This window comes from Rhinolophus ferrumequinum, chromosome 2 (genome assembly GCF_004115265.2).
Source record: "Rhinolophus ferrumequinum isolate MPI-CBG mRhiFer1 chromosome 2, mRhiFer1_v1.p, whole genome shotgun sequence".
NCBI lineage: Eukaryota > Metazoa > Chordata > Mammalia > Chiroptera > Rhinolophidae > Rhinolophus > Rhinolophus ferrumequinum.
This window is the reverse complement of record NC_046285.1, coordinates 59,176,627-59,436,178: the sequence shown is the minus strand read 5'-3', so window position 1 is coordinate 59,436,178 and position 259,552 is coordinate 59,176,627. Positions and strand designations below refer to the sequence as shown.

General features: G+C 43.7%; 2 protein-coding genes across 10 annotated transcripts; both read right to left on the bottom strand.

The window, feature by feature from the left end:
- Positions 1 to 16,082: 16,082 nt before the first annotated feature.
- On the bottom strand, positions 16,083 to 212,466 carry DGKG (diacylglycerol kinase gamma). 9 transcript variants are annotated; one of them, XM_033128563.1, is made up of 27 exons: positions 212,151 to 212,466; positions 177,395 to 177,714; positions 164,468 to 164,544; positions 156,444 to 156,609; positions 155,813 to 155,875; positions 152,570 to 152,740; positions 148,896 to 148,945; positions 145,265 to 145,339; positions 144,501 to 144,623; positions 140,110 to 140,227; positions 138,494 to 138,582; positions 135,330 to 135,446; positions 134,213 to 134,305; positions 131,927 to 131,986; positions 129,392 to 129,471; positions 128,146 to 128,220; positions 125,597 to 125,682; positions 120,984 to 121,073; positions 118,796 to 118,956; positions 111,278 to 111,342; positions 79,924 to 80,014; positions 60,405 to 60,582; positions 39,377 to 39,497; positions 36,915 to 36,975; positions 25,419 to 27,776; positions 25,114 to 25,320; positions 16,087 to 16,225 (listed from the first exon to the last, which is right to left on the bottom strand). In XM_033128563.1, exons 2-25 carry the CDS (start codon positions 177,459 to 177,461, stop codon positions 27,678 to 27,680), a joined length of 2,376 nt encoding a protein of 791 aa, XP_032984454.1. In that variant the 5' UTR covers positions 177,462 to 177,714; positions 212,151 to 212,466; the 3' UTR covers positions 16,087 to 16,225; positions 25,114 to 25,320; positions 25,419 to 27,677. The 9 variants fall into 9 exon arrangements, with proteins under 9 accessions (XP_032984462.1, XP_032984454.1, XP_032984468.1 ...); XM_033128577.1 differs by lacking the exon at positions 25,114 to 25,320 and having other exon boundaries at positions 25,419 to 26,143; positions 26,928 to 27,776; XM_033128571.1 differs by lacking the exon at positions 25,114 to 25,320 and having other exon boundaries at positions 16,083 to 16,225.
- LOC117035032 (proteasome maturation protein-like) lies at positions 132,006 to 134,188 on the bottom strand. Its single transcript, XM_033128638.1, has one exon. The coding sequence runs from the start codon at positions 133,143 to 133,145 to the stop codon at positions 132,522 to 132,524; it is 624 nt and encodes a 207-aa protein (XP_032984529.1). The 5' UTR covers positions 133,146 to 134,188; the 3' UTR covers positions 132,006 to 132,521.
- Positions 212,467 to 259,552: the final 47,086 nt, after the last annotated feature.

Below are 259,552 nucleotides of genomic sequence, written 5' to 3'. Positions count from 1 at the left end.
GGTAACTTGCCCAACATCACATAGCTAATAAGAGTTGGAGTCAGGAGCCCAATGCAGATATTGAACAGAGTCCTTGTTCTGAAAAAACTTTGCTGTGTGATCTTAGTGCCTGCAATCTCCCACTCTATCAATTTCCCTCATCTTGCCTTTGGGGCTCTGGCTGTTTATCTGCCACTCCCATGAGAGTCGCAGCGCTTCCTTGGGAATGTGCTCCAGCAACTCCAGTCAGACTTCTGAATTATTATCTAGGGCAGCTAGAAAAATCATGAAAGCCACGTTAGAAAGAGAATGGAAACTACCTTACTGAGCATCCCCTATATGCCAGGCTCTGAGCATCCCCTGTATGCTAGACCCTTTACATACATTGTCTTATTTAATATCCCCAGTCCTTCTCAGCGGTAGTAATACTCAGTTTGCAGATGTTCAAACTGAGGGTCGAAGTAAGGTTAGAAAACATGTTTGAGGTTTCACAGTTAGGAAGGAGCAAGCCAGGCCAATGACCAAATGCACGTTCTTGACCCTCTGACCCACTGGCCTAGTGGGGCCTTATTCTTTCCTGGCTCCTTTTCTGAACTTAAGGACATCCTTTCTCCTGCCTCCTTCTCCTAACTCTCAATTCTTAGATTTTATAAAACATCCACTATCAAGAAAACCTGGTAGCACATGTTACATTTAGATTCTTGATGGCTGAGGGATTTCTTCCTTAAGCGCCATACCCTAGAAAAACAATAGGGTGAAAATCTTTGGACCATTGCCTTGGCTTTCCGTTGCCTTCAGAAAGGAGTCCAGCTCCACAGCAGGGTCTTCACTGTGCCCAGGTGACCCTGAAGTCTCTCCTGAACCTCCAGGGCCCTTCTGTCTGGCTATGCAGAACAGAGCCGCCTTTCCTCAAGCCAGTCATGTGCCGCCAGCTTCCTGCTCTACCTCTGAGACCCATAAGGGACTCTGCCTGTCCCCACATGAGGGAGCCTCAGGCTGCTAGGCTTTTGGGGGACCCTGTGTCTGATCTCTCGAGTTTTCATGCTCCTTTTCCATGTCATGTTGCCAATCAGAACTTCTCAGTACATTAAGAACATGGTTCTCCGCAGCCCCTCGTGTCCACTGTAACTTTCTGCTTCTGAAATCGGCAAACCAAGTGAGTTTGAAATGGGCATAGAGAAAGAGTCCATGGGTTCTGAGCTCTAACATGTCCCCTCCAATGAGGAAGTAGATGCACTTGAATGTGTAGACTTGGCAAAATCTATTTTGGCCGTTCAGAGTCCTCTTTTGCTTCCTTTTATGCCCTTAGTGGAGAGTTTTCCTATGGCCAGGGCTTAACCTGGCTGCGACATGCTCAGACTTTAGCCCCCGACGTCTCAGTGGCAGGCTAACTCAGAATTCGACCCCCTTGAGCTATGAAAGGCCTCATTTTGGCATCACCCCACAGCCCCACTGGAAGAGCAGGCTAAGGGGCTGGCAGGCGGTGGGGGCGGGGGTTCTGGAATGTGCATTCTCTCATGGGCCTGCTTCAACGTGGCAGCTGGAGAGCGGGTGGTAAGGAGGGTGGTTCTTTCAGCTCTTGGCTTGGTTTGTAAGTACCCACCCCCGCTTGCTACGGCTCTGTCAGGCTTGTGGAGGGAGGGGGCTGTATTTATCTTGAGTTGGACAAAGGGAAGCTCAACCAGGCCCAAACGGTAACAGAACCCCCAGGTGAAATGCCCTATCAGTGAATTCCATCACATGGCTTCAGGATTCAAATGGGGAGTCTAGCCTGCCCTTCCAACCTGAGGCAGTCTTCCCTTCCTCTGTTACTTGAAGCCAAACAGTGTTTAAAAGCAAGTAGATGGCCTCTTCTGCTCCTCCCCAGCCAGGATTCTTACTAATAATTATCTGTCTCTGGCCTCTACCACTGGGGCATAACGCAGCTTTTTAAACCAGAGCCCACCTGAAAACGTCTCCTCATCCCTGCTCCTCTGCCTTCTTTCCCATTAAGAAACCAAACTACATGGTTGAAAATGCAAACTTTGATAATAGCATCCAATCCCAGGAAAGTTTGGACTTCTCTCCGGTTCTCTCAGGTCCTCTGTCTGTTTCTGCACTTACGCTCTGCCTCGGAGCAGGACACACATGCTCCTAACACCATTAGGGAGCACATTTTAGCTCCGATCTCCCAACACTGTCCCATGGCTGGATAACTAGGAGGCCAGAAGGTCGGCATCAAACTCTTAAGAAGGATTATCAGCTTGATGTAAGGGAATACTCAGGCGTCTCAAGTGTGGCCTACTTTGTGTTTGTTTACTTTTTATTGAAGTACAACAGATACACTGGAAAGTATACAAATCATAAGTGTGGAACTTGATGAATTTTCACAAAGCAAGCACTTCTGTATATCTAATACCCAGATTATAAAACAGCATTTTCAGCCCTCCTCTCCCCAAAGACTCTCTTGTGCCCCCTGCTAGTCACTAACTTCCCCTCCTCACTCCCCCAAGGGTAGCCACTGTCCAGGCTTCTAACATCACAGATTAATATCGCCTGTTTTTGTACATTATATAGATGCCATCATATTGTACATACTCTTTCGTGTCTGACATCTTTTCTTCAGCATTATGTTTGGAAGAGTCATTCATTTTGTAGTGTGTAGATTTGTTTTATTCATTCGTTTTGTTGTATGGTATCCCATTGTATGAATATATTATAACTTGACTTATCCATTTTATTATTAATGGACATTTGGGCAGTTTCTGGTTTTTGCTATTAACGATGTTGCCATGAACTTTCTAAGTGAGACTCTAGTATATGGCTTTTGGCAAACACCAACCTAATTTTTATTGGTTCATTTAAGATATAGTCGCAGCATTCATTTTAATGTTTTGTACTTGTGAAAAGTGACAGAGACGTATGACAAAAATCTCAACATCACAGAAATGTGTGGAATGGAAAATAAAAGCTCCTACATGACCTCCTAGCCTACACCCATTCTCCAGAATCATATACTATTAAGTTTCTTGTGTATAATTCTAGATATTTTCTATTGCTTAGACAATCATATTTAAATATCAATCAGCCTTATAACCTTTAAGAAAAAAAACCAAAACAAATGGGTTTTTACTGCACTGTATTTCTGTCCTCTTTCCCTCCCTACCAACAGCACTCTAGAGTCCCAGCAATAAGAGGACGAGGGTGTTGGGCCATGGAAGGTGAATCGTTCTTCCCTCTCTCAGATGAGTCTGGGCTATCACTTTTAATAGGCCCTTATCAAGGTGAGACATATGGGAGTTTACACAGCAGTAAATTTCATTTCAACTTGCATCAACATTTGTTGAATGGCTGGTGTCCTCAGCACGAGGCTTGTCCCAGAAGAGCTCCCAGTCTGGTGGGAGGTGGGTGAAAGGCACAGGAACAAATAGTTATTATACAGTGTTTACAGGTGTCGTAATAAAGGCCTGAAATGGGTTCTGGGAGTACAAATGAAGGAGCAGTGAGTACTTCCTGTTAGGGTCAAGGAAGGCACCTGAGAGAGTTGACATTTGGGCCAGGCCTTGAAGGATTAATTACTAGGACTTTGCTGGGCAGAACAAGGAGGGAAGGGCCTTCTAGGCAGAGGGAATAGCAGTCACAAATACATGCGGGATTAGCAGTAACTGGTATGTCCAGAAGCTGGCAATTGCTCATGCGTGGCAAAAATGTAGGCTATTAGACCCGGAAGGAGACATGACTGAGAGGGGACTATAATAGAGCTATTTGGAGGACAAGGTCTGGGGTCTTATACAGTCATTAGAGGGGTGACCATTCTCATTTTGGAATCATGGGGTACATCTCATAGGTGCTTAAAAACAATCAACCAAAAGACACAGAAAGACGTCTTCCAACATAACATATTCTCTGACGCTCTCAATTACAGCATATATTATATCACATTGTTCATATGTCTGTGTTGCCCTCGAAACAAACTCCTCTAATAGAGACCCTCTTGGATGCTTGTCTCAATTACCTAGCTCCAAACACAACATCTGACACTTAGCAGGTGGTCACCAAAGGATGAATGAATATGTGAATGAGTGAGTGATTTCTATTGCACGGTAAAACACGATGCTTGAGAAAGCGGGTGGCTGGGTTACCTTCCCTTTGTGGATGTATGTTTATACACGCCCAGCTTCCGCCTGCCCACATGGTGGGAGAGCAATGAGGAGCTGGTTACCTGGCCTCTGCAGAAGCTCAGGGTTCACACTAAAGGAAATGTTTCATTTTCTTAGCAGCTATACCTGGGCCCTGGGACATTAAGTTTCGTTTCAGCCACATTTGGAGTGATAGGAAGTTGGGCGAGAACCTGCAGTTTCAGCTCGGCTCAGCAACTCAGAGGAATTCATACCACACCAAAATGCCCAAATCTCCCATTTCCATTTCTGAAATCCAGGTCTGTACAGGAGGGGATCAGCCTCCTCACTGACTCATTCAACCCAGACCCTGCCCCACAGGTGCCCCCTTACCCTCTGGGCTGGCAATCTCAAACAAGTTGAAAGACCACTTTCTATTTTTCCTCTGGCCTGCATGGTCCTTCTAAGTGTGGGGAGATTCCAGTGCCTGTGGAGGGTCTCCTTTAGGCAGCCAAGAAAGAGCAACATTTTGGCCTGATCACTGAGACATTTTCTTCATCAGGTAGCAGCATCCTGGTTGGAATTTCACATGCCCTTTGACTTCAACCACCATTGAAATCTTTCTTCACTCTTGTTGCTCCTTTCTCTAAAACCTAATTGCTTTGTATTTATCTGAGTTTCATCTGGACCTTCCCACTTAGGAATGTTCATCTTGAACCTGGAAACTGACCTTAGGGCCTGTTCTGACAGGGTTGTCTCAGCCACAGGAGAATGTAAAAGCCAAATATGGTCTTCCTTTTCCTCCATATGTGTTAAAATTGACTTCAATGACAAGATGTAATTTTTCATTACAGGATCTGTGTTTTACCCTTCCAAACCCACACATTCCCGGTGGGAATGCGGGTAGCATTCTTTTACCATGTGTACACCTTGCAAATGTAAATGGTAACGAGGTAATCCATACGGTAATATGGTAATAACTCTACAGGCGCATATCTAGAAGAAGCTCTTTATTTATTCAAAGTTTTTCAGTGGGTTAGACTACACCCCCCTGCTTTCCAGATTCACTGCCTTCTCTCCACACAGCTACTAAAGTAGACCTGTGCTCCCTTGTGTTCTGAACAGAGCGTGAACCTGGAGCCAAAGCCCCATTGCATATCTCAACTCCATCACTACTAACTATGTGACTGTTGGTCTTGGCCATTTTCACTTTCTGTACATCGTCTTCCATCTGAAAAATGGGTATAATAATTCCCACCTCACAGAGTTGTTTGACTATTCAGTGAAAGTGTGATGTCCAGTGCCTAGCAGGTGTGGGCCGTGGAACTGGGTTTCCATCATGGCTCTGCCACTTGCTAAGTGAGTGAATCTGAGCAAATCTGATCTCTCTGAGCCTCAGTTTAACCATCTGTAAAACAGAGATAATAATGCAAACTTCAGGGTTTCTGAGGAGGAATAAACAGAATATTCAGAAAGCATCTAGCAGAGTGTCTGGCATAAAGTAGAAACATAATATATCTTGCTCCCTCCCCGTTTCTCTGTATGAATTCAGGCACTAACTAGGTCATGAAGCTAACTTTTCTAGACTACTACTGACCTTTTCAGTATTCCCTGGGATATATTAAAGAGTTCCCAACATCTTGCTTCTCAATATGATATTTCTTCCCTTATAGATTTCACTTAGTGTTTTTAACTAATTTTGTCTGATATCTAGTTTTTCTCTCATCTTCACTGATTTCTGAAGGAACTAAAGGAGTTCTGTTGGATCTCAGGACAGAGAGCAGGAAGCCTTCACAGGGGATGTGCTCTTTTAGTGTGGGACCTTGCTGAGTGCCAAGGAATTCTGTCAGAGAATGAGATGTGGAGGTCCTATACAGATAAAGGCACAAATGTGCGTGAGTGTAATGTGTCTGAAGCAATGGTTTGCAAAGTCACCCAGGTGTCCTGGCTCACGGAAATCAATTTTCTTAGTAGACCACCAAGATTTTTTTTTTAAAAGACTCTCACAAAAGCATGTGGTACATAATTCTATCACATGAACCAAGAACAATTTTATTAGTAGGAAATGGGAATTTGTTTTATGTGTACATATAAAACCACAACCATGAGCACGTGTCTATGAAATAAACAAGCTGTTGAAGACACGTGATAGGCTGTTGCTGAAGCTTTTCCGTGATTTTTCACCAGGGACTTGTTTTTTCCCTTTGCCATCTGTGGGCTCTCACTAGAGATAGGCAGAGCTGCTGATGCCAAAGGTTTAACAAAAGTTGATGGGGGAAAACTTAACATTGAGAAAATTGTATCTTTGAGCATAATTTGGACAAGACTCCATTATTCTGTTTTAGTGAAGGGAGATTTCTTTCCAGTTGATGGGACTTCTGAGTGTCACTGAACTGCACAGGATGGGGAGGGCTGGGCTGGCTGCTGGGGTGAGGGAAGGGAGGATGGAGGAGTACATGGAGGTGTAGGACAGAGAAAGGTGAGTTTGCAGGGAGTTGAGTATGGCTTGTGTATTGGGAATCCGCGGAATTTGGATCTGATTCCTTCAGCAAGAGGGAGCCAAGGTAAGTTCTGAAGTAGGGGACTGACAAGTGGAAAGGGGAAAATAGGGGAAGACAAATCTAATGGGTGGGAAGAGTGGCTTGAAATACAGCAGAGCAGAGAGATGAGGGACAACTAGTGCAGATTCTGGATGAAGAGATGGGATGGATCAGAAAAAGCATTTGTTAACCTTCTTCTTCGTCCTGGCCCAGAACATTCCAAAGTGCAAATGAACAGGGTCGGGTCCACAGGAAGAGCGGGGAAGGCTGTCCATAGGCTACTGGCACTCTGAGTGTCTCAGAATGATTGGAATCAACCCAGCAAGTCCTTCTGCTGCTGGTTTCTGCCTCTGAGCTTGCACAGAGGAGGGAGAACAGAGTTCTAAATGCCTTCAGTGAGTAAGTGACTAAGCTCACACCAGGCTGGGGAGGAGGCTCAGATTTGCTCCTCCCCCTGTCTCCCCTCCCCCCTCCACACCTGGGATTTCTTCCAAGAGCCCTTTGTCAACCCTGACCATGAATGGTAGAGGTCAGTCAGTTCAAGCCATTTTGAGCCCAAATCCAGGGTTGACAAGTAACAGAATCCTGCAGGCTGTTACATTTGTTATTTTAAAAGACTTGGTACATTATTACTTATACGGGAGTAGGATCCCAAGTAGGATCTTTCCACAGGCAGGTGTGTGTGTGTGTGTGTGTGTGTGTGTGTGTGTGTGTGTGTGTGTGTGAGAGATTGAGAGAGAGAGAGAGAGAGAGAGAGAGAGAGAGAGAGAGAGAGAGAGAGAGAGAGAATAGGTATGACTACTGGAGATCTGGCCAGATTTTGTTGTCCATTTCAGACGAGGGTCGACTGCCCCCTTCCCATTGTGAATGACAGCTGTCAGACAAAGGGAGGGTTGCACCAGATGCATCCATCAGGTCCTGGGAGAGGCAAGGCAATAACGCTCAGAGTACAGGGGTATTGTAAACGCATCAGAGAGGTCTTGTAATTGCACTTTGTAAGGGGGAATCTGAAAGACAATTCATTTTCAAAGCAAACAGGTTTTCAAAAAGTCTTTTGAATGGATTGGGTTAATATTGTGTGGCTTTTAAATTACATTGCATGTGTTGAAAAATAGAAGATCTAATGAGATAGAGAATAGCAGTTACTTTGAATAACAAATGAGTAGGAATGAGCAGACTGGCTTTTGTGTAGGCTGGCTTCCCTGGTGAAGCAGTCCCCTGGAAAGGAGCTTTGGGGTCAGCAAATCTGAATTCTGACTCTAACTGGGCTATCTTGGGCAAGTCGCTTGGCCTCTCTGAGCCTCAGATTCCCCCCTTACAAAATGAGGTAGATGATGACACCAGTATCTTTTTACCTGCTGTTTGTTGAGAGGATTCAAACACCAGGTAACAGTGAGTAAATGGTGGCTACGCCTGCCCTGTGGAGTAGCAGAGGCTCGTTTTTTTGACTCAGAATTCTTAACAGGTGTGCCTCTCCTCAGGCCAGCTCAACCCAGAAGTCTCATACTTACAGCAGGTGGAAATGCAGGGGGAGCCCTGGCTTATATTTTCAGAATCCATCACGGGGATTTTAAGCGATCTGTCTTTAGTCGTTTAATAAGTTGTTTAATTTGCACGCACTGTATTTCCACATCTGATAGTTCAACACTGTGTTGTTTTTTTGTCCCAGCCTGTAAGCAGGGACAGGGCTGGACTAAGGGAAAGCTGAAACATTGCATTCCTCGGTCAGAGGCTTCGAAACCCTGCAATCAAACTTGAGGCTGTATTTGGAAACAACTGTATCCGATTACGGCTTATTATAGAAGGTTCTGAACTTCTAAGAATTCCTTAGTAGGACACAAACAAAATACAAAGATCTCTTCCTAATTTTCTGCCGTTAGGAAGTTTTGTCTTCCTGACTTCTCTAGGCATTCCGCATGTTTGTTAAAATGTAGGCACACAGATCCCTAGCCTGTGAAGCTTCCCTTGGGCCCAGAGGTGAGAAAGTTTGGTTTAACTCACATACATTTCTGAGAGGTAGACTTCTCCATTAGTTAACCACGGACATCAAGTAAAGGTTTCTGGTGTGAGTGTGTGGCAGTGGGTTTTCAAATCACAGGTGTGGCACTTCTGAATCTGTAGAATGGTAGGAGAGAGAATTTTGTAGTCGCCTGTCACTCCTGGGATCCTGACAGATCCACAGGAAGTTTTAGTTATAAACGTGACAGGGGAAAGTTGTCATCCAGTCTTCCTTTGCCCTCCTCTCTGGGAAGGAAAGAGTTACGCTTTTCCTGCCCCCGTGGACATTTTATTCTTGCAGTCCTTTGAAGTGCCCTCAGAGAGCTAAGCATCGAGCTGAAGGCAGCTCTGTGTATCTTTGCAGCAGATTAGAACATATTCTCCTCTTATTTGCTCACAGAACAAATATTTCCCTTGGAATGAAACCGAGGCTGCGGGCCAGGATCAGGCAGGACCAGCCACCAAAGAGGGGAGCCCCCAAGCCCCAGGGCCAGGGTAGCTCAGGGCCTACATGATCGATATCCAGTTACCTCATTTAGGCCCTATAGACCCATATGGACTGATTAATTGAGTCATTTATTCGTTCAGAAATAATTATTGAGCCCCTACCATGAACCAAATACTGTGCAGGTTACAGAAATAAAAAGAGAAATACATTCTGTCATCAAGGGGCTCATAGTTAAGGGGAAATAAGAGATGTTTGTATATAATGACTCTAATCGCGGTAAAAAAGAAATGAGGGTTGGGTGTGTGTGAGGGTGGGGGGCCTAGCAGAAGGTGTGTGGTGCAGCCTGCTGTGGTGTATACGTGCTTCTGTGGGGGGGATGTCGGTGTGGTGTGGGCGTTCTGTGAATATGTGTATGGGAGTAAGTGTATGTGTGTGTAGTAAGTGATGATGGTGGTGAATATGGGTGTGAGTACGTGGTAATGGTGGCGGTGTATAGGCACGTATGTGATGCTGGTATGTATGTATAGGCGTATGGATGTTGTGATTGTATATGTATCGATCATGGTGGTGGTAGAAATGAGGTCGGGAAGACTTGTAGGCAAAGGAAGATTGGCAAGGTATACATATATGGGGAGGAGTAGGACTGGTGGTGACAGGGTAGGAGGAAAACCTAGCAGGTAGAGGACCTGTGCCAGCAAAGGCATGGAGATAAGAAACCTCTAGAGGGGATGCGTAAGAGGAGGGTGAGTGGTAGGAAATAAGCTAGGAGGGAGGGTTTAATTTTGATAAATACTTTCTGATGAAGACAATGGAAAGTTTGCACCCCTCCCTCCCCCGCAGCCGTCCCTCTTTCTAAGCTCACGTGAGGATTTTGGTTTAAAGGAGTGGTTTCCTTCCCTGAGGATCAAACCCCAGCTAGGACTCAACCTCATGACTGAGCCTTTGAGCATTTATTACACCATGGATGGTTCTTAAAATTTACAGCCGCCCCAGCTCTCAGTAACAAAGGTGGATTCTACTGGGCTTGGGCAGAGAAGGTTTGAACGCTCAAATCCCTGGGGCTAAGGTCAGAAGAAAGTGCACTGTGTGGGTACCTACATGACGGCAAGGGGATCACTAGCTCCCTAACATTTCGTGGGCTACCCTGGTTTAGATACGCATTTTGTGGAGCTTTTGAAAGAACAAAGAAAGGCAGATGGTAGGCTCTGGTTCCCTTTCTCAAATTTTGGTTTGTTTTTCATTACTTTCCCCTCTCTAGATAGGGTCAAAGCTGCTGCACGATTAAATCTTGGCCAGCTAAGCATGATTTATTTCCATTTTATTAGACAAAGAAAGAAACTGACATTTACAGAAAATCTAATGTTTGCAAGATACATGTCATCATTATAGTTCCTTGACAGTTAAATATTAGTATCCTAATTTTATAGATGAGGGAATGACGGCTAAGAGAGGTAAGGTAATAAGCAAAAAATCATCTAATAACCTCTGTAGTAAGTTTTCCATCACTGGTCTCCCAGCTGAAATTTGAACCCAAGTCTGTTTGGCACTACAGACCATGTTATTTTCATAACGCTTCCTGAAGGTTAGGAAGCAGCGTGATATAGTGAAATGATGATGCTTTTTATCATCAGATAGACGGATGTTCAAATCCAAGCTCTTCCCTGTACTGGGTAGGCATTTGAGCTTGTGTTCCTGCCATCCTTGCTTCCTTGGCAAATATTCATCTGGATTTTGAAGACTTAGTACAAAAACATGATAAGTATGGCGCGGCCGGATGGCTCAGTTGGTTAGAGCGCGAGCTCTAAACAACAGTGTTGCCGGTTCGATTCCCACATGGGCCAGTGAGCTGCGCCCTCCATAACTAGATTGAAGACAACAAGCTGCTGCTGAGCTTCTGGAGGGGCGGTCTGATGGCTCAGTTGGTTACAGTGCAAGCTCTCAACAAGTTTGCTGGTTTAATTCCTGCATGGGATGGTGGACTGTGCCCCCTGCAACTACAGGAAAATGGCGACTGGACTTAGAGCTGAGCTGCGCCCGCCACAACTCGATTGAAGGACAACTCCCTGGAGAAACACACTGTCCCCCAATATTCCCCAATGAAATTTATTAAAAAAAATAATAAGTATTTCATTAGTAATTTTACACTGACTATATGTTGAAGTAATAATATTTGGGATATGATGAGTTAAAGCATTTGATTAAAGTTAATTTCACCTGTTCTTTTTTTAAACACTTTTTATGTGGCTTCTAGAAAATTTAAGCTTACATATGTGGCTCACAACTTTATTTCTACCGAACAGCTCCACTCTAGAAGAATAAAAACATAGGATGATATTTCCTATCTTAGTGCAATAATGCAAGAACATTTATCATGTGACACCCCACACCCCACCTCCCGGAAAGGCCCACAAGAGATACTTAACCAGCAGTTTCTTTTCCTTCCTGCATCACTAAGTACCCGCTATAGAGAGGGTTGTTCTGGGACCCTCAGTCCTCTGCTAATGTGGAGAGAGTGTCACGTGACAGCTGCGGAGCTTCTTGTTCACCCCCCTTGAGGATTCCTTAGCTTTTGGGTCCTACTACTTGAGAGGTAGTTGTTGTAATCCTTCCCCCCTCACAAAAAACCCCCAAAACACCCCAGGGCTAACACTCAGATGAAATACATGTTGCTAATTGCCCCTAGTCATCTTGGCTTTTCTTTCTTTTAGCAGAAGAAAGTCACGTGAACTACTTTGGGTGAAGTCTGACTTACATCTTCATTGGATTCAAAGAGAAGAGGAACCCTTGAGTTAACAATAAGGTCTTTTCTACTTATTAGACTCGTAAAATCAGGAAAGGTTTTGGGAATTGACTAGTCCCACGCGGATGCCCCTTTCTCAGGAAGTGAGACTGAGAGGTTAAGGGTCTTGCTTCGGGGAACAAAGCCAGCCAAGGTCGATGGGGTCCAGAACCTGGCATCTGCCACACCACGCTGCCCACTTTTTTTCTGAGATGTTCCCTTTCCAGCTTCTCCCAGAGGGCCACCCCGCCCACCCCAGTTTGGTACTTCATCCTCTTCTGTTGCCTTTTTTTCTCTGTCTTCCCTTTAATACAACAGAAAAAGATTGTGAATGCACACTAACAAATGAAGCGAGGGAGACTTTCTTGGCCTTAGCAGAGGTTCAAATGAGAAGACAACATGTATGTTTGGAGGAGCATGGATTTGGACTCAAAGGCTCACGGCTTGAGGCCTGGCCATGTGACCTTGGAAAAACCTGTTTCCTCATCTTTAATTAACCTCACTGGGTTGTTGTGAGGAGTAAATGAGACCATGTTTCTGAAAGGACTTTGTGATCTGTGAAGCACCATACCCATGGTAGTTATTAGCATTCATTAGAGGCTGGGAGATGTTGTCGGCTGTGGAAGCAGGATGAATTAGCAGTGTGACGTGGTTGCCAAAGAAAGCTAATGTGGTATCCAGGGTGAAGATGTAGCTCTGCACATGCCCACCTGTTTTTGCGGCACTGTGCTGCGTTCCGTTCTAGGAATCGCACTTTAAGACAGACCTTGGCAAACTGTTGTTGCTCTACAGAAAGTCACAAGAATAGGTTAAGGTTTGAGAGTCATGACATATAAAGGATGATTTAAGGATTTAGAGGATGTTTAGTCTGGAGGAAAAAAAATAATACAGACCTAGGAGGAGATAGCTGTTCCCAAATATCTAAAATGTATCCTGTAGAAGAAATGTCTGATTTATTTTGCATTGCTAGTGGCCAAGCCAGGGCCCAGTGATGGGACTTAATGGCAGGCAGATTTGGGTACATTAGGAGCCTATCTAAGGCTCTGAGAACTGGTCGCACAGGAGCTTCCTGGGAGGGTAGTGAGTGGGCTGCCCCTCAACGGAAGTCTTCAAGCAGGGGTGACTTTGCACAGGACAGGTGCCATACTGGGGAGTCTTGCTCTGGCTAAGTGGTTAAGCCAAGTGTTCTCTGCAGTCCCTCCAATTCAGAGACTTCGATTATCTCCTTCTGATGTCTCTCATCTTTCTTTCTGAATTACTTCATGGCCAGTTTTGTTGCCTTTGACTTTTCTGCTCCCTCTGTGAACAGCTTTAGGGTTTTGGATTCAGAAACATTTCTGTAATGATTGATAGTCTGGTTTAATGGAAAATAGGAGGGAAGAACATTAAAAAATAAAGGCAGTTTTGTTAGTTTTAAGGACACACAGTAACCTGTTAAGTAGGGGAGGGAGCAGGAACACAGTCCTGCGTTTTAGAAAGTCTTGTAAATGCTACAGCAAATGGCCTATTCTTTGCTATTGTTTAAAAGGCAAACAACTGCTAAAGGCTTTTGTTCTTGAATGGATTAGCATTCCTGTTTATGCAATTCTTTTGTTTGCTACAGTTTCAAGAAAAATTCTCACTATAAGAGTTCTAGATCATAAACTACTTTCTGGGTTTATAATTTAAGTGTTTCTGCTGATTTTGGTTATATCAAATTTGGTTTAGGAGGTGTTTACTTGATTTCTTGACTCTAAAAAAGCCCTTTTCTTGAGGAAAATATTTTTCACGTATAGTTAGTGTTGCAGCTAGGAGGGTGAGAAGATAGCCAAATCTCCCAGTGGAGTGGGCAGCGGAGCTATTTCCAGTATTTTGTTCTGCCCCCGAGTAGCAATTATGCATCTGTCTCACAGTGCCCCACCTCAAACATTCCCACCATCATTTCAAAAACCTCCACCTAGAGTGAGGCACAAAATAGAACTTAGCAGATCCAGGTGGAAGCGGGTGGGAATGGGAAGGAGTGAGTAACATATGGGTTAGGTCCCTGAGGCCAGAGTCCTTGCCCAGCCCTGAGGATGACAGCAGGGATGTGGAGAAGACTGGGATTCAGGGTGGGATGTTGTGACGTCCAGGGCTTTTGGAACCTTGTTGGTCAGTTAAGGCAGAAAGAGCTGGAGAGACAACAGCAATGGCTCTTCAAATCCCAGGGACTGACCTGTCAGGCCAGGCTGGGCAGGGAGGTGGGGGCTGAAAAGGCAGCAGGAGCTGCAAGCAGCTGCAAAGCATCCATGGCCTCATTCTCTGGGGCTGTTGTGTTGAGCCCACACCTCCTTACCTAGCCCCACCCAGGTGTGACCTTGAACCCTTGGCTCAGGACAGCCTCAGCCTGGAGACCAGATAATGGATTTGTTCCTGGGGTCTAAATTCTGAGAGACCCCAGCAGCCAACTCTGATGTGAAGTCCATGGCCTCACTTCCCATCTGCTCTTTCATTCCAGACCTGCTTCCTCTTCTACAGCATCCAGTTTCTGAGTTGGTCTAGAGCTCCAGCTTGTCTCTGTCCTCCAGAGTTCCTGCCCCCCAGCAGAGCATGAGCAAGAGGATCTATCTGCAGTCCAGACTATAAAATATCAGATTTCAGGGTCTCACTCTCAGAGATCATGATTCAGGAGGTCTGAGCAGAGCCCAGGCATCTGGACCTCAGGTGTTTCTGACGTAAGCAGTCCATGGGCCACACTTGGAGAAACACTCGTTCAGAGCAGAGAAAGTGAACATTGGTGTATGAGAGAGACAGAATTGAGTTACTTATTTGTTACTTGTTGAGCAAGTCGATTACTGTCTGAGTCTTTGTTTCCTTACCTATAAAATGCTAACCACTTCACAGGAGAGTTTTCAGATGTCATATGTATATATACATGACATATATATATATATATATATATATATATATATATATATATATATGTATGAAATGTTTATCAGGGGCTTAATAGGATTTTTTACTTCCTTTTGCCCTCCTTCAATACCAGGGGCAACAGAGAGTTTCAATTCTTCCAAGTCCTGGCATATGAGTGGACACTCCCTGGTAGTGGGCAACTGCGGAAAGGATACAGAATAGTCTAGAGGAGCATGCATGTCTCTAGTGCTCTGTGGCTGATCAGAGAATCTGGATTTCTCAAGCAATGGTATGAAAAGAAAGGTCAGAGGTCAGCCATCTGCTATCATTTTTATTTGCAGTAAACCACAGTCAGGACATACATATACACAATATATTACAGAACAAGTCCACGGCACTCTCTGCAGGCAGACAGGCAGGCTTGAGCAGGCAATCACGGTTACAGAACAACACATCTATGGGTGGAGGTGGACGAGCAAGGAGGGAAGGATCTGGACCCTGGCACTGTGCTAACTAGTTACTGCCTCCGTCTCGGCTGGTGGAGCCTGCATTTATGGGCCGCAGTTGATGTGTGCTAGGACCTGCACCTTGTGCTCAGGGTCACCCCCAAACGCTGAGGTTAGGTAAGTTCCCTAAGAGGAAGCAGTGCTTTTCCACTGGTGGGATTGAATTCTCTCCGAACACACTGGCAAATAGAAAGGGTAAAATAGGTTTGATACACAGAAGAGAAAATGCTTACACTTCAGGGATTGAGTGTGTGTGTCTGTATATGCACGTGTGTGAGTGTGTGTAGGTGGAGGGCTTATCAGAGTTTCCTTGTAGTGCTTTTTTGTTTCATGTTGGCCCTCCAAATCAGCTGATTTCTGAGCATGATCAACCTTTAAGAGGGAAGGAAGGTAGATTCTCAGCCGAGGGCCTGGCAGTAGCCCTCCTGGGTCACAGGGCTGGAGGAAGACCCATGAGAATGAGGACCCTGCCCTCTCTCCAATGGCCGCAGCGTTTATCCCAGGTGAAGGCAAGATCATTAAAGCAGAAAGGTCTTTAGAGCCCGCTTTTTGATAAAAGGAGAAAGAGAGGTCCCAGAAGGCTAAAGGACATCTCCAAGGCCACGTGGCTGAGACAGGACTGTAACCCACTCCTGGTGTTGCTCTTGTTTCCCAGGCAGAGTTTCATCCCTCAAACCACCATGGGACGTGGAATGGCTCCCTTCCTCAGCTGCCTCTACAGAACATTTGCCAAGCTTTTCCAAGATAGAGGGGTCTTACTTGTTTTCTGCAGAGAGAGAAAAGCATCCATCAGAATCCCCTTAGCTGGTGACTTCTTGGAATTATGATTACTTGCTAACAATAACAACTTCTCTCAGATACCTACTGAGCATTGAGGATGATGGTACAGAGAGGCACAAAACGTTCTTTTCATTCTCTGGAAGAGGGCAGCTGTGCTGTAAGCTGGGTCAGCAACTTTCTGTAGGATCCTCCTCTCTTCAGTTTGGTCTCCTGCCTCTTGCCATCTGGAGAAAAAAGAAAGAAAGAAAACACGGCATGCTTTGAAATCTGCCTCCTTGTCAGGTGACCTCACCACTAGACACACTGCCTCTTTCAAGACTGTAAGCTGCTATGGCGGGTTTGTGCAGCTCAAAAGAGGAAACCTCCGGAGCGTCAGGCACAGTCCAAGTGGAGACCTGGCTTGCCCCCTTCCCAGGGGCCACGGAAAACGGCGTTGGAGAGGAACTCTGTATATGGTGACAAGGAACCAAAGCTGAATGACCACAATTCATTACTCAACTACCATTGGCAGAGCACAGACATTATGTTATGCTGGCTACCAACTCTGCCTGCAAGGTTGGACTCAACATCTAAAGAAGGACCTTTCCAACAAGAGGGGTCTATGATTCCAGAACTCCCTGCTCAATGGACTTTTCATGTTAATTGAGATAGTCTACCAGAAATTGTTACTCCAGTAGGGTTATGTTTGTGGGTTTTTACTTATTTGTTTTGCTTCTATTGATTTTACAGAAGCTAAGCCTTCTTAACTGCTATGGCCTCTAGTCCCTTCTCTGTTCCAGATTCTGTTGTTTTTACACTGAAACTAATATCCTTATGGTCTGGGGTGCTCAACAATGTCATTTTGGGTTAAACTTCCCAATAGCTCTATACCCACAATGGCTGCAGCTATACCTGAGATATGACGCAAAAGGTAAAGAGAAAAAGGGGAGTAGAATTGAACAGAGGGGATTAAATTAAGACATTAATGACAATTTCTTGAGAAGTTGAGATACTTGAACGCAATCTGAAATTGGGCTCTGTACGATTTCCTCTGATCTTTCCTGGGCCTTTTAAGTACAGACTTGCCTGGAGATAACAAAGTAGGCAGATGTCCCCTTAAGATCCCTCTGATCCTCTGAGTTTATGTATGAACACTCTAAAAATGGAACCATGGAGAGAAAGAAGAGAAACATCATGAGAATAAAAGAAAGAAGAAAAAGTGAAAGAAGCAGACACTGGCGGTGGGTGGAGGTTGAGAAAAGCAGAAAGTGATGGGAAAAGGAGAAAAAGGAAGAGGCCAGCATTGAAACATGTTAGGTTAGGGGATAGTGCCTGGTAAATAGACATTGTTTAATATCAAAATATTTATCGATGACTAGATGAATAATTGCATTCATTTTCCTCTCCAGCCCCATTTTACTTGTAGGAAAACTGAGATGTGACTTGCCCAAGTCACTATTGCGAATTGGTGTCAGGGTAGGAAGAAGAGTTGGCCCTACAAGACAAGCAGTGCAATGCTGAGCAGAGGGAGGACAGCACATTTCCCAGCCTGATGCTGTGTATGTAGCAAGTGCCCTTGGGTTGTGGTTTGTGAAGCTCAGGAAGGAGCCTGAGAATGGGATCAGGTTGAGACCCCAGTCTTCTCTGGCACTGCCTCGAGCTGTCCAGGCCTGGTGTAAAGGAAGCAGCAGAGTGGAACATCACCGCAAAGGGCCTCATGGGGCCTCCTTTCCTTTCCTCAATGGCCGGAGAAGGACCAAATCTTGACCTAAAATCTTCCCTTCTCCTTTTGGGAGACCTGTAAAACATCTACTCCGTGTGGAGGTTGGGCTCATGGCCTTCCATTGCTTCCTCTGTCTCCTCACTTCTCTTTGAGTTTCCTGAGTGCAGTTCCCAAGTTTTCTTTCTGCTCTCCTGAAAATGGAGTCTGTGAAAGGACGGGAATTCTCAACAAGTCAGTTGGAGGCAAGATAAATTTCCTGCAGATAACCTGCCTTTGAGAACATTGGACAGATTTCCATGTAATTTATTTTTCCTTTGGGGGAAGATGGGAATTCCCATATATTTAATCTCTCTCTGCCCTAGACCCTGCTCACAAACATCTCAGAAGGGATATTTGAGTTGGAGTACTCTGAGACATCAAGGAGGCTTCTGTCCTTCGATCCCATTTTATTTCTCTCGTTGCTCCAAAGCCTCATCATGGAAAAGAGCAGAGAAAGGGGGCAGTGCCACCGTGACGGGGGCTCAACACATGCAAGTGAACTTTGTCATTTGAATACTTATTTTCCCCTATCAGGGAGCTGTGCCAGTTTTAATCACTGGGATATAGGAGGGAACACTGTTCTTTCTCCTCCCTGCTACAAACGACTAACGCACTGTAGTCAAATAGGCCTCCCTGTTCCGAGGACATAGAGAAAAGAAAAATCACATTGCCTAGACGAGGCAACAAGAGTGTGCAGAGACCCGACTGCCCTCCGACTCCAGGAAGGCCTGCCAAAAGCTCTTACATAAGCTTCAGTGAGCTCATGTGTTTTCACGCCCATCAGCAGATCCTGGGCTTCAGGGCCAGGCGTTAGGCTGGAGGAGGAAGCTCAGAAGAGTTTGTGTTCTTCCAAAAAGGGGGTGCTCTGGGAAGAAAACATGTTCCACTCTCAGGAAGAAGAAAACAATTTTCATTTCCATGTTAGTCAAGGTAGACTTTCATTCCTCATGGCAGCAATGTCAGGAAAGGAGAAGGTGATACTTGGTCTTATGAATGCCAGGGTGTGGGGGAAGGGATCGTGGGTAGGAATATTTAATTAGCCAAAGGTATGAAGCCGTGCACTGGGGGGTATGGTTAAGAAAGCTTTTCCTCCTTATGCATGGGAAGCCTGATGGGTGCTCAGTTAGATCTGCCAGCCACAGGCTGGGAATCAGGCCTTGATTTAGTATTAGGTCTTGATTTCCAGTTGTTGCCACCACCTAGGCTGTTCTTGAATAGGAGACTCATTTCATTTATTGACTGAGACAGGCTGAAACCTGCTGTCACTCCTTTTACCTGCTGCCCTTTTGTTTGGCAGAATCACTGAGTGAGCAGACATTTGCAAGCAAACTAACTAACCACCTTGCCGACTATCTTGTCCAGAACATCTGGAGTCAGTCTGCCCTGACCTCAGCAACTACGCACAGAGCAAGTGTAATAATACCCACTTCCCTTACACTTTGCCTATTGAAAATAATATCTCACCCTGCATAAGTGAGCCAACGTGTCTCAACCAGGCTTCCCGGACATTCTCTCGGGGGTTGACACACTTCCAGTTCAGTTATGCCCCACTGGAGGGAGAGGATCCGTCTCTACATATCAGCAACTCACCCGTCCCCCAGTCTAGCTTCATATTCTTCACATACGGGGGCAATAACAACAATGGTTTTTTATATGATTAAATGAATCTGCAGATATGATGTTTCACTGTTTGACCTGTCCAAAATAATACTGTGCCCAGTCTTTCTGTAACTACTAATGCTTTAAACAATTTTTACTTCAAAAATAACATGCATAGTGCAGATAAATTTCTAACTCCTCCAAGTGCTTTGCATGTTTTTTCTGATATCATTAGTGCTTACAACACTTCCCAATTTAGTGTCTTTTGAGAATTTAGTTAATGTGCTGTTTACCTTCCTCTTTCCAGATCAATCAGGAACATTTTGAATTCAGCTAAAATCGTCCTTGCGTTCCACCCAAAACTGTCTCCTATAAATGATACAGTGATATCCTCATTCACTTTTATTTGTGACAACTGGATTCGGTCAGTTGAGCAATGACTGAGTTCATGTGCACAACACTTTGAAATCTTCCTCCAGCAACATGGACACACACAAACTTTACCTCTGAAGAAAAAATTCCCCCATAATGATGTATGTATAATATTTTGATGTGAGAGTTCATGCCATCTATAATTCATGTAAAAATATTTTGGTGAAAAAAAGATGAAACAAATGGCAAAAATGATAACAATTGTTGAATCTAAGTGACGGGTATAGGTTCTTATTATACTCATGGCTCTACTTTTCTGTATGTTTGAAAATTTTCATAATAAAAAGAAATTATTCCCAGATGTTCTAATTCCAGGAAGTATATTTAACTGGGGAGGGGGGTGGGGAGCTTCAGGAAGCTGACAGGGAGGGAGTGGGAGGTGGAAATGGCTTAATCCTCTTAGGTTTATTATCATTACCTTAATGCCTGGTGGTAGCAGAGTATGATGATAGCAAACCCCAAACAGCAATTCAGTGACATCCTCTATTATTATTACCCTCCATGCACATATTGTTCTCTAAGTTAAAATATCTAATTCTCTATCCTTTTACCTCAAGAATGTTGGGGGGAGAGGAAATATTCACCAGGAAATTTTTTCTTTTCTTGAAGATCATGCCATTTCCTGGTAACCAATTGGTACCAGTTTTCTTAAAAAAAAAAAAATTAAAAAGACAAGAAAAATAAGTTCATGAATTACTTTTAAATTACTGTTGTTTAGTTTCTCAACAGAAAATGCAGACTTTGTGGAATCTTCTGGATTGCCACTTATATTGTGGGGTTCATAATGTCCTTTCCTTTTGTACTGTCTAATGTAAAAAGAAATTATTGTTTTATGATCTCGCACCTTGTAATTCTTGGTAAGATTCCATTTTAAAAAGGACTTTTTTTGAAAGGAAAAAGTTTAGTTTTTTGCATTATTCTAGTAGTTGTCTTTTTGCCCCAAATTATGATTCATCCAACAGATTTTTAAAAGGACATTTCAAATCTCCATTCCACCTTTAGATATCAGTTACTAAATCTGATGTTTGATTACCTGACCTCATTTCACTTGTTCCTGATCTTTAATACGGTCTCTGTGTATCTTTTAATATGACCTTTAATATTACGTGAATACTCTGATCTGGTTGAGTTCTTCACCAGGTGTTCATTGTTGGCTGGCTGTTCTCTGAGTAGTGTCTTAGGATATGGCCAAGCCGGGGCCTTGGAGAGAGAACCTAAGAAGAAGGGAGGCAGGTAAGGTATATGTGGACTTTCTGCTGCCCAGATCTGCTCCTTCTCCTCACTGTGCCGCTGGGCGCAGACATATGAATGCTATTTCCCACTCCAGCTCTGTGGAAGAGGAAAGAGAGAGACTTGGATTTTCAGTTTGAGAAGGAAGTCAGTCATGCACAGGGGATTGAGTGGTTTGGGGGTAGTAAACCCCGTCACCATGCTTGAAGCTCAGAGGAATCAATGATGGTGCTGCAGGCATGAACATGGGCTTTGAAGGCAGATATTGGTAAATTTGAATCCTGGATCTGCCGCCACAAGAGATGCTCTGTTTCTCAGTTTCCTGATTTGTCGAATATGGAACCACACAGCACCAACTTCGTAAGGTTCTTGTGAAGTTGAAAAGTGGTCATAAAAGTAATAGGCTTTGGCCTGGACAATAAATGATAGTTGTTACCTAATAACAATTTCATCAATGCCTGCACATTTCCAGTTTACCGTTAACTCAACTTTAAGCTCCTGTTTTAAAAATAAGATTTCTCAGTCCTTTCTTTCATTTTTGGACTATAGTGTTCACGCTTATCTCCCTTTGTCCAATAAGGCTGCAGAAAAAAAAACCAGTTCTCTATCTCTTTTCATCTCATGAATCTGTATCTTATTAGGCCGATCACCTACTGTGCTATAACTCCACTTCTGTACGGCCTTTTTATTCTTTGTCAATTCTGACCTGATCTCTAAGAAGTAGAATGCAAATATTTCTGTCTTTCTGTCCACGTTGAATTTCATATTTTCTGAATCATGACGCTGCCCTCCATGTGACCTAGAAAGCCCTTTGATGATCCATATTTAGCTGTATCCATCACTCAACAGATGTCTGGGTGGTTACAGGCCCCCATGAGCTCCCTCTACATCCTGTGGTTTCAAGTTCCTGAGTTGTTAGTTAAAAAGCTTTCATCCACGCTAACCCCCACCCCACCCCTTCCCCAGCCATTCCAGGGTAGAAGGACAGATACCCACTTTAGCTATTCATTCATTTAACAAATGTTTACTCATTACCTACTACATATTTGATGCTGGGTTAGATGTTATCCTCTTTGCTTCCAAATTGCATTTTTCTAATTTGATCCATGTAGAGTAGTCCTCCATGTTTTCTGATTATTTCTCTAGAATCTACATTGAGCATCCAATTAAATGGTCTTTTCTATTTGTGGTGTGTCCTGACTCCAGGGAGACTTGGAGGCTTACTTGCAAACTAAGTACCTTGGTATAATGCACCTGCCATTGATTGCATCCACATATTTCAGGATAACATAGGTTCACTGTGGACTCCCTCAAAGGGAGGCTCTGCTCGCCGGCTCTGCTCGCCGTCCTGCACTATGGACATTAAGAAAGAACTGGTAGCAAAGGTGGAATGCTCAGAAAGTGAAGCAGCTAATTTCCAAAAACCCTTGGTTTTCTGTATCCCTGGTTTCTTACAGAGATGCCCATGAAGAAAAAAATCCTCTCTGCTTTTTGAGCTCTCTGGTTCTTCCCATTAGATAGCATCTCTTGGCATCTAAAAGGCAGCCTGCCATTCTGTTCTCCTGTGGAACACAGATGGCCCAGCCCACGCCTACCACTAATGAGGATCACATGCAAAGCCTTCTTGTTGGAGGCTCCCTTCCACAACCCTAGCCCTCCTTCCCTGAGCGGGCCAGTCACTGTTGACCATGGCATTTAAGTCTGAGGAGGCTGCTTGCGGCTCTCCCACTCACAGAGTTAAATGCAAAATCTATTAGGTAGGTTTTGGGAAATAAGTCCCATTCAGCTAGAATTTGAAACATTGATGATTAACTGATGGCTGCCAATTTGATTGCAAGGGTAAGGTTTTGGGTTCCGGCTGTCCATAGAGGCTGTTGAGTTTCAATGGGAGCAAGCACAGGGAGTTCTTCAGTAGAAACACAGGTAGAGGGCTCTGCAGAGGTTGACCAGATAGGAGATCAATTTGTCAATGCTGTGTAATCTCACCCAGGAGGACAGTAGGATTGGAAATAGTTATATAAGAATGTTAAAGACACTAAAGTATAGTAGAAATAGCAAAAATTTTGATGTGAGACAGACCCATTTAAGACCTAGCTCTACCATTGCTATGTTGTCTGACCTTGGACAAGGTACTTCCCTTTTCTATGCACTAATTCCTTTATCTGGGAAATGAGTACAATCCCTATGCCATAGGCTACTTTGAGGATTAAATGGGATAGCACATGAAAACACTTTTACATAGTTCCTTGCATCCATTAAGCAATAAATAAGAATTCCCTTTCTTATCTCCCTTTCCTATTTTCTCTCTGTATTAGAAAGTTGAATGATGCACTCCAATATGGTGGAACTAAAAACAATGGCTCCATGTGAAATTCTGTGCAATTCGGCTCTTTTGTTTTCTCTAAAACTAGACTGATATTTGAAAACTGTGCTCTTTAGACTGGGTTCTATTCCATGGAGCTACACGGATGAAGTCTGACACCTGGCAGTTATCACATTTTCCCCTTACTTTTTCCCCACTCAAGGGACAAAGAGTCCAGATCCTTGATTCTTGCTTGAACACATGTAGAACAATCGGATCATGGGAACAACAAAAGCAGTTAAACAATCATATAGAAGAAACAAGAAAGAGTGTTTTAAGAGTGGAGACTCCTTATCCTAGAAAAGTACTTTTTGGAATATGATTGCACAGGATGTTTACTTGCATGTTCCCAACTCCACTGAGAACAAAAAGAAGAAATGGTGGGCTTAAGGCACTGTTTCTAATCTATAGATGTTGACAGGCCTCTTACGGTTCTTCACAGTGAGTTCTTAGAGTTAAGCGTCTCTGTGCATCTCCCAGAAGGGGATTTGTTATGTGACTGCAGAACCCCTTTTTCATGAAGCATTTTATGGATACTAGTATTTTGTGAAACACATTTTAGGACATTATAGTTTCAGATATATGGTACTGTTTGAAGTAAGTTCCTGATTGATTTTTATTGCGTCCTGGAACTGGTGTCCAAGGAACACTCTGAAGTTTCCTTCTTTGGAGGGTTGGCAGACTCTTCCTCCCTCCTTTCTCCTCCCTATTCTTCTTCCTTTAACATTATACATTAGGCACCCACCTGCCTGCAGTGTTGAGGTATACGCCTGTGACATAGGGAATCTGGGAGTCTAGATCCTTTTCATCCTCATGATTCTATTTTTATGGATCCCAATTGTGGTAGTGTTCCACAGAAGGTACAGCCTAGCTGGGACAGGAGGTAACTGAGAGTTTTAGCCAGCAGGAGAGGGGGCTAGAGATGGGAAAAGTTGATGTAATTATTTTTGGCAGGAGTTGGAACCAAAGCAGCAGGAGAGAGTAAGTTTTAAGACTCTCTGGCAAAGTAACTTCCTAATCTGTCACTGAGTATGTGTAAAAAAGTGATTAGTGGGCCTCTATATTTATCATGATTACTCACAAATATGTAATTTACATAATATATACAGTACATTAAGTACTATGTCACCTTATATAATGTGCATATGTATAATGTATATGCATGTTATGTAATGCCAGTCTGGAGGCTCTTCCAGGTTCTGCCAAGTATTTCCTAATTTATTTGGCAATTTTAACATATCTTTTCCATCTGTGGAAAGAACTCTCTTGAGAGGAGCTGGTCTCTGACCTGAAATATAACCATCCTACTAAGTCTATCTCCATTCTCAACTCACTGGAAGAAACCCACAAAGACAAAGCCTTAATGAGGCACAACTCCCACCTAGCCCATTAGTCCAGGGACAACACAATGCATCAAAGATTTCCTGGGTTTTTTTTTTTTCCTTTTTATTGCTAGTGGGGTGGAAGCCTGGGGGCAGGTGAGAACATGTCTGTGGCATGGTCAGAATCAGAATAAGATGAGGAATAAGGACTGGATTCTCCCCTGACTGCCTGTGTGATTTTGAGAAGTTACTAAACCTCTATAAGCCTTGTTTTCCTCATTATTAAGATTGGGATGATAATACCTTCTCTGCCAACATCAGAGGTTGCTGTGAGGACCACTCTGACGAGGTACTCTACAGCAAGAAACCACAGTCACACAGTTGAGGGATGAATTGCAAGGTCAGATTAAACAACACTAGGCTTACTGAGGTTATCAAAATGGAAGTACAATTCCACTAAAGTTTGTTATACTCTGTGGCTCTAAGGAAGACTTGGGACGTGTCTCCCGAGCAACATCGCAAGTCCAATTCACTAGAGTAGAGCAGGCAGGTGGCCAGTCTCTGACTTGTGAGTCTCTGAGAATCAGTTTCACCTGTTGATAGCGCCATGTCTCAACAGCCTCAATCTTGGGGCTGAAACACAGGCAAAAACTTCTGTAAATGTCTTAGAATCAGTGACCCAAACCTGAACCTACGTTTGTTTCAGAATCAAGTGGTTTCCAAGATAGTACCTGTTGTCATTCTGGAGCTTGTTGGTCCCGTCACCAAGGATCCAGTCATGCAGGACATTCTTTCGGTGGCCTGGCTTTCCCCCTGCCCAGTTCTGCACTGTTAGGTTGAGCGGGATGGTCACAGATGTCCATCCTAGATGGTCCTAGATACCTGCTTCCTTCAGTTAGGACCAACATGTACACACAATCTTAATTTTCCCTTCCTTGTGCAAAGCTCTTGACCTAGTGCAAGGAGATCAGAGGAAGCTCAGTGGAGTGATGTCAAGTGGGCCCAGGTTTCCTCTTGAGAAATCTCAGAGGGGAGGTCTGAGGGGGCCAAGGTGCCAAGGCAAATCTTTCTTTCTACCTGTGAAGCTCCACAGAGACTCGCCCTCAGGAAAGGAGGGTAATGCCAGCACCAGCTGAATGAGGCCCACTGGGCTCTGCTGAGACCCCTCTGTGTTCTGGCTGGCAGTACCTTGCAGAAGGTACCTCAGTTCTTCTATGACTCTCCACTGAGGTCATCCCTGCAGCCAGGGGTGTTTCCAGACGGAGAAACTATGACCATGATGAGGTGACATGTGGAGAGTTTAATATGATGATCTGTCCAGTGCCTTCAACCCCAGACCAACTTCTCACCAGTTCAGGCCAGAGAGAATCTCTGGGAAGCAGTATGAGGCCTCATTTTCTTCATTTGGGCTTGTCCCATCCACACACGTGCCGCACTTTCAGTCTTCCCTGGCAACCTGGAGCCAAATGGAATCATTTCTCAGTGACTAGAATGACCCTATTTCCGGGATGTGTGGGTTATTTTTTCTATTAAAGATCTTCTTAATGGCACCTATTCCCAAACCACGTTAGCCAAGATACCATGGACAAGTCTCTTCACTTTTCTGAGACTTGGTTTCCTTATCTGACAAATGGGAGAGTAAATCCTGCCCAGCATACCTTTTTTCATGGTTGTTTTGAGGACCCAGAATAAGAACTCTCAGTCTCTCTATGTAAAGAAGCTACTTTCATTTCCCTTAAATCTCACAATTACCATGGAGTAATGTGTCTTGACAATGAAATTGCGGAATGGAGGAGTAAGAACCTTCTTTTTCTTTCCCACTTTCCGTTTCCATATTACATGTTTTTTTTTCAACCGGGAAAAGTCCATCAGTAAATAAATATTTATATTTATAAATATATATGCTACATATATGTACACATTTAAGACCATCTGCAGGGCCTTTAGGTCATACTCTGGGAGTGGTGGGTGCAAAGAGGCAGGAGGGACCCCCCTAATGGTTTGTCTTCTGGTCTCTTCAGTAAACAGCCCTCTCCTCCTGTCTTCTCTGCCTTCAGGAATAGTCTGCCACCAGGGCTTGGAACTCAAACAGGAAACACTCTTTGGCTTGAAAAAGAAAGAAGCTGGGGGTGTTTTTTTTCCTTCCCTTTTTACACAATATTATGACACCAATTTGAAAAATAAATCCCAGTTTCTCTGCTTTCCCTCCCAGGTGTTCACAGAACTAAGAAAATAAATACCACATCTAAGGTGTGCTGTGCAGGCAGCTCTGGGGGCTCTTGGAGCCATCTCTAAACAAACACACAGACACCAGGAGAAGTCTTCGGGAAAATAACAAGTGCCCACTGACAGCGCAGAGAACCAAGAATGGAAACAGCTTTCTACCGCCTTTCTGCCTCCTCAGCAGGTTCAGGGAGAAGTTGTCACTCGAAGGACAACCAAGAAACCAGCGTGCACTTGCTGAGCTCTGCCAAGGGTTATGCTCTGAGAGTCGGAGGCCGTTTGTCTCTTTACAGAGGGACCTTTGTGTAAGTTCTTTGGAACGGGAGCTCTTTCCCTTGGCCACATCCGATCGCACCATAGGCAGGAAACCTGCATCCCGCTCCTTGCGAGAGCGTCCATAAGGAAACTTGCAGGGCTGGTGGGCAGGAAGGGGGATTTCTCCTTCAGTCTCAGAAACTCCCACTCAAGGCCTTCTGGGAATGTGGAGGTTGCTGCATGAGCCAACCATACCCTGGCGGGCCCTAAGTCCATTCAAAATGTTCTGTTGGCACTGGCTCTACTGGGGTTTGTCCATCGTTGAAATAAAACGTATGGCAGGGTGAAGGTTTCTTCCTGAAGGGTGGCTTTACTTCCACTGGTTAGAGAAGAGTGTGTGTATGTGTGTGTGTATTTGTGTATCTGTGTGTGTGTGTGTGTGTGTGTGTGTGTGTATGTATGTGTGTGTGGCAGTTTCTTGTTTTCTTGGTTTAACTGGCATTTGGCACAGTTTAGTCTTTTGAACGGCTCTTCCTCCTCAATGAAAAGAAGCTGCTCTTCTGGGGAGGCCCCATCATCATGGGCACTTGGTTCTTGTGAATAATTTTAATCTAAAAGCAAAGAGGCAGAAATGAATTAGTGCCATGCAAATCCCAGGAGACTATGGCCGAGGGAGGCACAGAATGAGGAAGGAAGCCAGCTTTGGGTTGGAAGGAACCCCATGCAAAAGGACGACTGTCCTTGAACAACTTCAGAATTGGCAACTGGACCCTGACTGGGCCTGGAGTTTGGCACTGCTGGAAGAGAGGGGCGGAAGCACTGGGGAGAGACAGGTGTGAGCTTCCCACGTGGTGATCAAGACGCACCTGTCCTGTGTCCTTGCTATTAATAGACTCTAAGAATGTCACTGCCAGAGAAGACCTCGGGGACCATCTCATTAACCCCCTGTGCAGGATAGGTCTAAAGTCACACAGAGAGGGGCAGAAACAGCCAGGCCCAGTTCTTCAGATTCCTAACCTCCATTGCTTCTGGCCATTCCTGCTTACGCAGTGCTGAGAGGTCAACCAGGAACTCAAAGTTGACCTTTTTGGCCTCTGACCCAAGCAACATCATCTGGACAGTTTCCAAGTCAGTCTCTTAGATCTTTCCTCTTTTCTTCGCCTTCCAGGAAAGACCCAACTTTCCTCTAATAGCATGCTTTTGTTTTGTTTTGTTTTCTTTTGTTTTGAATTATAGGTTTTATGAGTGTTTTCTCCCATAAACTTTAAGTCAATCCAAAGTGAAAGACACTGGTGAATTCTCATTTTTGTCTTTCTTCCCAACCTTATCTCAGGCCACGGCATCAAAATGCTCGATCCCTATTTTAATGTGGCCTGGTGACACTGCCACATTAATAATCTGCATTATCAGTCCATTAACAACATTTATCAGTGTGACACGTGTTCAGAGGAGGAAGATAATGTGGAAACAAGAGGCATTTAGGATTCAAAGACCAGGGTTTGGGCCCCAGAACGCCTACTTCTTTGCTGTGAGCCTTTAGACAAATCCCTTCACCTTCAAAACCAGGCTGGCAGAACTGTAATATGAGGGTAACATCTGTCCTATTTTTCTCACAAAGTTGCTGGGAAGGTCAAATGGCATACTGTCAATGAAAGCACATTGTAAAGTGTAAAATGGAATGTAACAGTTAGTTAAATAATTATCTTACACTGGAGAAGGAGAAAGATGTACGTCAAAAGCAACAGAATCTACAAACTCATTCTCATGGTTTTTATCACATGATTGGAAACGACAGTGTGACCCCAGAGAAAGAAGAACTCTTGGAGAGACCATCAACAAGTTTGAATTAATGGAGGCCAAGCCAAGTGGTGTCAAAAAGAAGCTGGATAAAGAATGAGAAGAATCTGAATGGAGCAACTGAGGAAGAATTTTTAAGATTTAAAAGAAAGGGAAGGAAATGTGTTGTTGAAAAGAAAAAGGGGAGGCACTGAGTAAAGGGGCCATGTATGAACTGATTGAGTGGGGGGCAAAGGATGAGAAATGAGATTGGGAATACAGATGGGGCAGTTGGTATAGGGCTTTAAAGGGTTTAATGTGAGGTAATGGGGGAACCACAAGACGTTTTTAAGCTGATGAGAAAAGAGTTTCAGGGAAATTATTCAACAGTTGCTGTCAGGGCAAATGGGAGTGGGGAAGAGTCTGGCCAAGATGGTACTACTGCAAGCCAGGATATGGAAAGAAAAGACAGGGACCAAAAGTCATTGTGGAGAATTCCTGAGTGATGGAAGCTGAGAATGACTCTTATGTTGGTTCCACCAGCCTGGAGATCAATCTTTCTGTTTTGTGGTAGTCTCCAGGGCAGCAAACCAAAAATACGTCAAGCACTATTTTGTGTTATGTGCTTTATTATGGGCATTATGTTTATTCCAGAAGTTATGGAAGTGAGGCACAGGCTGGGGAGGCCAGCTCTTCTCTGCAGCATGTAATTTAGCACTCTCTGATGACAGCAATTTGTGGCACATTTTCTCAAGTCCCTGAGGGGCACAACTTCATCTTATTCACCTTGATATTTCCTGAGACAGAGCAGTGCCCACTCAGAGCACAAGCTGTGGAACTACTGACTGATTAGCACACCAATGAGAGAGAGAGCGAGAACTCCTGGCAGTGGGGATGGCTATGTTTGGGGCAGAGCGTGGCAGCTGCTGTACTGCCTACATTTCCCGCTAAGGAAGCCCTTTATTTTAGACAACAGAAGACCCTTGCTTCTCCTTTTTCTCCCTCTAGTTGAGCTAGTTATTTGCTTGTTAGCATCTCCGGGGCAAAGAGGAGGAAGTGAAACTCAAATCCCTCTCATTTGGCTTTTCAGCAGTTTTAACAAAGGTCTTATGGGATGGGAATTTGGGGATCGAGGTAAGAGGAGATTTTGATGTGGTTTGTGGATTCGGTACTACAGATAACTGTGAGTTGCCTGTATGTACACACACTGGAGGCAAAAAGTAAGAGATCCTATCTTCTTTTGGTGTCAAAGAGATGTCAGTCTCTTACCCCCTAACTCCCAAATTAGGAGGGGCCAGTGGAGTTAAATAGCAAAGTTCTCATTTTCGAAGACAATTGGATGCAGCCAAGCCTGCCTTTCAACCCCTGATGGAAAGAGACCATCCACATTTCTGTAGTTAGAACCCAAGCATCTCTGGTAATTGGGCAATTAACTCAAGTCCCCACGATTTTCTTAAAAAGCTTTCATAACATTTACAACATCTGACAAGCACTCGGGGTAGCAGCCCCATGTTTTTCATTCTCTGCTCTATGACAGAGAAGTGATACAGTAGACTCTTGTGTGATAGCTCAAAATTCACAAAACTATTGCAGCATAAAATTCCTCCTTTACAATAGAGTGAATTTGCAAATTTCACTAGTGCTGGAGTTGACTTTATTTTGGGGGGCATTTTCTGCAAATCAACACATTTTTATTACTTCAAGAGAAGCAATAAATGGACGTTGCCCTCTCAGGGCAAATAATTTCAAATCGTGTCCTGCAAAATGGTCAATAACCGTAAGTACACCCTTCCCCAACTATTTGGGAAGTATCCAAGTCTGCCCTAATTTCAGCTGCAGAGAAGTAGAAAGGCACAAACCTGAAAGATCTCAACTAGTCTTTGTGATATTTTTAAAAGTCAAGGACACATTCCGGCTTAAAGTGAGTTTTGGGAGGAGAGAGGAGTTTGTAGTCTTTCAGGTCTTAGCTATTTTTGGGTTCTTCAAGATGTTAGGATGCCCTGTTTCATAAGAGTGTTTCCTGCCATAAGAGGCTTTCAGGTATAGAGGGACAATCGGGTTTTGCTAGAGGTGGAGGAGAAGTCTGGGATTTTTTGATAAGTGAGGAAGTTCGTCTAGATTATTTGTTCTCGAAGTATGGTCTCTAGAGCAGCAGCAGCAGCAGCATCTTCTGGGAACTTGTCAGAGATGCAAATTCTCAGGCTCCAGACCTGAATAAAAACACCAGCAATCTGTGTTGTAAAAGCCCTTCGGGTGATTCATATGCATACACTCAAATTTGGGAATCACTGGACTAGATAAATAAAATTCTTTTCAAGTTTGAGAACCTACTATTACCTAACTCTGGGAGAAGATTCTTAATTTTACTGGCTCAAATGATGCTGCCTAACTGTGATAGTAAAGTCTGAGAGGTCATCTTACAGTGTTAGAAGCCCGAGGCAAGTTTTAAAATAGTATATATTTTATATACATTTTTCTTTTTGTATAAATAAATAGATGCTCATTTTTGAGAATTTAGAAAATGTGGAAAAATTTTAAAAATCACCTAGCAGTAACTGCTGTTAACTTTTTGGCTTTTTTTTCCCACAGTTTGTTTCTATACTTTTTAATAAAATTGAAATCAGCTTCTTAATCTGCTGTTTTCATTTAATTTTATTTTGCAAGCATTTCTGATGTCATTAAAAATTCATTGACTATAATTTTCAATGGCTAAAAATTATTGCATTTGATGACTCTCACATAGCTTATCTAAGTCTTTCCCTAAATGTTGAGCATTTTAGGTAATTTCCAATTTTTTTTTTGCTATTATGAGTAATATAGAAATTGACATTCTTATAATCAGTTCCTGTATTTCTGTCTTTTACTTAGAATAAATACTTAGAAGTACATGAACAATTTTAAGGGTCAAACTAAATGAACTGGGTCAATGGATATTAATATTTGTAAGGACCTTCTTGATACATGGCTCCAAATGCTTCCCAGAAGAGCTGTACCAGTTTATACTCTGCCCTCACGATTTGAGAGTGTTGGCCTCTTCGCACACTTGACAGCAATGAATATGATCTTTAAAACAAAAACAAATTGTGCTAATTCGATAAGTGAAACATGGCAGGGCTTTGTCAGTATTTTAATTTGAAATTCTTCACCACACTTTTTTCTTGTTATATTAAATATTATTTCTTAGATTTATTAGCCCATGGCATTTCTTCTGTGAATTGTCTGTTCACAACTGCGTCTGTTCACAATTGCATTGTTCGTATTTTCTCCTGCTGGTTTCTAATAGCTCATTCTACATTATGGGTATTAACCTGTTCTTTGAGATAGCTATTGAAAACATCTTGTTCTTAGTCTTTTACATATCTATATTGATTCTTTTTCTTTTGTTTTTTTAAAGCAGAGCAGAAACTTTATTTTTTCATCAAGGCATGAAGAAGGGTGAGCTCATGCTTTAACACACCTTCTCCTCTATATTGGTTCTTGATTTGTAGACTCTTAAATTTGATAGTCAAATATGTCACTGTTTCCTTAGAAAGTCTTTGCTCACAGTATAATTATAGTCACCTATTTTCCCCCTAGCTAGTTGACATTTAATTTTTAATGGAATTGGAGTTTTTTTCTGTTTTTGTTTTTGAAGTATAGTTTGAGGTGAAAAGTTGGTATATAATGACATTTTCCCAAACAGGCAAGTTCTTGGATAGCAAATGTTAAAGTCCATTCCTTTCAAATTAATTTATGGTCTTTCTTTTTTTCCTTCATTAGTTTTTATGTGTATTAGGGTTTCTTAGGGCTTTCCTCTGTACTGTTGATTTAGCTATACAATATTATGCCAACAATTGTGGCTTTATAACTATTTTAATACCTTGTGGGAAGCCCTTCTTCATATTTCTTTCATAAAATGCCTTAGGTCTTACATTGTTTTGTTAAGTGAAAAAAGAATTGCATTAGGATTTTATTTGGGATCCCTATCTAGAAACATGGGATGTTAAGTCTTCTTCATCTATTTTTATATACCTCATATGATGGAATGTCTTATAGTTAAATAAAATGATTATTACATTTATATTTTTATTACATTAGATATTTTTTATATTTTAATATTTCTGATTATTGTTTTTTTACTTTTTAAAATTAGGTTTTCAAACACGTGACATGTTTAAAGAAATAGTTTTTGATTTTCCTGTTATTTATCTATTTAATATCTGCTTTTATCTTTATTATTTTCTTCCTTCTGCTTCTCCTAAGTTTGTGTTCTTGTTTTTGTAATTTTGGGATTATTGATTACTTTTCTTTTCCTTTTTAAATGACGGATATACATGAGATTTTGAGTATACTTCCAAATACAGTTTAGGTTATAGTCTATAAATTTTAAATGAGAGCCTTCTAATTTTTATTATTTTTTAAATAGTCAATAATGGTGGTTTTGATCTCCTCTTAAATCTACTGTTATTTAGAAAACTTAAAAATCTCTGAGTAATTGGATTTTGTTTGTTTATTCATTTAATCTTCTATTATTAATTTCTAATTTTATTGTTTTGTGGTCAAATAAAATAACTTTTATAATTTCTACTTCTGGATTTTATACAGATTTCTTTATAAGCTGGCTTATGATCTATTTTATTAAATACTCTATGGATCCTTAAAAAAATGAGATATTTAACTTGTTTGTAGGTTATCGAGTTACTTCATCCAAGTTTTACGTTATTTTTTTATTTTTTACTACATAACCTCAAAGACAGAAAGAAATATTTTAAAGCCTCTCAATACCTGTCTTTCTGTCAACTTCTTATATATCTATTTTTCCCTCAAAATATATATTGATACTGTTTTGCTTTTTTTTTTTTTTTTTGGCTCTTGGTAATCCTTTTCTTTCTTTTTGTTTTAAAATTTATTGGGGTGACAATTGTTAGTAAAATTACATAGATTTAAGGTGTACAATTCTGTATTACATCATCTATAAATCCCATTGTGTGTTCACCACCCAGAGTCAGTTCTCCTTCCATCACCATATATTTGATCCCCTTTACCCTCATCTCCCACCGCCTACCCCCGATACTGTTTTTCACATTAATTATTTTGATTGTTATTAGATACCTAAAATGTTATGACCATTACATCTCATAACTGAGTGTAAAGTGACTTTTTTTTTTTTTTAAGGAGAGCGCAGATCACATTGGCCCAAGCGGGGATCGAACGGGCAACCGCGATGTTATCAGCACCGTTTTCTAACTGAGCTAACCAGCCACCTCTAAAGTGACCTTCTTTATCCCTTTTGGTATGTTGGAAGGTTAGTTTGTCCAACAATGTAATTAACGATATCATTTCTTTTAATTTCCCTATGCTTGATAAAGGATAAGATAAATAGATATATATGACTTTTTGTTTTAGATGTATCTCTTACGGTTTAAGAAATATACCATAGGATTTAAATTTTAACCCAATATGAGAGTATTGTTCTTTAGTTGGGGGCTTTAACATATTTATGTCTTTTGTCATTATTGATCAAAAAATTTTTAAATGATTGATTGCTTGTTATTTGCTTTCTGTTTTTGCTACGTTGATAGGGTTCATAAATTTTAAATTCTTTCAGATTTGAAATGTGTGTGTCCTGTTTTTAATTTCACGAAGTGATTATTTAGTTATTAAAATTGTCTTCTGATTTATACTTTTAAGTAATCAAAATGAAGAGAGACCAGGAAAAATTTAGCATATTTTTACTATTTCTTCAACAATGTCTCCTAAATGCTTTCAGCCTTGGATACTAGAACCTTAGGTTTGGGATCCAGATTACTAATGTTTACATTATGTATCTTCTCTTTCAAAGAATGATTTTTGCCATTTGTATTTATTTGTATAATTGTATTTAACAGTTTTTTTAAAAGTTCGCTTTAATTTCACTGGTTTCAATTTTTACCAAAAGTTTTTTTGTGCTGTGATGTCCTATCATTAATTCTTTAATTCTGAACCACTTCTTAGCTGGTGTGTGTCTTCAGGAAAATGTTATACTTTTGTTTTAATTCTTGCAAGTTTAAGAATGACTTTCTATTACTTTCTGTTATGGACTGAATTATGTCCTCCCAGAATTCGTATGTTGAAGCCCTAACTCCCAATGGGACTGTATTTGGAGATAAAGCCTTTAAAGAGGTAATTGAGGTTAAATGAGGTCATAAAGGTGAGACTCTAATCGAATACAACTGGTGTCCTTATAAGAAGAGGAGACACCAGGAGGGCACATGCACAGAGAAAAGGACACGAGAGGACACAGCAAGACGGTGGCTATATGTAAGTAAGGAAGAAAGGCCTCACCAGAAAGTAACCCTGCCAGAACCTTGGTCTTGAACTTCTAGCTTCCAGAACTGTGAGAAAATAAATTTCTGTTTAAGCCACCCAATCTATGGTATTTAGTTATGGCAGCCTGAGCAAACTACTATACCCTGACATATGGATTTCCCTGGACCATAAAATCATTGGGTCACAAATGTTTTCATAGTGAGTTGTAATCTCTGAAGGGTGGCATGGAGAGAGGGTGGGGTTTGGTTATTTCAAAAACCTGTGCTTGGATTTAGGGAAATGGCAATCCTATTTTCAGTCATCACTGAACCAAGTGGGAGAGCTTGATTTCTTCCAGGCTTTGCTTTTTAGGAGACAGGAAGAGCTTGTATTGATTTTTCTCAATTCAGCGCCATCAAAATTATAAGCAATAGAAGTTTCCTTTATCTCTCCTAATTGTAACAAGGTGGCAAGCTATTTTTAGTTTTTACTATATTGTGTTTTCTTTTTCTTAGTCTTCATCGAAACAGAAGATTGAGGTAAGATTTTATGGAAAAAAATTTCTGCTTTTGATAATTTTTATTGAAGATGCCATCTCTAGAGTCTCTGTTTCTAGAGACCAGTTTATACTTTGTAGAAGTTACATGGAACGAAGAGTTATAGGAATATACCTATAATTCAGGCTCAGTAGAAATCTCATGAAAACCATTTCTCTAGTAGAAGACAACTTGATGTTCTGAAGGGCTCAAAGTAGTAGGTTTTTGAAGAATTATCTGAATACTCCATTAGAATGAGGACGCATAGAAACATTAACTTTTGTTTTTTGAGATTTACATACTCACAATAGCATAGAGAATACTACTAATGGAATATCCTGGTGAACGCTCTAGGCCCTGACTACAGGACAGTGGTTTCTTCTCACTACAGAGTTTCTAGTTAGGTTTCTAACAGAGAAGGAACTAAGAAGGAAGGATGCATGGCTCCCATAGTCGTGCTAAGTGGAGAGCTAACATAGGTATGGTGAGTCAGGAAATGAGGATGGCCCCTTTATTTTCGTTTGTTCAGTTATTTCTTCACTGTTCAACAAATATTTTTGTGCAACTATTAGAAAACCAGGCACAGTGTCAGGTGCTGGGTGAATACCATAAACAAAATCGGTAACTCACGTGGTTACCCTGTCAGTGGCATTCTCAGGGCTATGGTGTACCCAAGGTGTAGTGTGTCTGGACACTGTGGGAATTCTCCCTCAGGGGCTCCAGTGGTCCCAGTGACTGGATGGAAGTTCTAGGGTAAGAGCGCAGATCTGGCTTCCACATAAAGAAGCACTTTCTAACAATTAGACTTGTTTATCAGGAGAACAGTCTTCCTTTTTGGGCGGTAAGTTCCCTGCCACTGGAATGATTCAAGCTGAGGCTCTCAAGGACACTGCAGAAGTCTCTGAGGAAATGTGAGCTCTTTGAAGATGGGTCTATGTCTCATTTAATTTTGGAACTGATACCTCACAACGCCTGACACATAGCAGGTATTCAACAAAATCTTGGCAAGTAAGTGAATGGATGGATGAATGAAGTGGAAAAGAGGCTACAATAGATGATCTCTCAAAGCCCCTGCAACTCTGAGATTCAGCAATTTCATATTCAGTCAGTGCCCAAAAGGAGCCCAAAAGGAAGCTTCTCACCCTCAGCTCAAAGACTGGCAAAACTCACCGTGCAAGGCGGCTGCATCCAGGGCTCTCCATCCACTTGCATTGGCAGCAGCTTGTTAGTTCTGGAACACCGAGAACCAATAAAATGCAGTGAACTTCTTGGAGTCAGAATCAGGGTTGTCCCCACCAGGGAAATAAGTGGGAAGACCATATTTGCCCATCTAAGACCCTCCTGGGGGCTTGTTAAAAATAGATTTTTGAACCCCCTCAAGAATTGAAGCTGGGGCCAGGTACATGGATCTGCATTTTAGTAAGTACGATGGGTGATTCTATTGCTTTGGTCTTCGACCCTACTTTGAGAAACACTCCCCTGGGTGAGCAGAGAAGTCCACAGAAGTCAGGAAAACAGCGGCCAATAAGTGTGGCAGAACCACTGTTGAGCAGACCGTCAGTCAAATAATCAGGTGGAGAGCATGTAGATGGTGCCCAAAAACTCCACAATGAAAGGAGAAAGGTTATGAAATGGGAAAAGGCCTGGTTTCTACCACGTTTCCCTGAAAATAAGACCTAACTGGAAAATAAGTCCTAGCATGATTTTTCAGGATGACATCCCCTGAACAGGATGTGTCTTTTGGAACAAAAATTAATATAAGACCCGGTCTTATTTTCGGGGAAACACGGTATGTTGAGTGAGAGGATGCATCATATCAATGAGGTAACGTCTCCAACCTGTACAAGGTACAGCTCAGGTGTGATGTGTCTTGCTTTGTCCCCAATTCTAACCACCCTTCTTTTTATCTCTTGGACAACACTACACCCTGTGTGTGGTTGCACAGACTGTGGACCTGGCTTAGCTGGGAAATGTGGTCATTGGGAATATTGTCCCCATTGGTAGGAGGAGAGGAGAGGAGAAAGTGTTGCTTTCTGGCTTGGGACAAGGTTTGTTTGACATATGGATTGTTAAAAGGAGAGAGACAAGGTCTTCTGACTTCCTTCTGTAGAGGAGTTGTGAATATGTACAACTTCACTTTTGGGAGAAAAGGCAGGTTCTTTCAGAGGCCTCTGGTCTGGGCCCACCCACTGGCCAGGAAGTCCTCACCTGGTATCCGCACTGTTTTTGAAAATTATAAAATGAGGGAGGCAAGCTGTATTTTAATGTAGATGATTCTCTGACTGATTCTGAGGGTATTTAGTAATAATAAAAAATAAACCTAATAATAAAACAAATAATAAGAGGAGAGAGTGGATTTCTGTTTTGGGGGCTGAGGAGAGTATCTGGAAAATGCCCAGGAGGATGGGGTTCCTGGCTCACCCCCTCTGTTTCTATCTGGGAACAGGTCTACTGAACATGAAGAAAAGTCCTCCTTCTTTTATGTGGCTTTTTGATTCCTCTGGGATTGAGATGTTGTTATGTTCTCTGTGGTCTACATAAGTTACGGCATAGATGTGCTGACTGGACCTACTCAGTATTAGTCATGCAGAATGGACAGGAAAGGAAGTACAGAGATTAATCTGGACAACAGGGGCCCCAGCACAACAGCCCAGAGAGAAAGAGGAGCAAGGCTTTGGGGGAATAATAGAAAACATAGAGAAGACACCGAGAAGGAACGAAGCAACGGGGTTAGTGGGATAGACCTTCAGCTAAGACACATCAGGGAACAAGCTCTGGCGACCTCTCTGAGGGATGTATGGGAGTGTCAAGAACAATTTTCCTAAATGTGCTCTGAGGACACACTTGCCCAAGAGGTTCTGGGGGAGAAGGGTTCTGTGGTCAAATTACTTGGTAAAACTGTATGCTGTGGTCTCCTCTAGGAGATCCCCAAAGCACAATAATAGATTTCGTCTGTAGAAATTGAATGGGAAGAGGAAAGGAATAAAGACTTCTGAAATAATCAGGTGGAGAAGAATCTGATTAGTTGCATTGATTAAACAGAAGCAACCCAAATCAGCGAGCAGGTCCTCTCCTTTAGACTCTTTCTTTGCCATGAACCTGCAATCGCTGATCTGTGTGGTGTGGTCCATACCCTGAAGAGTCATCATCCTCTTGGTCCACTATGACAGATTTGCTGATGTTGATGATTTAGTTCTACAAAGGTATATAGGAAATAGTATTTCTAAGGCCACCATCCAAGAATAAGCAGAGCAGAAAACTCGGTTTTTGTCAGTGAGTGCCCTCCGGTACACATCTAACATTTTAATTTGTCAAGATGAAAAAGGCAAGGAGGTGGACCTCTGATTCTCTAGACCTCATAATCTCAACACTCCTGTTTAGAGCACTTCATCAATTCATTCCAAGAAAAGAGCCAGTTGGTTGTGGTGGACCCTGTAGTTGATGTCCTAGATGGTTGCATTATATCTAGTTTGTGAAATGGTCTCCAAAGACATCCTTTATAAACGTCATCAAGTTTCAGTCCCCCACTCTCCCTGCACTGAAATCCAAAGATGGCTTCCTAGTTTGTTGTCTGTAAAAATATTAAGGGAGTTTGGGAGACTTGGAGGCTGCTGGGTAATGAGGAAGCATACCTGATGGTGACAGATGAGCACTGGGCCAGCCTTCTGCCTGCACTCTTCAAGCCAGTGTAGATCTGCCCCATTTCCATGGCTCCCTCTAGCCCCACCACTTCGAGAAGCTGGTCACTGAGGTCTGTAGAGTGAGACAATCAAAAGCAGTGCATATACATCTGTCTGTTCCTCAAGCTGGTTTTGGCCAGAAGGTCTAATCTCTATATGGCCAACCCAGATCTATCAATATCCCTTCGTCTCCCACCAAACAGCATTTTCATACTCATTCTGAATAGGGAGTTTCTTCAAAGATCACTAAATGTACCTGTTCATGAACAGAAACCCAGTTCTAGTGAAAAAAGGGTTTGATCAGAGCATTAATATGCATCTAACGAATAGGTTGGCATATCAAGAAGCTTCTTCAAATGCAGAGTAACATAAATGATGAACCAGCTACGTCTGAAATTATTTTCAAGATGAAGATACATTGGATTGGGATTAATATAGGAAGGAATGTTGACAAAGGTCATTATCCGTAGCTGGATAAAATTTATTTTCTCTGAATGTCTGAATAACAACTTGGCCCTACTGACGATGACTGATGGTTAATTAATCTCAGTTTTGGCCTGTGGTAAGCCAGTGGTGAGCCAACCTCCTTGGACATCCTTGGGGAAATCAGTGACCTCTTTCAGGACACCAGATGCCTAATCTGAGCCAAGGAAAAGGATATTTCACCTACACCAGATTATTCTTGGTCCACAGTAGAAAAAGAGGAACAGAAAATGTGAGTCTCAGGCTCAGAGTCACATAGAATCAATGCCCTCCCACAGATACTTCTGAGTTAGCACCTGGAAGAGGTCCTTTATTTCAAAGTTCCTGAGGCTTAGATTGTATCTGCTCAATTTCTTGTGAAAGCAATGGCAGGATTAAGGTTTGATGTTGGGCCCAAGACTCACTTTTATAACACAACTCTTACTTAAAACAGAAGCAAAATAAAAAGGCATATTCATTAAAAACTTCCCTTCCTTTGGCAAAAGGCAAAGGTACTTTTCTCAAAGATTGTGGCTAATCACTAACATACTATTAATATTCACAAACTAGAAAATTGTGCCTATGTTAATGCTTTTGCTTATTTAACAGATGGCTTCTGTCTTCTAAGGTACCTCCTGGTATATTGTAATAGTGTTTGTTAAGATTGGCAAGGAGATATTTGGGTTTGCCTTTACTTCTTTGTTTAGATGTCTAACTATTGTTTAAAAAACATGCTCTTTAATGGATGTATTTCTAATGCAAACAGTTAAACAGACCGTGGGGCTGACCAAAAATGTGTCAACATTGCTACAGTCTAACCTACCGATGATCAAGGATGAACATCAACTGCCAACAGATACAAAAACTGAATTAGTTTTTCTATGACAAGTATATAGCTTTCTCCCTCTACATCCATCCACACTCCCATTCTCCTCCTTTTTTTCTTTAACCACATCTGTGAAAAGATACTGTCTCCTTAAAGTCTCCATCTCATTTGGACTTGGAACAAGAAGCCATGAAAGGGCAATATTTGTTTAGGAGAACGCTCCAGGCTCTCTTTAAGGAGTTTGGATCCAATAAACAACACATGTCTAAACCTCTCGTCACTTAATTAGTTCCCTTCTTACCATAGAGCATTGAATAACCATTGGGTAATCTTAGCTTACTGTGTCATTTTAACAGTGTCTGTGAAATCAACATGGGTTATGAATGAGAAAGGGAGGGAGGGAAGGCAAGAGGGAGGGAAGGAGAGAGAGAGATACTGTGTTTCCCCACAAATAAGACCTAACTGGACAATCAGCTCTAATGCGTCTTTTGGAGCAAAAATTAATATAAGACCCGGTTGTCCAGCTACGTCTTATTTGTGGGGAAACACGGTATGAGGGAAAAGACTAGAGGCAAGGGGAGGAGGAGAAGGAGGAGAAGGAGAGGGAAAAGGTAGGAGAGAAATATATAGAGTGTGTCTAAGGGTGGGGGCGCTATCCTGGGGCAGGACAAGGGAAGAGAAAAGAGAAGCAGAACTTTCTAGAAGTTTCTCCAGTGGCATAGAGACAGATGTCTTATAAAGTGCTCTTTGTGCCAGTTTTGGTATCTGACAGAGCTGTGATAGCTCAATGTTTTTCCTCCTTGAAACATTCCCTGGTAACAAGATGTTCTAAGAAGCAGAGGACTTAATGGACTCAAGTGTTTCAGCTTTTACAATGTCTTGGTCTTTTAACAAATTTTCCCGTTGAATGGCTTTGACTCTCAAGTTGTTATCACTTCCCACACAGTACCTTGCTTCCTGGCTCTAGAAGAGGAGTAATGGAGGCTGATCTCATCAGCACGGTGGGTGTGTGGGAGGTGGGGGCTTGCACAAATGTGGGGCTGAGGAGATAAAGGCCGGGGAAGGGGCTAGGATCTGGGTGCACTTTTTGCTCTTTTGCCTTTGAATTTGTATTCAAAGAGGCTAGGATGACTCCCATCTACTATCAAAGGAAGACTTGACTTCGCTTCTATTTCTCTACCATTGTCTAACTGATCTTCCTTTCAACTTTCTAGAATGTACCAGGGAGTTCTGAGATTTAAAAAAAAAAAAAAAAAATCCATTTAACTTTGTTTCCCAAACTTATTGGACCATGAGACTCTTTGTTTCCCAAACTTATTGGACCATGGTAGTTTTCTTTGGAACACACTTTGGGAAATTCTGGCATCACTTAATTCCCTTTACTTTTTCTAGCACAGAGGTACTTATACATAAATTAAATTTTGGAGTTAAAATGAAACAGAACAGAATGCAAGTCAATATCCAGGCACACAGAACAGTTAATGTTCAGAACTTAGAGTCCAGGATCAGGACATCTGGCATACTACTTGTCTGTTTTACCTTAGGTACCAGTGATACAGAGTGTGGTTTTGGCAATTCATATCTCCATATTGTCTTTATACTATTCAACTCATTAGTATTTAAGATGGAGTTTCCGTGCACCTTAGTAAAACAGGAATTAATTTTTTCACTCATTTATTTATTCAAAAGTTACTGAGTAGCACCCAAGTGCCACACACTCTGTTAAGAACTGAGGATACAAAATATTCTACTCTTGAAGGATTCTTGGCCAAGAAGAAGAAAAAGGGTTAGGTGTAGGAAATGCAAGTAACTAAACTATATAAACAAGGAAGCCTGAATAAAAGATTCTTACTGGGCAAGATATGGAAGGAAGGTGTCACTGACATTTAAAGAAGGTCAAGGTAATTTGCTGGGCTAAGAAGGAGAAGGAAGAGGGACATTCCAGGGACAGAATGATCATGTGTAGTGTTGGATAAGTCACAGGATACAGAAAGAAATTCATTTAGCAATAAACCCACTTGGCAATTTCATTGGAAAATATAAAAAACTATTTCTACCTACAGAGAATTACTGTCCAGAGATTCTTTCTTGACACAACTATAAAAAGAGGGTCTCTGGGCAGGGCACGAGCTTGTTGCCACCACAGAGTGAGGCTTTTCAGCACTGGTCTCAGTAACAAAGCCTGTGTAGTGCTTTGTGTGCAATGAACACTTACTATACACTCTCTGAGAAAGAAAACAGGTGAAGGTAGAAATGGAAAAAGGAGAATGTGGACACAGAGGAAGAACAGCCAGGAGGACACCAACAGCATTTCCGATTTGGCCCACTTGATTCAGCCTCCACTACACAATTTTATAAATGCACATCTGGTCATGTCATCCCATACCAAAAATCCTCCAGTGGCACCAATCAGAACACCAAGTGCTGGGAAGAGAAGGTGAAATGTACATTCGTTCACACCTATGAAGAGAATAGAAAACTGGCAGAAAACTTTTTGGAAAGAAACTTTCATACTACTGATTTGTTCATTTCTTTCTTGATATTGATCATAGAATCTAAGCTCATACAAATATGAACATTGTGGCATCATTTATAATACAGGCATACCTTGTTGTATTGTGCTTTGCTTTATTGCCCTTTTTATAAATTGAAGGCAAGACCCTCCACCAGCAAAAATGTCATGACTCGCTTTATTGCAATACATGCTTTATGTGGTTGTCTGGAACCTAACCCACAATATCTCAGAGGTACAGAGGTATGCCTGTAGTGAAATCTCCTCCTCTCACCATTAAATTATATGGTGTCCGTATGATAGAATTTTATGCTGCCATTAAAATATTTACAGAATTTCAAAAACATAAATATGTATACATTATAATGTTAAGTGTGAAGGAAGGATATAAATTTATTTATACAACATGCTCTCAACTATGTAACAATATGCATAGCAGAAAAGAACAGATTGCTCTAAAATCTTAACAGTGGTGAGTTCTGGGTAATTAGGTTAAAGATGATTGTTATTTTGTACTTTATATTTTTCTAGGTGTTTCATATTTTCTGTAAGTATGTATTAATGTTATAATTTAAAAGTCATTATAAGAAAACCTATCAACTACTCTTTATACTTGTAAAGATGGTATAAACTCCCTGGCTTGATGCCCAAGACCCATCCCAATCTGGCGAGAGGCTGCCTGTGCAGTTTTATTTCCTGACACTGAGGGCTAGGTACCTGTGTCAGGCATACACAACAACACATAGTTCCCCAGGTAAACCCTACTGTTTCCCTCCTTTGTGCCACTACATATGCTATACCTCTGCTTGAAATGCCCTCTTCCACTTTTTACTGTCCATCAAAAATTCAGCTGAAGTGTCATCAACTTCAAGAAAACTCCCTGGACTTCCATGTCTGCAGTTTGATTGAGATAGTCCTCAAACTTTCCCAGGTAGATATGATCAAAGGAAGAACAAGGGGCTGGGTGTATTGGCTGTGGGCAAGAGATGCTTGCACTAATTACTGTACCATAGAGTCTAGTTTGACTAGGGAAAGATATGAAGGACTGGATGAAAAGGGAAAAGGCAAGTAAGAGACATGATGAGTTCTAGGAGCAGGTGTTCTGAGACAATAGGAGAAAGAAGGTTGGAAAGAGGTGTTGTGAGCCGCATTTGTACATGACAAGTTAGTTCTACCTGTGTTCCCAGTGGTGAGCAGCAGAAGGGTGGTGACGGGAATTAGAGTCAAGAAGTGAGGCAAGTTTAGTGGTTCCTAAACTTTGCTGCACGGTAGAATTACAGCAGGTCCTCAAATAACATCATTCTGTTCAACGTTGTTTTGTTGTAACGTTGATGAGATACTGTAGTAACTAAACTCTTGTTTATTTCAATTAGCCTGTGGTGAAATGGGTTTCGTTATATGTCATTTTGCTTAAAGTCACAGAGCCTGTGGATAATGTTAAGTAAGGACTTATTGTTTACCTGGGGAGCTTTTACTAACAATGATGCCCAGGCTGCACCTATACCAGTTAAATCAGAATATGTGGGCCTGGGAGCTAGGCATCACTATTTGTTTGTAAAGATTCCGAAATGCAGCACAGGTTGGGAGACCACTGGGCTAGGTTATTGGGTGGATCATCCCCATAGGCCAGTGGTTCTCCAAGTGCAGCCTTGAAGCAGCTGCAGCAGCATCACCTGGGAACGTGTTAGAAATGCAAATCCTCAGGCCCCACCCCAGACCCACTGAGTCAGAAACTCCTGAGATGAGCCCAGCAGTCTGTGTCCTAACAAGCCCTCTGGAAGATTCTCAGGAACGCTCAAGTTTAGGAACTTGAGCCTTAGGCAATAAAACTGTCCCAAACATATGCAGGAGTTGGAGTGGAAAGGAATATCAACAAGTTACTTCCTGACTGCTTTGATCTAGAGCTTCTTCACTTGAAAATTAGGAATTAGGAATAATAATACTGACCTCAAAGTGTGGTTATGAGATTAAATGGCAGAGCTGTATGTGAAAGAGTGGGCACTAAAAATATATTAGTTTCACTTTCCTTTTCTGCCACATTCACCCTGACAACTGCCAACAATCTACAAGTAGTTGTCTCTCCATCTTCTTAGAGCTGGTACAAACCATAATATTTGGGATAAAATATTTTTAAAAAGTCTTCCATGTTCCTCATAGCTTCACACCTCCGTGGAGAGGCTGCCAATCCAGGTAAGCTTTAGATTACGTTGGCATCCTGCTCAGTCTGCTTTTTTCCTCTTTTAATCTCTTCCCTGATTCTGCTCCTTAGCCTACTTCTTTGATCTCAACAGCCCCATTTTGCTTTTATTTTTTTAGTCCTGCCCGCTGTCGGGAGGAGAGGTTGGAGCTCAATACTGATAAGTAAAGGCTGGCAGAGCTTTCATATTTAAAGGGCACATCTGACCTGTCCACTCCCCTCTTCAGACCCTTCCGTAGCTCTTGAAGTCCAAGGGACAATGTCTTAGTTCCTTAGCCAAGCGTGCGAGATCACTGTGCAGGGTCTGGCCCACTTCCCTGCACAGGTATCCCTTTGGCTGGAGAATTCCCCTTTACCCTCCTGGGATACCCCAGGCACCAGGCTTCTTGCTTCGCCTGTGTTTAGATGGTGGATCTCACTCACGACAACTGTTTCTGTCATATCACTCTCCCAACTCCATTGAGAGTTGAAGGCAGGGCTGTGTTCTTGTTTTGTTTAGCTTTGCATCCCTAGCAACTAGCCTAGCCCTTGGTGTACAGAAGCCTCCCAATAAATGTTTGTTGAATAAACTGAATAAGATAGATGCTTTAGGGCCAAAGACCTTGACCGGTTTGGCCTGAAAGAAGAAAAAGATAATGATTATAATAATAATAATAATAATAATAATAATAATAATAATAATAATAATAATAAATGACAGCAACAAAAACAATAACCTCTACGTGCCTAGATTGAACTGGGTAATGCGCTTTCCATGAATTAACTCATTTAATCTGCATATAACAGATAATGATGACCCAGTCTGGTTTGCGCCTTTCTCCCTTAATGCATAATGTTTATGTTCATTTTCATCTTGGCTGCTGGTTCACATTAATGAAAATTCAGTCACTTAAGTTGCAAAGGAAACTCAGGATATTTGGGTGTCATGATTAGGCGGTGACCTGGGGAAGCATGGGAGATCCTTAGCCTGAACAGGATGCCTTGCTACCCCCAATCCCATTTCCTCCTCCATCAGCACTTTTGGGGGTAGGTCTGAAAGCTGCAACAGTCCAGCCCAAGAAATCAGGCAACCTTCCATGGAGGTGCTGAAACCCTGACGATGTGATGGCATCAGAGGGTCTCTGAACCATCCCATCATAGTGTTGAGGAAGCTTGCCCTCTACCCTTAGGCAGCTGTGTCATATAATAAAACCTGTGGGCAGTGTCCCTTTACCTGGGTTACAACAGCACAGGTGAACAGAGATGTTAGGTGTCATTGCTTTGGGCTGGAATCCTACCACTTCAATGGGTAATTTTAGTTGGCTAATGCTGATCTGAAGCACTTGCCAGCAGGAGTATATGTCTGATTAATTAGAAATGAAAAAAGAAATTTGTCACTACTCAATAAATGGCCTCTGACAGACAAATATGAAATCACAGGGGTAAAAGGAGAAGCTGAGAAACTCTGCATATCTTCTTGAGGTTGGGGCTAACAGCTTAATCACTGTGTCCATATAGGGCAGTTTGTTCACTTTGAGTCCGTTGGTTTGCCAGGCCCACAGGCTGCGTTGCTTAAACAGCACAAATTTATTTTCTCTCAGTTTTGGAGGCTCGAAGGCCAAGGTCAAGGTGTAGGCAGGGTTGGTTTCCTCTGAGGCCTCTCTCCTTGGTTTGCAGATGGCCACCCTATTGCTGCCTCTTCACATGTGCACATAAATCCATGCTGTCTCTGTGTGTCCAAATTTCCTCTTCTTATAAGGACACCCATCCGATTGGATTGGGGCCCACTGTAACTGCTTTGTTTTAACTAAATCATCTCTTTAATGGCCCTATTTTCAAACATCAGATTCTGAGATACTGGTGATTAGGGCTTGAACACATGATTTGGGGGGAGGGACAAAATTCCTCGTATGTCCCTGTCCATAACAGGGACAATAATAAAACCTACTTCACGGGTTATTTTGAGGACAAAAGAGATAAAAAATGTGAAGGTGTTCTATAAATAGCAATTAGTAATGTCCTTATCACAGAGCTGCTGAGAAGCTAACACTCACTAGGGCTGTGTGGGACCTTTCTCCTCTCCTCAGAAAGGAAGGAGGCAAGCCCAGCTCTGCCTTGTGGTGGGGCCAGGTTTAGTCTCCACAGTCTAGACAGGTGAGTGTAGTTGGCAGGCCTCTCTCAGACTCGGCCTGCCAAGGATGTGGCAGGCATCACGTTAGGCTCTTTTCCTGCCTCCAAATTTCCATGGAGATGGGCCACGTGCCCTTGGCGGCTCAGGCACCCAAAGCCCAACAAAGCTGGGCACTGATCAGCCCGCCTAAGCTTCCCACTGGGTCTGGTCGGTGCAGATGAAAGATTGCTCCTGGCTAAAGAGCTTCAAAGCCAGCTTAGAAGCACGGTAGCCTAAAAATAGCCTGGGGGTGGAGACATGGAAAGAACCCCCAAAGACTGTTACTTGATCTTCTGAAGGGGAGGGGTCTTTGTGGTTTCCCTGGGCAGAAAAGATGGGTAAGGAAGGAAGGCTGTACCTGGCCAAACAAGATCTCCCACCTGCCATGCTCTCACTTGGCCTCTCAAAGCACCAGGTCCTCAGGTATCCCAGTCTTAACTAACCTGAAGAATAATCTATGCCCAATGCTTTCCCTAGAGAGCCTAACTCAGACACAGGATAGAGGGCTTAAAGCACACACGCAGGAGGACTCATCCCCTGGCGTTCTGTAAACACAACATAAACAATGTGCTCCTGAGACAAGCTGTGAAGCACAAACCGTGGGCTGTGGACAGGCTTAGGTCTGAAACCTATTGCTTGACACTCACTAGTTTCATTACCTTGGAAGAAGTCACTTCGCTTCTCTGAGTCTGTCTTTTATCTGGGAAATGGAGATATAATAGCGCACTTGGCAGGGCTGTGTGAGGCTCAGAAGTCATGACATCAAGTGCCCTGCATAGAGAGCACACACCAGACCCTCGAGAAATGGTTGCTGTTATGTTTCCTTAGAAAAGGGCGTCCTTAGAAAATTCTGATTTTGCTATAGTAAGTGCACGGTCTTCTGCAGACGGTAATCAATGTAACTCAGAGAAGGCAGTGCAGGAGGAAGGGCGTAGGAAAGAGATGGAAGGGGAGAAGGGGGAGGAGAAGAAGGTGCTGAGGAAGAACAGGTTTTGTGACCTGGAGATTTTAGGGTGACTGCCCCTCCTGGCACGGAAAGCATCCCTATTCGTACTTCTTTTACTCCAAAGCACGGAGGAGACTCAGCTTTTTATTTGGAAATGAGTTGCTTTTCTTTTCCTGCATGTGTACATGTGCATGTGTCTGCGTGTGTGCCTGTGTGTGATACAATCCCACATCAGAGTTGCCTTCCCTTGTTCCTGGGCTGAGCAATGAGGGAGCAGAGAAGGATCTGGAGCTCTTTCCAGCATGGTTTTGACACCCCTGTTCCAGCTGGGCATCCCGTCTAAGGGGAGTTGCCTGGGTGCCCTGCCTTCATTATACTGGCTCACAGGTTTCTTCTACACAGGGGTCTGTGAAGCCCCATCAGGGCATAGAAGTGGCGAAAGGGCATTGAGTGGTCTTGGACGCTGGATAATCCAGGTGGAAGCAGGTAGGAAGGAGAGCCAGCAAGAGCCTCTGTTTTCTGAGGAGGAGTGAGGCTGCAGGGTCAGAGGGAGAGGGAATGTGTTGGCCTAGCAGGCGGGGCCTGGGATTTTGGTCTCTGCTCTGGCTATCTGGTTGTGTGACCTTGGGGAAGTCACTTCCCTGCTCAATGCCTCCATATTCCCTGAATGTGGGTTGGGGCATTCTATCCTTAAGGTCTATTTGAGCTCTTCCAACAACAGCAGTGGAGACTGGATTTCCTGACTGTCTGGGTCAAGAGCATCTTGGCAGTGTTCCTCATGCTGTGCAGTGTTCAGCGCAACCCCACACTGAGGCAAGTGCTGGCTCACGGTATCCATTGTTAATTCCTAAAAGGCTGCTTGAGCGGTGGGGCGGGGAGGCAAGAGTAGCTCCTCCATCCGGGGTGGCTATCTCCTTCGGGGTTAGGCAGGGCTCTGAGGAACGTTCTGTACGTTGCAGAGGGGGCTTCTAAACCTCTCTAAGCTTCAGGGTCAGGTGCTTCGGAAGGGGACAGGCAGTGTGCTGGGGGAGTTGTGTGGTGGGGAATTTCTCAGGAAGACAGGGTCTCTTGGAAGTGGCTCTGAAGTAACATCATGCTGTAAAGGAAAACCACGGGGGGAGAGTGTCTTATAGGGCCTGGGAGGCAGCGGAGCTGCAGGGAATCTTGACCTGGTGGTCCCCATGAGGACATGAAGACAATGACCATTACTGGGCACAGACTCTAGGCTGGCCTAGAGCTTTACAATGGTCATGGCTTTTAATTGCTGTGGCAACTCTGTTAGGTAGAAACTATTATCCCAATACAAACAACAACAACAACAACAAAACCTTGAGGCTCGGAAAGATGGAGGAACTTGCCTACTATCACAAAGCTAGTATGTGGTAAAGCTGGAATTCAAACTAAGGCCTGACTCCAAAAATAATCTCCGAATGAAGGACTCAAGGCAGAGACAAAGTATCTTAAAGTGATAGGGCATCTGAAGGCAGGGAATGAGCTTGCTGTGGGGTGAACCTCATCTCAACTCCTCTCAGGGAGGACTCCTCGGCAACCCAACCCAATTCAGTAGAATGCTGAGTTTCTTGACTTGAAGGCAAAACACTAGTTGGTGTATTATCTGGTGTTATTTTGCCCACTGAGCTTAAGACGCTGCAATTCCAGGGGTGGCCAGTAACCTCAGTTGGTTAGAGCGCGGTGCTCCTCACAATAAGGTTGCTGGTTCGATTCCTCCATGGGCCACTGTGAGCTGCACCCTCCATAACTAGATTGAAACAACTACTTGACTTGGAGCTGATGGGTCCTGGAAAAACACACTTAAAATAAACAAAAGTTAAAAAAAAAAAAAAAAAAAAAAAAAGAAGCTGCAATTCCACGCACAGTGTATGTAATAAAATAAAATCAATCAGTGGTGAGATTTTCTAGTTCAACTGAAACCAGATTCTCAGGCATGACACACACAGAGGTCTACACCAACCAAACGAATCACAGCCCAGGGAGATGCACACACCACCCACCTGCCCCAGAAAGGCAAAGTTAGAGGAGAGTTGCAATCAGAAGGGATTTTTTTTCTGGCCGTGGGGTCAGGATCAGCCAGAAAAGGGAAGGTGGGGGAAGGGTATTGTGGTGTGCATAGAAAGAACGCCATGTTTGGAATTCTAGAACTTGGCTCTAGTCCCAGATCCACCAATTAGTGTGGCCTTGGACAGGTCAATTAACCTCCCTGGGCCTCATCTTTCTAATTATAAAGTATCCCTGTAGGGGATTAAAATAAGATGATGAATGTAAAATATTTCCAGCATCTAGTGCTCAATTCAAGTAGGTGCTTAACAAACGTGGAATGAATTGGCCTGAAAATGGGAAGAGATGGGTGCTGGCAGCGTGCTGGAGGTGGGAAAGACACAGGCCTCTGCTTAAGAGCATCCATTCTGGGAACAGAAGCTGCTGGCAACGGGAAGGGGTTTGTGTGTGGAGGCAGACAGGAGAAGGGTAGAAGCTGGGACTCTGCTGGCTGATTGCTGGGGAGGGTGTAATCACTCATGTGGCAGTGTCCCCTTTGCTTGTCCCCTACTTCCTGTTGGCTTTGTCCATTCTTCCCTTTGGGTCACTGACTCCCAGCTCAAGGCCTTCGAGTTGTAAGTCTGCCTTCTGCATCAGCCTCCTAATTGGCCTCCTTGATGCCAGTTCCTTTCCTTTTCCTCCACTCTCACATCCTATTGCTCCTAGCCTAAAATCCTTCATCTCTTCCTGTTATTCAAAGGATCATGTACAAATTCCATGGCCTTCCCTTTTGCTACTTCCACGTGCTAGTTCCCTGGCCCATGTTCCCCTTCTCTCATTCCCTGTCTTTTCAAATCCTTTCCAGCTTCAAGTGTTAGCACACAGAACATGCTATCTTACTCATCCATCCATCCAATATTTATGGGTCACCTCCTAGGTGCATGCACAATGTTGGGCAGCTGGGGATAGAGTCCCTGAGGAGGCCCCCTCCTCTTTTTGCCTCCCACACCCTTATGATAACTCCGTTTCTGCTGCTCCATGCTGCTTGCCTCTCATGCCAATATTAACACGATTGTTCTACTTGTATTTTCCATAGGTATACTGTGAACTACTGCAGGGCTAGGCCACGTCGCACTCTTGCTTGCATCCTCTAAGCACCTGGAGCACTGTAGGTACTTGAAGGCAGGCTAGAATCTAGGCTCTATTGCGTATTGTCTGTGTGTTTTCAAGCCCATGAGTCTCAGTGTCCTCAGCCATAAAATGGATTAAATAATTAAACATGCAACAGGCTTGGCCCATAAGGAAGTGCTCGGCAAATAACAGCCCAGTACATATTTACTGATTAACTAAGAAGATGGAACACTTCTTGCACAAATTAGAAACAGATCAAGGACACTAACATTCACGCTGTGGAGAGCATGTGGCCAGCATGGAGTTTTGCTGTGGGCTGGGTCTTAGGAGGCACCCGATATTAAACAGCTGAAAAGCTGCTCTAGGGGAACAGGAGCTGGCGTGTGGGCCAAGATGGGGCAAGCACAAGAGGGAAAAAAATCTCCGGTGTCTAGGCCTGCCGAAGAGCCAGTCCAGAAGTTTCTTTTGCATGTGGAAAATGAAAAATGTCTCTGTGGATCTATTTTAAGCAGCAAACCTAAGGCAGGAATTAAGTTGGAGTTTAACTCCAGCTTGAACCTGTGTGAGCAAGTTTCCCTCCTGCAGTTGCTGGGCGGCTGCTGAGGCACACTGCCCACCACGCTGGCCCCTCCCAGGTCGTTGGGGAAGGAGGGTGTAGTGTGGGTTTGGGTCCTCTTGATTTAGAAGGCAGCTAAAGAAGAATGAATAATTGCTTTGCTTTGAATTTCCAGTGAATTTGCGCTGGGTCAGGGCCGACCAGAAATGGGGAGGCTGGGTTGGGTACTGTGGTGGGTATAGAATGAACTCCATGTTTGAAATACTAGGACTTGGGCTCTAGTCCCAGATCTACGAATTCTTGTGACCTTGGCTAGGTCAAGTAACTTCCCAGGGCCTCATTTTTCTCATGTATAAAGTTTCTTCCTGGTATTCTTAGGGGGAGCAGCCGGCCCACCAGGGAAGTGCTCCTCAAACTTGAGTACGCATGCAGTCGTCATGGGATTGTGTTGAAACACAGATTTAGCTGCAGCACATCTGGCCTGGGACTTGGGAGTCTGCACTTCTGCTGCTCACAGGTGATGCCAGTGTTGCTGGGTATGGACTATAGGAGGTTCTAGTGCAAGGATTGGCCAACCATGGTGCAAGGGCCAAATTCAGCCTGCTGATTGGCTGTGTAAATAAAGTTCTGTTGGCACACAGCCATGCCCACTGGTTTCTGTATTGTCTATGGCTGCTTTCACTCTAAGTGGACAGAGTTGAGTAGATGCTTCAGGGACTGTATGGGCCCACAAAGCCTAAGTAGTTTAATAGTTATTAGGTGGCCCTTTACAGAAAAAGCCGGCCAGTCCCTGCTCTAATGAACCGAGGGCTGGCCTGTGTGAGCTACGGGACCTACATTTCAGTCTTACTTGGGCCAAAGGCAAGCCGCCTCACCTTGCTGGTTCTCACTTTGCGCATCTAGAGGGTAAAATGATCTCTGAATTTCTAAAAGACCTGTGACTCTGGGATGTCAGGACTACACAGAAAACATCCTAATTTCCATACAAACAAGCATTTGAGAGCCAGGTTGGGTGGCCTTCATTTGGAAGCATACCTGGTCTAAAACATACCTGGTCTAACAGGCAGAATCCAGTAGTAGCCCCGGCCGGATGCCACAAGAGTAATTGCCTGATACAGTCAGCTGGGACTAGACAAGAGTTTAGGAGACGGGAAGAGTGAGGACAGGAGGCAGACAGGGGGCGGATATCCTGGGCTCCTGTACAGCTGATGTTGACACAGGGGCCCTGGGACATTGTGCACCAGCCTCACACACACAAATTCCATTTTGCTGAGAGTCCAACGCAAACATGATTCCCTAACTCACCACTCCACGTGCCCCTGATGCTGGTACTTTGGGTCAACCGATATTAACAAGCCTATTCTAGGTCTCAGAGACTCTGCCACACACAGGGATATAGAAGGCATGATGACATTTGGACTCCCTGAGGAGCTCACAGTCAAGGGGGAGAGACACATGTCAATACATAATTATAGGAGAGTTCCGTGAGCCACCTGTGAGGGGAAACGCATGACTCTGGGTCTCTAGCTTGGGCAACAGGTGATGCCATTAACAAGGCAGGGCACGTGGGGAGGGACAGTGGGCCTTAGGAGACGGGGAGGGTGTGCAAAGAAGGGAAAGATGCCTCCTTTGGGGCATGTTGATTTCAACACAGGCACTTGAAGGACTGAATGACAAAGCTGTGATTTCCTGTGAAAAGCAAAGCAGTCTCTCTGTAGGCCTGCAAGCATTGAAGAGGAATGATGTATGTGTTGCTGTGCTTACTTCCCAGAGCTGAGAGGAATCCCGGTGCACATGCCCCCCCCCAAAGATCCCCGGGCTCGTTAGGGGTCACTTGCCTTACCCTATCTTAGCCCCCCAGGAGAGAACTGGGCCAGAAATACCCTTGAGAAATGCACACTTTTTAGGAATGTTTCTATTTTCTCTCGACCCAAATGATCAGTAATTGCCTGACTATGGCTCACCGACTGTCCTGATTGGATCTCCACCAAACGGGAATATTGGGAACCTAGAACCCTGGACATCTAAACTGAAGAGGTCACTTTCTGTTATGGTTTCATACAAGTGAAAAGAAATCCCTGAGACACCATGAACTCATGTTCTCCCAATTATTTTGTTTTCTCTGAGCTGTAGGCACCCGCGTGGAAGTGTGACTCTGAGATGGCTAGATGGAATCCCTTTCCCTTGCTCTGGGATTCAGGGTATGGTTCATACAATGAGTGAAAATCCACAGGGGCACAGTACACAGGCAGACTGAGTCATGTGTGCCCTGCAAAGTAGTTGAGTCAACTGACTTTGAAGCAGGGGGGTTTTCCCCTTCCCAGGCAAGGCCTTGGTATCTGCGAAGCAGATTTGATGATGGTATGCGTTTGCCAGCAGGGAGCCTGTGTGAGTGCCTGCTCAGTTGGTTTGAGTACCAGGCTAGCAAGGCACACTTGTGAGCTGCTCCCTGGCCAGATGGCCTTGCTGGAGTCCTGGGTAGCCACGTGCCTCTCCTCAGCACTTATCACAGACCTAATTATATGCCTATCTGTGGGATCATTTTACTGAGGCCTGGCTCCTACACTCACTAATGGCTACAGGGACCATGTCTGTTTTTGCTCATTACCGTTACCTGGTGCCTGGATAGGTGCTTCATAGGGGTGTGTTGAATAAATGACAGAAAGCCTATCCCCACTGCTAGGAAATAGACTCAAAGGGTACATTCTACCAACGGTGTCTGTCTCCTTGTCTTTATTTACCAAGAATTGCAAAAATTATTACCTAGTGAAGGTCTGGGGAGATTTTGCCCTCTCTGTTTAGAATCTTGTCTAGGGCACCCTGTTTACAGTTCAAGTGGGATTGACTAAGAAATCATTCAGAGGAATGTTGCTTCAATATCAGATAGCCAGAGGGGCAAGGTGTGGGTGCCAAAACCTCAGTGCTGCTGGCTCAAGGCTGAAGGCTGCATTGGGGGCAGATATGAGCCTCAGTGAAGAGTATAAGGAAATGTGTAGGAAGTCTCTTCATTCATATCTAAGGTGGGGCCAGAGAAAAACAATGGCAGAGCTGTCCAGGGCTTCACTCCCCAGCCTTGTGGGGAGTGGTCCAGCTTTGTGCCACGCTTTTGGTGCTCCACCTGGATTGAAGACTTGGCACCCTGACCCTCACCTTGCTTCACTGGATAGATAGCTCAGGTTGTAACCCCCACATTGGCAGCAACAGCCAAACACACTTAGGCATAGTGCCAACACATAACCCTAGAGTTACAGGTTGTTAGAGCTACAGGTAATTTAAAGAAAATCTAGACCAAATTCTTGAAGCAGAGGTCAAGAGAGTAAAATTCTAAATTTGGCCCCTTTCTTATCTAATACTAAATACTCATCACCTTCCAGTTATCACTTAACAAGAATTCTTATTGCTATTGATCAAGTGCTTACCACGTTCCAGGAACTCTGCTAAGTGCTCTACATGGATGATCTCATTTAACCCTCACACAATGCTGAGGAAGAGAGACTATAATGGTTTCCATTTTACAACAATTGTTCAATGGAGAGGTTCAATGACTCAACCAATGTCACGCGGTTGGTGGCGGGAAGCCCTGGGCCTTCTAACTTCTAGTTCAAGGTTCAGCCCCTTTCTTCATACTGACTGCCAACTACAAGTCCTCTAAGCTATATTTGAATTACTTACATGAAGATAGCTGGCATATCTCTTACTTACCAAATGACTTTCTAATGTTTCCATGAAACAAAATTTCCAGCCTCACTAATACTAACATACAACTCTTTATGAGACTATTTTTCCCCCCAAGATTTTTCACTCAGTGCCTGTTCCTGTCCAACTCCAGAATCTACTGCCCACTGTGCTGGAAGACCAAAGGCAAGATCCCTTCCCTTTCCCTCCAACAAACATTTCTGTAAAACACGTGAGCCAGGTAGGGAATTAGGCTTTGAATGGAAAACAAAGATAAACACATGCTCCCCATTTTCCCGGTACTGGTAGGAGAAAGATATGATGAAGACACATATGCCTATGAAACAGGGCAACCCATAACCAGTGTACTGTCAAGACAGGTGGCAAAATTAAGTGCTCCGGGAATTCGGAGGCTGGACTTACTTCTATCGATCCAACAAGCTTTTTTATCCATAGGCTCCAGGAAGGAGATGGCCCTTGAGGTAGGCCTTGCAGGAGGAGCAGAATTTCAACAAGTATATGTGGAGCCTTGCCTGGATTGGGTCATAAACACTTCCCATTTTCTGGGTGCCTGGCTTGTGCAATACACACAGTAGGACCTCAAATAAATTTTCTAGTTGGATACTAGCCACTTGGGGCTAGCCTAGGAATCATGGGCTTGGTTTTGCTGCCATCACTGGACATAAATCACATGAGTCCTACTTCTCCTCTGGGCCTCTGTTTTTCTCCAATGTGAAACAGGGACATGGATGGGTGTGGGTCTAACCTTGCTCGTGGGTTTCTGGTTAGAATTACATTAAGTTAATATACGCAAAGCTACTTGCAAGCCAAAATGAAATAAACACAATGAGACTACCTGTCACTATTTTCATTGGTGTTGTAAAAACTAAAAAGAACCAATGCCCCTGTATTTCTCATTGATCCAACAACCTTTTTTGACTAACTACACTGGCTCAGGTACTGGGCATACAAAGATGACCTACATCCAGCCTCCATCCTTGAAATCTGAAAGGCCTCGGAAAGGAGACAGTAGATACAGTACAATTGATGATATGAGCTGAATGTGCTAGGACAAAAGCTGGGCTGGAGTTTGACAGGAGCTCTGCTCTTTCTTAGTGACAGTGCATGTAGATGCAAATGCTAAAGGTAAGAACTTCAAAATCAGGAATTCAACTGGTATGCTCCAGCATAAAATAGAATTAAAGAGGAGGGGACATTTTTTTAAAAAGTTTGAACTTATGCTGTGTTGCAGGCACTTTCACATCCATCATCTTCATAAAAAGCTATCTATGTGTTATTATACCCATTTTATAGATGAGGAATCTGAAGCTCAGGGAGGTGGGGTAACTTCTCAAGGTTTATAAAACTATAAGGTGTAAAGCCTAAATTTAAACACAGGTCATTCAACTGCTTGGTGTTTTTCCCAGTACCCCTATTGCTTTCTAATCTGCCAACTTCTTATAGACTTCATTCCATGCTAACTTGAACAACCTTCTTTCTTGGATTGCTTTTCCAAGGAGAAAGACTGATTTTTGATGAGAGAGATTTGACAGCAACCCCTTCTATTGTCATTTCCTCTTCTCCCTCATCTCCAATCCCAATGAAATTGTCAAGGAAGAAATGAAGAGCTTGCAGAGAGAGATCCCTATCTTCTCAGCTGCTGGCCTATAAATTGTGGGACAAAACACACTGAAAGAAGGAAGAAGCTTGCCATACAATTCTGTTCAAGGAATCTACCTAGACCAAAACCTGGCCATACCTTAACATTGTGGAGACATACAGAACCTATGATCTATAGGAAGCTATATGATTGTCAGACTTATCAGTTTTTTTACAGATAATGAAAACTGAAATCCAAGAAGGTGAAGAGACTTGCCCAACATCACAGATTAGTGAGAGGCAGAGTCTGGACTGGAATCCAGGTCTCTTGACTCCCAGACCAATGTTTTTCTACTAAAATAGGCTCTTTAGCTTTTCCCCGTTAACATCTCAACTTACATGAGATCATCGCCCTTTTAAAAAGAAAGCTCAATGTTGGCATCTCTGAAAAGCCCAGAAGCCAGGGGCCCCTTCTCAGCCTCCACTCTGATCAGCTCATATCCTCCAAAGAACAGGAAGCAGTTTCATTTTTAGCTCTGAAAGCACATTCAAGGGGTGTAAATGGGGCATCTGAGGAAGAGAGTTCCTCTACATGATGGTCAAGAGCGATCAGCAGACACATTACTCTTGCTTGAAGGGGAAGGTATATGGTCAGACATGTAAGGGGAAGATGCAGGCTGTCCTTGAGTCCTAATGAGAACATGTCCTTAGCAAGAGCTTTCCCAAGCGGCTGGGTTGGGGGAGGGGGAGATTCTCCTGATTCTGTTCCAATGGGGCTTGACGCCAGCGTGGGGGTTAGGATAGGAGCACCAGGGTGGGAAAGTTTTCAGGAACTTTCTACAATCTCCAATGCTTCCCCCACCCACTGCTAGTACCCACAACTTCCCCTGCCAAGGGAGAAAGGAGGAACACATTATTCAGCTTAATAATTTATACAAATTGAAAAGTTTACTGTGTGAAATAAAGGGGACTTAAGAGGGCAACAGATAAATAAAAATTTCTGAGTCCTCTCTTAAAGGGTAGAGGTGTAGAGATGACCCTCTTGTGGACCTCCCCTTGGAATATAACAATGTGGTTGTCTAATAGATGGGCATGAAATAAGCAAGTAACCCTTCCCTTAGACAACAGTCAGCCAAGTTTTGTCTCCTTTTACTGGTGGGATCACATCCAGTCCTAATACTAACAGCCTGGGACATCCAAGAACACAGACCCAGATTCACGGACACTTGTCTATGGCAGTGATTTTGCAAACCTAGCAGCTCATCAGAGTCATCTGGGGAGCTCATTACCAGGAGCCAACCCAGAGATTAATTAGATCGATCTGGGCTAGGGCCCAGGAATCTTCATTTACAGCAAGCAGGACAGGTTTAAGAACACACGCTCTGGTTCAACGCCATCCATTTAGCTATGAAAATTTTACATATGATCCTGGTTTGACAGCAAAGAAAACTGAGATGTCAAAAAGTAGGTTAGTGGCAGCACATGGACTCGAACCCAGTCCCCTGCCTCCTGGTGTGGTGTCTTTGCCAGTGACCCTCACGCATGGCTTCTCTCCTCCAGCTCAGCAGCCCACTGAACACCTGAGCATCAGTGGGGCCCTTTCCTCCAATCCCAGAGGAGTCAGGGCTGCCAGGAGCTCTGACTGAATTCCCACTTCACTGGTGGAAATGGCTGGTAAGGGGTAGAGGTGACGGTAGTGTTGAGGGTATTCTCAGAAAGCTGTGTTCTGGATCCTGGTAGGTTAGACGGGGAAAGCACAGCTGATGGCTTCTATGGCACACTAACTTGTTGTTCCCGGCAGAAAGAATAGCGGGTTCGTGGAAGACGCCTGCTGTGTTAGAGGAGCCAAGGGGAGTGAGGGGGGAGCGGACAATGAAGTCTCCGAGGTAAGGGGAGGCCAGACCACCTGAGGGCCTCGAGGCCAATGAAGATCTTTGGCTTTTACTCAGAGCCACTGCAGGATTTGGAGCAGGAGTGTGGCAAAATCTGACACATTTTTGCAGGGGTACTCTGATACAGTGGTGGGAACAGACTGTATAGGGCAGGGGTACAAGCAGGAAATTCAGTTAAGAGGATTTGCTGTAATCCAAGGGGACAGAGGATGGTAGTTGAGACCAAGGTGGTAGGAATGCAGTGGTGAGAAGTGGGTGGATATTTTACTTTTAAAAGTAAAGCTAACAGATTTTCTGATAAATTGGATGTGAGATGTGAGATAAAAGGAGGAGTCAAGGATGATGCCAAGTGTTTTGGCTCCAGCAACTGGCAGGTTGGAGTTATCAATTGAGATGGAGAAGGCTGTGGGTGGAGAAGGTTTGTGGGAGGGACATCAGCAGTTCAGTTTTGGACATGCTGAATCATCAGCATCACGTGGTATTTAAATAAAGTCTCACCACTAGATGAGGTCATCAAGGAAGTGAGTACAAACAGAAAAGAGAAGAGGGTCCTGGCATCAAGAGGTTAGAGAGAAGATGAACAATCAGCAAAAGAGACCGAGAAAGAGTAACCAGTAGGGTAGGAGGAAAACCAGGAATGTGTGGCATCCTAGAAGCCAAGTATATTCAGGAAGAGGGAGTGATCAATTGGGTGAAGTGAGGTCTAGGTTGAGAATTGACTATTAGATTTAGTTATTGAAAGATACTGGTAACTTTGACAGGAGCAACATTTGGCTCCTGACATCATGGAGTCCTGCAGTTGGACTACTGACTGTCATTTAGGGCTCCCTTACTGTTAATTTTCTCTTCTCAATTAGGTTGTAAACTCTGCAACATCAGGGATGACGAGTCAGCATATCCTCAGAACAATCCATCCTTGTCAGGCTGGAGGGCTTTCTAGAGCCTGCTGTAGACCCTGCTACAGTTTGCTAATAGACTCACCTGAATACCCCTCCCACTAGGGCACTGATCTAGAGCAATTTTTCACATCCCTGGCTTACCTTGGACGCAGAATTTCAATTCCTTGGGGTCAGTGACGACCTTCCTGCTTTCCCGGATCACAGCCCGGTTCTTCTTGGTTTCTCCCCAGAGATTGGTGCCACCATACATGCTGGGAATGTTGAGAATGGCAATGCCTTCAAGGAAGATGTTACTCAGGTCCACCCCAACTCCATCACACTGGGAGACGAGAGAAAAGGTCCTGTTAGTGTTCTCAGTGTATCCCAACATGAGGTGCTCTGTGTGTGTGTGTGTGTGTGTGTGTGTGAGTGTGTGCGTGTGTTGGGGGTTCTCCTCATGAAGGATGTGACGGGCCCTCAGCCACAAGCCTGACAAAGATCCAGGGACCCTCTATAGATGTAGAAGTGCTTTAGGGATGGTTCATAAAACAACTGCAAACCTGTTCTCTAGTCCACCCTCATTATCATTAATTCTGTCCCTTTCTAACCACTATGAAGAGTTGGTAGGACACTGAGTTCAGAGCCTAACACATAGTAGATTCTCAACAATGACAGAAAAGTTTCATTTACCACCTCTGATTTTATCCCTTCTGTGAAAGCACCAGACTTTAAGACTGAAAGGCTTTCAGAATTTGCCTGTTTCCCATATCTGTATCGTAAGTGCAATTTTGGCATACATGCTTGCTGATGTAGCAGAGTTTCTTTATCTAATCTCCACCACCCGCATGCCGCCAGGTACAAAAGGCCAGAAGGCTTGAATTTGTCTGTCTCACATATAAAGCCAGCCCTCTTTGCCATAATGTTTATTAACACAGCAAGAAATATATTATCTCTGATCCTTGTTTGTGAGGATTTTAGGTAGTTTACTTCATTTACAGAAGAAAAAACTGGACTCAGAGAGGTTAGCAAAGTTAACGAATAGTGCACAGCTGATAAATAACAGAACAGGGTTTCTAAACTGGGGAATTTGACTACAAAGCCCAAGCTCTTCATCTTGCTTATTGTGAGGCAGTTTGAATCAAAAGCATTCAACCAAAATCCATGGTCTTCAAGGTTACCTACAAATCCAAACTTCGAGAGATTTATCAGTAGAGGAGAAATAGAAAAGCAGGGCTGGTTGCCATATTGGTTTACCTCCTGATTTCTCTGATGCTTTTAATTTATGGTATCTAATCCCCATGACTTGTTTTTCCAATTACAAAATAGAATATAGTGAGCTTCTCTGGTAACCAAGAACTCGTTTCTTCCCTGAGAAATTCTGATTATTTGAAATGTCTCTGTATGTTGAACCAGAGTCTTTCTTTCTGTTTCTACCCATTAGTCCTTTTCTCCCTTCTGAAGCCAGACAGAATGACCCTCCTTCCTCCTCCATTAGGACAGCCCACCAGATACATGATGAAATCATCACCATCACTGTGCATATGTATTAAGCATTGTCATCTGCCAGGTAAGCTTTTGTATACATCTCATCTATTACCTTCAGAATAATCTTATAAGTTAGTTACTATGACTACCCCTTTTTTATATTTGGGGAAACTGAGGCACAGTGGCAGTTAAGTAACTTGTCTAAAGTCACACAACGTACAAATGGAAGTACACAGATTTGACGGCAGGCAGTCAGAGCCCAGATCTTAACCACTCCTCTATTTCTTCTCCCCCTCACACTATCATTTGATTGTGCCTCTTCTGAGTTGAGCAGTGTCCACTCTCTCAGTCCCCTCCTGTAGGACTTGGTTTTCAGACATTTCCCCTTCTGATGGCCCTGTTTTACGTACATTACAGTTTGTTACTCTCCTACTCTGCAAGGCCCTGTAGCATTGAAAACAACACCAATGACAGGATCTAATGATACGGGCGGCAATGGCAGCAGCATTTCCTGGGCTGGGATCCTATGACACTATCATGCCCCAGACGTGAGATAATGTGGGAAGCCCCTGTAAGGGCTGAACACATGTCTCCCATTATCATTATCCTTATTGTTAAATAGGGGCAGAGTTGCAGCAGCGCTTTTGTTAGCGGCTAGATGACAGCTGAATTACTTCAGCTTGAATGGGTGGTCATTTCCATCACCCAGACCCTCTTCCCATCACCTACTTCTCAGCCAGGTCTTCCCTGTCCTGAACTCGTGTAAGTTTGTTTTTTATTTATTTATTTATTTATTTATTTTTTAATAACTTAGACGTAGGGCTTCACGTTGAATTTCAACTAATTTCATCGGGCTTTCAGGTCAAGCCTCCTCCAGCCCAGCGAGTTTATTTTAAAACTTCAATCGATACCCCTTTGCCATAGCTCTCCTATCATTTGGGGATTAAGGCATTAATGCATGTATATAAAGGGCATAAACGGGGACCAAGTCCTCTCTTTGGTCAGTTTAACACACCAGCCCTTGCGCATTAAATAGCCCTCGGGGTGGGGCTGCCCTATGGTATCTACATCCTCTGGACTGAACTGTCATCCAGCCCACTTTTCATTACAATGTGGAATCAGGGAACTTAGACATGACAGGGACCTAAGAGAGCATGCCCCATCTTTCATAAGTGAGGCCTAGCGAGGTTAAGGACCTTGCCTGTGGTCACTGAACTTATTAATGGTGGAGCTAGACCAGTATCCTGGTCTGCCGACCTCAGTCCTGTATTCTTTCCACTCAAACATGACATTGTGCTGACATCCAATAGCATTTCCTAAATGACCACCCTCCAACCTCTATCAGAAAAGGAATAAGAGAACTCAAATGCTTTCCATGTTCTTTTTTGCTTCAAACATTCTGCTTGGCCTTCAGCTGGCTCGCAGCCAGGCTTACAGGTTTGAGTTGCTTTTGTACATTCACACCTGGGTGCACGCCCATCCCGCCTTTCCGTGTATGTGTACCTACCTACTGTCCCTTAAAAGCAGGGGCTCAACCCAGAGGCACCACCAAATGGTTGCTGTCATGGTGATTTGTTTTTAAACTCTTTCCCTTTTACATCTCAAAAGAATTAGTGAATTGTTGGAAACTTATTTTGGAATGTCTTCTATCCTTTCATCCTTTATACACATATTCTTATTTAGGGATTTAGGCTAGAATCCCACTGGGTCAGACTTTTCTTTTCTCCAAACTCTCTGAACTGAGCTTTGCTCCGCTCTGTGCCCAGCATTTCTTCTTGTATCCTTATCACCTCCTAGACACCACGGTCACTTTCCCTCTAGGTTCTTACTTCCCCATCACCTCAATTTGTTCTTTGTTGGTCAAAATGTCCCCCCCTCTTCTGGAGCTCCAGCGTGTGTGGTGTGCTGGTCCCTCACCTCTATTCTCTCCCGGGATTCTCACATAAACGTAATGAGTCACCATTACTACCCCCAGCTGACAGGGTTTTGCAGGGGTCAGGTGCTTACTCAAGGCTATGCAACTTCCACTTTACAAGCTGGCAGAGCTCGGATGCAAACCCTGACAGTCAGATGTCAGTTCCTACTTTGGAGATGAACGTCAGTGAGGCAAATCAGGACTTTTGCTGATGCTAGGCTTATAGCAAAATTAAACTTCCAGCTGTTGTTTGAATAATTGAAAGCTCCCACCATTACCCTGTCTTGTGGCGTACTTAGGGCAGTCCTGGCAGATCAGTGTTGGAGAGCAGTATTATTACATTTTGCCTCTGTGCCAGCTATGTAAAAAACAGTATACCATTAGCGCAGCACAGTCCTTGGCACATAGTATTCCACAAAGTTACCTTTCTTCCCTATTGCCCTTTTAAGTATACCCTGGCCCTCCATCTCCAGTCATAACAAGTTTCAACTTGGTAAGTTAACCTCTCTCTAGAAGAGCAAACAGTCCTCGCTCTCCTTTTGGATATATTGTTCCCTTCCCCCCTTATCTCACTGGGTGTAGGCAGGCTGGGGCACACAGCATAGAAGAGGTGGGAGGAGCCTGGGGATTGTTGGACAGTAGATGCCCCCACCCGTGGAATAGACCTGTTTGAAAACGGAGAGGCAATGCAATGTCTTGGAGAGAGCTTGCCTGGGCCTGGAGACTGAGAGATAAGAGTTTAAATCTTAGCTCCTTCTCTTGCCAGCTGCGTGATCCTGCGTTGATTCCTTAACTTCTTTGGGCTTTAATTTGTCATTTGTATAAGGGGGGTAGGGGTGGGGGAATAAGTATCTACTTCAAGGGTTTGATTGGTCTGTGGAAGGCAGTAACATTCCATAACCGTTTGCATTATTATTACAGTTAGTAATCATTACTAGTTCAGCCAGAAATCATTCTCCCACTACCTGAGACTTTGCTGGAAGGATTCCAATGGCCCCTTGGCCGGACTCATGCTAGTGAGAGCCTTGCCAGCCCATGCCTGCATGCCCGTTCTTCCGGGTTCTTGGCCTAGCCATCATATACTGACTTCCTTCAGAACCCCAGACCCTCGTAGGTCTCGGGAAAAGTGGAAAGTTGGCCCTGCCGAGTTTGGGAAAGTGGAGCCCAGAGTGGTACGTCTTGGGCTTAAATGGAACACAGGCCCTGGGGCCGCTCCCAGGCGGGTTTTGAAGCTAAAACCTCCAAGAGTTCCTTGACGTCATCCAGCCCCCTCCCCCTGCTCTGACTCGGAGAGGGCGAGGGCTGCCTCGGGAGAGCGCAAGGAGGATTGCGGTCCCTGCGCGCACCACTAACCATCCCTACCCTGGGACTGAGCTAGCCGGCTCCTCTCCAAGCCCAGGCTGAGTTGCAGCGGAACGTGGGTATTTATAGCCCAGTTTGGGGCTGAAACAGAGAGTTCTTATCCCAGGCAGCAAGCACGCATACTCCCGAAATTGTGCTCCCCATGTTCGCCGGCGGCGAGGTGCCGGGCAGCAGGCCGCCAGGGTCCGAGGCGGCACTGCAGGCACAGGTGGGGTGGGGTGCATCCTGGCCAGTCCAGCCCCTTGCCCTCTTGGAAGCGGCCTGGGAATCGCCCGAGGCCAGGCCGGGAGCGGCCCACGCACACCTCCTCCCAGGCCCCGTTGCACTGGCCCGCAGCTGTCAGCCACGTTCAGCATTGACAAAACCCATAGTTTTCGTTTCTTTCTGAGCCAGGAATGGTTTGTTTGGTAAAGGGCCAGTGCATAGGTAACCAAATGGTGGGTTACAAAGCCAAAGCGCAGTTACGTGCAAACGAAAAGCATTAGGAATTCGTATTCATCCTCTCCCCGCCTTTCCACCTTGATCTCTGGAATCCCTGAAATCCCCATAATTCTGGACAGAACTAGGACTCTTGGAGTTCTCTGGTTCCTGGGAGGGGCAGAGAGTCGCGGAGGTGAGGGAGGACACTGATGCTGCCCGGGCCCCAGCTGCGGGCTTTTCCACCGCGCCTCCCACCCCCAGCCCCAGTGACGGCCGCCTCGGTGACCTGAAAAGGCGGCGGACCTGAACCTCCCCTGAGCGAGGCCGCCTTCATTTCAGCCCCGACGATCCTATTTCTGAAGGTCCTTAGAGAAGGAGATCCCATAATTTATTTGATGACCTGTTTCAGTTTTTAGCAACTAGGAAATTCTCCCCTCTTCTAACCTCGATTCACAGTGCCACGGATGATGTCGCTTTTCTCTGGTGTAGAATGCTGGCTGTCTTGTTTCCTACTCCTGCCGTGGGGCCGTGGCTGCTCTCTGGATCAGGCCAGAGCTAAGGTGCACTTGTCCCCTTTCTGCTTGAAATTTTCTTTCTTGGATTTGTTGCCACTGCATTATCTTCATTTTATTATCCTCCCATCCTTGATGTCTCCTTCTTGGTCTTTTTTTTTTTTTCCCCTCAATCTTTTTATTATGGGCACTTCCAATATATGGGAAAGTAGAAAGAATAATAAATCCCATGTACTCAAAATCTCAGCTTCAGCAATTAGCAACTCACAGCTAATCTTGTTTTAACTCTACCCCAGTTCATTTCCCCACCTCCACACAGAACTATTTTATAGCAAATCCCTGATACTCTATCATTTAATCTATAAATACTTTCGTATGTATCTTTAAATAAGACTCTTAAAAAGATAATTACCCCAAAACTATTATCACTCTTAAAAGTAACAATAATTTCTTAATATCAATAAATATCCAGTAACTGCTCAAATTTCTGCAATAGCCTCATTTTTAAAAATAATTCGTTTGTCTGAAAGGTCTACAGATTAAATTTGATGGATACGTCTCTTAGCTTCTTTTGATCTATAAATTCCCCATCCTTTTTTCCCCTTGTCTTTTAATATTATTTGAAGGAAATGGGTCATTTGTTCTATAAAGCAGAGCTTCTCAAAGGTTAATATGCGTACAAATCACTGCAGGATTATTAAGATGCAGATTCTGATTGAGGAGGTCTGAGGTGGTGCCTGAGACTCTACATTTCTATGCTCTCTGGTGACTCCATGTGTGATGGACCACACTTTGAGAAGTTAAGGTACAGTATTTCTCAGATTCTGGATTTTACTGATTGCCTCTCTGAGGTGTTTTTAAAACATTCATGGTGTCTCCTCTATTTTCACTAAATTGGTACTTTTAGATCTAGAGGCTTGATCAGTTTCAGGGATGACTTTCTGGCAAGAATACTTTATCAGTGGGGTTGTATATTTCCTATTGCATCCTATCTGGAGGCACATAATTTGCTTGTCTCATTTTTGTTTTTGTTTTTTGCATGATGTTTACATTGGTTAGTGGGTTTAGGTGTTGTCAACCTGAATCTTTCATTATAGAGAAGGATGATCCTTGTCTAGACCCATTAATACAGTCTTCTTGAGGACACCCTAGCACCCTTTCTATGCTTTTCTTCCAAATCTCTACAAATGCCATTTTCTCCATGAATTCTTCCCTGACCACTCTCCTAAAGGAGCTCTCTCTTTCTCTCTTCTCTGTATCTGTGTTCTCATGGAATTAAAAACCTGAAGAGTCTTGAAAGGTCACTCAGTCCCATCAGAGTCAGCAGATCTGGAAATAGACCTTTGGTCATTTGGGTTGGTAGCCAAGAGGTCATGAGTAATTTTGTAAAGAGGAATTTTTGGCAGCTGGATGAGGGTCAAAGCACAGAAAACCAGATGGAATATTAGATTTGGTAATGTCTAATTACCAAAATGAGAACAATGAAACCTTGAGTTGGTAAGTGACCTTCCTAGATTACACAGCTATCCCTTGCAAGAGCTAGGGCTTAACTAGGCATTCCAGGGTGAATAAGGGTGGTAGTGAGGGAACAGAGTCAGAATCTCCATGTGGTTCGAGGGCAAATGGGGCTGGAGAGAGAGGATGGGATCTAAAGAATAATACGATTGAGGAAACTGTTCTTCATGGATGTTTGAGGCAGAGAAGATACTGAATGAAGACTTGTTGGATGAATGCATAGAAGGAAGAAGTTGGGAATGCATAGGATGGGAAGTAAATGGAGTGGAAAGAAGATGCTGAAGATAGTGGCAGGACATTGTCTGGGGATGATACTGGAGTCCTTTCCTTCCCTAGTGAGTGAGAAAGCGGGTGGGAGGGGGCATCTATTGACGAGGAAAGTAGGGAAGTGCTGAGCAATGTCTAGGGAAAACAATATTTCAGTTACACTGAAGAAGAGGTGCATGACATCTGGATATGCTTGAATAGGGGTTCTGATGGGCTGAGAGGGGGATGGACAGAAGGAGAGGGTGGCCTCCCTGGATGCTTGGGCTCCACGTCAGAGCCTCAGATACATCGAGTGGGCAGAGGGGTGACTGACATATAGACGGGACCGAGATCACAACCCCCCTCCTTTTTTTTGAGGGAATAGGGGATAGCCATTAGGTGAAGGGAAAGCACCAGCATACTACCCTGTATCGCCCTAGAGTCCTGTGGGGACCAGGTAAGGATGGGATGGTGGTGCTCGTTGACAGTGGGAGCATATCTGCTTTGGTAGGTAGGTGGGGGATATTCTCTCTGTGAATTGGCCTGGCAGATAGAATGTAAGTTAGACTATGGGGAAGACTGGGCACTAGTTCAAGGTCTCCCTCCATTGGTTTGGAAAGAGGAGAGTAGCTGAGGAAGAGGGTTGGCTGGGCCCCAGCAAAGCCCGTCATGGTAGCCCAAACTGGTCTGCATATAGGCCACAGAGTTGGGCCTACTTGCTTTTGATTTTGCTGCTTAAATTGCTCATCAACTCTTTTATGCCTATTAAAACCCTACCCTTCCAGCTCAAAGCTATCTGCTTCATGAGGCGTTTCCAAATGTCTAGCTAAAAATTGATATTCCCTTTCTCTGAGTTTTCATTGCTTTGCTTTTGTACCTTATAGGGAATATATATTCTGCCATATATTATGTATATTCACCTGTCTCCAGGAGACTTTAAGCTCCCAGAGGGTAGGGCCCGTATGTTACACTGCTCTGTGTTCTCCATAGTTCCTGGCATGTCTTACCCATAACAGGGCAACAAATTAACTATTTGTTAATTGAAAGAAAGACTATGGAGAAATCCAAAAATGGAAACAGAAGTGTTCCTTACGGAAACCTGACAAGGTTTCGTTTCTTCCAGATGAATCCCCACAACTTCCCAGGATGAATATATTGATCGACTAAAATAGACTGTTCAGGTTAGGGAGAGATTTGGAAGGTTAACCCAAGCCTGCAAGAAGTAGTCCTCTTATCACAGCTAAGGGAAATCTATCTCTGAACAGCTGGTAACAAGAATAAGGTACATGGGTACAATTTAGGGAGAGACATTAAGAGGAAGAAGACAAAAGCATCCATTCACCCATTAAGAATGATGAGAACTGCTTCCTCTGTGCTAGCCCCTGGAAATGGAACAGAAATGGGACATGATCCCTTTCCTTGAGGCCCTCCCAGCAGCTCAATGCTAGAGGCAGTGGCGTGCTGCTAACTGCTTAACAGTAGGCTCTCCAGGAACGCAGGAGGAGGAGGAAAAGCAGAAGCAGCAGCTCTGTGGTGGGTTCCCTCTATGAACACTGCCACATCGGGCAGTTTCAAGCTCCAACATGACACCTCTGAAAGCAGAGTTGGGGAGAGATGAGCCAGCAAGTGAGCAGGCTCCAGCACACCACTGAGCAGGAAGTCGATATATGCATATCTGTAGGGCCTAGAGCCAGAATAGGGAAATTTATTGGGAGTGAAAGAAAAGCAGCCAGGACAAACAATGATGTCTATTTTCCCTAGAGAAGACCTAGAGAGAGTGTTTTTAGTGTCAATAATCTGATGTGTATCCTGAGGGAAGAAAAGGCAATAAATTGAGTGGTGCTGATGAGTGGTGATAGCATTATCGGAAAGACAGTCCAGTACAATTAAAAAAAATTGGCTTGGCATGGATGGAAGGAAATCTTACAAGACAGTGGCTTCCCTTGAGTTCAGAGGGACTGTTTTATATCATTTTAGGAGTTCATGTCTGTTGTGGGCAGTTAAACACTAATACTAACAATATATCTTATATGCTAACATTAATATATATCTTTTGTTGAGTATTATGAAGCAGGCACTTCATATATTTTATGTTTAATCCTCACAACCTTGCTATCTTGGTATTTGTATCCTCGTTTTCATAGATGAAGAAGAAACATTGACTCAATGAAATTAAAGAAGGTCCTTCTTTCCAAATTTATTCAGGTGTGTGGTAGGCTTCATGAACCTGCAAATTTCCTGCATGAGATGTAAATGACAAGATCAAGAAGACAGTCGACTGAGCATATACTCGACACCTGCTAATTTTGTGTGCTGTTACCTATGAGGCCATTTTTGGAGTATTCTAGATGCAAGAGATTTGCTTCTTCATTTTAAAGAGGATACTGGAAAAATATGGAGTCTATCGAGAGAAGAGTGGTCAGGATAGTCATGGGTCTGTACATCGAGTCAGAGAAGGAAGTGGGGATGTGTAACTCGGTGAAGATCAATAAGAGACAACGTGGAAGACAGACTTGAAGCATGAAGGGTAGTCATATGGCGGAGCAAGAAGGCATGATTTATGTGCCCCCAGAGGGTGAAAACAGGCCTAATGGATGGGCAATTCAGTCGTGTATCCCACAAACACTTACTGAGCACCTCTTTTGTTCCAAGCATTGTGCTAAGTGCTGATAAGGGAAGGATATGGCGATGAATTGGGACATACATACTTGTTCAACATCAGGAAGAACTTTCTGAAAGTCAGAGCTGTCCAAAATGGAACAGACTTCTGGACAAGTAGTGACCTTCCTATCCTTGGAGCATGCAGGAGGAGGCTGGATGTACACTTAGAATATGCCAGAATGAGTTTGTTGAGTAGTCAGTGGGACTAAACCCCTCTTCGGTTCACAGATTCAGAGTCTATGTTCTGCCTTATTTTGCTTGGCAGGCTAGAGTGCTGTTCTGAAAAAGTGTCATCTGACCCCCACCCCCCCAGCCTTGCCCACTCAGCTGTGTGCTCTGCTCCCTCACAGTGAGCTCTGGAAGGCCAGTTAGACTGGAAAGTGGCTGCCATCTGTGACAGGGACGATGGAGTTTTGGCAGGTTTGTGTGGGTTCAAGGAATGCAGCATCGAAGCCATGTACACACAACCTGCTCAGGGACATCCCATGGGCAGAACATGTTTGCTTCCTCTTCAGCCCTCCTCTGTTGCTGTGCCAGGCGGGCACAATGGTGCCTTTGAGAGGGGCAGCTGGAAGGGGGTGTTGGCAGGGAGGCTGGAAGTAGAGCATTGCAGCTGGGGGGAACCAAATTCATTTCCAGGAGCAAGCCTGCACTGGGTGCCAGTTTCCAAAACAAAACTGCTGTTTCTCAGAGCTCATGGTGGTGGGTTGCCTCAGAGTTGGACGGAGGGCAAAGCCATTTCCTATCCACTGCTCCACCCTCCTCAAGTTAAAGAAACGTGGCGTGTTGAGGCTTTTTTGCTCTGGATGCAGGTTAACAGGCTTTGCTGTCTGTCTGGGTAGCTCAGGCCAACTTGGGGTGGATGAGGTTTTCTAAGTGGTCAGATCTTCCTGCAGACAGAGCAGGGCTGATGGCCATAGGGACTGGCAGGGCTCAGGGGCAGGTAGGCTTCTGGGCCATGAGCAAGGGGTCAGTATGGAGATCCCTTCTTCTGCCTTTCAGGGTCGCTTCCTCTGAACCCATAGCTGCCCTGCACCCTTGCTGCCCTATGGGGTCTGCCCACTCACTGTCTTAACTCTTTTTGGTGGGAAAGAGGTGGGAGAACTCTGGCATTTCCTGTCCTGGGTTCACAGTTGTCCCAGACCCTCTGCTACTTTCAAAGTTCCCAGCAACAACTCAGAGATGGGTGTGGGAGGTCTTCCCACTCACCACCGTGTTTGCAGAATGTCTGAGTGCCAGGCCAAAGGCTCAGCCATCTCCCCTTTGTGTTACAAATGGACCAGGGTGGTTCCCTTTTATTTTGGTTGCTTCCAACCAAAAGGTCTCCCTTGAGACCGTTCAAGTGGTCATTTCTATTACTGTTCACACTAATTATGATATTTTTCCCACTTTGATTCAATTTTACAATCAATATAGAGTAATTACTTCATTTCAGGCAGTATGCTAGGCCTGGAGATGTAGAATGAATAAGAGAGAGTCCTTGCTTCAAACAGCTGACTGCCTAATGTACGTGCCAAGTCCCCGATGGGAACCTTACTACCACCTCCATAGACAGATGCATTAGGTGGCAAACGGAAGTGTAATGCGGAGGCCAGCTCCTACAGGGAATGCTGTGGCATTGTGAGTGGGGGGTCATCCGATCTTGGAGTCATTACTTATCTTTCAGAAAATCAGTGTCCTTGTGTAAATAATGGAAATAATCCACACCATGTAGAGTTCTTATGAGGATTAAATAAGGTGATGTCTGAAAGTGCCAGAACAGAACTTACCACAAGGTAAGTGCTCCGTAAGTGGCTGCTGTTATCATTTGTTGATACGAAGGGACTTGAGATGTAACATGTATGTGTGTACATTGGTATCATCCAACCCCTTGTTAGATGTGCCCTTCCTAAAAGAGTCAATTCTTCTACATTTTTAATTTCTCTTCTATAGAAGACTAGGATTAGCAAGTTTATGATCTTACTGACTAACACAGATAAACAAAGACCTATCTACTATAGCCAAGAAGATGCACTTGTATATAATAATCTTTGTCTGTTTCATAACCCAGTTGTAGAAGCAGAAAAGGACCGGAACGGTTCTGTTCCCCAAGGTCGCTGAATCTCCTGAGTATGGAGATGAAGACCATGAATTCTTTTTAGTATTCTAAAAAGTCTAAGAGAAATAATACATTTCCCACTGATAAGGCCTCACAATTCATTATTCCTTAAAAGATGCATTTGCCTGGGGAAAGTTATTCTTTCACTAAGGGATCTTGACAGTAGAAAAGTTAAGCTCGCTGGGGCAGAGGTTACCCTGAAGATCTTCCAGGAACCTTTTGTGGGGTTGCCTTTTAACACAACACACTGAGTCATGTGACCCCAACCTTGGTCTTCTGAGACCTCCTTGGGCCTAGTCTATCCACTGGGCTGTGTATCTCCCCACTGAATTCATCCTTAAAAGTTATTCCAAAGTCCTTGGAAGACACAAAGTATGTATAGCCAGGAGTCTGAAGACAAAGAAAATCAAAGCAATTCACAAAGAACAAAGGAAATGGAAAAGAACAAGAAAATAAAAGCATATGGATAAATGGAAGCTTGAAGTAAAATGCAGGGTACACATTTGAAGGAAATAAAAAAGTGGGTCATTTAAGGGACAGAAAAAGTTATGTGTCAGAAACTGCAAGTAAACAATGGGATTTTATAAGAGAAAATTGAAGGAAACAAGTAGGCTGAAAGATTTTAGAGATCAGTGAAGGAAACTTGTAGTCAGTGCCTGGCTGAAAGAAGTAGAAAGACAGGGAAGATGGAGTTGTGTTTAAAAATGGATAAGGTTTAAGAAATCAAAGAATCATAGAGGTCCTCCAGAAGCCTCATTTTAAAGAAATAAGGACTAATATTATTACAGGATTGAAACAAGGTCAACATTATAACAATGCTGATCCCTGTTGGTGACGTTGTGGATTACTTTTCTTTCTTGCCCCTCTATAGTTTAAAATGTTCTACCATGAATTTGGATTACTCTTATAATCAGGAGAAGAGTGTAGCAGACATAGCAGGGAGGAGGAAGAAACTGAGGTAGGGGCACTGGAGCACTGTAGGATGAGCAAGGAGAAGAAATCGAAAGTGGCAAGAGCTGCCTTGGGTGATCTCACAATGAAGATGGTGCTGGAATGATGGAGCCACTGGACTTGACTGAGGAAGGGAATAATAGACTAGACGCAAGATGTTTCTCTCAGGCCCATTCCAGCCTTCTTTTTGCTTTAGTGTTTGATGCATAATCAGGTTGCCACCTTCAATTTTCCAAGAACTCAAAATCCCTTCTGATGCTTCCCCTTCACCAGGAACATGTCCTCATTTCATCTCGGGATCACTGGGGCTGGGTTGATGGGCTGAGCGTCTGGTCAGATCCCACCTTCATTACTCCAAACTTTGGAAGGCTCTACCTGCCCAGACTGAGAAGGTTTTGATGATGCCCAAAGAGGCCAAAGTTCTTGAAGATCTCTTCCCCTCTAATTTAAGAGTGCAATATTGCAGGTGGATACCAAAGGAAGAGTAAGCCAGTGTTCACAGTTGGAGCTGGAGAGCCATGAGTTCTCTTCTGCTACTTACTGGCAGGGTGGATGAGGTCAAGATACTTAACCTGTAAAGTCCTTCATTTCTCTCTTTTGAGGAATAATGGCACTTAATTGGATTAGAGTTGCTAAATTAAAGGAATCTGCCCAATCTGAAAGTAATCACGTTCATTATTTATTAAGCTTCTTTACATGCAAATGGCTGTGCTAAATGTTAGTTTTAGAATTTATGATTCTCACAGACAGGGCCCATATCATGATATGGATTAAATATCCCTAGCCCTCTGCCAGCACACTCCCTTCTATAAAATTAGATTTTTCAAAATTGAGATGAAATTCATATAACACAACATTAACCACTTCAAAGTGTCTAATTCAGTGGCATTCAGGACTTTCACACACAGTCTTTTCAAAGTGTTAGAATAACAGTTATTTGGGTTGGTTCCATTTTGTTACAATAAAAAATGCTGCACTGTATCTCGGTGCTCATCCTCTGGTGAGCTCACGTGCAGCAAATTCTCTAGGTGCAGATTGTGAAGAACCTGCTGGGTCACACAGTCCACAAAGGCATTTTCAGTTCAGCATATATTGCCAAATAAAGTGGTTTGCCACTTACGTCCCCACAGGCAGTGTCTGAGAATTCCCATTTCTGCTCTTCCTCACCGTCATGGTGGGGTATCCATGGAGCACTACAGAGCAGTTAAAAGTAACAAGCAAGCTGTATCAACATGGATATGGGGAGATCTCAAGAATGTAACGGTGAGTGAAAAAGGCAAGTTGCAGAACACAAAGGATTGTGGGGGAACTCAGTTCTATCTGTAATTTATTTCTCTGGTTAACAAATACTTGAAGGGAATAAAACACATATGGACAAGTATCAATTCTAAGTGAAGGGGAAGTTGGGAGTATTTGATATATTCAAGTCTTTGTAGTATTTTTTCTTTTTTTAAAATCCTCAATTGGAAGGGGGAGAACTGAGGTGCCGATTCCCAAAATATACTGGATAACAGATTTTTTTGAGTAGCTTCCAAATTTGGACTCCCTTTTCCTCATGTAGAGGTTCATATTACTGGAGCTGGCTCACCTTCCCTTGTGAACATTGTTTTAAAGTAGATAAAATGTCAAAGAATTTTGGAAGTTCTTGTTTTTAGCCAGTAAAATGAAAAATTTCCACAGCATGTAAAGTATGTGCTAGAATCAAAGCCGCCTGGTTTGTTCCACTTGACTGATCCAGTCTAAAATCCTTTGCAAGGCTATTCGGGGCCTGGGGTAGGAGAGCTGACTCATTGTGCCCCTCCTTCACGCCATTCCCCTACCTGTTTATTCAGGTGAAATCAGATTAGAATGAATGTCAAGGGTAGCTTCGGAAGTGAAGAGAAGTCAGAGACTCTGAGAGACCCTGAGAGACCGCCTCAGACCAGGGATGCTGAGAGCCATCTAGGTGACACGCTCGCTATTTCATGACAGCCAACCACAATTTACTGAGCACCCATTTTCCAAGAACAGCACTAGCTTTCACAAGCTTTCCTCTGTATTCCGGTGAAGGAAGCATTTAGGGTGAGCAATTTTTTTTTTTATGATCTCTTTTTGATAAATGTAAAAAGTCTCTTGCCTGCTTTTAATGTTATGTGAAATGTTAAAATAAATAAAAGTATGTGAATAAAAGCAGATCAGATATGACCTGGCTGAGAATCTCTGTTCTCTATTGAAATACCAGTACTGCGTTGAAACTCCCTGGTTTGGGGCAAATCTGTATTTGAAGCCTGACCTGACACTCATAGGCTGTGTGTTAAGACAGGGGATTGTAAGGGTGGCATTAAATTCTTCTATTTTGAGATTTGGATCTCTGGTATAGTTTGATTTAACGAGTGTAATTTAGCTTGGGACTTTTGAAAGCTTTCTTTTCTTTCTTTGCTTCTTAATGATTCTGCTTCCTATACATTTACTATGCAGACCAGTTTCAATGTTTCTGTTTACTTCTGCCCAGTGCTGGCCCTGGGAATTGGGAGAGGTTTTGCATCTGTATGGGATCCACTCTCAGCTCCAACTTAAATCTACATAACATGCAAAGGTTGGGATAACAGGCTGAATTGCACCTTCCCCCACTCCAATGGATAAAGCCAAACTCAATAGAAAACTCCACTACAGGCCGAAGCGATTTATATCCTGGCTAGAAAATACAAAACTGGAGACAAAAGACTCAACGCAGTAGTTTGCAGCAGACTCTGCTCAGCCGACCTTCTCTTACTTTAGTAAATCTTCCTTCTATATTTCTACCTGATTCGTGAATTCCTTCACTGCCCGTGAGCAAGCAGACACAACACTGGACCAAGTAAGCTTCTTGACTTCTCTCAGCTTCTATTCCCTTAACTGGAAAGGTGATTATGACACCTGCAACTTGAGGCTGCTTTGCAGATTCTGTGAGGTGCTTAGCACCATTGCCATTAAAAACAAAATAATACAAAATCTGAAAACTTGAAACAAATAGACTTGGGAAGTAGGCTAAGGCCCTTCCCCCCATTTTATAGATGCGAATACTCAGGCCCAGATGCACAGTTCACCAATTTATTTAACCTAATTGCAGAAGAGGGCTAACTCCCAGGTCTCGTGTGTGACGGTTAGCAGTAGATTTAGAGGCACCTTCTCCCCGTCTGAGTCCCTAGAGTCCTCAAAACAGTGTCCACAGTGATTTGGCTCCGTGGCTCCCCAGTACCCCTGGACCCAGTTTCCTTAGCACCAGTTAGGTGAGTACTATGTGAATTCTCATGTGTTCTGTCAGCTGGGCTGTAAGCTTAATTTCAGAGAAGGGACTAAGTTTCCTAGTCCTTCTCAACAAGCCACTAGACTCAGACAAACAGGATGTATTTCATGTGGAAAGCCTCTGCATGGAGATCTTCCTCGCATAATCTCATTTTAGCATTAAGTTTCACCATCTAAATTTTAATCAGCATCACACACACACACACACACACACACACACACACACACACACACGAGACTTTATCTTTTCCCCTGAATCATTTACCTTTTTGCCCTTTCTCAAGTCGCTGAACCTCTAGCCTCAGTTTCCTCACCCATAAAGTGAAAACATTAATACTTGCCCTGCATGTTTTGTGGATCACAATAACATGAGATGCTGTGTGGGAAAACTTTCTGTAAACTTCAAGGCAGTTTTCCTCTATGACTGTCACCTACTGCCCAGCCTGAACCCATTTCGTCCTCAAATGAGCGGGAGGACTGTGTGTCTGTTCTTTAAAAGCAATTCTCAGCAGATCGGCCCAGCTGAGAGGGAACCAAATGGTCCCACATTCAATAAGGAGGAAAAACTAGTGCCTCTGTGCTGAAGAACTCACTGAGTTTCTAGCACTTGTTAGGTAAATCTGTATTAATTGGCTTCTAAGCTAAACTCATTCCAGGAGACCTAGAACCTTCTCTCTTATCAGTTTCCGACAATGGAATCTTAGTCAAGTTACTTAATTTCATCATTTAAAAATTTAATATTTTCATCATTTAAAAAATGTAATAGTACTTGCCTCACTGGGGTATAGTGTCAAATGAGGACACATTATGGTAGGCAGTCAAAGCATGTGACTTTTCCCTCTTACCTTTTAATTTTTCTCTCCCTTCTGTTTACCCTTCTAAACCTCTGTGCCTCAGCTTATTTTTCTATGAAATGGGGATAATACCTGGCCTACTTAGCTCATGGGGTTGTTGTGTGGTTTTGAAATGGTGATGTGTAGTATAAATACCTGTCTGGGGTTATTCTTGGGGTAGGAAATTCTTGACCTTGAAATGATGAGTGTGCTGGTTTTCACAGGCCTGAGCTGATGTGCGCAGTGGTCACATTTAGAAGGTCAGTTAACATAGTTTCTTTTCTCTTGCTGAGGCCCCTCATGCTCTCACATCTACCTGTGGTGCTTTGCAGCCTTCTAACACCTGTCACTCACATGCCTCATCCCCTTCTGTCTCTCTGTCCCCCTCTGGATCACAAGGCACAGGACTGTCTACCCACTGTTCTCTGGATGCAAAAATGGCACCTGCCCCAATCCTGTGGGGTGTCAGGAGCCACCTGTCACAACCCCCCTTTCTTAACTCATGAATAAATAAATACTAAAGAGACTCATTATGGGGAGATAAGGAAAACAGGAAGTGCTCCTCAAAGCTCTCAACACACCACAGTGTGAACAACCAACCCCCTCCAGAGGCCTCCAGCATCTTTAGCAACCAGGCCACCAGCCTGCTGTGAGCTTGAGGATGAGCCATCGTGTCTTGGACCCAGAGGGGACCATCAGCAAGGCTGGCCTGGAGCTGGAAGCCGGGAGGGCAGGCCTCAGAGGCAGGGAAACTAAGCTGCTCTATTCTGGGCACAGTTTCAAGGCCATCTGCAGGGAGAACAAGAAGTCGCTGTGCGCCTGCAGCTGGCAGTGGTTAGGCAGGGCTGTCCCTGACTTGGGGTATATTTAAAGAGACCCCACCAGACAGTCACGCCAACAGGAAACATGCACACATATCTCGGTTAGCCGGGTTCAGCTTCCGGCCCAGCACTTGCAGCTCCCAGGCAATGGATTTACATATCAACAGAAGATGGCTGGCTCCTCAGCCTCTTCCAGGTGTAGGTGGTACCACCTGGGGACACACCCAGGCTCCTGGGCCTCTCTGCCCTCTAACTGAGCTGGCCAAAAGTTCAGAGGATTAGCTGGATTGGCTCCTCCCACCCTGAGGTTGGTAACCCAGCAACCAACCGGGAGAGGCAGGCAGATGAGTCTAATAGAAGCACAGAATTTCTGGCTTTGTATTTTGTTTGTGAAAACTCCCTGTGAGCACAGGCTCCCTTCCGGCAGGGTGTGGTGGGGTTTTCCCACACTGCCTCAGGCCAAATACTTCTCATAGGGATGCCCAGGCCCTAACAGACTACTAATGCAGGTTTAGGGACAAAGGCTGTGAGCCAGGACGAGCCCATCCTGGCTGAACTCTGGCTGCCCCGTTCACTTGTTTTTCTCAAGTGAAAACAAGACTATCGGCCTGAATCCCATAGGATCGTGGGGTTGGTAGCTGAGAACCATGGGCAAGGAAACCAACCAACGGATCTGAGTTCCTGCAGAGATGGAGCTGGTGTGCATGGAAGTTTGGGCTTTCAGGTGGCCAGAGACCGAGGGGACCTTCTCACATCAGTGAGAAGACTTCACCAGAGCAACCCAGCAGAAGTGGGGGTGAAGGGGTGGGAAGTGGGCAGCTTATCAACTAGGGAAGGAAAGCCGACAGGCAAACTGTCTGAGGCAGGCTGCTACAAGTGCCGGAAGAGTTAGTAAAACACGAGTGCACCAACAGGATCAGCTACATAATTTGAAGGGCCCAGTTCAAAATGGAAATACAGGGCCCTTTGTTAAAAAATTATCAAGAATTTCAAGACGGTGACAGAAGAGCATTAAACCGAGGGCCCTTCTGAGCGATTGTACAGGTTGCACACCTACAAAGTGGACCCTGGGTATCTATGAGTCGGCTCCTTGAAGCAGCAAAGAGAGCTGAGGTGGGTGAGCTGGGGGATGTTTGGTCACCTGTGGACTTAACTCTCATACCTCTTACCCCTGCTGCTTTGTGGCCACCAGTTCCCAGACTTTTACGAGGCTTGGGACATTGCCTCTACCGCAGCAGCAACTCCTCTCCCTGTGCTGGCGGCAACTAAGTCTTTGCCTCTCTGAAACAGGGGACTTGTGAGGCCACAGTGGGGAGAGGGGTAAGAGAAGGAATGGACTGTGGTCCTGGGTGCTTTGGGCGTTTAGGCCCCAGAGTGACTAAGGACTCGCTGGACAGGTCAAGAAAGGCCAATGCAGCCATTGAAGCCTCCACAGAGCCAAGCTGCCGAGGGGTTTGGGAACAGCATGGCGGTCCAACAAATAGACTACACTCTGGATCACCTCTCAAGGATCTAAGGGGACATGTCCTGAGAGTGTGTGTGACAGTCTAGGAGCAGAACCAACGTCCAGGAAGTCTTCTCCCCACTTGGGTACTTACCTCCAACTCTATATGGTCATGGAGTTTCTTGCACGTGGCTGCAAAGGTCTCCGTGGTGCCAAATTCAAAGTACCACAGCTTGTTCTTCATCCTGGACCATGAAGCAAAGAGATGGCTCAATATCTGTATTTGAAACAGTCAAGTAAAAGAGCTGTATTATCGGGGCTGGGAGGTCCAAGCCCTCAGCATTCCCCAAGCTGCTGTTTTAGCACTTGTTAATCAGATTATCAGGGATGGAAATATTTTCCCAACTGTTCATGCTATGAACTTAGAGAAAAACCCATTCATTTCTTAGACATTCTGGCTTCTCTGGGTGAACTGCCAACTGGTGCCTGAACTTCCTGGTTAGAGCAGGAGAAAGGCCTGCTTGCCTCTGTATCTGGATGAAGGGAAGAGTTCCATGAAAATCAACCGGAGGTGGCAAGTGACAGTATGCTCTGGTCACTGTCTTTTCTACTGCTAATGCAGAGGGACTTCAGGCAGAGCTCTCTCTTGGATATAGTTGGGGTACAAAGGGAAGCTCAGACAGGTTTGTGAGACTTGAGGGATGTACAGTCTCAGGACAGAGGAGCGATAACTCCACAATAAACCAGCCAAAACATGTGCTACTTTGTCTATCCTCTAATTGGGAGAAGCACAGTGGAGAGAATTAGACACAGATTTGCAGGCTTGGTGGAAAGAAAAGAAAAAAAAAAGTTGAGTTGTACGGTAGCAATAGTTCTCCCACCTCTTCCTCGATTGTATTTACTTAGATCATCACCATCTTTCATTTAGGGGTAGACCTTGTCATATTTGGTTCAAATTAAGAGCTCACTATTTTGAGCTTTAAAATTTTCAACATTTTCCTTAGTGGGGAAAAAACAATGGGGTTCTCATATAGCTGAGGGCTTTGCAAAGTCAGATGGTGAGTCCTGACACTTGGTCGTTGTGGTCAGATGGTCTCACCAGGAAGTGATTCTGAATGTATTCCATTTCTTCTATCCCAACTGTCGTCCCACTATCAGGGGGCTGGCTAAGAGAAAGGACACTTGTCTAGATTATAAACTGGCAGATTTTGCTAAGGAAGGATTAAACAAAATCATATTATTGGCACTTTCTTCAGTAAAGAGGAAGCTACCTTGCATTTTACTAATCCTCTGATTTGTGAACGAAGAGGAAAGGATCATTCTTCAGAGAGAAGAAGGCTCTTAGTTCTGCCTTAGTTTTCCCGAAAATAAGACCTAGCCGGAACATCAGCTCTAATGCGTCTTTTGGAGAAAAAATGGTCTTATTTTAATATAAGACTGGGTATATAATATAATATAATTTAATATAATATAATATAATATAATATAATATAATATAATATAATACCGGGTCTTATATTAATTTTTGCTCCAAAAGATGCATTAGAGCTGATTGTCCGGATAGGTCTTATTTTCGGGGAAACACGGTAGTATTCCTTAGGCCATAGCAGATGACTCTTCAGAATAGCAGACACAACTTTTCTCTCTGCATTTCCCAGAAAGATCACCTAGAACTTGAAGATGAGACTGTGTTCTTTCACTGCATGAAGATTTCTAAGACCTAGCTGATTGGGAAGTCAACTTTCTGACTCTTAGCATGCATGAAAAGAAATGATAAATCATAAAGGAGATCAGAATAAGCACGATGTAGGGAGTTATGCCTCATGAAGAAAGTTAGAAGGACTGGGGATACTTCCCAACCAGTGTGCTGCGTCACAAGTATGCCCGAGATGTCAATATCCTCAGCCTTCAGGCTGATCAGGTTGGGGTCTGGGGCAGGCTGAACCCCAGATCCACAGCGGCATTCTCGTCTGTATGTCAAACAAATGCCTTTGTTTTCTATGCATGCTGTGATGTGAAAAAATGCTGGGAAACACTGTTCTAGATCACTGGGTCTCGAATGCACAATGATGTGAATGAATCACCTGGGAATTTCATTAAAATGCAGGTTGCGATTCAGTACCTCAGGATTGGGGCTTAAGAATTCCTTGTTTTCTGACAAACTGCAGATGCTCGTCCAGGGACCACACTTGGACTTGTGAGCATCTGGAGACTACATTTGTGGTTCTAAAACATTAGTATTCATAAGAATTACCTGGGGAATGTGATTAAAATGGTGCTTCCTGGGCTCCAATCTATAGAGATTCTCTGTGACCGTTGTGGGATGGGGCCCAGGAATATGCATTTTTATGAGTGCTCAGGTGATCATTATGCAGGTGGTCAGTTGTCAGGACTTAGAGAAATGTTGCTCAGACCCCAATGAAATGATAACTAAGGAATAGGACAGACCAATTAAACCTGAAAGACAGGATTTCTCAGGAAGGATAGAATCAGGGTCAGTGCCTTTCAATAGATGATGATGGCAAAAGACCCAGTAACAGGAAACACACAGATTGTCATAAATGTCAAGGTTGAGCGTTCCTCTCCAGCAGCGAGAGCATCTCTGTAGCCAGGAGACCTGCACTGCGATTCCATTTTCAAATATAACTGCTGGTCTGAATCATGAGTTTTCAAAGTTATTGCCAGGAGATTTAGAGTTTTAATAAAATTTTCCGGAAGCCACAAGCTATTTTTGCCCAGCAGTAGCTCTTCTGATGATCTAATAAGGTTAAGAGGTCACGGTTAGGTCAGTATCACAGAATGGCTGAGAGGATCAAACAGACTACTCGTCTGGTTAGAGGTCTGTTTCTGCCTGTGTAACCTCTGGCAAATTTTAAAGCCTCAGTTTCCTCATCTGTAAAATGGAGATAATAAAAAGATCTTCCTCAAAGAGTAGATGAGAAGATTAGGTGAGATGATTGCAAAGCACTTCACTTAATGCTTGCTGCATAGTAAGCTTACCAAGAATGTCAGCTACTGACTTATTAGCTATTATTTGAGTTGGCACATTTGAATAACATTATAGTAAGGCAAAAACGACAGATCAGGTTGTGTAGCCGTAGACATTATATAGTCAAATTTTTCTGGGACAGAAAAATATGCGATCATATTTGTCAGATCACGTGTGTTGACTTTTGGTTAAAAATATGTTCCCCACATGTCTATTCTAGTAATTTTTGCAGAGTCATGGACCACACCCTAATCCTTGGTTAAATATCTTGACTGATCACATGATTGACCAAAGATATTGATTGAGAATATGCTTCTGAGAAAGTGCACGTTTGGTGTGAGACAAAGTATTTATGGATTCAAGAACCATTCGTAGTGCCAGGACTAGATGGGGATGTACTAGGTAGAGTGAAGAACAAAACAAAGCACTCCATGAGCCAGGCACCTGAGCAAGACAGACAAGAAAACAGACCATAGTGTCATGGGCTGGGCGCTAAGCGCTGGGAGTCCCTCGGAGGAGGGACATTCAATTCATAGTGGGGCTAGGGGAAGTTAGGGAAAGGATCCTCGGTGGGCGATGCCAGGGTTGAGTTCTGAAGGATGTGGAAAGGAACAGAGAAAGTGGAAAAGAGCATTCCAGGTAAAGGAAGAAGCCCAGGCAATGGCACAGGGCAAGAGAGAGCATAAGCCTACTGGAGAAAACCTGGAACTCAAGGTGGGGGTGGGGGCACTGGCCACATAGGCTGGGGAGACAGATAGGAGCAAGATTATAAAGGCTGGGGATGCCGTGATTAGGTGTTCGGGCTTTATCTTAAAGTCTGTAGTGTGTCATGAATCATCCTTAAGTGGGGTGGTGGTGGAAGTGGTGGAGCAGTGACCTAATCAGATTTGTGCTTTTTAAAGATCATTCTGTACCAAGTGTGGGGAGTGGTTTCAAAGGGATGGGTACAGTCTGGAGGCCTGGAGGTGGTATAGAAATCCAGGAGAGAATTGGGAAGGTCCTGAACAAAGGTAGAGTTTGGGAGAAGAGAACGGATTCACAAGCTGAAATTTGGGAGGTGGAATTCACAGCACTGGTAGGTTGTAAGGAGTGAATGAAAAAGAGTAGCCAAAGTGACACCCAAGTTTTCTTTTTTAGGTAGCATGAAAGATAGCAGGGCCATTCACTGAGAGAGAGGCACAGGAGATCAATTCTCCAGAGGCAGCCCTCTTTGTAATTGAAAGACAGTCCATTTGGTCATCCATCCATCCATCCATCCATCCACGCATCCATAAAATATCTACTGGGCCCTACTATGGACCAGGCACTGTGGAGGGCCTGGGCCTGGAGACAAGTGATGAACAAGACTGGCAGGATCTCTGCCCTCACAGAGCTTACGTACTTTTAATAGCTTCACCAAGACACTAACATTCAACCTCTGGCCCACAGGAGACTATGTGTCCAAAATCTAAGAGTTTTTATTTCTCCTGCTTTAACTCAGGCACATTTTAGTTATGTGAATACATTCTATTCCCATGGCCCTTTGGTTTTGCACTCTGCTAATCATTTTACGTATACTGCCTCTTGCAATTCTCAGAAGAACCCTATGAGGTAGGAAAGGTTGCTACAGATAAGGAAACTAGACTTGGGGAGATAAGTAACTTGCCTAAGTTTGCAAAATGGGTAAATGCAGAGGGGGCACCCAACTCAGACTGTCTGCCCCCAGAGCTGTGCTTTGCTATCCTGCAACTCTATCTTAGCACGCTTTTGCATATAGCGAGGTGGTGTGTGCTCTTATTACACTTACAAGACTGCTGCGGTTCTCCTTCCCCAGGTTGCTAAATGGGCCTGGGGCGTCAGTGGTTGCATCACATTCTAGGAAATGCTACCTGATGAACAGCGGCAGGCCTTCCCAGTTCACATTGGCCAAACACAGGAGTTCTAGAGGAGGTGAATCAGATTTGTCACAGGGATCTCCTAGTCTTGAATCTACACAGCCTCAGAGAGTCACGGAGACCAGAATTGAGCCTTGGCAAGGCCAGATGATCCCAGGACACGCTGTGCCTTTCCTTCTCTCAGCTCACCCAGAAATGGGGCAGAAGCAGTGCCCTTGAAATATCCCCAACATAGCGTGCAATAGGAAAAGCTGGGAGACAAACATAAGTTGCTCTTTAGGCACCTCCCACTTCAGTTTCAACCTGGGCCATTTTCAGGTAATTATAATAAGAGAGGGCAGTGTGGACTAATGTAAAGATCCCAGAATGGAGTCAAGGAGCCTTGGGCTCAAATTCTGACTCTGCCCTTTACAGGTCATATAACTTTGAGCAAATATTTTTACTTTTCTGAGCCTCTTTACCTGTAAAATGGGCTGATATTTAACAGAGCATTATAAATATGAAATGAGACGTGTAAAATCGTCTATAACAGGTCTTGGTCGATAGAAAGTTCACATCTCCTATACAAATGAAAAGTTTACTGATTGAATGTTGCTGATGCCTTGTCAATAATCAAAGTACTTGCTTCCTAATGAAGGTCACTTATCTGGTTCCTCAGAAAAATAGCTATAGCCTTTATTTGAAATAATATAAAGGGAGATTATTTGATTGCCTCTATTCTAGTCACCAAAACTGCTGAAACTACAAAGGCAGGGCTGAGGGGTAGGAACAGAGAAAGGAAGAGACTCCTACCAGGATAAAGGCTAATGAGGTAAGGTGGCTCCCAGAACCCTGCGTGACTGAGGTTAGCCATTAATGGTGGGCTCTGAAGTGGAGTCAGCTTCAGGCCAAATGACATAAGAGAAGATAAGACAGAACCTTTCTTTGTATATGTTGGGGTGTTGTTGCCAAGGATTTCACTGGCAAGCTTATCTGAGGCAGGTTCCCTGCGGGTTACTGGCTGCCCCCTTTCTCAGCTGCTAGGAGATTAGGAAGGAAACTGAACTCCCAGCTTACTGTCATTGCATACCAAGACACCAGGGAGCAGCAGTCTGGACTCTGGTTCTGTCTACACTGTCAGAGCAGATCTGAATAGTATGGAGTGCGGACAGGTTATTTGTTGATCTGGACTAGAGATAGCTGCTTGTTCCGGAGGCTTTGGCTTTTTGGTTCTGCACTCTGCCAAACATTTTACATATGTTATCTCTTTCCATTCTCAGAAGAACCCTATGAGTAGGTACTATTGCTGCAAATGAGGAAATTCACAGATGGAAGTGAATTCCCTTTTGCCTCATCTTCCCTTTCCTTTTTCTTTACCAGCTCCAGCACCCGCACCTTTCCAAAGCCTGTGGTAAAGGCCTATAGGCATGTGATATCCCACATTTTGAGGTGCAGCCCCCCCTTCTCCCTGCCAACCAGAGAACATGGAGGCCAGAGTCCCGTCTCTTTAGAAGATGTCTCCCAGCCACTCTCCTCTTATGCCTTGCTGGAGGACTGCTGCTGCTGCTGTATGGGGCACTGGTTTTTGTCTGTTTCATCTTCAGTTAGATAAGAACATGGCATTTGGAATCTGAGGGCTGGGGTTCATGACCAGCTCTGCCACTTACTGGCTAGGCAAGTTATTTAAGTGCTTTCTTTGAAGCTTCATTTCTTCCACAAAATGGGAATATTATTCTGTGCCCAACGAAGTTTTGAAGCTGATGTGGCAAATGCAAAGCACCAAGCAGGTGTTTAATGCATGGTAAGTGCTGACTAACTGTTCTTCCTTGTTGCTAGGAGACACAATCACTGGGAGAGTCAGTCCTCCGTGGCTACAGGGGTGGGGGCAGGAGTAGTATGGGGGTCTATTGGGGCAGCCAATATTTTTTGCAGAAAATAAAAGTAACAATGTTTTAATGACTTCTGGAATGCTTTTTCTGCATCTCTCTTCCTGAGTTTTTTTTGGCCCACCATTTCTTTCCTTCTCAAAATCACCTTTCAGCTGGAGATGACTAATCCTTAACCAGTTGTCCTGAGGCTGGTTTCCAGGACCATGAAATTCTTAGGTTCATTGTCAGGCTCCAAACTACCCAGGTGAACCCATCCTTGAGGCAGAAGACCCTCATCCGGGCACCAAGTTACTCTCAGTCAGTTACGTGGAGGAGTGGGAAACAGCAGCAGTGACACTGTGGGTTGACTCTATTTCTGGGTTTTCTTAATTTCTCCTTGCTTTGTAAAAAAATAACATCGATTGCACACTAGTTAGTTGAATCTTTTCATTTGACAGACGAGGGAAAAGTGAGACTAATTGAAAATGTTCTTTTATATTAGCAACGGAGGGCTGGATTCAGGCATCATCCTGACAGCCTATGAATGGCCTGTTTTCAAGGATGGCCACAAGTGAAACCAAGCGAGCTGCTGGGCATTTTTACCAGCAAAGGCAATGAGCTTCTGAAGGCACTTTTCTGATAGTCTAGGAAGTTTTAAGGGCAATAGACTTTTGAAGTCATCAAAACATGAAAACATTTCTTTGGGCTTAGAAGGCTACAAAGAGGACACTACAGCTATTTCTAGAAATAGGAGCACTTGAAGTGAAGGCATTCCTCTTTGTGGTTTGGACTTTGGTAATCAGGTTCCCCGAGGGGGTCATGACTCAGGCCTTCTCTGTCCACCCAGTGAAACAGATGCTACCCACAAGACAAGTTCTGTGTTATGTTGTGGGGCAGAATGATGTGGTAGAGGCCTGTTGGGCTAGCAGAGCGGAGACCCGCCATCCAGACCCACTTCTTATACTAATGAGACATGTGACACCATGAGAGTTACTTGGGGTCTCCTGGCCTCCGTTTCCTCATCCTACAATGAAAGGCTCTGAACAACTGATTTCTAAGGTTTCTCCAAGCTCCCTGAACAACTTGAGATAACACAACTTGAGATAGGTAGGGAGCGCCCATGTGCTCCTCAATGGTTGGCATATAGGAGTGTGGGCCCAACTATTGCCAGAGATGCCATTTTTAAAAGAGAAGAAGAAATATGTGTTTTTATGTAAAATCTCCTGATTATTAGAGTTGGCAAGTTATTCAACTTTTTAAAACAACACTGTGTAGGCCAAAAACTACACATCCGGGGAAAACTATGCCTAGCCAACAGGCTACTTCAGTACATTAATTATAAATTATAAATTTTCATAAGGTTCATCTTAATTAAAAAACAAAACAAATGACCTCACTTATTGCTCTTGTGGGTTTTCTGGGTTATTGGTGGTTTTATTGCTGCTACTAGTGAAGACAGTCGACTAGTATCAGGTTATTAAGGTAAATAATAATCTAGCAAAATCATGCAGCTATGATAGCAACATAGAAAGGGTAAATGCAACCCGAGTTGAATTATAATTGAATGATGAATATTAGTAATATTGAGACTACTTTATCTGTTACCAGTTTACATTATTTGAATCCCAAGTGCCTTTGGAAACTTAATAATTGTGTTAACCAAAGTTTAGATCAAAGGTTTAAAAAAAAAAAGAAAAAAGCTGAGACAGGTGGGCTTGGTTCTAAGGCCAGGATGTCAAGTCGTGTAAGGGGCTTGTGACCGTCACCTCACAGGTGCTGTAGAGGCCATCTGTGTCACCCGCACAACCAGCTGCCCTGGCCCATCAAAGAGCTTGTCACCACATTTAATCCACCCTGCATGCTGTGCCCTGTTGTCGCTGCTCATTGGAACGGGCACTCGGTGACCCTCAGGCACGGAGCTGTGGATGGAAGAATCTTTTCCAAGAGGGGGCAGTGGCCTTTTTGTACAAGGGAAAGTGAGCCCCTAGCAATCAGGAAGGAGGTTTTATAAATAGCTGTTTTTGTTCTCTGAGCATGACTCTTGTGCCCGCTGTTCCTGCCAAAAGATTTGTCTTGGCTCAGTGTATTTCAGCTTCACGGGGCAAGGTATTCCCTGGCTTTTTTTTTTTTTCATACTGGGCACAAGGCTCAGGTTCATGGCATTCAGAAAAATCTAGGGTGGTGAATGGAAGGGAGGACTGGAGACCGGAGACCACGGCAGAAACATGGGGCACAAAACAGAGGGAGAGTTCAAGAAAGGGCTAAAGAAAACAAAAAGGATGAGGAAGGAGGGAGAAACCTACTTAGCATGTATTTTATAATATAAATATAGAACCCTCTTAATAACTTATGAAGGTACTTAAGTCATTTTCTGGAGTGAAAAATTACCTGTAAAATCACAGGTGACAGATCATTTGCACTTAAGGGGCCTTTGGGGCCCAGGGATTCACAGCTAGGAGAACACAGGTTCCAAGGAATCTTCTAAAGTATGAAAGGAGTCCATGAGTTGCTGTCAACATTTCTTAATGTGGAATAGTATCTGTGCATTTATTCATAATAAAGACTGCACAGGCTAACTAGTGGGTTAAAATTTTTTTGATGTGGAATGGAATTAAATCAGTTACCTCTTGGTAACCAGAGGCGTTGATTGAATGAATGGGAAATGGATGTTGTTGAATAATAAAAACGGAAAAACGAATAATTACGTAGAACTGCGTAATGGATGACAGAAATCTTATTCAATATGGCCCCCATGGTGGGGGCTTCTGGGGAATGAATAAAAATAGAGCACTCTTTGACAGTACAAGGGTGCCTGCAGAAGTACTATTCCAAACCAGCTCTGGGTGGTGGTTCTCTTCTAAACCATAGCAGCCTTCTCATGGCACAGATTAGGAAACAGAGACCAGTCCTTGACGATGCACTGGCTGGAATTCAAACCGAAGCCCCCACTTCTAGTCCTTACCCCTTACCTTTCCACACCCCCCGCTCCTGTTGCTATGTTCCAGAGGCATCTGAGAGAAATGGGAAAGTCAGCCAGAGCCACAAGCCCTAGTGACTGCAAAGCTGTGGGCCATTCTCATTCTTGCTTGTGGGCTGGCATGGTTCACACCTACTACTCAGGCCAGGGCATGGCCACGAGATCTCAGCTGGCGCTGGGTTGGCTAGCTCTGGCTGCTCAGGACCCCGTGGAACTCTTCACCAAAGAGTCTGGGTTCTGGGCTCTATTGGTCTCTGGTCTCCAGTCTTGTCCCAAAGTAACAAAGGGCCAAACTCTCTGGCCTCATGTCCAGAGCAGCCTCTCCATCCCCTTTCAAGGGGAAATCCGGGCTCCAAAGAATCTATTCCCTCTGAACAGTGACCCTTCCACACAAGACAATTTTTATCTGTTTCTGTGGACTATGGACATAGCCTCCATTGGTAGGGTCTCCCAAATTCTGTCTGGCACCTGACAATACTTCTTCCTAAGAGCAGGACTCCAGCACAAAGCCTGCCAATGTCTGAAATCAGATCCTCCCCCAATGCAGCACCCAGGGACACACATGTGTGTGTGTGGGCACACACAAAGACCAAAACGGGGAGCTTCTCTGAGACCCTCCCTCCACTGTTACCACGTATGCTCATAGACACTGCCTCTCTAAGGCTATGGGGTCTCTCCAAAGCCCCGCACTCCGACTTGAGAACTGCCACAGTGATACCGTGTTTCCCTGAAAATAAGGCCTAGCTGGACCACCAGCTCTAATGCATCTTTTGGAGCAAAAATTAATATAAGACCCGGTACTTATATTATTATATTATATTATATTACATTATATTCCTGGTCTTATATTAAAATAAGACCAGGTCTTATATTAATTTTTGCTCCAAAAGATGCAATAAAGCTGATGGTCCAGCTAGGTCTTATTTTCGGGGAAACACGGTATGAATGCCACTGCATGGTCCTGCCACTTTGGGGGTGACCCTTAGGACAGACAGCTGGTGAGGCAGCTAGGGTTTTCCTCTCCTGAGGGCGTGAGTCTCTAGAGTGTTTTTCCAGTCAGTTTCTGTCCTTGCCAAGAAAAAAAAGTTCCCTTCCCCCATCCAATAAAAGAAAAGAAAAGAAAAAAGCCTCAATGTTTGGCTGCTTTTAGCAATCCTTTCTCCCTTTGAAGATTTATTTGCAGAACGAAAATCCCCTTCAGGCCTATTTGGCTGAGGCTAGAGGGCTATGAATAAGCTTGCTCTCACAGTTCTCAAGAGAGCAAAGTCAAACACTGGGACAAAACGAAATCTGTGCCCTGCGGGAAAGGGGCAGAAGTAGATGGGTAGGATGTCTCTAAGGTTCTGTAATGACTGCTTATATTAAAAAGCTGTCCTGTAGCTTTTTGATTCTGAACTAGGCTTTACCAGCATTCATATACCCATCAGCCCAGGAAGGTGGGGACAGTTACAGCCCAGGTGGGTGAGGAGAGCTGATGAGAACATAAGCCCTAAATGCCTGGAGAAGGCAGGTCACTTTGCTGGAATTGAGCTCTTGTGGAGAAAGGCCACTTCCTGGGTCCTGACCAAACAAGGCTAGAAAACGAGGAACTATCTGGGCAAGTGGGTGCAGAAGCAGGTCCACACCCTCACCCAACCATAATTCCCAGGTGAGCCCGAAGAGAGACGGCGAGCTTTGCCCTCCTTTTCTACTCCCTCCTGCCCCAGGCATGGGAATCACATCTGTCCACACAAATCCAATGTTCTCTGTGTGCTAGAACTGTATTAGCTGCTTTACAAACCAAAGGCTCCCCTCAAGGGGTCCTCACATCTACCTCCTGCTGTAGGTACTAAGGCAATTGTTTCTTAGACGCATTTGAGACTGCTGTTCCTTGGCAAATGCAAAGCTAGACTGGAACTGTGTCATGGTGTCTGAGGAGATGCTGGCTAATTAGCCCACTTCAGCCTGTATCTCCTCTCTTCCCTCCCACAACCAGCCTTTCTAAGCAAGAGGCAATGCCCAATTTATGATAGGTCAGGTTACAAAAGTGCCTTGGTTAAGCCTGTTGTTTGTCACTCTGAGCACATTTCCCCATAGAAACAATGTTATGTTGACATTGGGTTCCTAGGCTAACCTACAAAAGCCAGTTAGCTCAGTATGGGTCAAATGTGTAATTTGAGAGAGAGCGTGGTAGAACTGAAGCAGCTCTGGTTAGAAGCCACAGGTCAGTCACTTACTTGCTATGTGGCCTTGGGCAAGTCATTGAGTCTCTGTTCCTTAGTTTCTTCATCTTTGAATGACATTACCTACCCAACAGGGATTGTTAGGAATATTAACTGAAACTGTATATATGGGTGACATGGTATATACTCAAATAATGGTGCAATAGAACTCCATTGCCACGTATAAAACTGAATTGAGGCCTCGTGGATTCTGAGTTCCAGCTTGAAATGCAAGTGGCATGTCTTTCTTGCTAAATTTGGATTGAAGAATCTTTGCTTTCTTCAACTTCCTGGGGAAAAAAACATGGCGACTCTTCTGCTCTAAAATCCCTGTGGCCACCCTGAAGTCTGGGCTGCAGTTCTGATTAGGATGGGCCTGGATGTGCTAGAGGAAAGTGAGAAGGAGCAGAGGTAGGAAGGGGAGTAAAGGGTATGATGTATACATGCAACAGGTTTCTTTCTTTTATGGTAAAACTACAAGATTAAAACTACAAGATGATCTGGTTACTTCCTCCTGAGTTTCCTGTGCTTTCCACACTGTCAATCAGGTAGATGCCTCTTGGTCAGAATTAAATACAGAGTAAAGAGTTCCCTTCTTGCTTCCTCTAACTTTTCACCCATGGAACTGTTAGCAAGGCAAGTCAGCAATTCATTAGATGGGCAGATGCCTGGCTAACAACCCCCTTCCCTCCCCTATTTCATGTTCTTGCTGTGCCAGTGTGAAAAATCTTAAATGGGAAAGCATCAGCCAGAGCCTCACTCTGCCTGAGAACACTGCGGTGTACACTGCCAGCAAAATCCTTTCTGTTTCGCCCTTTTGAAAATCTCATCCATATGCTCTCCACTTTGCTTCTGCTCTGAAATTTGTGACTCCTTATACTTGTGTACACGTTCCTAACACTCATTTCAGTGACCGGCGATCGTGTGCGCTTGTCATCCCCACCGAGCATGGCATTCTGGCTGTGTGCTCTACTCCGTCCGCTCTCTGCTATCTCGGGGGTCACGCTTGTCTCCCCGGATGAACACAACCCATTCACTTTGCTCCCTCTCTGTGCAGTTGGCAAACGGGTCCCTGCTGTGGCTGTGACCTGCTGCTCCTCTCTGCCAGTTCCTCGGAGAACTGCTTGGCACCTACTCTGCCAGGCCTCTTATTTCTAGCTCACACCTGCTGTCCCTGTGTGGGCTGTGATTTAAGAGTTTCATTTGAACATTCTACTTTATCCCCTTCAAAACTCATTTTAAAGCTCTCCTGTTTGGTCTTCAAGGCTCTGGCCAAAAATATTCCTCTTCGTTTATGAGACAAGCTCCCAATTCTTTGCCAGAGGTCTGTCATTCCAGCATCGAAGTCCATGGTCCACAAGAACAGTTGTTCTCAGATCAGCCACAGGCAGCTCTCTGTCCTCTCTACATGCCCATTTCTTCTAAAAGTGTGAGTCATGGCTGAGGAAGAGACTTAAGCATCATCTCTTCCCTACAGCCTTAGTTTCCTACCCAAGATACCAGAGTAACAGAGATACTAGCCAGGATCCTTCTGGAGTTACTTATGCCCACACCCAGAGGCAGAAGGGAGACATAGACTACGGTCCTATGTCCATGTGCACTCCTTTTTGTCCCTAACAGGGCTTTCCACCAATGTGAATTCAGCAAAATAGTGGTCTCCTTAGATGTTCTGGGGCAGGGGGATTTTGTGGTCAAGTAAGTTTGGGAAACTGAATACTTTATCCTGCTTTTGCATGGTCTCAATAGTTAGAATCTCTATTAAAGGCTCTCCAATATCATACAGAAAAGAAATATATTTAACTTGGAACTTCCCAGTGTATTTGATGATTGTTTCTCCCTCACCCCCCACCCGCCATCTTCCTGTGAATTTTCTTTTAACATCTCACGATATGCACTTTAAAATCTTAAATGGGAAAGCATCAGCCAGAGCCTCACTCTGTGCTACTTTAATACACACCTGAAAGAGTACCTGGGTAGCTACCTCCATAGGCTGTCATCAAACCTCATGATGACCCCATTGGCTGTTCTGCTTTTCCTTGTTCAGAAGGTCCAAATCTATCCTCCTTGGATATAGTCTTATACTTTTATTTTTTCTCCCCAAACAGGGTTTGGGCATTTCCTCTTTATTTACATGTTATATTTATTTATTAATCAGACTCTGACCTTGCTTTATGTTCTCTTTGACCTTCTGGGTTCCTTTGCTTTTTGGATCATTTCTTTTAGGACATCTAGAAATCCTTCATCAATTCAAATTTCCTCTTAAGTTTTCCTCAAACCCATTCATCCTCTCCTTTGGTAGGAGACCAGTTTACATGTGCAGCACTAATAATTTGTGACCAAGGTCAAGCAAGACCCATCACATTCCTAAGGTTATATTTCCCGGGCATCAGTGTGACAAACTGGAGGCCCATGGCTCTTGTGAGGCCTGGAAATACATTTATTTGACTTGCACAGTGGTTTTTAAAATTCAAAGATTTTATATACACACCTGGAGCCCAGCTTCTCTTGAGAAATCAGATCTGCTAATAGTGATTGCTTTCCAGCTTGGCAACAGTTGGCTGGAGCAGAGTACTGCCTGCTACTATTACACAGGGCCCGCGCTCTCCACTTTGCCAGAGTCCCCACCACTCTTTAAAGCCTCATATCCACTCACTTCCCTCATTTACATGAACTCTCTGGCCTCTGCTGGCATTTGGATTTGTGACATCTCATATAAACCTTTGTAGTTTCCCCCGGGAATTTTCCTAGAAGCTGTCTCAAAATGTCTCCCCCACTTCCTTCCCTGTCTGATCCTTCCCATTTGAGCTGTTGGTACCTTTGGTCATGAGTTCTAAGATGCGCTTGGTTTCAAAGTCTGACCAGTTCCAGCAGAGTAAGAGCTGAAGCTGTTGGTATTTGCGAAAATCACATGCATAGAAATAAAATATCATCCTAAGTCCAACTTTTCTGGGAAAACGTATTTTCAGTTGCTCTGTGTTTATAAGTCAGGCACAACCTGGTAGGTTTATCAACTATTCGACACAATCATGGAACCCCAAGTAATGAGCTTATCCTTTAACTGCTGGAGAAGTATAGCTTAACTCATCTTGACCTCTCCCCTGAATTTTCTACTTGGCACCGATGGTTATTATGAATATTAGCATTATACTATCAAATCTTGATTATTAAAGGACAAATTATCCAGTCCTCAAATCTCTTCTTCTTTCCTAACCTATTAAACATTTCATTTTTCTTTAGTACATTTATCACCAGTTGGGTGGGAAAAAAGATTATAAGTAGAAATCATGAGCCAGGCCATCAGCTCAAATCAGAGGGCAGCCTGTTGTACTGTGGTCACTCCAACCCTGCAAATGTCTGCAGAAGCCCTGATTGTGACCAGCCTCCATCCCTCTCCCTGACCAAGTTCAGAGACGAGGTGATACAGAAGAGGAACGGGAGAACCTGGTTAATTAGAACCCTCCGTGTTGATAGCTCCAATAAGAGTTTCACTAAGACTAACAGTTTGGGGTTTTATTTATCTACAATGTTCCTAACACGCCTTGCCCTGTGGTAACCCAGAGCTGAAGATTACAGACACACTTTCAGCTCATTGAGTTCAAAGGCAAAAAAGGGTACTTGGCTTGATTGGCACTTTGGAATGCTCTCCCAAAAGGCCTATTTTCAAGATTAAAGGGACTCTTCATACAACAGAATAGAAAAGATGTTGTTATTAGACAATGAGGAATTTCAATCTAAGTGTACGTTCAATAAACATGAATATTCAACTATTGTGTAAGGCCCCGATGTTTTAGCAATTTGAGGGTATGAGTACATTCTTGGAATGAGGAGAGCCTCTCTTTCATTGAAGAGGATTAGAAGATTGGGGAACATGCTTTCTTAGTAAAATGTGAAGTGGTAAGGCTAAAAAAAATTAATCACTCCTATAATCTTCAAAGTAGAGATTTGGTGACCTGCCCTCCTCTCTCCCCCAAGGGTGTTTATAGAAGGGATGTTTATAATGGGAAGGGAGCTGAAACCTAAAGTCCTGTGCAAAGCTAAGATTCTGTAAGTTATCTTGATAGCCGGGAATCACCATGTGACGCATTTCAATTTAAATTGGAGATTCTACAATGGAGTCACATACATACTGCTCCATGTTCTCCTTATAAATTCCGGTAGTTATCAACAGCATCATACCGACACCTGAAACATTTCAAAACCATTTATTTATCTTCTCTAATTCTCATAAGCACCTTGTGAGATAGTTGTAATTACCATTTTTTCACCAGGAAATTAAAAATCAAAGAAGTGAGTAACTTGCGCAAGGGCACCCAGTTGAGTAAGAAGCAGGGAGGAAGCTGAAACTCAGTTCTGATTTTGAACGCAACGAAACTGGGGGATTAATATCTATTCATACATTTCACATAAGGATGACACAGCCTGACATATGGAGTTGTAAAGCCATTTGCCCAGCGTTTCTCAAGAGATAATTCACTTATTTCACTATAGAGAATTACTGAGTTTCCTGAAAAGTCTAGAAAAAGGCAGCTTTCAAAATTTGCTGTGGCCAAATAATAAGGGCATTAAAATTTTCTTTACTACATCTTGATTTAAATGAGTAATTAAAATTAATCACTTGAATCTTCCTTGAAGAATCTATTTTTCTTCTACCTTGTTTTTCAAACTCTTTTAAGTAAAACATGCAAGTATGAACAATTTAAGGAAAATATACCTGAATGAATATGCGAACCATATCAGTTCTAAATATAAAGACGGACTCTGTTGCATCATAGAAATGCCAGTATGTATTATGCTGGTGCAAAAGTAATTGCGGTTTTGCAATTACTTTTAGCCTGTTAAACTGCAATTACTTTTGCACCAACTTATTAAAAGGACAATAATTCTCCAAAGTTTTAATTAGCAAAGTACAATAGAGGGTTAATAAACTCTGATATTCTTTTTTCTTGAGCTAAAACAAAGAAGAAACAAGTTAAGCTACGTTTAATAGCCACCTAAGTCAACCTCTGCATGAGAGAATCTGAAATAATTGTGGTGAGGGAGAGAATGACGTGTGGATTTTTTTTTCAATATGGATTTCTGCTTCCACAATCAAATAGCATGCTTCAAAGTTCAGGGTTTGTAAGAAAGCCCTGTGGTTGGTTTCCATAGTTTTTCTGGCTCTGATACGTACTAATTTCCCCATGTTAGCATAGCTGGTTCCTTTTATCTCTCTCCTGACACCCTCTTCTTTCTGCTGCCTCCTGCAGGTTACCTCTTCTCTTTTCTCTCTGGGTGTCATTCTAACCTAACATCCTGCACTGTTCTGAGGCTTCAGCAAGGATCAATATGTAAAGGCCCCCATGTTTCTAGGAGCTTTGCATTTTGGCTTTGGAAATACTTTGAAGGAGAATTCATTCCTTCATTGATATATTCAAAAATCATTTGTTGACTGACGACCTCACCATCTACTCACTCATCTATAGGATAAAGTACAAACTCCTGTACAGAGCACCCAGATTTTGCTGTAGCTACCTTGCACCTGCCTTCCCACCTCACTTTGGAACCTCTCTCCTTTCCTCTCATGTCCAGTGGCCACTCACACTTCTACCCTTTGCCCAGGCTGCACGGCTCCTCCTAGCATACACCTGGCTCCTTTTCTTGGTGAATTCCCATTACTCTCTCAAGCTTGCACTCAGATGTAACCTCTCTGAAGTCTAATCCCACTTTCTCAGGTATTCCTACGCACACTTACTATTTATGTCCCCTTGGTAAAACAAAGCTCACCATATGATATTGTATTTCCTTCTTTTGTGAGGGTTTTGAAGGAGGGCTGCTGTTTGGGATGAATTGTACCCTCCAAAAAGTTATGTTGAAGTCCTGCCCCCAGTACCTGTGAAGGTGACTGTAATTAGAAATAGGATCTTTGTAGATGTAATCAAGTTCAGATGAGATCACACTGGATTAGAGTGGGCTAAATCCAATAACTGATGTCTTTTTTTTTTAAAAGTCGAGGGAAATCTGGCCAGAGAGACACAGAGTAAGAAGAAGGCTATCTGAAGACAGAGGCAGAGATTGGAGTGATTCAGCTACAAGTCAAGGAATGCCAAGGATTGCTGGCAACCACCAGAAGCAAGGGACAGATTCTACCTCAGAAACTGGGGAAGGACCTAACCCTGCTGACGCCTTGACATCAGAATTTTGGCCTCCAAAACTGCGAAAGAATAAATTTCTGTTGTTTTAAGCCACCTAGCTTGTGGTAATTTGTTAGGGCAGCCCTAGGAAACTAATACAGTTGCTAATAGCTTCTGTACAAGCTCATCTTCCCAGTTAGATACGTGAACCCCTGGAAATAGGGGCTGTGGTAATCCGTATTTCCTCTTGGCCATGACACGATGCCAACACAAAACAGATGCTCAACATATTTGAGCTGAATGAGGGGACATGCTCAGCATCACCCTTCTAGCTTTAGGTCAGTGGATCCCCCCCAAAAGGGTTCAGACCTTTCTCTGAATGAGCAAGCTTATGAACAAGGTGGGAAAAAAAAGTTTATCACCAAAACAATGACTTACAGATGATAAAGAGGAAAAATCTTGTGGGAGAAAATGTATCAAAAACATTATGGGTAGATTTAAAGAGAAAGTAGAGGCCAGGGCTGGGTTGGTCAGGGAGGGAGTGTTCAGAATATTTTGGATTGCATATTGATACAAGTAATAGGTGATTATTAGGCCCTAGAAGGAGATGTCACGCTGGATTGAGGAGTAAAGGGCATGTGTGGGGAAGGCGAGCGTAATGGAGCAAGCAAATGATAAGACTGGACTGGTGTTTGAGGAGGAAAACTTTGTAAAGGGCCCTGATTGCAAAGCAGGTAAATTTAAACTCTACAAAATGGGACATGCATGGTGGCAGCAAGTTCATGTGTGACAACAAGAGGACAAAAATAGGGGTAACTCCAGGTAGGTGGGCCTGAGAGGGAAGAGCATCAAGATGAGACAGGGGACTGCTGAGGAAGTCCTGAGGAGGGGACATCTTGGGGACCAGTGGGAATGGAGGAACAAAGGACGTAAAAGTTCTCGTATGGGACACCCTGGTTAGCTGTAGGGTGGGGGACAGAGGGCTCCCATTTGGTGAGTGCAATGAGCTCACTTCTGGGCTCAGAGAAGATGATATGTTTGTCATCCAAGATGAATGAGACTGTCTCCTGTTTTTAGAAATTTTTGCAAGACATTCCACAACTTCTCTCAGTAACTCATTTTTGCCTTGAATATGTCTCCAAGCCAGAAGATTCTTCCTTCCATCCAAAACAGCATTCCTCACTTTAGAAGCACATTTCCCTCCTCTCATACTTTCCTGAGTCGAGATGAAGCATAAGGAGGTGTGGTCACTATTTCCTGTTGTGAATCTTTCACACACTTGAGACTCATCCCCAGTATATTTTCTGCTTCTCCTCTCCAGGAAAAATGCTTTTTATTTATTTAAAGTTTTCTCATGGGTCCTGTTAATTGTCTCTTTGGCACTTGTCTAGTCTCTTTCTGGGTGCTTTTTTGGTCATGGGGCCCCAAACTGGGCAATCCAAGAGGGAGGTTAGTGTAGAGGGCTGAGGAGAGGCTGTGGAGTCATCAGATCTAGGTTTGAATAGCAATTCCCTGTTAACTAGTTATGTTCTTGATCAAGTTGCATAATCTCTCTGAGCCTCAATATTCTCATCTGTAAAGTGGATCTATGATCTTTATCTTATACTTGGAGAGTTGTGCCAATTAAAAACAATGTACATGGAATTCTTGAAAGCATTCCATAAACGATGGCTCCTATTGTTAATATGTGTTGGAGCAATGCTGATTATACTGGGAATACTACCTTTCCAAGCCCTTTCATATACACCCTGATAGTCACATATGCTTAAAAAATATACTGCTGCAGAGTTCACATGGCAACTCTTGCTGTCTCTGACAGTCACATAAAACACAACTGGTCTTTTTCAGATATAACAAAACTATGTACAGGACTGAGAACTCTGCTAAAAGAATCAAATCTTTCTATTTACTCGCCACAAAAGTCGAGCTGCATAGCATATCAAACAGTTATTTTGCTTGCAAAGGGACTTGAGTAATGATATCTTTAAAACACTCATATCGACTGAACAAAATCATTGGGATTTTTTTAATTGGAAAAGACTAATAAAATTCCCACTGCAGATAAACTCACTCTAATCAGTTCCTTTATATCATTTTCCTTTAATAAGCTGTAAATGCTACTGTGTTAATAATGTTTTAAACCAGTGTATACAGTGTGATCTCAAGTAAATAAAATTGCAGTGAGAGTGCTGAAGGAAAATATGTTATAATGCTAACAGTTTTATTTCTTGAGGGAAAAATATGATTTACTTTTCTTCAATAAGCCTTAATTACTTGTATAAAGAAAAGTTGTTTAAAAAATAGTACATACAACCTTATAAAAACATATTATCACAAATATTTATTAAAAATATGTGTATCAAGTAAACTGCTAAAATGCCCCAAAAGGGCAATATTGTGTTTCTGAGCGGTGGGACTATAAGTGGTTGCTTTTTTTCTTACTTTAACTTTTCTGAACTTTATAAATTATTTACAATGATATTGCAATATACTATGTTATCATGCTATATGATATATTATTAAATTACATAATGGTAAATGTATTGGTATTTTATTGAAAAAAACTTTATCAGGGTAAACAAAGAAAAAAATACCACATGTTGCTACATTGATGACTCATACCTAATGACCAATAAATCTGTCCCTCTTAGACAATCACCAAATATCAGAGTTTTAAGGGCTTTTGGGTCATCTAAAATGATTATTATCTGATGTATGATCTGTCTTTATAATAATATTAATAATAGCTAGCACTGATGTGCCAAGCCTCTACAATAAGCACTTTAAATGTATTGTTTCACTGTGTCTTCAAAAAATTCTATGAGGTAAGGCACTTGTGGTAAGCAGAATAATGTCCTGAAGATGTCCATGTTCTAATCCCTGGAACCTGGGAATATGAATATGTTAGGTTACATGGCAGATGGAATGTCAGCTGGCAGTCAGCTAAAGCTGAGATGAGGAGATGATCCTGGATTATCTGAGTGGGTCCAATGTAATCAGAAGGGTCCTTTTTGGTGGAAGAGGGAGGTAGAAGAGAGACTGTCAGAGGCATGCTATGTCTCAAGAAAAACTTGACTGGCCATTGCTGGCTTTAAAAATGGAAGGGGGCCACAAGCCAAGGAATGTGGGCAGGCCTCTAGATACCGGAGAAGGCAAGGAAGTGCATTCTTCTCTAGAGACTGCAGAAAGAAATGCAACCCTGATGATACCTTGATTTTAGCCCAGTGAGACCTATTTCAGATGTTTGACCTCCAAAGCTGTAATACAATACATGTGTGCTGTGTTAAGCCACTAAGTATGTGCTAATTTGCTGCAGCAGCCTTAGGAAGCTAATATAGTATTATTCTCCAGTTTTACAGGTGAGCAGACTGAGGTTTAGAAGAGTAACTTGGTCAAGGTCACATATAAGTGGCTTGCGACAACTCCAGCATTTGAATCCAGGTTGTCTGATGATAGAACCTGTACTCGTAGGCTCCATTGGAGCCCCAAAATGATTGTCTAGCACCTGCCTGAGCATAAAATGTGGAACCCTTCCCCAATAGCTCCCTGTACTTGAGGATGGCTCTAATTGGTAGAATTGATGTCCTTTATTTGGGGCTCAAATTGGTCTATCCAGTCACTTTCCCCACTGATTAGTTATGCAAAATAACCTAAAACCTCCTTCATGAGAAACACTTTGAAAATATCTGAGGCCAATAATCACTTCTCCCTAAGTCTTCTCTTCTTTGGGTGAAACAATCCCAAATTCAGCCCTTCCTTGTAAGACATGGTTTCAAGTTCCAGGACTTTCCTGACCTCTCCCTTCTGGAAAGCATCCAGACTGTCAACACCCATGTAAGGACCTAACCAGTTCCTACCTTTGAATTTGTGTACTTTGATTTTCTTCCATGAGGTTATCATGCTGACCTTAACCCTTCTGAACTTGATTCTATACCACATCTTGAGCTCTTTGATGGAAATATTTCTAGAGATCAATCAATAAATAAATACTGATAACTTTTGGATTATCTAGTTTAAAAGACGAAAACATAACTTGCTTTCAAGTTCCTTCTGATATTATATCACAAACTGATTCCACTTTTTATCGACATGAATCATACCTTTCCTGTTTTCGCCTGGCAAGGGCTAGAAGAAAAGATCTGTTAAGCTACAGTAAGGAAGTGTTCTGGTGAACCGGCAACTTTGTAGAGAGCCTTGAGATATTACACAGGCTACTCGTGTGTACCAGTCTGAGAAGTTGTACTGTCTGTTCCAACATGGCAGGGGGGGCGGGTGCGGGGGGGGGATGCAGGAGGAAAATGAAGGAAATGTTAAGAGTCAATGTGATTTCATCATATTATTGAAAATATTGTCAATCTTCAGGGCAGAGACCTGTATACAAATATTAATAGCCTCCTAAAATCTTTGAGCATCCACAGCTTTACGTTGCTGTGCCCCGTTTCTGTAAAATATCAAGGGCTGACCATAAACAAATAAGATAAGCAAAAACCCCCTGGTCTTCTGCAGTTGCATAATGATGACTGCCTGGTAAGACAAACACAAACCCATATTTAATTCATTTTCCTCTCTTCATTTTTCTCAAGGAGGGGTGGGGAGGGTGGGGGGAGTAAAATATTTTTGTGCGTTAGTATATAAACATTCAAGTAATTAAATAAGTAGCTCTGTCAGAACTGACTTAAAGAATCAAAGGTATTTGAACACAAAACATAAGGTTTGCATTTCCTTTATAAATACCTACAGGAGTAAGAATAGAAATAGAAAATGGTACAGTCAATATCATTTGGGGCTTTTCTGAATCCCAAATATTTGAAAATAGTGTGCTATGTTGAAGGAAATAGGTGCAGATAGTTTGGACCTCTGTGTGCCCAGGGCCAGTCTTTCAAGGGGTGCCGAGTACCAGATGAGGAGAAGGAAATCCCAATTCAGAGCACAAAATGAAGACTCCAATGGTGAGGGTTTTAACCCTGCTGTATCTGCTGCTATTGTACCTTTGTGTTTTGGGACAGTCAAACATCTGGGATGTAACATCAGGCTACTTCACAGGGCTCTTGGAAAGAGTAACTTAAAATGGTTTCATTTTTAGATAAAAACCGAAAAACTTATATATATGCTTGTGAATGCAGAACATTCCATAGGTATTCAAGAAAGGAGGACTTCTCATTTCTAGAATTCGAGCTTTGCTGGCTTCTACTTTGCCCCCCACAGAACATCTCTGTTCATCTAAAGTGGGAGACAAGGGGCTCCGTGTGTCCGGGGAGAGCAAACATCAATGAAGGAAGGCTCGTCACATCTCTAGTGTATGCATACCACTGCCCTAGACCACTCACCTACCCACCAACTGTGTACTTCATAGTCCCAGCTGGTAAGCCCTACGTATCCATGGAGCACATGGCACCTGTCCTGCAACCCCTCCTTACTCATTTCCACCTTGTTTCTCCTGTTACCATGTCATCTGGGGTCTATGACTCTTACCTCTATCCTGCCTCTAGCTTGGACTTGGCATTTGGACTTAAAATCTCTTGTATTTAGACTCCACACTTCTGCCTATAGGACATCCATAGAGCCAGCCAGTGGAGGGAATTTTCTCTACAGCTTCAGTTCTGTAGAATCCAACCCAATCCTGGCTGGCTACTTGGTACCATCCTCCTACTCCCTAGAGAGGATTTTGACAGATTCAATGTATCACAGCTGAGGTCTCCTCCAGCTTTCAGTTGTTCTCTAATTTTTCAGTTCAAGGACCATGTCAAAGAAGCAACGACCCTATGATAAATGAATCCCCGTGCCACTCTATCGGAAAAGCCTTTTATTGTCAATGCTTTCTTGGCAGTCTAAGGCAATGCTTTCCTCATGCTTATCATTCAACAATATTTAACAAGAAATGTTTATTGAGAACCTACTATGTGTCATGAACTCACACATTATCTCATTAAATAGCAACCTTGCAAGATTTTCAGGGGAGGAAGCAAAGGATTAAAGAGATTAAGTAACTTGTTCAAGGTCACACAGCTAGTAAATGGCAGAACCAAGTTTTGAGATCAAGTTAGACCATATCATGCTGCCCGAGTGCTTCTGCCTAGTTATTTGCAAGACGTATTGCCAACCTCTTAAGGACTCAGGCTACATTAGGGCTTGTGGGGGAACCCCTCAATCAACTACTTCATGGCCCTGGCTCCAAGAAAGCTAACACTCCAGAGCCTGTTAATTACCCAAGGGCTTTTGGGAAAGGTGGTCAGCTTCTGGTAGAAATGAAGCACCGTTTCGGTCCCTTTGAAGGTCCTAACAGGAAATACCTTGCTTCAGCCTAAACTGCTGAGGGACACATTCAAGTGGATGGCACTCAACAGGTTTGGAATAACACATTCTTCAAGTGCTCTGAGTTTCTGACCAACAACGAAAATATTCTATAGTTAGACTTCTCTTTCTGGACACTCACTGACAGTGATATTGGATTTAGGTAGCTTCTATGTGTGTATTCCACATACAGAAAATCTTCAGGGAGAGTTAATCCAGGAACTTCATGGAGGGCTGGCTCTTGGATATTTGGAAGACTGGTGGCATCTTCAGCTCACCCGTGAATACTGACTACAGCCTGTTTGAGGGGCTGATAACCCTTCTCTGTCCTCCCCTAGGTGAAACCCTCTTTTCTCCTTTTGTTTACTTTCATTGCAAACTCCCCTCTCTGTGAGCCCTGGCAAATGTGTCCTTTTTATTCACTCTTCTCTCCTTGCCAGGGCCAGCTCATGACTGTGAGATCTATATAGCCTTACAGGGCCTCATTCTTAGAAAGAAGGGCCCTGTGCTTGTTTTAATGGTGTGCTGTCACTGCCTTGAAATTCTTAATAATTTTTGACCAAGGGGTCCCATATTTTGTACTGACTCTGCAAATCATGTAATTGTCTTGCCCCTCGCTCTGGACATTGAGATAGGGAGGAGAGTCACACCACACAAGCTAAGAGTGGGTGGTGTTCCTGTGGTCCCCCTTTAGAACTCAGCAGTCGTTTTCCCACAGAGACAATTCATAAGAGTGGATGGAAGTGCTGAGAGCTTCACTTTAGCACTTAGCCTCAATTTCTTCATCTCTTAAAAGGGGACAGTAGCACTTACATGCTACTAGCACAATAAGTAGCGCAATAACTTAGCATGTTATTGGGAGCCCTGAATGAGATTATGTATAGTAAGTACCCATCAGAGTGTGTGATATACAATAGACGTTTGCTAAATGAAATCTGTGGGAGACAGCAGGTGCTTAAGTAAACGGAGTTTGAACTCTGGAGTTAGGAGCTAGGTTAGAATCATATCAGACTCACTGTGGTGATCATTTCACAATATATACAAATATTGAATCACTATGTTGTACACCTGAAACTAATATGTTATATGTCAATAATATCTCAATTAAAAAAAAGAATCATATCAACTCTATTGCTTAAAAAGTTGACCTCAGTTAGGTGACTTGGCTTCTCCCAGCCACAGTTCCTTTATTTGTAAAATGGAAATGCAAACATTTACCTTGTAGGGTTGTTTTGTGATTTAAATAAGCTAATGTATTTTAAAAACCTAGTTTATCCCCTGGTATCTAGTCGGAGCTAGCTAAAGAAATTAATGTTCTGAGTTTAGTTCCCTTATAACTCTATTTCTGCACGCGAAACAACTCATTTACAAGTGATGTCTGGGATGAAACCATTAATAAGTGTCTTATAATATACAACTTCCTGTACACTATATTACCTACGAAATGTACCTTCCTTGTATGTATTTCCCTTCTTTGCTAGTTTATGAATTTCTTCAAGGCAGGGACCATGTCTTACTTACTCTTGAATCCTCTTGTATTCACTCTTCTGTTGTTTATGTCAACAATGAGACGATAATTTTTACGACATTCCTAAATCAGCAATTAATAACTAGCCTGTCAATGATTAGGAAACAGGATGTATCAAAAATAGCCCCATCTCTGCCATGAGGCCTTTTTTGCCCTTGACTATCACCCTTGGCTCATCTTCCTGCATCGTTGGGTCTGGTTCTTGCTCCATTAACAAAGCAATTCTGCCAGGGAACATAAATTAGTTTTGTGCAACCAATCACCTTCCCTGGCAACGACTTGTGTAGAGATCTTTCTACACAAGGGAAAGACTTTCCTGAAACCCCTATGGTCGAGTCATAATTTGATGCCTCTTAGGATTCAAAGAGGTCTCAGAACGGTGACTTTTAACCACTTGAGGATTACGGGCCCCTTCAAGAACCTTTTGATAGTTATGGACATTCTCCTCAGAAAAGTATATTGAATATCTTACATACAATGTCAAGGTGTTCTCAGAGCTCCTGAAGCCCTGTGCCTCAGGTTAAGAATTCTTGCTAGCATATGCAAATAGGTCAATGTGATACACCACATAAACAAAATTAAGGATTAAAATCATATGATCATATCAATAGATGCAGAAAAAAAGCATTTAATAAGATACAGCATCCATTTACGATAAAACACTTAATAAGATGGGTATAGAAGGAAAATATGTCAACAAAATGAAAGCCATATATGACAAACCCTCAGCTAATGTCATACTTAATGGTGAAACACTGAAAGCTTTTCCTCTAAGATCAAGAACAAAACAAGGACGCCCACTCTCACTCCTGTCATTCAACATAGTGTTGGAAGGCCTCGCCAGAGCAATCAGGCAAGAGAAAGAAATAAAAGTCATCCAAATTAGGACTGAAGGAGTCAAATGGTCACTTTTTGCAGACGTGATTCTTTATATAGAAAACCCTAAAGACTCCACCAGAAAAAAAAACCAAAAACAAACAAACAAACGAACAAAAAAACTGTTAGAAACAATAAACAAATACAGTAAACTTGCAGGATACAAAATCAATACACAAAAACCCATCATGTTCCTGTATACTAACAATGATATTTCAGAAAAAGAAATGAAAAAACAGTCCCTTTTGCAATTGCAACAAAAACAGTAAAATACCTAGGAGTGAACTTAACAAAGGATGTGAAAGACATGTACACTAAAAACTACAAGACATTGTTAAAAGAAATTGAAGATGATACAAAGAAATGGAAAGATATTCCATGCTCATGGATTGAAAGAATCAACAGTTAAAATGGCCATATTACTCAAAGCAATATACAGATTTAATGCAGTCCCCATCAAAATTTCAATGGCATTTTTTAAAGAAATAGAACAAAAAAATAATCAGATTTGTATGAAATTACAAACGACTTTGAATAGCCAAAGAATCCTGAGGGGGGAAAAAAAAACAAGGCTGAAGGTATATTCCTTGACTTCAAATTATACTACAAAGTGACAATAATCAAAATAGCATGGTATTGGCAGAAAAACAGACACACAGACCAATGGAACAAAATTGAGAACCAAGAAATAAACCCACATATATAGAAAATAATTTTTGACAAAGGAGCCAGAAACTTATATAATGGAGAGAAGAAAGCTTCTTCAATAAATGGTGCTGGGAAAATAGGAAAACCATGAGCAAAAGAATGAAACTAGACTGCTATCTGTCTCCATATACCAAACCTAACTCAAAATAGATCAAAGACCTAAATATAAGACCTGAAACAATAAATTGCATGGAAGAAAACATATGTACTAAACTTGTGGACCTTGGGCTTAGAAAGGATTTTATGAATTTGACCTCAAAGGCAAGAGAAGTAAAATAAAAAATAAATGAATGGGACTACATCAAACTAAAAAGCTTCAGCACAGCAAAAGAAACCATCAACATAACAAAGAGGCAACCAACTGAATGGAAGAAAATATTTGCAAACAACACCTCCAATTAGGGGCTAAAATCCAAAATATATAAAGAACTTAATACAACTCAACAACAAAAAAAACAAACAATCCAATTAAAAATTGGGCAAAGGACCTGAACAGACACTTCTCCGAAGAAGACATACAAATGACCAACAGATACATGAAAAGATGCTTAACTTCACTAGCTATTAGAACCACCTTACACCTTTTAGAATGGCTATTATCAACAAGACAAGTAATGCCAGGTGTTGGAAAGGCTGTGGAGTAAAGGACTCTCATACACTGTTGGTGGGAATGTAAATTGGTACAGCCACTATGGAAAAGTATGGAGATTCCTCAAAATATTAAGAATAGAATTACCATATGATCCAGCAATCCCTCTTCTGGGTATCTACCCCAAAAATCTGAAAACATTTATCCATAAAGATATACGTACCCCTATGTTCACTACAGCATTATTCACGGTGGCCAAGACATGGAAACAACTAAAGTGTCCTTCGATAGATGATTGGATAAAGAAGATGTGGTATATATACACAATGGAATGTTACTCAGCCATAAGAAAAGATGACATATTGCCATTTGCGTCAACATGATGGATCTTGAGATTATCATGCGAAGCGAAGTACGCCAGACAGAAAAAGTCAAGAACCATATAATTTCACTCATATGTGGGATATAAAACTGAAAGCAACAAACAAACAAACAAAAACTCATTGACACAGACAACTGTCTAGTGGTTACCAGAGGGTAAGGGTGGGAAGGTAAAGAGGGTAAAGGGGATCAAATATATGGTGACAGAAGGAGATCTGACTTTGGGTGGTGAACGCACAATGCAATATACAGATGATGCATTATAGAATTGTACACTTACAACCTATATAAGTTTATTAACCAATGTCACCCCAATAAATTTAATAAAAATTAAATTAAATTAAAGAAAAAGAATTTCCGTTAGAATAGCCCTGAAAACTCAGTGAGCCATGTTAAAGATTCAAGTTTCCTGGTAAATTCGAGCGTTGACTAGTCACACTCCCTTGTTCAAAACAAGAAAAAACAAAACAGTTACAACTCCCTAGATTTAACCTCAGGGTTATCCCTGAGGGCCCAGTCCCAGGCATTAGCAGTAAGGGCATCCAGCGAAGCACCGCAATCTGTGGAAAACCTAAATTCAGCCAAGTAAAACGAAACCTTGTTTGATAATATCGTTTACATTTCCAAATCCCGGTATCAAGCTTTCTTCCTATCCCTTGTGGCCCTTCCTAAGTTTAGCTGCTGGTGTAATGGGGTAACCATGGCAACAACCACCTGCCTATTTAAAACCGGCTCCAAAGCTAAATAAGGAAGCCTGGAGAAAATGGCTGCTCGCCTGCCTCTCAGTGGACAAATTGGGCACTCCTGGGTATTTTCAACCGAAGCAAGCAGGCAGGGTAGACGCAGGATGGACCTGAAGTTCTTCATAGGGAGTGTTCAGGGACCTTGTGAAACAGGGCATACCTCTATGCCACTGTTATCTTCACTTATTAACGGGCACATGGATTTAAATGCAAATCCCCGTGCCTGTCATCCTAGGTGACCACATTACCTTGACCTCAACCAGGTGAAGGGTGAGGCATGCAACTAACTGCAGAGTCATCTTGTTATTGGGAACTGAGAAGTGAGAAGGAAACAGTCATTCAGAGCACAATGAATCTGTTCATACTTTGCACTGACATGCACAATTACAACTTTTTTTCTGACAGGTATCTTTCTAATTGTACTCAATCATGTGGATGATTGATGATTGCTCTATTTATGTCATGTGTTGACCTATGGATGATTGAAGTACAGAGAAATTTCTCCCTTCTTCTGCCCCCTGGCTTCCTACCAGCGGCAGAGGTTTTGCTACCTTCTGTGCCAAGATACCACATAACTGACCGCACTGCACAGCTTGTTCTTCCTCAAGCATGCTGCATTCTTGTACTTCTTAGTAGCTTTTTGTACATTTGATTCCTTGTCCTTGGGTTGCCCCTCTTTTTGTCAACCTAGAAAATGCATACTTGTTTTCTGTGTCTTGGTTTGGGCAGCTCTGTTGTTGGAAAGCCCTCCACACTAAGTTCCATGCCCTTGCTGTGCGTTCCCATAGGCCATCTGGATTCACACCACTTAACACAAATCACCACGCATAGCTGCCTTCCAGTCTGCCTCCACTACTGGACTGAGAGCCCTGCACACCTGTCTATTCAAAACACCTATGGAATAGTGCCTGGTACGTAGTATGTTTTCAAAAGATACATTCATTCAATGGCTGAATGAATGAACAGAAACCCATGGATTTCACAGACATATGGCATCTTAACAAGCATAGGTGCCTGCGTATGTATAAGTGTACCTGTGTGGAAAGAGGACCATAAAATCTGGAATGGATGGATGAGAAGGAGCACTTTTTTTTAAAAAAAGTGATTTTGTGTATACATGTGAGTGAAAAAGAGGGTGAGAAATCATTTGATTTGTAAGTATGTGACTACAGTAGGAATAGGGGCTAGAAGTATATATGTTAATAGTGTTTTGTGAGTGTGCATGATTTGTGTGTGAGAGAGCAATGGACTCTGCCTGTGACAGAATGCACACTCTAAGATTAGTTCAGCTATTAGATCCCCACAGATCACTTTTCCTGAAGCTAAAGTGGCTTCATTATGTTCAATTTCTGATCCCTAAAAAGCCTTTCTTCTTCCTGGCTAACCTCTCAGGCTGTGGGGTCAGCGGAAAGGAGTAGGAATGAAAATCCTGGTGCTTTTCAGGAGTTGGGCTTTAAAAGAATGTTATCAGATAACACTGGACTTCTGCTTTAAAGAGAATACTGTGGGCTGAAGTCAGCCCATCAGGCTCAATGTAAGTCCTTTTTCCCCACCCGCCCTAGGTGGAGTGGAACCCAGCCGTCATCTTGAAATGGTACAACAGAGGAAAGAGAAAGGATGGAAATTAACCAACGAGAAGAAAAATAGAAAAAAGGAGAAAGGTAATTTAATCCCAGGGGTAGCTATATGCCAGTCACAACTCACTTCTCACAAATTCCCTCCTGCCAGCAAGAAGGGTTTGGTTTCCTTTGCAAATGACCTGGTTTTCTGTCTCCTTTCATTTTGGACCTGAGATCCAGACTTCACACAAGGTGAGCAGGCTGAGGCTGGCATCTGGTGGGCTCAGGGTCTCACCGCCTCCGCAGGGGGGTCCCTCTGCTGCCCTCTGCTGTTGGGGGAGGCGGAGGCGATGCCCTCTCGGCCCTCGGGGCCCTGGCCCCAGAGCTGCTGCCACCTCTCCTTTGAGACGGAGAGAAGCTGAGGCCCCTGCCATCCTGCCTGTGCCCCTACCCCAGAGGAATCGCTGGGGCTGGGGGTGGGGGAGCGGTACGTTTTCAAAAAGCGGCCAAGCCCCAGGAGGGGTTCCAGTTAACCAAGAGCAGACCCCACTCCGCACGGGCGGGCGCATGGCTCCCTTCCTCCTCCTCCCCCAACACACTTCTTCCCTCTGCCCATCAACCTCTGGGAGGGGACAAGAGGCCGGGCTGCGGCAGGTTTCTGACATTGTTTTCTTGGAAATGGAAGCCCTCCTTCCGGCAACGTGGCAGGAAAGCGAACTCCCTGGGCGGTGGGGCCAAACCATTCCGGTGAGAGCAGGTGGGGGCCTTGGACCGGCCGGGGGCGGGGGTGGGGCGCGGGCAGTGCAGCCAGGGTGCAGCCGCGTGACCCTCTTACCTGCTGTTGAATTTTTCAGGGTGTTTCTCTCTCATCACGTGGAATCTGTGTGCAATGGAAGCATCCTGAAAGAGAAAGAGACAGAAAGCAGATCCCTGGTTAGTGGTCATGAGCATGCAATGTGGAAGGAAGGGAAGCACACACTCTCACTGAAATCCCCCAAACCCTGAGAGCCCATCTCACAGGGAAGAACACCAGGTCCAAGGTTAGGGGCTAGTGCCATCTATGCTTATAGAGCCTATGCTAGTTGACTCCTGCAATATTTACTCTGCCCAGCCATAGTTCAGGGTGAGTGAAGTGGACAGCCGCTGACCTTTGAGGAGAGAGAGGGTGTTTGGGTCTATGAGTAGTGAGAATGCAGAAGTCCCTGTGTGTGTGTGTGTGTGTGTGTGTGTGTGTGTGTGGTCTGGTGAATGTGAGCCTTTGGAAATGATTTGCCACATTCACTCTTTAAAAAAAAAATCCTTATTTTGGAATATTTTAAGCCTCACAAGAAGTTGTAAAAATAGTACAGTTAGTTCCTGTGTCCCTTTCACCCAGCTTTCTCCAGTGATAGCTTCTTACATAACTATAGAACATTGTCAAAACCAGAAAACTGACGTTGGTAAATGCTGTTATATATTAATCATCCATAACATGAGAAATAATTAGTAGCACTGGGTAAGACGCTTAGTAGATAATTAAAAAAATATATTTAAACTTCTGGCTTCTGCTTCTTGATCGCTCCACGGAAACGACGCTTCCCAAGGTCAATAGGAGTCTCATTACTACATTCTATGGACACTTTTCTGTCCTCTTATTAGCACACGTCTTTGCCTCACTTTTGGCCACCTGCTCCTCAGAACTCTCAATGAAGATAGCTCCCGTGACACCACGCTTCTGGGCTTTCCGTCCTTGGACCAGAACTTCTTAGCCCAGAGTCCAGTCTGCAGCCCACACGCCATGCCATGGGCCATCTTGGGTTCTCATAGTTGTTACTGGCATCTAGGTGCTGTGTCCATAAATGTATTAGGTTGGTGCAAAAGTAATTGTGATTTTTGCAATTATTTTTAACCTTTTAAACCGCAATTACTTTTGCACCAACCTAATAGATTTCTAGAACCAACCCTGAGCTGTAGATCTAAAACTGAACTCATCTTTCCTCCCCAAGCTTGGTCTTCCACCCGCTAATGGTCTGATTTTCCAGCAGAAGATTATGTGCCGCCCCTTTACCTCTCAGGCACTATGCCAGCACTTTCAGTGCAGGTGGTGGACTTTAGAAATGAACAGGCTAATTATGTTGGGGTAGGGGGAGTGACAGAAACAAGAGAGCTGATTCAGATTTGTGCAGGGGGAAAAATACAGAATCTCATTTACTGGAATATGTGGCTAAAAGAGAACTGAAATTCCAGACAGTGAATTTTCAGCTAGTGCATATTAATTCCTTTTCTTGATATGGAAACGCTACAAATATTTTTTTTCTGATTTTTTTTTTTTTTTAATGCCAGGAAGTATAGTGAAGAAGCATTTTTTTGAGCATGTGCTGTGTGTGTGGTGAGTAAAGTACAGGTTAATGGTGGGGACAGAAACTCCAGAAGCAAGTTAAGGAGCAAAGAAGAAGCTTTGTAATACCGTGTTTTCCTGAAAATAAGACCTAGCCAGACCATCAATTCTAATGCGTCTTTTGGAGCAAAAATTAATATAAGACCTGGTTTATATTATATTATAATGACCGGGTCTTATATTAGAGTAAATCATTGCACTGGGCAGCAGAGTAAACCCAGCCAGCAGCCCACTATTGAAAAGTAGAGAGGGCAAGTCAAGGATGGAGGCTTATTTTGTGGTTGGCAAGCACCGCTTGCTGAAATCATGTCTTGGGAATTTAACATTTAATCTCTAGTTATGCATTTATTTTTCAGTTTTTAGCTTAAGACACATCAAGAATTGGAGGTCTTAGTTAGGCACCCCTGTGGACACACGGTGGGAGGATGTGCAACCCCCCACGAGGCCCCTGTCTCCTGGGCACAGACAGCCTGTATAGCTTCTCCTGGCAGCTGTCCTTCATGCTGCCAGACTTCGCCCACCTCCCTCTCCCTGAGCAAGTTTCAGTGAAAACTCTGAATAACATTCATATGACATCTGTCAAGTACTTCTCTAGAATTCAAGAAAACATTCCATCTACTTGTGTTCCTTTGAAGCACTAATTTTCTTCTGTCGGGGAAAAAAAGCAAAAGAAAAGAAAAGAAAAGTAAAAAGCAATCACATGTTGCCTGGCACCATTTGTACTTCATTCCCCCCCTCACCCCTAGTGCTGCTGTGACTGGCTCCTGGCTTTTTTATACTCTGGGATATGTGCACAGGCCCCCTTCTTCTGTGTAGTTCCAATTATCTTTGGTTTTTCATTACTAGGTTTTGCAAGATTTCTTTTACCCAAGACCAGCTTTTACAATATTATTAGTTATGCATGTGGTTCCTAACTTGACAATGTAATTCCTTGGTAAATGCACAAAGTAGTAAGGGAGAGTCTAGCAGTTTCTTTGCTGTTCAGTCTTGAAAAGGCAATGCTGGTCAGGACTGACCATATTTCCCTACCTGGGGATTAAAAAACAACAGTCACAGTTCACCTTCACTCTCTGTTGAGCTTCTCTGTGTCATCCACTGAGCTGGGTATACTTAAATCCAGTAGTGATTTCATTTAAATGTTGGAAACCAGTGCTACCCTTTCTTGGTAATAATTACGGCAACATGAAACTTCTGTTCTGAGGGGGTGGGGTGTAGATGGGAATTGCAAACCTGTGGAAGTGGTGATGGCATTTCTAATGGCCTCACTCTTTGGGGTCCTTTCTTTGAGGTGTGAGGTGAAGAGATGACAGCACTGGGGACACGTAGCTATTCTTCCCTGAACTAAAATTATAAAGACACAGTTGGATAAAAGATGTTTGTTCCCCTTCCAAAGATAAGCAGCAGTCATTTGGATGCTGAGATATTGGGATGTCTAGGCCAGTGTGGTCCAGTAGAAATAAATGTAAAAAATTTCTAGTAGCTACATTAAAAAAGTGAAAGGAGAGGATATTGATTTTAAAAATGTATTTTAATTAACAAATGTTATCCTTACATGTAATTGATATAAAAACTAGAGTATATTAAATTTTTTCTTCATACCATATTTTTGAAACGTATTGTGTATTTTACACTATATCATCTCTCAATTTAGAGTAGCCCATTTCATGTACACAATAGCTACATGTGGCTAATGGCTACTACATTGGACAATGTAGGTGTAAGTCACGTCGCCAACTTACAGAGATAAAAAGAGAGGAGACAATAAGACAGATTATTTAAAATTTGGATTGTTCTGTAAAATTATGGCATAAAAAAGAGTGTAGACTTTTTATCCAAGACACTTTTCAGTGAGTCCCATTGTTTTAGTACCTTCATGGCTCTCGCAGGTGACAGAAAAACCTCAGGTTGGGGGAATCCAAAAGTTGCAGGGAAAATTATGGTTTTTAAAAACTTATAAGTTCCCTAATGGGTAGGAGGTGTATCATTGTGGAAAGTTGGCTGGTGAAGTCTGATAAGTACAGTCTGTAAGGTGGGACATGGCGCGTGGGTTAGTGTGATGGCTGCGGCCTCTCCTTGGCCCCTGGGTTCCCCTCACATCAGAAATAGATTTCATTGAATCAAGGGATTAACTGTTCACTCATCCTGTTAAGGCTCAGTGAAAGCAGAGCTGTTGAGGCGTTCAGAGTTACATATACCCCAGGAGTTATTTCGCAGTCCCAAACTTCCTGTCACTGATACCTGGCCATCCTGACATTTCTGCAAATCCAAAAATAAAAAGCAGAGACGAGGAGGCCAGAGAAGTCAGAGGAAGTAGCATCCTGAATGACTGTTTAAAATCTCCTGCCAATGGATGTTATCAGTTAGAGGGACTAAGAAGGCAACTCTGTTAACTCTTCACTGGAGGGGAGCTGGCATGTTTGTGGGTGATGGAAATGTGACGACACGAGGCCACAGTCCCTCCCTGCTTGGGCCAGGAGAGCCTGCCTTGTTTATCATTCCAGCTATTAAATAGGTCCTGTCATTAACAAGGGGACCAATGAACTGTCAGGACAAATTTTATCCCATCTGGGGGCACCACAGCGACCGTCATTGTCATCACCTTGGTAAATGCAAGGCAGCAGGCGTTTGATATCAATAGATATTCCAGGTCCTTCAAAAGAGGCAAAGACTTCACAAGGCTCTCTTTGCCAAAGGGGTCTGACTGTAATCATCATAAGGAAGTAAAACCTTGGGTTGGTTTACATACCTACTTCTCCTCTTACAAAGTTTGGGAAGGCAAATAGGGAGCAAGAGCTTCTGCAAATGTCAGCCCCAGATTCTGTTAGGGTTATGTGTTGGCTACTTGTTTTCTCAAGAATTTCCCTTTCTAATTTTTAAAGAGTGAGCACACACATCCTGCAAACATTTTATTGAGAGAAGGCTAAGGGCACATGAAGGAGATAAAAAACGGCCCTGGTTCCTCACTGCTGCACAATAAAATATTAAACATGCACAAGTTAAAGGTGTATGAAAAAAATCATAAGGAAAAATACTATGAAGTTCTTCATAATTTGAAAGATGAACATACTGGATTATCATAAGTCAGCCCAGGGCAAATAAATACCTTGACCATGGAGTGTGCTGGAGAATCTGTTCATACGCATTTCCTTGGAGGACAATTAGCTGGTCTTCTTCCCTCCCTTCCCACTTATTTGAAAGAATGAATTAAAACCATGACCAGTCTTGGCTCTTGGAATTAGGCTTGGTTACCTAGTTTAGGGGAGCTTGTCTGTTCTCTTTTACTGTGTTTATCTATTTGGTCAGCTAATACCGAGTGTTTTTTTTATCTTTGTTTTTGTTTTTTGCATTTGATACTGTGCAGAGATGGACGGGGTGTTAGGAATCATGTTTTTGGCAGCCAGAGCTGGGTGTGTTATGGGAGAAATTTGGGGGCTGCAGACTCTGAAAGCAGCCACAACTGTAACCTGCCCTCTAGAAGTTCTCAGGCAGGTCACCCTGTCCTGCTGTTCAGCTCTCATTTCTGGCTAGTTGCTTCTAGGTACTGATTTTCCTGCCTCTGTGTCTTTCTTCTCCCTCATCTGTCTCAGTTCTGGTTTCTGCTCCTGTGAAGAACCACTTCCTCTGACCATTCTTTCCTCTAATGGGTTGTCTTCACTCACTGAAGACTTGGTAGGGACCGTCTGCATCAAAATTACCTCAAGGGCCTGTTAAAAATGCAAATTCCTAGACCTTGCCCAGACTAAATTAGATTACAAATCAGGATCTGTCATGGCGGTGGAATCTGCATTTCTGACAAGGGGCATAGGTGAGCCATCTCACACTAAATTTTGAGACAACCTGCCCCCACCCAAATGCTGCTGTGTTTGGTGGCATGCAGATGGAGGGGGCTGTGCAGAGGCTGAAGGGCTCTGGGCCCACAGCTCAGAGGGCTCCGGAGTGCCTCCCGGCTCCCCGACTCCCCAGCTTGGACTTGTCTCTGTATCTTTCTAAGCTACAGTTCCTTCTTACAAAACACAAAAGAACAATAATACCTACCAACAGGGAAACTGCACCTAGTGTGCAGTAGGTACGCAATAAATGTTAGCAAGTAATAAGTCTTAGTTACTATAGGCAAAAGACACCAATTTTTGTGAAACTGTCATGATGGGAAGCTCATGCTCTAGAAGTCTCCTGGATGCCAGACCTGTCAGTCATGTCTAATTTGTAGGAGGTGAAGACTGCACTGGGGGAAGTGGAGCCTGAAGGAGGTGGTCCAAAGAGGAGAGGGGCCTTTGAGCCAAGAAAAGGAGGGAGGGGTCTGCCTGGGTCACTGGAGGGGGAGCTGGCAGAGGCTTAGGGAAAGATGTCTCCCACAACTGAGGCCAGGGGAGGCTGAGGAGATAAACCAGATGGGGGCATAGGGACCCCTGAATTTACTCCTGGTCCAACACCTGCATCCTCTCAGAACCTGAATACTTCTGTCCAGCAATACTTCTGTCTTCTGTTTTAGTCAAAGAAACAGAGTGCTGGATTAGAAAATGAAGGCAAATCCCTTACTCTGTCTCCGTTTCCTCACCTATAAAATGGAGATACTACTGCCCTTCGGTGTAGTCATAAGAATCAAGAAAATACCTGTAAATATGGTAAATTTTAAATCCTGTAAACATAAGGTATTCTCATCAGTAATCCCCTCTTCTTCCATCGTTCTCCTTTTAGTCTTCTTATTAAAAAACAAAATGCGTTCCTTAAACATGCTCTTCCCTCAATAGTCCTATCATTTTTTTCTTCTCTCTCTCTCTCTCTTTTTTAACCACCAAAACTGTCCAAAAGAGGCACAGGTGGGGATGGTTGAGGAGTGCAGGCATCACACAGTCTGGGTCTGGAGGGACTCAAATGAAACTGGTCAGCATAATTCCCAAGCCAGGGATCCAGAGGAAGGAGCTGGCTTCAGAGTGTGGCATAGTGTGCATGTACTATTTCTGCCCCTAACTCATCCAGGGGCCTGAGGCCTCACCTATAAAATGGGGGTGGAGGGGACAGATACCTGCAGGACTGCTGTTGAGGACTAGAATACGCAAAGTCCGGCACCGTGGAGAGCACACAGGTGCTCAATAAATGCTGGTGTCTGTCACATCTCCCTCCCTAAACCCAGATCTATTATGGAAATGACTAATCCCTTTCCTCCCCGTCCTGTCCCCAGAGGTTTGGGAAGCAGTGTCTACCCCATCCTCCGTGGACTAGAAGCTGAGCTCAGCAAAACACACTAACTGAGCTGCACTAGATGTGCTGGGGGTGGGGGCAGAAAGAGGAATGTGGTACTACGTGTGTGTGTGTGTGTGTGTGTGTGTGTGTGTGTGTGTGTGTGTGTTGGGGGACAAGACAGGCACTGACACCAGTCCCTTCAATCTAATGCAGAGCGTGCACTGATGGGGTGAGCACAGAGGGCTGTGGGAGCATCACGGAGGAACAGGCGGAGGGGTCAGGCAAGGGAGAGGCCCCCAGAGCATTACCAGCACTTGGAGTGTGGGGAATGGGGGTGAGACTATGGGAGAAAACAGGGGAGAAAGAATTCTGAGAGCTAAGCCCGCCAAGCCACCTTGGGACCATGCGGTCGTCCCTGGAGAATCAGAATTCCAACCCTGGAAGCTCATGTGAGAGTCTCCTCTGGACCTCACCCCTTGGGTATTTCTTGGTGTTGTTTTTAACTGCTCAAATTATCCAAAGGGTGACTATATATTTTGAGAAATATCCTGTCTTGTCTTGTTAGTTAAAATTATAGGGGAAGGAATTTCCTCTATAATCAAGGATAGGGGCTTGGTGCCATCAGGGTATCCACACCCAGGCCACAGACGAGGATGCTTGGGCCCAAGTCAAGGCTGGGGGCAGCGGGAAAGGTAAAGAGTATGGACCCAGAGGGGGACAGTGGAGGACTAGAACCCTTTCTGCCCACCTGGGCATTGCTCTTCCATGCAGAAGGGTGATCCCTGGCCAACTCACCACACCAATGGAGAAATAGTTGTTCATGATGTTGTATGGGACCTGGTCCCCATTCTCCACCTCCTCTCTGGGGACGACTTCCAGGTGCCAGCGGTCCAGCATCACCAAGGGGCTCTGCTCAATGTCCTTCAGGATTTTTGTCAGGCTGCCCCCTTCGTATCCTGTGGAGCATGAAATTGCATTTGTCCCAAATTAGAAAGCTAAGTTGGTGTTGATACACAGGCATCTGGCAGTGCAGGGAACCCTGTGGGCATCTGCAACCAGGAGGCTCCCCAGTGTGTCTGTGGGCCAGAGACACTTAGGTTCCCTGAGCCACAGAGAAGGACAGGACAATATGGAGTCATTAGAAAGAAGCTGGGGAGATTTGAAAGCCAGAGTAGCAGGGGTAGGGTGGGCAGGCTGTGTGGGTAAAGCAAGCCCTAGAGAATCCATGGGCTGGGCGATGGGAAGAAAAAAGGATCTGTTCCCAGACTGTCACGTTGGAGATGGACAGTGTGGTAGAGAGAGTTTTAAGATGGTCCCCATGATTCCTGACACCCCTGGTGTATACCCCATTCAAAACCCATGGGACCTGTGAATAAGAGGGGACCGTCACCATCATGATTACATATATTATATGGCACGGTTGACATTAAGAAAGGGACATTAACCTGGGCGGAGCTGACCTAATCAGGGGAGCCCTCAGAAAGGACTGGGCTTTTCCTTAAGAAATAGATTTGAAGCTTGAGAGGGATTCAACGTGAGGAAGCTTCTCTGTTGCCAGCTTTGAAGATGGAGGGATCCATCTGGCAAGGAATGAGGGTGGTCCCAGCTTACAACCAGCAAGGCCACGGGGACACCAGTCCTACAACCACAAAGAACTGAATTCGGCCAACAACCTGAGTGAGCTTAGAAGCAAATTCCCCCCCACCCCACCCCAGAGCCTTCAGGGAGGAACATAGTCTGTCTAGTGCCCCGATTTCAGCCTCTGAGGCCCTGAGCAGAGAACCCACGCACCCTGTTCCAGGACTTCTGACCTACAGGACTGTGAGCTAGTAAATGGATGTTTTAAGCCTCTATGTTTATGATAATTTGTTACGTAACAATAGAAAACTAACATAGAAAGTGAATCGTAAGTGATGAGAGGATAATGGGAGATACAGTCCTTTCTTTCAAATAACACCTCCATGTTCTTGCTTACCTTTCAGGCAACTTTGGAGAGTATTTTCCGGTTGTCAGGGCTTTGGTCACCTCCTTCAGGGATGCCCCACAGGATAGCAATGGCAGCAACTGTGTTGCTTAGGGCCTGGAGGCTATCTGGGAGCACAGGCTGGGTTTCCGGCATGAAATTCGTGCCTAGCCATGCTGCCTATGCCCAGAGCATGGGGCCACACTCTGCCTGTCCCTAGTCTCAGTCTGTGGCCGAGGACCCTGGCAGCTCTTCCTGTGCCTGCCAACTTCCTCCTAGGGCTGACTACTGTTTTCTCTTCCCCTGTCCACCTAGTATGCACCAATCTCTGAACACTGACTGCTGCCCGGCCTGGCCTTGAATCTCTCTCTGAATTGATCAGCCTTCTGCAGTCCTACCCCAGTTCTGCCTGCCAGCCTGACCTGTCTGCTCTCCTTGCCGACCTGAACTTCACTCTCTGGCGCACACCCAGCTTCACGGGGCTGTTGCAGTTTGCAAAGTTCTCCTTCACTCCTGTAAGCTGGTGACAACTGTGAGTTCCTCCTTAGGGGAATTTTAAAATGAGGGCCCATGGCCATGGGGACCTACAATGACCTGGATGCTCTTAATAGACAGTGATGTGGCTTTTCAGTCTGCATTCTGAGTCCTAATTCAGAAGAAGATCAGTAGTTTGGAAAGGGGGAATTTTATGCAGAAACACCTGTCTAAGTGAGTCCCTCCTGGGATGAGCACTGGGAAGGAAACAAAGGAGACTCGACCCTAAAGTTGACTTGTTCTACTGGGGAAGGCAGGCGGTAAGACAATCATTTCAGGATGACAGTGAATATAGTGAGGGGTAAGCAGAGGCGTCGGTGTGGAATTCAGGGCAGGGAAACAGTTATGGAATCGATCGGACCCCAGAGTTGAGTAGTACTCTGAGGAATGTGATCCCTAAATGGGAAGTTCAGCCTAGCTCTGCGGAGCGTCCCTGTTGGTTGGAAGGCTTGTTCCCAGGGTAGTGACACTCATAGGCAGACTCACCTCCTCCCCAGTGGAGACAGCGGGCCAAGTCATTTCCTGTTCCAAGAGGCAGGACGGCCACCGGTGGATGCTTTGCAAAGTTGGCCTTATCTGCAAACCATGCAGAGGAAGAGAGAACCATATGCCATGTGGTTACAGGATGTTTGAGTTATCGAGTTATCTCTGATCTGACACTCGAACCCTAAGATCTATAGCGATCTTTGAATACCTCCCATGATGGGGAACACACCACTTCCTTAAGCCATCTCTTCCATCTGCAGTGTGGACCACTACAAAGGGTTCTTTCGTACCCACCAAAATCTGTCTCCCTGCAACTTGCACTTCTTTATCCTAATTCTTTCCTTTGGGGTGAAAGCACACACTTCAAAAACGTTAATTGGAGCAGTTTTAATCCTTAATGATTACCTGCACTTATTACATTTATCCCTCAGACCAACCCTGCAGGGTATTATCATTCTCCTCATAGACGTAGAAACAGGTTCAGAGAGGGAAAGTTATTCCGTAGCCAGGATCCAAACCCAGATCTCTGTGGCTCCAAGTCCATGCCCCTCCTTTCTTGAGGGGCTATGCAGGTGCATAGATAGTAAAATAGGTGGGTCTGAGACATCATGGAATGGTAGGGCATTTGGAAACTGAAGGTGTCACCGCTAAAGTCATTCAGGTTCAAAAGTTTAAACATAACATTGTGTCTAACAGGAAAAACCTCCAGGTGTCATTTGGCACCCAGATGTCCGTTTGCCACTTCCACCACCTCCCAGACTTGCAGATACATAGATTTATAATCTTATTTCCCACGCTGGTTGTGAAGGAGCATCAGATTGAACCATTAGAGGAGGCACAGACTATGTTTTAGTCTGGCTGCAGATCTATAGCACATATCGGCTAATTGGGAAGGTTGAAGGAGGCACAGGCACCCACTGGGCTCCAGAGGGCGCCATGTACACAAACCTCAGTTCACCTCCAGCCCATGGAAAGTGAGGGATGTGACTCGGGAGCACGAGCGCTGTGGTGGTCAGGGAATCAGCATCCTGCGTGAGGCTCATGCTAGGGCTGCTCCAGCAAAACGGGCGTTCGTAGGTCCCCCAGCTTGTCTGACTTGTGCCAGAAGCAGATAAGCTCAGGCAAGTTTCAGGGCTGAAAGTACCACTGGGAGGGCTGCGATGGAGGATGGAGCAAAGCAATGGACTCTGCTCTCTGTGTTTATGCCTCCCTGACTTTGCACATCTGTTCCCTTTGACTGGAAGGCCCTTGTTTCCTTAGGTCTACTCTCTTTTCCTTAGTCTTTATCTCAGCAGGTCAACCACCCTCACAGTGTGACAACTAGCAAGCTGTATGCCACCCTAAGTTTCCCCTCTCCCTCTCCCACATCCATTCATGCATCAGTTTCAATGTCCTTTCTCCTTAAGAGATCCGGAAGCAATCTCTTCTCTCCATCCCCATGGCAACGCCTGAGTTCAGGTAGGATATGATGCCTTCCCACTGGTATTATTTTAACTGCCTCCTCTCTGCCCTCTCAGCCTCCAGTTCCACCCCTTTGTGTATTCTCCACACTTCTACCAAGACGGGCAATCCTTGAACCACAAGCCTGATCACATTAGTTCACTGCTTTCACACTGTCACGGCTCCCATCACCTCATAGCGTGGCACACGAGGCCCTTCCAGGTTGTACCTTCCTCTCTAGACTCATCCTTCTCACATCCTACTGCCCACATCAATCAACCAAAGTGTATTCAGTGCCTTAAATCACAAGCTCTGTGTTGCTCAGCTCCGATGCTGTCTCTGGGAGGCCCTCCTTGATTGTCCTGGTCTGGACCAAGTGCCTCTCTAGAGTGTTTCTTTAGGACCAGGGATGATCTCATCATGCTGTCTTGCAGTTGACTACTTCTTTGCTCCCTGAATACACTGTAAGCTCTCTGGGCAAGTATATCTCATTCACCACAGTATGTCTACACATATTTACTGAAGGCCTACTATGTGCCAGATGCTGTGCTATGGCTCTAAAAACAGGTGAAAAAGCCATGGCTCAGGCTCTCATCCCTGCAGTAAAAAGAGATAGACAGATATTAATGAGGTCTTCCTATAAATGAGGCATAATTTCAAATTCATACTGGAGAGGAAAGGAGTACGGTCCTATAATGAGGTGATTGAGGCTGGGGCCGGGGGTAGGTGGGGTATGTCAGTGAAACCTCCCCTGAGGAAACCACATTTGGCTGAGATCTGAAGTAGAAGCTGACCAAGCAAAGGCCGGGGGGAACACATCAGACAGGAGGAACAATTTGTGCAAAAGCCCTGTGGTGGCGGGGACTTGTACATTCAAGGGTCTGAGAGAGGGACTAGGTGCCTGGAGTCTGGAGGGAGAAGGATAAAAGCATGAAATAAGGCTGGAAGCATGGGCAGCTCCCAGGGCCTATAGATCATTTGAAGAGTTTTTACCTTTATCTTAAGAATAATGGGAAGCCACTGATGTGCTTTGCACACATCATGAACCCAGTGACATTCAGGAAAGACCACTCTGGCTATAGAAGAACAGATCAGAGAAGGGGCCGAAATAGGGTGATGGAGAGCAGTGAACAGGCGCTTCCATATTTCCTGAATGAATGAATGAATGAATGAATGAATGATCAATGTGTAGTTATTCCTTTGACCACTGGTTTTCTCTTTGGGCCACTAAGCTGTGCAAGAGACCATCTCACATGACCTTCTTTCTTAATGTTTTGAGCAGCTTCTACCACCTGTGTTCTCTGCAGATGAAATCTATAAAACTTTTCGCCAAAGCCGACTTTTTCCTTCATGACAGAGAGGCAACCCTGTGAGCAGCTCCCAATCCTGCAGCCATCCATCCTCTCCTGATCAGCTTTTCCTTCCTCTGCTCCCAGAGAACACCTCCCTCCTTCTACAAACAATTCTAGAGCCCCAGGTGACAGAAGAGTGTGGGTGGCTGCTTAGCAGGGCTGTGTCCATGGAAACCAAAGTGCCTGTGGGGGAGCAGAAGGCAGCAGGTGTGCAGGTACTGGTCCCCACTTCCTGGCGGTCTGCTTATGACCCCTGGAGGCCCAGCCTTCCCTGCCCCATTCAGGGTCTGTCCTGGCCCATCCTTGACTCTGCTCTTGCCCTCGTCTCCCACAACCTGTCAGTCAACAAATCCTGTTGGCTCAACCTTCAAAAGATATGACCACTTCTCACCACCTCTGTTGTTTCTGCTATGGTCCAAGCCACGGTCACCTCTCACTTGGATAATTTCAGGACCCACCTAACTGGTATTTCTGCTTTCCCCTCTTTTTCCTAATCTGCTGTGTCTCTCCTTCGCTCAGAAACCATCCAGCATCTTGGGGCTTGCCCAGCATGAGAGCCGTGCTCTGTGTAATGTCCTAAACGTCCTGGTGATGTGGCTGTGCATTCTCTCTACTGCGTCCCTTGCCACTCTGCCCTCACGCGCTGCGCTCTGGCATACTCTGCAGCCTTCCCACAGCCTTCAGCAGCCTGGCCTGCTCCTACCCCAGGGCCTTTGTAGTTGCTTTTCCTTCTGTCTGAACAGCTCTTCCCTCAGCTATTCACATGGCTCACCCCCAGGTCCCCATGAAAATGTCATATGCTCTGCCAGGTCTTTCCTGACGACTAGGATTTAGATTGTACCCCTCACCCCACCGCTGAGCTCCCTTTACCCCTTCCTGCTATATTTTTTATCACCTTCTGGCATACTATATGCTTCACTTATTTCTTTGTTTATTGCCTGTCTCTTCCTTCTAGAAGGGAAGCTCCATGAGTTTTGTCAGTTTGTTCATTGTTGCATCTGCAGTGCCTCGAGGAGAGCTTGACCTAGGAGGTGCCCAGGCAGTATTTGTGGAATGAATGACGGGAAGACAGAGGCAGCCCAGGGCTCATCATTCTGAGTCCAGTCTCAGACTTTGATGACGGCTATCCCCCGCTCTTCCCTTTCTTGTTCCTATGTTCAACGTCCCAGTGTTTATCTGGGTTCTCCAGGGTTCGATCTTGAATATATGCCCATCCCAGAATTTCAGTCAGTCTCCATCTTTTACTGGGGGCAATGTGTCCAAGATCCCACAGATCCAGGCAAAGCTAGACTAGAACCCAGGCCCCCTGATTCCCAGTCTGGGCTCTCCCCACTGCCCCTTTAATCTAGGTGTACTGGACACAGATCAACGTGGCCTTTTTCTGATCTGCACTTTCTAGATGTGCTTTCTGGCTCAGGCTCCAGATGCTCATCTCAAGGTCATGTGCCCTGGGCTATGCATCTCTGTGTAGTTCTCTGATCTTTATCCACCACCCTGGATCTGCCTGGAGTCTCAGTCCTGCCCCTCCCCCCAACCTCCGAATCTGGCCGGTCTCGTCACTGCCCAAATGCCTGCAACAGCAGATAGTTTTGAGTTAAGGTGTGAAACAAATTCTTACACCTGTGCCTGTGGGAATCCTTCCATTGTCTTCTTTCTTTCTTTTTTCCACTCAAAGTAGATAGTTAGTCAAGCATTGGTCCAAGAGTGAAACAAGGATGAAAAAGACATGGTTCCATTTCTCGTTCTTTTTTATTGCCTTCCTTGGACTTTAAATATACTTACTATAAGTAAGCTGCAAAGCCCCTCCCAGCCCATTCTTACCAATGCAATCCAAAATCCAGCCAACAGTCCCATCTCCTCCGCAGGCCAAGACACGGAAGTCTGGAGTATCACAGAAAAAGTTCAGCCTGGGAAGTAGAAGAAAGGCCAAAACAGTCTTGTTTACTAGGTTGTGGTTGGCCTTTGACACACTCTTTGGGTCAGAGACCTCGCCCCTCTTCCCTTCCCTTCCCTGGGAGTATGTTACGTCCTTTTGGGGTTGAAAGGGTCACTCAATGTTCTGAAACCAGAACTTACTAAGCAATGCCATTGAGTATGAATCTCAGGGGCCATCCTTGTACAAAGAGAGTCTGAGTCAACATTCAACACAGAAAAAGGTTTTCTAGAAACTCTGTTATTTGTGCAGAAGAAGCCATAGTTTGCTTATTTTGGCAACAATACAACTAACCCCCAACCTCTTGCTTTCCCTCCTGCTCTCCTGCCTGCACTGTCCTCACAACCACCCTTCAAGTCAGATGCACTGAACAAGCTGGATTTTCATCCCACTCTCCTGTGGGTCCAGACCTAAGTGAAGTGAGCACCGTTTCCCCTCAGGGGCCTTAACGCTTCAGAGCAGGGCTCTTAATCTGGGGTCCATGAACCTCCAAAGGGTCTGTGGATAGAATCCAGAGGGCCATGAATTCGGAGGAGAAAATGTTACATTCTTCCCTGTGCTCTACCTGAAACTTAGCATTTCCTTCAATTATGAATGTAGGCAACAAATCACAGAGGTATTAACAATACGTGTGACTTTGTCAGCAGTTGAACTCACAGGTATTTTAATGTTTTAGTATAGTTGTGGCAGATCTATCATACCATCATTTATGCTTATGATTGCTTTTAATTTAAAATAGTTATCAGACCTGCCTCTGGAACTTGCTATATATAATGTGTTCGTAAATCACATATATTCCCAGATCATAAATTTTTTTTTTAATATTCTGATAACTGTTTTCAATACAATTAGTTTCCCTGGTAATCCTATATATTTCGATTTAGGTATTAAAAAATATTAGTCTGAGAAGGGGTCACAGGCTTCATCAGACCGCCAAATGGGCCCGGCTCAGAAAAGTTAAGAACCTCTGCTTCAGAACAACGTGACCTGTGGACACCTTGGGATGGGTCTCGAGAAGCTGAAGCTCGGGATTTCGTCTTTACCCAGCCTCATGGTCTGAGAAGACTCCGGGAGCTTTCTGAGTCACTGATGCGTGTGTGGTCAAATTCCCGTTCCCGCCTTTCCCCTTCATTCCCTGCTCTCCAGAAGAAAGTGAATTCTGAACGGAAGCTCTCTTCAACTAGTCACCTGTCTGATTACAGACTGACACATCAGATACTCAAGACTGCTGTGCCCTGGAAGTTGTCACCAGGCTTGTCATCCAGGACAAAACCAATTTAGGACACATGAGGTTAAGCTTGAGTACTGCATTCCAGTATTAAAATGCCCGAGAAGAGAACGGGTTGGTAAAAGTGTCTGTGGGCTGCTGCTCAGTCAGGTCATAATGGAGCGGTGATTGGCAACCATGGTGACCCTGATAAGTGCTTTGAAATTAGTTTTACAGGTGAATTGTGGCAGAGGTGCTGCATCTGCACTCAGCTTTCTTTCTCTTTTTAAGAGGGTCTTGCATTACCACTACCATAAATAATAGCTTTGTGTCAAACAACGAAAAACAGGGAGAGATTCCCTTTTTGGAATCCTTACTCCACCTCTTCTGAGGGTCTTGTTGAATCCAGAGTATAAAAGTGGGTTAGGAGGTTGGGCAAAGCAGCTGTGTGCTGAAAAGCCCAGCGCAGAGCACACAGATCTGAGGGCCTGGCCCCGAGACAGCCTCTGGCCAGCATACGTCTCCAGTGTACCGGCTCTTTCTGGTAAGCAACCCAGTCTTTGGGTGCCTTCCAGCCCCGATGCTGGAGGGGTCTCTGATTACAGGGACCTGCACCTCATCATGTTAGTGCTAACACAGGGCCAGTTCCTCCCACCAGACCTTCAGTCAAGCTGCAAAGGGGCTTCTTTGTCTCCTCTCATTGCTCTCCCTCTCTAATAAACAGTGAAATAGCCAATAAGCAAATGACAGGAGGAGAAAGGCCCAGAGAAAGCTTAACAACCTCTAAAATGGATAATCCAGAAAGAAAGTGATTTCATTGAATTGTTTTTATCCTAAGGATCCCCCTCAACAGAAAATGCAGCAGATCTACTAACTGACAGTGATAAGAAAATTCTTTCCTCCTCTCTCTCTCTCCCTGATGATTCAGTATGAAGATACAGCTAAGACAGTCTTGCAAATAAGTTAAAACAATTTACCAGCCCGCCTGCCCGTGCCAGTCAAATGCGTGGCATATTCAGGAGGCCACTTCCTAGAGTTAAACATAATAAGTATTCCTGAGTATCTCCAGGAGGAAGTAAGAGCTGATGCCCGGAGAGAAAATGAGTAAAACGTCAGGAAGGACAAGTTCACAGATGAAAGAGACAAAAAAAAAGATTACAGGAAAGGTATCTTCTTCAGAGACTAAAGGAGAAAGGGGAGAAACCAGAAGTAAGGATTGTATCTCCATACCCTGGAGCAGGCCCCCCATTGTCCAGGTTGAAAACTTGTTTGGGGTTGAGCAGATAGTGGAATTTCCGAAGAATTCTATGGGAAAAAAAAAAAAGAGAGAGAGAGAGACAGAGGAGAATGTCATCATGAGAATGTACAAGAGAGCAAACACCTCTGGAGCCCATTGATGGTGGCAATGAGGGTCCATTTAAATCCCAGAGGGGAGAAGACTGAATGCAAGCCCTGCAGACCCTGAAATCCCAGATCCAGCTGCCATCACTCTTGCCCTCACTCCTTGGTTCAAAGCCTCCTCACTGTGCAAGCCTCTAGCCCCTACCCCAGAAGTATAATCCCTTACAGAGAGGACAGGGCCCAGAAATGCAGAAAATAGAACTTCCATTCTCCTAAAGCTTTTTCCTTCATGGAGACCTTCTCTTAAATGTTCTATGTGTTCTAGGTAGTATAAGTCTGCTCTTTGTGGACTATACAAAGGCATGAAGGGACCCTCTATGCAAAGGCCCTCAAATCCTAGAATCAGGAGGAAACACAGGAGGTGGGCTGGGGCAGAGAGGGTTGGGGGCAATGAGCCCATTTAAGCTTGTTTCCAGGCTCCAGCTTGAGACTAATCAGGTTAGTTCAGAAGGGGTGCTCTGCCCCTTGGACCGGAGTGGAGGTTCTCATAGTTCTTGCTTCAGGCCTACTTATTATAGTTTTTAACCTGAATTCCAATTTACCATTACCCCAGAACTGAACAGGACCAGGAGGCAGAGCTGCTTTGCCCATGCTCCCTCTCTCTTCCCACTCTCTTAGTGCTTCCAGCAGACTGGACATTTCCTTCGCTGATGAGGTGGGTGTCCTGCTTTGTCAGGGGCTGGATAGGCCAGGAGGTCCTAATCAGGTGAGTCCCACCACATCTCTTAAATCTAGAAAAGACTTAAGAGGCTAAGAAGGAAACAGGCATCTCAGAACTCGGTCTCATTCTGGGAGCCCTGATGATGGCTCATATGACAGGTCCTAGGCGAAGCACTGTGTCTATTTTAATCCTCACAACAACCCTATGAGAGAAGAAATTATTATTATCTCTGTTTTACAGAGGAGGAAACCAAGGCACAGCAACACTAAGTCACTTGACAGGTCATTAAGTGGTAAGCAGGATTTGATCCCAGGTCTGCCTGTCTCCACAGCCCACTCTGTTACGGCTGAGGGGAAGAGAGGACCCAAGTGAGGCTGTCCCAGCCTCTCCATTTTGAAAAAGAAGAGAACATACCTTTCTCCTTGTCTCCCTCCACTCTTGGGGTTCACCAAGACCAACAGGGGGTGGGTACCCGGGGTGGGGATGATCTTATACTTAAAAGGTAAAAGAAAAAGAAATTAGCGCTGTTTTAGCCAATAGGGGGAATGAGATGAGCGTTAATGCTGAGACAGCTGCTGGGAGCGGTGGATGGGAAGCAGCTCCAGGCATGGAGGAGAGGAGGCTGGGAAGTAGGTCTTTGTCTACTGGCTGAGTTTTTGAGGGGTTATCCAGCTAAATGTCTTTAGCTTGAGTGGCCTGTAAATGGTGTTCATGGTGACCGGGTTTGAAGTGAAAGTCAGAGATGGGGCAATGGCACCATAGCTTCAAATCATTCAATAATGGTGACCCATTGTGCCTCCCTCGTGAGGTCAGATTTTGTGAGGGACACAACTGAATGCGATCTTAGAAGTTATAGCCATCTGGTCAAACACCTAAATAAAATAACACTCATGAAGTTAACTGTCACTTCTACCCTGGCACCTAGTTTCCTCCTGAGCCTTGGTTCCATATTTCTCAGTCCAGTGGGTACCTTTAACCAGATGTCAGGTTGCTCCCAACCTCAGTGTGCCCCAAACCTGTCCTATCTTCTTTCCACATAAAACTGGTCCTCTCTCCTGGCTCCCTGTTTCAGTTAAAAGTACTATTATTATTCATCCAGTTCTCCAGAGGGGACCCTGTCCTACCAATTATTTCCTTGGAATGTCCCTTTCTCTCTGGCAGCCGCCACAGTAACCACACTGCTCAGGCCTTTCCCAGCTCAGCTAAGTCCTGTATGTTGCCCCCATGTGGTTCCTTCCCAGGACATATTAGTCATACCACTCTTACTCGAAAACCTTTATTGATACCTCATTGCCCAAAGGATAAAAACCAAATCTCCTAACCTGGCAGCCAAGGTATTTCAATGTGGCCCAATTCAACTGTTATCTCCTAATTCCTCTAACCCTCACTGTAGCTCCATCCAAGCCCAGCTCCTGCCCTCTCGTGAGTGTGTTTCCTGCATTCCTACCGTGTGGTCTGTTCAAACTGCCTGCTTCTGTTCAATGCCCTGAAATGCCCACTTCCTTTTTTGCAACCTTTAAGAAACTTCTCAGCCACAGGACCCAAGAGCTACTTCCTTTATGAGGATTTCTTGGAGGACTGCAACCGAAACGATTGCACTTGAAACATGTAATATCTTCTGGGATTCTTTTGTTGTTGTGCATTTGTATTTGTTTTTTATTTTCTTAGATAAATGTCTCAAAGCATCAACTGGATTTTAAATGCCTCAAAAGCAGGATGTGTGTATAACTTTTCTACCAAGGACCCCATAGCACCACACACAGGATTTGGTGCTCGGTAAACGCTTGTGAGTTTAGCTAAAGGACCCACTGATATAGAGATGCAGCTCTGCTCCATAGTCAGTATCTAATGCCCACTTTTCCAGATCTGAAGCTAAAAACTTAGCAAACACAGAGCCACGCTGTTTGAAATGGAGAGCAGCACTCTTCATGATTTTTAAGAATTTTCTCATCTGCCTGGAGTGACTATCTGTGTGACACTCAGAAGCATCTTGGAGCCTGAGGAGTAATTTTTTTTTGAACCTCTGATGGTGATATTCAAAATCTTTAACAACCTGGAGCATGGGCAATGGCCAGTCAGAACAGGTACAGGATAACCAGATGGAGGCCAGCTGTGAACAACTGGGATACCTGCAGTGTGTTTGTGTGTGTGTGTGTGTGTGTGTGTGTGTGTGTGTGTGTGTGAGCTTTACTTGACTTTCTGACCTTCTAAATGTCTAGAGCTTTCCCACATTATTAAGGTTCCCCCATCATTATTGCTTATGTTTTAATTGTCAAACCACACTAATCTGCATATTTTCATTTAATCATAGAGCATCTCTGGGAAGTGCGCAGTGCAGGGATTGCTATGCCCCTTTTCAAACAAGAAAACGTTAAGGTTCAGAGGCAAAAAAAGGAAGCTTAGTTTTCTGTGTTCTTTTCTGGTACTCTTTGTACCTCACTAGGCTGCCTTTCCTGCATTCCCTGGAACTTTGTGGAAGGCACAAAGAGAAGATGTTCATTGGTGAACCCAAGTTAAAAAAGGAGCTCCTACATATACATTTAGGGGTGAAGAAGAACTTTTGGATGTGTTAGCTTTGTTTTGGCTGATCACATTCTGAAAAGTAGCTTGGCAGTTTTGGAAAATCCATTGTGTTCTTTTAGGCTGCACTCTTGCTATTACCGATTATAATATATTGTGTATGTTGTTGTTTCATGCAACTTGTTCTTAAGAGTTCATAAAGCCAATTTGACTAGCAACGGGCTCAACCAACCTCCCTTCTCACCACCTTCTACAGTGGGGTGGGCAAAGGTAATTCCAAAGGCTGGAAATAGTGTCGTGTGGGATGTAATTGATCAGATAAGAAAGGAAATATTGACATACATTTCTCTAGAACCCAAACCCTACTCTCCTCTCCACAGCCTTGGACCAGCTTAGAATGAGCAGTCAGACTCGGGCTTGCTGAGGTACCTGCATTACCAGTTCACCCTTGGCTGACACGCTGCCATCAGACTTCCCACCTTGCCTGTCCTGTGAGAAGAGAGGAAAGACAAGCATCTTTTGAAAAGAATGCCTAATGTAAAAAGAGAGATCAGGAGAAAAAACAAACAGTTAATATAAAGAAAGAGAATAGAAAAACCAGTATAGTGTGGGGAGGACTTTTTCAAAGTGGGGCTTTAGACCTAAAAAAAAGAAATGCTCCTTTATAGGTTTCTCTAGGACTCTCCAGGTCGCTGTCATCATTTGTTCTGACTTTAACTTGAAGACATTGGAAGGGACATGAAGAGAGGAAACATTGAAATTGTCAGAAATCTACTTTGTTAACTTAGAAGCTTGAGCTTTGAGAAGCAAGGTCTTAGATCTGGCTTCTCGGCTCAGCATTATCTAAATGATGTGATATTGAGAAAGTTATTATTATTATTATTATAAATTTCAAATGATCAGATATTATTTAGGCAACAATTCTCATGTGTCAGTACTTTTAATGTTGTGTACATAAAATTATAGTAAAAAGACGACTATAAACAAGATGTAGCCCCTCTATTTTCACGGACAGCACACTGCATCACGGTAAACCGAGTTTATATTCCACCATCCAGTGTGGTTCTCTCATTAGTTCACTTTGTGGCGGGTCATTAAGAATATCTCCAAATCCAATAGTCTCATCATTACCCCTCAAAATATCCAGTGAAAGGTTTGCGCTTGGAAGAAATGGAAGACGCTGAACTTGCTGCACCGCCTTGAATTCCATTTGCAACTTTAGCGGAGCAAACAGACCCTGGATGTTTCTCAGTGTGGAAAAATTCATTTCATCTTGATTGAGCTGGAAATTTTTTTCTGATGATTCAAGAGGATGACTGGGCAAGAGTTCATTTTTCACACAAGAAAAACCTTTTTGAAGAAGATCATGACTTTCAAAAGGCCCACTTGCTGAAAGTCCAGTAACAGGGATACTGTCCTTCAGCTGAGATCCAAGTCCTCTGGCACACATCTGCAGCTGGCTCTGCGAACGGCCTCTCAGCCCGGTTACCGCCAGTCGGCCCAGCAGCTCAATTCGAACGTTATTTTTCTTAGTTTTATGTCCTCTTTTTTTTTTCCTCAAAGGTTTATGATTTGTTTTGTGGAGGTTTATTTCACATATAGTAAAATGCTCAAACCTAAATCTACAGCTTGATGCATTTCTGCACATGTATATGCCCTTGTAACTACTGCGTCTTCAGGCGTAACTCTGTTGTAACTCCTGTTATACTGGTTTTGCCTGGCTTTTGAATTTCATATAAATGAATCATAGAACATGCCTTTTTTTGAGTCTAGCTTCTTTTGTTTAGCATTGTGTCTTTAAGATTATCTATGGTTTTAACGTCTATGCATAGCTTTTTCCATTGCAATGCAGTATTCCACGATACGAACGTGCCTCAACTATTTTATCTATCCTCCTGTCAGTGGTCATTTAGTTTGTTTCCAGTGTTTCACTGTTACGAATAAAGTTGCTACGAACATTCTTGTCCATGTATTTTGGTGGAATAAGTGCTCATATTTCTCAGGTAGATTCATAGGAGGGGACTTATTGGGCCATAGAGTTTTGTATTTCCCACTTGGTAGATACTACCAAATGGTTTTCTAAAGTGGTGGTTTTTCTTCAGTTTTTAATGAGAAAGGAGCAGCTGGTCAAGTCAAGGGTGAGATGTGAGGAATCAGTGGGAGTTGGCAACATCTTTAAGATGGAACGGGAACAGTTAAGGTGTTTGGTGCTTGGTTTGAAAGAGGAATCTTCAACACAAGAGACAGAGAAAGTTTCAGATGGTGATACAAGGAGTTTAATTTTGCTGAGTTCATTTCCAAATAGGGCTGAGATATCCAAGTGGAAATCCTCAAGGCAGAGAGAGTTCCACGCATGGACATAGGAGAGAGGTTGACGGGGACGAGGGAGGCCTGGGAGGCCTCACCACGCACAGGTGGCAACTGAGGTTCCTTGAGCCGTGCTCTGCATGCAAAGTGCTTGGAACTAATGTGCTTTCCGTGATGGGCCATTTCAGAGCATCTGGGTGGCCAGCATTGGAACGACTTAGTCAGGGGAGTTTTCTCTCACAATCTCATGGGTGCGGCACTGACCCCTATAGACTTGTTCTGAAAACACAAACCCTAAGAATTGTTGAGGAAGCCCTCTCAGGGATGTGACTGTCTGAATGCTGCCTACGTCTGAAATGTGCCCGGCGTTGGGGGGCAGGAAGAGCCCTGGCGGGCAGCAGCACTTACCCGGGTGACTGGGCATATCGAGGTGGGCAGCAAGATGTGGTCTCTGAGTTCCCCACCATCACACAACATGGATAATTCACATTTGCGGTGAAACTGGAGGGAACAATGAAGATGAGAGTGAGTGACCAAGGAAATGTCAAGTACGAGGGTTTAGAGGTTTACTGGGAAAGCAAGCTGTCTAGGACTCCCCCAAATCCTGATGCACTGCTGCCTTTGACAGTAATATCGCGCGCGCGTCTGTGTGTTGTGTTATGTTTTTTGTGTGTGGGGTGTGTGTGTGTGTGTGTGTGTGTGTGTGTGGGGTGCTAAGTCTGCTGTGGGCAGAGAAAGGAGATGAAGTGCTGCCCAGGCTGCTGGAGCAAAACGGTCATGAGCAGCGGCCTGTGGCCCTTCCGTGGGGCACCCCATGTGGATTCCAGAGCCCCCTGGATATTTGCTCCCTAGGTTCTGAGACTCTTGAAGGAAGGAGGTCTTATTGAGAGGCTGGAAGTAAACCCTGTGATTCAACCTCTGCATCTTAAGAGTTTTGCAGTTTGATTTGGAGACACGTCTTTTTGAGGCTGATCAAAGACCTTGGTCAAAGGGACAAGACATGGCACCGAGTTTGCTTTGGCAGGCAGGTCGGGCAGGTCCAGGCGTCCGGAGAGGAAGTGGACATTTGCTGTGGCTGGCGGCAGCAGGCACAGGCCTCTGGCCCAGGCAGCGGGGCTGCTGTAAGAAGTGTGCCTTCCTTTGACGCCTGGAGGAACACGATTCTGATGTCAAATTCCTCTCCAACTCTGCTGGTGCCCCTGGCCCCAGATGACACCCAGGCAAAGGAAGTTAATGGTCCAGCCTGCTGTTCACAGCTGCCTGGCCACATAGGCAATGGATGGGCCAGCTTCTTCTTAAGCAGCCCTCACTCCCCTGGTTCTGGGGATGCCCTCTCCCGAAAGCTTGGTGATTCATTGGAGGCACTGTTAGATTTAGGGCATTGAATGGGGGCTCTGGCCACCTCCCAGCCTTGCCCCCCTAGCTCCGCTCAATCCCTCTGGCAGGATGTCCACTAATCCCTGGCCACAGCTTGAGCAAAAAACCACACTGAAAAGAAGCAGGGCTGTCCTAGGCGCCAACCCACCGTCATCCGGCACCACACGCAGTGCCGCGCGGTGACACTCTGGTAGCACTTGATACTTTTGTGGCACCGGTCACACTTGACGGAGGTGTTCCCTTCTACCCACGCGTGCTGCATCACCTGCAGGAGGGAAGGGAAGGATAGCAGGGAAGGCTGCAGAACCAAGCCCCTGGGCTTTTGGTCTGAGGAGAAGGGTCTGGGAGGAGCACAGGGAGGTGGGGGTCAGAGGGGGTGTTCTCTGCTTAGTTTACGCAGTTATTGGATGCTGGGCTGCTTTGCTGCATTGCACTGATGTGGTCTCTTCCTGCTTAACCACCATTTCACTAATTAAGGTAGATGAGAAACCACTTTTCCTGTGCTTTGAATAGCTCATTCACCCTGGCAATCAAGCCTCTGAGCAGCACCTCGTCTGGCAGTCCATCTGTCTGTCTTGCAGAACTCATTGCAGAGTGAGGGGCTTGTGTGCGCCCTCTTCTGGAAGGCAGCGCGATGCAGGGAAACACAGGAGGGCTTGGGCAGCAGACAAAACCCGTTGGAGTCATTGATCTTCCACTTGGCAGCAGGGTGACCTTTGACCAGTTCCTGGACCTCTCTTAGTCTCGGGTCCCTCGTCTGTAGGAAAGGCATAATAAGCCCCACCTCTAGGTTTGCTGCAGGGTTAAATGAGATAGCACACTTGGAAGGGCCTCCCTGGCACAGTCCTGGCCCTTTGGAGGTGCCCACTGACGGGTAACTTCCCCATCCCGTCTTCCATGGGCCAGTGGCCCTCAGCTTTAGCAGCCCATCAGCGTCACCTGGGGAGCTTCTAGAAGTTCTCAGGCCCAGCCCTCACTCCAAACCAAATAAGAGTTTCTGGGGATGGGACCCATCATCTGTATGTCTTAAAGCACACTGAGTAATTACAATGTGCAGCCAAGGTTGAAAAGCACTCTAGAAGGAAGTTAGAGGGAAAAGTTCAAAGAAATTAGTGTGGGTCACCAGTTAGCAGATTATTTCACGTGTTTCCTGGATAGCTGGTTGTACCTGCTGCCTGGACAGGAAATGCACTAGAGCAGCCTGGAAACTTGGGAAGCAGGTGGGATACATGTGTTATGTGTGTGTCTGTAAGTGCAGCCAAAGTGACCCATGACACCAGACGGCCTGAGTCCTCAGTTGTCTCCCCCACGAATTCTAGAGAACTTCACAAAATTTCCACCAGGGCACCCTGGATAGTGGAACGTAGAGGGTATGGACTCTGGGGGAATGAGGGAGCCTAGTCTGAAGTGCCAAACTACAAGCACAATATTAAAGACCCATGGAATATTTGAATGCTACCATCTCTGCTTGCATCCAATGAACTTATCAGTTATGCTTGCATTAACTTATCGGTTAAGTTACTATGTCCTCGTCTCAAAAGGTTTTTGGTAAAATTGTTCTAGATGATGTGTCACATCTATTTTGTAGCTTCTCACCTGCTGCTGCCATTCACCCCTGAGGGTATAAAGAAGCCAGTTTGCTAATCAATTTGTCACCTACACCTATGTGGTCATATTGAAATTGCTCTGAGGTCATTATTTCCATTTTTCAGAGAATGAAATGAGGCTCAGAGAGGTTAAGTGACTGGCCCTAGGTTCCAAGGCTGGTCAGTGGCTAAGCAGGGCGTCATAGCCAGGTCTTCTGACTCCAAGTCCACAGTTGTCTCCCAACACCACATTGCCTTCTCCATCGTCTTCTGGGATCAGAAGAGATGGTGAAGGACTTGGGTTGCCCCTGGAGACTCAGAAGGTCGTGCATGTGCCATGCTGGCCCCTCTGTGGCCTTCCTCTGTTCCAGAGTGCAGGCTTAAGGCCTAAGCCAGGAGTGTACCATGCGTCCTGGTGAAAGGCATGGACATGGAAAGGTTTGTGTACGGGTGTGGTGTGGAAGGAGTCGAAAGAGGCCATGCAGTGTCTCATGAGGCATGCATGCATGTCCTTGGAGGTGCCCTTCTCTCTCGAAGTCTTTTTGGGAAGGGCTGGATACCACTCCTACCTGCTAACCGTCTCCTGACTCAGATTCCTCATTGGAATCTTCCCTACAAAAATTCAGAGTGTCCTTCTCCTGCTAATTTTGAGAAAAGTCTATTTCCAGACTCGGTGAACGGCACCACCCAAGGGCCAAGTTAGAAACCTGGTACCCGTTCCCCAACTTCTCCCTTCTCTCATCTCTTACATCCCCATCGCCAAGTCCTGGTGGTGGTCCATCCACATCATCTCAGATTCCCCTTCATTTCCTGTACCTTAGCCAGTGGGACAGTCCAAATACTCAACAACTGGCACAGATGGGAGACAGCACAGACACAGCCAGCACTGCTACTGCGAATAGGTCAGAGCAGAGCGGGCGAGTGCGGACCCCAGTCCAGGCGGGCCCTCAGGGCAGCACTGCCTCTTGCCTGAACTGTTGGAAGGGTTTTTTCCCCTCAGATCTCTCTCCTGCACTATGGTCAGAGCAAGTAATCTAATTCACAAACCCAGTGATCTCATGAGCTCAAAGCTTTTTAGTGTCTCCTTAGAAACTCCTTCCTGACTCCTCATCTGGCCTCACAAGACCTTCCCAGGCTGGAGCTCTCCACTTTCAGAACACATGGCCTGCCACTTCCCTTTAAGTGCCCTCCGTCTGTCACACCACACTAAGTACAGCTCCCGGAATAAGCCACGTCTCCTCCACGCCTGTGCATTCAATGCTTCTTCTGCCTGGGTGCCCTGTCCCCCTCCATGCACTGTGAGGTCCTCCTGATTTGGGTTCAAGACACAACTCAGATGCCATCTGCTTTGTGAAATCTTCCCTGGCCTCCTCCCCCAGTGCCTCAACTGTGCGTCCCACAGACCTACTGCTGTCATCCATCTCACCACTTTGTACTTGGCTCACGTGCCTATCTCTCTCCCTGTCTCTAGCCTGCACAGGTCTCCAGCAGGCTGAGGTCCATCTTATAACCTGCATACCCCCTAGCACAGTGCCTGGCTCATGGCAGACACCAGGGAGATGCTGAATGCATTGATGGATGAAGGAGATGATTTAAGGGTGGTCCTCAAGGCAGAGAAGGCATTGGATAAAGATCCCAAAGCCACTTCCTGCCCAGGAATCTGTGGTGATTGACATGTTGCCTGGGACAGAGCATGCAATAGAATAAGGCAATAGGTGTCACCCACCTCGCCGCCCCTTTTGGTTTTTGAGTACGTTTTGACACACCCAGGAATGTTTTTGGATACACAGCGTTCGTGGACGGTGTATTTACAGTCTGAAAAAAGTAAGGAAAGTGCTTGTGAGTGACCACCTAGGAAAGGTCCAGCCACCCCTCCCCACCCCCACTCCAGCTGAGGCCCATGCCTTCCTCTGGGTGGCCAGTCAGGGGCAGGGGACATAAGGAGCTGGCCTTGCCTAATGGAAATTCAAAACAGTCTCCAGTTGTTCACTGGGAAGAGAATCCACGGTTATCTCCCAGACATGCTTCTGCACATGCCACCCCGCCACACTGCCTTCTGCTGCAGGCAACGAATGCAACAGGAAAACATCCCCAGAAAGACACTTCCCACTAGAGGGCAGTGAGAGGAGTCAACCTCCTCGCTATCCAGCGCCACAGTATTGTATGTCAGGGAGGCTGGGAGTGGCTAGGAAGGCCAGGGGTCTTCCCACATGATCCTGTGTAAGTTGTTTCATGTCTCTGAAATTCCCAGTTTTCTATAAAATGGCAATAAAATTGCCTGTCTTTCTCTTCGCGGGGTTTTTGCAGCATGAAATGAGGTAATTTGTATAAAGCACTACGTGTCTGGGTCACAATAGCTATTCCACAAATTGTTATTAATGTTGTTGCTCTTACTACTTACAATTATGCAAACAGCAGAGGCCCACAGACCTGGAACCTAATAGGAATGAGACTGCGTCTATAAAAATTGGTGAGAGCTGAATTTGTGTGAGTGCTGGAAAGACCGCTTCTTAAGCCTTCTGATGCTCTCCATGGACACTGGGCCCAGCTCTGCTAAGATGACTTTTGTGGCCAAGGTCACCCGCTGCCTAGCTCACGTGCGTGTGTTTAGGTGAACCGCTCTGGTGAGTCTGACCACACCCAAGGGCCCTCCCTGCAGCAGCAGCTTCCCAGTCTCTGGTGGGTCCAGACCTGTCTGTATTGTGAGGTGACTGGCAGAACACTACTCGCATGAACCCCAGCCCTACAAAGCCTTGTCACTGCAGCCCTCTCCCCTCTCCTTCTGCTCCCCAAATCCACCCTTTCCTATATCACCCCTTTTTTTATCCTTCGCCTCCATCTCTTTCTTCTGTTCTCCTTTCCGGTCTCCCTGCTTCCTTTTTCATGAGTGTTTTTTCTCCTTTCCCGTCTGACTTTACTAAATGGATTATAAAGTGAAACAGTTTTAATTTCTACTGCACTTATAAATATAGTTTTATGTGGCTTATTAATAAAAAAAAAAGACCCAGGTTCTTATGACCACCTGAAACATTCACTAGCAAAACCCAACTGAAATTAGTATGAGATACTTTTTAATTATGTGTGAACTTAAGAACTTTTTTCAGTGTGTGTGTGGGTCAGTGGTCCATGACGGGACTCCAACAATGGGACAATCCTTACCCATTGTCTTGGGTAGAACAAAAATAGGACATGGAGGTCTTGCTTTATTCCCTGCTATTGGAACAAGACGGGAGGTCCCTCAAGCTAGGAAGTAGAAATACCTAGACTTTTTCTGGAAAGGCTCAACCATGTGCAGAACAAGATAGTTCCTGGGGAAAAAGGGTTTGAAGGAAGTTTACTCACAAATGCAGCACAGGCCTTGCTTCCGAACGCCCATCAGCATGACATGGCAGAAGTTGCAGTAGGTTGGTTTCTTGAAATGCTTCATGGTCCAGGCGTGCCTCCCGTCCCCTGTGGGGCCCTGCAGGGATAACAAGGGAATGAGGCGCCAAGCAGGCAGCCCCCACGTTAGCAGAAGCTCGAGGCTGCCTCCTGTGTGTTTTCTTCTTTCTAAAAAGACTGTCTTCTTGTACTTGGAAGAAAAGATATCCATTTATTTTATGGATGTAAGGACTATTTTAAAAGAAATACAAATCAAAAGAAAGTTCTTTGTGTGTGTGTTTTCTAAGCTTTACAAATATTAAAAATTAGGAATATCTGAGTGGGAACATGTGTTGGGGGATAAAACAAGCCCTCTCCTATATGGCAGGTGGAAGTACAAATCCGAACAAATTTTCCTTCCTTGCTTTCTTCCTTTCCTCCCTCCCTCCCTCCTTCCTATTTCTAAAGATCCTTTAAGTGTTTGTAATCTTTGACTTACAAATTTCATTTCTTGAGTTCTGTCCTAAAGAAATAATTTTTGAAAGACAGATGAGCATTTTTGTGCTCTGTCAGATGTTTTATTTATTTAAAATAATGCAAAACTGGAAACATCCTAAAGATCTCAAAATTACCAAAAGGTTAGTTGTGGTACAGCCATGTGATTTAATGTTAAGTAGCCATCAAAAAGATATTTATAAAAAATATCTAATGGCATGGGAATGAGCTCATGATATAGTGCTCTGTAAAAAAAAAAAAGCAGAATGCAAATCTGATGATTTATTCTGATCTCAGTTTTATATAATAAGAGCTTTGATGGGAAGAAATATCACTAAACAGTTAACTGTAGGTAACAGAGGTTAGCTATAGCTGGAAGCACTATGAATTTATTTTATTCTGTAATTTCTATTTTCTTCTGTATTTTCCAAATTTTCTATAGTGAGCATGTATTAGTTTTATAGTCAGAAAAGAGTAGTTTAGTAAAAACAATCCATTCATCCCACCAACTTTCTGAACACAGATGAAATAGTAAAGAGACAGTCAGAGAGAAGGTTAAGACATTTCCTCCCGGCTTGGCTCAGAAGCGAATTCATCTTTATGCACTAGATAAGCCAAACCTCACACAATCCCACACCTTCCCTGGAAACCAGAGCTCCCACCTTCTAGCCCCTGGGAGCACAGCCTTGCTGGAGGCTATGGCTTCAGGAGCATCCCTCCCCGCTTGCTGCCCCTGTACCTTTCTCATAGGCTCCATCACAAGAGCACCGCCACTCTCCGGCCACTCTCGGGCTGGCCTTAGGGTATTAAAAACTACTTTAGGAAGGTGGTGGGGATTGACAGTCAGGTACAGAGTCCAGCGTCCCAGACTCAAACCCAGTTCTTACTTCCGGGGCCCTCTGATTTGGGCTGGTCATGGCAGCCTATTCCTGTGCCGACTTTTCTGCTAATGGTCTCTGGAGGAGCCCGTGTGCTTTTCCAAATGCTGCTCTCCTCCTGGAACCAGCATGAGCTCTTGTCTACTCACCACTTTAAAACCTTGCTTCTTCCAAGACCTGAGTTTTATAGAATTACAGCCTTTTTATCTAATGGTTTCTACTTCAGTAAATAGGTGCACCTTCACCAATTGATTAAATGATTCATTAAAAGATTGATTCATTCATTCCTTTGACAAACATCAACCTCAAATGATTTTTGTAAGAATTAAATAAGTAAAGCTCCTAATCCAGTGCCTGACACATTGTAAATTAAAACTTTTCTTAAGTTCCTACTCTGTGCTAGACAGTAGGGAACACGTGTGAAAATAAGTAAAAAGTGTTTTCTTGTGTGTAAGGAGGTAGGTTTATACCTATTCTAGAAATGAAGAAACAGAGACTCAGAGAAGTTATATAAATAGCCTAAGATCACACAAATAATAAGTTACTGAGCCAGTGGTCAAACCGGGGGCTCTTGCTGGCCTCAGAGCCCATGTTCCTTCCATCTTGCTCACCTTCCTCCACAAACCAGGGTTTTCTTCAAGGACAGAAGGGAAACTACAGCAGTATTGTTTTACCTTAAAATACCTTTATTAGCTAAATCAGTTAGCTGACTCTCCCTTTCTTAGCCACTGTTTTTATAGAAGAAAGAAGCAAAAGGACACTGACTTGGGAGAAAGTAACCTTTCCGCTTGGGTTAGAGCACCATCATGTGGCGCTTTCATTCCCGCACACTGGAGGCTGCAGGAAGTGAGCGGCCTTGCTCAACGCTCGCCAGGTTGAGGCTGCTGCCGTAATTTCGCTGGGAAACAGATCGTTTCGCATGCATCACATTCAGATAGCTCCATACTTCTTAGTGGCCATATGTGGGTTTTGAAAAAGCCAAACAAGCAATATGACTTTTAAGACATTGAGGAATGCTTTCTCCGAACCCCAAATACTAAGTGTAGAAATTTACAATGTAGTGCATATTTTAAAATAAACGCATACAATTTTTGATGAATAAAAACTAAATCCACATTTGGTTTTTGTTTGCCACTTTCTTGACGTAAAGTATGGTTGTCTATAAGGCTGACTGGCAGCAGGAGGAGACACTGAGGGGGATGTTGAAGAAACAGTCTGTCTCTCCCTCCTTCAGCCATGACACAGTGCGTCGTCTCTCTGCAAAGGGTTGGAGGTACTTTGGACTCAGCAAGTCCAAAAGAGGAAATAGACACTCGTTCACTTTGATTAAAATGTTTCATCTCTATTTCCATGTTTCAGAGAGAAAAAAAACAGGTATGTTGGAACAGCACGCAGGCAGAACCTCTACTTTGATTCAGGTATAATCTTGAGTATCGATGGCAGAAAGTATATCTACTCATGTGAGCACTCGCCGGTCCTAGCTCATGCGCGTTCTTGCACACAGTAGGTTCTTGGTAAATGATCATTGCATGAGGGCTCTACTGTCCCTGAATATGGAGGATGGCCTCTGGTACTAACTAGCTGTGTGTTCCTGTGCAGGTTCTTTACTCTCTGGGCCTCAGCTTGTAAAATGAAGGGGATAGACCAGGGATCATCAAAGTCTTTTCCAGCTCTGACTTTCTAGGGTTCTAAGAAATAAGAAGAGAGTTGTGTAGATCCTGGGTCCTTGATTTCTACTTAGCAGTTGGAAAGAACTCGACACGCTATGAGATGTTTGCAGAATTCTTAGTTCTTGAGTACTAGAAATGGAAGGCTCAGCTTTAGTCCTGAATTGCAGAACTGTTGGATGGAGACATCACAGGCAATGACAGTGAGCTAGAGGATAATCCAGCTGAACTTCCTGTTCTGTTCCTCTCTATGACATTCCAGTAATCTCCAAGAGGTATTGCTGCACAACCTGTGAGACTGTCCTGGTAAAAATGTTTAGTGTCACCATTTATACTTCTAGTTCTAATCTTTCCTATCTCATGTATGAAAGTTACTTCCTTCGGTAAATTAACAAAAAATACAGTAACTCACTAGGTCAGATGAGGGCATATTTAATTATTGATTTTACATTTTGCCTCTACATTTATCCCCTACTCTGATCAAACTGGGAGGTTTCTCTAATACATTCTGAACTTTCTTTCATTTGGGTCTTTGATCAAGCTATTCTCCTGGCCACAAACTCTCTACCATCTTCTACCAACAAATCATACCCATCCTTGAGAACTGGATCAAACATCCTTCTAGGTCCTTCCACTTGATCTTTATCTCAAGAATGGGGTATCAAAATCCCACATATCCTTCAGGGCCAAAGCAAACACCCTCTAATATTTCTTTCTACTGGTCTCACTCTGAACTGTGAGTTGTTAGAAAGTGCAGGATCTTTGGAGTCAAGTACTCCAAAGATGCTTCTGAAATAAATTCTGGCTCCTTTTGCTCCTTAGGCTAAGACTCTCAGTTTTCCATTTGTATAAACAGAGAAAAAAAAAATAGCTGCCTTATCTGGTCGTTTTGATTGTTAAATAAGAGACCATCATTGATTGCCCTTCACCTCACAACAAATCAGCATTTTTTCCTTCCCTTCCTCCTTCCCTTCCTTCCTTCCCCAACTCTCTTAGCATTTTTAAGCCCAATTTATGGAAAAGATGGAATTCTTCTTTGACATTTTTGCCCTTTGCTTGGTTGAGTATAACCTTCTGGTGGGTGAATATTGTATCTGTGTCCCCTCACACAGCTCAGAACAGTTTATTTAGTAGCAATTTAGTACATGTCTGTCAAATGAATGAATATATTTTTGTCACTAATAGGTCAACAGAGAGGACTTTCTGGTTGGCCTAGAGCATAAGGTGTGCCCACTGGGGCAGAAGCCAAGGCGATATGTAGATATTAACTTCCACATAGAGCTTGATGCTCCTGAAAGGCCTGAGATCTTTGCACTCAGGCTTGCTGACTTACAGAGTCGTCCATGCCCAAGAGGACCAGCAACGGGATGGTGGTCATCCCTCCGTGGACCCATTCCTGTAGAGACACAAAGCCGTCCCGGTCGTAGTCCATCCCTTGCAACATCTCCTTCAAAATCTGTGGAATCCATAGAGCAGCAATTGTCTACTTTCATCTTCGACTTCTCTGTCCCCCCTCTGCCGTCTTATTTCTCTTTCGTTCTGCATTGTCTGGCTTGTGTTTTACCCACTTCCCCTCTGATTCACAGTGAGTGGAGCAGTGAGGGAGCAAGTGGGGGTGAGGAGACCAGGGCTCCAGGGCCAGCTCTACCCAACCTGACTGAGTGGCCTTGGACAAACCACCCGACTCTCTGGGTTCTGCTTTGCTCATCTGTAAAATGGAAATAATACTGCTACGTCTGCTGCACTGTAGTGAGGATTAGAGAAAAAGTATATAAAATGTGATGATTATTATTAGCTGGTGATTGAGAAAAATCTTTACAATTCTTTCTAGATCTAAATGATTTGATCGATGAACGCCTGTTATAAAAATTCAGTGCTGATGAAAAGATCAGGGGGAATTATTATTTGAATTACATTTACATTTTTCCCTGCTGTCTATATGTCCTATCAGAGAAGTACGAGGTCAATGTGTGGCCCCAGAGAAGCTGCGTGTAAGAAGATGAGTCTGGGACAGCCTGCCCAGTAAACACTGGTATCCAAATCCTGAGTCAGTCCCACTTGTCTCTTGGAAGTCACCCCATGCTTCCGGAAACTCACAGGCCTTAGCTCCGTGGGATCCCACTCGAGATACTGGGCAATGTGCAGCATTTGGTTGACAATACGATTCATCTCCTAGAAAACATCAAAAGGAGAAAGCAAGTGAAGGTGTGTTTTCAAGAGCAAGACTCAACATCACATGCTAGTGCCATATGCTGGCATTTCATGGGGAGCTCACCATTTGTTTCTGCTCTTTATTTCTGCCTTGGGCACAAATCTCAGCGGACAGTATATGCTCACAAGAAGCATAGAAGACAGATAAGCCAGAGGTCTGCAGAAAGTTCCCGGAACTCTAACCTCCCCCTGGGCCCACCTGGACTCACACTCCTTCCCCTAGACTGGGCTTTGACTAGAGAGCACAGGAAGCACTCCTGTTTTCTTCTTTGTGATCTCAGCTCCCTCAGCTCCTTCCAGACCGAGGCGTCTCTCTCAGACCTCCCTCTTTTATCACTTCTCATTCCCATAATGTTAGCAACTTGGGAGTTATCTGTACTCCTCAGGCGTCACTTTCAGTCGGCTATAGGGCCACTGAGTTGGTCCTAGCTCAGACACTACGATTTAGATTCCTTTTGGCATCTCCTCTGTTTGTTTTGTACCGTGTTCAGGCCCTGAGTCTGGGACTCTGTGAACAGGAAATTCATGAGGGGTATGTTGGCCTGGTGAGTGAGCCTTTTGTTTGGTACCAAGGCCCGGCTCTATATAAAACATAATTGTTGGATGCTACTGAGTTAGTGTACCGAGTCCAGCTGAAACACACTGTATTGAGCAGACATTTGCATTTCTTCAGACCATCTGAGGTGTTAATAGTAAGACTGATGTGGGGAGACATGTTGGTGAACTGAAGCAAGGTTCAAAAATGTTACCTCCCCCAGGTAGAATGCTGGGTCAAAACCAGCAAGCTAAAGCCCAACAGGAATTTTAAGAAACTATGTTTCACTTAAATTAAAAAATAATCCATTGCAAAACTGTAGATGAGGTGGTAGATGGGAGTAAGGAAGTGGGCAGAAAGGTGGGGACAGGGCTCCACGGAAGTTCCAACGGAAAAGAGCTTGTGTATCTAATTGGGTCCAAGATTCAATGAGAAAACAATGAGATTCAGGAACTGACCATTAGACTCAGTCTTGAGTGTAAATGGGTGGGCATTTTCAGGAAGCAGAGGGGGCAGATTTCAGGAAGCAGAGGGGTCAGGCCATATGTAGCCACTTAAAGAGTCCTGGAGAGGTGGGTTTAGTTCTGTCTCATATGTTAAGAATGGCATTGACAAAGCAGAGCTTGACCAAAGTGGAGGTTTAAGCCTGCCTTATGAGAAACAGTATAGGAAGGGGGAGATTTGGGCTTGGAGAAGATTTTAGGAGAGATGTGATAGTACTTGAAACATTTGAAGGACAACTGTGTAGAATCGGTATTCCACTGGTCAGCTGTCCTGGTCAGTTACAGAGGGCAAGAAGTAAGCGGAGGGACGTAGGGAGGGAGTTGGTAAGGGTGGGCCTATTTTGGCCTCACTGCTGGGTGAGGGGAGTTGGAAGGGAGAGCACAATCAGGTTTTGTGTTGAAATCTCCCTGGCAGACTACAGGTGCCTTTTGTGTGGAAAGGAAGCCCTCCGTAACAGTCACCCCAGCAGTGGACTCGCTGTTTTAAGGCAGTAGGTGAACCCTCCAGTACTGGGACTGTTCACAAAGAGGCTGGGTGTCCAGCTGCCAGGGATTCTTGGTGGGAAATTGAATCAGGTAACTCTTTTGAGACTGCTTAAGTCCACTGATGTTACCTTCCAAGTACATGGTAATGTAACCAGTTCTTACACCTGCGATGCTTCTACCCTGGTGCAAAAAACCATCGTTTCTTGTCTTGCTTATTTCAATGGCCTCCTACCTGGTATCTCTTGCACCCCTATAGTCTAGACTCAATACAGCAGCTAGAGTGATCGTGTTACAATCCAAGACAACCATGTCACTCCTCTGGTCCAAATCTCCTATGGTTCTCATTTCTCCAGAGTAAAAGGTAAACCCTTTCAATCACCTCAAAGGCTTGATGCCTTGCAAACTTCCTCCACCCCCGTCCCATTACTTCTCTAATCTCACCTCCTATGACTTACTCCGCCCTCATCGGTTTACTCATTCTGCTCTAGTCACTCTGGCCTCCTAGTTAATCTGCTAATATTTCAGGCACCGCTTATAACCCTTGCACTTGTTCCCATTCCTGAAAGATGCTCCTCTAGATATTCCCGTGATTAGTTCCTGACCTCTTTCAAGTCTCTGTTCAGCTGTCTCTCCTCAGAGAAACAGTCCTTGTCTCCCCTAGCTAAAATTGCAGCTCCCTCCAAAACGTCCTCTCCCCTTTATTTTCCTTTTAGCGTACATCTCTATCTAGTACATATTTTACTGTGCTTCACAGTGTGTGTTTGCACTGGAATCAAAGCTTCGTGAGGGCATAGATTTTTGTCAGTTGGCTCACTGATGTACCCACCCTTGCTAAGAATAGTGCCTGACACATAGTAGATACTTAATAAATACACAGAGGGTGCCAAAAAACTGTGTACACATTTTAAGAAAGGAAAAAACTGTCTTTAAATTGTAATGCAATGGATGACACTAGCATTCATTTGATTAACGCCATCTTTTGAGTGAACGTCACACTACAAATTGCTACCGTAATTCAATTCAATTTCGAAAAGCAATACATAGACAACATCTCTTAAAATGTGTACATTTTTTTTTGGCACCCCTGGTATGTTGCCCAAATGCTTGAGAGTCTGCGATTCTCTGGGTGTTACTTTGCATGACCCAACCCACAGCACTGCAATGTGGCTGTAAGGATCGCAGAAAGACACTTTGGGATTCAGAGGGAATTGGGATGATGCAGTTGCTCTTGTGAACTTGTTGCCTTTCTTCTTCCCTCTGGTCTGACTCTGCCCTATGCACCTCAACTTCAGAGGCTTTCTGTTAATGAGACCCATCTCTAACACTGCCAGTCACGAAGACAAGGCTTATCTGACTCTATTCGCCCTCTCCCCTCTGCCTTCTTCCTTTTCCATCCTTCTTCTCACAGCATGATCCCTTACCAATCCCTGCTTATTCCTGAGGAATGGGGTGGGGGTGGGGCAAATCTCGGGCTTTTCCGGATGCACCAGGAGGGGATCATGAGCTCAGAGCAGACAGAGCCAGTTGAGAGTTAGTCCTAGAGCTAGTGACCTGGGTGCGAAAGGAAGGCAAGGATGATGCCCAAGCACACCAGCAGTAACCTGTCTTCCTCCTGTCCTCTTGCCCTGGTCTTGCTGCCTCTTCTATCTCCTCCCCTCTGCCCCTAGTCTCCAGCAAAAAAATTCCAGGGGGAATTTCTGAAACCACTGGGACGTTAAACTAGATGCAATACTAAAGCATCTCCCCGTTCTGAAGTTTTATGATCCTGGGCTTCCGGAATGATAAGTCAATTAGAGTTTTCTCTCCTCTAGGCTGGCTCTTTGGAAACAGAAGGTGGGGGGTGGGGGGGGGAGGGACTACTCATTTCTGCAGCCCATATTGCGACATTGCTATTCTTATAAAGATGGAACTGAGAGTTTTCAGACTCTTCTTCCACCCGCGCCCCTCTCCCCGAGCCTTTCTCAGATCCAGGAGGGATATTTGGAGAACTTACCGCTTGGTCCAGTAGACCATTCTCATCCGAATCATAGAGACGAAACATGACTGCAAGAAACACAGAGGTGAGGCTTGAGGCGTCCTTCAAACATCAGGGATGGGCTAGGGCTCTGTTGCTGCTGGTTTTTAGATCAATTCTGACCGTCACTGGGGTGAAGGCTGTTGCAACCAGATTACCCACCCTCCAAGGCAGAGTCTGACTTCTTTACAGAGAGTGCGGAGTGGGAGGAAAAGCAAGCCACCTGGATTCCGGGTCTGCCTAAGCAACAACTGTTGGCCTCCAGCCCACGAGTGTGAGTCCCTGTAGAGCATTCAAACCTCTCAGCATCACTGGAACACAACACAAAGCAAATGCCCAGCTGCTGGTGGCGCAGAGGCACCAGAAGGATAGACGGAAGGCAGCTTCTGTTGCATGCAGAAAGGCTGTGGCGTTAGGCAGATTCAAACCTTGGCCCTACCCTACCTTCTCTAATAACCAAATAAGTCAACTTCTTTAGGCTCAGTTTCTTCCTCTCTAAGATGGAGATTATAATTGTTTCTTTCTCCTAGCTTTCTTAAAAATGAGGATTAATATGTAAATGATATACCAAATCTACAGTGTTTGGAATGTAGAAGCACTCAATAGATGTTATTTATTTTTATTTTCTTTCACTAATGAACATTTATATATGGCATTTAATATGTACAATGTACTGTCCTTGCATTTTATCATTATTAGTTATTTAATCATCAGTAATGCTATGAAGTAGTTACTATTAAAGAAGCCATTTTATATCTTTTTCTAAAATGTCAATGCTATTCAGAAACAACCTCTATTATGTCAGATTATATGCTACCTTGTTCCCGGGCCTTCACCACCCACCATACCTTCCAACTGAAGGAGATTGTTTTTAATTTGGCTGTGTTTATTCACTTTGATTTTGGCTTGGTATATTGTGGGAATTTTTGGCTTGTTGTTGCCGCTGTTGTTTGGAGGGTTGGGAGATAATCAACAATAGAGTCAGAACAGAAACATCCTCTATCATTTTCCAGGGATAGAGAGGTGATGTAAGACGAGGAAGAGCTGGGAAAGAAATTGGGCAAAGGTCTAAATGTTCATTTATAGGTCCCAGAAACTTGCATTTCGTTCATCTGACAGGTAGTGATCCTGGCGGTGGTCTCAGAAGAAAGCAGGGTGGAGAGCAGAGCTGTCTCCGTTTTCCTCCCATTCTCTACAACCTTTCATTATATTTGCTTTCTCTGAGGAGTCTCCCCTGGCCGACCCTTCCCCCATGCAAACACTACGGGTCTCAGCAGGTACCCACAGGGTCACGGCACTCCTATTAAGTCACCCTTGTGTCGTCAAGTCCTTCTACATGTTTCAATGTCTCCACAGCTTGTGTTTGTTCAGTGGTGCAGCCCTGGTTGGCGTTTAAGCTGCTCAAAGTAGGGTCATGGGCTTATGATTTTTTGTGACTCCTCAGAATGTCTTGTCAGAGGCACTCAGCATATGAGGCTGACTTGCCGAACAGATGGTTGAAGGATGTAAAGAAGGACAGACCTTCCCACTAGTGTTGCTCCCAGACCCTGGGCTGGGGCGACTTTCTAACATGGGGCTCTCTTGGTCCTACTGTGCATGCAGAGTAGAACTAGAAAGTGTGAGAAAGCATCCAATTTTTTAAAGCAGCCTGGCCTTAGGAAGTCATTTAACCTTTCTGTGCTTTCTTACACGTAAAACGAGAATAATCACATCAACCTTCTAGGGTTATTATGAGGTTAAAATGAGGTAATGCATTGTTTAAAGTTCTTATCAAGTATAAGGTGTTCACTGATGAGACTTTTTATTGTTATGATTGTGCTGGTGATAAGTGGGATTTCAGGCTATTATTTCCAAAACGATATATGTTTGGTTATTAAAAAGAAAAGCTTAACTTATTTTCAATCATTAAAATCAAGGGAGGATCTAAATATTTGATAATAGTAAGGAATCATTTTCTGTAGGTATGATCAAGATGTTGTGGTTATATATAAGAAAAAGTCATTTTAGAGGTACATGCTGAAATAGTTACAGATTAAATTATATATAATGTCTGAAATTTGCTTCAAAATAATCTGGGGTAGAGGGAATGAGTGGGAGGTATAAATAAACTATGACTGACGATAAACTGGTCATTGTGGAGGGTGGCTAATTGGGTACATGAAAGTTCACTGCACTCTCTACTTTTATCTATGTTTGAAATTTTCTTCAATAACAAGCTTTTTTAAATGCAGTTTCAAACAAAAAAACTCAGAGACACAGACAACAGTGCTTACCAGAGGGGAAGTGGGGTGGGGGGAGGTAGAGGAGGGTCAAAGGGGTCAAATATATGGTGATGGAAGGAGGCTTGACTTTGGGTGGTGAACACACAGTACAATTTATAGATGATTTATTACAGAACGGTACACTCGAAACCTATATAATTTTATTAACTAATGTCACTCCAATAAATGTAATAACATTTATAAAATGCAGACTCTTTTAATTGGCATTGTAAGACTGAGTCTGAGGGCCACTGATATGACGCGTCTGCCACATCCTCTCTCATAATTATGAACGAATATCATGCCTGAAACTCAAAATCCAGCTGAATGTTGGAAACAATTTGGCATTTCACTGAACATTCGCCAGAAGAAACAGAAACCTGCTACATTTGCTTCTAAATTAGTGGTTAGGATTTGCGACTGTTAACACCTCAAAACTATGGAGGTGATTTGAAGCTCAGCTAATGAGAGAACTGTTTCATTTTGTTCATGGGAAGGGTTAACCTTTGCTAGACGTTTCCTTGCTAATGTTGAACTTTTGCTGATTAGTCTTATTAATTGCTAGAATTTTGACTTTTGCTATAATGTGTCTGTTTTCCCTTCATGTCTACTGAAGTCCCAAGAGAAGCCAAAACAATACCCATATATTTTTTAACAAGCTGCTATCATCTCCTGTTTTAAAAGGTTTTCCTGCAGGATCACAGAGGCAGGTGAGACCACCCCTCACCTTGTAGACTGAGTCATCGACAAGACTGCTTCAGCCACTCTGGGCTTTCCTTTCTGTCACCAGCTATTATTTTCCTTCTAAAGATACGTGTTTGAAATCAGTAGCAGCATGAAACCAAGCGCAACTCCCTTAATTAACTAGTCCCTTTTTCCCTAGAGGCCAAAAAACTTGGGATGGGGATGGATGAAAAATGGAAATAAGCTTACACAAGATGGAAGTTGATTAGATCTCAAGAAAAAAATGAGTTCCTCACTGTTAAAGAGTTACTTGGGCACCGATTAGGGAAAGGAAGACAGCTGCTTGAATATCTTCCTTACTAAGAGGAGGCAGCAACTTCTTAGTTGTAGGCTTTCAGGAAGTCCTGCCAGCAAAGGAAGGGCGTCTCGACCCCCTGCAGAGATCCCTTCCCTTTCTAAATCCTGGTTCTCAGTACCAAGGTCTCAGATGTACTTCCCATTCTCTATACAACTGGTACTGTACCCCAGAGTTGACTCTAGGACATGTTCATATCACTGCTGGTGACAGGGCAGAAAAACCTCCCCCAAGGAGCTAGGACCCATACCCATGATCCCAGAACAATCTCCAGCATGTTTGGAATGATGAGCAAGACAAGAGATCTTCCTCTAGGAAAGAAGTTGAAGCCCCTTGGCAGGGTGAGTACTTACACTCTAGCTTATCCTGAGGTCTCCCTGTCTCCAGCAGGGACAGGTAACATACAACATCCTTCAGGTACACTATGGGGGATTCCGAGCCTGAAGATTGAGCAACAAGCTTCTCCAGGGGGATTGCGGCCACTTGGTCTTTAGCTGGCACTTGCTTCTCGGCAGTCTTTGATTCTGTAACAGGCAAGAGGAAAGCATCCAAGGATACTTTGTTTAGTAAGTATTAAATCCTTTTGATGGTAGAGGCAAGAGGTTTATATAGTGTCTCCAAAAGTGTTTGTTACATAGATATGATCAAATCAGTGTCTCTAGAAATCCGGTTTGTGGAGTTCATACTCTGAATGAACCCTATTCTGACTCTTTTAAGTGTCTGTATTCTTGTAAGAAACTCACCTGTACTCTGTGAATTTTCGAAAAGATGATGGTGATTTTTAGTAATATCAATAGCCAACAGATAAATGTCAGTTAGCCTAATTTTTTGGGAACACACCCAACATGTAAAAGTAATTTTGGCTGGGATTCTGCAATCCGGACTATTGGGCATTTACCAATATACTTTTTCACAATTTTCTTTTCAAATACATTTAATGATAAACAAAAAGATGAATAGCCAGAAGAGAAAACTGGGATTGACAATCACCTGATGCCCAGAAATTAGGAAGAATTTTAACTAATTGCCAGCCTAATCAATTGAATTAAGAAAAGTGCAGAAAGTGACTTATTGTATCACAGGAATAAAGTAAGTTTTTCCTTTGAAATTTTCCTTACCACAGATAAGAAAACTCTCTGCCCCTTTCACACTCTTTGTCCTCTGGGTCAGAAATATAAGGTTATTATTAACCAGAAAACCAGGCACCTATATTTTACTATGTGAATTATCCTTTTTGAGGCACTTTGAGTGCCATCTCTCTTCTTCCAGCCTCTTTATATCTATGCCCACCAAAAACTATCTCTGAATATCGAGTAAGAGGGTGAAACTTACAGAAAACACTAAATAGGCCATTTCAAATGAGAATTTAGTTTTTTCCTCTGGCTTCTGCTTGGACAACAGGAAAAGGGTGGAATTTTCAACAGATGGCCTGACCTTCGGTGAGTCTAGAACTTGGCCCTTCCTTGTTAGGATAGGCCCCTCTCTGCGGTGTCTGCCTGGCACTATGTTCTTGTTTCTGGTGAACAGGGACATCTAATTAAGACATCTGTGAAAGGTGGCCTAACAGGAAAAGGATTTTCTACTTTAAATCTTGAATAACAGAAGAAGATAAAAAAAATGCCTCCTTGGGCCAGCAGCTAGATAATTTGCCCTTTCATGATTTGACCACAGGAAACTGGTATTCCCCATAAACAAGCAAAATGGTGCATCACAATTCACTTCTCCAGGAAGAAATCTCTGGAAGTTGCTCTCAGACCCAGAATGATATAGGGATGGCCAATAAGCATGGTAGTCAAAAGATAACGTCCATTATCTTTTCTCAAATATCACATAATGAGAGCATCCCCAGTAAGTCTTTCCTTGGTACCTCAGAGACTTTGGCCATAAGACAAACCACAGTCAGACAATTAGGAAGCTCAGGGAATGAAGTATAACTTCTCTCAGGTTCCTCTTGAAGTACCAGTTACTTGGACTAAGACAGCTTCTGGGTAAAGAATGTGGGGCCAAACTCTTTTCATGGTTGATTTTCTCCCTGAGAGTTTAGAATCTCAACGCTTCCAGTTTCACTCTCTTTTCTACCATGAAAATGATCTGCGTCCTCTAGTCCACATAAGATTTAAGACTTATTTGTGATGAAAGTCCATTTACCCAAGAGGCCATGGACCTAGCATGGCTGGGTGGGATGCTGGCAGACGGCGGGTGAGCTCATACTTGGTAGAGTCTTGCCCTGCTGCTGTCCCAGAAAGCCTCAGGAAGGCACCAGTGCTCTTAATCCTTGCTTTCTGGAGCTCCATGAGCAGCGTGGAATTTGCAGAGCTTATGGTTCAGAGGCAACTCTCCATTCCCAGCCATGTTCTGCTTTCCATCTATAGTGAATTTTTTTTTATCTCAGCAGTCTTTCACTTAAACACTGAAAACTCAACAATCCTTCTAGTTGCCCCTTTTGCTGTGACTGGAAATAAGATTAGAACTACATCTAGTATCCACTGGAAGAAATTCTCTCATTCAAGTTCCCTGTTACAATTAGATCTCATTCAGTTGTATTATCTCCTATCTATTCTGTATATAATATATATATATATAAAATAATAATATATATACATAATATTCTGTATAATAATAATATATATACATTACAATATTCTGTATAATATTCTGTATAATAATATATATATACATTACAATAAAAATGCATTCTTTATCCCCTAGGCACACTCCAAGAGGTGGAATTCACCAGTGTGAATCAATCTTCTATAGACAATAATGTATAGGAAATTAGGTCTGACTCTCTGATTCTTGGTATTTGAAGCTCCAAGAGCAACCTGGGAGGGAGAGAGTCCCTGAGAGCCCCACCACGGGAATAGGATGCTTAGTCGATACCCTTGGAGACTGAGGATGCAGACTGAGAGTGACCTTGGCAGACCATGATGAGTTAAGAATAAAGTGTACTTCTAGAGAGTGGCCTGAATAATTTCTAATATTTGTCGAACATTTACTGTGTTCCAGGCACTGTTGTAAGCACTCTACACATATAACTCACTCTCCATGTTAACACATTATAATCTCATGTTACAGATGGGGTAGCGGAGGTACAGACATACTGTAGGAAAGAGCGGGAGCTTCGAGGTTAGACAATTCTGGATTGAATCACCAACCCCATAGGTCACACAGTGCTTTATAAACTCTAAAAGCCTCATTTCCTCAACGTGAAAAGTGGTGTGGTTGTGAAAGCTGAATGAAATATGGAATGAAGGAGGTGCCTGCCAATAGATCTCCAAAACAATGGTAACCAGCTGCCCTGTGCTCCACCTCCCGTCTTACCCAAATTGTGACTGCTGTTGGAAATCACCCAGAGCACACTCTTCCCTTCCTGCCCTACTGTCCTCCCATCATGTGTACCTTACCCCAAGAATTGTCACCCAGCCTCAGAATCCCCAGCCCATTTGTGTGGAAGGGGCCCCAGAGATGGAGGCAGAGAGAATCTGCTCAACGGCATAAATTACATGGAGACAAAACTGCTGCTTAGGTTTTTCCCCTCCACCCCAAGGATGTGGTCCTCTCCACTTCTCCCCCATATTTATTTTCCAAAGACTTACCCGTATCGGGAGCACAGGCCTCATCTGCTTTGGCAGCATTATCTACGTTCTGTATGTTAGAATCTGGGGAACAAAGAGCAGATTTAGATTTGGAGGCCAGCCCATGTCCTCCAGCTTCTCAGAGGGGCAGGTAGGGGACCTTCCGGACCACTTAGGTTACAGCTGTGTCTCTGGGTGGCAGCTAGGTTCATGCTCGCTTATTGAGGTTGTCTGTGTCTCTCCCATTAGAGCTCAAGCTTCAGGATACAGTGACAACACATTACCTTTCTTCTGACACTTCCAGGCTACTCCCAGCCTGGGCACCGGAGCTGAATGTGCTCCAGCCCCGGCCCGACAGTCTTTGAGGAAGGCTCCCTTCTTCCTGCCACACATTAGTCTGCACCTCTCTTCCTCCCATCCTCTCCTCTGATCCCGAGTGGCAGGAATTATGCCCCCCCTTTATTCCTCTTACTGAAAGATCCATCAGACAGGACTTCCTGTGACACCCCATGAGGAAAGGAGTCCTGGTCCCCTGGTCCCGTAGGGAAGGTGCTTTGCTCAGGGAACCCTCTGGGAGTGCAGCCATGGCTGTGGAAAGTGGGTTAGAGTGGCAAAACCCAGCTTCCATGTTGGAGAATAGTAGTCTATGTACCTGGGGCACTGGCCTCGCTGTTGCCGACCTCCTCCTTTGGGTGTTCTGGGGTCTCCTGTCTGGGCTTCTGGCTGAAGGCCAGGAAGAGGTTTGTGCTCAGTGGCTGAGGAAGGTCCACCTCCAGGTATGCCCTCATGAACAGCTTGAAGACATCATAGCTAATTGGCTGAGAAGGAACAAAGAGGGAAAGTCAGTAAAGAGACATGGGCAGTGAGGAGTGAGAGAAGGAAAAGGAATGGGAGTCAGGGGGCTGACAGGTGAGAGAAATGGAAATGGAAACAGAAGAAAGTGCAGTGGTTGGTAGGGGCAGAAATGAAAAGGCCAGGAGGTGACAGAGAAAGGCAGGCACAGGAAGTGCAGTTCGGAGAGGACGTAAAGAAAACATTGGTGGCTGCATGTTGGGGGTTGGTGGAACACAGAACCCCCGGAGGCTTTTGTAACAAGACATAGCCAAGTTTAGGTGGAAAAGGGAGTGATGGCGAGTGAGCGTGGGGAGTGGAGGCTGCAGTGCAGGCTGTGCCTGAGTCTAACTAAGCCCATGTCTCTAATGAGCAGGACTAGGTCAGGGGCTTAGAATGCTGGTTAAGATGAAAAAGGATGTAGTTAAAAACACAATAGAAAGAAATAGCTCTTCTGTGCTATGTCAATTTTCTCCTTATGCTGTGAGCAATGTGATTCCTGGGTATTCAGCTCTCAGAAAATAGGAAAGACCTGGAAGAGAAAAGGACATTACTTTCATAACTGACCTTCCCTGGACAAACCTCAAGATAACAGGGGAGGGTGGGTGTGTGTGGCTCAGATGCTCTCAAAACATATCCCTGTGAAGGATTTAGGCACTGGGAGAAGAGCAGGAAGCCAAGGACAGAAGGTAGAACCAAGAAACATGCCCCACACTGGAACCTCTCCCTGCTGTATCTCTCCCAGTACTGCCTGGCTTCTGGTCCCAGGCTGGGAGCGACCATGCCAGAAAGGGCTGCTGCTGCACTCAGCAAACACTCAACAACACTTTGCAGTGAGTCATCACTGGCTTGTGCTTTGATGGCATCAGATTCTTCATCAAATCAGCAGATGCTCGTGGGAACCATCTGAGAAAGCATTACTCCAAGATGTGCTGTGCGGGCTTTGGTGAACATAGAGCCATGAGAATAAAATCCCTCGCTGGGGGCCTACTTGGCTCTCCCTCTAAAATACTGGTAGCATTTGACCCCTTCTGGAAGCTCTCTTCCAGTCTCTTCTGGAAGCTCTGGGAGTCTTTCCAGAACCTGGAGCTAGCTCGCATGTGTACCATCAGATTTGGGACACTAATCTTGGCCCCGAAAACAAGTGAGGCCCTCCGGACACCACTGGGAACTCACAAGGAACTTTCTACTTAGCCTCAGGCTGGGCTGCTCTCCACACCTCCTTCGCAGAGTGGAGGGAGACTGATTTGGCTAGACAGAGGATAATACAGGCTCTTACTAGTCTGAGGGATCTCGAAGCAAATGGTGGACTCACATTTCTTGTGACAGCTACCAATCTCTCTGTCTCTATCTCTCTGTCTTTTCTGTCCCTGAGTCACTGTGCCTTTGTACTTCATACTCTTTTTGTCCCTCTCTGTCGCTACAGCCTCGTCAGTACAGAATGTCCCTTCCCCATACATCTTCCTCCTTTTCCCCAGTATGCAAGAGCAAAATCTTTTTCACCTACTATTACCCTTGGTTGCACCCTCCCTGACTGATGGCATCTCCCAGCGTCTGCCTCTCTGCCTGAGAGCATGTTAAAGCTACCGGCCTGCCCTTCCCTGCCCCTTCAGATTTCTCCAAACAGACCGCATTAGGATCCTCACTTCCTTAATCCCATTCGGTTTGGATTCCAGCCCCTCTGAACCTGCTCTCTTGAAGGTCACAGATTCAATTGTCTCTTTGTAGATTTTCTCATCTTTGGCTTCTGTGCAGTATTCCATCCTCTTTTCTTCTTGAAACTCTCTCGTCCATGGTGTGGTGCTATTTTGGTTCTCTTTGTTCTCTACTTCGATTTGACTCAATATTTGCTGATGGTAGTGTCATTAATTTATTTTAAAAGGCTCTTTTTGCACTGTTTTTTCCTTTACACTATTTTAATTGAAAAGCACTGTTTTACAATGTAGTTTTCAGTTCCAAAATATCCTGTTAATCTTTTTTGGTTAGCATCAAATTGAAAACTATCAGCATAAAATATTGCCGGAAAATAGACTGTACTAGATAATGTAATAAAAAGAAAGTTCAGTTAAACAAAGCCTAACATAACGCTTTTAAGAAACCAAAGCTGAAAGGTCATCAAACAAGGTCAGTGTGCAATGCAGGAGCTCTCATGACTGGTCTCAGCTCTACCATATTTTCCTCTTTTTTGAACCTTAGCTTCTTCTTCAGCAAATTGTGAGTGCTGGACTAGAAGACCTAAAATTCTAAACTTCTATTAGCTTCCATCCTAAACCAGCTCCTCTTCCTGACCCTGCAGCTCTGTTAATATCAATGACACCGTTATTCTCTCAACATTCCAGGTTCAGCTTTGAACTCCCAGTAGTCTGAGACTAGTTCCTGTCCCTTCCTTCTGTCCACTGTTCTTTGGCAATATCTGTCCTATTCAGTCTATTTGAGTTCTTTGTGTCCATTGCGCATCTGCCATGTTTCTGACAAGGGGACTATTGAAGTTCCCAATGATCCTGGTTTCAGACTTCTGTTTCACGCATCCTATCTGCACCACAGCAATACCTCTCCAAGGCTTCCTTGCCTCCACATCCATTTTATCCTTCCTTGCCAGGTTCATCTTCCCAAAGCACAACTTTGATCTGATTGCTTCCTTACACAAAACATTCTATGGCTTCTAATTGCTCCTGGTAGAGTTGAGATCAGTTGTCTCCAAATTTTTAAAATCATGTACCCCTCCAGAACACTTTTGAGTATGCGTTCCCATTTGTCTGTACTTATAAATTATATATGTATACTACTGTGCTCCTTTATTATACATTATAAAACATACACAAAAATAAAGTAGAAAATAAAAATTAGATGATATAAAAATCAATGTAATCAATGTAAGTAGAGATCTAATATGTAGTGTTTCCATAGTACAATGGATCATCCTGTGCACTCCCTGAGTCCTTTGGGATTCATAGCCCTCCCATAATTCTATTTCAACCTAGATTTGTAGTTACTTCAAGTTCTGAGACCATTCTGGTCTTTTCTCCTATTAGTCCCTGTATGTACTTCCACACTCTGTCTATGATCTCCATTTTTCTCCTGTGTTCCAACCTTCCATGCACTTTATGTGAACTGCTTCCTTCTCTACCTGTTAAAATTGTAGCTATCCTTTAAGGTCCAACCCAGATGCCACCTCCTCCAGGAAGTCTGGTATGATCTCCTGTGCCTGAATTGCTATACTTTCCACCTCGTTTCTTGTTGTGGGACACTCATATCTGATATATATAAATACACACACACACACACACACACACACACATATACACACACTCGTGGTTGTCTGTGACATACCTTAGTTCCGTTACTAGATTTAGAGCTCCCAGAAGATAGAGAAATGTCTCATTTCATCTTTGTACTCCCACACTATCTATCACAGTGTTTCCTGGTAGGTATTTTAATGGGTTTTGAGTTTTTAATTGGTACAGTTGGCAGCCATCAGTTATTCTGTGGTTTGCTCAGTCAACATATATGTACTGAGTATCCTAAGCAGAAGCACAGTGCTGGGCACCACTGAATAGACCAATGAATTAAGCATGAGTCCATGCCTTCAAGGGACTCAGTGATACACACACACATATACACGCACACACATATATATCACTTCAATACCTGTTATATATATATAATTCTAAACAGGGTCAGCAGTGGTGAGTACCATAGGACAAGAACTGAGAAAGTGTTTTGAGACCTTAGAAATAATGATTGAACACATGTCTGACCATTTGTGTGCCTATCCTGGGAAACAAGATGGCATAGAATAAGCCCAGGAACAGCACTCACATCAGAAACGCTCAGTGGGGATTAGATCTCCTCACTGAGGCTCGAGAAGTTCAGTGATTTGCCCCTGCCAGCTAGTGGCAGAGAAAAACAAGCCGCCAGATCTTCTGACTCCTAGTCCAGTGCTCCTGCTACTGTATCTGTCACAGGTCCCAGGGCTGACATCCTGTTCCCTGCCTCTCCCTCTGAACAGCCTAATTTCAGGACGCCAAGAAATGTGACTGCGTTATACTTTCAAGTGATATCTGGGTTATGGGAGAGATTCTTCATGAGCGCAGGCTAGGCTCCGAGAAGCTGCTTAGTAAATGTGTGATGTGTAGCGAGTGGCTGTGTACTAGGTCCAAAGCAGATAACCAACCACTACGAGGCACATGGGCAATTCCCTGAGCCTGGAGTGACATCATTAGCCACTGCTATTGTTCAGGCTCCCCCCTCCCCCGTCCTGCCCCCACCAAACTGCAACTTTTATTCAAGAACTAGCTGGGCAATTGCTATTGTTGCAACCTCTGTAAAAAGTGTGTTCATTCTTACATAGTTCAAGAAGGGACGAGAGCTAGATGGAGAGTTTACCATGCATCAGGCATTTTACATACTTGATCTCTCTCAAATCTCAAAACATCAGTGGGGGCTGGCTTTGGCTCAGCGGTTCCTTTGAGTTAAGACCAATCAAAACAACAGTGGATGGTGGGACTGCTACTGGCATTTTGCGGGTGAAAAAAATTTCCGAGAACATAAATATCTTGCGCATAAAGTCATAGAGCGAGTGGCAGAGCTAGGATTTGTGCTTCGGGGTGTCTAAGGTCTGAGTGCCACCCAGCCACTCTGCTCCCTCTGTTCTGTTGTTCTTGCCCACTTCCTGTCTCTCTTCAGCGGCATTCCACTCTCCAGAGTCACACGGTGCTGAAGGGCAAGGGCATTCTTGTCATGGCCAGATGCAGCCCTGCCAGTCTGCAAACTTGTATTCCTCGCCTTGCTTTGCAAGCAACCTGCCATTTTCCCACGGCCAGCCTGTTTCTCATTGAGACATTTTAGCAGCAGTAAGCCATCAAGCTGGAGAGAAATTAAACCCTAGTTGTTTCCCCAACCCCATGCAGGGATCTTACACCTACTAGAAGCCAGCCACACTGTAACAGAGAATGAAATCAGAGTGACAGAGCTCCCCTGGGACACAGCAGTGCTAGGCATAAAGAGTGGGGGCCAGCAGTGTTCTCATAACAGGCAAGCTGCTCCCTGCTTCTGAAAGCTCCTGTGGCCTTCACACCCTGGGTGGCCTGACCAAATTGTTCCCCTCCCACTTGTTAGACTCAAGGCGGACAGGCTGATTAGCAGACTCCACCAGTCTTTGTTCCTGTGTTTTTGGAGCTGGAGTAGGGGGTATGGGGTGGGGGTGTGTGTGTCAGGGAGCTCTTTGTTGGCTCTGCCATCTTCTCCACATGGCTTCTCCTCAGGAATGTTCTTTGAAATGGTGTATTCTCAATCTTTCTTCTTTTCTGGAAGACTTCCTCCAGCTTCCTTCTCCGGGTGATTGGTGCATTTTATGAAAAGCCCCTCCCAAATGTACCTCAAGGCATGGGCTCTGTGGATTCATTCCCAGTGCCCAGCAGAAAAGGAGTTGACTCAAGGTTTGTTGAAAGGATGATACTATGAATAAATAAGTGGCTAGCTTCTCCTCGGTTAGTCCTGCTAATCAGTCACTTTTCTACAACTAGCCCTCATAAAAGGATCCAGGAGGAAGGAAAAGGGAGTTGAGTTGAAAACTCCTGGGGAACTGGGAGAGAAGGGAAATGATAATAGGCACCATTTTTTCAGTGTCTTGTGAAGTATTAGACACTTTGCAAAAATTTTCTGATTTAATCTATTCATCTTATAACTGCGAGGTCTTTTTATTGTTGTTATTATTGTTGTCTTCAGGTCACAGATGAACAATTGAGGCTCAGAGATGTGAAATACTATTCAAGGCCACATTGCTGGCTGGCAGCAGAGGTAGGGGTCTAATCTAAAACCATGTGAGTCCAGGGTCGTGGCTCTTAAACTTGACCCGGTCAGTAGGAAGTAAGTTCCAGAGGGCAGGAACTGTGCTTCCTCATCTTTATATTTTCTACCATGCCCAGTATAGTGCCTGTATGTTTAGGGAATGTTAGATGAATCGAATTTGAAAGTAGGGGAGGTCTTGCATTCATTTGTTTATTCAACAAATATTTATTGAGGGCCTGCTATGTGTCAAATACTCTTCTGGGCTCTTGGGATACAGCAATGAAAAAAAATATTCTAGTAGGAGAGATAGACAAACATGTAAGTTACATAGTGTAACTATGGTGAGAAGTTAGATGGTGAGAAGTTCTAAGGAGGAAAATAAGGCAGAGCAGGGGGATAGGGAGGGTCTACAAAAAGAAGTGAAAATTTTATATAGAGAATGCAATATTCACTGAGAAGGTGACACTTGGAGGAGGTGAGGGAGTGAACAATGTGGGTATCTGGGGAGGAACATTCCAGGAAAAGGCAAAGCAAGTGCAAAAGTGCTGAGGTAAGAGCGACCTTGGCTTGTTTGACAGCACCAAGGAGGTGAATATGTCTGGAAAAGAATGAGAAGGATAGTAGCAAGGAATGAGGTCAGAGAGTAGGGGGAAGTGCAGATTGTGATGACCTTGACTTTTATTCTGAGTAGGGGATTGGGGGAACCATGAGAGATTGTCGAGCAGAGCAGTCACATGAGCTCACTTAATTTTCATCAGATGCTCAGGGTATGTGCAAAGAATAGACTTTAAATATCAAGAGCAGAAATAGGGAGCCCAATTTAATTTGGGCAAAACATGGCGATGACTCAGGTCAGGGTGGTAGTGAAAGTGGTGAGATGTGGCTGGATTTTGGATATATTTTAAAGGTAGAAGTGGCAGGGTTTGCTGATGAACTGGATGTGGGATGTGAGAAAAAGAGAAAAGTCAACGATGACTCCATAGTTTTAGGTTGAATAACTTGAAAAATGGAGTCGTCATTTACTGAAATGGGGAAGACTGCTGGACAAACAGGTTTTATAAGGGAAGATCAAGGAGCTCAGTGTATGTTAAATTTGAGATGCTTATTGGATTTTTAAGTAGAAATGTCAAGTACAGGGGTAAGAGGAAAAGTAGGAGAGTATAGCGCCCTGAAAGGCAAGTGAAGAAAACGGAGGAGGATTTGAGCAACCACGTTCAACGCTGTTGAATAAAATGGCTATTGAGTTTAGCCACATGGAGGTCCTTGGCTCTGTTGACTTAGTGCTTTCAGTGGAGGAGTAGGGACTACATGCCAATGACAGGGCTTTCAAGAAAGTGGGAAAAAGAGAAATTGGAGGCAATGAGTATAGAAAAACCTTTTGCGCAGCTTTGCTATAAAGGACAGGAGAGAAATGAGGTGATAGCTGAAGGGAGAAGTGGAGTCAGGAGAACATTTTTTAATATAGGAGAAATGTTTATATGTTGATGAGAAAAATCTAATATATAGGAGACAGCTGATGTAACAGAGATAGAGATAGATAAGAGATAGACAATAGATACATAGATAGATATAGATGATGAAAGAAACAAAGAAAGAAAAGTGTTGCTGAAGCAATGCCTGTCAATAGACCAAAAGAGGATGGGATTGAGTGCACAAAGTGGAGGGATTGGACTTAAGAGCATGGAGAGTTCATCCCTCGCTTCAGGAGCAAAGGTACACAGGTGGGTAAGGATGTTATGGAAGATCTCTTCTGATTGTTTGTCTTTTCTCAGTGAAGTAGAAAACACAGTGGTTAACTGAGAATGAGAAGGGGGGGAGGAGTGAGAGATTTGAGGAAAGAGAAGAAGCTATGATGTCGTCTTCTAGGACAGTGAGAAGGTGAATGGCCTTGGGAAACATACAATTCCAGGTAGCACCAATGGCTCCCTTGAGACAGGAGAAACTAGGTTGAGAAGGAAGTTCTTCAAAGTGAGCTAAACTTCTAAGAGGGGAACAAATTATGGTAAAGCCTGGTATATGGTTTTTCTTTAAGGCTTGAAATGGAAATGTTCTTACCTCATGTGAATCATATTGTTTGAGGCTCCCACTCTCATTAAATTCAGCCAAGACGTCCTTTATCTTCTTGGAAGAATCTGGAGAGACATAATCCGCATGTGAAACACTGGTGCACAGCTAATGGGAAATGGGCCAAGGAAATTCTGCCTGTCTGACCTTGGTTATGATGGAGCAGCCCCTCATCCCCGGGACTGTGTGGAGAAATGTCACCCTTATATACGCTTCTGCCCTCTCATTTCTTTTTCTTCAGTACATTCTCTCTCCTGCTGTATGAACTATCTTTCTAAAACACAAATCAAATTAGATCATGTCCCTACTCAAAACAATTCAATGGCTCTCCGTTTCCCAGGATAAAGCCTAGCCCCCTTACCTTGGTAGATAAGAACACAGTGATCTGGCCCATCCCGTTCCTTATCTCTTATCTTAATCTTCCATTCACCCCCACTTTTTAGCCACATCAAACCAGAAATCCCTGAAGGCACTCTGTACTCTTTCATGGAGTCTCTTTTCTGTGTTGCAAACTTCACTCAATTCTCAGTACCCAGCCCAAATAGGAACTGCTTTGTAGAGCCTTTCTACCAGTCAGTTAATGATTCCCTCCCCTGGTTCTCAGGTGACTTGTACATAACTATACTAGCACTTGTCATAATAGCGTTATAATTATTAAATTGTCTTGCTTATCTCCTGCTTCAGTTCTACATTGATAACTGCAACTGGCTAATGAGTCTTTGCATATCATACGGAAAACATTTGAGCGGAAATTTAAAAACATTTAAAGTTTTGTTTAATAAGATTGGTGGGCATTAAGCCCTGTGAGACTCTGTCCTTGGTGCTGAAACACTCAGAGGACTCGTGAAGCATGGTAGTTTAGAAAATTCTGTTTTCCATAGGAAACAATTCAGAAAGTACGGGAGAAGATGGTGGATTCTTTTTGGGAGGAGTTTTATAAGGGAATTGGGAGTCAAGAAAAAGGAGTCAATAACTGTCATTAGAAACACATCCTGAGTGCATCCCGTATAGTACTAACTCTCCAGACATCAGAGAAAACTAGGCTTTCTGTGCTCTTCCTATTTTGCAGTATTGTGGATAATTAAGAGCTTTTCAAGCCCCCTTATTGTAACTATTTAGACATCTGAGCAAAGAGCAATGTAATTAAAAGCTGACGCAGTGTTTCTTGGTGTTCAGGCTCTTTGTACAGAAGGGTATGCTCTCTTAGGCCTACGGAAAGTAGATGTGCTCATGAGCTGGGCTATTTTCCATGGCATTGCTGACTTGGATACAATCAAGGAGAAGTTATAATTATTTCAAGATTGAGACATATTGAAATGCCATAGGAAAATGCTACTGTTGCCTAAAAATGGACATTTCTTTCTGAAATTCAAAACAGATGTGGAAAAACTAATAGCTCAGTGAGATCCAAGCAGCAGATGCCATCAATTTGGGCTGCTTCCATTCAATTCAAAAAACACAGAGGATATAAGATGCTGTAAGGTACTGTTGATGAAGTAGTCTGGAGATGATCTGAATCACTGTGGTAATAATAGCTTCCCCTTATTGAAGACCTTCACTGCACATTCTCATATACTCTCCCTAACAATCTATGCAGGTTTGGTAATATTTTCTTCAGTTTACAGATGAAGAAGCTGAAATTCAGAAAAATTCAGTGACTTGCCTAAGAGTCAGGGTTTTAACTCAGGTCTAGTCTGGCTTAAAAGTTTATATTACTTTCCATTAAGCACTATTCCCTATTTACTTCCTAAACATTTGCTAACACAAAGAAAAATGTAATTAATGCTGTAGCAATGCTATGAAGCTCTAGGAAGGACAGAGTGGGGAAGAAGTAAAACTAGGATGACAGCGGTGTTGGGGTACAGACTGGGATGCCCTATGAAGGAGGTATTACTTCAGCTGGGGTGTAAAGAGAGGGTAAAGGCAGACATGAAGTGGAGAGGGTATTCTTAGAAGGGACAGGGTGAACAAAAATGTGGAAACAGGCACCACAGAGCATTTAAGAAAAGTTAAAACCAGAGAGTTGTTTGGGGCCAGATTTGTGTAGGTCTTGAATGACAAGTTAAGAACATTGATTTGAAATTCTAAAAAGTTTTTGAGTAGTGGAGTAACATAACAAGATCTATGTTTCTAAAGACCACTTTGGAAACAGAATGGAAGAGAGTTCAGAATTAGGTAAAAGCTCAGTTAACATCATACATAAATTATATTCAAATTATTACATGAGCAGCTTAATTAATTAGGGAAACCCCTATATATTTTAGACTTTAATGGGAGATTTTGGCTCAGCCAGAGTAACAAAATTGGGGGGAAAATGCAAATTTGAGAGCATGGGTCTCTCTAGTGTGGCTTCTGCAAGAGTAATATAGAGCTAGCATTTTGAATGAGAAGCAGAGGAGTGATTTCACTTGAATTTATATGCTTTTGATGTCATTGTCGCATTTTGGCGATTCTACAGTTCATCCTAGCAGAAATCTTTTGGTTCTATGTGCTATTGATCTAATCCTATTTAAATTTAAATGTATGAGATATATAGCTATATATCTCTCTATGTACATAGATAAAGATAAATAGCTACACACACAACCCATATATACATGTATATATGTTTACATATATATATATATATACACATATGATACACACATATATTCATCATATGTTCACATTCAAGTAAACAGGTTTTAGAAAGAAGAAATAGAAAAGACATTTATTTTAAAATTTCTGATAACTAGCTTAAAATTAAATAGAAAAACAATGCAAGAAATTGCTGGGTCCTAGATTTCCAGGACTGTTCCTCACCGCACATTTACTTCAATTTGTTTTATGGGTTTTTATGAGCTCATAGCAGCAATGCTTTTCCCTTTTAAAAACGGGAAACAATCGAATTGTCAAATATGATACCCGTTACTTTCTCCTTGGATGTCTTTTCATATTTTATCATAGTAGTTTTCTTCTCAACAGAATTCTGGGCTGGGTTTCTTTTCCCCTGAGGAGTAAAGCAGGTACTGCTCCACTCTGTTGTGTCTTACGGCGGTTAAGAACAATGAAGGGCTTCTTCAGAGGATTTCCTGATCTTACTTCAGGCCCCATTTGTGGGCCCAATAGCACAAGCTCAGTAGAGAACTCCATGTCAGAGCCTGTATCGTAACACCACCACCAGACTCAGAGGAGGTCGAGCTCCATTTCTAAACATCCGAAGCAGGGCTGCGTCCATCATTCTTTGAAATCACTCCTATTTTGTTGAGTGCTTACGAAATGCTAGGCACTGTGCTAACCACCCTATATATTTTAGTTAAATCTCCACAACGACCCTCTACTGTAATAATTATCCCTATTTTAGAGAAGAGGAAACTGAGGTTTATACAATTTAAATGACTCAAGGGCACACAACTAGTGAGGGGGTGACTGATTATTAGCAATCTAAAATTGTGACACAGCAAGTAGATGCACTGGATACACAAACACCGGTAAATCAGAAGACAAGGGCCTTCCTCTATGACAGTGGCTCTCAAACCTGGCTGTATATTAGAATCACCCGAGAAGCCCTCTAACACACTGACACCCAGGGCTCAGCCACCCAGACCAATTAAGTCAGCATCTCTTGGGGAACCCAGGAATCAGTATATTTGAAAGCATCCTGGGGGTTCAAATGTATAGTCAATGTTGAGAACTGATGTTCTATGATAGGATTTTATTGTTAGATATGAAGACCGTCTTAAGCCGCTGAACATATTGGATAATTATTGCAAAAGGAAAAAAAGTGTATAACCCTGCTAAACCTAATAATCACCGTGCTTGGCAGACATTCTCCATTGTTTAAGTGGGAAACACCTAAAGAACTCCGCCCAACAGGTCAACTTATTCAGTTGCTTGGTAAGATAGGGAAACCTTCCGCATGAGCCCACACCTGCAGCACCATCAGTGTGCAGTTTTACCCCAAATCAAGTGTTTCGAAGGCTCTTCTCTGTGACCAAGGTCAACAGCGGTAACAACTACCCAAGGAAGTTTCAATCTAAAATTGTCTCTTTGTGCTTTATGTGCCAAGAATTCTGGGAGCTTAACCGAGCACTTGTTCCTAGTGTTTGAGCAAATTCAAAGCCCTTTTAAGGAGAAAATTTTGCCCTACTCACAGGCAGCTTTGCTGCCATATTTGTGTGGGACGAAATGCCCTCCATCTGAACAAACAGTCAAATAAAGAGCTTCAGTGTTTATATCAGGACATCAGCTATGCTCTCCGAGCTAGAACCCAAAGTTTATGGACCATCTTCTAGTTAAGAACACTGAGTATTTGAGCCCTAGTCAGACCATTAAACTTTGAAATAACTATAAATCAACATTTTCAAAAGTGAATCTGAAAACCAATAGCTGAGAATGAAATTCTAAGATGCATGATAACTCTCCTCAAAGTTTCCTAAAAGCACCAAACTGTAACATGCCTATGAATTGCCTGGGGATCAGGTTTAAATGCAGATTCTGATTCAGTAGGTCTGGGTCAGGGCCTGAGATTCTGCATTTCCAATCAGATCCTTGGTGACGTCAATTATGCAGATCCATGGACCTCATTTGCGATGAGTAGGCCTTAAGAAACATTCCTGATAACTGGGGCTGACTAGTAAGGCTTGCCTGTCACAACACAGAAAAAACAAACAAACAAATAAGCAAACAAACATGAGGATGAGGGTAGAGGAAAATATTCCACAGATTGAGAAGAGCCTAAATGACTCTTAACCCATGGAAGGAAAGACACAGAGAGGGAAGAAAAGTTGGTATATGAGGAAAAAAACCCAAATGAACAAAAAACGTAGATTTTTCCTTTTTCTGATGAAGGCTAGGATGTGTAAGTTTCCTAAGTACTCCAGGAAACCAAGAACACAGTGAGATGCACAAAAGCAAGAGTTTTCCAAGGGTCTTGGAAAGATGGAGGATAATGTCAGAATACAGAAGCCAGGACCAGGAGCACTGCATCAAAAGGCCCACCTTTTCAGCCAGGAGGAATCAGGCCCCAGAGAGGAAAGTGGGGAGCATGTGTCAGAAGTTCCAATTTCATAAGCATCGACACATTCTCCCAGTTACAATTCTTTTCCTGTTCACTGTTTATCCCCAGCATATCATCCATTGTCTGGCATAAAATCAATGTTCAGTAAAGATTGATGAAATAAATGAGAGCTAAAAAAGGGATCAGGCTTGTCTTGCTTGTCTTATATTTCTATGGGCCTAGAGAGAAAAGGTAGACCAACGGTTGTTGACCATGGCTGTGTGTTGGAATCACCTGGGGAGCTTTAAATACTACTGATACCTGAGTCTGATGCCTAAGGATTATGATTAAATGGTCCAAGGGTTCTGTGTGTGTGTGTGTGTGTGTGTGTGTGTGTGTGTGTGTGTGTGTGTATGTGCGGGGGTGGGTGGGGGAAAGGGGTGGAGGTGGGGAGGGCAGGCCATTGGAAGAATTCAAAGCTTCCCAAGTATTTCCAATGTGTCGCCAAGGCTGAGGACCACTGAGGCCCACAAAGTTAACAACTTGGGGGAACTTCTGGAAGTGATAGCTCTGCCAGAGAAGTACATGAGAGATCTGACAATTAAGTTTGCGAACTCATCCTAGAAAAAGTGCTGAATATCACTATGGTCACCTTCAAAGTACTCCCCTTGGGAAGCTATGCACTGATGCCAGCACCTAGTCAGTCCACCCTTCAAAGCAATTTTGGAACTCCTTTTCTGGAATGGCCATCAGAGCGGTCATCGTATAACTCTTGATGTCCTGAATGTCATCAAAATGTCTTTCTTTCAATATTTCCTTTATCTTCAGGTAAAGAAAGAAGTCATTGGGGGTCAGATCAGGTGAATAGGGAGGGTGTTCCCGCACAGTTATTTGTTTACTGGCTAAAAACTCCCTCACAGACAGTGCTGTGTGAGCTGGTGCATTGTCGTGATGCAGGAGCCATGAATTGTTGGCGAAAAGTTCAGGTTGTCCAACTTTCTCATGCAGCTTTTTCAGCACTTCCTTCCAAATAGTAAACTTGGTTAACTGTTTGTCCAGTTGGTACAAATTCATAATAAATAATCCCTCTGATATCAAGAAAGGTCAGCAGCATCGTTGCAACAAGTTCGCCAACTGAATTGTCAGACCTTCATAGAATAAGAGAAAAAGACTTTCCATTGAAGCGGAGGGAATTTGGGCTGATATAAGAAAACCCTCTTTAGGATAAGATTTTCTGATTCATCACAAATGATCGGAATGACTGGTATGGCTTATTTGTGTAAGTAAAATTTGTGTTGCTAGCAAAATTTCCCCTTTTTCTCCAAATAATGTGGCCTCATCAGTCATATCTCCAAGTGAAGGTTGAAGATAGATCACACAACTCAGACTTTTTTGCAACTAAAACAGTGGTCCCCGGACAAGCAGCATCAGCATCATCTGGGAACTTGTTAGAAACACAGAGTATGAAAATTACCCCAGACCTACTCGTTCAGAATCTGCACTTTAACAAGATCTCCAGGAGATTCATCTGCATATTCAAATTTGAGCGCCACTGTGCCCAGAAGCCTCTCCCTATCCATGGATTCTGTGAGTGCTTGTGGGCAGAGTCCCAGTCATTGCTAATGAAAAGAAGGCCACTTGTGCTGTAAGAGAATTGGGCGAGAAAGAATTGTGGTTATCCCTTCCAAGATGGAAGCAAGTGGACGTGACTCTTTATGGGCCCAGGACTCCATTAACATTTGATTAACTCTCACCCTAGTGGCCAATATAAACAGCAAAGTTTCAAGGAAGCTTACTTAGTTCTACAAATCAGCCCTTAAACATTTTATCTGACTCCCATGCTGACACTGACAGGTTTGAATTGTGAGCTGTAAATTACATACATCTTAAAGTGAGAAACTTTGCCTTAATCTGATTCTAATGAAATATACTTCTGAATAACACAATTTACTGATTCATTTTCTTTAAATGTATTTAAAATTTTGCTCTATTATGATTTAATTGATGTATATATATAAAAGATATATCATATATATATATGATATATCTTTTATATATATATAAAATGCATGGTTGAGGGTTGAGCTCCAATCGATACTTTTTGTTTAATTTGTTGCAACTGAACTGAAGCCAATTGAATCTAATCTGGAATTGAGAACCTTGCTTCTAATTCTTATTCTGCCACTGACCTCCTGTGTCACCCTGGGCAAGTCACTGAGCTCTTCTGGACTCATGTTCTCATTTGTAAAATGGATAGGATTTGCATTTGGTGATAGCTAAGATCTCTCCCAGCTTTAAAAAGTCTACAGAATCAAGGCAACCGTTAGCTGGTGTAGGAAATGTTTGGTTTATTTCTTAGAGAATTAAAAGTCAAAATTGATGCTTTATCATTTTCTTTTTCTTTTCTGAATAAGCTGATAGTTTTTGTTTTTGATAAATCATGGATAAAAACCTCCCCCAAAATATCAGGATTAGAAGGACAATAAGCCAATTATATCTCTGCTCGAAGCTGTGAAGGGGATGGTCAGTAGGAGCAATTTCCACACCCTCATGGCCCCGAGATTGAAAAGAAACCTGTTTAAACATAGAACCTAAGTATTGGAAGGGCTAATGAAGGTCATTTAATCAACTGGACATCTGATGCTCTAATCTCCCATACAGTGTCTCAGACAAATCTGCCCCAGCTGTGAGTTCTAGGGAAAGGTAACTCAGTTGCTTTTAAGTCAATTCTGTGTCACTTTGGGCAGGTTTGACAATTAGGAATTAATGTATTAGTATGTCTTACTTTAAAGTCTTTCTTCCAATGATTTCCTCTCATTAGTCCTAGGGCTACTTCTTGAAGCCATTCAAAATTAGCTTAACACACCTCTTCCCCACAATAGCACTATAGCTATTTTAATACAACTAGTGTTCCTTCATCTTTCCCTGAGTCTTCCCTTCTCCAATAAATATGCATTGTATTTTCAGCCACTTCAGGCTGTGAGGCCCCTCAGCATGCTGGTGGCCCTTCTCAAACAAGTTCTGGTTTGTCCATATCCATGGCAAACCGTGGTGCCCACATAAATTCAGTTCGCTAGAGAGGGCTGATCAAGGTAGGAGAGAATGGATATCAGCTTGCTTTACTAGACACTATGAGTCTATTAATACATCCTAAGATCACAATCAGTGGTTTGGTTAAACAAAATAATGTATATGTATTCTAAAGAAATCTCTGCAACCACCAAAAACCATGCTTCTGAATATTACTGCATGATCTGGGAACACACGATATATGGTGTGCGAGGAAGTGTCCAAAGATGGCTGTCCTCAGTCTTCCCCCGCCCTGTGTGAGTCCATTCCCATGAGATGTGGAGTCCATTCCTCCACCCCACGGAATCTGGGCCAGGCCTGGGACTGCTTTGGCCTATGGAATGTGGAGAAAATTCCGTGGCAGTTCCTCTGAGCCCAGGTGTCTAAAAGGCCTGGAAGCTGCTGCTTTTATGCTCTTGGAGCCCCAAGCCACATGTAAGAAGTCAAGGCTACCCTGCTGGAAAGAGGCCAACATAGAGAGGTCCCGGGAGATAAGAAAGTGCTTGCAGAAAGAGGCCGCGTGGAGCCACTGAGGACCACTGAAGCACCAGCATGTGAGTGAATAAGCCATGCTGGATGATATGAGGCACCCCATCTAAAGCCCCAAACACTGTGCAGCAATGACCAGCCATTTCTGCTCTGCTCTGTCCAGATTCCTGAGCTACAGAATCATGGGGAAAAAAACAAAATGGTTGTGTTAGCCCAACAAGTTTTGAAGTTGTTTTAATGCAGCAATAGATAACTGAAACATATTGATAGGGTGAAGAAAACAGCATGCAAATAGCTAGATAGATAGATAGATAGACATATATATATATGTATTTATACACAAATACACTAGTAGTGGTTATCACTGAGAGATAGGATTATGGATAGCTTTAAATTTCATCTTTCAGTTTTTCAAAAATTTTACACTTGTTTTTATGTTGTAACAAAAAGTTTCTTAATATCACATCATCATCTTTTTTGAGAAGTATTTTACACTATTGATTCACATTAAGCTTACTGTCAACTATGTGTGTGTGTAAATATATATGTATATATACATATATATATATACATATATATATACATATATATATATATATATGTATATATATATATAAATTAAATACATGTCTCCAAGGGCTTAACATGGCTTCTCCCACAATAGAAGGCCACCAGAGAAAGTATAGGGTTTATGCTATATAAACAGAACACACCAAGAGCCTCTTACCTTGAAATTCTTGGCCTCGCCTACCAGGTAACCCCTCTGGGGAAAGTTATCAATTCTCAGGCTGTACATTTCAGTTATTCCACTACTGTAAAGCTCCTGTTTATGTGGTTATGGAAGAGCAGTTGCTATGGCAATGCAATCTGAGTCAATACCAGAATGTGTCTAAAATTGGTATAAGTGCCTTTTACAGGGTTTCCTCTGAGGATTAATCATTTTCTAAGAATTGTATCTTTTTTCCCTCTCCTGTTAGAATAATGATGCCAGAGTACCACATCCAGTCCTAGGACATGGACAAAATGAGGACAGGTCAGAGAAGGAAAAGCTGAGACCCAAACCACAAGGGAGTCATTTCCTACCACATACGTTGGCTTCTTTTCATCTGTTTCTGCCTCTTGGATGGCATAGTCACTTTTGGACTCCTCTATCCCTTAGTTGCCTCGACCTGGTACTCTTTGTTCCCTAGTTGTCTTGCTAGTTCTTCTCTCTGTGTCTTCTACTGACTCCTTTTCGTTCTCTGACTCCCAACTGTAGGCATACAATAAGTCCCATTCTTTATCCTCTCATTTCTCTCCTCATATTCCTGCTCTCTGAAGAGCCTTCATTCTTATTTTTTTTCTTCCCTGCTGTCTCCACACAAAGATTCCTAAATCAAAGCTGTAGCCTAATGCCTCATTCCCACCCCCACCCTACCACCTACCCTTCCAGGGCCCATAGGACGTCCCACTCAGAAAGCAGCATCCCCCAGGATGGGGTCCTACCTACATTTCCACTTTGTGCCCTGACTCCCCCCACACCACCAGGAGCTCTAGGATCCAAGCCTGGGAAATGCTTGCAGTTCTCAGAAGCTCCTTTGATAACTTTCTCATCTCCCTGCTTTGCCCAAGCCATGTTCTCTGCCTGGAATGGCCACCCCTTCCTCCTTCCTACTAGTTAGTGTTTCTGGAGTCCGGAAACAACACCTGCATCGGGAAGTCTCCCGCTAGCCTGGACTAGGTCTCATCTTTCATGCTTCCCACTGCTTAGCACCTGTCATACTGAACATTTTTGTCTGAGTTCTATCTGTCTTTCCCCACTGGACTGTGAGCTCTTTAGGGCAGGATCGTCTCTCATTCATTGCTGGTTCCCTGGAGCCTACCACACACGAATGCATAAGTGGATGTGTCATCACCATCTCAAAATCAACATTCGAAAACCATCCCCATCAGCCCTGCATCCTAATGTTACCATTTTCCAGATTCACAGGCTTTGAGGTATCTTTGCTGGCTTCCTTTTGTTCCATAAGTTTTGATGATACTTCTACCGCAATTTCCCACAATTTAGCATTTGTTCATTGCCACATTCACCATCTTAATTAGCTCTGTTCCTCAGCTCAGACTAAATTTCGTACAAAAGATTCTGCGTGACACCTGGCAACTTCTTTATCCAGGCCACCCTGCACATAGCCACCATGTTCATGGCTCTAAATTTTGCCACTTTAGTCCAAAGGCCATACCTTGACATGCAGGACCCAGGACTTCCTGCTATCCCGTCCTTCCTGTTCTCCTCCCTCCCCCCCTGCTCCTCCTCTCCTTATGGCCCAGAAGTTCTTGTTACCACTCCACTCTTACCCCTCCCTTTGTGCCCCTCTACCGTTGCTTCCATTGTTTTTACCACCACCCCCACCATCTACTAGTCACATTTAAAATTCTTTCCTTCATAGAGTTCACACAGCTGAATCCTCTGTTAACAGTTAAGTTGTATTCCCCTCTCCCCCAAATTATGTTGAAGTTCTAACCCCCAGTCCCTCAGAATGTGATCTTATTTGGAAACAGTATCATTGCAGATATAATCAGCTAAGATGAGATCATGTTAGAGCAGCATGGGTCAATCGAATACGACTGTCCATATAAAAAGGGAAATTTGGACATTGAAACACCGTCAAAGGGAGAACGTCCTGTGAAGAGACAAAGGGAGAAGACAGCCAAGGAGGCAGGCCTGGAGCAGAGCTCTCTCACAGCCCTCAGACGGAACTAGCCCTGCTGTTACCTTGATTTTGGACTTCCAGCCTCCAGAACGGTGAGACACTTTCTAAGCCACCCAGGTTGTGCTACTTTGTCACAGTAGCTTAGCAAACTAATACATGTTCCCACATCCATTTCCCCCAGCTTTAAATTCCCTTCACTTTACGTGCCCAGTTTAGCCCACTCTGTCGGGGCTGCCTGCCTGCTGCCTTAAACCTGTTCTCCACTGCTCTCGCAAGCACATTTCTGACTCCCTAACAAGATTCTGATTCCTCAAGGGCAAGCCTTTGCTTCGTGCTTCTTTTTCATTTCTGACAGGGCCTGGTACTTTGCTGACCTGCAGAGCAGGCTGAATTAAATGGAGTTTACCAGGAAGGTGATTCCCTGTGCCTTGTTAGTACATGACAGTTTCTCTAAACCCACTGAGGTCAGACAAGAAGCCACCAGCTCCAGAGTACTAGAACAGAGACTGACCAGTGGCCTTGGGGACCCTGTTGACCATGGGGTGTTAGGTCTTGGGGGCAAACCACAGGGAGATATCATCTAGTCCAACCCTCTAATTTTGCAGAAGAGGGTACTGAGGCCCCGGGAGTTAAAATATGTCAAATCACAGAAAGCAAGAGCCAGAGCTAGCAGTGGGCCTGATTTCCTGACTCCCAGACCAGTGCTGTAAGGGCTGCCTGTCTTGTGGGAGGAGGACAGGCTCATGAAAAGGCGTTTGCAGGACAATTTGGGCTAGATCTGTATGGCAGGTCAACATGCTACAGGCCTAGTGATTTACAAAAGCACCAGTACAGTTAATGTGAAGGGAGAGATAATTGGAACAAAGGGGTGGGAGCAGCAGTGCGGGTGAGAGCTCTGTAAGCCAAAGGGTTCTGTGAGAAGTCGGTGCCACTGCAGTCACGATGGCCGCTGTGGTGCAGAATGCAGCGGTCAGTTGGTGCTCTACCACAGCCTAGGGCAATTCCTATCACGAGTCAATCTTAGGAGTGGCCTGTGGGGGGCACACCTGTGTGCCCGCCTGTGAACGTGGTGTTGCTACCACTATGCACTGAAATTGTTCCTGAGAGCAACTCATGAAACCAAGAGTCCCATTCAAAAGCCCAGGCTTTTCCAGAACAAAGTCAAGAAAGAGACATATATCAGAATTCTGATCTTACGGAAAAGAGGCATTTAGTCCAAACACAAGAGTATATTAGAGCAAATGATTGAATAACAATGTAACCACGCAGCCTGCAGCCCTTCAAAAATTATGCTATAAAGAGGTTTTGATGACCTGAGAAAATACTTATGATATTAGGTCAGGTGGAAAAATGCAGGCTTAGAAAAAAAGGTATATTCAGGAACTCAGCCATGTAAAGCAATATGCGCAGGAGGCGAGGGTTCCAAAATGTTCACAGTGCGTGGCTGTGATTTTTAACCTACTCTTTATATTTTCCTCCTGGATATTCCAAATTTCTATGCTGAGCATTTAAAGAGTGTAATTGTGTTTTTATATTTAAGACACTAATTCTGTGTATATGAGAAAATATTATAAGCTGTTACGCCTGACCTCATTCTCTGGCTTTTCAGTGATTACACTGCTCTGCAATGCAGAAATGCATTCCTCAACCAAAAGGAAAGCCCATTCCAGATGGGTCAATCCATTTACTCACATTCTGAATATTTCTGGAGTTGGTCAAATTCTTCTGGAGTAAGGGAGACCCAGCGTTCTTCACTCATCTTTACACTGGGTATGAGCGTTGGAGGCCAGGGATGCAGTTTTGTTCACCAGGGTGAAGCTGTGCCCCAGAACAGGGCCTGGCTCATTGCCGGTATGCGATGGACACACCCACCAGGACACTTCTCGAGGCCCCAAGTGTCTATGGCAGCAGCAGGCACCTTTCAGCAGATGAGAGAAGACCTTTGCTATTCCTCAGGCAACATCATTCTATGTGTAGTGAAGGTAAATTCAGAAATCCTTGCTCTTCCTGAGCTGTAGTAGAAAAGACATTGTGGAAAAAAGTGTTAGGACACACATGTCATCTTTTCTTATTAATAAAAATCCTCAAATTTTCTTTGCTGAAAGATTTATAGAAGGCAATGTTTCTCAAGGGAGGGATATTTCCTCAGGGAAGTCTGAAGGGGACATAGAGGCCAGCACAACTCCAGACAGGTGTCTGAGTGGGGTGGGGATGGGTGACCCGTACGAATAGGTGGCCATACTCCTAAACACTGGGAAATTGTAAATGTCTCCTATGAGAGGTGGTAGTAGAGGCACCTAAGGGCATCCTCAAGGCATGAAAATGCCTCAGGCTGTTGGATGCCTCATCTGTAAGCACAAGAACAGTAGCCTATGTGGGGTGATTTGAAAGATGAGCCACTCTCTCCTCTACTGGTTTCTGAATTCCGCCATTAGAGCTGCTTACTTTCCCCTGATGAGTCACTCTGGAAATTCAAATACCACCCCCCCCTCAACGCTCCAAGGCTGGCTAACTTCCTAGTGACTAAAGCAGTTCTCTTTCCTCTCAGAATCATAAAAAAGTGATTAGATGGCAGGCCTGTGGGCTCCAGTGTGGAGGGTCCTGAGGGAGGAAAAGGGGATGGATTAGGACACTTAACATCGTTTTCTTTGAGCCTCTCCTAGCACAGTGGCTCTGTCAGTCATGCCATCAGTCATTAAATCAGTTCAGTGGGTCGTAAACTTAATGTGGTGGGCCAATACCAGCACTTAAAAACACAAAATAGCATGGGCTACAATGGAATGGAATGAAGTGGAATTGAAAATAAGAGTGCATCTCCTTTCAGTTATATATACATATGTATACTGATCATAATGTAAAATGTATTTCTTATTCTGGGTTGAGGTGAAGAAAAATGTTGGGAAGCAATCAATTTAATAGGAAGAGATATAAAGACCGATGTTACCAAAGAACAAGCCCAGTTTCAATACAACAGGATTCATCGTGGAGAGCCAGCCTTTAAGGCAAGTCTGGGGAGCTTGGAGCATATGGAATGGCAGAGGGGCTGGAAGAGACAACCCAGTGAGGAGGCAGATTTGGACAGTTCTTTGCAGTGTATAGACTGGGCGGGTGGGGACCTGGAAGGCTGAATGAGAGCTGAGGGAAAATGCTAGAGAGACATTTGGGCTCTGGAAGGAAGACCTTCCACCAATCAGAGCTCTCCAGCAGTAGGTGGGAATGCCTGGCAAGAGAATGAGATGCCTGAATCCCTGGGAACATCCAAGTTCTGGTTTCTCTCCTTAAAAAGTCCAATTCTCTCCTGAATCCACAGGCCAACTGGATTCTGCCCCTTGGCTCCGGCTGTTGCCAAGGATCCCAGTGACTAATTGTCAAATCTAACGGGCACCTTGTAGGCCTCCCTTACTTCATTTGCTCTCTCTGAAGCCTTTGCCATGACAGAAAACAACTCTCTTGAGACTTATCTTTCTTAGTGTTAGTCCACAGTCTCCTTCCGCCTCTCCTTTTGCCATCATTAAATAGTGATGTTTCCAGAATCCTATCCTGAGCCCTCTCCTCAGTCTACATCCCTTCTCTGAGGGCTCTTATCCACTTCCACAGCTTCAATGACTGCCAGGCATGCTGTTCCAGCACTGAGCTCTTGCCTCAACCCAGATCTGAATATCTAACTGTCACTGTGACTCCCTTATATGTCCCAAACTACCCCAAACTGGCACCTTCCCATACCCTCAAACTGCCTCTCCTCTGCATTCTGGGTGTGCCCTGAGAGGAGCCAATACTTGGGCCAGAAGCCTGAGGCTCACCCTGAGCACCTCCCCCTTTCTCTTCTGCCAAATTCAAGCACCAGTCCTAGACTGTGTCCATTGCGTGTTCCATCCTCTCCATCACACCAGTTCATCAACTCAGACCTTCATTCTTCTCTCACCTGGTCTCTGACAACAGCCTCCTGCTGTTCCCCCTTCCTTGGGTTTTGCTCTCCTCCCTTTGGTTCATTCTAAATTGCCAGCCAGATCATATTTCTCTTGGTAATAAAACTCTTCACTGATTCCTATTGCCTATAGAATAAGATGGAATCTTCTTTCCATGATACACAAAGTCTTTATGATCTGGCCTCTGATTGTCAATTCAGTCACAAAGAAAGGGTGAACTTTAAAAACATTTTCCATCATACTGGGGAATTCAACATTATAACTGGTATTACCACTGCTGCCAGACACTTATTTTACCCTGTGCTGTATGCTTTACTTATATATATAATTTAGTCCTCATGACAACCATGTAAAGTAAGCATTCTCTTCCCTATTTTTAGATGAGAAAAATGAGGCAAGATGTTTAGTGGATATAGTAAGGAGAAAGAGGGAACCTTCAAAGTTTTTGGATAAGAATACCTCTCTGGAGATCCAGTCAAGATGGTGGAGTAGGTTAACACTGTGATTACCTCCTCTCAAAACCATTTCAAAATTACAGCTAAACTGCAGCACAACAATCATTGACAATCACCTGAAGTCTAGCTGAACTGAAGCTCTACAACTAAGGACATACAGAAGAAGCCACCTTGAGACTGGTAGGAGGGAAGGAGACGTGGAACAGGCTGGTTCCACACTCACGTTTGACCATTAAAAATAGGGAGGGATACCTTGGCTGTAGAGGTCCCCTACACCGCCAAGAGAAGCAAGGGGTCACAGCCTCACACCAGGCTCCCCAGCCTAGGGTTTCAGTGTTGGGGAGAGAAGTCCCCATAAATTCTAGCTCTGAAAACCAGCAGAGACTGTGTGAGACCAGGACAGCTGCTAGTCCCAGACACTCCTCTTAAAGGAGCTGCTCAGACTTACTCACTGATGGACTCACTTGCTCTGAGCTCCAGCACTGGGGCGGCAGCTTGAAAGGTGCCAGGGTCGTATGAGGAGGAACTGAATTGTCTGGCTTCAGTGCAAGGGCCAGAGGGGCAACTTTCTCCAGGACAAAGGAGCTGGAGGAAGCCATTGTTTCTTTGTTGAGCCCTCCCTTGCCCTGGCATAAATGCAGGCAGTCTCCATATCTGAGTCTCCATCAATCTGGCTAACACCATTTGTTCTCCCTGATTCCTGGCTTCAACCAACTTTCAAGCCCACCTAAGCTGTTTCCAGTGGCTTTTCTGTACAATAGTCTGCCTTGGCTCATGTTGCAGACTTTCCAAAAATCTCTCAAAGGTTCACAAAACCCTAAGAAGCAGCATCTGGCTTCAGCGTGTCCTATACTTCTGGCTGAGCAGCCCTAAGCCAGGCACTAGCAACAGTCAGCCTTGGTTTGTGGCTTGGGTTTACAAGGCACCTCCAAGCCCAGTATGTGTGGTGGCCATCTGTGGATTGCTTTGTGCCAGGTAGCCCCAAGCAGGGCATAAGCTGTGGCTGAACTTGGCCTGAGACCTCAGAGCTGGCATGCCCAGTGGTCAGCTTTGAACTCAGCCTGAGAAACACCTGGCCACCTCTGGGGATGACACACCCAAAGGACACACTGGACAGGCACCAGACCCCTGCTAAAGCGAGTCCTGCTCCATAGGGTCAGCCCCAGCACAACAGCTCCTCAGATTGTAGTTACTGCCAGTCTTCACAATGAATCAGCCCAAGGGTCAATCCCTCCTCTTTACATGCAAACAGTAACTAAGGATCAACTACAAGAGGAGGGCACACACAACCTACACAAGGGACACACCTGGAATACCCAACTCAGGTGACAAGGAAGGTTGTGTCACTGAAACCCACAGTACACCTACTATATAAGACCACTCTACTAAACTGGGAGACATAGACAGAAACTAACCCAGGCAGCCAAAATGGAGAGACAAAAAAACATGTCTCAGATGAAAAAACAAAACAAAGCTTCAGAAAAAGAACCAAACAAAATGAAGAAAAGCAATCTCCCAGATGCAGAGTTCAAAACACTGGTTATAAGGATGCTCAATGAACCCAGGGAGAACTTCAACAAAGAGATATGAAACATAAAAATAAAGATAGAAAACATAAAAAAGAACCAGTCAGAAATAAAAATGCAATAACTGAAATGAAGAATACATAGAGGGAATCAACAGTAGATTAGCTGAAGCAGAAGACTGTGATTTAGAAGTGATTTAGAATATAAGGTAGCAAAAAATACCCAAACAGAACAGCAAAACAAACAAACAAACCAGAATAAAAAAAATGCAAGTAGTTTAAGGGGCCTCTGAGACAACATCAAACATACCAACATTTGCATCATTGGGGTAGCAGAAACAGAAGAGAGAGAGAGTAAAGAATTGAAAGCCTATTGGAAGAAATAATGAAAGAAAACTTCCCTAACCTGGTGAAAGAAATAAATATGCAAGCCCAGGAAGCTCAGAGTGTCCCAAACAAGATGAACCAAAGAGGCCCATATCAAGACATCATTATTCAAATGCCAAAGGTTAAAGAGAAAGAGAAAACCTTAAAAGGAACAAGAGAGAAGCAATTAGTTACCCATAAGGGAGCTCACATAAGACTGTCAGCTGATTTCTACGTAGAAACTTTGCAGGCCAGGAGAGATTGGCAGAAAATATTCAAAGTGATGAAAAGCAAGGACTACAACCAAGATTACTCTACCCAGCAAAGCAATCATTTAGAATAGATACCAGATAAAGAGGTTCCTGGAGAGCAAAAAGCTAAAGGAGTTCATCAACACCAAACCAGAATAATAAGGAATGTTAGAGGGACTTCTTTAAGACATACACACAAAACACACAAACACACACAAACACATCAAAAGTATGAAATAAAATGGCAATAACTACATATCTATCAACAATTACTTTCAATGTAAATGGATTAAATGCTCCAATCAAAAGATAGGATGGCTGAATAAATAAGAAAACAAGACTCTTACATATGCTACCTGCAAGTGACTCACTTCAGATAAAAAAATATTTCATGAAAATGGAAACAAACAAAAAAGCTGGGGTAGTAATACTTACACCAAACAAAACAGATGTTAAAGGCTACAAAAAAAGACAAAGAAGGACCCAGTAATCCCACTTCAGGGTATTTATCCAAAGAAATCCAAAACACTGCATCCATATGTTCATTACACCATTGTTTACAATGTCCAAGATGTGGAAGCAGCCTCCACAATGGAATATACAATGGAATATTGCTTGGCCAGGGAAGGGAATGGGTTCTTGCCATCTGTGGTGGCATGGATGGACCTGTAGGGTATTGTGCTGAGTGGAGTAGGTCAGACAGAGAAAGACAGATGCAATGTGATTTTGCTTATATGTGGAATCTAAGGAACGAGATAAACAAAAAAAAACAGAAACAAACTCATAGATACAGAGAACATTTTTATGGTTGCCAGACAGGGTGGGGGATTGGAGATTGGTGAAAAAGGTGAAGGGATTAAGAAGTACAAATTGGTTACTACAAATTAGTCATGGTGATGTAGGGTATAGCATAAGAAATATAGTCAATAATATTATAATAACTTTATGAGTATGTATGGTGTCCGATAGGCACTAGATTTATCAGGATGATAGACGAGAGGAGGGTTGGGGGGCAGGGTGGAAAAGGTGAAGACATTAGGAAGTACCAATTTGTAGTTACAAAATAATCATGGGTATGCAAAGTAAAGCATAGGGTATATAAACAATAATATGGTAATAACTATGTATAGTGCCAAGTGGGTACTCAATTAGTCAGGGGGATCACTTCTTAAATTATATAAATGTCTAACCACTATGCTGTATACCTGAAATTAATATAAAATAATATTGATTTTCAACTGTAATTTAAAAATTAAAAAAGGGGGGGAAGATAAGGGGAACAAGAGGTTCAAATTTCCAGGTATAAAACAAATAAGTCATGGGGATGTAATGTACAGCTTACGGAATATAGTCAAGAATATTGCAATAGCATAGTACGATGTCAGATGGTTGCTGGATTTATCATGGTGATCACTCCTTTATATATAAATGTTGAATAACTGTTGTGTACCCCTGACACTAATGTAATATTGTATGTTAGCTATATTTTAATAAAAATTTTATTTTAAAAGAATGCCTCTGGATCATATCATTCTGCATACTTTCAGAAGCATAGAGCTCTGAGAGGACCCATAGACACAGTGCATGATAAAACACCATGGAACCAAAAGCACTGGACCTGGATCCTGGCTCTGCCTCTTACTAGCTATTTGGCTGTAGACAAGTTTTTCATTTCTTGAACCTTGGTTTCTTCATCTCAAAAATGGAAATACTAATAAAAATCTCACTGAGTTAGTGTTAGGATTAAAAGAGTTAATATATGCAAAAAACCCCACCCCAAACCCTACCTAGCTCAATGCCTATCGCACAGTGGGCACTCCACAAATAATTACTATCATGCTACTGCAAATACAACACAGCAGCATGACTTTAACATCCACCTGACAGCAACTGGATAGTTGTGCCATAGATTTCTAAACTTGATCTTATCCTGCTCCAGGTCATGATTTTGTAATTATTCATCAAACTTCTACCTACTAGTTTTAGTATCCACTGAAGATTCTTGCTGGAATTAATTATTATTGTGATAGTGAATTTGTAATTCTATCATTCCTTCTATATTTATTAGTTGGGATTATACTATAAGGAAGAGCTTTCCTTTTACCTTTATTTCTTATCAGTTTTATATACATTTATTTTTACTATTTATACTACATATAGCATAAATAAATATATAAAACATATACATAATATTTAGGTAAGCATAAATGGATTTGTGTTTAGATATAATATATATTTATTTAAATTAATGGATTCTTATTTTATTCAATGTGTTATAATCCATTACTATCATTATTTGTTTTGATTCTCGAATTGTCCCAACTTTGGTCAGTGAAAGCTCATTCAAAGTGGTTCCTTGTTCTTTAGAAATAGTCCCATCATCCTTTGAGCATATCTTTATTTTCTGGTACCACCAAATGTTTCAGGCTTATCCTGTACTTCCTCAGTCCTAGTCCTGAAATCAGTCATTTCCCCAAAGCCCTGATTCCTTTTAGTGGAAAGTGGTAATTGAAACCAAGGTTTGAGCATTAGTTGTTCTCATTTCCACTGGCGTGTCATTGCTTCTGGTTCCTATCAGGGACAGAGCTAGGAAACACATGCATGTAGACACACCCATCTAATCTCTGACCAGCTATCTCTATCTATCTATCTATCTATCTATCTATCTATCTATCTATCTATCTATCTATCTATCTATCTATCTGTCATCTATTTATCTATGTTACATAAATACTCTAAGTTCATACTCATACTTCCAAATACATTCCAAACTACTTGGTCAATTGTAGCCTTCCTCTTCTTCCATATTTTTAAACTCCCTTCTCCAAAAAACTTTGTTTTCATTATCTACAAAATACTTATTTGCTCAATCCTGAAATATACAGAAAGTTGTTTCAGAACTGCTAGCTGCATCGCTGTGAAAAATAAAACAGAATTGAAGATTTATTTATAATTCTTTTGTCTTCAGCCAACAGCATATCCTCAAAATACTGTTTTCAAAAATTACTTAGGTTACTTCTTTCCCATTACCAGTCATTTCTGTTTGCATTTCACTGAGGGTTTTTTCCTTCATTCTTAATAATTCTTTTTTAGTATGGTTCCAAAAGTCAGAACTTTATAAAAAGGTATACTTCCCCCATTCCTTTTCTTTTCCCCATTCCTTTTACTCTGTTCCCAGCTCCTTCCTTCCATCTATTCCCACGCACTCCTTATAGTTTCTAGTTTATCCTTTCTGTGTTTATTTATGTACCAGTGAGCAGATACATGAATATTTTCTTATTTCCCTTTCTTTCTTATACAAAAGGTAGCACATTGTGGACTGTCTCTCATACATCTATTTTTTTCACTTAACCATGTGTGCTATGAATCACTCTGTATCTATTCATAGAGATATTCTTCAGTTAGAACCAAATTTGACTCCATCACTTACTTGCTTGAACCCTTCAGAGGCCTCTCTTGGACTCCAGGATAAAGAGCAGGCTCTTCAGCCAGTTCCGTGAGATTCTTTGCCCACGGTATAACTCACCTCCTCGTCCTTACCTGAATTATCTCCTGTCCCACATGCTTCACATTCTAGCTAAATTAACCTATTGCCTATTCTTAGCACTTGGCAATGTGCCTGACACACAGTAGGGCCTCCTAAACCTTAGTTAGTGAACTGACAAACACACCATGCGTTCAATCTACCTGGAATGCCCTTCACTCCTTACTTCCCATAGCAAAGCACTGCTTGTATATCTGGCTTCACTTTTCTATAGCTTTTTGTTGTTGTTGTTGTTTAACTCTTTGAGCCAACTAAGCTGTTCTCCCAGCTGTGTTCCCATAGAACACCTAGATCCTCTATATTTCTCTATTGTGGTACCTGACTGATAACAAACATACAAACTGGCAAGAGTAGTGGTACAGATACATACAGGGAAGTATGGGGCCATCTAATGTGTCTGAAGCAGGCACAGGGAAATGGAAGAAGATTCCTGAAGGAGCTGAGGAGGAGTAACAAGGTAAGAGGTGTATGTCGCAATAACTCCACAAATATTCATGTTATTATCACTATTGTTCCATTATAGCTCAGTGCTTGGCTTCCTGGTGGATGGAGCTGCACCATTCTTTATTTCCATCAGGAAAAGTTAGGGGCTTGAAACACTGCCTGACTCTCCAGATGATAACTGCTGACCATGCTCCCACATGACGGCCCCCTCTGGTTTTCTGCCCTTTGATAGAAATGACAGCTGTTGTACAAGAGGACTTGCTCCTGCTGACATCACACAGCACTTCCCTTTCAGCAGGCTGCCTGCTCGCTCCCATCTTGGGTGCTCTTTACAATATGAACAGTCTTCTTATTACCACCATGAACATCTTTCCTGACAGGAAAAAAAAATGTGATAGGGTTTTCTAAATAACATTCAGATTGGATATTGTCAAGTTTGGATGGGAGAAGGGTGTTTTATGTCCCTACAGCTATTCCACTCTCAGCAATAGCTTCAGTTTCCCAGGCCTCAGTTTCCTTGTCTATAAAATGAGGGGGTGGGAATAGTAGTTTCTAACTTGTTTTCTAGCTCTGTAATTTCATATACTGGATCAAACTCTGTTTGTTCTGAACAGATGTCAGCATGGAAATCTCAAGTCAGAAGGAAGACGGCAAATTCAATGGGTATTGAATTGCACCTCAGGTCTCTATTCATTTGAATGAATCAGCCATAGCCAATTACCCAGGAACAAACACCTCTCCATCTCCTCTTTGCTCTCATGAAAACATTAATTCATGAATATGGCACCAGATTGGGGGAACTTATTTTTATTCATCTGATGATTTAAAACAAACCCATAATGAGTATATTTTTATCTGGGAAGAATGGCTAAAAGCTAGAAAGATAAAAACCCTCCTCTCTTCCCAGACTTGTAAGGAGTCAGATCTGGATGACTGCCCCATCTCTGGGCTTTTGTCCCTGCTAATACTTCTTCAACTCTGTCACTCCTGTGTAGCCTTTGGAGTGCAGTTCCAGCGTCACCTACTCTAAGACATTCCCTATAATTACTTGGACTGGACGGGGCATATCTTCTATGTTCTCATAGCTCCTTGGTTTTTTCTCCAAGATCTCACTGACCATACTGCAGTGTACTTGCCAGCCTTCCCTGTGAGATTCTGAGCTCTTTCAGGGTGGAAACAGTATCCTGTCTGCTTTGTAGCTCTAGCTGCTACAAGATTTCTAAGGGTTCATTTCTTTACCACTAGAATGGTGGGTCTGAACCTTTTTTGACTGAGACCATTTGCGTGGAGCAGATAATCCTACCACACTTGTTTGCATGTCCCAGTAGAAAAAGAACTGGGTGGTAACAAAGAGTTGGAAAGGAACAAAAGACACAAGTTGGCATAAAATTGTTGATAATTTCCTTTATGAGTCATTTATTTTATAATAAAAAACATGAATCAGTGCACACATTTTATTAAGATAATTATGAGGTATGATCAAAAACTATGGTGAATGTTTAAATTTTACAAAATTTATTACAGCAAAAGGCACATTGCCATTAATTCCCCTCAAAATACTCCCCGTCACTTCAAACACACTTATCCTAATGAGCATTTTGAGGGAGATTAATGGCAATGGGCCTTTTATTGTAATAAATTGTGTAAAATTTAAACATTCACCATAGTTTTTGATCACACCTTGTACCTATAAACTATAATCTATAAACATAATGGTCCCTTTTATGTTTAATCTGATCATATGTTGGGAATTATTTAGGTTACTTGAATTCATCAATGAATTGTCACTATTGTGGTAGTCTGTTATACAGGCGGTCCCCCAGAAACCATGCCTCCTGATATGCACGCCCATTTTAGTCCCTTTCCCTTAAGACTGGACTGTGTCTGTGACTTGTTTTAACTAAGAGAATGCAGTAGAAGTGACACTGTGCCAATGTGAAGCCTAAGCCTTAAGAAGGCCTGACACCTCCCACTTTTGTGTTCTTGGGAGCACCTGATTGCCATGCAGAAGTTCAGCCACCTTGCTGGGGACATCACAGAGAGACCACATGGACAGAGGGTGGCTTATCATTACTTGGAGGAGAACTGACCAACCAAGCTGATGATGAGAACTGAAGCCCCACTGTCAGATCCCAATCAAGCCATTCCAGCCAGCACTCAGTCATTTAAGCCATCCCAGCTGAGACGCTGGACCTGGAAGACAGGGAGCCCTTTTGGATTTTACAGCCTTAGTAGACATGGTGCTGAGTGGAGATGAACCGTCCCTGTAGAGCCACGCTTGATTCCTTGATGCACAGAATCATGCGGAATAATAAAATGATTATTGAGCCACTAAGTTTTGGGGTAGTTAGTTATGCAGTCATAAATAACTAAAACAACTACATAAGCACGTTTGGGGTTAGATTACATATGTATCTGTTTAGCAAGAGAATATGCATGATTCATGCTTTAACCACAATTTGTTCATGTCTTAAAATCTAGTAATTGGAAAATTAGAGGCCTAAAATACCTTTGATGCAAATATGTATCATTGCATGCTATTGGGTTAACCAAATACCCTCCACAAACTAATATGATAATGATGAAGTCAAATGAACTATAATTTCTAATTAAAAGCAAGAAGAGCAGTAGTTGAACACCACAACCAACTCAAAACAAGTCTGACACTGCAATAATTAGCAATCTGACTTTCGTCCAGGTCACAGGATTCTAAGCATCTGGCTGAACGCGGAGGCAGTAGTCTGGGCATTTAGAGGCAGCTTGACTTCACAAGATAACTGAATTAGAGCCCCTGGGGAACTTAGTAACGGGCTAATTTGAGTTTATGAATAGCAAATATGAGTAATTCCTAATAACTCACTTAGTAAATTACCAGCATATAGTCCTTATACAAACATAAAAATAAAAGTCTTGGAATTGCGTGCTACCCGTAGGAATTCAGAGAGGACTTGCCTTTGAGGATTCACATTCCATTAGTGGCCTGGGAGCAAATATAAGAATCCCTGCTCTGGGACAGCTGTGAATGTGTCAGGCTGAACAGAGCTGCTCGTGTGTGTGTATGTGTGTGTGTGTTAGTGGCTGGGGGTGGAGGTGGGGACAGGAGGGCTGGTACCTACTAACAGAAGAGGCATTCAGGCTCCTGGGAGAAGCTGAAACCTGCTACCTAAGGGGGCCATCTTTGGCATAGGCAGGTCGTGTCAAGCTGGGGAGTGTTTACAGCTAAGGGGCATCACAGCTTGAGTGTGGGTCATTCATTTATTTATCTATCCACCCATTCAACAAATTATTATAGTAAAAAGCCAGAGCAGCAACCTCCATTTATAGACTATAACACATCTGGTGCTTTGCACACTTCATCTGTAATAGTCACCAAACCACGTGAAGAAGGCATTTTTTATGCCCATTTTACAGTTGTAAAAATAGCCCCAGAGTAATTTTCCAAGGTTCACCCAACAGTAAGAGACAGAACGGGTATTCTAACCTAAGTCTGTTTAGTTCCAAAGCTCACTGTCTTTCCTTTCACCGTAATACCTCCGGACAAGTAAGTATTGAATATGTCAGGGCCAGGCCCTGTGCTGGGTGCTGATATCTACACCAATAAGACAACTCTGGAGAGCCTAAACCCTCGACCTCAAACTGGAAGGTAAATTGGAGGCCAGAGAGAAAAGCATGGCATGCTCCTGGAAAACCAATAATTTGAAGGGAAAAAAATCTACATTATATTAAACATAAACACAGAATGGAATGCAAAATAGGAAGTGTGAAGTAACATAGGCAACTTCAAAAAAAATTTGCTCTTGCTCTGGGGCCACCTCTAACTGTTCTGAAAACCTGGGAGATTTTTCACTCGGCTTTGCCGCTCCACTTTGCTACAGTGGAGACGCAAAAGAAGAGGGGTTGTAAATTGCAACACCAACGTCTGATTCTGGATTCAAAGTTGAGGGGCTGATGCCGGGAAAGGACTGTGAGGGGAGGCCTCCTCCACAAAATTACTTACTGGGGAAAATGACTCATCTCCAGTGTCAGGGAGTCTTCTGCCCAAAGCATCAAGCACAAATCTGGCACTGGAATTCAGAGACCAGAATTCAAATCTTGGCTCTACCACTTATAATTATGAGACATTAAACAAGTTGTTCTTCATCTCTAAATGGGAATAATAATAACACATGTCTCACAGGGCTGTTATGAGAATTTTAAGAATTATTTGTGGAAAGTTTATGAGAGTCACAGCAAGTAAAATTTCCTTTATCAGTTGTTCTTTTTTTTTTTTTGTCTGCTTTGTTCTTTTTTTTTTTTAATTTATTTTTAATTTATTGGGGTGACAATTGTTAGTAGAATTACATAGATTTCAGTTGTGCAATTCTGTATCACATCATCCATAAATCACACTGTGCGTTCACCACCCAGAGTCAGCTCCCCTTCCATCACCATACATTTGATCAGTTGTTCTTAAAGTGTGGTCCTCACCCTGGCAGTACTGTCATGACCAGGGAGCATGTCAGAACACCACATTCTTCTTATCTACCCCAGACCTATAGAAATTCAGGGTGGCTCGGCAATGTGTTTTAAAGAGCCCTGGAAATTCTGACCCATGCCAGTGTTTTGTAAACACTGCTTTACATTAATGTAAGGGGCAAGACTAAGAAGAGAAGCTTAGAATGCCTGGGAGCTATTTCTTTTCCTTACGGGGGCCCTAAGGCAGACAGATTCTGGATCTTCGCACATCAGCTCCATTTTCCTGAGGCAAGGAAACATTACGGGGAAGCCAGAGGCCCGTGATGGCCTGTCAACCTGCCTATCTCCTGAAATTCTCATGTCATGACTTATATTCCCTGCAGAATTTTCCTTCTTTTACAGTCTGGATCTATGTTTCATTCTCCTCCTGTGACATTTTGTGCCAAATCCTGGGGGTGCCTCCCCAAAAACGTATACATGACTTGTATTCATCTTTGGTATCAGTATATATTGACTATTACAATTTTAATACAGTTTTTTTCCTTTCTTAAAATGTGAATGTATTTTTTTGGCACCCTTTGTATATAATCTCAGGAGGGAACAGAACAGATAATAGGAGTTCCTACTGTAAAGGGACAAAAACAAACAAACAGAAAAATCTGAGGTGAGACAATTGCAGCTCTATTCATGCCGCAGTTCATCACTTCCATGTCAGAAACGGAATTGTCAGGGAAAAGACACCACAAGGCATGGCATGGGACTTGGGCAGGTCTAGAAAAAGAAAGCACTGTAAATGTACCAGATATTGTGGTTGCAGGAGTGTGGTGTGTGTATGTGTGTGTGTATGTGTGTGTCTGTGTGTACAATAACTACAAGAAAACCACACCAAAGAGAAAACATTCAAGTTTGGAACAGTGTGTGAAATCACAGTAAGGTTGGTAAGTTCCTCTGGACCGGGAGGAACTTGTGGTGAGCTGGCCCACGAGCACGCTCTACTTCATTCTCCCTCTCCCCTCTCTCGTCTGACACACTCTCATCTCTCAATCTCTAAGCCTCCTTTATTTTCCTTTCCTCCACTTCTGCTTCCCATAACAATATAAATAATAGCTATCATTTACTTAGAGTCTACTACCTATTCTTCATTAATATAATTCTCAAAATAATCTCTTAAAGTCGTTATGACTATGCCAAAATACCTAGAATCAGACTCCTTGCAGGCAGTTGAGCCATCATTCAATCCCAGGTCTCCCATTCAAAGTCCATACTCCCTCCAGTATCCGTGCTGGTTTTCAGACCTAGGAATGATTGTAAACTGCCTGAGGATTGATGTTTCTGGCTCATTCCAGGAGCGCAGAATTTAATTTGTGGACGGTTCTGGGCAGTCATGTGCCTCTTCCTCCATTAATTCTGGAGAGCCAACAAGTCCTAATGGGCAGTCATGCAACAATGATTCAGCACCATGGACAACAGCACCCAGGAGCACTTACACCTCATTCAGTCCTCAGACAATATGTCCCTGGACGGTTCCCTCCACCCCAGGGGTGTCTAGGGCCCAGTTGGAAAAACTCATTAATAATAGCTAATCTTTACAACATGCCAGACTGTCCTAAGAAATTTACATGAATTATCTGGTTAACTACTTATAACCACCTTAGGTAGATATAAATATATGCTCATTTTAAAGATGAGGAAACTGAAGCACAGAGGGTTAAGTAACTTGGTTTATGTAACTATTAACTGGATTCAGGATTCAAACTCAGATAATCTGACTCTGGAGGTGTTCTTCACCATTATGCCAGATGACACAAAGATGACAGGTGCACTGAAACCACATGGCAATACTTGGCATAAGACACTCATCAGGAAAATATAGATGTATTTATAATAATTTTAAAATATTCTAATTTGAATAAAGAACAAAATCTAAAACAGTTCATAGGGGGATCATCAATTCCAGTTTCAGAGACAACACAGCTTGATGGGGTTTGGGAAACTGGTAAGATACATCCATTTTCTGGTTCTGATATTTAGTGGGTAGGTGACTTTGAGTAAGTCAGTTTCACTCTCTAGACCGCAAGTTCCTCATTTGATAAATGCAGAGAGTGGAGTAATATTTAATTTTCCTTCTCAGAGTTACTCCATTTTCCCTCCAGAAATGTTAGACATCGACTCTTTGCTCTTGCCACATAAGATCTGGTGTCATCATTTTAGGCTGGGAAAGATCATTTCATACTCATTTAAATCATACACCATTGGATAGAAACAATAGTAAGCTATTATTGCCACCTTATCAAACTATTGACAATTAAAAATAGGTAATATCCTTGTTCGTAAGAAAGCAAGGAAACAGAAACTCTCCAACACTGCTGATGTGGAAGTAAATTAGCCAAAATAGCACTGTATTTTGATAGCCTCCAAATGTACATTTCCATGTAATTTTACTTCCATAAGTTTATCTTAAGAAAGTAACTATGGACAGTAAAGCACTAACTCTGTGACTATTATTACTTCTTCTTCTTTTTAAAATTTTTATTAAGGAATATTGGGGAACAGTGCATTTTTCCAGGACCCATCAGCTCCAAGTCAAGTAGTTGTTTTCAATCTAGTTGTGGAGGGCGCAGCTCACAGTGGCCCATGTGGGGATCGAACCGGCAAACTTGGTGTTATGAGCACTGAGCTCTAACCTACTGAGCCAACGGGCAGCCCATATTATTACTTCTATAAGATTTCAACTCCAAGGATATTTGTGGCAGCATTGTTTATAATAGCAAAAAATTCCAAACAATTTAAATGCCTTACAAAATAGGATTATTAAATATATTTTGCTATGTGTATATAGTTAAATACTCTAAAGTCATTGAAACTCAGCAAAAAAAATTATTTGAATTCACGGGGAAGTTTCCTACACTGATTAAACATCAACAACCAAAAGTTAGTTAAAATATTAAACTATAAGTATTTGTAGTAGTTGCTGAACTGTGCCAACCAGACCCTTTGGAAAGAAGGATTTATTCCCCCCTGGTGCTTGGTAATGCTGCTGGCAGACAGCTGTCTGCTGTCATCCCTTTTCAGATATTGCCTTAGCTGGAAAGAGCTGCCTTGCTCAAGATCTTGCTCCCTTCCTGGGCAACCCACACCCAATTACTAAATGACATAGAAAGGAGGAGTATAAAGGCCTGGTCCCCTCACCCAAATGAGAACAACTCAGCAGGGCCATCCCAGTTCAACTTCTCCATTTGCTAAATCCTGCTCTGTCCCTTCCCTTCCACAAGTGGTGATCCCAAGAGCAGTCCCTTTAAAACTACTAATAATCACGCACTATAATCTCCAACTCAGAATCTGTGTCCCAGAAAATCTGATCTGCAACAATATGAATTATTTTTTTTTAAAAAAAAACCCACATATTCTTAAGTAACTTCTTATTTAAAAATAAAATGAAAATATGAAATTGTTACATATCTAGTAAATGTGCAATTTGGTTATAGCAATGCTTGAATAAAACTTTTAGCCTTAAATGAATTTCTTAAAAATCAAGAAAGATGAAAAAAAATGAACTAGGCCCCTGCCTTAAGAATCTAGAAAAAGGAAGAAATCTAAATACATCTGAGGAGAGCAGTACTAAAGACAAAAGCAGAAAGTAATGAGCTAGCACTCAAAACAAAACAACTGAATAATTAGTAAATAAAATCAAAAGGTCTTTTTGTTGTTGTTGGAAAAAAACCAACAAAATAGACAATTCTTTGAGGGGAGACAGAGATAAAGGAGGAGAAAAAAGAAGACGAGGAGAAGGAGAACCAGAAATATTATAAATGAAAAAGTATGTGCAACTAAAATGCAAGAGATTTTATTAAACTATGAGAGAATAAGATATTTTACTTTACAGCACGACATTTGAGAGCCTAGATGAAATGGAAAACGTTTGAGAAAATATAAATCATCAAAAGTGATTCAACAATCCAATAATTTGACTTCTGGGTATTTAGTCAAAGAAAACAAAAACACTAATTCAAAAAAATATATGCACCCCTATGTTCATTGCAGTATTATTTACAATAGCCAAGATATGGAAGCAACGCTGGTCCTAACCAAATCTCAACTATAACAGGAGGGCACACAAAACCCACACAAGGGACAAAACCCACACAAGGGACACTCCTGGAGCAGGTGACCAGGGAGACTGTGCCACTGGGCCCCACAGGGCTCCTACTATATAAAGCCACCAGGTCAAGACTGTGAGACATAGCAGATCTACCTACTACATAGAAACAAACACAGAGAGGCAGCCAAAATGAGGAAACAAAGAAATACATCTCAGATGAAAGAAAGGAGAAAATCCAGAAAAAGAACTAAACAAATAGAAGTAAGCAACCTACCAGAGACAGAGTTCAAAACAATGGTTATAAGGATGCTCAAAGAACTTAGTGAGAACTACAACAAAGAGATAACAAACATAAAAAAGGAAATAGAAACCATAAAAAAGAACCCATTTGAAGTAAAGAATAACTGAAATGAAGAACGTACTAGAAGGAATCACCAACACACTAGATGAAGCAGAGAACTGAATCAGCCATTTGGAAGACAAGGTAGCAGAAAACACTCAGTCAGAATAGCAAAAAGAAAAAAAGAATAAAAAAAATAAACAAGGAGAGTTTAAGATCAACATCAAGTGTAAAAACATTCTCATCATAGGGTTACTAGAAGGGGAGGAAAGAAAGCAAGGGATTTCGAATGTATTTGAAGAAATAATGAATGAAAAGTTTCCTAACCTATTGAAAGAAATAGACACACAAGTCCAAGAAGTCCCAAACAAGATGAACCCAAAACCCAAACAGGCCCACACCAAGACACATTATAATTAAAATGGCAAAGGTTAAAGACAAATTGTGATAGAAGGAGAACTGACTCTGGGAGGTGAACACACAATGTGACATAAAGATGATGTATTACAGAATTATACACTTGAAACCTATGTAACTTTACTAACCATTGTCACCCCAATAAACTTTAATTAAAAAAAAAGAAAAGAGAATCCTAAAAACAGCAAGAGAAAAGCAGTTGGTTACTTACAAGGGAACTCCCATAAGACAATCAACTGATTTCTCAACAGAAACTTTGCAGGCCACAAGGGATTGGCAGGAAATATTCAAAGTGATGAAAAGCAAGAATCTACATCCAACATTACTCTACCCAGCAAAGTTATCATTTAGAATTAAAGGACAGATAAAGAGCTTCCCAGACAATAAAAAGTTAAAGGACTTCACCACCAGTATTACAAGGAATCTTAGAGGAACTTCTTTTTTTAATTCAATTTTTCTTCCTTTAAGTATGAAATAGGAAGTTATAATTTTTTTTTTAAAGGAGGGCACAGCTTACAGTGGCCCACATGGGGATCGAACCAGCAACCTTGGTGTTATCAGCACCATGATCTAACTAACTGAGCTAACCAGCCACCCTTAGAGGGACTTCTTTAAGATGAAAAAAAAAAACAAAACAAAAATATGAATGATAACATGGCAATAACTACATATCTATCAACAATTACTTTCAATGTAAATGGATTAAATGCACCAATCAAAAGATAGGATGGCTGAATGGATAAGAAAACAAGACCCTTACATACACTGCCTATAAGAGAATCACTTCAGATTGAAAGACACACAGACTGAAAGTAAAGGGATGGAAAAAGATATTTCATGAAAATGTAAACAAAAAAAACAAAAAGATCTGGGGTAGCAATACTTACACCAGACAAAATAGACTTTAAGACAAAGGATATAACAAGAGACAAAGAAGGACCCAGTAATCCCACTTCTGAGTATTAATGTAAAGAAATCTCAAATGCTACTTGGAGGGGATGTGTGCATCCACATGTTCCTTGCAGCATTATTTATAATGGCCAAGATGTGGAGGCAGCCTGGGTGTTCGCTGATGGAAAAATGGATAAAGAGAAGGTGATACATATACACAGTGAAATATTGCTTGGCCAGGGAAGGGAATGGGTTCTTGCCATCTGGGGTGGCATGGATGGACCTAGAGGGTATTGTGCTGTGGAGTGTCAGACAAAGAAAGACAGATGGAATGTGATTTCACTTATATGTGGAATCTAAAGAACAAAATAAACAAACAAATAAAACTGAAGCAAACTCATAGATAAACTCATAGATAAACCATTTTGATGGTTGCCAGATCAGAGGGGGTTGGCGGCTGGGGGCCGGTTGGTGGTGAAAAAGGTGAAGGGATTACATGGTGATCACATCTTTAGGTATATAAATGTTGAATAACTATGGTGTACACCTGAAACTAGTATAATGTTGTATGTTAGCTATATTTTAATAAAAATCTTTTAAAAAAGAATGAAATGGCTCTCTCATACTTGAACAAAGGAACTCAGAATATTTTACTTTCACTGTCCTATCCTTTTGTATAGACTCCAGACAAACACCAGTCTTTTAAAAATGTAATCCGGGGTTTCAAATTCAAGTTTGTTGTTTCATAATTTGTTGTAACAATGCACATCTTTTCCTTGAATTTTACTTTTACATACTGTTTTGAAACTGGGTTTACAATAAATATCTAGATATCTCTTTTCTAATTGGCTTTAGTACTAATTACCTGTCCTTTATGACATTGCTTCCTCCACACACTTGATTTGATTTTCTATAGAATAAATTGTGTTCATTAGTTTCACCTAATACGTTTTAATTTTGTTACTCTGTTTTAGTTTCCTTGCAATCCTTTCATATCTCATTCATATCTTTGCATACCATATTTTATTTTCATCTTGGCCTTATCTGGTTCTCTCCTGACTTGCAGAAGTCATGGCTTCTTGCCCTCTTCAGAGGATTCCAGTCTCCTAAAATGTCCTTTTAGGTCCAACTGGAAGAGCTCATTCATTTTCATTCTGAATGCTATTCCGTACTCCCTCATCTTTCACTTTCTTTAGCTCCTAACTGTTTTACTCCACTCATTCTTAAAGAAGGAAGTATTCTATAGACTTGAAGCTTGTCAAATAACAGGCCGTGTACCTTGTTCTCCCTGAATGCTGAATTAATAGCAGCAGGTGGATGTGCATAGGTCCCAGACTACACCGAGTTTTTAGAATAAATTATTCTAGACTTACTCTGCTTCAGTTTTATTCTTCTATTACTAGCAGGGCAATTTCTACTTGTTGGAACGTACCACAATTTTCTTTAAATGTGATCAAAATTTCTCAATATTTCATAAGCATTTTAATAGATATATTCGTTCATGTTTGAATGGGAAGTCAGTATATATTCATTACATCAAGTTCCTTATATCCTTAAAATTCTTTATATACTGATGGGTTTTTGTCACTTAATATGTTGAAGATTGATAGAAATACATTATTTTCCTCTGATTGTGTTTTGACAATTTCATTTGATACATTTTGACATTTGTTATTTAGAATAAAAATATTCATGGATGTCATGTTTTCTAATGGATTATATCTTTGTAGTCACATTTAATACATAATTTAAGGTTTCCTGCATTAAATTCTACTTTGTCTAATACTAATATTGCTCTCCCTTCTTTCTTTGGTTTGCATTTTCCTGGTATATTTCTATTCTTTCCTTTCTTTCCCCATTTTGTTTCTTTCTGTCCCATTTTGTTTTAAACCGCATACATCTAGAATTAGTTTTTGCCCAATCCATGTCTCTTTCTCTTTTAATAGAAACAATTAAATCATTCACACTTAATGTGCTAATATGCTTGACCTCATTTTGTATCATCTTAATTTATACTTTCTTTTTTGAATGTTCCCTTGCTGTTTTATTCGTTTTTAATCTTGGGTATAACATTCCAATCTTCCTCCTAATTTTGAAGTTAAACATGGTATTCCTAGTTTTACATTCATTTATTCTTTTTCTCTTTTAAAACATATTTAACCTTACAGTTCTCTATCTAGGTCAACAAAGAAACAAACAAAAAGCAATGTCTCTCACAGTACAAGATGAGAAATTTAGCACTTCAAGAGTTTTTTTCTGGAGTAATCTGAGTTTATAGACAGACGCAGATTACTTTCATTCAATTTCTTATGTACCTTTTTTATTAAGAATGATTTTTGACAGTTGCCTTGTTTCATAACTATATTAATAATATTTAAATATTCAGTCTATGTTTGACTGGTTTCATTGTTCACCTCCTAACTTTAATATTACACCTTTCCCATTCCCAACTTTTAATGTTCATTAATATTCCTTTTGATCAGAATGTATTGAGTAAATGCTTTTTTCAGTAAAGGATTTCAGTGATCTACTTTCTGGGTACTTTTCTTGTCTGAGAAAATCTTTCCTCTCACATATTACTGAATACAGAATTCTAGGTCATAATCTTATTACCTCAAAATTCTAGAGCCATGTATCAACTTCCTTCTAACATTTAGTGTTACAGAAAGTCCGACACATGCTTTTTTTAAAAAATAAAATATTGTTTTTCTGATTGTAAATGAACAGATTTTTTTATTTTTATAATTAATAACTTTCACCAGAATATATCTTTAATTTTTCCTGGTACACAATGAACTATTTTGAACAGATATCAGGAAAATATTTTTCTATATTTTTACTATAATTCATTGTCCATGTTATCCTCTTCTCAAAAATCCTGCTTTTTTAGATTTAATGTGCTGAATTGTAGCCTCCATTTTTTCACTCATTATTTCATTTCTTAATCTGTTTTCTACCAGTACTGTGAGAATTCACACTCATCTTTAGTTTTCTGCATTGTTCTAATATTCATGCTCCCATTACATGATTTTAATTCCACAAAATATTTTTCATTTTAAAGGAGGCAAAGTTTCCTAATCTCAGATTGCACCCTTTTGATAGTTTCTGCTATGTCTTCTTAAGTCTCTGTAAATATAACTTGGAAATTTTTTTAAAGGTTTCTTTTTTTACAGTGTCTGTTTCATAGAGATATTACTTTTATGTTCTTAGATGTCTCTCTTCTTTAGAATTACTAAATATTGTTTTCATGAACTTCCACCATGTGTTTACTGAGAGTGAGTTCCACGGTCCAGTGCTACCATGTTTCCTCAAAAATAAGACCTACCCAGACAATCGGCTCTAATGCATCTTTTGGAGCAAAAATTAATGTTAAGACTCAGTCTTATTTTACTAAATATAAGACCGGGTCTTATATAATATAATATAATACTGGGTTTTATATAATATAAGACTGGGTCTTATATTAATTTTTGCTCCAAAAGATGCATTAGAGCTGACTGTCCGGCTAGGTCTTATTTTTGGGGAAACACAGTATGTGTGCTGTTCAAGGCATGTTCGAGGAGGCATTAATTAATGTGATTGAGATGTTTCCCATGATGTGTGTGTATATTGCTTTGTGAGCACTTAGAAGAGAAAACAATGATCCCTTGGAACTAACCAAGTTTCACTCAGAAGTCATAGCAAGTGTTTCTTACGTCATTTTGACTGATATGTTAGTTATGTAACTCAGGAAAAAATATAGACTGTAGACTGTGGTTGTAAGCACAGGATATTAGACAAGGTTTTCCATGATCCTTGCAGGCATGAGGGAGAAACATCTGTACAATGCAAAGACAGAGACAATGTGCAAGCAAGACCATGGCTAGAGTGCAGTGTCCAGTGTAGGTTCTGATGCTTTGATGGTTTTTAGAGAAATTGTAATGCATTCATAGGAGATTTGCCAAAAGAGCTAAAGAATTTTAAACCCTGTAATTTGAAGAATCACTGAGGGAGCTTCTTGTTTAGCAATGTTTCTTAACTCTACTGAACAATGGTGTCACTTGAGTATCTTTAAAAAAAACTACTCAGTCCCAGGCCCCCAAACCAGACCAATTAAATCAGTATCTCCATGAGTGAGATCCACAACTGCTAGTTTTGCAAAGCTCCCCAGGTAATTTTAATGTTTAATCATTGAGAACAACTGTTCTAGTTTACGAACTTGTGAGGCTCAAATGTGGAAGAGGAATATAAGTGTTTCTGTATCAAACACTATGCCTGACCATTCACCTGGCAGAAGTGGACATTGGTTTACCTGAGTCAGCAAATGGCTTCTGGAACAGCTCGCCTGCCAACCCCAGACTCTCAATACTGTGAGATGTTTCCTTCCCTTTTTAAAGACGCATGATCTCTTTGACAAGGATCTTTCAGATACTGGCAATACATGTATCAAGATAAATGAGAGAGAACCAAGATGGCAGGGTAGATAAACACTGTGCCTGCATCCTTTCCTGAATACATTAAAATTACAACTAAATTATAGAACAATCAATCTGAAGAGCCATCTGAAGTCTAGCTGAACAGGATACCTATAACTAAAAATGTAAATAAGGCATGTCGAGATTGGTAGGAGGAGCACATGGGATGGGCCACAAGCCTCCTGTGGAGATTGAGAATAGAAGGGATATCTTAGCTGCAGAGGTTCCCCCCTGGAGGAGAGAAGGACCCCAGCCTCCCACACCAGGGTCCCCAGCCCAGGTTACTGGTGCCAGGAAGAGGAGCCCCCACACCATCTGGTTGTGAAAAACAGTGGGAATTCCAACTGTTCATGAAGGCTGCGGGAAGCCCTAGCATCCTCTTAAATGGCCCGTGCACAGACTCTCTCGCTCGCAGTCACTCACCTATGGCTCCAGCAGAGGGTTGGTGACTTGGGGGGACTCGGAGACATAGGGGGAATAGACTGAGGTGGGGGTCAGGACTGGAAGACAGCATTTTTCTGCTGAAGGGTCCTTCTCCCATGCAGCCAGCAGGCGGATGCCATCTTTCCTGTGTTGAGCCCTCCCCCTATGCTTATGGCCAAATCTGACTCTGATTGGCCTGGTGAGCTTTGCTTCTCCGCCCTGCTGACTCAGCTGAGAACCCGATTCATCCAACTTATGAACCGCCAGAGGCACTTCCTCTGTAAGCAGCCAGTGCCTCCCACATTGCACTCTTTCATTAAAAACTATCGGAGTCCACAGGACCCAGGCAGGCAGCAACTGGTCTTGGTGTGCTCTGAGACTTTTGCTGAGTCAATACAGGCTCAGCACTGGCACCAAACCACAGTCTACATTAACCTGGTGACCAAAACTCTTCCCACTCTAGTGACTCCCTGAGAACCTGTCACACCCAACTCACATGCCACATGAGACTTTATCAGGGGCTGAACCTTAAGGGAGCCAGTAGGTGGCAGCAGGCCTCTGGGTGTCCTGGCTTTTTGCAGTTACCGCAGGCTTGGTACTGGTACCATCTGTCCTCAGTTTGCAGCGTGGCTTCTCCCACAATCCTTCAAGTTTAGCACAGGCAGCAAACAGCTGAGGATCGCTTTGTAGCTCCTACCAGGTAGCCCTCAGCTGGTAACGGGCAGTGGCTGACCTGGGCCTGCACTGGAGCCCTTCCCAAGAGGCTCCAGATCCGACACACTTGGAGGTTGGTTTCAGACCACAGCAGAGCACCACCCAATTAGCCCCACAGTGGCACACACAAAGGGTGGTCTCAACAGGCACCAGAGCCTGCTGGGGCAAATCCAACTCAGTGGAGTAAGACTCCTGCACAGCAGCCCATAAGCCGTGGATGTGGCCAAACCCGAAAGCCAGTCAGCCTGAGGATCAATCCCACCCACAGACGTGTCAATAGCAATCAAGGCTCAACTACAACAGGCTCAACACATGACTCACACAAGGGACAGTCCTGGAGCACCCGGTGCAGGTGACCAGGGAGACTGTGCCGCTGGGCCCCACAGGACACCTACTACATGAGGCTACCAGACCAAGACTGGGAGACATAGCAGATTTACCTACTACATAGAAACACAGAGAGGCAGCCAAAATGAGGAAACAAAGAAATACATCCCAGATGAAAGAACAGGAGAAAAATCCAGAAAAAGAACTAAACAAAATAGAAGCAAGCAACCTACCAGAGACAGAGTTCAAAACAATGGTTATAAGGATGCTCAAAGAACTTAGTGAGAACTTCAACAAAGAGAGAGCAAGCATAAAAAAGGACATAGAAACCATGAAAAAGAACCAGTCAAAAGTGAAGAATACAATAACTGAAATGAAGAAAGCACTAGAAGGAATCACCAGCAGACTAGATGAAGCAGAGGATTGAATCAGTGATTTGGAATACAATACAGCATAAAACACCCAAGTGGAACAGCAAAAAGATGGTGGCCGGATGGGAGGGGCCTGGGAGTGTGGGTGAAAAAAAGTGGAGGCGATTAAGAAGTACAATTGGTTGTTACAAAGCAGTTATGGGGATGTAGGGTATAGCATAAGGGATATAGTCAATAATATTGTAATAACTATGCATGGTGTCAGATGGGTACTAGATTTGTTGAGTGATAGATGGGAGGCGGTTGGGGTAAGAGTGAAAAAGTTGAAGGCATTAGGAAGTATAAATTGGCAGTTACAAAATAGTCATGGGGACGTAAAGCATAGGGAATATAGTCAATGATATGGTATTAACTATGTATAATGCTAGGTGGGTAGTAGGGGGGATCACTTACTTCTTAAATTATATAAATGTCTAACCACTATGCCACACACCTGAAATTTATATAAAATAATATTGAATATCAACTGTAATTGATAAATTTGAAAAGAGGGCAAAAGGAGAAGGGGAATAAGAGGCCCAAATTTCCTGGTATAAAACAAATAAGTCATGGGGATGTAATGTACAGCATAGGGAATATAAATAATATTGTGATAGCATAGTCCGGTGTCATATGGTTACTGGACTTATCATGGTGATCACTTCTTTAGGTACATAAATGTTGAATAACTATGGTGTACCCCTGAAATTAATATAATATTATATGTTAGCTATATTTTTAATAAAAATCTTAAAATAAATAAAAAAACACGAAAATTGACTCTCCCATGATCTCATCAGCTGTTGTGGTTTCACCTACCTCTTACACTGATGACTCGCTAACCTGGTTCGCTAGCCACATAGCTCATCTATCGACTACATTTCCATCTGGATCTCTCACTGACACCTCAAATGTAATATGCCCTTAATTGAATCACTATCTAACCCCATTCTTGCTCTTGTTCCTTAGTTCTCATGGTCAATGGAATTGCTATACTCCCAAGAACACAAAGGCAGAAGCCTGGGAATTACCCTGAATTCCTCTGCCTCTTTCTCACTATCCTCACAACCACTCAATTACCAGTTCTTTCCAGATACTATCCCTCCCTCCATCTGAACTACCTACTTTAGCCTTTATATTACTTAAATTCCCACAACAGTCTCCCTGTAGGTGCCATGCTTCCTCTCTTCTCCCCTTCCAACACTGCAGCCAGAGGGGTCGTCTAATGGTAAAATCTGACCATGTCAGTTCCCACTTGACTTCCCAGTGCCCCACCCCGCACTGTCTATGAGAAAAGATCCACACTCTTTAACTTGACAGACAACATCCTCCTGCCCGTATTTCCACTGATCTACCATCACTTCCAAACTCAGTTTTTGCTCTAGCAACATTAACCTATTGACAAGGATGGCCGCTGAGCCTTTGCTTGCACTCTTCCCTCTACCTAGAATGTATTACCCACACTCACTTCTTCACTAAACTTCTATTCATCCTTTAAATCTCAGCTGAAGCTCGTCTACTCCAGAGAATATTACCTGATCTCCTTGGTCTAATACCTACCTACACTGGTGAGGTGACCCTCCTCTGACTCTCATCTAAAGATGATGCTACGTATTGTCTGTTTCTGACTCTGTTCCACACAGTTCCACCTAACTCCTGGAAACCCAGTTGGTCCTATCCCCAGAAACTAGTCCTATGCCTAGCACAGAGGAGGTGATCAATATATATTTGAAGATTTAGTGTTAGTCAAATGACTGAATGAATCTCCTCAGGAGTGCATTTTCCAGGATTTGCATAATTCATGGATTAGGAATAGTAGGGGCTTTGGGGTAGAGTGGAAATCTCCTCAGCTATAGGAAAATATGGCTTAACTGTTGGGAGGGACAGTTAAATTCTTAACTGTTGGGTGGGACACTTTGTGACCGGCTAAAGCCTGATGAACATCCAGGCATGAGAAAAGGAAGGAGACCTACTTTCACTAGTGGGTGTCCTGGGGTCAGGTTCTGGGGATTGTGGACATCCTTGTTGATAAAATCTTGGGATGGGGACTGAATGGCAGTGCCCATTTTTGTGGCTCTCAAGGATTCTGGAAGGAACACTCTGGCCCTCTGGGAGATCAAGAGAGCTTTCTCTAGTTCTTTCACTTTAAATGAAAGGCAGGGGCACTGAGGCAGAGGGTAAAGTGCTGTAGGCTGCTGTTCCAGAGCAGAGAGGTGGAGAAATACAGCAAAGAATAAAAACATTTGGGCTAAAACATTCCAGCATTTCAGGATTTAAGGGTCAAAATGGCCTTGCTGACCTCTGGCCGCTTGGAACTTTCACGCCAGATGAGCCATTAGGAAAGTGAAAAATTGTTTTCTGTGTAGATGACACTGTTTATGCCTTAAGCGAGGAGAAAACTCCATGCAGACCACACAGAAGGGAGTGATAGGCACAAATGAATATCTGGGCAGTGAGGTCTGGGGTTTGTCAGCTGTTGTGTGGCCACTGAGTTTTATCTCTCATCCTGTTTCTTGCCATGGTGGATTCTTCTAGATCGCAGCCTTTGCTTTGGTAAAATCACACTAGTGAAATGAGGCTAGTAGCATCTATGCTGCTTGCCTCACACCTGTGATTGGAATCCGGAGGGATCATGGATATGAATACATTGTTATCTTCTAAGTGTGGTACGTGTGTAAAAGATGGCTATTATTACTGTCATTTTAATTACTAAAAAAGTCTTTTTTTTCTTTAAAAAAACTCTTCTTACTTGAACGTTTCCTCTCTGTATACCTGTCCTGCCATGAAAACCTTTTGACTTCATTTCCCATTTGGAAAATAAGCTCCCTCTTCCTTCCTCCTTTTAAATCATGATGTCAGGAAAGAATCTTTAATTTTCACTGAGGCATCAATTACTTCCCTGTTTAATTCCAAGAGAAAATGGAAGACTTCTGCAGAAAACAAAGCCTTAGGCTTCTTCACAAAAGAAGATGAAAAGGAATTATGCACTAGGGGAAGAGTGGGAGACCTGGGTTCCCGTCCTGGCTGAGTGACCACAGGCGGGGCTCTTCCCCTTTACATGGAAGATTCCTAATTTTGAAGAGGAAGACCTGGGACCAGGTACTATCTCAGCTCCTTCCCTGGTCTTATTTTTAATGATACTAGAGACTCGTAGACATGCCTGAAATTAATAGAAGTCTTTTGGTCTGATTGAGTAATATCCCAGGGTGCTAAGACAACATGCAACTGAGACCACTAGACCACTCTTTAGAATCACAGAGTGAGGAAGCCACTATCACCACTACTACCAATACCATCACCATCATCCCTATCACCATCAGAACCACCACCACCACTATCACTACCCTGTCACCATCACTACCATCATCACCAACCACCACCATTACCACCACCACCACCGCTGCTACCACGACCACCATCACCAACAACCACAATTGCCACCAACTATCACCGCCAACCACCACCACCACTCTCATTACTGCCATTATCGTCACGATCACCACCACCACCACCACCACCATCATCACTTTCATGGCAAACACAGTTCTATTTTTAAAAATGGGAAGAATAACTTATAAAAATTTCTTCACTTTAGGGGTTGACGATAATCTCAGGAAACATTCTGGAATAGGACGTGGAATGAGCTTTTAGGGCTAAAGTCATCAAAGTAGTCTATGCCAGATTAACAAAACTGCTTATTTGACAATGTTATTGGGCAGACAGATCCGGGAAATACCAGTGATAAAGAATACCTGAGCTTTATTAAGAACTTTGGTAAGATTCCCCTGATAATCTTTTAAAAAAAAGATAAATATGAACTGAGTCATAGTATAAGAAATTGAATACATTTTCTAAAAGAGCACTGTTTAGTTATTAAATTAATATCTATCTTTCAGGAGCATATAGCGGAATGCCTCAGAATCCTGTAATATTCATCATTTTTATTGATGACTTAGTTGAAAAGGTCATGCTCATCAGATTTGGGGATGAGAGGAAGCCAGCCAGAAGGAACAACAACTACCCTGGATCACAGAATCAAAGCCAGAAATATCTGGGGAAGCTGGCAAGATAGACTGAATTAAACAGATAAAATTAGGTATAAATGTAAGGGTTTTGTATTTGTGTCCCAGGTAGCATCTATATAAGCATGGAGGCAATACAGTTCAAGACCAAATTTAAAGAGTTTTTTTTTTTTTTTCCAGTTGATACTAAACTCAATACATATTTACTGGCATAGATTTCTAATTCAACCTTATGGGTTTCAACAGAAACATGAAAAGTACAACAAAGAAAGTGATAATCTCATTCTACTTCGTGATTAGGCTTTCCTTGAAAGTCTATATTTTATTCATTAAGAATAAAGAAATTAGAGAAAACTGGGGCAAGAGTATAATGATAGTGAGGACGCTGAAACCAATGGCCTGTGAGGCAGGATGGAGCACTGGAAAGGGCACTGGCAAGGGAGTGGGGAGCCAGGTTATGCCATTAATTGGCTGGGAGATTCTGACCAAGCCAGTATTTCTCTTTGGAGCTGATGACAGGCCCCCTTGAGAAGAAGCAGAGATGGCGGGGGTTGGCTGGCCTTTTCTCCTAGGTTTTGGCCCGCTGGTTAGGCCACACTATAAGTGGGTTTTTTTCTCCCTACCTCACCCATCCAGGCACAAGACCTCACGAACCTGTAAGCAAAATTTCACACTCTTGAAATGTCATTAACATTCACAAATTATACCAACTCTTTCCCTTGGGAAGGCTCCCAAGGTACCCTTTCTCTGACTTCCTGGAAAGCCAAAGATGATGGCAATTCATATTTGCATTACCACACATAACATATATTGAAGTAGGAAAGGAAAAGGCCTAAGAGAATAGGCTTTGAAATCAGAGGGGCCTGAGGTAAACTCAGCCTCTCCCACTAGCTTTGTGACCACTTACTTAAACTTTCTGAGACTCAGTCTCCTTGTTTATGAAATAGGCTCAATACCAGGCTCTTAGGGATGTGAATATTAAGTGAGACAATGCATGTACAAAATGTAGCACAATGTGGGGCACAAAGTAGGTGCCCAACAAACGGTATAGCTAATGTTAATACTACGTTTACTACAACCAACCCTCCTCTTTCTTTCTGCTCCTCCTCCTCTGCAGGTCAGGCACTGGGCTGTTTGCAGAGGAAACAGTGGAAAAGAAAATTCACACCCCCTGCCTACACCAAGCTTACAATTTAACCAGCACTGTCCAGTTGAGCTTTCTACAAGATGGAAATGTTCCAAATGTATATATTCTCCAATATGGTAGCCAGAAGCCATACGTGGCATTTAAGCACTGTGACTAGCGTGACTGAGGAACTGAATTTTAAATTTTATTTAGTTTTAATGAATTAAATGAAAATGGAAATAGTCCCATGTGGAAATAGACAGCACAGCTCTAGACACATTTCAGTTATATTTCTGAGACTGACCGATCTGAGCAGAATAAAGATGCAGTAAAAGAGAAATGCACATAAAGCCCCCAGAATATTACCTGGAAGGTTCTCTTATGTTTTCATTCATCACATTTAATTATCTACTGTACATAAGTATTATCTCAGGTGCTGGGGGTACAGTGCCAGCTGTACCTTCAGGGAGCTCACAGTTTAGTGGGGGATATACAGATAAGTGACTTGAGGTAAGTGTACACACAGGTGCTACAGGTGCAGCAGAGAGAAGTCTCTAAGCCGGATGAGCAGTCAGGGAGGGCTTCCCAGAAGGACACTTTAAGACAAGAGCGGTCTTGAATAAGTAGATCTCATAGTGGGGACTCAATGGATATTTTTTCCATTTACAACAACAGATTATATTCCAGGGCCACTAAGCCCACTGCTGGTGGCAGAGGTGGCTATGAGGCACCGGGGAAAACTTACAGCTACAGCCAATTTGTTTTCTTTGAAAATTTCCCCTTTGTGGCTTTTTTGTATTACCTAATTCAATTTCTCTTCTGTGGCCACATTTTCTTCACCTGAGAACATTTTTTTTATTGATGTGTGTCACCTTATTTTTATTGTTTTATTAGTAGTTACTAACCATGAGTGATTTGGAGGCGGGGGGCTGGTGAACTCTGTTACACATAATGTGACATCAACTCCCACTGTGGTTTGGTTGTGGAATTCAGACACTTGGTGTAAACAAACAGCTCCGTGAACATGGCCAGTCTGTGAAGAAGCCATTACTGATTGGTTAGGCTGGCTGCATCTGGCTGTGAAAGCGATGCACATTCATAGGAGCAAGGGCTGTTCTAATTATTTGTGCAGAGAAGGGGGATCTGATGCCCATTTACATATTTTACACAGTAGTTTGATTTGTTCAAAGTTAATGTGTGACGTCTAGCCAGAGAATTCTTCAACAGACACATGCTTACATAAAAACAGGTACAGCTTTATTTTGTATGGTTTCCATAATCATACTTGTGTGTAAAAAGCAGGATGACAGGTGTGACTCCTCCCATGAGGCCAAGGGTATGCTCACGTGGTCTGGCTTGGTTGTGTGAGGCCCTGGTCTAGTGAGTCCCTAGAGACTACCTGCTTTGACTGTGGCAGAGTTGCCTCTGCTGGATGCAAGTGTAAATTGGTGCAGCCTTTCGGAAAAGCAGGTTGTCAGATATATCAGGAGGCTTAAAACATTCATGCCATTTGGCCCAGTGAGTCTACTTCTGGGAATCTATCCAAAGGAAGTATTTGGAAATGTGTGCAGCAAAGACCTTGCCCAGCTAGGGATGTTGTACAGAGTTATTTGAGTTGTTAAAGACAGGAAACAACTTAAACGACTAACAGTGTAATAATAAGCAGCCATGAAAACGATGTTCATGAAAGACTTGCTACAACACTGATTAGGAAAAAAATAGCTACAGAGGCTAAGCAAGTACCCAGGAGTCAGGCAGCCTGGGTTTGAATGCTGGCTCTGTCGCTTATTAGCTGTGAGACTTGGGCAAGTCACCTGAACTTTGTGGGGTTGATAATATGTACATAATACTTGCCTCAGAAAGACTTCTGGGTATTAAATGACAGTCAATATAAAATACTTAACACCCGGAAAGTACATGTTTTAAGTACCCAGTAAATGTTGTCTATCTATCCACTGTAGGATTTCAAGGCATGAAAATAGATAGGAAGAAAATAGGCTAATATGTTAATAGTAGGGATTCTGGGTGGTTGAATTGCCGGTGCTTTGTATGATTCTTTGCACACTTTTCAACTTCCCAAATGTTCTGCTTTCAACAGGAATTATTTTATACTAAGAGTATATCATAATGACATAATACAATAAGATATTTTTTTTTAAAAGTGTTTTACCACAACAAAAATGGCACTTCTCTCTTCCCCCTTCCCTTCCAGGGGAGGAGCTGGGGGTAGGTAGCCTCCTCCCCTGAAAATGGGCTGGAGAGGGTACAGCTGCTGCTGTATGGGTTCTACCCCCTGCAGAGTTGCACATATGCAGGGCCGGGATCTCTGGGAGTATAGGGCTGGCATCTCTGGGAGTACAGGGCTGGCATCTCTGGGAGTACAGGGCTGGCATCTCTGGGAGTACAGGGCTGGCGGGACCCTCCACCAGTTGAAGGTGCTCTGCGGAGACTTGGGGTGGGGAGGCGATGTCCTTAGTAGTTTCTTCTATCTCTGAGAATCTAGTTGCAAGATGCTCTGATGTTTATCATTTTATCCCCATGTCTTGGTTGATCTGAACTAAACACTGACATAAAATTGTAAGGTGGGAAAGACTCACATATTTGCTGCCCCTCATAAAAATACCGGTAATAACGCCTGTAGCGTTGTACAGAAACGCGAAGTGAGATTCGCAAAGAAAAGACTTAGATCAGGGGTACAACAGGGGAACAACAGGAAAGTTAGCTTAATTGCAGCCACTTTATTTAACGAGTATAATTTATATTAGGAATGAAATCTCTGGCAAATACAGCCCTCTTTTAACACGACAAACGACGAAGTCCCCCCCTCCGTTAGGACGTATACCTGGAAGGAGAGGATCCTAAAGAACAAAGGTGTGTGTGTGTGTGTGTGTGTGTGTGTGTGTGTGTGTGTGTGTGTTTCTGTGTTTCTAAACAGTGATGACATTCCCCTCTCCCATGACCTAATGTCCTTCATTGACAACGAGGGTGCCCAGTGCTGCAGCAAGTGTCTCCGAGGGCTGTATTTTACACAAAGAATCGCACGCACCGAAATAACGAAATCGTTCTCCCCATTGGAACCCGAGGGGCAGTTCCCAACCCCGTGTCCTGACCACCCCTAGTCCACACCTGCAGACCCAAGGTGCGTTACCCTAAGCGCCGGAAATGAAAGAATAACAAACAGCCCTCCTAGGCCCTCCTCCCGAGAGCGAGGTCATTGTATGCTAATAAAGCCAGAGGAGACAACCTCGCGGCGCAGCTTGCGAGCGCGCCCGCGGCTTCGCAGCTCTCCCGCGCGCCACTGCGTCGCAGCCACAAAATACCTCGCGCGGCAGCAGACCCTCTTGCCTCCAGGGGTGGAGGACGGTGGGGGAAGGGTCTTGCCCGCCACTCCGAGTTCATCAGCGGGATCGTTCACATCTGGGAGATGCCTTCTCGTTCCGATCCCCTGATTTCCTCTGCAGTGATGGCGGGGATGCGGGAGCCGCATAAGAATCACCTGTAGGGCTTTCGAACTCCACAGCCCTCTCCGCAAATTCCAGTCCTCTCGTCCAGAGGAAGAAAATCTCAATATGAAGGGTGAGATGGGCCAGTGGAGTTTTCGAAGCCCCACAGGTGATACTAGATGTGCACCCCTCAAGACACACACATACACACGGGCATACACCTTGTGACTCCGAGATTAAACAAGTCACCTTACGTTCTCTCGCTGATCGTCCTCCCCTTCCTTAGCTTACATTTGTCAAGGTGTCCGTGTTCTCTTCAGCTTCCCTTTAAGCTCCCTTAGCCCAGGAGCTTTGCGGAGTGCCTCAAAGTCCTGGAACCCTGCGGGACCGTCAGAGGCTTTGGCGGCCAGCCGTTACGAAAAGTGTCCCCCGCTCCTTGGCGCCCTTGTGCACTCTGGAGCGCGAACTGGATACCAAGGAGCCAAGGGTAAGTGTAGAAGGGGAGAAATGTGACCAGTTGCTTCAGCGAACTGCCTGGAGCAAGGCCGCCTCCCGCTCGCACACCTTTGAGGTTTGGAAGGTCCTCCCAATCCAAGAGGGAGCCAGTGCCCCACCCGTACCGCTCCCGATGCTCTCATCGTTCTAGCGGAGGATCTCCTCCTGCAGGGGCTTTGGCACCATCGGGGTGGGCGCAGTGGCCTCGGCTCCTTCCCCTGGCCACGGGACTGGCTCCCGCTTTGCCCTCCTTTTCCAAGTCGCTGCAGCCCGCGCCCCGAAGCCCGACCCCCGCCTCCGCCGCGCCGGCCACTGCCTTACCTCTCACCAGGCAACACTTGGTTGCGCGGTTCTCCGGAGCGCTCCTTCCTCGGGGCTTATTCCCTCACTCGGGAGGAAAAAGGAACCGAGAGACAGAAAAGGGACCGAAGTCGGCGTCTGGGCGTCTTCCCGCCCGCGCCGCCCTCTAGGGGAGGGGATGCCCGTGGTGGTGCCGGGGAGATCTGGCGGTCAGGCGTTAGGCAGCGCCAGGGGTCTTCCGCCTGCTCTGGTATCCGCCGCTCCGAAGCAGTGCTAGTCCGAGGCCCGCTACTACGGCACTGCGGCTCCCTGCCGGTAGCGGCTTGGTAAGTCCAGCTGCCACTCTCAGCGCGGAGCCCTGCCCCCGGGCGCAGAGCCCGCCCCCGCCACACACCACCCCCCCGCCCCGCGCGCGCACACACACACAAGCGCCACACACAAACGAGCGCGCGCTCATACGCACATACAGGAATGCGGCTCGGCTCAGTGGGAACCTGCGCCCCTTTGGTGCAACTTGGGCACCTGACAAGGCTTTGGCTTGGGAGGAGGAATTAGAAGCTTAGGGGTTCCGAGAGGATGTAGCTGTGGGGGGCTCCGCAGGGTGACAGAGGCCAGATGACTCCGGGGACGGAGGACAACTATTTGACAAATAAAATACCCACTGGGCATTTCCACATCTCAACCATGTCTGGGCTGCTTTACTATCTCGACCTAATCAGAGAGGAGTAAAAATAAAAAATCAAGAAGTTCTCTCCGTTTTCCAGGAACTCCGTGTCTCTAGCCTCTAAATCATTGGCCCTGTCCAGGGGCATATTTCTGGCAGCGGATTGGTGGCTGGCTGTTCAATTTGAAAACACCTCCTCAGGTGTGGTAGGGACCATCTATCGCAGCCCACTAGAGCTGGGCCCTGATCACCAGGTAAGATCTCAGGACTGAGAGTTGTTAATTCCCTTTTCATTTGTTCTTAGATGACTATGGGCTGTTCCTGCACAGCAAACAGACCACTTCTTATTTTTAAAATGTAGGCAAGCACAGAAAAGGCGCTGGGGTGTGGAGGAGGGAAGTAAGGGATGAGGACCAGCATTGGCCAAGGCACTAGTGATTTGTTGCTTGTTCTCTTTCCATGACTTGCATGTCTGCATGGGGTAGAGGTGGTGGTGGTGGTGACACTGTCTCAGGCATGTCACACCAGCAGGATGACTTCTGTCCATTTCACACCACATTTAGAGTCATCGGGAGTTTGGACTCTCATCTGTAAAATATGTGGAGTTTACCAGTTTCCAACAGCTGAGAATTCTTTTCTACCAGCAGGCAGTGAAGTTCCCTGGGTCAGGACAGCAGCCAAGAAAAGCTTTCTGCAGATGCAGAGGCGCCAAGGAGCTCTGGGTGTCTGGGCATTTGGGGAAGAAGTCTCAAACGTGAATGTCAAAGGGCCCTGAGGACCCTGATGGTCAGTGTCCATACTGGGCCATTTGCAGGCAGGCTGATGGGACAAATAAGGAACTGACACTCAGAAATGTCCCCAAGGTTCCGCATGGCAATGAAGGCAGAGCCAGTACCAGAACCCTGTATTCACACTTCATCCTACCAGTCACCTCTCACATCTCATTCCATCACCTTGGGGTGGTTCTCAAAGTTTCTTTCAGCTAGACTGAAATAATCCTGGTGAGGATACTCTCCAAGTTCTTTTATCTTTTCTTGTTTGCCTTCCACTCACTAACTCATTCATTTTATAACTATTGTTGGTGCAAAAGTAATTGCAGTTTTAAAAGTTTAAAAATAATTGCAAAAACCGCAATTACTTTTGCACCAACCTAATATTTATTATGCTCCTACTAATATGTTCAGGCACTTTCCCTGACTCTAGTCCTGGGCCTTACTTGGGAAGAAAGAGGAACGGAGAGACAGAAAGCGCTTAGAACTGTCCCTGTCCCTGGTAGAGGAAAAGGCTGGCACAGGCTCACTGGATATATTTTCACTGTGCTAGGTCGGGCAGATGTGGAAGACACACTGTATCTTCTAAACTTAACATCCTCTGTGGAGGAAAACACACTCACATCCATGTCAAATGAAAACATTTTTGCTTTGTCTATCCCTGATTCCTTCTAAAGAAGGCGAAATGGAGGGAGCGCCTCTATTTAGCTGAGTGTCATGATGGATTTGGAGATGCACGCTTGCAGGTAGGGGTTGGGGCAACACTGAGTTCTTCTGCCTATTAGAACAGGAAGACAGTTGGATGGGAGGATCGGGAAGACACTCAGAAATAGAGTGCACAGGCGAGACATGGCTGGGAGCACACTGAGAAATAATGCGAGAGAAACTCCCAGAACAGGGCTGCCAAGTAAGGATTTAGAGAATGGGAGTGTTTGCAAAGATTGGTAAATACTTTGCTGGGAGGAAGGGGGGTGGGGCTTGCTATGAAGTCCCTGCTTTCTATCCTTCCTGTGAAATACTTTGTAAAGGCAATATTTTCCCCAATTTGTTTGTGAGTAGATTCCTTTGGGAAACTGAGGGTGATGCTGAGTTCAACATCTGGGTTGATGCAGGGTGAGTGCAGATAATCCTGTGTGGACAGAAGGCTTAAAGACAGCTGCCCCCTGGGTACCAGCTAGAAACATGTGGGAAAAGGGTGGTAATGGAGGCTGACACAGTGAGGAAGGCAGGGAAGGCTGGGGTTGGGAGAAGCACCAGGACGACCAGTAATGTTGATGAAGGCATCATGGAGCAGGTACTTTTGTGCTGGGATTTAAAAGGAGAGTAGGAACCTGACACAAAGATCAGTAGGACAAGGGCACTGTAGGCTGAGGGGAAGCAAAAGTACAGGAGAACAACTCATGGTGAGTCCTGGATCTTCAGTAGAAGAAAAAAAGGTTGGGACCATACTGTGGAAGGTTCCCAAGTGCCCTGCCAGCGGTGTAGACTTCAGGCTCAAAGTATGAAGGAGTTATCGAAGGTGTGCGTTTTTTGTTTTTGTTTGGTTTTGACAAGGAGGGACTGGGAAACAAGCGGGGAAGCCTCTGATGCCAGCTTTCCCAGGAAAGGCCTTCCTGGCCAGAATGGGGTGATGGGTTGGTGGTGGTGGGGTGGCGGGGAGAGCTTGCTGCTGCCCTCCTGAGGAACCAGAACCCAGGTGAAGGGCTGAAGTCCAGCCCACCCTCCACTAGCCCCGCATGCAGCTGGCATGGCTGTATTTGCCTGGAGGAAGGGGTACCTTTTCTCTACTTTGCACAGAGGCTTGGTGTGGGCTGACAGAGGCCCTGTTTGAAAAGGCTGAAGCCACTGAGCATTTGTGTATATGCAAATGCAAGGTAAAGTGGAAAGAGTCTTGAAATGAGGAGTAGCTGTGAGAATGAGCATGTCTCTGCCCTTTGGTGACATTCTGAGATGCACTTTAGGTACAGAGGAAGAAGGTTACTTCCTCCCCTCAGAGCATTTGCAATCTGGTCCGCTATAAAACAAATACTCAAAATGGCTAAGAAGAAGCAGTAAAAGACAGTACAAAATCAAGTGCCAAATTGTACAGAGCAGATCTTCAGGATGTGAGAGGAAAGAACTCCTCTGGGCTTGAACAGTCAAGGAAGGCTTCGGGCAGGAGGAGGTCTGGACTTCGGAGTGAAGTGTGTGTTGGCTCTGGATTGGAAAAGAAAGCTATGAGCTGAAGGCAAGGAAGCTGGAGGCTTCAAAGAATGGGTTTTTAGCCCCCATGGCCACTCTAATGCATTCCCAGTCATAGCCCAAGCACTCTGGTGAGTCCCCCCTGTTTCTGAGAGGGCATTTTTGGATGTTTAACTGGCTCAACACTTTACGTTTCCTGAGACTTCAAAACTGGGGGCTCACCCTCATCCTGTTGCACCAGGAATACATCATCCAAACCAACAGCTGATGCCTGATTGCCATTGCCAAGGCGAAGCCAGGCCTGTGTCAGGTACCTGTGTCTAGAAATTTTTATGTTGGGTTGTCTCTAACAAGCTGGGTGAACAGCATGGGATACTGTGCACAGCTGAGGTCATGGAGATGGGGTCAGTGACTGGGCACCAGGAGATCTGTGTTTAAGTCCCTGCTCAGTGGGCTCAGTTTGCCTTTCTGGGCCTCACTTTTCTCAACTACAAAAACCAAAAGATTACACTAGATTCTCTCCAAGCTGCCTTCCACCTCATGTTTCATGATTTCACATAGGATATTTCCATTTTATCAAACAAGTACAGGATGGGACCTGATACTAGCCAAGTCCTGGCCTTAACTTTCCTCTTTGCTTTGATTGTGAAGGTTGTGCTGGAGAGAGATTGAGAGACTGTGGGAGGGGGCCAGAAGCACCAGGAGGCTCGGATCCTGGTCGTAGTTTACCACAAATGGGATTTGTGGATCCAGCCCTGGACATGTGGGCAGATCGGGCCCCTCTGTGGCTGCAGTTTTCTTACGGTAAATAAGGAGGTTGGAAACAGTCTCTATAGCCCCTCTGGCTCTGATACTCTAAGTACTGTCAACTGCACAACTTTTAAGTACGGCCTCATCACCGGGATGGGACCCCTCTACAAGGCACGCTGGGGAAATGCCCACAATAACAACTAATAAGCTTGGGGGGGGGGGATGCACAAAGACAAGCCCTGAGGTGAAGAGGAACAGGCCATTTAGATGGAGTTGGAAGACCTGGGTCTGTCTATGTCTCTAAGCCTCAGTTTCCTCTTCTGCAAAATGGGGATGGTAATACCTGCAGCACTGTGTGGGTAATGATTAAATGAAGAAGTGTATGTGAAAATACTTTGTATATTTAGAAGTGCTACGCAAAAAAAATATAATTATTAAAGATAGTCTGTTCCCCTAAGTCAGTCTACTAAATAAATAAAAAGAAAAGCCTAATTATATTGCTTACTCACTTGTCTGCTTTCTAGGAAGCAACAATTCGAGTCAGCAACTGTCTCCACGCTCCTAAGGGTAGTAATATTTTAACATGCAAACTTAAAGGAGCTGGCAGACTTCAGGACTAACAGGCTGCAAATCCGCTCCCTGCCTAGAATTCCGCAGTGTTACTCAAATTGCTTGCAGTGGATTTCTCAGGAACTTTGGGTTACTTGAAAGTAAAGGAGACAGACACCCATCCAAAATACTGCTCTGATTATTGCCTCTTAGGAGAGGGATGGTTGACAGAAGGCAAGGGAAGTATGAGTGAGTAGGGAGAAAGAGAAAGAGAAAAGCCTTCCTGTTATATTCTGGGCAATGGATGCTAAACTTTATGCTTTAATGAGCTTGTAAAGAGGCTAATTTTGGTTCCCTCACATTACTCTGGATCTGTTTTGTGCGCTGCCTGGTCAGGAGACACTGCTGTGGAATTCTTCACTGTTGTCCCTGGAGGGGAAGTTTTCATGGGGGCCCCTGGGAAGAACCACAGGGAGGAGGAAAATGTTCTAATTCCATAAATGACCATATGCTTCCAAGCCTGCCCAACTCACAAAACTTTTGAGAGGATCAGTCCACGTTTAGAAATATGGGCACTTCTTTATCTCTTGTTAACTAATTTTGGGGGGCAAAATGTCACAATATGTTAGAAATTAAGGGAACCCCTAAGTTCTGACACTTCGCTCATCCATTCTTCCCGTTTGCTGCTGCCAGAATTACTTTCTGAAAGTATAAACCCCAGAGCACAAAAAAGCCTTCAAGACCTCAGATGCCTCATGTATAAAATGGACACAGTAATACTTATCAGGCATAGGTTTTTGCAGGAGTTAAAAGAAATACTTAAAAAAGTTTAGCACAGTGTCTGTCACCCAGTAAGTTCTCAATAAGTGGAATTATTGTTATTATGGCTTTAGAATAAAGTCAGTGCTCCCTGAAATGGCATTCAAGGCCCTCCACGAAGTGGTCCCAACCTACTCATTCACTTACACATCCTGTAAGCTCTTCAAGGACTGGCTTCCTCATCTAAACACATCTTTCACCCACGCCTCTCTGTATCCTACTCATGCTGTTCCCAAGGCTGGGTGAGCCGCCTTTTCTCTGTCTCTTGTTCTTTCTGTAGTGCCACCTCTTAAACCCACTCCGAGACTCCCACTGGAACTTGTTTATAATTTATTCTAGGACTTAACGACAGGCTGCTTCACACCCACTGCCCTGCCCTATCCCTGGACGGCAATTGACTTTCCACAGTCTATATCTCCTAATCATCTTCGAATCATCCATATTGTACAGAGTAGGGGATCAATAATATTGGATTGAATTTAGAGGCCACTGGACATGACTGTTGGCCCTGAAATTCTACCATTGAGGGAAGGTTTATTCCCACTTCCAAATCTTCTCAAGAGCACCCACTCACTGAGCACCTGCCACAGGCCAGGCATTGTACAGACATGGATGCCCACCCTGCCCAGAGCCGTATGGGGAGAGCAATTAGCCTCACTTGACACAGACGTTATTGCTCAAGGTCTCGCAGCCAGTAAGCACTGCAGCTGGTGTTAGAAACCAGAAGCCTGGTGGTGCAGGCTCTACTTCCTCTAAGAGAGCTTCTCCCACACTGAGCTTGCTTGAATTTTTATTCTACAGCATTGTGAACAAATTAAACTGTATTATATAAAACTGGTTGATTGCTGCCTGGCTGCATTTTTTGATGTCTTATCTTGATTGTCTAAATAGTTGTAGAGCAATATAATAATAAAATACCATCTTTTAAGCACTTATGTATTTAACACCACACACACACATTAATTCTACAAAAGGGTACTGATCCCATTCTACAGAGAGTTTAATTGGGGCAGCTACTGGCACAGGAGTACTGGAAGGTGGGGATACTCAGGGCGGAGGCTCCTTTCCAAGAGGTACCAAGTTCTTTGCTATTTTAATCACCAGCATACCAGCTGAATCTCAGCCCTCAGTGTTTGCTGAATGAGTGACGGAGTTTCTTTCATCTCTCTGACCTATGCTCTTAACCCTAAGTCCATGATCCATATATATCCTATGAAGTGACAGGTAGTTACTGCCACCTTCTCCCAGCAGTAAAAGGACACAAGAGCAGAAAAGGGGGCGGGGGGAATGGCACTATCGCAACCAAAGTCTCAGGAGATGAGACATCAGCTCCTCTGGGCCGGCAGAACTAGGTACGGTCCTCAAACTACCTGGGTCAGACTCTCCTGGTGCTTGTTAAAACGCATATTCCTGAGCTCTACCCCAGACCCACCTCATCTGCCTCCCCGGGGAGGCCAGAACTCAGCATTTTAAACAAGACCTGCAGCTGACCCTGCAGTAGGAGCACCGCCTCCTTCCTGGGCTCAGCTGTCAGGGGTCCCTTCTAACTGCATCTACTCCAAATGAAACTGGCAATTGTTTTTCAAGTATCAGCATCCACAATAAATAAAAAGGAACCACTTGCAATTTCATTTCATTGCTTCCCAATATTGCTCTTTGTCCAAAGTTTACTGTGTAGTTTGACACATTCCATATGTCTATTTTATGGTGCTTAAAATAAAAATTTGCCTTCACAGGATAGCTTTATTGCTTCCTATTACTTTGCTTTGCAAATGTCTCGAGTTACATTGTCAATTACTCTTCATAACATGGTTCTATGAGAAAGTGTATTCTGAATTTCAAACAATTTCCTAAATAGACTTTCAGAACACAACATGTTCTTAAGGAGGAACTGTCTGTATTTTAAAGTGTTGTAGTTATTTATCTCCGAGAAAAAGATTTTCACAATTGGCCCTAGAAGGGATGTGGATTGGGGCACTCAGAGTTTTCTCAAATCACCTCCTCACAGAACTCTGGCTGGCTTCAGAGCAGACTTGATCTGCAAATTGTTTCTAGGTGTTCCTTGGAGTTTTGCCAGTTTCAGACATAAAGATGCAGGAAGTGGGCTGTTTGTTTTTTCCCCTCATTTGTGGATTTGTTCATTTAACAAATGCATCTCGGTTATCTCTGATGTAGCAGGTGCTGTGCTAGGCACTGGGAGTTCAGACAGGAGTCTCCCTTTCTGTCCCTGAGACGCTCTGAGTCTAGCAGGTAGAACCAAAACGACAGACCACACAGACAAGTTGCTGTTGAGAAGGGTGCTGTGGGATTAAGGTCTGAAGTCAAGCAGTTGGAGGAGGAAGGATGAGAGGAATCCTGCCTCAGGGTCCTGGGGAGTCACCAGCAGGTCTGACGCTGAGTTCTGGCCTCTGCCCCCAGGGAGGCAGATTAGGTGGATCTGGGCGAGAGCTCAGGAATACGCATTTTAACAAGCGCTCAGGAGAGTCTGGCCCAGGTGGTTCTCTCCATTTACATATCGGGAAGAGATACTCAGCCCTGGGACTTCCATTCTGTTGAGCGATGCCAACCTCTGCTGGGCTAGTCAGACACAGCAGCAGATGTTGCCTCAATGTTTGTGACAATAGCACAAACTCCTTCCCCTGTGCTGGGGTGTGCGGAGGGCTGGAGGCAGGGGGAATAGACTAGGGCCAGTTTTCACGTGGGTGATGAGCAGGAGATGCTACCTGAGAGGTGGAAGACGAGGAGGACCCTGTGTTCTGTCATTTCGTTTTGTAGGGGCTAGGAGCTCTATGTATTTTTTCAGAGACCCGAAACCTGTTTCCTGTCACTTCCTCTTGTTGGTCCTCGTTTTGCCCACGGATATTCATGAGAATAAAATGCCCTCTTTAACACAACACCTCTGCAGATGCTTGTCAGCAGCTTTTTTGTTCCTCATCCTCTCCTCAGAACATTCACTCATCACGAATTCTGGTGTCCATCCTAACAAACATTTTTTTACCAAACATTCTTTATGAGCCTACTTTCCCCAGGCACTCGGCTAGGTGCTTGGGGGTTGGAAATGAAGCATGGGCCCTGTGTTTAATGGGAGGACAGACATGTGGACAAATAATGACACCATGGCTTCACAAGTGATCTGGGAAAAGCACAAGGAATCCAGCTGGGGTGGGTACGAGGAGTGGAGCTGGAAGGAGACTTCTCCGAGACAGGTGATGATGCTTAATCTGTGTCTTCAAGGCTAGTCAGAGTCTTCCATCTGCCCTTCTGTAGCATGTGGGACCTATTGACAAGTACAGGCAGTGGTGGGCCCAGGGCCCTATCCAGTGGTGTGCTGGAGACCGTGGTATGCATCTCTTGCCAATTCTGCGTTCAGTGACATCCTGTTGGTAGTCCGAAATCAGCCATAGTGGGAGTATTTACACCACTGCAATCTGCAAATGCTATAAATCAAGCACCCCTACTCCACTCCCACCAGAGCTGGTTGTCAAACATTTACTAACACATCATTGGTCCTACCATTTCACCCCATACCTCATGTGTGGTAGAAATTAACCCACAGACAAGGAAGAGATAGAACTTAGCTTCTGGTTCTAACATGTGAATCGTCTGCCTACCTTCCTACCCCTACCTGTCCAGGCTCTTGGGTAAACTCTCTCTGGGGACCCTCACAGTGACTCCTGCCCTTTACAGAGTGTCTAGGAGTGATGGGGTATGCCACTGTGTTGAGAACCAGAGAGCTGGCTTCTGATAGTGGGTCTCCTAAGGATGATGAGGGTAAGAAGGTAGAGACGACCTCCTACCCAGCTCTAATCTAACATTCTCCCTGGAAACATCAGTGTGACTGGAGCGTAACCGGGTGTCGTGCGGGGCGGCCTGCGGGGTCTCTGCTCCCGCTCCCCACATAAGAACGCAGGACATGGTGAGGCCAAAAAGGAACACCCACGGAGCCATAGGTAGGGGCGTCGTACCACTATAGTCTCACTGGAGGCTGGATTCACACGACGTGCGACCTGCTGTCCGCTTTTCTGCCAACCGACCGACTCCACGCTCCAGCCCCGCCACGACAGTTATATCAGGGGCCAATTGGCTAACCAGCTACAGCTGACGGCCAACTAGCCACAGCTGACGGCCATCTACTACTACCCGAGCCAGCACCTTTCCACGTGAGGCCGAGAGCCTGGAAACTGCTCTCTGGGGCTCTGTCCCCACACCGGGTGTCTTCCTCCTCAGATATTGAGGCAAACCTTGAAGCACATTACTGCAATCTCTCGATTTCTTTATTACTGTGTTTCCCTGAAAATAAAACTGGGTCTTATATTAAGTTTTACTCCAAAAGACGCATTAGGGCTTATGTTCAGGGGATGTCATTCTGAAAAATCATGCTAGGGCTTATGTTCCGGTTAGGTCTTATTTTCGGGGAAACACGGTCCATGATGTTTGATTATTAAAACTTACAGAAATTTGGACTTCAACTCCATGATCTTTTCATGATTGCTTAATAAAGAAATAAACAGCAGAAATAGGGTGTTTACTCTTTTGCTTTTGGATGGTCAATGAGGATGGAGAAGAATCTCCAAATTGAGCTCCAAAAGCTGAGTGGCTGTATAAGCACAAAGCATCATTGGGCTATTTTGTTCTAGATGAGTGCCTGCTTCTTGTAGTTGAAAGAATTAAACTCAAAACGTTAATATATTTTGACATGTCTTCCTCAGCCTAAGTATTAATGTTACCTCATCTCTGCAGCATCCTAAAAAAAAAAAAAGTTGGGGCGGGGGGTGGAGACTAGGAGCTCAGCCAGTTTGCTGTCAGTCCACATGGTCAGAGTCAGCTTATTTTGTTGGATTCTGGATGCTTGTTTTTCTGTTCTCTTCTACTGACAATTACATTCGATAGTCATTTAAGAGATTGATTCCTATCATTTAGCCCACTGTAGTTTTGTATTTAATTTCTAATTTTCTCTGGAATCTCAACAATATTGAGAAGAAGGGAAGGGTAAGAAGGAAAACACACATCATATGCTTGCTGTGTGTCAGGCAACCCTCCTGGGGGTTGTGCCATTTCATTCTCACAGTAGCCTTTCAAAGGAAAGGCGGGACCCTGGAGCTCAGGAGAGTTTGGTGAGTTGCCCAAGGTCCCATAGCTGGGGTGGTAGTGGCAGGAGGCAGGCGCCGTTCTGTCAGACACCAAGACGCAGGAACTTCCCACCTCCTTACTTCTCTTCAAAATCCGCAGATGTCTTCAAACTCAAGGGGAGCTGATGCCAAACCTCACTTTTTTTGCAGACCAAGAGGGGCTTCCACAGCTCCTTGGGTGAAGATGTGTCCAGGTGTGTCCTGCACTCACTGTCCTCCTGGGCTGTGGGCCTTTGGCCAGAAAGTGTCCCTTAGGTCTGGGTCCTCACAGGGGTGCAGAATTGTTCCTGTGGTTGTGAAGCAGAGAGAACCAGCTCAAGAACAGCTGGAAGGAAGGAAAATGGAGGAAATTATAGCAGCAACAATTACTGAAAGTAACCCCTCACCTCCTCGGCACTGGTCACCTTGCTGGGCCAGTTCGCACCCTGACCCTGCAAAGGAGGTATTATTCTGAACATTTCACAGATGAAGAAACGGAGTCTCCGAGAACCTCCATGATTGGCCAATGTCACACAACCAGGATTATACCTGGGGTTTGAACCCAGGACCGTGGAGCTCTCAAACCTGTGCTCTTTCCATTACACCAAGCCACCTTTGAAGGCAACTTTGAGGTCCATTTTTGTTTTCTGTCCTATTGTAGACCACTTTTGGGATTCCATTACATATGGGTTGTTCGTCATCTTTTTCTTTTTTAAATTGTCCCTGCTTATAATTTACGTTTATCCGTTACATTCTCCCCACTATTGTGACTTTTCCCCTCTAAGAAGCAATAATATTCTGGGATCATTTTTGACCTCTTTCTGCAGGAGCACAAACCTGTTGTTCCCTCTACTTGGAGCTGCTGCCCTCCCCTTCCTACATCTGCAACCAGCAGAGAGAAGGCATATTCACAAGTAGCATATGAGGCTAAGGGCAAAATAAGAAATGGAGGTTTTGGTGTTCTGCACTGCAAATGGGATTCCTTGATAGAAAACTTAGAAGCATTTCTAGACCCAACCATGGCTGCTATAGACTCCAAAATGACTTCTCACGAAAGCTTTCAGACTAGAGGGATGAACAGGTTGGTCCTGGCTAGTTTGGCTGTTCGTCTTCCTAGAACTAAGGCCTGGGGAGGTGACCCCTTTAGTCTAATTTTATACCCCTCTCAGATTGGATTCTATACCATTAAATGGGACATTTGAAATATTACCTTCAATTCAACATGTCCCAGACTGAACTTGTCTCCTTATGTCCTACAGATTTGCTTCTCTGCTTGTGTTCCTTTCCATAGAGATTGGCCCCCACTCTCTGCAAAGCAACCCAAGTTGGAAGCCTTAGGATCAGTGGGACTTTCCCTTTCCAGTACTGTATTCTATCTTTTACGATTTGTTTTGCTTCCTTGCTGATTTCCAGATCTGTTGCAAGAGAGGCATATTCCTCATTACTCTACTTCCTATCTTCATTTAGACTCTTATCTCTTCCTAAGTAACTGTCCCGCTCATTCTCCTCATCAGTCTAGTGCCACCCCAATCCAGCCCTTCTGCCCTGCAGCTAGAGCAAACTTCCCAAAATGCAAATTTGATTATATCACTCTCCTGTGATTTTATCTTTTATAATCTCCCCAATACTCTCAACATCATCATAAACTCCTTTGTCTAAGCTATAAGACCTTTTGTGATTTGGCTGCCGCTTACCTTGTTCTGACTCATTTCTCACCTCTGCCCACTCCTGTCTACAATTCAGACATTCTGTACACTGCATTTAGAGCTTAAATCGTTATTAGTCCTTGTAACTCCCCTAAAAGACATATTTTTATGCCCTCTTTCAGATGAAGACGCTGAACCTCAAATCACACAACTGGTAAGTGGCAAAATCTGATTTGAAAGACTAGTCTTGCTGGTTTTTCAGACAGACTCGGGGAGCCTGGCATACTTTATGGCCTGCAATAGGGGAGAAAGGGGAGTCTGAACCACTTCTACTCAGAAAGTCCTGACATCGTCTCGTTGTAGCCCTGTCCTTTCTCTCTGATCCACGTGATTTTGCAGATGTGAGGGGTGACTGAGCCCCAAGATTAACAATCACTGCAAATTTCACTGTGGCCAAGGAGAAGGCACACCATTCATCATGTAAACTGTGCTCAGATCCAATTTCTTGAGTTTAATCAGACTAATGAACCAGCTGGCTTTATTTCTAAAGTGATTTCTGCTCTTTCCATTACTGAATAATAGCACAGCAGGATTTGAAAGGAAGAGAGAAGAAAATTCATCTGGGGAGAAAGAATATCCCCCAAGTAAGCCAGCTGATAGGTTAGCTGTGCTGGGGGAGGTGGGGCAGAGTGTCCCGGCCAGGCCTGTCACCTCCAGGCAAATGTTCCCAAGGAAGAGGGGAGGTTTTTAAAGTGTAGAAGAATATAGTTCCAGGTGACTTAGAGGCCAGTGCCTTCAGAGGGGAGCAGCCAGGGTGATGAAGGAACTTGAACCCAATCATGCATTCATTCATTTGACATTTATTGATGCCACTGTGTGCGATGGCCTATTCTAAACACCACACATGCAACAATGAATCCAACTTGGGCTCTGACTCAAAAAATCAAGGGCAATTGTTTTCACATATTTTTTTAACTACAGAATCGTTTCTTCAAACTCAGCCTTACAGATAAGCCCAATATTAACACAAAGGCAAATGTCTGTGTGGCCCCTGATGAGGCTCCTCTGAACTCTAGGGGTGCATAGAGGGCAGAGCAGGACCTGGGGCTGGGGCAGGACCAAGAGCTGTCTTCAAACATTTGATGGGGCATCCTGACTCTCCACTGTGGTCCCATGTTAATCAATACTCTACTAAGAAATAGCAGAAAACCAACTTAGACCTCTGAATCACTGAACTGCTGAAAGAGCAGGAAAATGGATTTCCTCAAGAAAAAGTGGAACCAAGCACTGGATGTCACCAGGTCTTGGTCTATCTCCTCCTCTTCCTCCTCCTGCTTCCTTCTCCTTTTTCTCCTCTTCCTCTTTCTTCCTCCTTCCTCCTCCTCCTCCTTTTCTTCTGCTTCTCCTCCATTTTCTTCTCTCTCTCTCTCCCCTCCCACACCCCCACACATGTAGTGAGTGCCCATGAACATGTGAGTGTGCATGTACTGTGCCATGAAGCCATCTACACTGACCCAATGGTTGGTCCTTCTTGGTCACTTAACACAAGGGCAGTCAACAAATCTGGAGGCTGGCCCAGGGCTACAACTTGGGCTTGCCTTGAAAAGATGAGCTGGGAGAAATGAATTCTCTATCTCTGAAAACCTGAACCAAGAGACAGAGAGAAGTTGACAGTTAGCTTTGGGGAAGAGAGAGAAAAACTTTTGTATGGAATCTGGAATGGCCATTGTGGATTGGATGACCATAGATTTCAGTTTGTCCTGGAGAATCCCAGTTTATCGTAGTATAATTATGAGTGGGTACTCCTTTAACTTTCATAAGTTTCTATTTGGATGAAAATTGTTCAGTCATCCTAATTACAGACCATAATGGGATGTGGAATGGAAGAAAGAAAGGAGGAGAGAAGACTGGGGTCAGACCTTGACCAGCCTGTGGGTCAGGCTTAAGAGTTTTGATTTTATGCTGAGGGCAAAGAAGTTTTAAACATGGAAGTACAAGGTCAGATTTGCTTTTACAAAGATCACTAATAAAGTGTGAAGAGCAGATGAGCTGAAATGGAGGTAAGAAGATCAGCCAGGCGGCTAGTTGCACAATCTGGGCAAGAGATTGAGTGGCCTGAATTGAACCAGGTGCCTGTAGAGATAAGCAGATATGTTCAAGGACAATCCACGAGGAAGATCTGAAAGAATTTTGGAGACTGATTAAATTTGGGGAGTGAAGAAGAAAAACGTGTTAAGGGTGAACAATGATGCCTTTTACCAGGAAGGTGTTGCTGGCACCAAGAAGATGGTGAGTATAGCTTTGAACACCTTGGTTTTAAAGGCCATCGAAGTGGCAACTGAGTGACTAGGGCTTGATTAGGGAGAGCACCCTGGGCTGGAGACAGTGAATGTGGAGTGGTTGCTGGGGAGGTAGCTTCATTCATGGGAGTGGGAAGATCACACAGAAAGGATGAGGAGGCTGCTCTCTGTGTGTCTGTGTCCCATACTCTGCCTTGCATTCTGGTTTCATTTCTTCTATTATCACTCCCCACCACGACTGTAATCTGTTTGAGGCCTGGCACTCTTGTGAACATTGAGTCACTAACCCCAGTACTTTTGTGTAGCAGATTGTTAGTATATATTTGGTACTAGATGATGGAAAATTTTTAAAGACTCATGAAACTGAGCACCAGGAGATCACTGGTGACCTTAGGAGAGCATTTTCCCGTGGTGTGTTGGGGCAGATGCCAGACTGCAATGGTCCACAGAATAGGGGATGAAAGGACAACAAAGCAGAAACTCTAGCTGTCTCCCTTTCCAGGAACTCATCCTCTCCCTCCTCACTTTGAAGTAAGTATTATTTTTAATTATTCTTGACAGAAGGCCTTGAGATACTTAGTCATTTTGAAGGGGGCAAGTGTAAATGGGGAAGTCAGAATGTCTGGGTATTTCCCCCCTTAAGTCCAATGCCCCCAGAAAAACAAAAGCACCACAGCATAATAGGAAATACTGTGCTGTGTTTCAACCCCAGCTTTGCACTTGGGAAGGGCACTGTTTGGATAGCTCAGAAGAGTGGGAAGTGCTTTGGAATTTGACATCAGATCAACCTGTTCATTACTTACCTAATAGTTTGGTAAATTTTGTAAAGTTTCAGGATCTCTGTATTTTTATTTACTCATCAGAAAAATCGCCATAATAATGACCACCTTTCAGTTTGCACAGCTGTTCTATGAGAGGTGGAACCTGAAGCTCACAGAAGTTCTATGTAACACTCCTAAGTTACTTGGCTAGTATGTGATGGAACTGGGATTCCAAGCCAGGGCTCATCAATTTTGTTGCTTTCATATTTTCTAGGGCACTCTGCTGCCCGGCTCATGGGTGACTTGTAGATGCCCTCAACTCTTTTTTGGAGTGAGTTAAAGCATAAATAACTAGATAAATGCCTAGATCAAGAATATGCAAAGTTCCCTTCCCTACACCCAGTTTTCATGGGACTTAGGAAACTCCCCTATTATTGCTGAGGTTTCTCATCTATAAATGGGTAGGAAATTATATGACCTACTGCACAGGATAATTGTGAGGGTTAGACTAATTATGTCAGCGAAGGTAACCAACAGAGTATTCACATAGTAGGTGCTAATTAATTGGTAACTACAGCTGATTCTAACTTTCAGATTTGGGGTTAACTCTTCTAACAAGATTTGCTGATAATGACAGTGATTGTTGTAATGGTAGAGGTAGTTGTAGTAAGAGCGGCATTAACTAACATTTGTAGAACACCAGGAATTCTTCAAGTGCCAGAAAATGACTCTCATTTAAATAATCTCATTTAAATTCACAACAACCCTCTTAAACAGATGTCATTATTTATTCCTATTTTTACAGATTAAGACAGCGAGGCATAAAGAAAGAAGATGCTACTTGCCCAAAGTCATCTAGCTGGTATGTGGTAGAACCGGGATCAAATCCAGGGCTCAGGGTATCAGTGCAGTTTCCAACTCCAGTGGATGCCAATACTTGAATCCCAAGATTTGGTTGGAATTTATTCCCATGAAGAGTCCTCTGAGCTAAAAAGGAATTATGAAGGCACCTTTCAGGAAGCACACGACTGCTGAATAGACAGATCCAATTGGCTCCCTGGGTCTGATTCCAGGAGTTGACACTGGGCTTTTGAGGACAGTGCTGGCATCTGGGACAGAGGTGAGGTCATTGTCTCTTGATGGCTTCCCAGCCCCAGCCTGGACTTCCACGGACCCCTAGGCAGCCAGGCCCCATCTGGAGGCCCCATCAGCCTTGTTGAGAGAGAGATCTGGACTAAAGTCTGGTGAGAGAGATCTTAACACAGTCAGAAGGGAGGGAAGTGAAGGAAGGAAACCTGCTGAGGGGGGCTGGCAGGGAGGCCACCAGCTGGCTCATCTGTATGCTTCGGAGGTAAGGGCTGCAGCAGAAGCCACTGTCTGGACAGAGTCACTTGGATGTGACCGTGAATCAATCAAATCTTATGGGCACTGGTTCGGGCTTCTGGGGGCTGTGATCCCATTCCCTGCTTGTCCTCTGCTCCAATAAAGGGATTGGCCTGTGTGTGTGTGTGTGTGTGTGTGTGTGGTGTTCCCATATTAAAGAGGCAGAAAAGATGGAAGCCCTCGAGTCCATCCCCAGTGGAGTGCTCACACCCAGGACTGTGTCCTCTCACTCTCCCTGTAGCTGCTCTGAAGTCCTCTTCCCCAGATTGTTGGCAAAGCTGCAGAGCTTCTGATTCAGTGACATTTTGCAGGATCATTGTGTTCTTTCTTCAGAGCCATTTGAGCTAGAACTAGGAACAGGAAGCCCACTGTCTCAGAGGACTGGATCAGGAATGGTGCTTCCCAAGCAACTGAAGGCTGCAAGATCTCAGTGGGGGAGCAGAAGGAAGGAACCAACACCCCTTGTGTTCCAGGCCTGGAATCAGATATTGTCACATATTGTCTTTTCTTTCTTTCTTTCTTTTTTTTTAGATTTTATTGGGGAAGGGGAACAGGACTTTATTGGGGAACATTGTGTGAACTTCCAGGACTTTTTTCCAAGTTAAGTTGTTGTCCTTTCAATCTTAGTTGTGGAGAGTGCCGTTCAGCTTCAAGTTATTGTCCTTTCAGTCTTAGTTGTGGAGGGCGCAGCTCAGCTCCAGGTCCAGTTGCCGTTACTAGTTGCAGGGGGCACAGCCCACCATCCCTTGCGGGAGTTGAACCGGCAACCTTGTGGTTGAGAGCACGCGCTCCAACCAACTGAGCCATCCGGGAGCTCAGCGGCAGCTCAGCTCAAGGTGCTGTGTTCAATCTTAGTTGCAGGCGGCGCTGCCCACCATCCCTTGCAGGACTCGTGGAATTGAACTGGCAACCTTGTGGTTGAGAGCCCACTGGCCCATGTGGGAATCGAACCGGCAGCCTTTGGAGTTAGGAGCACGGAGCTCTAACCGCCTGAGCCACCGGGTTGGCCCCTTGTCTTTTCTTTTAATCCACTCAATAATACTAGGAAGTGGGTAAAATTGTCCCATTTACAGGGAGAGGAAATTGAAGCTAAGAGAGATAAAAATGACTCACTCAAGGTCATTCAGCAACTAAGAGGCCTAAAAGATATTTAACACCAGTGTCGTGTGGGGCGGCCTGTGGGGTCTCTGCTCCCGCTCCCCACATAAGAATGCAAGATATGGTTAGGCCAAAAAGGAACACCCACGGAGCCATAGGTAGGGAAGTCATACCACTATGGTCTCAATGGAGGCTGGGTTCACATGACATCCAACCTGCTGTCCGCTTTGCTGCCAACCGACCGACTCTCCTCCACTCTCCTTCAGTCTCCTCCACTCTCCTCGACTTCCCTCCGTAGCCGCGGCAGTTATATTAGTGGCCAATGGCTCAATGGTTACAGCTGATGGCCAACTAGCCACAGCTGACGGCCATCTACTACCTGAGCCAGCACCCCTCTACGTGAGGCTGAGAGCCTGGAAACTGCTCTGGGGCTCTGTCCCCACACCAGTCTTTTCTAATTCTCTGCAATGCCTCTTCCTTTATGTAATGCATCCTCCAGGCTTTGCCACAAGCCAGAGTTCCTGGGACACATCACTAGTGCATAAGGCAATGCTGAATGGTGTGAGCTCGGAGGAGCTTACACATGCCCAATGGGTCATTGTTGCTTGTCCCTTCTACACACTCTGAATTTAGGTTCTGTCAGATATTCTCATGATAATGAATACCAGACTGAATTGGCTGCCTCCATGCATGTAGACATGGATGTGTGTACACACAAAATCAGACACACACACACACACACACACACACACACACACATCCCTCCTGTCATGCAGGGTCTCTGGTCCCGCTCCCTGCATAAGAATGCAGGATATGGTGAGGCCAAAAAGGAACACCAACGGAGCCATGGATAGGGGAGTCATACCACTATAGTCTCGCTGTCGGCTGGGTTGGAGATACAGGAAGCAGGAGCCACACGATCCGCCACCTGCCGTCCCTTCTCTGACAACCAACCAACCCCTGGCTAACTGCAATCCACACTTGCTAGCTCAGCCACAGCAGTTATATCAGTGGCCAATGGCTAACTGGTTACAGCTGACGGCGTCTACTACCTGAGCCAGCACCTTTCCATGTGAGGCTGAGAGCCTGGAAATTGCTCTCTGGGACTCTGTCCCCACACCTTCCAAAGAAACTTGGAGCTGGAAGAGAATCTGTAAGCCATTGATTCAAAATCACTGATTCATGAATTAAAGTTCCAGTAGTTAAACTATATAGTTTTCTAGTCTGTGTTTGGAGATTTATAGACTGTAAAAATTTTTACAAAAGGAAAAATTACTGTAAGAAATAGTAACAAAAGAGATGTGACCCCAACAATGCACAGGCTTACACTGTAAGCACCCAGATCACGTGGTGGTAGTGGTCATTGTGGAGGTGGTGACATGATGGCAGTAACGAGGGTGGTGATGGTAGAGGCAGTGGAGGTACTAGCTATAAGAGTAGAAATCAAAGCAACGTTGGCAGAGGAAGTGATGACAGCCAGTGATGGTAGAAGTGGTGGTGATTGTGATTGGAGATGAAGCTGGCGATAGAGGACAGGTTGAGGTGATGGGTGGTAGTAGTTGTAGTGATCCTGGTTAGAGATGCAGGGGGAGGTGACACTAGAGGAGGAGGCAGGGATAAAGGTGGATGTGGTGGTGATAGTCGTTTTGGAGGGAATGGTATTTTACCCATTTAGGGTAAGTTGAACTTCAATGAGGAGTTGGTGCACACACAGAAAGCCCCAGGCCCAGCACTGGCAGAGGGTAAATTCCTTCCCAGAACACCAAACAACTACCCATATTGCCTTGGGGTAGCTCTTTGCTGCAAGGGGAATGAAAAGTGCATAGCTCTCTTCTGGCCTGTCCAGCTCAGGGTGCTACTTGGCTCTGGTGTCCACCCAGGTTGGAATCCTCCATTTCCAGGTGGCCAGGCTGTAGCGCCCTGAGGCCTGGCAGAATCTTCAAAGCTTTTGTGGAAATGGTAATTGTGGAAACATAGTCAGGTCCACATACTCTAAAGCATTTTCTCTGATAGGCACATATGCACTCCCACACCTTGTATACTCTGACACAGCTACATGCACACTCACACACACACACTCACACACTCACACATCATCTCTGCAGAAGCTCAGGCTATTTGCCTTTAAAAGCCATTATGCATAGAGTGGAGTGTACTTAACATGCCACATGTCCACCTCCTCCATCCTGATTACAGTGCTGGCAGCTTTGCCACTGACTCAGTCACTGAGACACTGCTAGTGAAGAAAATCAATATGTTGTTTGCCTCTTTGAAAAGAGAGCATGCCAGATGAAGAGTCACAAGGGTGGCCTTGACAGCAGCTATCAATGGGCTCCCAGTTGACACCAGCCTTGCCTTCTGTTTAGTGTTAGCAGTTTTCTCACTTGTCAAGAGTGGTATATGGGATACGTGATGCAGGAAGCCCACTGTGTTATCTATACTAACTAGTATGACTTAATTGTCTTCCCTTGGCGAGTAGCTATTTTTCAGGCTGGTTTAGTGTAGTCTTAACCCATAATGACTCCTGCCGTTTATTATGATCCACAGTACCCCTCCCCCATAAAAGCATGTACAGTTCATACTCCATGCCCTCCTCCATCCATCACCCTCCATGCTCCCACCAGTGACACCCAAATTACAGATTCACGAAGACATCAGCCTTCAATACGATTCCTTACTTCCTCACAAGGGGGAGTATTAATCTCTAAGGCAAGAAGGTGGAAGAGCACATGAGTATCAATCTTTCTTGGTGCCTGATTCTTGGGAGGTGCTTAAAAAATGAAGGAAATGAGGTCTTGGGGATACAGATGTGAATGCTCTTCAGTTTTTTCAAGGCTACATTAACTGCAGTGCATGGAAAGTGTCAACTCAAAGCTTTGGCAGACAGCCTCCAGGAATCAGAGGGTCCAACTCAGTGTTGCCAGACCACAAATGCAGCTTCCTGGGACCAAAGGCAAAGAAGATGGCCAACAGGCAAAGTATCTACCTAGAAAGGTTTGCACAGATAACGGCATGTGCTGTTGCCTGGCAGTTCTCCAGAGACGTCATTTTAAGGGTCCCTTCTGTACCTGGTTGCCTCCATAAGGACAGGGTCAACCCCTTGAAACTCTGGACAGTGACTCAGAGTTTAGCCATAAACAAGAAATAGTCTGCACGCACCAGGCTTAGGCACTGCGTGTATCTGGCAACAATGTCTTTGCCACCCTTCCTGGCTCCCAGCCTAGATGCAAGGAGAGGCCCCTAAATTCTAGCCAACCACAGAAGCAAAGGCCAGTTTTAAGGAAATTGCCACTTTCCTTGATAAAATTATACCCAGCCTCTCTGAATCAGGTTCTGTTGGTTGCCAACTGAATTTTTCAACTGAATCCTGATTTCATGCAGGCATCCACCCATTACCAGCTGTGGTATTCCACTGGCATCTGTTGCTGGTTCAGGTGTGGGAATGTGGAAAGTGTTTCATTCAGACTAAGTCTGTGCTTGAGGAAGCATCATACTTCTATGAATAAGATTCACGGAGCCCTGATTGTCGTTAGCAGCCATCTTAAAACCGTAAGGGAAACCAGCTTTGGGTAGAAGCTGGCACTGAGGACAGCTGAATGGACTGGCAGAAAGAACCTGTGTATTTGATGCCATCATTGATACACAGACTGCATCATGCCTGGGGTCTGCTCTATCCTGAGCCTCTTGTGATGTCAGATAATCATTTCCTTATTGTTTAAGTCAGTTAGATTCAACATGTTCTCTTTCTTGTGGCCCAACAGATCCTAAGTGATGTGCTGTGCAAGGCTGGCTGTGGCGGAAGACTCTCCATGTGGAGTGAGGCAGGAAAACAATCCTACCCAACTCTTATTTCCAGAATTCACCTTCCACGATAACTTCAGAGGGCATTACTTTCTTAAATGCCCTAACCACAATCTTTCTCTTAAAAGTTCCCCTGTAGAGCAGAGGGCAGACTGAGGTATTTAAACAATTCTTCACATAATGTTCAGCGATAGTAGCAGGATAAGCACAGAAAGTAATTTGCAACTAGATAATCTGGTTTTCAAGATATGGCTTGGTCATCTTCAGATTGTGGCTTTGGATTTCATTCCATCTTTATATGCTGGGTGCCATTTAGCCTCTGAGAGTCATGCCTTAGAAATCCATATTCACTGATCTCTTCTCTGGGAGTGAAGAACAGACTCTGAGAGGAACAGAGAATCCTTTCTCCTAACTTCTCAGTTTTCTGTATCACGTCCTGCCTCTTCTTACAGTGATTGACTCAGGAAAGGCCACAGTTCCTAACACTAAAAAGAGGTCCTACTTGAGGCCACAATAGCTACAGTGAATAATCTTATTGAATAATGAATGATAAGGAAACCCCATGTCAATATAACGCAGTGACAAAAGCACTCATACAATACCCAGAAATAGGCCTTAAGGGGGACAGGGGGATTATTTCTTTACAAGATATGCAACGGTTCATGCCTCTCCATCTAACATGAATCCCCAAATCAGCTGGATCCACGCCTCTATAGCCCATACTGAACACAACATACAAGAGACATCATAGCATATACCCTCCATTCCCATATTGGTAGTGAAGTGGGATAGGAACAGAAGACTGGGGCCCTCAACCTGGGCTTGACCCTATTTCTCTCACTTGGTTGTTGTGCGATCTTAAACAAGTCAGTCCTTTGAGACGGTTCAGTTTTGTGTGAGCCTATTACATACAAGTAGGTTGTCGGGATGATTCGAAAGATAAAGTATATAACTGTATATAACTGTGCCTGGCACATTAGTAGTTTCCCAATACATGGAAATTAGTTTTAGTTATTAATCATTATTCAGCCCATTTCCTACTCCCTTCAGTGACCTCTTTCAGAAACTCCTATGTCTTTGCAGCTCCTTCTTTCTTATCTTTATTAAATTTATTGGGGTGACACTGGTTAGTAAAATTACATAGGTTTCAAGGGTACAGTTCTGTCATACACCATCTATGTATCGCATTGTGTGTTCACCACTCAGAGTCAGTCCTCCTTCCATCACCATATATTTGATCCCCCTTACCCTCATCTCCCACCCCCCAACCCCCTTACCCTCTGGTAACCACTAAATTACGTTCCCCAGATTAATTTTCAAACCCCGTGGCCATCCTGTGGTCACCAACTGCCCTCCACTCCCCTCCCCCTCCCCCCCACCCCCACCCCCCCCTCCCGCCCATCTAGCAACCCTCAGTTTTTCCTCTTTGTCTCCAAAACTGTTTCTGATTAGTTCATTCACTTATTCAGCTTATTCTTTCTTGAGTTACAGCTTTGGTGGACTCCATCCTGACAATGTTCCACAGACATTTTTGGAGAATGACCTCTGGCATTTCCGGGCCCCAGGACTCTTTCTGTCTGGATGTGACTCCCTGGGCTGCACTCTCATTCATCACATCTAGACAGGACCAACCCCGAAGGCTTTGAAAGACTGGTTGTAACCAGAGAAGACTGGTTACTGGCAAAATGAACCCATGAGGCAGCTCCCTTGGAAATGTTGGAGAGGTGCATGCCCTCACTCGAGCCTTCGCCATTTCAATGATATGACAGCATTGAATGGCAAACATGCTAACTTGGGAGAGAAGCAAGTTGGGCACTGCCAGCATAGTAAACAGCTTGATCTCTCTAAATAAGGCCCATCTGCCTGGGGTGGACCGGAGCCGACAGAATCTCCTGGGGCTACTAGAACCAGATGCCTTTCAATGGGTTTTGCCATCGATCTTAATAAATACAGGAGCCAGCAACTGGTGTGATAAATCCAAAACAATCCTGGCTTGAAAGGCTTATGTTTAGAAACTTACCATTTCAAATCAATTCAACCAGTGTTTACAGGGTATCTGCCATGAGCCAGTCACTGTCCTAGGCACTGGGATACAAAGATGACTACGGTGTGTCTTTGTTTTGGAGAGGCTTAGAGCCACAGAGAGAGGTGAGTTGTGGGGCCAGCGGGGGCCAAGTAGGGTAATAAATTATTGTAGGTTTTAAGACAGAGGCATAAGTGGGGTGTAAAGGGTACACTAAAGAAAGAGGAGCCAGTTCCCTTGGGAGGAGGAGGTCAGAAAAGTCTTCATAGGGGAAGTGACCCAGATATCAGTTCCACGAATATTTATTGACTGTCAGCTGACACTAATTTCTGTGCTAGAAGATTTCACAGGCCTTATCTCATTTATGCTTCTCAAAAACCCTGTGAAATAGATTTTATTATCCCTGTGATTTTTAAAGATGAGAAAACATAAGTTCAAAGGTCAAATGCTAATAAATAATACTGGAACTTTGGTATATTTAGAACCCTCAGTCTGACAACCTGAGTAATGGACGTCCCAGTTTTGGGGGTCTATTTTGCTCATGCAGACATGCTTCAACTGACCAATTATGTAAGTAGATACCCAGATATCTACTCATCATTGTGGTGACAGGAAAATTCATGCAAGTGAAACCCAGAAGCAGAGAAGCTAAGGTAACCCTCGCCTCGTATCCCCACTTCCTTCCTCATTATTTCTCTCAGTTTTAGAGGCTTAACTTTGACCAAAAAAAAAAAAAAAAAAAAAAAAATCTTTGCCTCCAGAAGCCACTATTTCATCATGTGGGCCTTGAAATTGACAAAGAGCTTACTGCAGGGACACCAGAATAGGGTAGGCTCAGAGGGAGGAATAGCAGGGTGGAGGAGGCAGGAAGCGGAGGGGGAGAAGAGGAAATCCTGCTTCGACTATGAGGACCTAGGGCTAAAGGATGAGAAAACAGAGTGAGTGTGGAGGCAGAGGTGTGATAAAATGGGGAGAAGAAGATATGGAGAGTGAAAAGGAGATGGCTCTGAGACCCAGGGAGGGTGAGCAGGAAGAACCATAGTCAGGCTCAAAAAGGGCATAAAAGGATGAGTTCCACATATTCAGTAAATCCTGGTTACTCCTGCCTTGATCTTTGTGTCCCAGGCCTGAAGCCTCTTTGGGGGATACTGTGATGGCTCCTTAAAAATACAGCTTCAAGTATTGGAAACATTGGTTTCTGGGGGAAGGAACTCAGCAAACCTGGTTTCACTTAGACCTTGGGCTCTTCATCAGTAAAGGAGGGGAGTGGGGATCAACCCAGGTGGTCTCTCCAGCTCTGACATTCCAGGATGGCAAGGCCCGTCCATCTTTCCTGGACTCGGCGGGAGAGAGAGAGGAGGCTGAGAGCCTGGGCACTGGCGCCAACTCTGCAGAAACATGGGAAGAGGTGGCAGATTTAAGAGAATCAATAAACAAACCGCTACTTTAGGAAGACTATCTTAGTTTTACACTCATACACATAGTTTCCCAAAATTCTTTTGTCACCATACCCTAGTTCCCTTTCCCCAAGCAGACTCGGCTTTTGCTGAGCAGTTACCCACAGGCAAAAGGGGTCACTAATGTGTAAGCCACTAGCCCAGGGTAGACGGCTGAATAATGACACTCAAAGATGTCAGGTCCAAATCCCTGGCACCTGTAAAGGTCACCTTGTTTGGGAAAAGGGGTTTTGCAGGTGTGACTATGTTAAGCCCTTTGAGATAAGGCGATTATCCTGGGTTATCCATGTGGGCCCTAAATGCAGCCACATGTGCCTTTTGTAAGTGGGAGACAGAGGAGAAGACCATTTGAAGATGCTGGCTTTGGAGACTGGAGTGAGTGATACAACCAGTGGTGAATGCCAGCAGCCACCACAAACTGGAAGAGGGGTACAGGTTCTCTCTTAGAGCCTCCAAAGGGAATGCAACCCTGTGACATGTTGATTTCTGCCCAGTCATACTGATTTTGGACTTCTGGCCTCCAAAACTGTGACAGGGTAAATTTTTGTTGTTTTTAAGGCACTAAGGTTGTGGTCATTTGTTACAGTGGTCATAGAAAATGAATACACCCAGCTCATTCTGCTCCCAACATACTCTGCACACACACTCTGCATGAGTGTGCCATGGATCCACTGTTTCTCTTGGAGTGATGGTGCCATCTGGACTTTCTGGATGAGCTATAATGGAAAAGCCACAGACTTGGAGGTATGGGAAGGACCTGCATTAGAGATTCAGTTCATTGCTTATTTGCGATGGGCAGAGGACTTAACCTCTCCAAACCTGCATTCTAATCCATGAGTTGGGGTTGGTAACCCCTGACTAGCCCACTGTCATATTAGGACTACAAGATATAATAGATTCAAGGCAGTTTATCATCTCTAAAGCTCTGTGTACCTTTATTATTTTTCATTAAGTCCTGCCTGCATGGCACAATCCTGGGCCGATCCCTAGTGATATGCAAGTAAGAGTCAGGTTGGGAGAATCTTCTATGGCCCTTACTAGCTCTCATATTTCCCATTGCTGGTTTTCTCTGCTTCTGTGTGACAGGGAGCAGTGGGACAAGGCGTGATTGATCCTAGGGAGGATTTGTGGATGTAAACTCTTTTCCAGCCCCACTAAATTGGGTCAATAATATGTTTTATCCACAGATTGGTGAAGACCAGAAAAATCCTAGGTCTGTTCCTGACCTCAACACCACCAAGGTTAGAGGACCTGACGTGAGTCTGATAAATTGTGGACAAGGTCTCATTTGCTTTGTGTCTCCAGTGCCTAGCATAAAGACCCAATAAATGTTTGCTGAATGAATGAATAGATGGATATATGAATGAATGAATGAATGAATCAATAAAAATGAGCCCTGAGCGTCCGTAAAACTTCCAAATCACAACCATCTCATATCTTCCAATATAATCCGTAGCTGTATGATTGGGTTTTAGTTTCAGTTCTCCTATCTCACACTATCTCCCTGGATCTCCGTTCAGCACTTGGTTGGGACAGATTTTTGTGTGCCTCCATCAAAGAGTCACGGCCAACATCAATAAGCACTGTCCATGGTCCTACCCTGAATTAACTGGTTACCTGTAATTACAATCCATGTGGATTTCCAGCCCCTGCATTGGGCCCTGTGTGTACAGCAGCAGACAACCTAGGCTTCCAACAGCAGTGGCCTCTCTGTCCTATATTCTGTTAAATGTCCATCTGCACCTCAGGACCAGCAGCACCAGCAGAATTAGTGTCCTTACACTTCCATCCCACCAAGTCTCTTTCACCCTGGCAGTTGGAATCGTGGCATGGTTCCTCCAGATTCCATTAGAGACATACCTGAGAAAGGGATGAGGACCAAAAACTTCTATAGATCAAATGGAGTTTTTGAGAAGCCTGATTTTCTTTCTTTTGTGTTGGTTTTTAATAGTAGTACATGTTCATTGTATAGAGCTTGGGAATACATAAAAGCATGAAGTATTAGAAGAAAGTCATCATAATCCCACCATCTAGTGCCAACCACAATTAACATTCTGGTACATTTCCTTCCAGTCATTTTTCTATAATTTTTACATAACTGAGATCATAGAGTATATGCAACTTAAAACTTGCTTTCTAAATGTAACATTTAGCATAAACCATTTCTCATATCATAAAGAATTCTCCATAAACATTACCTTTAGTTGTTGCATAATATTCTTCTATCTAATATTAATACTGATTTATAGGTGTAATCCAGAGTTGGCTTTTCTTTAGTGCTGCAACTTGATTTTATTTTCTTTGTTCCCTGTACAATCCATTTGCAGAACTTAGCATCTCCTTGAGCTCTTTGAGCTCTTTAAGAAGAATTAGTTCATTCCAAAGCAACAATGAGCAATGAGCAATGTTGACTTTTCATGTTGAAAATTTCACAGGGAAAATAGAAGAGAGATTTTACATTGAGTATCCTAAAGCAAACAATTTTAATAAATACATTCCTGAACCACTTCTGATTTATATTAATGTTAAGTCCCTATGTAGCTGGAGCACCAGCAGGAGTATTTTTGTTTCCGGTTTTCCTGGTTCTTCTTTCCTTCTTCCTAGACACCACCTTCACCCCCTTCATATTTTTTAATTACTGCCCCTAACTTCATAGACTTACACTCATCCTGGGACTCAGGAAAATAAAGGGTCTCTGAACACCTGGACTCACTTACTTTTTGTAGAAAGCAATTTAGTGACAATCATTTGATGCTTGCTAGGCCTTGAAAAAAACCAATCAATCCTCCCACCCCGACTGATCTCAGTTATCACCATCAGAGCATTTCTTCCAGACACATGAAATGGTTTCCCTAAGAGTAAATGACTTTCTCAATTTTATTAAACTGGTGTATAATAAAATCTCCTTGATTTGTCTTTCATGGGATCAATTTTTTCTTATTTAGGTCTGAATAGGAAAAACGTGTTTTAAGAAGGAAATGGAAAACTATGCAAACACGGAACTTGTGTATGTAAATACCATAGATACCCAGAAAATGGTTATATCCATCAACTTTAATAAATGAATATTTGATTGGGGGAAAGAGGTAAAAGATAATTTAAACAATATAATTCCAGTCTGTAAATGTACTTGGTGAAAGAGAGAGTTGGATGGGTGAGGAAGCTGAAAACCGAGGCTCAGGAAGGGGTATTTTGTCTTCTGGGAAGGTCCTCATCCCTCTCTTCAGCACATCTGTCTAAGTCGGCCTGGAAGCCCCTGCCTCAAGGGTCCTGCCTAGAATGCTGGGTCCAGTAGAGCATAATTCATTTCTGGAAAACCACAGCAAACTGGAGTGTGTTCAAAGGGAAGCTACAATAACCATTTGAAAGGCTATAAGAAAAGCCTGAACGAAGGCAACGGTGGCTCCATGTTAAGCAGCTGCAGGAAGTAGAAGAGGTGAGGTGATACCTACTTATAACCAGGCAAACATGGGCCTGACTTGGAGAAACCTCAGAAGCTCTAATTAGTAGGAGAGGCAGGAGGTCCAAGAGAAGAAAGCTTCAAGGTGGAAGATGAAAGCAATTCCCCACTGCTTTGTGAGCTGAGCAAAAGCACTGTCTCCTCTTAGCTTTTGTTTGTGAATAAGAAAATAAACCACTCTACTGGGAGTGGTCTAGCTAAAGAGCAGCAGTGAGGAGCACCTCCTCCCCAGTGGGTGACTGTGCTTCCAGTGTGAGAAGGAACTGCCAGGAGGAATAAGGCCAAGGTGGAAGTCTGGGGACACCGCAGAACTGTGGTAGTTCCCTGCCCCTCACCGCACCCACTAAGTGTCCTCTCCATTACAGGAGCCTCCCGGAGGGAAGGGCTGGGAGTGAGGGTGGGGTAGGATTGCAGATTCAGCACAACCTACCCACCTCTCAAAAAACCCAGGATGCCCAGTTAAATTTGAATTTCAGATAGTAATTTTTTTTAGTATAAATATGTTCCCAATATTGCAAGACAACCCGAAGATGACCACAAAACTAGTGACTGCCCAAGTTTCCTGTCAATCGTACAAAAAGAGGAAGCTAGAGAAATAGGGAACTCCAGTTCTTGGAGATCCAGCTTATGTGTTTGCTCGAGTTCGAGAGAGAAGGAGGTGTTAAATTGAGCACCGTCACTGGTTGAAGACAGATACTTGGGGAACTCACAAGAAGATAAAAATGATTTAAAAAAAATCTTAGTTCCACTGTAAACAGAACACTAGTCTGTTTTATGTGAATTATCCACCATTTCTGTTTTTTTTTTTTTTTAAATACCACCATCTTTCCTCCTCATTAGGACCTTTTGAACTTACACCATGAGAACTGTAGTTTTGAGAGCTTGGCTATCCTCCCCAGCTGCCCTCTAGCCATGCAATCACACCCGTTCTTTGCAAAGTCTCTGACATCTGTGTGTCCCAGGTCCAGGGCGGATCTTTGACTATGTCTAGCTGTCTCCATCCTTTCCTTTATCATGAACTGTGAGACTACTTGAAAGTTTTTTCCCAAAGTTCTTCTCCACAACCTGCCCCTCCTCTCCGTGTTACCATCACACTTCCTTATTGGTTGGCATTTGGTCTAGAAAAGTTTATCTGCTACATCCTTTACTCCCTGGGAGATGAAACAGTCAGAAAGCAAATTATGAATGTGTCAGATGTTCTGCTTTTCACCAAACAATGTTTCCACAGATATGAACAGTGTGAGTGGCTGACTGTATTCTCCTTGGGGGCAGCTTTATGATTTGTAGCAGAAATGCATCCTCCATTTCCTCTCTTGGTTCAGGTTCCACTGTGTCTGTTCCTTTTTGGTTTTCTCACTTACTGCTTTGCCTGGTGCTGCTACTCTTGGGAGCATTGTCAATTTGCAGGCAGCCTTCTATCTTGACGCTCATCTCTGCTCCAGCATTTCGGCAATGGGTATGTTCTCTGTGAATGGCTTCTATCCTTCAGCTGTCCTATTTAAGCTTTGAGGCCCATATCACTGTGACCCAGAAAGCAATACCAGAGCATGTGTGCTGCTGTGTGGGTACCCTGTTTCATTTTGCTTACCATCCCTGCTCTATGTTGTGTACGTAGACATTTTGGATGTCTGTACTGAGATATATTGTTTCAGGTGCCCCTGCAGGCACCTTAGATTCTCCGACTCACTGTGTTGTGGTAGACATCTATTGCTTTGGTCTGTCAATGAAATTGAAGAACTATAACTGGGGGTGCTACTACTTGCAATAATAAAAATAGTGATTCATAATAAGTATTATTGCAGCATGCATGCACCTTTAGCCCAAAATGCGATCCAAATTTCTTTGAACTGTGTCTGGTTAACTTGAGGACAGTCCCTGGAAGAGTTCATTTTTATGAAATCAACTTGCCCAAGGCCTTTTGGTGGTGACTGGGTGAGAAGGAAGTTTTGTGCTGAAGGCCCTGATGTGAGCAGAGAAGTGATGAGGAGGACAGATGGACACCTGTGCCCTGTCCGGCCCTGGGGTTGGTGTCCCTGTGGTTGTAAAAGAGGGGCTATGGGAGCTATTCCTATGCAGGGCTGTGTTGGTACCCAAGGGACAGTATGTAACTTGGGGTGGGGCCAGAAGAGGAGGTCCTCAGACATTGACAGCATGTCTACAGGAGCAGCTCCAGAGCAGGAGAGGAACAAAGCATGCCCAGGAAAAACTGGGATGTAGAAGCTGTGCCTGTGGAATCAGATTGTGTGGGATGCCCACTGCATGTCCCCTGGGAGTGCGACAAACCCTTATGGGGCTCTCTACAGGTGCCAGGGCCCTGCTTGCACTGCAAGGGTAGCAGCCAGTGAAGCAAAGAAAGTCACTGCTAATGACACCTCACTGGCTGGTAGGTCTGGGGAAATCCAGGTTACATTAAGCAAACATAGTCACATTACAGAACGTTGTGCTGGGTGAGTACTTTACACAAATTACACAACAACTCTACGAGGAGGGCACAGGATCCCTATTTTCCAGGAAGCGAAGGTTGTCGGGGGGAGGGTGGTGGGCATCACATAGCATAGCCAAGGTCATATGGCCAGAAAACAACAGAGCCAGGATTCAAACCCAAGCCTTCAAGCTGCTGGTTTCTGTTCTTTTCCACAGTGCAGGTTGTTCCCATGGCAACCCTATTAAACTGCCTAAACAATGGTGAGCAGGAGGGAAAGAAAACCAGGACAGAGAAAGGTGAGTGCCAACTCCCCAACCCCCTTTCTCCCCAATGTCTCCCAGCCCCAGGCAGCAAGCAACACTCTCCCTTCTTCAACAACTGTTGGACACCCCTACTCTGCAATTCCTCTTCAAAATGGACAGCAAATGACGGTTTTTGTGGGCACCCCCCTGGGTTGGGGGGCTGGGAGGACAAGCGACAAAGGCTGCTGCAGCCTGCTCATGGTAGCTGTCTTCCGCCGCCCCTCCCAGGGATCACCTACCCAGCAATCAATTTTAGGGTATGTAGCCCTGGACCTTCCCAAATGGAAGTCACTGAGGGCAGCTTCCATGTCTCCATTTCCCTTTGGAGGGCTGATGCCATGTATTGAGTACCTACTATGTGCCAGACCTTGTGCTTGGCACTTTATATGCATTATTTTATTTGATTCTCACACTGTCTCCACTGAGGGAGCACGGTCACCCTACTTTACAGATGAGGAAGTTAACTGTCCTAGTGTCACACAGTAATAAGCAAAGCCCAGATCAGAATCAGAGGTCCTGCTGCCCCACCTGGACACATTCCAACCACACAATATTGCTGTGGGGGCTCATTTTGCTCATTCCGGATGGAGAGGGCACGGGTGTGTGGGAAATGAAGCAATGGTAACTACTGAATACAGTTCCTACGGATGAACAAACGCCCCTGTGCTCAGTTGGTGTGCAACAAATACACACTGGTAAGGCTGAGCTGACTGTTTAAATGTTGACGAGTTGGTAAATTGCCACCTGAGCGACTTTGCAGCAACCCTGCCACCCTAGCCGGTACCCCCAAACCTCCTCACAATCCCTCAACTAAAGGGCTATTACCTGGGCATCAAGGGACTTGGTGCTATGGCTGCCCTAGTGCTATGGTCACTGTGACGCTTTCTGGTCATTTGTGCCCATGCTGTACCAATTGTTATACATTTTGGCATCACTCCTGCCTGACCTAATGAACACTGTGGAATGGAGGCTCTTGAACTCTGAGCAATACCTGAAATGCTTAGTTGGATTCTGGCTTAAGAAAACATCCTGCTTTCCAAGATAATGTTTGGGTGACGAGGTGTTTCCCAGAGTGAGTAGTCATGAGCACTGGTGAAGTTTTGCTCAAGGATCCCTCATGATTCAGAAAAGATGTGTGCCTGCAAAACCAGACATATGGTGAGATTCTTCAAAGCAGCCTTATTGTTTCATTGATTATTGTGATAAAAATCAGATTACACTTGAATAGTGAGCTCATTATTGATAGACAGAGGGACATGTTTCTGATCAGGCAGGGATTGAGATGGAGTGTGCCGGAAGCATGCTGGCTGTTGGAATACGGGCTTGCTTTTGAAGAAGTTAGTGAACTTGCAACACTTTGCTGACCTTGGGATCTCCTGTCTTCTGCAGCTTTCAGCCCTTCTCAGAAATGGGAAATTCTCTAATCTCTGAGGATATTGGCTCCACACTCAGAACTTCTAGAAATTGGCTCCTCTTTCCATTTCTGCTGGGAAATAATCATCATAACTCCCGTTTAATGAACAATTCTAATATGCCACACACTGTGCTAGGTGGTTACTAACATACTTTATCTCATTCACTTCTCATCACAATTTTATTACATACATTTTATAGACAAGAAAACTGAGGCTTGAAGACATTTTAAAAATTATTCATGCTAACCCAGTAAGTAAGAGAGCCAGTTGTCAAACTCAAGTCTGTTGGACTTCAAATCCCATATTCCCTGCTTGACACTCTGGGTGGTCAAGGCATCTAAACGGATTCTAAGGCCCTTACTTGGTCTGGCTGCTGTCACCCACTGTGTCCTCGTCCTATATTCTACTCTCCCCCTCACTATGACCAGCCACACAGACCTCCTTTCTGTTCCTCAGTGCACCCAACTTGTTTCTGCCACTGTGCTTTTGCTCCTGTGGCCTGCTGTGCCTGGAATGTAGGAACTTTGCAAGTTCTGGAGATACACAGATCTATAAAACACAGTCCCTGCCCTTAAAAAATCTACAATTTATTGAAGGGGGCAGATCCATAGATAGATAATTAACAATGCAACCTACTAAATTCATTCATAGAGCTCTCTAAAGACATAATCAGGAATAGGGAAGTGAAACTGACCGTGTGTGTGTGTGTGTGTGTGTGTGTGTGTGTGTGTGTGTGTAGAAAAACAGCCAGGAAAGACTTTGTGGAAGAGTGATACTGAGGTGAATCTTAAAGAACCAGCGGAAGTGAACAAGATGGAGTGTGTAGGAGGGGGAAGGTCATAACACATTCCAGGCAGAGGAGACAATAGGAAGAAAAGCCCAAAGATGAGAAACAGTGGCATATGTGGGACAGGTGATCTGCACTTCAGTGTTGCTGGAACACAAAGTGGTAAGAGATGAAGCTGGAAAGGTAGTTGAATTATGGACGATCCCATGGTTAGGGAGACCAAGTGATTATTAAAGGATACTCTGAGAGTGAGCGAGGGCGCTAGCCAGCTGAGACCTGAAGACAACAGGAAAAAACTGGAACTATCCTGGGGACACAGGGTGTATGGTCACTCTTACCTAGAGTCCACACTAAGGAATTTGAACCAACCTCAGCCTATGCACAAGGGGGGGACATTGAAAATTTTAATAGGGAGGTGGCAACATCAGCCTTACTTTTTGAAAGTGTTATTTGGTTAGCAGTGTGTAGAACAGATGGATGAGGCGCCAGGCTGGAGGAGGAAGACCACTTAGAGGGCTGTTGTAATAGCACAAGAGAGAGTGGGAACGGGTTGGAGGTGATAGGAGGTGGAGGTTATAATGATAGGGAAAAATAAAAAGGACGTTTATCAAGGAATGAAGGCATAATGAGGAGGTAAGATCCTCAGGATTTTATGATTGGTGAAGAAAAGGGAGCGGGAAGAATAAACAACCCCCTCAGATGCCTAATTAGAGAACTGGGTAGATAGGAATCCCACCCACAGTAATTGTAGAACAGGTTTCAGAGCTGTGTGTTGAGTTTAGCTTTGGACAGGTTGATTTGCGGTGCATGTCTGGACGTCTGGAGGGAGGTTTCCAGTAGACTGAAGCTGTGCAGAAAGGGCTGGAAACTTACCTCGAGCTCATCAAAATGTTGAAGAATATCAAAAGAGTAAGTAAAAAATTCTGCCAGAGTATGTTCAGTGAGAAAAATGGTGGGCTAACGCTATTCCCATTCTCCTCTTCGCAATTTCCTTTCAAAACATAAACTTTATTTCAATAACAAGACATTTAATCAACACTCTGATAATGTGAAAATTAGTGAGCTTATGGTTTTCCCTTGCAAAAATCTGCCTCAGGTTCTTCCAAAATAATAATTACATTATTATTTTCCACAAACTTAATTTATTTCTGTTATGCATGGCTTGGCTTGTTGCATGTTGTTTGCAGATGTCAGTGTTTTCTTCACTAGGTTGCCACTGGAGATTGGCAGTGATGATGGCAGGGCTACAGGAATTAAGCTGGGCTGGGGCTTCTATTTTTTTAACTTCTTAATTGACCTTTTCTTTCATTTTATTTTTAAATATGTAACACATTCACATGGTTTGTAAATTTAAAAATATGCAAAAGTATGCAGCAAAAACTCTCTCACCCACCTGTCTGCTGTCCATACAATTCCCATCCCTTCTCCAGGTAACCACTGTTGTCAGTTTCTTGTATGACTTTCCAGAGTCTCCTTAGCATACATGAGCAAATACAAATATATAGTCTATCCTTCCCCCATTTTTACACAAAGGTTTTAGAGTATACTTATTGTTCTGACCTTATTGTTCTCACCTAATGTGGCTTGAATATTTTGCCATATCAAACAAACATAGAAAGATTCATTATTCTCTTAAAATCATAATTGATTTAGTTAGTCCATATTAATAGACAGTTGCATTATTTCCATACATTTGCAATTACAAACACCAATTCCATGAATAACATCATGCATGTGTTACTTTACACTTATGTAAGTATATCTATAAGATGCATTCATAAATGTGGAATTGCTCGTTTCAATGTTTTATTTTGGTAGATACTGACAAATTGTCCCCCATGTGGTCACCCAACTTCCATTCCTATCATCAGTGTATGAGTATCACTCTTTCCCCGCAGCCGTACCTACAGAGTGTAATATCAAAATATTTATGGGGGAAATCGTAGCTCAGGGTAGTAGTTTTAGTTTGCATTTTTCTTAGTTTGAGTAAAGTTGAATATATTTTCATTTGTTCCTTGTATGTAAACTATTTGTTTATAACTTTCTCTTATTTTTCGATTGAATTGTTCATCTTTTTACTGATTTCTGGGAGTATTAGACCTTTGTCTAGTATGACTTGATCTTTGTCTGTGTTATTAGTTGCAATTACTTTTTCTAGTGTGCCATTAAAAAATAGGCTTTGGTTTCTTTTTTATTTGCCATGCAGACATTTATTATGTTTTTAAAGGTCATTTATCATACTATTCTTTTATGGCTTCTGGGTCTTGAATTATAATTTTAAAGACCTTCTCCACTCCAAAGTTTTAAGGGAATTTTCCTAAACTTTCTTTTAGCATTTCAATGATTTCAAATTTTAAATTTAAACCCATGGTCCATTTAGAATTTATCCTGGTATACATTGTGTAGTATGAATCCAACTTAATTTTTTCTAGATGTCTAAGAAGAAGTAATCCCAATATCATTTATTTATCAGTTCCTACCTACCTAATTTTAGAAGGTACTTTTTATCATATTCTAAATTTTTATATGTATTTGGGTCTATTTCTTGACATCTTCTCTGTAGTTTATGAGATAATTTCATATTATTTTAATTACTGCCATTTTATTATTTGTTTTAACATTCAGTTGGAATAATTCTGCCTATTGTTTTTTACCCTCTGGCTATTCTTGCTGTGTTTGAATTTTTTCCATTGGAACTTTACAATCAATTTGTCTACGTAGAAAAGAAAAAAACAACTCAAACTATTGGTGTTTTTACTGGGATCAGGAAAGAACTTAAAGTTGTTGAGTCTTCCTACTCAAAATTTAAAATATCTTTCCAAGTATTTTTCTGTTGTGACTTTCAGGAGTGTTCTTTTTTAAAAGAAATACCTTACAGTTTTATTATTAAAATTATCCCTAAATGTTTTATCTTTTTCGTTATTTTTATTATACATGAAGTTTTTCCTTTCCTTATATTTTCCAACTGGTTATTGTTTTATACCCTGCTACTTAACAGAATTCTTTTGTTTTCTGTTGATTCCCTTGATTTTTCTGGGTATAAAATCATATCTATTATCTCGAAGTGGTGATATATATATTTTTCATTCTTTACAATTTTTATTTCTATTTCTATTTCTATTTTAACTTCTTTCTATTTTCTCATTACTTAGGCTATTACAATATTTTTTTTAAAAAAGTAGTAGTGAACATGAACTTGTCTACTTCCTAACTTCGGAGGAAATGTCTAATATTTGCCATTTAAACAAAGTTCGTTCTTTGGCTGAAATAGATTTATTTTGTCACATTAGGGAAACATCCAGTAACTCATATTTTATTGAGTGTAAAATATTTACATAGTTTCAAAATCAAATCTACAAAAGTGACTTAAATCAAGAAATGGTATTGATATTATAGAAGGATCTCTAGGATGTATTAATATTAAGTGAAAAAAGCACAGTAGAGAAAGTATCTATTGTGTACTACTATTTATTAAAGAAGAGGGATGTGAAGCTATTAGGTAGAACCAAATGAAATGACCATATTGAACTATGTTTGACTTATAAAAATGGCAATATCATACGGCTCAACCTAATGCATACATATTTGGTTATATTAAAAATCTGGATGTAAATATGGATGTAATATTTATTTATATTTAAAATAAAATTAATAAAAATGAAGGTTATTTATGGTGTGAAGGAACAGAGATAGAATTCACATATCTGTGAATGTATCCTGTTTTGTAGATTTGACTTTGAAACTATATAAATATTTTATAAAACTATACAATAAAACAAAATTTTAAAAAGCTATCCTAAAAATCCAAAGCTAAATGAAATAAATGTGTATCAAGTTGGTGGCATACCACACAGAGCTAAAACACGATTATTTGATGGTACATCCCTACTGGGAGACAGGCAAATAAAGACAAAAAGAAACACACACACACACACACACCTTGAAGTGTTCCCAGTAATCACATTGTAGGTGGTAGGGACAGTATAAGCATCTCAAATGCCCCAATTGTGGTCCCTAAATTCTGTTTTGCAGGAAAGCAATCAGGGCTCCTTGGAGAAATGACTGATTACAGGTTCATGGAAGGAATATATAAGATAAGCCTAGAACATCTTCTCATACAGAGAACAAGGAAGCTAGTAAAGACTAGTGAGGTTGTGTCAAAACCACTCCAGAGCCACACTGAAGAAACTTGTGCTGACAAAAGGTAAAACCAATGTGAACATACATTAAGGACACTAACGCAATAGATTAAGATACAGCATAGTGACAACACAGGCAGACAGTAAGCAAATTCCAGACTATAGAAACTCTACCAGACGCTTCAAAAAAATAAGTTGACAGGAAAAACAAGATAAGAAGAGGGTGAGGGAGAAAAAAATAAATCTATAAATTAAAAGGAACTTAAGAGATAATATCAACAAATTGCCATGTATGGACATATTTGGATCCTGGTTCAAACAAAACACAATGTAAAGTTACCGCCAGTTACTGTCTTCATTTTAAGGCAAAGAAGAAAATGTATTTACCCAAGAAAAAGTCAATAAATGGAAGAAAGGAGTCCAAGTGTAAGTGCAGCCTAGAACTAAAATGAGATCCCAGGACTCCCATCCCAGTAGTCAACAGTTCAAACAGGGCAATGTGATCACAGAGAGAGAACAGTAGCATATTCAGTAATAAAACTTCTGACAACTCGAAGCATTTGCTGTGTCAATCATAATTTCTGTCACTACTGAAGCAGCCAGCATGACAGTGAGTAAGAGCGGGGGCTCCACTCCATATCAGGACTGGTCGAGTTATGAGGTACATAGGCTTTTCAGATGGTCGCCTCTAGGTTCATCAGCGCTAAAACCCTTGGCCTTCTTCAGGCCAGTTCTGAAATTATATCCATCGTGCAGTCGTAGCCTCCAAGTAAAGGAGGGATTCTTAGCCACCACTAAAAAAAGTCAGATAAAAATCTCACCTCCCACCCAGCTAAAACGTAGAGTCTCATTTGAGATGGGACCGAGGGAGGGCCTGAGTTGGGATTAGTGTGTTGCCAAAGAAAAGTGCCCCACTGCAGACAAACAGGCTGGTTTCCCCAGGACGACACTGCAGTTAGATAGTGTTAGGAAAAAAAACTTGTCCTTTGCCCTTTCTGGGCAACATGGCTCCCTTTATCTGTCTTATTTAGTCAAAAGCAGATAACTGGGTCTCTTACTGTCAAAATAAGGCCATCCCTCAAGAATTGCATGAACCCGTTTTGGTGCAATTAAATAGATGCCTGGATGTTATTCCCTGAAGTGGTAACCGTGATTATTTCTGGGTGATGGGGTTTGGGATGCTTTTCACTCTCTTCACAATGCACATAAAATATTTTTATGCTTGAGCATAAATCCACTTCCATTTTGGAAAGTAAAAATAAACTGTCTATGTAGCCCAAGAAATACTGTCTCCACTGGCCAAATACTCAGCATTTCTGAGTACTCTATCTGTTGCCCGCCACTCCTGATGAGGGAGATCTGATTCTCAGAAATATCTAACTCCATTGCTCCTAACTAGAAACTGGGAACCAGGACTGCATCATTCCTGATGGCTCTTTCTGGGAGTGAGACTAGGTGATAGGAAACCTGGTATCAGGTCTCTGCCTGGTCCGCTTTGTTGGGACCCTCTGTTGCGCCCAATTGCCCCCCACAAGGACTCTCAGGCCCGCGAATGCCAGACCTCCCTGACCCAGGGCTCAGAGCTCCTGTGTGGTACCTGGCCTGGGTTTCAATCCCATTTGTTTATGTTTGTCCTTCCCAGTATGCATAGCGGCCTATCTCAAAACCAAAGGAGCTTCTTCTACTTGAATTAAAGATACATGTAACTTTTTGGGTTTGTATTTGGGAGCAAGAATCCTAGATCAGGCAACGTTTCCACATGACTTTAGTTCTTTGGCTAACATGGAATGAACGATTCTTCATAACAGCATGTGCCCTGGATACAGACTCATTAATTTGCTCAAAGTTGCTCTGTTCTGATATGTCTGAAGCTTGGAGTAGCAGTGTTCCTGACCACAAAGTGCTCTGCAAAGCATAAAAAATGCTGAGCTGCTGGAGGCCGGGACCTGGGAGCAAGGAGCCAGAACAAAGGTTAGGCTGTCACCAATGAACTCCTCTCCACAAAAACAGTGAGAAGGACCAGGAGGCTTTGCCATATGCCAGGAGGTTACTCTGTGAAAAAGCACAACGTTGGCTGTCCACCAAGACACAAGGTTCCCAAATAGAGCCTGAGTCCTGGAGGGAGAATGATCCAGCTAAAAATAACTGTGACGTCCCAACGTTGATTTTCTTCTTTCCTTTTTTTTTTTTTTCAGTGAGTTCACCTAAAATAGCCTGGCAATAGATTTTTTTGCCCTTTAAGTGGAAAAAGGAAAGCAGTCAGATAGGTCAAGAGCTGAAGTTAAGCTTCTTAGAGCCTGAAGTTTCTGCCCAAACACATGATGTGTCACTCTGGGGTGATGGCCATATATACTCTCACACGAAGGCTGCCTCCCTGAGGAGAAGGGCCAAGGCCTGGGAATTTTCAGGGAGCAGGACAGGCTCCCCTGGCCCTGTGGACGATTAAGGGAGCTGACTAGAGGCTGGACAGGCAGTCAGGCCTGCAGCTTGAGGGCAGGTACCAGGATCTAAGGTCCAGCTCTGAGCCTAGCATTTTAGGAAACCTAATGACAATTCTAAAGTGTTTGGTCTCTTATTCAACCAGTAACTGCAGCAGGTCAGAGTCAGGATACCCATCATCACTAGCAGAGACAACGCCAACGCAGGGAAGTGGGTTTACCTGGAGCTAAGGTCAGGTGAGGGAGAGGCCACGTGCAGTAGGTGAACTATTTACAATTCTCTAAACAGTTCTCTAAATAGGGAATTCTGTCATCTCAGAGGGTTTTCAGTTTCTCCACCCTTGACTCAGATGAAGAGTGGCTGTATCCTTCCTCCTTGCTTCCCTGTCCGTGGCCTCCTGAGGTCCTGAGCTCTGTAGGGCAACCTGGCTCAGATCCCTTGTGGAATCCTCATGAGCTGGAGCCTCTCCCCTGGACACTCCTTTGCAGGACAAGCCCTACGTCACGTCTCAGAACACCAGCAAAAGGAGGCAGTGTTGTTCCCTTAGAACACAAACAATCCAACAACAATTTAAGGCTGTGTAATGATAACCCTGTGAGCACAAATGTGCTTTGTATTTTGTAACGTGTTGACTTCTACACCATCTGATTCCTTTAACAGCTGCAAAGAGGGTAAGGTAGAAGGTTTATTCATTCATTGAGCAAAAATTGCTACAACTACTTTACAATTGAATAAACTGTGGCTCAAAGAAGCAGGGTGACCTACTCAAAGCTATACAGTCAGCAAATTTTAGAAAGAAAGGTCAAATCCAGGTCCTGTCTCTGCATCCATGCTCCTTCACTACCTTACAGAAGTTTTAAGGTGGGGGCAGAGTGCAGAGGGGCTGTCCCTGAATAGGATTCAGTACACGTGGTGAGAAGAAAGGTGGCCGATGTTTGCGTGTACGAGCCTGTGTCCTACGGCCAGCGTTCAAGTGTTGCCACTTAGTAGTGTGTGACCTTCAGCAAGAATTCAGTTCCTCTGATGGAGTAATCATTGGACGCGACTCACTCGTGGGCAGGACTAAATCAGATAATTATGTTAAGCACTCAATAATTTCAGCTACTTTATTACTATTATTTTCATAATGTTCATGGTCCAGAGCCTCGTATCGAGCTGGCAAACTCAGAAGCTTGGTTTTGCCAAAATACTGAGACAAATTTCATATCCAAGACTGATATTTAAAGTCAAAAAACAGGTGTGCACTTTCCAAGGCAAAGTGTAACCATCCCTACAGTTTGGGTTTTGTTCTACCTGAGAGCTTGACTCCACTCAGGCAGACTGGTGCACAGGGTCTTATGAGCCTGGCAGCTGAGCAGGCGCTCCTTTTCACAACCCGAAGGTTATGACATCAGGCCAAGTCTGACTCAGCCATCTTCATAGTATGGATAACTACCATCATTCACCCACGTGCTCACACATTCATTCATTCCCAAATGCTTCCTGAGCCCCTACTATGTGCTAGGCACTGCTCTGGCACAAGGGCGATGGCAGGAAATAAGATAGACAGGCTCCTGCCCTCATGGATCTTACTTTCTAGGACCAAACAGGGCAAGCCCTCCCCTGCCCCATTGGTGATTGGTGGTGCTGGGAGTAGATAGGACTGGCATTTGCCTCCTCAGTCTTGCTGATGCCAGCAGCCCTCCTTCTGGAGACACAGATGTTTTCTTTGGGTATTTCCCTGAGGGTGAAGGGCATCTCTGCCCCTGGCTGCTGCCAGCACCCCCTTGCTCCAGTCCAGTCCCAGGAAGATAACCCTATTAGCCCAGTGTTGTGTGGATGCAGCCCCTCGGCCTGCTCCCCAACATTTCAGCTATCCAATCACCCCACTGTGACCCCCCCTGAGCCCTCTCATCTCTGCATCCCCCACCTCAGTCTCCTGTCCTCAGTACACGCGCCCTCCCCAGTGTCCCATCCTCAGACTCAGCTTTCCCCATGCTCCATCACACCCTCTCCTCACAAACCCCAGCCTGCCGACGTCTCAGCTCCCTCCCCCGGGCCGCCTCTGGCCTTGGTTGTCCCACAGCGTCCTCTCCCTGAGCCCCACACTTGTCCCAGTCCCCAGGTTCCTCCCCCAGGTGCATCCTTGCTGACCTGTCTCTTCCTCTACCAGCTCCTGGTCCCACACTGTCTTCCTGCCTGAGCTCCCAGTGCCTGGTGTTCCCTCCCCTGCTGAAATTCTCTTTCTCTCTGGGCCTTACCGGCCCACTCCATCACCAGCCCCAGCTCTCCCTCTCCTCCACCAGCTGCAGGCCCTCCTTGCTCTTAGTTCTTATGACCCCTGCCCTCTCACTCTGGGGGTCACTTTCTCCCTGGGTCCAGGATCTGTCCTAATTTTCATGTACATATGTCCCCCCCTTATACAGGAGATTCCTTTTCAACATTTTAAATTTTAAAAAAGTGCGTGTGTGTGGCGTGTGTGTCAATGTAAAGGGAAGTACTGCACAGTAATGGTATAGAGGGTAGGCAGATATTTTAAGAATTGAGAAGATGAGACAAGGAAGAAAGCTTGGGGACTAGTGAATGAATATATCCAGTGGGGATCAGTTAAATCTTCCACACCCAAGTGCTAGACTGTCTCTTAAGGAACGATTTTCCTGTCGCTCATCAGATCATTTATCATGTGCTGATTTTAGAGTGATCACTCAGGGGACCCTCTTATTTCAGGTTCTTGAGGAAAGCCTCGCAGTAGTCCCCAGGTCTCAACAACTGCACCTTGTCCAGCAGTGGTGACAGTTTCTCCCTAAGAGTGGGTTTTACTTCCAAAGTTAGCTTGTCGTTAAACGGGAGCTCATTTTCCCATAGAAACTCTCAAATATAAGGTAATCAAATTCCAGATCAGGATGCAGAATGCCACGTCACCGACAAAGTAGTTGCCCAGACTCTGCATGGTCGTCTAAGGCCCTTGGCCCCAAGAGTCCTGCCTGTATGCCCTGGCTGCCACCTCAGGTTTGCTGGCAGGAGACTGAGAACTGGGGCTCAGAAGTGGCAGTAGAGTCTCATTTATCCAGGTGTCTGTCTGCATGTGAGCCACTTGCCTCAAGGTCATAGGGAAGACTTATTAAAAATGTAGATGTCCAGACCCCACATGCAGCTGGGTAAATTAGAGTCTGGGACTAGGGCGTCTCAGGAATCTGTTTGATAACAAGGTCCCCAGGTAATTTTTATTCACCCTAGAATTAGAAGACCACGGCTCCAGTGGCTTGGCAGCCCCCGAGTAGCCAGGGGGTGGGTATAGGAGTTAGGCCAGGCTGTGTTTGGCAAGGCCACTAGGCCATCAACAAGCCAAGTGTCTGTAATGTACCAATTTGATCCACCTATAAACTGTACCTTCTTCTTCTCCCTGTACTTATATCTTCCAGGCTGCCTTTTGTGATGTTTTTCTCTTCAAAAGTGCTGTTGGTATTCAATGGAACTTAATTTAGTTCACTTTTATGAAATCCTATGTAAATCAATCATTATGAACTGTGTGGGTCAAAGCAAGCCTCAAAGGAAGCTATTAGTTAAGGTGACACCAGCCCTAGTGAGAACCAGTCAGAAATAAGCAGATAAATTCCGGGGCTTAACACAACAGAAGTTTACTTCTCTCTCACACAACAGTTCAACAGGGGTTGGGGGGCTGGAGGAGGTGTCATTGGTTCCACACAGTCATTTGTGACCCAGGCTGCCAGGGGCTCTGCCATCTTTAACATGCAGCCTTTAGGATTGTTTGGGAAAAGGGATGGATATCCAGCCAGCAGATCTGGAAACAGTGCATAATGGAGGTTTCTATGAGCCAGGCCTGGGAATGACCCTTACCATTTCCACTAACATTCTAATATTCCATAAGCTGAACCCAATTACGTGACCATATCTAACTGCAAGGGAGGCTGGGAAATGTTGTTTAGTTGTTTGCACAGATTAAAGAGGAAACAGTGTGGTGAGCAGCTATTTGGACGTTTTCCACAGACTACTTGTTTGAAGTTGAGGGAGAGATCTGGAAAGGCTTCTTGGAGGCGGTAACACGAGCATGAAGCAGATTCGCATACTTTTTCAGAACAACAGCTTTCCAGTCATATAGAGCTGGGTTTTGCTAGCCGTATGACTGTAAATCAAATAATTTAACCTTTCTGAGTTTTGTTTTTCTCATCTGTGAAATGGGTATTGATCAGAGTACCCATCTTCTAGGATTGTTATGAGGATTAATAGAGGTAATGCAGATAAAGTGAGTCACAGAAGCCCTCTGGCTTACAGCAGGGTCTCAGTAAATGTTCGCTAAATGAGAATACTAATTAGGCGGATAGAAAAGAGAGAAATGTGAGTTCTAGGCAAAGAGAATAGCAAGGAAGGCTAAAACATCATTACCTACACAGAGAGGTGAAAGGGACTGGGGATGGCTAGCATGAGGAGTGGCAGAAGAGAGCAAGCCAAAAAAGGTGGGGCTAGGCCATGTCTGGAGTTGAGTTGATACCCACGTAGAAGTTCTGCTTCTGGGAGCTTTTAACAATCATTTACCCACATTTCCCTGGGCTTAGAGGAATGGCTACATGGTGCACCTGGCAGGCTCCTGGCTCTGCAATGCTGCTCATACCTGAGTGGTATGAAAGCAGCATCTCCTCTGGACTTCCTGGGCCCAAGGAACCAAGAAGGCCTGCTCACTGGCCATCTCAGCAGGAACCACTATGGTTTGTGGGTTTCTGGAAGGGAGGCCTCCCAGAATCTTTTGCTGTTTTGAAGAATCCAGAGGCTTTTGCTATATACCCTGAAGGTGGGGTTCGGGCAGTGAGGGGAGAGCCCCAACAGAAACAGTGATTGACTGTAACCCATCAGAACCACGTCTCCAAAGTCAGATTTGGTTTAATTTAGAAGAAAAGGAACATGACTTTCCCCATTTTGTGGACTAAGCTTCATGCTTTCTACATATTTATAGAAAAATACTACATACCTGTATTAACCATGTCTTTTATTTTCTACATTCTCATGCTTTCACATCTGGGGCCTTGCTGACTCAGGAGCAACTGCCCCTCCCAGGGTTAGTCAGATCCTAGAGATAGTAAAGAACTTGACCAGGAGTGTGCCTTTCAAATGCAAACCAACCAATCAGAGCCCCCAACCAACTTTACCTAATTCACATACTCTAGGCCACTATCCATCTGTCCTAATCACTCCAGGCAACCAGGGACAGCCCAATGTCCCAGAGCCACTGAAATTACTCAAACTAGCCAATCCTAAACCTGCTCACCTTGCCTCACCTGTTCCTCCCCGTACAAACCATGATCAAGGCTCTTGTCCACATTTCCTCCCCCCTTGGTGCTTCCCCAAGTGGCTCCTCTGGCATAGGGCCCACGCTCTCCTCTTTGGAACTGTAACAAACTATCTTTTCTGTATCAGTCATCTCCTGGTCTGATGACCTTACTGTACTTCAGCTTTTCTATAAATACACCATATTTTAAAACAATCCTATTTATTGTTTATTTATGCCAGGCAGGAGGACATCTGATTTAAACACATTGTCTCATCTCATTCAGTCCTCACAACCACCCTATGAGGAAGATTCTATCATTAGCCCTGTGTTACAGAGGAGGAAACTTAGGCCCAGAGAGGCTAGTTGTCACCTATAAGTGGCATAAGGTAGGAAGTGAACTCCTTTGATTCCAAAAATGCACATTCTTAACCACTCTCTTACCATGTGTTGACCGCTGACGAGCTACCAAATATAGCAGAAGACTGAAGCAACCTAGGCCTAAGGGCTTTGGATCCTAAAGAAAATACCCTCCCCACGCCTAGCCTCTGGAGATGGTTTAGGCTGCCTCCTCCTTATTGTGCTTTCCACCTTGCCTACTCCTGGACTGTACCAAACACCCTTCACATCTCCCAGAGCAACTGAGGAATTACAAATAATCCACACTTATTTATTCGTCTGTGAATTCGGAGCATCTGGCATAGCACCCAGCACTATTTTACATAGTCTATAGCAGCTAGAAGGCATTCAAAAAATAGGAGAGGATAGAGGGATGGATACTCTGTCTCCCGGTGCATCATGCCAGGCAAGGAGAATCCTCAGGGAGAAGAGCCAGAGCTGCGGGGGTTGGGCCTTAATCTGACAGCCAGGAGAGATGGTTGATGCCACATCAGTGTGGCATCACGTTTCTTTTCAAATGCAACTCAAAATCCACTTCCTCCAGGAGGAATGCCAAGTGGCCTCCCAGAGCAGGACAAATTGTACCTTCACAGGAGACCGGGAAGCTACAGAGTGGAAATGCCATCATTAATCCACAAACAGCAGGGGACAGGGCCCGGGCTCCACCAGGCATTGTAGGAAAAACAAACAGCACTTGAGTTGTGTGTTGTGTGCTTCCCCTCTGAGGGACGAAGAATGCAGGCAGAAAAGATTCCAACTCATTTACAAGCTTCCAGCGATTTTTTGGCTCATTGATTCCTGGGGGTCCTTACAGGGCTCATGGTTTGAGGTGAAAGCTGGGGAAAGCTCTATAATTCTTTACATAGAGCAGGTACAGTCCTCCCTTCACCAGGCACCTGCCGGCCTTGGAGACCTAACTGCTCTTCACAGGGCAGGAAGGAGAGAATCAGAGTCAGGGGAGGGAGGGCACTGAAATGAGAAAGGAAAGCTGAGACATGGCAAGAGACAGTGAAGCCCCTGCCAATGGCCAAATTGGGTCAGAAAGAGGAGACTTTTGAATGCAAACCAGGAAGTGTGAATAGCTGCCTCAGCAGGGCCAGGTGCTTGCCTGGTGGGAGGGTGCCTTCCCAACCCTGCAGGAATGGTGGGAGACCTCACCTCCTGCCAGTCTTGAGAACCAGACTGATGACCACCTAGAAGCCCCTGCTTTTTCTTCCTTTCCCTGTGCTCTGAGGTCATTTTATTTCCTGTTTATCATCCCTTCCTAAAAGTGATAAGGGAAAAAGAAGAGAAGCATCTTAAATTAAGGCAGTTTTCTTCTCATCACCTAGTGTAAAATCTAAATGGTGGGAGAGATGAAAACCATTGCCTAAAAAGAGATCATCTGTGGATTTTGTGAATTACTGATGGGTTCTATTATCCCTACTCTATTTCTGATTGACATAGATAATCAAAAACTGGCTTTTTTTCTCTTTTTCCCCTACCTC

Excerpts from the sequence above, each read along its gene's own strand:
- LOC117035032 (XM_033128638.1), bottom strand. The coding sequence starts at position 133,145 with ATGTGCAGAAATGCATCAAGCTGTAGATTTAGGTTTGAGCATTTTACT.
- DGKG (XM_033128571.1), bottom strand. The coding sequence starts at position 177,461 with ATGAGTGAAGAACGCTGGGTCTCCCTTACTCCAGAAGAATTTGACCAA. Across the intron at positions 134,306-135,329 it reads GCGTGTGGTGCCGGATGACG|TTTCACCGCAAATGTGAATT; the intron begins GTGGGTTGGCGC and ends TGTTCCCTCCAG. Across the intron at positions 27,777-36,914 it reads GGATGCAGCCGCCTTGCACG|ATTAAAATTATTCACAAGAA; the intron begins GTGAGTTTTGCC and ends CTTTGCTTTTAG.